The sequence below is a fragment of the Sciurus carolinensis genome, chromosome 13, assembly GCF_902686445.1.
Source record: "Sciurus carolinensis chromosome 13, mSciCar1.2, whole genome shotgun sequence".
Lineage (NCBI taxonomy): Eukaryota > Metazoa > Chordata > Mammalia > Rodentia > Sciuridae > Sciurus > Sciurus carolinensis.
This window is the reverse complement of record NC_062225.1, coordinates 3,472,096-3,751,861: the sequence shown is the minus strand read 5'-3', so window position 1 is coordinate 3,751,861 and position 279,766 is coordinate 3,472,096. Positions and strand designations below refer to the sequence as shown.

The 279,766-nt window shown below is 48.2% G+C and overlaps 7 protein-coding genes, 1 non-coding gene and 2 pseudogenes across 9 annotated transcripts; 5 read left to right on the top strand and 5 right to left on the bottom strand.

Annotated features, from left to right (window-relative positions):
- Positions 1 to 11,999: 11,999 nt before the first annotated feature.
- On the bottom strand, positions 12,000 to 12,073 carry Trnat-cgu (transfer RNA threonine (anticodon CGU)). The gene has a single exon. It is a non-coding gene; the product is annotated as a tRNA-Thr (tRNA).
- Positions 12,074 to 22,393: 10,320 nt separating this feature from the next.
- LOC124963451 (heterogeneous nuclear ribonucleoprotein A1-like) lies at positions 22,394 to 23,355 on the bottom strand (annotated as a pseudogene).
- Positions 23,356 to 26,332: 2,977 nt separating this feature from the next.
- On the top strand, positions 26,333 to 58,941 carry Ttl (tubulin tyrosine ligase). Its single transcript, XM_047522470.1, has 7 exons — positions 26,333 to 26,683; positions 29,917 to 29,995; positions 36,292 to 36,524; positions 43,155 to 43,290; positions 44,184 to 44,453; positions 50,622 to 50,765; positions 54,835 to 58,941. The coding sequence occupies exons 1-7, from the start codon at positions 26,527 to 26,529 to the stop codon at positions 54,944 to 54,946; spliced, it is 1,131 nt and encodes a 376-aa protein (XP_047378426.1). The 5' UTR covers positions 26,333 to 26,526; the 3' UTR covers positions 54,947 to 58,941.
- A 6,093-nt stretch (positions 58,942 to 65,034) lies between these two features.
- On the top strand, positions 65,035 to 94,180 carry Polr1b (RNA polymerase I subunit B). Its single transcript, XM_047523397.1, has 15 exons — positions 65,035 to 65,257; positions 70,627 to 70,794; positions 71,011 to 71,157; positions 72,607 to 72,739; positions 75,209 to 75,345; positions 76,071 to 76,294; positions 77,152 to 77,323; positions 80,499 to 80,670; positions 81,370 to 81,651; positions 83,657 to 83,790; positions 86,933 to 87,103; positions 87,621 to 87,777; positions 90,908 to 91,104; positions 91,547 to 91,800; positions 92,830 to 94,180. Exons 1-15 carry the CDS (start codon positions 65,081 to 65,083, stop codon positions 93,710 to 93,712), a joined length of 3,408 nt encoding a protein of 1,135 aa, XP_047379353.1. The 5' UTR covers positions 65,035 to 65,080; the 3' UTR covers positions 93,713 to 94,180.
- An 8,768-nt stretch (positions 94,181 to 102,948) lies between these two features.
- Chchd5 (coiled-coil-helix-coiled-coil-helix domain containing 5) lies at positions 102,949 to 124,311 on the top strand. 2 transcript variants are annotated; one of them, XM_047523242.1, is made up of 5 exons: positions 102,949 to 103,142; positions 104,114 to 104,254; positions 104,349 to 104,514; positions 122,772 to 122,903; positions 123,969 to 124,311. In XM_047523242.1, coding segments are annotated over exons 1-5 (462 nt in total). In that variant the 5' UTR covers positions 102,949 to 103,140; the 3' UTR covers positions 123,990 to 124,311. The 2 variants fall into 2 exon arrangements, with proteins under 2 accessions (XP_047379198.1, XP_047379199.1); XM_047523243.1 differs by lacking the exons at positions 122,772 to 122,903; positions 123,969 to 124,311 and adding an exon at positions 106,766 to 106,947 and having other exon boundaries at positions 102,960 to 103,142.
- A 29,614-nt stretch (positions 124,312 to 153,925) lies between these two features.
- On the top strand, positions 153,926 to 168,694 carry Slc20a1 (solute carrier family 20 member 1). Its single transcript, XM_047522508.1, has 11 exons — positions 153,926 to 154,112; positions 154,459 to 155,049; positions 155,229 to 155,369; positions 155,551 to 155,636; positions 160,024 to 160,120; positions 162,682 to 162,801; positions 164,324 to 164,593; positions 164,700 to 165,258; positions 165,862 to 166,047; positions 166,652 to 166,736; positions 167,731 to 168,694. Exons 2-11 carry the CDS (start codon positions 154,722 to 154,724, stop codon positions 167,890 to 167,892), a joined length of 2,034 nt encoding a protein of 677 aa, XP_047378464.1. The 5' UTR covers positions 153,926 to 154,112; positions 154,459 to 154,721; the 3' UTR covers positions 167,893 to 168,694.
- Positions 168,695 to 185,753: 17,059 nt separating this feature from the next.
- Nt5dc4 (5'-nucleotidase domain containing 4) lies at positions 185,754 to 202,877 on the top strand. The gene is given in 18 exon segments (XM_053743294.1): positions 185,754 to 185,783; positions 186,887 to 187,090; positions 195,508 to 195,616; positions 195,700 to 195,817; positions 195,888 to 195,931; positions 195,934 to 196,053; positions 196,056 to 196,101; positions 196,212 to 196,268; positions 196,584 to 196,680; positions 196,854 to 196,927; positions 197,937 to 198,045; positions 198,278 to 198,341; positions 198,450 to 198,488; positions 198,491 to 198,633; positions 199,229 to 199,269; positions 199,595 to 199,652; positions 201,954 to 202,031; positions 202,617 to 202,877. Coding segments are annotated over 18 exon segments (1,692 nt in total).
- Positions 202,878 to 206,508: 3,631 nt separating this feature from the next.
- Positions 206,509 to 234,969, bottom strand: Ckap2l (cytoskeleton associated protein 2 like). The gene is made up of 9 exons (XM_047522832.1): positions 234,892 to 234,969; positions 232,868 to 232,934; positions 231,202 to 231,253; positions 223,731 to 224,944; positions 220,561 to 220,768; positions 213,355 to 213,510; positions 210,236 to 210,299; positions 208,725 to 208,914; positions 206,509 to 207,644 (listed from the first exon to the last, which is right to left on the bottom strand). The coding sequence occupies exons 1-9, from the start codon at positions 234,932 to 234,934 to the stop codon at positions 207,419 to 207,421; spliced, it is 2,220 nt and encodes a 739-aa protein (XP_047378788.1). The 5' UTR covers positions 234,935 to 234,969; the 3' UTR covers positions 206,509 to 207,418.
- On the bottom strand, positions 227,091 to 227,633 carry LOC124962999 (transcription elongation factor A protein-like 9; annotated as a pseudogene).
- Positions 234,970 to 244,996: 10,027 nt separating the features above from the next.
- Positions 244,997 to 254,968, bottom strand: Il1a (interleukin 1 alpha). Its single transcript, XM_047523454.1, has 7 exons — positions 254,921 to 254,968; positions 254,252 to 254,306; positions 252,823 to 252,871; positions 251,562 to 251,781; positions 250,047 to 250,220; positions 248,570 to 248,694; positions 244,997 to 246,581 (listed from the first exon to the last, which is right to left on the bottom strand). The coding sequence occupies exons 2-7, from the start codon at positions 254,296 to 254,298 to the stop codon at positions 246,387 to 246,389; spliced, it is 810 nt and encodes a 269-aa protein (XP_047379410.1). The 5' UTR covers positions 254,299 to 254,306; positions 254,921 to 254,968; the 3' UTR covers positions 244,997 to 246,386.
- Between the last annotated feature and the right edge of the window lie 24,798 nt (positions 254,969 to 279,766).

The following is a 279,766-nucleotide window of genomic DNA, read 5'->3' as shown; positions in this document are numbered from 1 at the left end:
AAAAGAAATGGTTAATTTTGTGCTGGGTGTGGTGATGCACACCTGTGATTCCAGTGACTCAGGAGGCTGAGGCAGGAGGATCGCAAGTTCAAGGCCAGCCTGGGCAATGAAGTGAGACACTGTCTCAAAAAAAAAAAAAAAAAAAAAAAAAAAAAAAAAAAAAAAAAAAAAAGCGGGGAGGGGGGAATAAGAAGAACTGGGGATGTGGCTAAGTAGTAGAGCACCCCTGGGTTCAAACTTCAGTTAAAGAAAAAAAGAAATGATGACTCTTGTGAGGGTATGATTGAGGTCTTCAGTCTGTTTAGCACTAAATGCAGTTCAGGGAACAGATTTTGCCCAACATCTACTCTACGGAATTCTTAGACTAAGGGCTGAGAACTGGACAACAACAGAAAGTTCTCCTTCTGATCTCATCTCAGAGCAAAATTCTCAAAGTCCTCATCATGCTGTTACTTGAGGGCACACTGAACTTCCTTCTTCTGGCAGTGTCCAAACCCAGATGACAATTTGAGGCTGTTACATAAAAATTTCAAGCATTGGGTCGGTGGATGGAGACAACTTCAGTGTTGAAATTCTGCAATTTTTCAATCTTATTCTCTCATTTAAAATATCCCCCCAAATGGAGATTATCAGAAGAAGGCTCAGATTGACCTCTTTTGTTTGTTTGTTTTTGGTACCAGTGGATTGAACCCAGTGGTACTCAACCACTGAACCACATCCCCAGCCTGTCTTTTCTGATTTTCATTTTTTAAAGATAGGTTCTTACTAAATTACTAAGGTCCTTGCAAAATTGTGGAGGCTGGCTTTGATCTCTTGATCCTCCTGCCTCAACCTCCTGAGCCTCTTGGATTGCAGGCATGTACCACCACACCTGGCTGAGATGGACTCTTCTAGTTGGGATAGAATAGACCACAACAACTGGGTGTGGTGGCATACACCTGTAATCCCAGCAGCCTCAGGAGGCTGAGGCAGGAGGATCACAAGTTTGAGACCAGCCTCAGCAACTTAGCAAGGTCCTTTCTCAAAATTAAAAATAAAAAAGGGCTGGGCATGTGGCTTAAAGGCTACATACCCTTCAGTGCAATCCCTGATACAAAACAAAACAAACAAAAAAACCGAAACAAACAAACAAACCAAAGAATAGACTACAACAAGTCAAAATCCCTGCTGTAAGAGGCAGGCCTTCTTGCTGGGTCATAACATGGCAGAAGAGCAGAGAGAGAGGCCGAGAGGGATAATGAGCCCGCGATGAGGGCCTTAGTCCAGCTGCGAGGGCAGTCTTGGTGACGGGCACCAAGGTCTCACTCCCAGGACCCTCACAATGGCATTTAAATTTCAACACGCACTTGGAAGCAACAAACACTCAAGCCATAACACCCCTTAAACCAGCAACCATTATATATGTGGTGGTCCTAAAATTTAGAATTCATAGATAAGATAACCAAATGGTGAAATAGGATGGTCTTCCTTATCCCCCGTCCCATCGGGGAATTCGTGCTTCTCTCCCTTGCCAGCCTGGGACTCTGTGGAGGACAGAGCTGCTTTCCCTGGGGAGTAGTCCCTCCCCCGGGGCGAACCCTAGGCAAGGACGCAAAAATAAAGAATGTGGAAGCTCAGTCCCCAGCCTCTGGGAGGGAATTCTGATGCGCTGTGTGCTTCCTGGTCTTACCTTGCAGATCACGCCAGGTGGACTTGACCTGAAACCGCACCCCTGTTTGGCTCCTTCCCCTGCCTCTCTGGTTTCCCTTCCTCCCCTTAGGCTTTTCCTGATGGGCAATAAGATCTTCACTACATTAAGTTTTTCCAAACCATTATCTCAGTTTGCTTCCAGGGAAGCTGTGCCAAGAGCCTTCTCTCTGAGCGGACCCATCCAGGGCGGGCAGCCCTGCCCAGGTGTCAGGTTGGCCATATTGTGCCTGGAGGTGCTAATGGCTGTTTGTGCCCATGTGGGTGCCTGCTTCTCAATTAGGCCAGCACTGTGGAAGGTGTAGCCAAGGACAGAGTGTGAGGCAGTGTCCTGGGGACACTGCGTAACCCCAAGAGTCAGGCAAACGTTTATCCTCCACACACACGTTTTTGTTTTGCTGAAACCATTTTGGTTGTGTTTGGGGGCCTGACTAGCACGCTTATGCACCGCATTCCTCCAGAACCTTCCTCAGCCAGCTGCAGGGGACATATGTGCCTACAGAGATGGAGACAGGTGGTGGAGAATCGCACATACCTTCCTAGTTATCCAAAGGAGAGGCGGTTGCATCTAGTGCTGCGTGTGTGTGTGTGTGTGTGTGTGTGTGTGTGTGTATTTTAGTAGATCTTGTGTTCTCTTGTAAAATAGATGACCCATATAATGTTTTTTATCATGAACTCTGTTAATGAAATACTTTGCCCCATCAAAATAGACCAGAACATAAACTAATCCAGGTAAAAAGAATTCGACACATAAGAAACAGAGATACATGCTTATTCCTGCTTCTGAATATGCCTAACAACACCATTTTAGCCAGAACATAAACCGTAAAATTCCTATAATCCGTCTGTGATTGACAGTCATGAGTGTAGCCGTCCATGAAGAACCCACAGGGGAAAAAACACAGGTGTTTTTCCTTACCTTGTTGGGAAGACACTCTTCACTCTCCAAGCAAAAGAGACGGTCGCTGAATTCACCGTAGAGGTAAGGGATCCAGTTGGTTTACCAGGCACAGAAATCCACCTGCATTTGCACACAGCTCGGAACAATGCCATCAACCAGCAACCGTCAAATGACTCTGCTGCTGATGTCACAGACAGTATCGCTGACAAGCAAGGACCATGATTTATGCATGCCGCTGTGGAAGGTCAGCTCCCTGCTGTAGTGAAGGTCCTGGATGAGAGCCCAGAAGGGAAGCCGGAAATCTGAGAGCAGTCGCAAAAATAAGGCTCAGCCAGGGGGCTTCAGAAGGTTTCCATGCATGGAACTGAAGGGAATCTGGCCCTGGGACTAACTAAAAGCCAGGGATGAAATGCTGAGCAGTTTCATTGATTCAACTTCTCACTTCTAGGTACCTTCTGGTGGAGTTTCATAAGAATTTCTTTTGTGAATGAGTACCAGGCTGCTGTTTCTTGGGAACCATAAAAGGAATGGAGGCTTATACTGGAGAGAAAATAGATTTAAATATGTTTCAGGTGTGTATTGTATTCCAGGTATTTCCCATATATCATCTCATTCCCCTGAGCAATTTCCCTAGGCAGTATGATTAATTTCTTTTTTAAAAACCTAGGTGAGGCAAGGTGGCATGTGCATGTAATCCCAGTGGCTCAGGAGGCTGAGGTAGGAGGATCACAAGTTCAAAGCCAACCTCGGCAACTTAGTGAGGCCCCCAGCAACTTAGCAAGATCCCGTCTCTAAATAAAAAAAATAAAAAGGACTAGGGATTTGTCTCAGTAGTCAAGTGTCCCTGGGTTCAATTCCCAAGTATCAAGAACTAAGTGAGTAACTAAATACATAAATAAATACCTGACAGGTAAATATTGTATGTATTTGTGGTATACAACATGATATTATTAAATATGTGCCCATTATGTAATGAACCGTTCAAGTTATTGAACATATTCATTATCAGCTATTATTAGCTTTACCGATGAGGAAACCGAAGCTCGCAGAGGCTCAATATCTGCCCCCATCTCAGAACTAACGAGTGGGTAGAGCCTGGGTTCCAGTCTGCACTGGAGTGATTTCAGAGTCTGGTCTTTCTGTGTAAGTGTGCACGTGCGAGTGGGAGAAGACTGGGGCATACGGACCGTGCCACACTTTCGAGAATGACTCCCTATGCAGAATTGTAGCTCATTCCTTGACTTACAGTACGTTCCTGAAGACGACTGTGCTCAAGTTGTGTCTGGTCAGGAAAAAAGTAACCACTGTACAGTATTTAGAACAGCGGGAGTTTGGTTCTGTGAAGTGTTGGTAGGAATAGGGATTCAGGTGGAACCTACCGCTGTGGCTGAGGAAGGGAATCATCAACTCACTTCCCTAAAAGCAGTTATAAAGATGGACAAGATCCCTTCTCCCCTGCAAAAAAGAAAAGACATTAAACAAGCTCCACCCATTTCAGTGCTCTGGAGACTAACGAGTCAGGCAGCAGAGAGGTGTTGTACTGGGCACTCGCTGCCCTTCGCACAGTCTGCAGCACTCTGCTCAGGCTGGTTCTGTCCACATCCCACCCCCACCAGCTGGGTCAGCATGGGGCTTCAACCAGAAGGGGCAACCTGCAAGGACCTGCAGCTCCCCCATTGCCATGGAAGTGAACTCTCCCCATTGGGAGCAGTAGACAGTGCTCATACCCAGGATGGCTGTCATTGACAGTGACTTCCCTGAGGCAGGTGTGGGGAACAGTCAAGGTCTGATCTCTACTGACCTGAGGTCAAGGTCGTGATGGTGGCCACTGTGTTCTGATGCTGTGCACACATGCAGCAGACACTGAGAATCACCAAGCTGTTCACATGATCCTGGCTGACCCCAATACTTTGGGTGGAAGCAGAGAAGACTTAAAAGCCCAGGGAAACCTGGGAGCAGCCTAAATTGTGAATGTGCCCCACCATGTACATTCTGGTGCATCAGCAGAGGATGCAGTTCTCATGGGTTTGAGGTGCTTGAGCAGTCTATCAAATCATTGGCTGACCACCAAGCTCTGCAGGTGCGAGGCGACCACAGGAATTCAGACTAAAAAATAAAACAATCTGCTCTTAAGCAAGACATTAATGACTGCACACCACAGGGTAGACAAGTTTCATGGCTATCGTCTAGGCAAACTACTGAACAAACAGCTACAAAACAACTTCCAGGAGAAAACAATCTGAATCCAGAGTGGCTATGCTGACCATTTTTTAAACAAAAAAATTACAAGATGTGAAGGGAAACAGAAGTGTGACTCACATTCAGGGAAAAAACAATCAATGGAAACCTTTGAGTTACTACAAGTGTTAGATTTGCCAAAGATTTCAAAGGAGATTTAGTAACTATGTGCTAAAGAAAATAATGTCCACAAAAATAAAGGAAATTATGACAACAATGAATGAACAAATAGTGGTCTCAATAGTATCAATAAGAGATTATTAAAAATTGAAATATCTGGTGCTGAAGAGTACAGCAACTAAATAAAGACTACACTGAGGTTGTTCAACAGAAGATTCAACATGGAAGAAGGAAGAATCAGTGAACTGGAAGATAGATTGAGAGAAATATCCAATTTAAACAAAGAAGAAAGGAAAAATGCAGAAAAATAAACAGAGTTTCAGTGACCTCTCCTCTACCATGTGTACCAATATGCACTTAGGGGGATTTTCAGGAGAGGAGAGAGGGAAAAGAGCAGAAGAATATAGTTGAATAAATAGTGGCCTCAAACTGCCCTGGGGACCACACTTTTATCACAGGGGACATTAGGGGACATTCTAAAGCCAAGCTACAGCAGTCCGTAAATATTAGTACGTATATGCCAAGATCAGTCTATCAGAAAAAGGTGGAAAGAACATTCTCAATTAAACTCCTTTTTTTTTTTGGTACTGGTGATGGAACCCAGGGGTGCTTAACCACTGAGCCACATCCCCAGCCCTTTTTAAAATTTTTTATTTTGAGAGAGGATCTCACTATGTTGCTTAGGCCCTTGCTAAGTTGTTGAGGCTGGTCTTGAACTTGTGATCCTCCTGCTTTAACCTTCGGAGCTGCTGGGATTACAGGCCTGAGCTAATAAACTCTTCCTTTTCCGAGAGTGTATTTTCCTTGTTTAACTAATTGTACAAACTCATCAACTCTTTACGATTGGAAAATTATTTTCTCTTCTTCAAAAGTTCTTTATGAAGCACTTAGTGTATGTGAAAGATAAAATAAGCACTGAAACCTGGTGGCCCTGGACCTGAGGCCAGTGAAGGCCACAGCAGGTCCTGTGAGGTCAGCGCAGGGGCTCCGGGAGAGAGGAGGGTGAGGGGACCTTTGTCTGCAGGGCCCGGGGTTCAAAGGCTCCACTGGAGCAGGAGAGTTCCACCCCCAAAGTGCTCAAGATAGATCAAGCCCTCAAAGGAGAGTCGGCTGTTACATTCGGTGTCTTTGGGAGGTAGAAAATGCTGGCTAATTAATGGTTTTGATAAACTGAGATTTTACGATCCATGCGCTGCGTGCTTCGGCAATTTTGGAAAGTTCATACATGCTCAACATGAAACTCCATCTGACAAACTGAAAAATGGACTTATGATGACAGGGGCTCTCGGGGACTCCGGCTGAGGGTGTGTGGAGATGCCCAGGGAAGACTGAATGAGAACTCTGGTTTCTACCAGCCATTGCGGTTTGATGCAAGGCTGGCCTGGGTGGACGCTGTGTTTTATAAAGACACTGTGGTCAAGGGGCTTGCGGAGGTCGGAGAGGTCAAGGGTAAAGCATGGAGTGCAGCGAGAGGCAGCTGCAGTAACAGGCATGGGCTGACTGGGACGGCGCCGGGGACGGGGAGGGAAGGACGGTTCCGAGATGTTTAGGTGGCTGACACACACGGAGGCGAGACGGGGAGGGGCAGCTCAGGATTAGGAGCACCACTCCTAGTCCCAGGTCAGACAGTGGCAGAGGCTCCTGCTCTGACCCTGCTCCAGCCACGTCCCTCCCCACGGTGGAGCTGGGCCTTTGTGAGGTCCAGGGATGTGGCCACCAGAGATCATCATGCTCCTTTTGTCTAGAGGGTGCAAGGTACCTGGGAATCAGATTCACTGTCCAAAGAGCCAAGTCTGTACCTGGGCCTGTGTGGACTCCTTCCTGGGTCTGTGTGCCCAGGGGTCAGTGGCATTACAAGTCCTGAGCCCTGGCAGGGGACAGTGGTGGTGGGAGGTAATGGCAGATAGAGTGCCCGACCTGCATGGCCATTAACTCAGGTGACCGACCAGATGAGGGGATGAAGAAAGACAGACACACAAATAGAGAAAAGGCCAGGTCCCGGTGGTTCACTAACAACCCTGGTGGGAAGCAGTGACCACCAACATGCTCGGCACGTTCATTATACGGGTTTTAACATCAGCAGGGTTTATTGTGAGACAGTTTCTTCAAGATAAACAGAACCAAAGTCGAGGGCATAAACAGCCCAGTTGGAGCTATCAGCTCGCGTCTGTAATTCTGTACCCCAGGCAGCTGGCGTGTGACCCTCAGGTCATGAACTGACAATTCTGTGGCTGGCACGGAACCACCTTTTGAACAGGGCATCACTGCCACAGCCCCTGGGCATCTCAAATGGATGCCCCTGCACTGAGAGTTGCCAGGAGGGCCTTTGCTTCTGTTGCCAGATGGCTTAGGGACCACAGTTCATTCGCTGCTCCTGACATCTCCTCCCCTTTTTTATTTTTTAAGCACAAGTGATAGGCTATTATTTGAAGTCCTTGGATGTCTTCTTGGAAGACGTGGCATTCCATTGTTATAACACAAAAGAGAATTGGTGGCAAACACATAATTCCAAAAATGTGCTGCATTGAATGTTTTAACCAAGAATTAAAACCATTTGAATCATGAAGTATCTGTTCAGCAAGTCACGTTGGATCCAGAGATCATTCCTACTTTCCTGAATATCCTGGATGTGATGATGTAACTCCATAATAACTGTCATTATTTCTGTGCCAAATGCCTATTAAATGATTTTAACTTTTCCCAGGCCCATTGGAAAGTGTTATATTTGACAATTGTAACACAAACAAATTTGTAGCCAGCATGGCATAGAAGCTATTGTCTAAATTTGAGAGTAGCAAGCTCATTTCCTATATTTACTATAGTAACTTCCAAAGCATTTAATTTAGTTTCAATCTTTTCATCAATACTTACCTGATTCTGTAGGGCTTTGGAAGTATTTTGAGCTAAATTATTAATAAAATAAGCATTTAAAATGCTTTGAGATTTTGAGACAATAGCCAGGCCCCATAGGACCACTGGCCAGACTGACTGAGACCCGTCTCCAGGATCCTTCAGCCCGACCGGATCGCTCCCTGCCTCTGGAGCCCTCACATTGACTGACTGACTGCTCCCTGCTGCCAGGACCCCCAGACCAACTGACTGTGCCCTATCACCAGGACCCCAGACCAACTGATTGCACCCGGCCTCCAGGATCCCACAAACACACCAAACACACCCGACCTCCAGGAACCCTGCCTGACCAACGGCATCCCACTTCCAGGACCTCCAGCTGACCATGTCCACACCCTGAGCTGCAGCTCCCCATTTGCCAACACATTTCGAAGCCAGAGCAGCCATCTTGGGTAATCCTGGAAGCCAGAGTTCCGATCTTTAGATTGGGCAAATCCCATCCTGAGATGCCTGCTGGAGACTTGAAGCTCATTGTCAGGTACCTTTCATGCATCAGGCTACTGAACACTGGGAGGTTTCATTACTATATGACTGTTATACTGTAGATTTTCTTTTTTCTCCTTATTGAAAAAAAATTTAAGTTTTTTCTTTTCTTTTTTTTTGTGGTGCTGGGGATTGAACCCAGGACCTTGCACTTACAAGGCAGGCACTCTACCAACTGAGCCATATCCCCAGCCCTTAAGTTTTATTTCTTTACTTTACTTGCTCTTGCTCTCTTTTCCTTTTGTTTACCTGTTCTCTCAGTCTCTTTCTCCCTTTTTGCATGCTAACATCCAATTTCTTTTGATTACATTCTCAGCCTTTTTATTATCGAGCACTTCTGTATATTCTTTTCTTATCCCATTAACAGCCACATTCTACATTCCTCTGCATCCTCTTTGTCCTCCATTAGAAACTGCAGACCTTATTGCAAATCTGTTTGTTTTACTGAAGATAATATTTGAACTCATTCTGTTCATTATGACAATTTTGTTATTGTCCTCATAGGGGCTATTTGGCCTAGAATTGCATAGTGTCTGATTTGGGCACTGCTAATATTGATCTCCCCTTAAAGAAAGGGTTTTGGAAACCTATAGGGCCACTATAAGCCTATAGGGAGAAATCTGCAATACCCCAGATCTGCACTGCTAGAGGGGAAGATACATGAACAACATGAAAAAGCAAGGGAAGAAAATGATCCAAACAAATCTAGATTCTATATTAATAGAATCCAATGACAGTATGTTAGAAGAAATGTCAGAAAAGGACTTCAGATTATACATGATTAGGATGATTTGTGAAGCAAAGAATGAAATAAGAGCAAATGCAGGCAATGAATGATAATACCAATAAGCTGAAAGAGCACTGCAGGAAGCAAAAGATCATTTCAACAAAGAGATAGAGATTCTCAAAAAAAAAAAAAAAAAAAAAAAAACCAAATGGAAATCCTTGAAATGAAGGAAACAATAAACCAAATAAAAAACTCAATGGAAAGCATCACCAAAAGAAGACAGAACCTCAGACAATGAGGACAAAATATTTAATCTTGAAAATAAAGTTGCCCAAACAGAGAAGATGGTAAGAAATCATGAACAGAATCTCCAAGAACTATGGGACATCTTGAAAAGACCAAACTTAAGAATTATTGGGATTGAGGAAGGCACAGAGATACAAACCAAAGGAATGAACAACCTATTCAATGAAATAATATCAGAAAATTTCCCAAACCTGAAGAATGAAATGGAAAATCAAATACAAGAGGCTTACAGAACACCAAATGCACAAAATCACGACAGATCCACACCAAGGCACATTATAATGAAAATGCCTAAAATTCAAAATAAAGATAGGATTTTGAAGGCCGCAAGAGAAAAGCATCAGATTATATATAGGGGAGACCAGTACAGATAGGAACCAACTTCTCAACCCAGACCCTAAAAGCTAGAAGGGCCTGGAACAACGTATTTCAAGCTCTGAAAGAACATGGTGGCCAACCAAGAATCCTATACCCAGCAAAACTAACCTTCAGATTTGAAGATGAAATAAAATCCTTCCACGATAAACAAAAGTTAAAAGAATTTACAAATAGAAAGCCTGTGCTACAGAATGTTCTCAACAAAATATTCCATGAGGAGGAAATGAAAAACAACAATGTAGGTCAGCAAAAGGAGGAACTACCTTAGAGAAAAACCACTCAAAGGAGAAACCAAGCCAACTTAAAAACTAAAAATAAGCCAAATAACTGGGAATACAAATCATATCTCAATAATAACCCGGAACATTAATGGCCTAAACTCATCAATCAAAAAACATAGACTGGCAGAATGAATCAAAAAGAAAGACCCAACAATATGCTGCCTGCAAGAGACTCATCTCATAGAAAAAGACATCCACAGACTAAAGGTGAAAGGATGGGGAAAAAACCTACCACGCACATGGACTCAGTAAAAAAGCGGGGGTTTCCATCCTTATATCAGGTAAAGTGGACTTCAAGCCAAACTTAGAAGGGATACAGAAGGACATTTCATATTGCTTAAGGAAACCATAAATCAGGAAGACATAATGATAGTAAATATTTATGCCCCAAACAATGGTGCATCCCTGTACATCAAACAAATCCTTCTCAATTTCAGGAATCACATAGACCACAATACAATAATTCTGGGTGACTTTAATGCACCGCTATCACCACTAGATAGGTCTTCCAAACAAAAACCAAACAAAGAAATGAAAGAACTCAATAACACAATCAATAACCTAGACTTAATAGACATATATAGAATATTCCATCCATCAACAAGCGAATTCACTTTCTTCTCAGCAGCACATGGAACCTTCTCGAAAATAGACCATATGTTATGCCACAAAGCAGCCCTTAGGAAATGCAAAAAAATAGAGATACTGCCTTGTGTTCTATCAGATCATAATGGACTGAGAGTAGAAATCAAAGACAAAATAAAAAACAGAAATTACTCCAACACCTGGAGACTAAATAATATGCTATTGAATGAAACATGGATAACAGAAAACATCAGGGAGGAGATAAAAAAAATTCTTAGAGGTCAATGAGAATGAGGATACAACATATCAAAATCTCTGGGACACTATGAAAGCAGTACTAAGAGGAAAATTCATTGCATGGAGCGCATTCCAGAAAAGAATGAAAAGTCAACAACTAAATGACCTAACATTACAGTTCAAAGCCCTAGATAAAGAAGAACAGAATAATAGCAAAAGTAGTAGAAGACAGGAAATAATTAAAATCAGAGCTGAAATCAATGAAATTGAAACAAAAGAAACTATTCAAAAAATTGACAAAACAAAAAGTTGGTTCTTTGAGAAAGTAAACAAAATAGACAAACCCTTAGCCACACTATCAAAGAGAAGAAGAGAGAAGACTCAAATTACTAAAATACATGATGCAAAAGGAAATATCACAACAGACACCACTGAGATACAGAACATAATGAAAAGCTACTTTGAAAATCTGTATTCCAACAAAATAGAAACTACCAAAGACATTGACAAATTTCTAGAGACATATGCTCCTCCCAAACTGAACCAGGAGGACATATACAATTTAAACAGATCAATATCAAGCAATGAAATAGAAGAAGCCATTAAAAACCTACCATCCAAGAAAAGCCCAGGACTAGACAGATTCTCAGCCGAGTTCTACAAGACCTTCAAAGAAGAACTCATTCCAATACTTCTCAAAGTATTCCAGGAAATAGAAAAGGACGGTACCCTACCAAACTCATTCTATGAAGTTAATATCACCCTCATACCCAAACCAGGAAAAGACACATCAAGGAAAGAAAATTTTAGACCAATATTCTTGATGAATATAGATGCAAAGATCCTTAACAAAATATTGGCAAACCGTATCCAAAAACATATTAAGAAAATTGTGCACCACGATCAAGTGGGATTCATCCCTGGAATGGAAGGATGGTTTAACATCCGTAAATCAATAAACGTAATCCATCATGTCAATAGACTTATGGTTATTTCAACTGACGCAGAAAAAGTGTTTGACAAAATACAACACCCCTTCATGCTCAAAACACTAGAAAAAAATAGGGATAGTAGGAACATAACTGAACATTGTAAAGGCCATTTATGCTAAGCCCATGGCCAACATCATTCTTTTTTTTTTTTTTTTTTGAGGTGCTGGGGATTGAACCCAGGGCCTTGTGCTTACGAGGCAAGCACTCTGCCAACTGAGCTATACCCCCAGCTCCCCCAACATCATTCTTAATGGAGAAAAACTGAAACCATTTCCTTTAAAAATGGGAACAAGACAGGGATGTCCTCTTTCACCACTTCTATTCAACATTGTCCTCGAAACTCTAGCCAGAGCAATTAGGCAGACCAAAGAAATTAAAGGGTTTTGAATAGGAAAAGAGGAACTTAAGTTGTCACTGCTGATGACATGATTCTATATTTAGAGGATCCAAAAACTCCTCCAGAAAACTTCTAGACATCATCAATGAATTCAGCAAAATAGCAGGCTATAAAATGAACACGCATAAATCTAAAGCATTTTTATACGCAAGCGATGAAACAGCTGAAAGGGAAATGAGGAAAACAACCCCATTTGCAATAGCCTCAAAAAATATAAAATACTTGGGAATCAATCTAACCAAAGAGGTAAAAGATCTCTACAATGAAAACTTCAAAACATTGAAGAAAGAAATTGAGGAAGACCTTAGAAGATGGAAAGATCTCCCATGTTCTTGGATAGGCAGAATTAATATTGTCAAAATGGCCATACTACCAAAAGTGCTATACAAATTCAATGCAATTCCAATTAAAATCCCAATGATGTACCTTACAGAAATAGAGCAAGCAATCATGAAATTCATATGGAAGAATAAGAAACCCAAAATAGCTAAAACAATCCTTAGCAGGAAGAATGAAACAGGGGGTATTGCAATACCAGAACTTCAACTATACTAAAGAGCAATAGTAACAAAAACGGCATGGTATTGGCACCAAAATAGACAGGTAGATCAATGATACAGAATAGAGGACATGGACACAAACCCAAATAAATATAATTTTCTCACACTAGACAAAGGTGCCAAAAATATGCAATGGAGAAAAGATAGCCTCTTCAACAAATGGTGCTGGGAAAACTGGAAATCCATATGCAACAGAATGAAACTAAACCCCTATCTCTCACCCTGCACAAAAACCAACTCACAATGGATCAAGGACCTTGAAATCAGACCAGAGACCCTGCATCTTATAGAAGAAAAAGTAGGTCCAAATCTTCAACTTGTTGGCTTAGGATCAGACTTCCTTAACAGGATTCCCATAGCACAAGAAATGAAAGCAAGAATCAATAACTGGGATAGATTCAAACTAAATAGCTTTCTCTCAGCAAAGGAAACTATCAGCAATGCAAAGACAGAGCCTACAGAGTGGGAGAATATCTTTGCCACTCATACTTCAGATAGAGCACTAATTTCCAGAATATATAAAGAACTCAAAAAAACTCTACACCAAAAATACAAATAACCCAATCAACAAATGGGCTAAGGATATGAACAGACGCTTCACAGAAGAAGATCTACAAGCAATCAACAAATATATGAAAAAATGTTCACCATCTTTAGTAATAAGAGAAATGCAAATCAAAACTACACTAAGAGTCCATCTCACCCCAATTAGAATGATGATTATCAAGAATACAAGCAACAACAGGTGTTGGAGAGGATGTGGGGAAAAAGGTACACTCATACATTGCTGGTGGGGCTGCAAATTAGTGCAGCCACTCTGGAAAGCAGTGTGGAGATTCCTTAGAAAACTTGGAATGGACCCACCATTTGACCCAGCTATCCCACTCCTTGGCCTATACCCAAAGGACTTAAAATCAGTATACTACAGAGATGCAGCCACATCAATGTTCATAGCTGCTCAATTCACAATAGCCAAACTGTGGAACCAACCTAGATGTCCTTCAACTGATGAATGGATAAAGAAACTGTGGTATATATATATATATATATATATATATATATATATATATATATACAATGGAATATTACTCAGCTATAAAGAATAATAAAATTATGGCATTTGCAGGCAAATGGATGAAATTGGAGAATATCATGCTAAGTGAGATAAGCCAATCTCAAAAAAACAAAGGACGAATGATCTCACTGATAAGCGGATGATGACACATAATGGGGGTGGGAGGGGGACAAGAATGGAGGAAGGAGGGACTGTATAGAGGGAAAAGAGGGGTGGGAGGGGTGGGGGGAAGGAAAAAATAACAGAATGAATCAAACATCATTACCCTATGTAAATGCATGATTACACAAATGGTATGCTGTTACTCCACGTACAAACAGAAACAACATGTATCCCATTTGTTTACAATAAAAATAAATTTTAAAAAATGCCTCTTAAATTAAGACCACAGAAACATTTCTGTTTCTCTGAGTGGAGGTAGTGATATGTAAAGAGAATGCATGAATTTTTCAGATCTTCCATACATGGAAATTTTATCCAATTATAAACATACTGGAGTCTGATTATTTTATTAACCATGAAAATCCATGCTAGAAAATTTGCTCTGTATGTAAGTATATATATATATATATATATATATATATATATATATATATATGCATAGATATGACTATGTAAGTTTAAATATACATATTTAAATTCACATTTAAATCCCTATTTAAATATATGTATATATATTTACACACAGAGCAAATTAATTGGTTTATAAAAATAAATATATGTTGTAAATTATGAATATATACATGTTATTATATATTTATTTCTGGTATTTGTATAATTAAACCAATGTACCTATGACAATAACAAATGGGTATGGACTTCAGTATAGTCTAATAGTTGTGGAACAATTATGAATATATTTATTTTACTATTTAAATATAGCATTTAAAAATACAAACAAATGAAATATGGAGCTGTTAGAAATGATGTAACCATGAAAAACTCCATATGTTGTATTCATTTATCTTTTCAAAAACAATACAATACTTTTCCCTGGTGTTGGGAATGCAGAGGAAGGCAAAATGGTTTCCTTCAAGGAGCTTATAATTTAGGAAGACACCTAGATAAATTCACAAAAAAAAGTTATTTCATACTAGACAAATGTGCCAAAAGCATACATTGGAGAAAAAATAGTCTCTTAACAAAAGGTGCTGGGAAAAAGGAAATCCATACACAACAAAATGAAATTAAATCCCTATCTCTCACCCTGCACAAAACTCAACTCAAAGTGGATCAAGGACTTAGGAATTAGACCAGAGACTAAAAGAAGAAAAGCAGGCCTGAATCTTCATCACGTCAGTTTAGGACCAGACTTCCTTAACAAGACTTCTAAAGCACAAGAAATAAAATCAAGAGTCAAAAAACGAGATGGATTCAAACTAAAAAGCTTCTTCCCAGCAAAGGAAGCAAACAGTAACATGAAGAAAGAGCCTACAGAGTGGAAGAAAATCTTTACCACATGCACATCAGATAGAGCACTAATCTCCAGGATATATAAAGAACTCAAACACCTTAACACCAAAAATACAAATAACCCAATCAATAAATGAGTTAAGGAACTGAGCAGACTCTTCACAGAAGAAGAAATACGATCGATCAACAAACATATGAAAAAAATGTTCAACATTTCTTGCAATTAGAGAAATGCAAATCAACACTATTATAAGATTTCATTTCACTCCAGTCAGAATGGTGATTATCAAGAATACAAGCAACGAAAAGTGTTGGTGAGGATGTGGGGATAAAGGTACACTCATACATTATTGGTGGGACTGAAAATGAGTGCAGCCACTCTGGAAAGCGGTTTCCTTAGAAAACTTGGAATGGAACCACCATTCCTCAATTTATACCCCAAAGACTTAAAATCAGCATTCTAGTGATGCAGTCATGTCAAGGTTTATAGCAGCTTAATTCATGATAGCTAAGCTATGGAGCCAGTCTAGATGCCCTTCAACAGATGAATGGATAAAGAGACTGTATACATATACACAATGGAATCATACTCAGCTTTCAAGGAGAATAAACTTATGGCATTTGCAGGTAAATGGATGAAGTTGGAGACTATCATGATATGCAAACTAAGTCAATCCCCAAAAACCAAAGGTCAATTATTTTCTCTGATAAATGAATACTGATCTATAATTGGGGTGGGGGAATGGAGGAACTTCCAGGTGGGCAGAGGAGAGTGAGGAGAGGAGAGGGTGCAGGGGATTGGGAGAGATGGTGGGATGAGATTGACATCATTACCCTAAATACCTGTATGGGCACACAAACAGTATCGCTCGACATCATGAAAACTAGAGAAATGAAAAGTTGTGCTCCATTTGTGTATAAAAATAACAAAATGAAAATAAAATAAAATGGTCGAACAAAAAATAAATAAATAAAAAGTAAAAATAAAATGCTTTGAGACAAGGCTATGGTGGGTGTCATGGCAGAAACCAAAACAGATATCAAAGTGACCACTCCAAATACAATAAGGCCAAGAGCACGCCGGGGCCTATTCAGCAGGGCATGCATCTGCCGAAGGTCTTGAACTTCAGCATCCCAATACCGGGGCTTAGAAATATTAGCTGTGAGTAAAACAAAGGAGGTTTGGACTAACACGAACACTCCCTGTCCTTCATTATACCTAGAAATGCACTTAGTCAGATTGCATCTTTGAGAAGTTACACGATATTTTTCTTCAGTTCTCTTTACTTTTGCTTTTCCAAAATCCAAACATAAAGAGAGTGGACACAGGACAAGAGTTCATATCAGGGAGTCAATTTAAAAGCTCATGTCCACAAGGTTAGTTAAGGGGCTGCCAACAGAATTGATGAAATCTAAGGCAGCTATTAAATGCCACAGATCCTTTTGCATGCACACTGAACACTGCTAACAAATCCTCCAGGAGTCATAGATTCCTGACGTTGTTTTCTCAACAATTCTGCGAGACCAATTCAAGAAATATTCACTTCTGCCAGGGACTTTATGTCACAGTGGCAAAATATTAGCACATTACATCCATTTAGGAAAGGTACCCAATTCTTATGTAGTGTGATTGGGGCAATAAGGTATTGGTGGATGTTCCACGGGAAACACTGCTAAGTTATTGGGGAGTCCCATTTTTGTAACGGTCTGAACATACAATTTTAAGCCCCAGGGACCAGGGAGATTGGCTACCCTTGGTTCCCCATATACTGTATTTTTCTCTGGGGTGACTTTTAGACAGCCAGTATATTTATGGTGGGACCAACATATAGGTAAACTCCCACTGTGTATGGTATAATTAAATCCAATTTGTACGAACAGGTGTAATACGTTTATCTGAAAAATCTCCCATCATATGAGTATCATTAGTAAATAGTAGAATGGATTCCAGACAGGATGAGCTGTACCTTCTGGAAAGACCAAGCATGGCCTCTACTGCATATTATCACTGGATCTGGACCATTCCATTGTCCTGTTTGTTAGTTTCTCCACCAGACTAAACCTGACGGAACTACTGCAGGGGGAGATGTGTCAATCATCACGATTTTAAAAATCTAAAACATGAGCATGATTCAAAAATTCCATGGAGTCCTATCTCCCTTTTTTGTTTTTATAATAGTAACTTAAAAGACAAGTGAGCCCATTTGACAATGGCTGGGCCTTGGGGATTACAAGGGATACCTGTTTGGTTATCAATATGATATTGATCACAAAAGTGTTGAAAAGGAGAACTAGTATAAACTGGAGCATGATCAGTTTTAGTTTGTAGAGGATGGCCCGCACTGTAAAAGCAGCTAAGCAGTGAGAAATGACTTGATGAGTATCTTCTATGTGACCAAGAAAATTAGTGAAAGTCAGCTGTCAAGCATGTGAGGACTGCCAAGGTCAATGTGATTGAACTGAAAAGGGGCACCCTAATGAAAGAAGGGTCAGGTCCCACCAACTGTGTGACTTGTCTCTTGTCTTCAATAATAAGCTGAGTGATACGATTGTGGAGTGGGGTCAATCTCAGTCCCGGGAGTCAGCCTTACGTCTTGTCTGACCTTATGATTTCAAAATTAACTTAGTTCGTTATATTGAAAGTGGTACTTCTGTAAGGCACTAACAGAGAAAAGTTATAAAGTGTACAAGGAAAACAGAAAATGAAATTAACAAGAGTAAAAACATATTTAGTTTGTAAATAGCTATGAACCAAGAAGCATAATTTTTTGTAATCTCAAACCTTTACTTAGCTATGTATTATATTTTCTGTTTAAGATTAGAGTAATCTTTATAACAAAAATGTATCTTTTACACTTAACTTTAAATGAACTTGAGAGGTTTTCTTAATATGCAGTAAGGTGTTCTACTTTTGACACTAATCTTTGTCTCTTTTTCAAATATTATTTTATAAAGTTTTTATATATCGTTTTTAAGTCTATACGAATCAGTTAACATGATTTAACATCACATCTGAAACATGAACCAAACAAATTAAGAGAACTTTCAGCTCCCTTTGTTGTAAAGTGGCAAAATGTCTTCCCATCCCATATTGTCAACCTGTAAATGAAGCAGGCTCTCTGCTTGTTGCCTTTTAAAAATGTATTTAAGTTCCCATCCCAGTGTACAGAGTAACACAAAATTTTATAACCGATGACAGATTATTTTTATCTAATTACAAAGTATTAAATGACATAAATAAATTTCCCATTAAATTTATTGTTTTTATATAAGTCTGTAAGAGACCACTGTTACAGAGAACTTCAGTTTGGAGAACACCAGCTTGTTAAAATGTCCACTTAAATCTTATACTTTAAAGACTTGTATATGAATACTTTTAGAATACAAAGAAGCTTATGACAACACCACAATTACACTAATGTTCTTGTATTAACCAAGTTTAACTTGTAAAGAAAGATGTTGACTCAGTAATGTAGTGTGATACTCTAAAATTACAGTCATTTAACCAGAATTGTACAAACCTTAATTCCTTTAAGACTAGTTTCTCTAAATAATAACAGACACAAGACATTATCTTGTAGGATGAGAGCAGATTAATGTTTTAAGAAATTTTTATTACTTTAACACAGAGAGGGTTAAACTGTTTTATGCTAGCACATTAATTTTTCACTTGTGTCTGGGGGAAGAGTCAGTTTTCCTTCCCTCTCTCAGTCCTTTTTCAGGAAGACTAATTAGTCTCTTGAAATGGAACAGATGTCTATGAAAAGAGTTGCTTTTTCTTTTCTGTTTCTGTAAGCATGCTCCTTGCCAGAAACTCCACACAAGGCTGTTAGCCTTGTACATTAGGAACTTTCTTTTTAAAAGAGGAAAAAGTCTTAAAGAACTTTAGCTGATGGTGTTAATTATACATAATTGGTTTAGTTGCACACAAATTTTTGAAATCTATCCTCCACAAATCTTTTGTACTTTATGTAGACATCTTACAACCTTTTACTTTACTAGACAAAAGACTTGTTTATCCAAAAACATTTCCCTTCACTTTTTATATTAAATGTATTTCCATACCTGAAGTCTTCTTATATCTTTCCTAGTTACTGACCTCTTTCCAAATTTATATTTTGAAACAATCCTTATGAAATTTTTGAATTAAGACAAATTACTTTAGTAAGGTGAATTACTTTTGTTTTCATAGTACTTTAATTGAAACCCAACTAAAATTTCTCGCACTCTGTATATAAATCACACCCAGCAGAGTCTTAACTCTTAAAGACACAGAAACAAAGCAATCTTAAACTTTTTTCCTATTTACCAACTTATGAAAACACATATAATGTTTAAATATATTTCAATTAAGGATGATGATTTTATATTTAGCAGTTGATATTTTAGCACTTAAACCTTGTAAATTAATCAGATGTTTCCTTTAACAAACACATTTATGATTAATTCCATTTGTGTTAAATCTAATTTACTCATTTTTAACTGTAAAAGTCAAGATATCAAACACATGTAGTTAACAGTATTAACCATCTATTTCCTGTTGAAAAAAAATCCTAGAAGCAATGGATATTACATATTAGATATTTTATAGAACCCAACACTTCATTAAGTGTCCGACCACCTTGAAAAACATGAGTTAGTAATTTCAAAGACATCTTTATTTTTATCTGTTTACCCAACTCAAATTGAACTTCTTTTTTACCTAAGTCATAAACAAAAAAAATATTTGGATCCATTTCTTATTTTAATTTAGGAGTGCTCATTTGTCTATGTTAATTTTGATACCACGTACATAATATATAGACACCAACACATATGTGGATACAATAATACATTTCGCAGTTGTGCACACATACACAAAACAGACAAAGATTTTGTAAGTTTTTGTAAGTGTAGCTGCACAGGGAAGAGGCAATATTACAGATGTTTACTAAAGCCTCAATTAGATTTAGCCCATTAGAAATGAAATTAGAGCCTATCAGACTTTTACATTTATGACTTAACTACAGGCAGGCCTATTCAGCTGGAAAAGCCAGGCGTAAAATCTAACTACCATGATAGACTCTGAAGCCAAACGCTCAGATAGCTGACTTCTGTACACTTCGATGAGCGACTGGAGACACTCTCGTATTATGGACCACAAAGTGAAGGTGACCCTGGGGATCTCGTCTGGTCCCTTGGCTTCGTACCTATCATGCAGCGGCTCGCCAAGTCTCTCCCATATCCCTACATTACAGCTCCCTTTTTAAGGAACCGGCAGCAAATCTCGGTAACTAAGTTTGAAAACCCTCAGCTGTGCCTCCCTTGATTTAAGCATAGGCTTAAGCATAAGGGCAGCAGCATAGAGTCCCTTTGGATCCTCACTGTCCCACGTTTTACACTGAGCAATCTATAAACTCGCTCCCCTCCTTCCTTTATCCAATGCATGTCTTTTTAAGGAGTGTCCCCCTCACCTGACTAATGAAAAGTTCCTGTGAGTGGCCAGTATCCCAGTTAGGGCACTAACAACTGTGACCTGCATGATCATTAACTCAGGTGACCGACCAGATGAGGGGATGAAGAAAGACAGGCAGACACACAAATAGAGAAAAGGCCAGGTCCCGGTGGTTCACTAACAACCCTGGTGGGAAGCAGTGACCACCAACACGCTCGGCACGTTCATTATACGGGTTTTAACATCAGCAGGGTTTATTGTGAGACAGTTTCTTCAAGATAAACAGAACCAAAGTCGAGGGCATAACAACCCAGTTGGAGCTATCAGCTCGTGTCTGTAATTCTGTACCCCAGGCAGCTGGCGTGTGAACCGCAGGTCACAAACTGACAATTCTGTAGCTGGCACGGACCCACCTTTTGAACAGGGCATCACTGCCACAGCCCCTGGGCATCTCAAATGGATGCCCCTGCACTGAGAGTTGCCAGGAGGGCCTTTGCTTCTGTTGCCAGATGGCTTAGGGACCACAGTTCATTCGCTGCTCCAACAGTGGTACTTGAATTTCCTGGCTGTGCTGTCCCTAGGCATGCACGCAAGTCCCCTTGCAATGTGGAGTAGAGTCAGGGAGAGTAGGAGCTGGGTAGGCAGGAGCCAGGGCCACCTCTCCTGGGACTACCGAGTTCTGTGTGGAACTCTGTGAGTTTGATAATTCTAGAACTCCTGGTCTCCCAGGTCATCCTTATAAAAGCATATTTATGAGGAAGGGAGACAGACATTTTCCTTAACTCATTGGGGTGGTTTGAAACTTTGAGGTATTTGTGATGGACATTTAGGTGTCTGGTTCTCATTTGTACTCTTGCCCTGAAATGATTAGATGAGTATCTGCTTTCTATCAATACATTCCTTAGTTTCTTAGTACAACTCTTTTCTAAATCTTCTCTTTGCAGATGGCATACGTCTTGGAAAAGTACCCAAATTACTTCCTTTGTTAATTGGTTTGTCAGTTTTAAAGAATTTTATTAATTTGTCATTTCTCTTATACACCAGGTGAATCCTTTGTTAGATGCATGTGTGTATATACACAAACTAAACATCTCATCCTATTCTGTGACTTTCCTTCAGAGTCTCTTGACAATGTCTCTTGATACATGAAAGTTCCTATTTTCAAGGTTTTCAAGGTTTCTAATCCACCAAAATTTCCTTTTATTCCAAGCTTTTTTTTTTTCCCCAGGGGGGCTATGAGATTGTATTAATAGCACTCAAAAAAAGAAAATTAAAACAAAATTCTTATATACCTTAACTAGTATTTTAGTTTCTTTTTTTTTTAAAAAAAAAGACACATTTATTCAGCGTCATGATCAGACTATTACATTTAGCAATCAACAGCATGGGTTCAAAAAAAAAAAAAAGTCTACATTAAAACCCTTTGTTGGAATGCTTTACACTTTCCACAGAACAGAAACTAAAATAACCTGTTATACAATTAGTCACAAATACAGTCCTCAAGTTTTTTTTGCCCATACACCTGAGTATTGTCTAAGCCATGTCTTCTCTGTAGCAGCAAGGCCCTGCCACCACTGTGCTTGGCTGAGTTCACAGGTCTATGGTAACCTGTAGCTTCCCTGTCACTTCTCTGGCTCTCCTCTCCTGCTAAGCTTTGTTTCCTGGCAATATCAAAACCTTCTGCCACTGCCATAGCTACCGCTGCTGCTGGAACCGCCATACCCACCTTGGTTTCGTAGTTTGGCAAAGGATTGGCCTCCACCACCGTAAGGTCCAGAGCTTCTGCCTCCAAAGTTTCCACCCTTCATGGGTCCAAAATTTGATGACTGATTGTTGTAATTGCCAAAATCATTGTAGCTTCCACCACCTCCAAAATTGCTTCCATCATTACCAAATCCATTGTAGCCATCCCCGCTGCAACCATGTCCACCTCCACCATGGCTGCCACCAAAGCCACCACGACCACTGGAGTTTCCTCCAGGACCAAAATTGTCATTTCCACCAAAACCACCTCCGGGACCACCACCAAAGTTTCCAGAACCACGTCAACCTCTTTGACTAGATGAAGCCCTAGCCATCTCTTGCTTTGACAGGGCTTTCCTCACTTCACAGCTGTGGCCTTTCATAGTATGGTATTTCTGAATGACAATCTTATCCACAGAGTCATGGTCGTCAAAAGTTACGAAAGCAAAGCCCCTCTTCTTTCTGCTGCCTCTGTCAGTCATGATTTCAATAACTTCAATTTTCCCATACTGTTCAAAATAATCTCATAGATGATGTTCTTCAGTGTCTTTTTTAATGCCACCAACAAAGATCTTTTTCACAGTTAAGTGGGCCCCTGGTCTTTGAGAATCTTCTCTTGAGACAGCTCTCTTTGGTTCCACGACTCTTCCATCCACCTTGTGAGGTCTTGCATTCATGGCTGCATCCACTTCCTCCACAGTGGCATAAGTGACAAATCCAAAGCCCCTGGAGCGCTTGGTGTTGGGTCTCTCATTACCACACAGTCTGTGAGTGTTCCCCATTGCTCAAAATGGCTTCTCAGACTCTCATCAGTTGTTTCAAAGCTCAGCCCTCCGATGAATAGATTCCGCAGCTGTTCAGGCTCTTTAGGGGACTCTGATTTAGACATGACGGCAGCAGGAACACAGACTTCAACAATGCTTTCTCAGCGGCGTCCACGGGCAGAAAGGAGTAAGCTAACCAACGTATCCTGTATTTTAGTTTCTTAGGACTTCTATAACAACCACAAATTGGGTGGCTTAAAACCAAACAAAAAAAAAATTTCTCTTTAAGTCCTGGAGTTGGGGTGTTCAATATCAATGCAGCCACAGAACCTTGCTCCGTTTGAAGGCTGTAAGGGGAGGATCTTTTCGTGATTCTTCCTGTTTCTCATAGTTTCTTGGGTTTTAGCTGCTGTAACACTTCAGTCTCTGCCTCAGTCTTCACATCTTTGTTTCGTCTTCAAAGGAAATCACCTAGTGTAAGATCATAAAGTTTTATTGCTTTATATTTTACCTTTACATACATTAGGCCATAGGGCACCTGCAACTGGTTTTTTATGTACCCTACTAGGGGATCAAGATTAAATTTGTTTTTCATATGGATATTCAGTGAACCAGCTCCATCTACCAAAACTTTAACCTTTCCCTTTGTTATTAACCAAGTGACCATATATATGTGGGTCTCTTTACACTGATCTCTTTCTCTGAAACCCCCACTTCCCAAATTACTACTTTTTATATATTTATTTAATTTTTTGGTACCAGGGATTGAACCCAGAGGCACTTTACCACTAAGCCACATCCCCAACCCTTACATTTTTTTTTTATTTTTTATTTTGAGACAAGGTCTTACTAAGTTGCTCAGAGCCTCGCTAAGTGGCTGAGGCTGACTTTGAACTTTTGATCCTCCTGCCTCGGCCTCCTGAGTCTTTGGGATCACAGGCGTGCACCACCACATCCAGCAATACCTTTATATTTAAATTCTGTAACTTTTGTGGTTCTTGGTATCCAGTAGCCTTTCTTCAGCATTGCCTGTCCTATTTTTGCTCCTCTTCATTTCTGCATATGCTTCAGAATTGCCCTGTCAATTTCTATGCATAGCTCTGCAGTGATTCTGCTTAGAGTTGCACTGGATCTACAGATCCATTCAGCAAGAACTGATAGATGGCTTTAACAATTTTGAGTTTTCTAATCATGAGCATGGTATATGTTTCCTTTTATTTTATGCTTTAAATTCTTTTCTCACATTTTGTAGTTTTCAGTGTAGAGATCTTGCATAGCTTTCATTGGTAGTCTTAAGTATTTTACTTTTTTTTTTGGGGGGGTGGGTACCTGAGATTGAACTCAGGGGCACTCAACCACTAAGCCACATCCCCAGCCCTATTTTGTATTGCTGAGTTGCTTAAAGCCTCGATTTTGCTGAGACTGGCTTTGAACTCATGACGCTCCTGCCTCAGTCTCCAGAGCTGCTGGGATTACAGGTCCTGCGCCACCACACCCAGTTTAGGTCATTTTCTTATGTTTTACCACCTGCTTGGCAAAAGCAATGGAGTAGACCTGTTGAACTTGGAAATTCCCTTTCCAGTGCCCATAATGGACAGTGTCAATTCCACCAGAGTCACATAAGGTCCCAAGGGGAAAGATGAGTACTGTTATCCAGAAAAGAGGATAAGGAATGCTGCCCCCAAATTAAAACCAAAACAAGTATAAACGGTGTTCACTGCAAAAGGCAGGTGAGGAAGGAGAAGACGAACCACTGGATTGGGGTCCGAGGTGCTGCTAGAGAGACCACAGCTGTGGAGTGGCAGAGAGAAGCTAACCATTAGAGGAAAGAATGTGGCTTGCGTGAGAAGCAGCGAGTACAGTGTATCATGGCTTGAGGTTCCCCCAAAATTGATCCTGACACAACGACTTAAAAGCACATGGTGTATGTGGAGGAGCAAGTGGGGTAGTGAGTTAGGGAAAGGAGGGAAGCACTGACCAGCTGTGGACAGCAGGAGCTGAATCCTGCAGCCATACCCTGAAACACAGTCCAGGATGTGGGCCTCCTGGCAGACTCGGCGAGGGGTGAGGAAACCAGGGCATTGCCAACCCACTCTGATCCTGATGGATAGAGGCTGGGAGGAAACGTAAGCACCCGCACTCTGGGCCTGCTGCCTTTGTACTCTGAGCAAGCTCCCCAGGGACAGCGAAAGTGCACAGATCAGAATGTTTTGCTAAGTGAGCAAGGGCCCACCGCAGGGAACCAGGGAACGTGGGGCCGAGTTGGGGGAGAAGGGCGCTTTTACAGTGTGCTCCATAGCACCGGGAGAATAGGATGGAATGTTCTTTCTCTACAGAAGAGTAAAGGCTACGTGGGTCATTCATGAAGGAGTATAGGCACATCTGTGGGAAATCTGATAGTCACTGTCCTCTCTGTCCCTCAAATGCACCAAAATGGGTTTCTTAAAAGTAGGTTCCTGGCTGGGGAGGTAGCTCAGTTGGTAGAGTGCTTGCCTCGCAAGCACAAGGCCCTGGGTTCAATGCCCAGCACCAAAAAAAAAAAAAAAAAAAAAAAAAAAAAGTAGATTCGACAAGGCGAGGTCCAGAATAGGGAAGGCTTATGGCCCGGCGCTGAGAAGGGCAGGACTGGAGCCAAGTCCAGGACTCCCTGAAGCCTGAACGGACTGTCTCCACCAGCGGACGCTGAAATCACCCCCGTTCCCGGCCGTGCGAGTCTGGAGGTCTCAAAAGATGAAAGGAGCGCTCTACCCTCCACTAAACCAACAGCACCGCCAGGCTCAGGGTTCGCTAGTCGTTACGCAGAGAGGAAAGGAAGCGCACCTTCCCTTGGGCACAGGAGAGGGCCTTAAAACTTTTTTTAACCCATAAAAGTCCTTTTGAAATACTAGGTGGCGGAGCATTGGAACTCCCTGCGCGGGCACCGCCCCGGCTGTGGCCCTGGGCTCTGGAGGATCTGCCCATCCCCCGGCTCTCCCGGCGCTGGCGGCCCCAGCGCAGACCCACCAGCCCCGGCCCGCTGCCCCGCGCGGCGCTCGCAGGCGGAGTCCCGCAGGCGCCGTGCGGGCCGCGCGGAATCACGGGGCGGAGGCGGGGCCGCGCGGCGGTGGGCGCGGCGTCCGGGCGGCGCTCGCCACTCCGGCGGACGCGCGGCGCCCAGGGAGGCGCCGCCGGGACCCGAGAGGCGCGGCTAGCGTGCAGGACGCGGCGTGGGGGGCCGGGCACGGTCCACGCGGAGCCGCCGCCTCGGCCGGCTCGTCCTTCGGCGGCTGCCCGGGGCCCGGGCGCGCGGCCTCGCCATGTACACCTTCGTGGTGCGCGACGAGAACAGCAGCGTCTACGCCGAGGTCTCCCGGCTGCTCCTCGCCTCCGGCCACTGGAAGAGGCTGAAGCGAGACAACCCCAGGTTTAACCTGATGCTGGGGGAGAGGAACCGGCTGCCTTTCGGGAGACTGGGTGAGCCTCTCCATTCCCGCCTCCCGCCCCGAGGCCCGGCCCTCCTCCCACGGCCGGAGAGCGAGCGCTTTTGTTTTTAAGGTCATAAATCCTCCTTCCGCGTGGTTTCTCGAGCTGATCTCAGGCGGGTCCACAGACACCCAGACTCGCTTTTAATGCCTTCTGATCTCCTAAGTCGGATCCGGAGGGACTCCAGCTGCCTCCTGACAATGACCTGTCCCTGCAGCCCGGGGACCGTCAGCCGCTGTCCCCGGCCCCCCGGGCCCGATGTCTCCAATCGGGCAGGTTGGCGGAGCTGAGCGCCGGGCGTACGAGGCTCCGCAGAGCCGGGGAGTCGCCTTGGTGCGTCCCCCACCGAGGATTCCGCCCTGCCTGGTGTGGGCGTGGAAGGGGCCGCTGTAGTTGTTGAAAGCCCGGGGGGTTCTGCTAGCGCAAGGCTCAGATGAACAGGCAGGGCATTTGGGAGAGACTCTGGGATTCCAACTGAGGAGCCTCAGAGGAGACCCTCCCCCAGGAAAGCTGGAGGGGCATCTGAATTTAGACCTTTCTTTAGCTTCACCAAAGAACGTATTTCACTATCGTGCATTGAATAAGGTTTTACAGGAGGCTGGGTTCCCTTCCATCTCTGCCCAGAGGGAGTTGCCTCTCACACGGTGGAAGCCGGCTTGGCACCACCCTGTCCACCTACTCTCCTTAGGAAGGAACAGGAGAGAGGGGAGGATCAGCCGCTCCTTTCCAAATGACGTAATCCAGAAGTTCTCCGGAAGGTGCAACTCACATCCCGGGGACCTGAGCATCCTCTCGTGACCTGCTTACTGCACAGTCATCTGGGAAGGGCAGCCCCTCTCTGGGTAGCTGTATTCCTGGCCAAAACTCACCAGGGATAAGGGCCGGTTGTACTCCAAGGACAGAAGGGGAGAATTGATAAGGAGAAAAAGTCTCAGTCTTGCAGGGCCAACCAAAGGGAGCAGTGTTCTATTTTGGGGGAGGAGAGTGTTTTCAGAAATAGGTTGTGTGGGACTGTGATTGTGACTCAGTGGTAGAGAGCACTTGCTTAGCATGTGTGAGGCACTGGGTTCGATTCTCAGCACCACATGTAAATAAAGATTCATCAACAACTAATAAAAATATTTTTTAAAAAAGAAATAGGAGGGGCTGGGGATATAGCATAGTTGGTAGAGTGCCTGCCTTGCAAGCACAAGGCCCTGGGTTCAATCCCCAGCACAGCAAAAAAAAAAAAAAAAAAAAAAAAAAAAAAGAAAGAAAGAAAGAAAAACAGGTTGAGGGGACAGAGAATGGAAACAGGCCATCTGGAATTGACTGGCCATTGGTGAGCTTACTAGAGGATTTGGGTGGGGCCAGAGTTTGAGAACCAAACTTGTCCAGGCAACACCTTACTGAGTTTTTTCTTTGGAATAGTGCTGGGGACAACTCTTCATTGCTCTGCACGTTTATGATGTAAGGGCTGACAGGAGCACCCCAGAAATGTCTTGGATTCCAGAGAATGTGCTTGGAGAGTCCTTTCTGTTAAAGGGTCTCCTCAGGAAGCCCTCCTCAAGAGGGGGCGGGGGCATGTGCATGTGGAATTACTTCCCTGAAAGAAGGAAAGGAGAAAGTGCTCATAGTGGAGAAGTGATTTCCTCTGACTTTGTCCATAGTCCTTCCTGCCTTACTTCCTTTCTTCTTTGGGCTTGGCAGTGCCTGGCTGTGAAAGCTTAGGTGGAGTCTTAATGTTGAAAATAGTCAAAGGCCTCACTGCCCAGGTAGAGGTGGGGTAGGTGGCCTAGCAGTGAAGCTCAAGCCCAGCTGGGGGATGAGAAGCAGAAACGTGCAGGGTTCGAATCCTAAACAAGCACTACAGACTCAGCAGATGATCAGTAAACTTTTGTTTTTTTATGGGAAAACCATAAAAATAGCATCTCCAGCCAAAGTCGTTATGTGTTGCTATTGGAGTTATTTACCTTTTACTGAAAGTGGAAACCAAGGAGCTTAGGGGGTCAGGTAAGGGTGCAGGGCCCTGGGCATGTGGAGGAAGCTGTGCAGGGAGAATTAGGGTCTCTGCCTCAGGGAAACTGAAATCCAAGTAATGCCTGACACTTTTGATCTGAGTGAATGCCATTCTCTGATGAGTCATGGACTCTGATATCAACTCATAATTCCTTTGTTTGGTCTTACTTTATGTTATTGGAAATGCAATACATTTTGTTAATAAATAAAATTTAAATATGCACGTATATATTTATTTTTTGCAGTACTGGAATTTGAACCCAGGGGTACTCTACCACTGAGTTTAACCCTAGCCCTTTTTATTTTTTATTTTTGAGACAGGGCCTTGCTAAGTTGCCCAGCTTGGCCTTGAACTTAGGATCCTCCTGACTCAGTCTCCAGAGTCTTTGGGATTACAGCCATGTGCCACCCTGCCTGGACTGTTAGAACTTTAATCAAAATACAACAAAACATTTCAGTGTCTTTTTTCCCCACTCCTTTTTTTTTTTAATTGGTGCATTATAGTTGTGCATAAGGGTGGGATTTGTTGTTGCATATTCATACATGCACACAATATAACAATATAACTTACCTATGTCCGTTCCCAATACCCCCGAAAAATGAAGTAAAACTGTGTTTCTATTTGTATCCTTTCTGCTCTAATTTTATAGAGAAGGGTTGTATAATGAGAATTGTGGAAAGTGGGATTCCCTCTGGGGCGGTGCACACAGTGGAGTTCTCAGACTTCTGACATTCTAGACGGCCTGCCCGCCACCTTCCTTTACCTTCTGGTGCCTCCAGAAGCTCGCAGAGGTCATGCCTGAGCAGGAGCGCCGCGGAAGGCCGAGTGGGGCTGTGCAGAGCGTGACTTTTAAAGGAGCTCGCTCTCCCATACTTAGAGGTTGCCAGTCTTGGCGTGTTAAGCCAGAGAGGAGCGTGGTGAGATCAGGGAGAGGCGCATAGAAAATACCCAGCATGCTCCACTGCAACGAGAGAAGACCAAGGTGGCAGGGCTCCCCGCAGACCTGCCTGTTGGTACCATAGCATCCCCTGGGGGAGGGGGAGTGGCCAGAACGGTACTGAGAGAAAGAACCTCAGGGACCGGAGAATTCCATTTCTAACGACCAGAATTGAAATGAGAAATGGGAAGCGGGGCCTGCCCCTCCTGTTCTCCGTGCGGGATGCTGGTGCTCTTGCAGCCACCCTCCACCTGTCCAGGTCCCCTCAGAGCCTCCTCTTTCTTGCAGGTCATGAGCCGGGGCTGGCGCAGCTGGTGAATTACTACAGGGGGGCTGACAAGTTGTGTCGCAAAGCTTCCTTAGTGAAGTAAGTGTTCTTCCATTTTCCAGGTTTTACACAAATGTCTTTGACTTCAAACACTTTTGCAAAAATATGGGATTATTTAAAGGGTGAAAATGCGTTTGCTATTTAAAAAGCCAGCAGATACCAGTTCTGAAGCTTCTTCCAGGCTGCTTTGCAGTTGGAGGCGATGCTGTCGTGGGATAAAGCCTGTAGCTCCCTAGGTGAGGCTACCTAGGAGTGCAGCTGACTCTGGGTTTCCTGCAGAGGTGATTTATTGGGGGCTAGTTCTCAAGGCACACCCTCAGGAAGCCAGGGAGCAGGGCAGGGCAAGTTGAGAGCCAAGCTGTGTCACCATGGAACTCTAGAGTGAAAGGCACCTTGGAGTTGTCGCATCTCCAAGGACCCTGGGTTTTTATACTGCAGCCCTGTTGGGGGAAAGGTGGAGGACGTAGCTTTCTGTGCTTTTCTGGGCAGAGCTGTCCCTGGTGAAAGGTGTACGTAGCCCTTGGCAGCCGACCCTCCCAGAAGGGAGGGCCTTGTAGGAAGGAGCTCTGGGCAGGTGTGGCAGGAGCATCTCCACCTGGACCCTGAGCAGTGAGTTACGGCTGGATGCCACCAGAGCAGTTTTATAAAGTGGAGGCAGACAGGATCCAGGTGGGCAGCGGGGGTTGTAACCCAGCTCTTACTGGTGTGGTCATATCTGCCTCAGTACCGGGCTCTGGAGGCAGGTGACGCATGGGAAGTGTACTTGACTCAGTGGCCTGGTACATAATGTGTCTTTGACTCTGTACCTTAGTTTTCTTCTCTGTAAAATGGGTATAACAATAGCAACTACTTCAGGGTTGTTATGGGGATCAATTTATTTGAAGGCTTTGAAGGATGCCTGTCTCATGGTTCACCCTAGCCAAGTGAAAGGTCTTATTACTCCTTTTATTACCACTATTATTGCTGTCATTTTGATAGGAAAATACTGGGTATGGTCCCTAAAATCAGGGCTGTAGTAGGTCTCCAGGCGCTCCTCGTAACTGGTGAACACGGATATGTAGCCAGAGCTGTGATATTTTTCTCTAACAATCAAGGTAGAATTTTTCCCTTTAAAAGTAGGAAGCAGAATACGCTATAAAAAATAGCATTCTGCCTGGGTGCGTGGCACACGCCTGTAATCCCAGCAGCTCGGAGGCTGCGGCAAGAGGATCACGAGTTCAAAGCCCGCCTCCAGCAACTTAGTGGGACCCTAAGCAACTCAGCGAGACCTGGTCTCAAAATAAAACATAAAAAGGGCTGGGGATGTGCCTCAGTAGTAAAGCGCCTCTGGGTTTAATCCCAGGTACAAAGAAAAAAAAAAATTGGTAGGGACTGGGGTTGTGACTCAGTGGTAGAGTGCTTGCCTAGCATGCTTGCCTAGCATGTGTGAGGCCCTGGGTTCAACTCTCAGTGCCACGTATAAATAAGTGAATAAAATACAGGCCTGTCAACATCTAAAATTTTTTTAGAAGAGTAGTGTTCTGCATATTACCTGTTCAGCAGCTGTGACGAGGTGTGGGGCAGGACTGGAGCCCTGACCTGGTCCCAGGCAGTATCTGGACCTTGGGCAGCACCACTCCAAATCCCAGTGTCCCACCTACAAAGTGGAGATGGGTGGTGGACAGTGCCCACTCTCTGACCCTTGGAGGTGTGGGACATGACCATGCTGGCACCTGGGAACCGGTGACGTGCCTTGTGCAGCTGTGGCTTGCCCCACCCATCAGCTTCCTTCATGCCCTTGGGTTTTCCTGCAAGGGCTGTGGTCATTCTAGGAGTGCTTGGTTCCCTTTGTATGCCATGACTTTGTGTGACTTGGAGGACCCAGAGAGTCAGACCTGCAGTCTTCCTCATGGTCTAGGACAGAAGGGCCGTGCAGAGAGGCCAGGGCCATAGCGTTCCTGTTGAGCCAGGATGTTTTCATCAATATTAATGGACCCCACAAACAGCATGAGTGGGCGTCCCTCAGGGTGGCCCAGAGCCTCGAGGGGGCTCTGCTGGACCCAGTGGGCCTGCTCCCGGCTGCTCTCACTGCAGGGAGCGTCAGCTTCATCAAGGCCACAGCCTCTGGGTCACGATGGGTTCCCTTCTGCCAAGGTAGGAAGCTTTCTTTTCCTCTCCCCTGGAGACAGGAATAAACCTTCCTTTGTGACTGCTTCCCGAATGGGCTGATGAAGGAACAGGACAGATGCAAAGGATTCCTGCAGCCCCGCTCCTGGTTCTGTGCAGGAAGTGAGGGTTTCCGCACCAGGTCATCTTTCAGGCCAGCGCTGTCCAACAGAAATGAATGCCAGCCGCACCTGCCATTTACACTTCCCAGTAGCCACATTAAGTGCAAAGAAACAGGTGCAGCTTAATTAATAGCCTGTTTTATTTTACCAACTAAATCCAGAATATTGGTCTGGGGCTGTAGCTCAGCGGTAGAACACTTGCCTAGTATGTGTGAGGCCCTGGGTTTGATCCCCAGTACTATAAATCAAACAAATGAACCCAAAATGTTATCCTTTTGACATGTTAGTGTAAAAAACCAACGGAGTATTTTTTTTTTTTCATTTTGAGTGTTCAAAATCTGATGTGTATTTTCTCTTTGTAGCACATCTTAATTCAGACACTAAATTTTCATTGGAAACCCTTGATCTGAATTGAGATTGCATAGAAATTTTATGATTGAAAAAGTAGATATTCATACTAAAGTTGTTCCAACATACACAGAAATTTTTAGGAACTGAATTGAGTTCTAAAAAATTGTTTTAATATTCATACATTGAGAAAATGGATTGATCTTATTTAGAAGAATTGATTTGGCTTTGAAGAAAAAGCATATCTTTTGCAAAACTAGGTCTATCCAAGTTGAGTGAATTAACCAACTTGCATCAACTCAGCATTATCATATTGGATTTAAAGGGGGTATTGAATATAAAGAAGAGTTTATCAATATCAACAAAGTGTTCTTAAATTTTTTGTTTTTGTTTTTGAAGCTGGTTTTTGTAATACTATTATAATTAAAACCTGCATCTTGTCATGTTACAAAAACATGTAAGATCATTATTATTAACTTGTTCTATGAAATTGGAACACAAATACCTGAATAGGTGGATCATAAACTAGGTCTTTTCCTTGCCTTGGAGCTGTGATTTAGCTTGTTCTTATGCAGCATGGATATGGGTAACGTAAATAACACTGTCCTTTTAAATCTTGCATTATTGAACTAAATAATGACTTGTTGAGTGATTGTAATGATTTGGCAAACATTCCTTTTATATCAAGAAAATTCGAATCAGAGATAATGTTACAGTAAATCTTTGTAAAACTTTCATCTCAAACATCATCAAACAGTGAGTATTGGCTAAGAGCTCGGTATCATTAAATTCTTTGTCTTCTGTTTCTTTCAACAGTTCCATGAACTGGTGAATCATTGTAGCATTTGCAAGTATATACTGAACCATTTCATCAACTGTATTCATAATATTTTGTATAGAGTCTGTTTCAGAAAACTGAGAAAACAGATGTTTTCAATATGTATCATGCAGCAGTGTGAAGTAAAAAGGAAACAGTTGGATGCCTAAAATCCTAGTGACTCTGGAGGCTGAAGCAGGAGGAGCAAATGTTTGAGGCTAACCTCGCAACTTAGCAAAACCCAGTCTCAAAAAATAAAAAAGACTGGAGATGTGACTCAGTGGTTAAGTGTCCCTGGGTTCAACCCCCAGGACCCACCCCCAAAAAATCAAATGCATAATTTAACCTAACCTAGTTGTGAAGTTCTTTGAAAGATGTAAAATATTAAAAAAATGTCTGCATCATCAGTTTAGCTTTATTTATTTATTTATTTATTTATTTATTGTTTTGGTTTGGCTTCAACTTTTTTTTTGTTTTAATATAAGCATGTTGCAAGCATTAATTGAGGCGCATCTCATGTCACAACTTACCTAAAGCTAAAACAAATGTTTAATATTTTTTTCAAATTTTGAGTTAGTCTTTGTTATTATTTGTTAGAAAGGGCTCATTGTCTGTGGCCAATTCTGGCTGACCCAAAGATTTTTTACTTTTTGTAAATTATCTTTTAAGTCTGTGCCTTAAAATAATTTCTTTCACCATATTTCCATCTAAAAGTGGTTTTCTTTTTGTGTAGGAATCCACATGCCATTTTATACTTGACTGAAGTTGTAAGCTGAGAGACTCTTCAAAGTTTTAGGGCCTGAGATGTAGCTCAGTGGTAGAGGCCTTCTCCAGCCCTGGGATCAGTCTCCAGCACTGGTGAGGGGGATATATATACATATGAAAGCACCCCGGGTTCGATCCCCAGTGCCCAAAAAAAGATATTTTGTTGGATATTTGTGGGTTTTGCCACTAATATTCTGTTTTGACTGTTGAGGGGGAAAGGCTTATCAAATTCATGATTTATTTGCCTGAAAATGTCTCCTTAGCAAAACAAACAGCTTTTTCATTGACTCGGCCATGGCCTGGTGCAGGCGCTGTTCATTGTGACCAGGTCACACCTGCTTCCCGTTCTTTGTCTTTCCTGTGCTGGTCACTATTCTGCCTTCTGTGTTCCTACTTGGTTTTGCATCAGAAGTATGGTTTTGCTGTACATTTAAAAATTAGTCCATTCTTATTTTTAGTTGAACAAATAATAATTTTTACTTAGAAAAATAATTGCACCTTAGTTACTGATTGTCCCTTGCATGGCCAGCACCATAACTCACACTCCTTGTACAGTGAGCACATCCTAATGTCTCATCAGTGCACAGAACAAAATCACTGGAACTGAATAGATGCATCGTCCCTGAAGAGGACAGTTGTGTTTATGTGTGATACTAGAAGTGACACATGGGCCTGACATGCACCCAGCAATTCAGTCAAGTAAAATGTCATCCTGCCACCTCAGTAAAGTGCTGCTGAATGGAAAGATATTCTCCGATGCATCAGTTTTTAAATTAAAATCAAATGCAATTTTTAGTTCCGGTCCTGAGTCATGCCGCTCACATTTCCAATGCTCAGTCCCCGCACATGACTGGTGGCCACCCGGTAGGACAGTGTAGGTACAGAGTTGAGCATTCAGTGAGTTGGACTTTTATTTATTTTTATCATTTTTGTCCCTTTGGGTTCAAGTAACTTATGACTTCTTGTTGCCTTTAACTTTAGAATGACTTTATTTTCAGTCTTCATTTAAATGTTCTTTTTGTTATTTTTGCTGTTTGCTCACAGGCTGCATTTTGTAGGTGAATCTTTTTTAAAAAATACTTTTAGCTGTAGATGAGCACAATACCTTTATTTATTCCTGTGTAGTGCTGAGGATGGAACCAGTGCCTAACGTGTGCTAGGCAAGTGCTGTACCACCGAGCCCCAGCCCCAGCTTGGGAGCTTGGGGTTTGCATTCTGCTGGTACTGGCTGCTTTCTGCTCTCGGGAGTGGACATCTCCGTGACCCAGTTCCACATTTGGGACATGGATTGCAGTGCCTTCTGCCTGGGAAGCAGGCGGTGGAAGCCCTCCGTAAGTCCTGTGTCTGTTCAGCGCCTTGCGCAGGGCGGGCCTTTACCTTCTGTGGTGGTGCATTTACTGTGGGGCTAAGGAGCATGTCTCATTATGTCCCCTGGTGCCCCATCCCATTAGAAGGATTTCTTCTTTATTCTGTCACTGAAGCAAGGCTGAGCTAAAAGCAAGAAATGAAGGACTTAAAAATAGTCCTTAGATAAATCAGATTCCCAAGTAGAGAGTGAGGCCGAGTCAGCATTTTTACTAGTTTGAATTTTTCTTCTGTTCCCCATTTCATTTTTTGGTGTTGGTCTGGCTCAGTCCTAACATGTTTTTTGAAAAGGTGTTTGCTCAGAGTTATGGCAACTTGAGTGCCCTTCGAATCTCATTTAAAGGGAGTTTAAGTTCTAGGCGGTAAGCCTTTTTTTTTTTTTTTTTTTTTTCCTGGTGTTTGGGATTGAACCCAGGGCTAGGCAGGTGCTCTGAGGCTAAGCCTTTTTATTTATTTTTGAACTAGTTGTCCATGCTGGATTTGAACTTTCTATCCTCCTGCCTCAGCCTCCTGGGTAGCTGGGCTCACAGGTATGTGCCACTGCACCTGGCCAGCTGTAAACCTTCTGCGTGCACTGGGGCTTGCCTTTAGCGTTGCACAGAACAGCTGTAACATGTTAGGGGTCTGTCCGGGGAGGCCACGAGGAGGCGGAGGGTAAGGAGGAGCCCAGGCCATGTCTTGACTCCTTGGAAACCTCTGAAGGGGAAGCAGTGGCCTTTCTGAACAGAGCGACAGCATGCACTGAGAAGGGAGGCTGACTCTGTCCTCTGCAGGCTGATCAAGACAAGCCCAGAACTGGCTGAGTCCTGCACATGGTTCCCCGAGTCCTATGTGATTTATCCAATGAATCTCAAGACCCCAGTTGCTCCAGCACAGAATGGAATCCAGCCACCTGTCAATAACTCCAGGACAGACGAAAGAGAGTTCTTCTTGGCTTCATATAACAGAAAGAAAGAGGACGGGGAGGGCAACGTCTGGATCGCAAAGTCCTCAGCAGGCGCCAAAGGTGAGTCCCCCGGGGGCTCCTGTTGAGCTCTGTGCTGGCACATGAGGCTCTAATCAAGCAGTTGGATGACTGGCCAGTGTGACCTGAACAGCAGGGGCAGAGGCCACGCCTAGTTTTAAGAGCTCTTGTTTTAGCGCCTTCTCAATGCTTCTCTCTGCCCGGGATCCCGTTAAGCCCAGGCACAGTGGTTCCCCTCCATCTCTCAGTGGCATTTCACACTTGTCGCGTCCCATACGGAACTCCTCAGGTCTGGCTCTTCTTTTGTCCTCCCTACTTGGCGTTTGTCCTCTGGCCACCCCAGAGCCCCAGTGCCAGGATCGCCCTCCTGGCCTGTTCTTCACACTCTAGACCTAGTACGTTCTGTCTTGCTAGTGCAACCTTCAGAAGAGACTCCGGATTAGGCTTTTTCTTGCCATTCCTAAGCTGCCACCCTGAATCAAAGCCACTGTCCTCTCCCGTCTGTAATCGCAGTGCCCACGCTCAGCCAGTTCCCCCAGACAAGGGCTGTTCCAGAAACATAAATCGGAGCAGATCACTTCCTGACTTACCAGCTGGCTTCCTAATGCAATTAGAATAACTCCAGGTCCCTGAGGGCCCTGCCCCCTCGGGACATCGCCCGGGACCTCTGATCTCACCCCCTTCTATTCTTGGTCTTGCTCACTGTGCTGCCACCACAGAGATGGCCTCGCCTCCCTCAGATGCTCTAAATTTGTCTCCGTGCCTAGAATGTGCTTACGAGGACCATTTGGTTTCTTGGCTCAGCTGTGGCCTTGCCAGAGAGTTCTCTTCTCGTCTAAAATAGCCTCCAGCCCGTCACTTCCTGTCCTGTATTTTGCTTTCTTTTTCCTCCTGGAAGTACGCTCTTCCCAGCACTGTGTTAAAGTCTGTCCGTCTCCCCCAGCCTAGTGTCTACTCCACGTAAACACCTTCTGTCTTATTTGTGTCCCTGCCCTCCTTTTAGGCACTTGGTAAATGTGTGTCAGACGAACGCATCGAAGGGTTGAGGTTTATAATTTCAGCTCAGGCTAAAAACGGAGGCGGCTCCCACTGCAGCTGTCCCATCGAAGGCCTCTCTGTCACTACCGTGGTAGACTCTTTAAAAAACCATTCTGTTTTGAACTTCTGCTGCTTCTACTGCTGTGGAAGACCATCTGGCCAGGGCACTCATTTCTGCCCCTGGTCCAGTGGGTAGACCTTCCTTTCCTCCTGCCTGAGGCGGGGGGCATCACCTGGAGTCTCCAGAAAGCGGGAGGGTGGAGCTCTGGCCTCTGCTGAGTGCCTCACCGGCTTCTCTCTCCTCTTGCACTCTCGAGTACTGTCCCCTCTCTTGGTTCTGATGGTGAAAGGGGTCAGTTGGAAGGGGACGTGGTCCTCCGTGGCATTCCCAATTCCTCCTGTGGGTTTGGACTTGGAGTCAGGATAGCCCCTGGGAGGACCCATGATGGGTCCTGGACCCTCTCTAAGACCAGACACAGAGGGACACTGTGCAGCCAGGAGAGGTAAAGAGGGGATACAGTGTCAATCAAAGACTTGCTTACGAGTTGAGGAGGTAAGTGGTATATACCAGGTTTGTTACCACAAAAGGAAGCCAGTAGGATGAACAGGCAGCTTCTGATCTTCTTAATACCTACTGTGTGCTTGGTATCCATGGCTCAACCTGAAACCTTGTCCAATATCAAGCCACTGTTCACCTCCACCAGCCACCTCTGAACCGAGGTCACCTTCACGTCTCGCCTGGAGCTCTGCTCCCTGTCCTCCTGCTCTGGGCCCTTCTCCAGGGTTTACCCAGAACTTCCCAAACAGAGAGACTGTTAAAGCGCCACATCAGACCGTGCCACATCTGTGCCCAGTGCCAGGACAGCATCTGGCATCCAGCAAAGGTTCCGTATGTGTGCTGAGCAGATGCGTGTTTGGAGATGCAGGAGTAGGTGAACGAGGTATATATGGTCTTTTGCCCTGGTGGGCCCACAGTCTAGTCACCAAGAAGGTTGGTGAGGCATCTATTTGCAGAAGCACCAAAAGTCGAAACAACAGTGGGTCAGGGCGTCAGGGACCATGACCTTGAAGCTTCTTAAAGATCCCCACATGATAAAGTCCCCTCAGAATTTTTCCATGTTTAGTGAGCAAGGACATGAACCAGTAAGTGATATAAGAAATGCAGTTACAAAGACCATAGGACATGCTACCCCAGTATCCCAAAATTGCTAAATAAATTTGAATTTTATGTACCATTTTACTGCTGCAAAATAAGGAAACAGAAGGTGTCGGTGATGCTGCTGCTGAAGGGGGGCTGTGAACGGCTCAGCTGGCGGTGGTTCACAGCCCTTGGAAGGAGCACTGAGCCGACCAAGGGCCATACAGTCTTCTTTAATTAGTCCCTGGAGTCTCATCCCGGAAACCTGCTCCAGAGAAACACTCAATCTGCAGCAAGGACACCTTCTACTCTGATATCTGTAATAGCAGAATATTTTTTAGTAACGGCTCCATTGTCTAAGTCAGTAAACAAATGTGTGTAGGTATATGTTTTACTTCCACATAGTGGGGTGTTTTCAAGCTGTTAACACAAGTGTGAAGTTCACATAGAACAGGGAAAATACAACATAAAGTGAAAGAGGAGTTCCGGTGCCTGACCAGGCTTTTCCCAGGTGCAAAGGAAGCTGATATGGAAAAATAAAATTAATTAAAATCGGAAATAAGATACGATTAACTTTTCCATTTCTCTCTAATGTCTTGTTCTTTTTAAATGGTGTTTTTAAAAGTTATAAAAATGTATCTACTGAACTCCTTCTTTTCCCCCCACTAGTTTTCCCAACCTGCTAGTGTTAGGTATATTAATTTTCAATATAAGAAATAGTTTCCAGGGCTGGGATTGTAGTTCAGTGGTAGAGTGCTTGCCTAGCACATGTGAGGCACTGGGTTCTGTCCTTAGCACCACATAAAAATAAATAAAATAAAGATATTGTGTCCATCAACAACTAAAAAAAAAAAAAAAAAATTAAAAAAATAAAGAAATAGCACAAGGAATATAAGGTTGGAGCAGATGGGATGGGAGGGGGCCAGGCCCCATGCGGCAGGTACCCATAGGGTAGTTTCAGGGAAGCGGTGCTTCAGGGTGATGGTTCCAAAATTTAAAAAATATCATTTACAGTTGCCCCAGAGAAAATGAGATGCTTAGGTCTAAATTTGACAAAATACCTATAGGCTCTGAATGCTAAAAAAAAAAAATTAGAAATTACAGAAGAGGCCAAGGAGCACCTAAAAAATGAAGAGACAGACTGTTAGTGGGTCTCAGAACTCCACATAGTAAAAGATGCTTGTTGGTTTTCTGTAATTCCATCAAGACATAACAGAGTTTTTGCACAAACATAAAGCTTCATGTGGAAACACACAGGCCCCAGGATAGTTTCAACAGCCTTATAAAAGAAGAATGAAGTAGAACTCATCTCTCTGCCCAGTATTAAGGCACTTTACAAAGAATTCTTAAACTTGTCACCATAGGTATAGTTCATAAAATCAAAAATTGGTTAATTGAAACTCATCAAAATAAAACTTTTGCTCTGTAAAATACACCATTAAAAGGATGAAAAGACAAGGTACAGATGGAAGAAAGGATTTGTAAACCATATATATGACAAGGGAGCTGGATCTGGAAAATATAAATAACTTTCAAAACCAGCATTCAACAACAGGAGGCCCACAATCTGATTAGAAAATGGGCAGAAGAACATGGAAATACTTTTCAATGAAGAGGCTACACAGACAGACATGAGCAAACAAAAAGATTTTTCCAGATGGTTAAATATTAGGAAAAGGTAAATTAAAACCACAACAAACTGTCACTTCATCCATATTAAAGTGGCTAAAATAGGTTAATTATAGTAAACGGTGGCAAGAATCTGGACAAACTGGTGCACACACACTTTGCTAGTGGGATTCTGAAGTGGCAGAGCCTCTCTGGACAAAACTGCCAAAAAGTTTGGCAGTTTCTTATAAAATAAGCCTTAGATCTGGGCATGGTGAGGTGCCCCTGTAGTCTTGCATTTGGGAAGCTCAGGCAGGAGGACCACTTGAGCCCAGGAGTTTGAGGCCAGCCTGGGTAACATAGCAACGAAAAAGCAAAACCAAAATCCAAAACAAGAGACAGACAGAAAGAAACAAGCCTGGACACGTATCTGCCATGCCACCCGGTAACTGCACACTCCTGGACTTGTGTCCTAGAGAGGTTAGAACTTAGGTTTACTCAGTGACCTCTGTGTGATTCTTCACAGCAGCTATATTTGTAAGAAACTCAAACTAGAAACCGTCCAGATGTCCTTCCACAGGGAAATGATTAAACAAACTGGAAAACTGGTACCTAGAAGTCCACCCAGCAGCGAAGGAGCTGCTGATGCACATGGTGGCGTGGGTGGATCTCCAGAGAATGATGCTAAGTGGAAGAAGCTAGTCGGGAAGAGCGTGTGCTGTGCACTTCTATTTGTGTAACATTTTTGTTTTAGCTGAACTAGGGATAGACCCCCGGGGTTGCTCTGCCCCTGAGCCGCATCCACAGCCCTTTTTACTTTTTATTTTGAGACACGGTCTCACTAAGTTGCTGAGGCTGACCTTGAACCTGAGGTCCTCCTGCTTTGGCCTCCTGAGTCGCTGGGATTACAGGTGTGTGCCACTGCTCCCAGCACACATTTTGAAATGACAAAATTATAGAAGTGGAGAAGAGATTGGTGGTTACCAGGATGGGGGAGGGAGGAAGGTGTGGCCTTACAAAGGCAGCACACAGGATCTGTGCAGCAATGGCATTGTTGGGAATTGAAGATATTTACAAATCATATGTCTGACAGAGACCTGTGTCTGTAACACACACACATGAGCCCCTTATGACTCAATGATACAGAGACAAGTAATCCAATTGGAAAATAGACAAAGAATCTGCGTATGCATTTCTCCAAAGAAAATATACAAATTAATAAACATAAGAAAACATGTTCAACATTATTAGTAGGGAAATGCAAATCAAAGCCACTTAAGATATCCCTTTATATATACACATACGTACTCTGGGATGGCTCTAATCAAGAAGACAGATGATAACCAGCTTTGGTGGGGCACTTGGACACTACTGGTGGTAACATGCAGTGGTCCGGACGTTTTGGAAGAGTCTTGTACTCCTTCAGAGTTGAACACCTGCCAGGCACTGTGGCACATGCCTGTCATCCCAGCAGCTCAGGAGGCTGAAGCAGGAGCATCACAAGTTCAAAGCCAGACTTGGCAATTTAGCAAGACCCTAAGCAACCTAGTAAGACCCTGTCTCTAAATAACATCTAAAAAAGGACTGGGGACATGGATCAGTGGTTAAGCACCTCTGGGTTCCATCCCCAGTACAAAAAAGAAAAAGAAAAAAAAAAAAGTTAAACGGTGTTTAACATGACTTAGCTATTCCGCTGCTAGACACAATTCCAAGAGAATCGAAACGTTTTTGTCCACACAAAGACTTGAGGCAAATCTTCATAGCAGCTGGACAAAGAGCCAGGCAATCGTAGAGACAACCCAGGGGTCCAGTTAATGAGCTGTATAAACAAAATGGACCTGTCTGTACACCAGAGGCTGTTCACACATAGAAGGGAGTGAAGTACTAAAACGTCCTGCGACACGAAGGAACTTGAAAGCCTTGTGCAGAGTTAGCCAAGCAGCATGGCCACGCTCTGAAGGGTGCCGTGTATCTGAATGTCCAGAAGAGGCAGATCCTCAGAGACAGAGGTGGATTTGGGGCGGTCGGGGCTAGGTGTGACTGCCCACGGGGACCTAGCTTTCTCGAGGAGGTGATAAAGATGTTCCAAGTCTAGATGCAGTGATGCCTGCACAGCTCCTGAGCGCACTGAAATCCCTATGGTCGTATACTTCAGAAGGTGAATTTTGCCAGGTGTGGTGGCACCAGTGGCTCAGGAGGCTGAGGCAGGAGGATGGAGAGTTCAAAACCAGCCTCAGCAACTTAGCAAGGCCCTAAGCAACTCAGTGAGACCCTGTCTCTAAATAAAACATAAAAAGGCCTGGGGATGTGACTCTGTGGCTCCTGGGTTCAATCCCTCCTATCAAAAAAATAAGAAGGTGAATTTTGTGGAATGTTACATCTCAAAGTGTTCAAAAGGACACATCACTTGTTTGATGTTCAGGGACAATTCAAGTGTTTCCATTTGTTTTATTACAGTGACACAGGAACATCCCTGCATTTGTGTCTGTGCCCCAACCTTGCTGATATTCCTGTAAGATACAGTGTTAGAAATGAATTTATTCGTCATGTGCACCATACTCTTCATGGTGGCCAGTGACCTAGAGTACATGGCATTTGGTTCAAGTGCTTAAACAATTTGGATGTCTGGAATGTCGTGGTTGGAGCCTTCCAAGATAGTGATGAGAAACCTATGTGGCAGAAGAGTCAGCTGGGTAATCCCAGGTGCTCTCGTGGGGACAGGGGAGAGTGAGGGGACTTCGGGAGGGGTGAGGGGAGGGAGAGGGGTGAGCAGGCCACCGGGAGCCTCCTGTGGGATTGTCCCAGCTGCGTCTGTCTCCTTCCTGGCTTCGTGGCGCGCCTTGCCGTTGGCCTGAGCTGGATGGTGTGTCTTGCTTCTGTTCTGTTAGGTGAAGGCATCCTCATCTCCTCCGAGGCTTCCGAGCTTCTGGATTTCATAGACAACCAGGGCCAAGTGCACGTGATCCAGAAGTACCTCGAGCGCCCTCTGCTTCTGGAGCCAGGTCACCGCAAGTTCGACATTCGGTAATGCTTCGGGGTCCGCAGCTTGTTTTCATCCGTCTGGAGAGGACGGGGCGGGGCCCGGTGGGAAGAGGGACCTGCAGTGTGAGGGGGCCTTTGTGTTGAGTGCGGGGAAGGCCCCGAGCTCTACCTGACTTTCTCCTTTTATTTCAGTATTTCTTCTGTCTAGGAAACGATACTGGGGTGATGGGTTTTATCCTTTGAATGTATTCTCCTTTATGAAAATGACTGGTGGGTGCAGAGAAGAGTGTATTTGCACGCGGCTTCCTTGTGGAGGAAGCCGAGGTGTACACAGGAACCTCAGTCCAGACAATGCGTTGTGTGACCCTGCCAGTTTGTCCCCGCTTCAGTTTTGTGGCACGCTTTGTACAGATGTCACGAGCATACCTTGGGTTGCTGGATTTTCCGTTTCTGAACCAAGAGCCTGTCATGCAGACAGAATTTATGTGTTGCTTTCTGAAGCCAAACGGCCTCCTCCCAGCTCACCCCTGGCCTTGCAGTCAGCTCCTGGTCAAGATGCTGCCTCCCTGAGGCCTTTGCAATGACTTGCTGCTTCTCAGACATCAGCCCGAATCACTTGCTGATGTGTGCTGCTCTTCTGCAGACACCGAAGGGGCAAAGGGAGGCTACTTAGTGGCCCCAGAACCCAGCCAAGTCTTGGCAACGTGCTGTGTTTTTAATGGATTGACGTCTCCACATAGTTATGGTGATAACCCACTGTCTTGGCTAGCTCATGGTTTGCCCTGTGTGATTCCAGAACCCACCTCCCTCATTTGCCACCTCACACACCTCAGAGAGAGAGCTGATGCCTACCATTGTCCCTAAGGACTGCATGCACGCACAGCGTGGAGAAGCTGAGGTAGCCCCAGTAACGCAGTGCTTGTGTCGGATTGCAGAAGCTGGGTCTTGGTGGACCATGAGTATAACATCTACCTCTACCGAGAGGGTGTGCTCCGAACCGCATCAGAACCATATCATGTCGACGACTTCCAAGACAAGACCTGCCACTTGACCAACCACTGCATTCAGAAGGAGTACTCGAAGAATTACGGCAAGTACGAAGAAGGGAACGAGATGTTCTTCGAGGAGTTCAACCAGTACCTGACAAGCGCTCTGAACATCACCTTGGAAAGCAGTATCTTACTGCAAATCAAGCATATCGTAAGGTAACACACTGCCTTCTTAGGAGCCTTGAGTGTTTATGCCTGAAGGAATTGTTCCACTTACGTTGTCTAATTTATGGGCAAAAATTATTGATGATATTCATTTTCAATTTGATACCTGTGGGATCTGTAATGATGTCACTTCTTTCATTCCCGGTATTGATCATTTATATTTTCTCTCTACTTGGAGGGATTGGTTAGAGGGTTATTAATATTTCAAAACTTTTCACAAAAATTAACTTTTGGCTTTATTGATTTTCTCTGTTGTTTTTGTTTTCAATTTCTTTGATTTATGCTTTTTCATTCCTGCTTCTCCTGGGGGGAATTAATTTTCTCGTCTTTTGTTTCTTAAGGTGAAAGTTTAGCTCATTGAATTGAGAGACTTTTTTTTTTTTTTTTTTGCGGTGCTGGGGATTGAACCCAGGGCCTTGTGCTTGCGAGGCAAGCACTCTACCAACTGAGCTATATCCCCAAGAGACTTATTTTTAAAACAACAATCATTTGATGCCTATAGTTTTCTTCCAAGTTCTGCATTAGCTCCCTCCTACAGATGTTGTGTTCTTATTATTTATACTGATATATTTTTCACTTTCCCTTGTGACTTAATCCTTGATTGTTATGGACTTAAAACTTTTTGCTTCATGTCCAGATATTTGAGGGTTTCCTAGTAATTGGATTATGGTCTCAGGGACATACCTGAAATGTGGTTCCATTTTTGGAAATTCTGTTGAAATTTGTTCTGTGGCCTGTGGTGTGGGCTATGGTAGTGCACTGACACGAAGCGGGTTCTGCTGTAGCTGGCGAGTTCCCTTTGCGCCGTCAGGTCAAGGCTGAGGATGTCGTCAAAGTCTCCTTGCTGACTGACAGGTCTTCATTGCAAGGAAGAGCGATGGCATCCTCAGGCATGGCTGTAGACTGGCACCTCCTTTCTCTCGTACTGGGTTCTTCTTCATCTGTCTTGAGGATCAGTTGTTAGGTGCACCCGCGTTCAGTATTGTCCTCTTCTTTGGAACTGGCCATTTTATCAGGATGTAATTCGTCTTTATCTCCAGTTAGTCTTTATTGCTTTCTGAATGATTTTTGTCTGATTTTGGTTGAGGCACTCCCGCTTTCTTTTGATTTGTGTTTCCATGGTGTGTTGTGTCCCGTCCCTTTATTTTTGTCTCTTATTTTCTATGTTATATGCTATATCATACTCTAGATTTAAGGTAGGTTTTTGGTAGCAGTGATTTCTTTATTTTTTTAATCTTACTCCAATATGATAATCTATTATCTGTTGTCTGTTTGTCCTCTTTTTAAATCTCTCCTTTTCCTTCCTTCCTTTTGAATTATTTGTATGTTATTTTAAAGTTTGATTTTAATTTTTCTACTGAGTATTTGGCTCTCTCTCTTTTTTTGGTACCAGGAATTGAACCCAGGGGTGCTTAACCACTGAGCCACATCCCAGCCCTCTTTATTTTTTATTTAGAGGCAGGGTCACTCTAAGTTGCTTAGGGCCTCGCTAAGTTGTGAAGGGTGCCTTTGAACTTGTGATCCTCCTCGAGGTGCTTGGATTACAGGCGTCCTCCTATGTCACTATGCCTGGTTGGCTATCTCCCTCTGGCTTTTTGTTTTGTTTCCTTTAGTGGTTGATCTAGGGATTAACCGCCTACCTAACATTTCACAGCCTTTTTAGAGTTAATAATTTACCACTTCAAATAAAAGGCAAAAGCCTGCGTCCTTTAGTTTGCTAACACTGCCCGCTGTATTGTGATTTTCATGTGTATGGAGGATTGAACTCAGCCAGATTTATGTATTTATGGAGTTTCATTTTGAGACAAGTTCTGGCTAAGTTGCTGAGGCTGGCCGTGAACTTGTGATCCTCCGGCCTCAGCCTCCCTGAGCTGCTGGGATTACAGGCCTGCCCCCTCGTTTAGTATGTTTTAAGGAAGGTCTGCTTGTAATAGATTACTCAGTTATTACTCTGATACTGTCTGAAAATGTCTGTTCTTTGAAGACATTTTCTCTGGAAAGCCATGTCCAGGTCGGCAGTTCACTTATTCCACACGTTGAAGGCGGCATGCCGTTATCACCGGTTCTGAGCCTCCTTCTGAGAAGCCAGCGGGAAGCACTGTGCTGCTCTTGCTTTGTGTTTCCTCTTGGCTGAGTATTACGGGTTTTGCTGAGGGCACCTCCTGGCCTTCTGGGTTCTCTTCCTGCCCTAGTTCCCATTCCTGAGCCTTTCACGTGCCATTTTCTCTCTTCCTGGTTCCACTCCTGCTTTCTGCCAGCTGTGGTTTGCCACCTGTCAAAACGTTTTCAAACACTGAAGCTTTCAGAACCTGCCCTTCGTCTGGCCTCTTGAGTTCACCATTCTAGCTATTGTGCTTTTCTAGTTCTAAAATTTACGTTTGCTTCTTTTTTCTGAGGCTACAATTCTCTCATAAATGCTCCCACTTGTCTCGTATTTTTTTGAACTTACCATTGGCAATTCCTGAACATCCTTGTCTGGTAACTCCAAAATCTGGATTTCCCGTGACCAGTGTGAACTGCGCACTATAGGCCAGAACCTGCCAAATGCCTGTTTTTGTAAGGTCTGTGAGCTAAGAATGGTCTTTTAATATTTTTAAATATTTTGAAGCCAGGCAGGGCGGCACACACCTACAATCCCTGCTACTTGGGAAACTGAGGCAGGAGGATGGCAAGTTCCAAGCCAACTGGAAACTTAGCAAGACCCTGTCTCAAAATAAAAAAATAAAGAGGATTGTGGGTGCAGCTCATTACAGCAGCCCTGGGGTCCATCCCAAGTACTAAATGAATAAATAAATGAATAAAGACTTAAGGATTGTTAAAAAAAGAAAGGAAGGAAAAAAGAGACAGAAGAGGTTATACAACTGTATGTAGCCTAAAAAACCTAAAATATTAACTATCAGGCCCTTTATAAAAAACATTTGCCTACCCCTGACAAACAGGTCTGTATCTATTGTGGTTTTTTTCCCTCTTGGTCCTGTTTTTTTTTTTTTTGCGGTGCTGGGGATGGAACCCAGGGCCTTGTGCATGCAAGGCAAACACTCTACCGACTGAGCTATCTCCCCAGCCTGGTCCTGTTTCTTCATATGCCTAGAAATAATTTTTTAGGGCTAATCTATCACAGTTTATTAATCCAGTTGAGGTTTTTATTTTTTTACATGAAGTTTAACATAAATAAAGTATGCTATTTAGGAAGTTTTTAATGGTGCATACACTTTTGTTTTTTCGTGGTGCTGGGAATTGACCCCAGGGCCTTGTGCACGCGAGGCAAGCCCTCTTACCAACTGAGCTTTGTCCCCAGTCCTAATCACGCATACACTTACCAGACTGTGAGGCAAGTCAAGCTCCGAAACATTCGCAGCACCTCTGAGCCCCCTTGAGAAATGTCCTGCCCACGAGAGCCACGATCCTGGCTTTCATCAGAAGTCAGGGCTGTGCCTGAGTCTCCCTTGCGTTCTGCTGGTCTGTCCATCTGCTGTGTCACTGCCACCCTGCTGCAGTCCTGAGAGTTTCCCTAATGTCCTCTTACAGAGTCCGGCAGGATTCAGGGCTTGGAGTCCCATTTTTTCAGGCATTATAGATGATTAGAATTCTGATACCAGGTAAATAAACCCTGCAGGAGAAAGGGTTCCTGTCCAGGCAGGGGTTGCACCTGCCCCTCTGCTGCTCCTCCATGGCTGCCAACACCCGCCTTGCCCTTCGTGGGCGCTGTGAACGCTCCTCCTCACTGCTCTCAGGTTCTCTTCTTTGTTCCAGTCTCCCTCCCCCTGCCTGCCCACTCCTGCCAAAAAAAGACGCACCGTATGAAGACTGATGATGAAGACGCGTCTCAGTGACTCTCCCATCTGGAGCGCCAGCAGACGAAGCACAGGGTTTAGTTTTGGAGTGGTTCTGGCTCGATTTTTCCTTTTTCCTTAATTGTAATATTTTAAAGGATATTTTAATTTAAATATCTTCAGGGCATTCTCTCATAGAACAGATTTAAAATGATTTTTGAAGCAGGGTTTCACTGTGTTGCCCAGGCTGGTCTCAAACTTCTGGGTGAACTGATGATCCTCCAGCCTGGGCCTCCCGAATAGCTGGGAAGTAAGTGTGCACCACCATGCCCTGTTGGTGACGTATGTTTTAAAATGTGAGGTGTGACTGGCCAGTGTGGGTGAGAAACTAATGGCTAGGGTACAGTGGTGTACACCTGTAATCCCTCTGGCTCGGGAGGCTGAGGCAGGAGGATTGCAAGTTTGAGGCCAGCCTCAACAGGCCCCAAGCAACTTCATAAGACCCCGTTTTGAAATAAAACATAAAAAGGACTGGGGATATGGCTGTGTGGTTAAGTGCCTCTGTGTTCAATCCCTGGTACACTGAAAAAGAAAAAAAAAAAGGTGAATGACTATCCTTCCCAAAATTGTTTTCAAAGATTTATACATCTATAGAAACATTTTATTTTGGGGGAAGAAAGAAATATAAGAATATTGAAATTGGGGTTGACTAGTAGAAGAGGGCTGGGGAACAAGACCTCTCCCTAAGTTCAAGGCCTCTGGTCCTTTTAAAGTCAGAAGTCAAAACCTCCCTGCGAGGGTATGTCTTAGAGTTAGTCACGCGGAAGCCCCTTCCCTGCACGTTCTTCCTTAGAACACACAGCTGTATGGAAGGACAGTCGCCTCTGGTGAGACCAGAGTCACCGGAACACATTTATTTACTAGCATAAATATTTTGCCCACCATCCAGCAGAGGGAAACGTCAGGGAAGATCTTCATAAAACAGAAACAGCTGAAGAAATGAAGAAACAGATTCTGGGATGTTTGTACTAGAGAATGAAATAATAAATGTGTTTACTATTTTATGTACATTTATTATGCAGAAATAGCGAATGTGTTATCATTACTGTTGGTGAGTTAATGAAATGTGCTCTTCTTAAGAGTGACACTTATTAAATGGTTCCTAGGTACCAGGAGTCAAACCAGGTTCCTTAGGTCATTGTCTCAGTGAACTCTCAACATTAAGTAGAGCTAGTATTTTTACCCACAACTAGGTAAGGAAATCAAAGTTTGGTTTAGAAAGGTTAAAAAATACCAGGGGTAGAAGCTCACACCTATGATTCCAGTGACTCGGGAGGCTGAGGCGAGAGGATTGCAAGTTCAAGGCCAGCCTGGACAACTGAGCAAGACCCTGTCAAAATAAAAAATAAGAAGGGCTGGCATGGAGCCCAGTGGGAGACTGCTCCTGGGTTCATTCCCTGACAACAAAAAAGTTAAAGAACTGGTCCCAGATCCTGGCCTAATCCTGACTCATGTACTTCTCATGTTCCTAAGATTCACTCTCAACTTTTTTCTGTGTCTCTGAAATCCATTAATATTTTCAAATAGTAGTTGATGCTAATAATAATTCAGTGCTGTTGCTTAACATTAGGTTCTTTAAAATATTTTTTTTAGCTGTCGATGGACCTTCATTTTATTAGTTATTTATATGCGGTGCCAGTAATTGAACCCGGTGCCTCACACGTGGCAGGCAAGCGCTCTACCACTGAGCCCCAGCCCCAGCCCAATATTTACTTATTTTTTAATATTTGTTTTAGTTGTTGATGGGCCTTTTTTATTTATTTATTTTTATACGCGGGGCTGAGAATTGAACCCAGTGCCTCACACATGCTGGGAGAGTGCTCTACCACTGAGCCCCAACTCCAGCCCCAGCTTTTAGTTGTAATGTGTATAGTTCTGAAATTTTTAATTAGCAATAATTTGGCAATAGAACTAGAGCTAGCCAAAGAAATGAGTGAGGCCGGCATTCTTTTTGCAAATGTTGCTTTCCGCCAAATGGAAAGCCGTATTTTACAGGTAGGAGTACAGGAGGGTGTGGCGGCAGGGCCCTCCCCTGCCTTGGTGGCATCTGCAGTCACAGAGTCCTCAGTGACTCAGTGCTGAGCTGCCTTCCAGGCCTGGGACAGCAGCCTTTGCCTGGAAGAACGAGTGGTTACAGTGGACTCTGACAAATGGCTTGCTGAGTAGCATTCTCTTGAGTAACCTCTTGGTGATCCATCTTGAAGGGAGAACTCAGTTGAAGCCAGTATTTATTTGCATTTTATATAAAATCCTCTAAGCACACCTTGTGCACCTCGGCCTCCTCGACCCGGCTCTCAGCAAGTTGTCCCCGCCTTCTGCCCTGCAGGAGCTGCCTCCTGAGCGTGGAGCCTGCCATCAGCACCAAACACCTCCCGTACCAGAGCTTCCAGCTCTTTGGCTTCGACTTCATGGTGGACGAGGAGCTGAAGGTCTGGCTCATCGAGGTCAACGGCGCCCCTGCTTGCGCTCAGTAAGCAAGGCGAGGTGGGGTGTAGGTTGTGCATGTGGGATAGTTTGAGGTTCAGATCCACCCTTTGCTGCTGTCAGGGGGCTTCCAGGGTGACAGGGTCCTTGAGGAGGACCTGGCTGGTGGGGGGCTTAGCTGTGCCATTTGCTCGCCCATTTCCCCATGTGGTAGTCAGTCAGATCGGTGGCAGATGCCATGAGAGCTTACAGCAAAACTAATAATGGCCGCGAGACCCTCATGTGACAGGTTGCATGAGCAGGATCCTGGGAGTATGGAGAGGGGAGGTTCAGGGGCACCCCAGGCAGGAGGTGGTCTGAGAAGGCATGGTGGACATGGTGGAGCTGGAGCTGGCAGGCAAGGGGAGGGGTTCGGGTGCCCCAGAGGGCATGGGGAGGGTTAGTAGACGAGGATGCAGAGCCTGTGCCTGGGACCAACACGTGTGGAGTAATGAAAGGTGAAGGTGAGGGAGCCTGTCGGGACCTTCTGCAGAAGGCCTCAGGTGTAGGCAGGTCACTGGGACCGAACCCTCCCTTGCTCCTGAAGGCCCCCTTTTATCGCATCAGGACCCTCTTCTGGCTCCCATGTCTCCCCTTGGAGAAACTGAAGTGACTTTCCAGTGAACAGTGTGGATAATCAGTAGCCTCCTGCCTGATGACGGACGGGTGTGACCCGCTTTGCCCGTCAGTCCCTGCAGCCGTCACAGGCTCCCAGTTTCCACCCAGCCTGACAGTGCCAGGCTCTGCATCCTCGGGAGTGAGCAGAGGCCTGGGCCCTGCCCTCGGGGGAGAGGAACTGTGGGCAAGACGAAGACTGGATTAGGCACCGGCTGCCAACCGGGCGAGGGGTGGGGGAGGGGTGTAACTGAGCAGGAGGCCCCACGGGGAGGTGCTGTTGGCATCTGAGATCCTGGGGAGAGGTGCCATCATGTAGGCGGGTGGGAGCAGAGCAGCCATCTCCCTTCTCCACGTCGGCAGCCGCCCCGAGTCGCCTCCGTCCTTCCAGACTTAACCCTGCTCTGTGCTCTGTGCCGCCCTCCCGCCCTTCCCACTGCGCTTCACTTCCCCCTCCTGCTGCCTGGCTCCGTCACCGTCACCATGTTCCCACACAGATTTCCCAGCTCTTCAAGCATATCCCCCTGTGGGATATCCTCGTGGGCTGTGGCGACCACTGCCTCTCCCTGTCCTTCACGGCCCAGCCCCTGGAGAGCAGTGTCCCAGGAGCTGCCTCCTCTTCCTCGATGCCCGTCTGTGTGCAGGTCTCCTCCAGGCTGGCCTCCATCCTGACCACCCACAGAGGCTGTTCTTTGAAGGTCCCCAGCAAGTCCTGCAGCCCATTCTCTGCTCACTTCCCTGGACCTGTCAGCAGCACTCTAGGCCCGGCCGCCCTTTGCTGCATGCCCTTCCCTGGAGGCTTGGAGCCCGTGGCGTGCTAGGCAGCCTGGTCCCCTGTCCCTCTCATGGCCTCTGCCCTCCCCTGGGGTGCACGTCTCCCACCTCTGCCTCATTTTCTCTGAATGTGGGCTCACTCGGCTTCGCCGTTTTAAAACCACCAGATTGACACAGTCCAGAGCTCTAGACCCGCACCTGGTCCTGCCTCCCCAGATCCTGGGAGGATGTCCATAGGCAGCCCCCTCGCCCTCCCTCCACAGGGGATGCAGGGCCACCACCCTGTCCCCAGTCTAAGTGGGAGCCTGACACAGATCCTTCCTCCCCTGCCGTCACCCTCAGTTCTGCCCACTGAGCCGTGGGCTCTATCTCCGACCTCCTCTGTCCTCTGCCGTCACTGTCAGTGTTGTTGCTCTTGGCAGGTCGTCTGCCGTCCCCGGAGGCTATTGCAAAGAGCCCCCGGCATCTCCACTTCTGGTCCTTCCCAGACCAGCCCGAGTGGAAAGGTGGAAACCAGATCTCAGGTCACACCGGGATTAGAACCAGACCTCTCCCTCCATCCTTGGGGCTGCTGCCCACCTACCTGTCCAGCTTCAGCCAAAGCCGCTGTTTCCCTTGGTGGCTCTGTGCTGGCTGTATTCCCTGTGTGGAGTCCCCTCCACCACCAGTCTTACCATGACTGGCTCCTTCTCTGCCAGAATGGCATGTCAAGAAGCCGTCCCTGGGCAATCTCCACGTCCTTCAGCCAGAGTCTTAGGAATTTCCTTCACGGTGCTGATTGCCACCAATTGACTGGCTTTTGTTCCTTTCTAGGTTGCCTAGACCACGAGGGGGTGGCCTGGGTCCTTCTCATCACTGAGTCTCAGAGCCCAGCACTCTGCTGGACACATTGTTCTCTGTAAACATTCATTGAATGTATTCCTGGTTAACATTGCTCCTCACTTGAGTTATTAATTGCTTGTGCTTTAAGTAGAGACATCTTTACGTCACCTTTCTACCACCTAGTGGCTTTGGTGGGAGATTTATTTAGTTCAGCCCATCCTTACACATCAGCCAGGGTTGGGGTAGCGGGGTGGGCTTCCCGTGGAGAGTCTTGAGAATGTCAGATGGGGCCTCTGAGTGCATTAGTGCACGTATGGAAGTCGGGTGCTGTCTTGTCTTGGCGCTGGGTCAGGGAACAGAAGGTGGAATGCAGTCAGACATCCAAGTATCGGGTGTGGAAAAGAAGGAAGGGAACCCACTGAATGGAGGGGGGAAGTGATTGTTTTAGGTTCTTCTCGAAGCTTCTTTGGATGTTAATGAAGCCGTTTCCCTTAAGGTAGCTCCTCCCTGTAGGATGGAACCCCCTGAGCAGAGCCGGCAAGTGTGGGCCTCAGCCGGAGGCAATGGTACTAGAAGGGCTAGGTGTGCCTCTTTCACCCCCATGAGGGACTAAGGATGCCCAAAGGGGAGGGGAGGGGGACAGTGACTTCACACGGGAGTGTGCGTGGAGTGCCTCTGACCTCCTCCCCCACCCACAGGACCCCTGTGTCCCTGAGGGACGCTCACCTGTTTCCCTGAAGAACTTTTGCTGGAGCTGCCCCCAGACCTTTCGTCTGGACCCTCGTGGCTCTGCGTCAGTGCCCTGTCTTTTATGGGGTCCTCTCCCTGGCCCGTGTGCTGCCACTCGATGTCTGCTGGATCCCCTCTGCCCAGTCTTGGAGTGGGGGGGGGTCCTCAGGGACAGGTAAAGTTGAGTGTCCCCAAGGAAGTCCCCTTGAGGAGGGAGGTGGGCACTGCCCAGGCCATTGTATTATGAATGTATTTCAACAGAAACGTGAACAGATTTTGTCTTTAGGGGACATGATTTGCATGGGATGGGGGTCTCAGAGTGAGGTGGTCCTGGTGGCTGCCCACGCCATGCTGAGGTGCAAGACAGGGCCCTGTGGTCTCGTTCTTGTGCCGAAGGAAGTGACTTTTCAATGCCTATCCACTTGTTTAAACAAGGAGGAGGAGGAAAGGGAGCCGAAGGGGTGGTGGGTGGGTCCTATGCTGGGGAATGCCGGCTGTGTGCGTACACCCTCCCAGGCAGGCAGGTGGCTCTCAAACCATATTGAAATTGCTGTCTATCTTCCCTGCGGGTCAGAGCAGAGGTGGTCTGTTTGGTTCACCTGCAGGGCCTTGCAGAAGTGATTTGTTGAATTCCCCCCACCCCCAGCTTTGGTACCGGGGATTGAACCCAGGGGTACCTAACCACTGAGCCACATCCCCAGCCCTTTTTTGAATTTTATTTAGAGACAGTGTCTCACTAAGCTGCTGAAGCTGCTCCCCCTGCCTCGACCTCCCACGCTGCTGGGATTATAGGCCTGTGCCACCCAGCTGTTGAGGGAATTCTTTACCTCAGGCTGCAGGATTTGTCTATGTGATGGAAGCCAGTTTTATAATGACAGTCACAAAGTGGAACTTCTAGGGCAGAGCTTGGTTTAAAGAAACACAAAAGGGCTGGGGTTGTGGCTCGGTGGTAGAGCCCTTGCCTAGCATGCATGAGGCTCTGGGTTCAATTCTCAGCACACCTATAAATCAAATAAATAAAATAACGGTCCACCAACAACTAGAAAAATATTTTTATAAAAACCACAAGAGAAGCCTTTGATTTTTCACTTGTACATTGATGAACAACCTCTGACATTTCTGAAAACACGTTTCAGGAGGCTCTATGCAGAATTGTGCCAGGGCATCGTGGACATAGCCATATCCAGCGTCTTCCCGCCCCCCGATGTGGAGCAGCAGCCTCAGCCCGTGGCATTCATCAAGCTATGAAGGCCGGGAAGAGAGGCCCCGGTGCGGGGCCGAGAAGCGGAGGCAACTCCTGAAGAGCTGTGCGCTGCTCAGGGAGTCGCCGGGCGGGCGGAGCGCTCCACAGGCTTCTGGAGCCTGAAGCAGGTGCCCCCAGGGAAGAGCAAACCGCCCCTCCCGGCATGACTGGGATTTGGCTCTCGTGCCTGCTCTTCTCCAAAGGTCTTCCTACACTTGGCCCTGGGCGCGGAGCCTCTCCTTCCAGAGGGCGGGCGCGGGGGCCTCTGGGGGTCCTTCCCTGCTGCAGCCCCGCTGTGCTGGGACACCGTGGACCTTCGTGCGCTCCCTGCTCGACTGCCCCACCTCGTTCAGCCCCACTAACTCTGGACGCGCATGCACCGGCTGCCCTTGGTTTTGCGCCGTGCGTCGTGTCTTGGAGAAGGCCGTTTTCCTCGCCCCTTCCTGGTGGCTGCCCGTGGGGGTCCTGGGGGTGGGCCTGCACGGCATCACGGCCTCCGCCTGCTCTCTGCATGTTTAGAGGCAGCAGCCGGCCGCCGGCCCTGTGAGCATCGAGTCAGCATGAGAGGGTGGGCGGGTCTTTGGAACACGGTTCGCACTTAGCATTGTTTTAACCAGAATTCTAAATGCACATTTGCTGAGTTCCCTTTCCTTCACTTGTTTTCAACCTTTGTAAAGCCTCTCCAAGGGTTATGGAGAAGGCGGCTTCCACTCCCCAGTGGCCCTGGCCAGAGGCAGGTGGCTTTCCCTCTGCATGTTCTCCTGCGCTCCGAGCTCCCGCACCACGCACCGCTGGCTGGAGCTGCAGGGGCAGCTTCTGAATGAGCGTCTGTCCGCCAGCTGGGCAGGGCGTGGTCTAGAGCGCCACGCGGGTCTGGGTGGCTCCACAGATGGGTTCGTCGGATGTGGCTTCCAAGTAACGGGTCGACTGACACTTCATGGGCTCCTCAGGAGGCCCCATCACTAGGAGCGGGTGGAAGATGTCATTGTGTTCGCTGTGAGCTTAGAGTGTCCCGGAAGTCACAGCAGATCCGGGGGAAGCTTTCTGGGTGCCTGCTGGCCTCCATTACTCATTTTTGCTTGGCAGTTTCTGCAGTCAGTGACTTAAGAAAGAGCAGGAATAACATTGCTGCCTCACATAGGATGAGATGTGGGAGCTTATGGCCACGTGAAGGAGTGGTGGTTAAAACTGGTCTCATGGGTGTGGCCCTGGGTGGTGATGGAAGGGTCACACGGAAAGGCAGTGGGGCCAGAATCACTTGTAATTTGGAATTAGAAAATCAAAGTCCTCCCAGTTACCTGAGTGTGGAGGATAACATCTGTATCAGAGCGAAATAAGATGGCCAGTGGGAAGGCGGTGCCCAGGCCCAGAGCAGCAGGGCTGGTGTCTGGGAGCTTCGGAGAAGGCAGAGGGCAGACCGATGGAGGGCAGGTGCGCAGCCAGCCACCGACAAGTGGCGGGAGCTGGGCCCGGGCCAGTCTAGGCCACTGCGGTTCCGCACGCCTTGGGCCTGGGGACTCAGGTCGGGGGCACTGGGAGGGCTCTGCAGCTCTTGCGGTGAGGAGCTGAGAGATGGGCTGTTAGGAAGCATGGTCGACTCCTGGTGGGGTTTCTGAGAAAGCCACATGCGGCATGTGTTTCAGGGAGGTACGGCTTTGGGCGAGAGAGGGCACTGTGGCTGGGCCCTCCCAGAGTTTAAGGTGCTTCTCTTCTGGGTCAGGTGGAGGCTGGCTCAGAGCTGCCCTCTGCCCTCCCACGCCGTCCTTGGCACAGGAGGCACCCGCCTGGCTCCCCATTGGTTTGTCCAGTGTAAGCGCTGCCAGACGCTGAGGGAAGAGGCGCTGTTCATGTCCCGTTGATCCTGACCTTGGCTCTGTCTTGGTCCAGTGTCAGTGGAGCCCGTTACCTCTCTGTGCCTTAGTTTCTTATCTCATGGAAGAGACTGCAGCCTGACCCGAGGACTACCTCAGGGCTTTCATAAGGGTGACTGAGAACAGGAAGAGCACCAGGGCTCTGCTGGAGTCACCAGGAGGCTGGCAGAAACTGCTGGCGCCCCTCCTGCCCCTGGCCAGTGCCATCAGAGCCTCAGCTGCAGGGCACCTTGAGATGCCTGGAGCCACTGCAAGGGCGGAAGGGTAAGAGTATTATTAGCTAGATGAATCACACAAGGCGCGTTAGAACATTTATTTTGGAAATGAGCATTTCTTTAAGAACAACCAGATGTTGACCTGTGGGTGACACCAGCCAGTGTTGTCCAAGCAGGTTCTCTGTGTGCTTCTATCGCTGCATTTGGAAATCAGACATGCTTTCATTTACGTGAACAGTGCATGGATCCCTGGTGGAAAAACAAACGCACGTGAATTTACAGATCTAAGTATGTGCAAGTTTTAATTATGAGGAAAAAGCCTCTTCCCTCACAGTGAACTCCTGCGATAACTGTAAATCCCATTTCACCAAGAGCATCAAGTGCCTCAGCGTTTGAATGATGGAGTGGAGCAGGTGCTGCCTGTGCACCAGGTGTGTCACTAAGCTCCTCAGGGTGATGGTCACATGCGTGGGACACCTGAGAGTGCAACACTCGGGGTGTCTGCAGCATGGACCCAGCCCTGTGGTGGGGGTGGCTCTGCTACCCAATACGAGGCGCCAGAGTGGGTCGCATGTAGCATGTGGTGCCGTTGAGGACTCAGTGGTGTATGTGTCTCTGATCCTGAATACAGACTCTGTACCTAAGAGGAAGTGATTTCTGAAATAAGGTAATTTTATGGATGTCTAAAATGCCTGGCGCATTAAAGATATTCCAAGTGTCTTTGCCCCATGTGTCTGTCATCTTATTGTAGTGTTGACTGCCCTAGGGTGTCCTGCACTAGTTAAATCCCTGATATCATTACCCAGAGGGAGGCACTTTCTCTGTAAATAGGCAGCTAGTAAATCCGTAGGCTTTTGCAAGCTCTGTATGGCGTCTCTGTTGCGTATGCTTTGGGTTTTTTTCCCCAACTCATAAAAAGTAGAAAACTCATAGGTCACACACAAACAAGCCAGATGTGGCCATAGTTTGCTGACCCCAGGACATTGTTCATTACTTCAGCCAACAGATTGTCCTTCAGAACTGATGGGCTGCTCTGGGGTAGAGCATCCAAGCCATTTCAGGAGCTGAAATCCGATCTGCCCTGTGATTGAGGAGGACAGCCAGGGAGGGGCTGGAAGGGCTTCTGAAATGAGCCACTTCCACAGTGAGCTGGAAGGCAAAGGGTCCCCTGACGATCATTTCACTTAGGCCAAGTTTTTAGGTGACTGTAAACTCACACAAGTCAAGGCTTCACACCTGCAAAGTCACTCACTTGTCCCTTCTTGTGCAGCAAGGCGACATGCCTTGCTCTCCTTGTGTATAGCTGGCCCACCTCCAGGGGCTGCTTCTACCCCATAGACAGACTTCTGGCACAGATGAGGGTCCATCCACGCCAGAAATTCTGGCTTAGGTACCCAACTCCAAGTAAGTTTCAGACGTGACATGACACACTCCGCAGGGCTCCACGGAGGTCCTCTGGATAGGGTGCAGGGTGGAGCAGGCAGGCGGAAGCCTGAGAGGGCAGGTTCAGAGACGTTAGAGGGCTTCTCAGAAGCTCCGCCCATCTGCTGTCAGTAGCTAACCCTCTTTAAAGAACCTCATGTTCTCCTTCACTCCAGAGATGCAATAAAAATTTGAAGATGTTTTCCCTAAAGTATCCCTAAAGGCAGGGAAAACAAGCCCCTGCCTCATGGGGTGCTTTGTGGGACGACTTGAAGATTGCAAGCAAAATTCCTTTTTAAAAATTCATATGAGAGGACATCAGGTGAATGCCCTCTATGGGAATAGCCGAGTAAGAACCTCTGAAAATCTCCTCTCCCATAAAAGCAACAGAACCCCAGCAAAATGGTGTGGACATTTACTAAAGGTTAGGAGCAATCCAGAAAAAAAAACAAAAACAAAACGTATTTAAGAAAAATGGCTGCCTCTCAGTAAGAACCATGAGCTTTCTGACATTTTAACTCACCTGTTTCCATCCCCGCTCCCCTGCTCCATGGGAGCCTCGGAAGCCAGGAGCCACAAACTCATGGAGCAGTCCAGCATCCTAGCAGCCATTGCTGGGTGCAGAAGGAGGCGGGAGCTCCTCTAAAGCCCATTACCAGGAACTGTCACTATTTGGCTCTTCTGGTAATTCCATGAAGTCCCCACTCCTGGCGTTCCCTTATGTGATGTGGTTCAGAGCTTGCCCAGGTGAGCAACCTTTTCCCTGCTTACACTTGCTAAAAATGATAGCAGCAGTTATTTTACATCTCAGCTTCCTAAGGTAACTATTATCAGATATGGGAAATGAAAATACCCCAACACAGTAAGGCCTGAGAAAAGGGAGTGAAAAAGAAAGCCACACGTTGATGGTTTTCTCCGTGCATTCCCTCCCAATGATGGAAAACTCTAGAAAGGAAGCCAAAGCATTGACCCTTCTCCAAATAAATCCTTTCCCAGTGACAATAAAATGGGATCCTGAAGGGAAAGAGATAAACACTGAACACTGACCCTGGGCCCTCCATTCTTCTCCAAGTAAAAATATCCCCAGTAAGAACAAATTTTTAAATTCTCAATAACCTGTTTCTTGAGTGCCCAAACTGATATGTTCACTAGACTACCCCCCAAAATAACCTATATAAACCCAGCCCCTTTCTTTAAGTGGGTCCACAGGCGCCACTTCATCCCTGCATCCCCTGTTCCAGTGTGAAACTGTTACTGAATAAACAGCTGAGTTGATTCCTGAGGTTTGAGTCCTGCCCAGTCTTTCTGTGCTAATGACTATGACCATTGGAATAGACAACAAACTGACCACAAGAGGGAAAGCCGGGGAAGGAAATGTCCACAGGAGATTTTGAAATGCTTCAACATACTTCTAAGAACACAGAAGGCCCATGCATGCATAGGACTGTGTGCACGCCCAGCAGAAACCTGAGTATTCCCTCAGCTTTTATTTCTGTGTGATCTTGATCTCTACACAGCAGGAAGTGAGGACTAAGGCAGAGCTGCAACATGCCATGCTGGGTATTAAAAATATGCCCATCTGCCAGGTGTGGTGATGCATGACTGTGATCCCAGTGACCTGGGAGGCTGAGGCAGGATGATCACAAGTTCAAGGCCAGCCTCAGCAACTTGCCAAAAAATAAAAATTAAAAAAAGAAAAAAAGGACTGGGGATGTAGCGCAGTGGTAGAGCATCCTGGGTTTAATCTCCTGTACAAAATACACACACACACACACACACACACACACACACACACGCACACACACACACACACTTTTTTTCTAATACATATATTTTCTTATATGAAAATGTATTAAAATAGTGACCAAAATCAACTCTGCTTTGATTAAAACACACACACACACACACACACACAAATTAAAATGCATCCAAGAAACTCCACAAATTCTAAATAGGACAGACTCAGCCACACAAAGACACATCAGCCACACAGAAATTAACTTTATAGTCAAAAAGACATGGAAACTGAAATGTTACACTAGAAAGTATAAAGTATATAAGAAAAGAGAAGACAGTAGTGAAGGGGGAGGGAGACATGACATAAATACATACTATCTTACCAGAAATTTCATTAAATGTAAATGGATTAAACATTCCAGTCAAAAAACAGATTGGCAAAGTGGAAGGGGGGGGCAGTACAAGGGACTGAATGCAGGGGCACTTTATCATGAGCTACATCCCCAATTAGGTTCTCATTAAGTTGTTGAGGGTCTCACTAAATTGCTGAGGCTGGCCTTGAACTTCTGATCCCCTGCCTCAGCCTCTGGGGTCACTGGGATTATAGGTGTGTACCACCATGCCTGGCTGATTACTTAAATTTATTTTTAGGCCAAAATTGATTTTTTAAAAAAATAATGCAACTGCATGCTACAAGAGGCACACTTTAGATTAAAAAACAAATAGGCTGACAGTATAAGAATGAGAAGATATACTATGTAAACAATAATTCAACTAGAGCTACTAATATTAGACAAAAGAGGCTTTAAGAAAAATATTGCCAGGGGCCTGGGGTGTAGCTCAGGGGCAGAGTGCTTGCCTAGCACGCACAAGGCCTTATCTTCAATCCCCAGCACTACAAAAAAGGAAAAGAAATTCCCAGCAATTTGGGAGGCTGAGGCAGGAGAATTAAAATTTGAGGGTGGTGTTGGCAACTTGGTGAGATCCTGTCTCAAAAAATAAAAAAGGGCTGGGGATGTAGTTCAGTGGTAGCATGCCCCAGGGTTCACTTGCCAGCACTACACACAAACACGTACACACATATTAACAATATACAACTCTTCCTTGATAAAAACACACAAGAAGTTAGGAGGAGAATGGAACTTTCCTCATAAGGTAATCAAAGAATCGATAAAGGCCATCTTTGGAAAAACCCATGGACTACATCCTATATAACAGTAAAAGACTGAGAACTTTCTCCCTAATATCAGGCAGAAAACAAAAATGCCCATTCTTGCCACTTCATTCAGAAGTGTACTAATTCTAGGAGAGCAGTTAGACAAAAGGAGGGCAGGGCGGGCATCCAGGTCAGAAAGGAAGAGTGGAACTCTCTGCCAACAACTGAATCTTATACACAGAAAATCCTAAGGCATCTCACAAACTTTTAGAAGTAGTAAATGAGCCCATCAAAGTTGCCGGATCATCAAAACAATTAAGTGCCTAGACATAAATTTAACAAAAATTTATACAACAAAAGTTACAAAACATCTTTGATGGAAACTATGGAACAACGAAATAAATGGAAGACATTTCATGTTTGTGGATTGTAAGATAATTATCAGAAATAAGCCCCAAATTGAATGAGCTAGTTTGATCAAAAACTTCAGCTGCTGATGCTTCTCCTCTTCTTCACCCCCTCCCTCTCCCCTTTCTCCTCCTTCTAGGGCAGAGGAAGAATTGACAAGTCGATACTAAAATTCATGTTAATACAAAGAACCATGAATAGCCAAAACAGTTTGGGAAAAGAACAAAAATGAAAGATGTCCACTTAATTTAAAATTTTATCACAAAGCTACCATTAATCTATACTCTGTGGTGTTGACATAAGAACAGATACACAGACCAAGGGAATAGAATTGGGTGTCCTGAAATAAACCCTTGCACATAAAGTCAATTGGTTTTTGACAAGGGGGCTAAGATAATGCAGCGGGGGAAAGAATATTCTTTAACAAACGGTGCCAAGGCAGCTGAAGATATATATGGACCCCTTTTTCACACCAGCTACAAAAATTAAAGAAGTTCGAAGACTTAAATGTCAAAATTCAAACTATGAAACTCTTTAAAGAGAACACAGGTTTTTTTTCCTTACCTTGATTAGGTATCATTTCATAGACATCGTACCAAAAGCACGAGCAATACAAGGAAAAAAACCTGCATTTCATCAGAGTTACAAACTTTTTTTTGCCTCAAGGGGGAAAAAAACCTCTACAGAATGGAAGATTTGCAAATCATATGCTTAGTAAGGACAGGCACATATAACATAAAGAACTATTGCAACTCAGTAGAAAGACAAGCCAATGTTAAACAGGCAGCGTATGTACACATTTCTCAAAAGAAAATATACAATTGATCAATAAACACAGGAAAATATACTTCATGTCATTGGTTATTAGGTAAATGCAAATCAAGACCACAACTAGGAACTACTGCACATGAATAGGATGACTATAATCAAAAGACAGTACTGACATGAAAAAGCTGGAATCCCAGAAGGATATTGCTACAATATCCTTATGTATTGAATAAATTGCACAGCTGCTTTGGAAAAGAAGTTTCATGGAACCTCAAAATGTTAAATATGGAGTTAATATATGACAGAAATTCCATTCCTAGTTGTACCAAGAGAATTGAAAACATGCATAACAAAAACTTGTGCACTGATATTCATTGCAGCATTTTTCATAATAGCCAAATGTGGGGGGGTTTCACACCCCGCATGGATGAGGGGAAGAGTTTCTGTTGGAGGATGATGGTGCCAGTGATCAATTAATTGCTAATAAACTTATCTAATCAATAAACACAAGAGCCAATACTCTTTTCAATAGGAAGGGGGTGTGATGGATCGGGCTGTAGGAGATCTGGCCTCCTACAAGATGGAGGAGCCTGCCTTCCCTTTATTTATAGTCCCACAGCTGAAGGGACCTTGATGGGGAGGGGCTTCTCTGTGAGGAACAGGACAGGGTGGAGTTAGGGAAGTCATTTGCTCAGGGAACTAGCATGTCCTCAGGGGTGAGAAACCTCTGTACTGGGCCACCTACTCCCAGGCTGTCTGAAACGGTCCCCCATGACTGCCAGTTCCTGGGAGTCAGACCTCTGTATCCCATGGCTCAGCCGAGCCTGATTCTGCTGGACATGGGTGGCTCCCCACAGCCAAACAGTGGAATCAACTCAAACGTCCAACGAATGAATGGGTAAATGTGGTACATCCATAACGATGGATTATTATTCAACCCTGAAATGAATGAAAGGAACAGCTGCCACACCAGCGGACCTTGGAGACGGTGGAGAGACAGTGAGGATGGTCAGTTTTTCTCATTTGTAGTTTGAAGGGGAGCACAGAAATGATGTGGCAACTGAAAAGGGACAGGAACCCGTTAGTGGTCTTTTGTTTAAAGAGCTCTCCCAGCCGATTTGTGTGCTGATGGAAATGATGAGTCCTGCAAGAATCCCTTTATTCTCCTGCCTTCCAGGAGTCCTTGACTAAGAGAGGGAAGGAAGGGTTTCCTTAGGAGCTGACATTGTGAAGGAGGGGAGGCAGGCCCTAGGTTTTTACAGCTGTACACCTGGGTAGATTTGGTGTTGTCAAGAACTCCACATAGAAGGCAACTCCTTTGAAAGTCATGTAGGAATGGAAATTAACAGCTGCTGTGGCTTGAATATGAAGTGTCCCCAAGGGCACAAATGTTGAAGGTTGGGTCCCCAATGCAGCAATGTTCAGAGGGGAGGCTTTTGGGAAGTGTTTGGACCTCATCAGTGGGATCAATCCATTGAGGAGTTCAGGGCTATGTCATTATTAGGAGGTGGGACCAAGTTGGAGGAGGTGGCTTTGGGGGCATGCCCTTGAGAGCTGTATCTTGTCCCCTCCCCCTTACTCCCTTTGTTTCCTGGGTGCCATGAGATGAACACTTTCCTCCTCCACGCCCTTCCGCCCTTCCACCGTGACACTCAGGCCCAAAGCCATGGAGACAGTGGACTCAAACCTCTGCAACCATGAGCCCCCTAACAGATCTTTCCTTCTCTAGGCTATTCCCCCGCGCCCCCAGGTATTTTGCCACAGCCAGACAAAGCTGACTGACACCCTAGCTGAACTAGGAAAAGGTGAAGCCGGCAGTAGGGAGGGTTCCTAAGGGGCGGGAGGACACCTGGAGGAGAGGTGGATGAGCTGTGTCTTCATCTTGGTGGTAGTTTCATGAGTGTACTCGCCAATGCACTCACTCTAAATGTGTGCAGTTTCTGTATGCCAATCATGCCACGATGCGGCTGACACACGCACAGCCACGGTGAGGTCCAAGGACAGCAGCAGACCTCAAGACGGTAAGTCCACGTGCACCACCCTTCCATCCGAGACCGCCCGCTTCGCACCCCACCCCCTGGGCTTCGGTCCATAAGAAGCGGGGGTCCGCACGGCCCGCCTCTGCCTGGCGGTCCCAGTGACCAGCTGGCTCGCGGTAACAGGTGGAGGAGGCTCGCGGTGCCCGACACGTCTGCCCCGTCGCTGGCGCCAAGACGCCCGCCGAGATCGCCCCAGGGTCGGTGTGGAGGGGAAGACAGCTGTCCTCCCCAATCCTAACTGACCCAGCGAGGGGGCCACCGAGGCCGCACGTGGAAGCGCGGCTGCTCCCACCTCCGGAGTCATCTGCAGAGGAAGGGACCGGGGCCGGTCCGTCCTACTTTGGCTCCGTGCAGTTCCGGCCGCCCATTCGCGCCGCGATTTTGTTTGCAAGCCGACCCCATAAAGCTGCCGGACAGAGCCGGACGGAGCCGGCGGGAACTACACTTCCCGGCAGGCCGCGGGGCGGGCCCCGGCCATTGCCGCCGCGCCGCGGAGCCGCGCAGGTGTGGGGCGTGAGGAGGCATGGATCCCGGCGGCCGGTGGCGTGGCCTGCCCAGCGGGCCTAGCCTGAAGCACCTGACCGACCCCTCTTACGGGGTCCCTCCCGAGCAGCAGAAGGCGGCGCTGCAGGAGCTGACGCGGGCGCACGTGGAGTCCTTCAACTACGCTGTGCGCGAGGGACTCAGCCACGCGGTGCAGGTGAGCGGGCGGCCTCCCGGCGCCAGGGCTGCGCCCGGCCGAGCCCGCAGAGCCGGGGGAGAGGCGGCGGGCGTGCGGGAGGCCCGGGAGCGGGAGGTGCGGGCGGCGCCGGGGATGCCGGCCGGGCAGGACGAGGCCACGTGCGCTTGACAGTGCCCGGGAGAACCGGGCGCGGGGCTTGGCTGCCGCCTGTCCACTCCACAAGGGGAAAGCGGGTTTGGTTCTGGACTTCGGAGTGACTGCGAGCGGTAGTTTTTTAGGACGGTGCGGGGAGGGTGGGGACGTGCCCATTCGAGGCGTGCTTTCCATCCGTCCCAACGCACACGCCTTCATCACGCTTGGCTCCGCTTCTGCAAAAGTGCCTCGGAAGCTTCTGAGCGGAACCGCAGGTGCACCGTGAGGGACAGGCCATCATCCTTCAGCTTTCGTGCCTTGGAGTTTGGAGGAGCGAAACTGCCGGGCACCTGCTCCGATGAGGCCGGTGTTGAGGAAGGTGCAAACGAGTCCTCTGATGCTGGGTCTGGAGGCGTGGGGAGCGGAGTGCGGGAGGGTGGTGGGGCGGCCTCCCCTAGTAAGCAGACCCAGGGCTCCGGGCTCCGGGCCGAGGAGGAAGAGGCAGCTCTTGGGTTTGAGTGTTTGGCGTGTTGCAGAAGTGGCGGAGACCCGAAAGCGGTCAGGGTCATCGCTTTTGGGAACTGCCCTGCCAAGAAGATGTGCAGGCTACCGAGACACGGGGAGCTGCAGTTTCCAGGCATTTTGGAAAAGTCCGGACTGTATGAGTTAAGGAAAGAGGAGAGTGCCTTCTCTCCAGGGGAAGGGTAGGAGCAGGGGGCGCCGCAGATTCGGAGACACCACACTCTGCTGGTGGTGCGCCAGAGGGATGGAATGTGGAGAGCTTCGATTGCCAGTCTGATACTTATAAATAGTATGGGAGCCAACAGGACTTATATGAAGATGGATGCTCCTTAATCTTTTTGAGAAAGACAAGAGTGATGGGAAATATTTGTGTGGTTCCCTGGATTCATAGCATCATGTAAATACAAGAAAAATTATATCTTGTTGAAAGTTTATTGATGGAGTTTAATACAAATAATGATAAAAGAATCCAGGATTGAGATGATCAGGGAAGGTTTTGCCTTAAAAAAGGAGCTCCTATGCATGGAGGGCTTTTTTTTTTTTTTTTTGAGTAAAGGAGTAATGTGCAGACTGGCAGTTCCCAAAGGCTTTTTTTCCCGGTCTTTTTTCTTTTAAAATCCTTGAGGGGCCCCCAAACAGCTTTTGTTTATCAGTATTTACTTTATTAGAAATTAAACTTGAAAAAAATTTAAATAGTAATTCATTTAAAAATAAAGCATTTAGGACTGGGGATGTAGCTCAGTTGGTAGCGTGCATAAGGTCCTGGGTTCAATCCCCAGCACCACCAAAAAAAAAAAAAAAAAAAGCTTTTATTTATATTAGCTTTTTAAATGGAAAACATTTTCCACAGCAGAGAAGAAATCAGTAGGTGGATTGCATTTTTTAAATCTTCGAATGTCTGCTTATCAGAAGACAGCAGGATTCTCATGTCTGCTGCTGCGTTTTGTCTGTTGCAATATGATCTCTCGGTTGAAGTAGGTGAAGAAAATTTGACCCTGCATAAATGATGACAGCTCATTGTAGCTGGAATTATAATGCTGTTCGAAAAGTTTCCCTAAGGAGAAAGTTCCGACCCAGACTTGGTAATGGCAAAGGAGAGAAGCGAGCAGCGCGGGTCGGACGGAAGCTCTGGTGGGCCAATATCTCTATGGTGTGGAAATTTCGCCAGCACCAACTTGAGGTAGAGGCCGGGTTAGGGCCGGAGAGCAGTTATGGCGCTGGGCACCCTGGGATGTGGTGTGTGGCGTGGGACAGAACGGAAGCCTTGGAGGGTCAGAACGTAGTCCCGACACTGTAGCTGCCGAAGAAGGGGCCTGAGGCTGAAGAAGTTCCTGCCCCCGCTCGGCCCTGCCTGGTGCTGTCATCACCAGGATCGACAAGGAGGCGCCACGGAGCCCCGGAGCACCAGCCGCTAGCGTCTTGGTGCTGTTCGCCACGTCCTGTGCCAACAGCTTTGCAATGAAAGGGAAGCGCAAGACGCTCAGTGCCAGTGATGTGCTCTCAGCCATGGGAGAGATGGAGTTCCAGCGGCTCATTACGCCCTTAAAAGAAGCTCTGGTAAGAAGGACGCTTCGGAGCACAGGAAGGACAAAGACAAAACAACAGACTCAGAGGAGCAGGACGGGAGCACGGATGAAGACAGTGGAGAAGATGGGGAAAGCCTGGAAGAAGAACGGGACGAAGAGCAGGACGTAGAGGTTGAATAGGGCAGACCGTGCACGGTGGAGCTGCCTCTGCAGCGTGGCACATGTTTATGCAAAACTTTTGCCGGGCAGAGCAGGCAGAGTTTGATCTTCTCCTGAGAAGATCAAAATAAAAACTGACTTGATCCCATGACTCTGCCTGTCTAAAAAAGTAATGATTTCCCTACTGCCTGCAATGTTCCTTGTCACAGAGGCAGTGAAGGCTCAGGAAACATTGGAGCTTTGATCGTGGTCAGCCTGTTGGATTGTACAGTATTTGGCAATAGTAGCTTATTAAGAATGGTCAGAATGGGTTAGCTTTTTAAAAAAAACTACTAAAAGACTGTGGGAGAATAATGAATTCTGTTGTTGGCCATCACTTGATGTTTACATTAGTCTGAGTTTCATGTCCTCTAATCCCACTTGGTTTTCGGTCCCTTTAGATTGCTTGTATGCGTGTTGCCTGTAGGATGGCTGCACTCTGCGGACATGTGCTTTAAATTAGCAGTATTGATTGGAGTTGGTCTAACAGGAATGCCAGTGTCTCACTTTTATAAAACATGACATAGTGTTAGAGGTCCCTCACTGTTTACTACTGTACAGCTTTGGGATTTATTGTCACCTGGAAGGTGCGGAACCCCAGTCTTTGTCTTCTCATACTCCACCTCCCAGACTGTGTCTTTGTCTTTTCTTCTTTAATTCCTTGTGAGTTTCAGACTTAATTTCCTCTAGGCACAGCTTTTTCCGTTTGTGTGTCTCACTTCCTTTCTCTCTTCTGATTCTTCTTTACTTTCTTTCCCTCCTTCATTTACTTCATCCACAATCTAGGAATTCTTATTACCTGCTTAATATGCCAAAGTGCAGGTTTCTCAGATTCATTAGTTCTAATCTCATATCTTAAAATTCTTTTTTTTTTTTTTTGCGGTACTGGGGATCGAACTCAGGGCCTTGCACTTGCGAGGCAAGCACTCTACCAGCTGAGCTATCTCCCCAGCCCCTTAAAATTCTTTTGTAAAAAAAACTCTGAACCTTGAGGGAAATCTGATAGTGCTCGTGAATTTAATCTCCCCCCCAACACCCAAACCCACCCCCCCTCCCCGCCCCAACTTCTCAGGTATCTCTGTGACCTTTCTTCACCTTTTCTCTTTCCTTTCAGTGCTCCAGAGCACTTTTTTGTCTTAGTTGAGTGCTTGGGATTTGACAAGGTAGTGTGGTATGGTTTAACACTGTTAATTTGCTAAATAAATATAGTGGAAAGTTTGTTGATAAATGAAGACTGTTTTAAAGGTTATAATGCTTTGTACACATAAAATATTCTTGCTTTAAAAAAAATGTTCCATAAAACACAATAAGGCAAATGACCTTAAAAAACCTAGGAAAAAGGGCCTTTATCATAATTCCAATTACTGTTTTGCCTTTGAAGTAGTTTTAACCATTGTGTGAGTTCAAATTTACATGTCAGTCTTTTCCGAATACAATTGATTTTCATTATTTGGTGATTCAGTATTTGCAAATTCACCCACTTGGTAAAATCTGCCTGCAGTCCCCTGATCCATACTTCCCAGCATGTCATCGTACGTGTTCATGGCCGAGGTGCAGTAAGGCAGCTCTTTGCCTTCTTCTTTCAAGTCCTCAGACCATGAACAAAGATCCTTTTGCCATGTTTTTTACATTTTGTTGGTGATTTTGCTACTTGAAATGACCCCCAATAATAGGCTGTGCAGTGCTCTTTGGAAAAAATACACATTAGATGAGTTAGTGGTGTGGGCTGAAGAGTCTGGTGTTAATGACAGGGCAGCATACTTGTACATATAAAGTGTCCTTAAGCAGAGACACAGAAAGTAAAGTTACGTCTTGATTGGTCAAGAAAAGGTTGCCACCAGAGGCCCCAGGAGACTGCATTTTGCCTAGGAGCAATGGGTTCGGTATTTGCTGATTCAGTATTTGCAGTAGCTTTTTAGGCCATAACTATTATAAATAATGAGAACTGACAGTTTAGCTGTGATTTAAGAAAGCAGATCTCATATTTTTTCAAACTAGTGTTTCACCTTAAACATGAAATGTCATAAATTTTATTTTTAAATATTAAATTGTTAGTACCAGCTTTAGGTAACCACTAAAAAATTTAGAAAAGGTTGTTCAGACTCACATGAATGTGAGTAGAGGTCCTTTGTGTTCTTTTTTGGCTCTGTTTTGGCGTTTTCGTGGTTCTAACACTTGCTTGTTCGCGGTTACTGCACAGAAGAGCTGGGGGTGCCCCTTCCTCAGAGGAACGGCAGAGCTGCTCCCAGGGACTGCTGCAGAACGGCAGCAGCTGTGGAAGGGAAGACCACTCGCCCTGCCCTGTGCACCTCTCTGCCTTAAGCATGAGTGACACGTGCAAGTGTCTGCTTAAGGAAGGGCACTGCAGTGTCCTGTCCTAATCAGAAGGATATTTCCCTGCCTTTGCCCTGTTAATAGCCGTCCCATCTGTTTTGCTGTGTGGGAGTAAGGAAGGTGGGCACTTGGTTCAGCGACTAGGAGCTCTTTCACAGCTATACCCCAGGACCTACTGCAGAATCTGGCACGCACACACACACACACACACACACACACACACACAGTGCGGGATCAAAATAAATAAATAAAGTCCATTGACAACGAAAAAAATATTTAAAAAGAAAAAAAGTGTTTAATGTGTTATAGTCTCTGAGTACTCAGAGGAATTGGGAGTGGAGTGAATGTACGTCTCCTGTCCTCTTTAGATGTGTCATTTTTTTATTAATTAATTTATTTTTTAAATTTATTTTTATTGTAAACAAATGGGATACATCTTGTTCCTCTGTACGTGAAGTAAAAGCATACCATTTGTGTAATCGTACATTTACCTAGGATAATTGTGTTAGATTCATTCTGTTATTTTTTTCTTCCCCCCAACCCTCCCACCCCTAGATGTGTCATTATTGGCATTTAGGCATCGCTGCTTGTAGAACACATGGGAATTGGAAGTCTGAGAGAAAAAATGCCTTAGAAATGCAAGCAATTTGTTTAATAGTATGAATTGTATTTCAGGATATACCTTCCTTTGAATTTGCTTTCAAAGATGAGCGTATCTCTCTTACTATTGTGGATGCTGTTATCAGTCCACCCACAGTTCCCAAAGGGACCATCTGCAAAGAACTCAACATTTATCCAGCTGAATGTCGGGGCCGAAGGAGTACCTACCGGGGGAAGCTGACAGTAAGTATTAATGACAGTGTGTCACTCCCTGCATTTTTGAGAATAGAACTGATTCCTCATAAGAATTCTTCTTTCTTGGTGCTGTCATCTAAACTAAACCTATCTTCTAAACCTAAAGCATAAAATTATTTGTTTTCCTCTTCCTCACTTTGAAAATACTTGTTTGTTTCCCCAGATCCAGATATTTTAAGTAATTTTCCTCTCATTTTCATTCAGGCTGATATTAGCTGGGCAGTGAATGGAATCTCAAAAGGCATCATTAAGCAGTTTCTTGGCTATGTTCCCATCATGGTGAAGTCCAAGCTTTGCAACTTATACAACCTTCCTCCTCGAGCCCTCATTGAGCACCACGAGGAGGCAGAGGTAATCGAGGGGTCCAGGTACTAGGTCAGTAGCCAACCTCGGTTGGGAGTGAAAAGACAGGAAGTTGTTGTTGGGAGCCAGTTTTCCTGACTCTGCTCTGGATAGTTAAAATGGAGCATGATCATCTTGTCTGCATACTGCATGTGGCCCTTGATGACTGTCACCTGAGATAGTATGGAAGAGGAGCTCTACACTTAGCACCGATTTGGGGGAAGAACTGGTGGTTTCTCCCCTAATTTTCTTCCTCTTCCTCTTCTTCTTCCTCCTCCTTCTCCTCCTCCTCCTCCTCCTCCTCCTCCTCCTCTTCTTTCCCCTCTTCCTGGGGATTGAACCCAGAGCTTCGGACATGCTAAGCACACACTGCCACTGATGTACACCCCATCCTTAATTTCCTGAATGATATATATTTAGAGATATACTTACAAGAATTTTGTTCTTTTAAAGCTACCTTAAATCATGAAACTTGTCAGAGGTTCCTGCTTTACTGACAGTAAGATCTGGTATAACGATTCATATACCTTCTCCAGTTTCTTTGGGCTGTGTTAGGGGCTTTCGAGTATTGACTTAAAGTAGTTAAATGTACAGATTCTGCCTACAACAGGGAGACTGTTATGCACTGGGTTTTGCTGTCAGATCTGGGTGTGATGCTCCACTGTTCACCTTGCAAACTTTTGTCTCCCTGAGCCTCAGTTTTCTTTGCTGAAGATAGGCTAGTAACTGTTCAGTTCATGTTTATGAGGATTAAATATAACAAAATAGCTGGCACAATATGCCTGTTTTAGAGAGCAGTTAGTAAGTAGTAACTCTGTTACAGAAATGTGAACAACCAGAGCTATTAAAAATATTTCCCAGTGCTGAGACTCAGTGGTAGAGCACTTGCGTAGCACGCATGAGGCACTGGGTTTGATTCTCAGCACCACATAAAACGAAATAAACAAAATAAAGACATTGTGTCCATCTACAACTAAAAAAATTTTGAAAACAAAAAAATTTACATATATATATGTGTTCCTATATTTAGTTAATCCAAATTTCTGACTTGCAGAGCTGTCCTACAGTCAGATGGTTTTTAACTTATTTGGAAACCATATGGAAGGAAAATAATTGGCATTTTTATCTTTAGACTTCTCTTTGGAATAATTTTTTTTTTTTTAAATGTCTTTTGAAGATTGACATTTTAGGAGGACAAAAGGACATGTAGGTCTTGCCTGTCTGGTAGGGGCAGTGCCTTTTTTCCTTCCATGCTGTCTCCTGTGTCCCTAGGCCTTTCTAATGTATTTGAGAAGACTGGGTTCACACATGTCCACACTATTTCCAGGGGATCTGTGGTCCCTTTCCTCTGTGTGCACCTCTTCTGCATGCTGTACTGCATCTGGCTAGAAATAAGGTTTGTGTTTACAGCTAGTCGTGTACCTTTGTTTAACAAATTTTAATCCATCTCTTTGGTAGGAAATGGGAGGCTATTTTATAATCAATGGCATTGAGAAAGTCATCCGAATGTTAATTATGCCTCGGAGAAATTTCCCCATTGCAATGGTCAGACCAAAATGGAAAAGCAGAGGACCTGGCTATACTCAGTTTGGTAAGTTTTAGTGACCCTCAGGATTTTATTTATATTTTTTAGTGAAGTTTAAAACTGGTTATTTTTCTCTTACATAATTTTTTGTTTTTCTGTTTAAGCATTTCTGTGTTAATATTCATAATTGGGAGGAAGAAATGGAGAGATGATTAAAGGGTACAGATGTTCAGTTATAAGATGAATAAGTTGTGGTGCTAAGAGCAACGTGTGGCTGCTAATACTGTTTTTTTTTCCTTGAAATTTGATAGTACAGTAGATTCAGAGTGTCATGAACCCACATGTACTCACACACAGAAATGAAAACTATGGGTGATGATTGATGTTTTAATCAGTTTGCGGTAATCATTACACAGTGTACAGATATTTCTCTGTTCATGTTAGGGTCCTCTTCTGATAAACCCATCCAAGGTTGAAACTTCTATATATCAAAAAGGGACTGATGTAAGGGACTGATGATATAACTTGATGGTAGATTGCTTTCCTAGCACGTGTAAGACCCTGGGTTCAGTGCCCAGCGCTACAAAATCACACTATATATCTAACCTACCCAACATTGTAGCTTAGCTTTGCCAAGCTCAGAACACTTGTGTTAGCCTGTAGGTGGGCAAAATCATCTTACCACAGTCTGTTTTATAAAATATTGATTGTCTCATGTACACACAGATGAGCTTTTTGTGATCTTGATGGGACATGAAAATACAAAACACAGAGTCCAAAAACTGGCAACACAGTACATTGTAGACCGTCAATGCTTACCCTCTTGGTCACCTGGCTGACTGGGAGCTGTGGCTCACTGCCACTGTGCAGCATCACAAGAGAGTGTCACACAGCATTGGAGCCTGGGCAAAGATCATGTTCAAAAACAGCCGGGCCTCAGTGGTACATACCTGTAATCCCAGCAGCTTGGAAGGCTCAGGCAGGAGGATTGTGAGTTCAAAGTCAGCCTCAGCAACTTGGTGAGAACCTAAATAAAAATATTAAGGGCTGGGAATGTGGCTCAGTAGTTAAGAATCTCTGAGTTCAGTATCTGGGACCATACAAAAATATTCAAAACTGGAAGCATGATCTCTGTAGAATGGGGGGTGGCCTTTGTACTATGGTGAAGTGGAAAAAATCACCGTCTGTCAGTAGGGTCATCAGATCACTTTAAATCACTTTAATAAGAATCATATCTGATAAAACTTTTTATGTTGGGAAACCTACTTTTGTGTTTTCAAACTGAAAGACTGTACATGTGTTTTGTTACTAGATATGAAGGTGAAGGCTGGCCTGACTTGGTCAGGGGGCAGGTGCCCTGGAAGTCTTTGGTTCCAGCTGCCTTGGCACTCCCCTCAGGGGATGACTGGCAGCCTCCCAGCCTGTGTCTGAGCACTCTCTGTGACAGTGCCTGGCTTCACGAGACAGCATGTGGCATTCTTTGGCAATCCTGACAGTTACATGATTTATCCTTAGAAATGAGATAAAAATCAGGCTTTTCATTGTAGTCATACATATGGCACCTAGAAAAAAACAGTGTCTCAGTGTGTTAGAATGTTTAGCTATTGTCGAGTTTCTTCCATGTCCAGCATGGGTGAGAGAGGGTTTCCGTGGGAGGGATGGGCTGACTGTAGATTAATCACTTGGAAACTTGTTTAACAGAAGAACCGCAAGAGACAATTATCCTTTGAAGCAGGGGCTTGACCGATTGAGCCGTTATCAGTCTGGCTCTAATGGCAGGAAGAGCCCACCTGTCCTTTATTTATAGTTATATAGGTAAAAGGGGGACCAGGAGGAGCTGCTTCTGTGAGGAACAGGATGGGGTACAGCTAAGGAAGCCATGTGCTCTACGGGGTCCTCCCAGCAAGACCTGCAGATTCCCGGTGGTGAGCCACTGCACAGATACCACATGCCTCAGGCCATCTGGAACAATCTCTTAATGATTGCCAGTTCCTAGAAGCCAGATTTCCTTGTCTGACAGCTCACTAAGCCCGGTTTGCTGGTCATAGATGGCTCCCCACAAGCTTATGCTTTTCCTCCAGTTGATATGGTATGTCTTGGCAGTCGTTGAAGATGAAATAATTTTTTTTCTTGTTTTTAAATTGAAATAAGAGTCTAAAGTCCTCCTTTTCTGTGTTTGAGTTGTTGGGTCAGGCCACCATCTCTTGCCCAGACTCTAGGGTGGTGAGGATGAAAGCCCTGAACGGTGCTGGGAGTGTAACAGGCCCAGGATGTGAGCCCTGGCCTGGAAAGAAACTTGGAAGTTTAAATTCTTGGCTTTGGTTGTTTTACATCATAGTTTCACATCCTGGGAGATTTTGCACTCCAGAGGACATTTGGCAAGGAAGGTCCTAGACACATTTTTGGTGTCATTCTTGACTACACTTAGTGATTTGGCTTAAATTATATCTAAGAGTAAAATAATTCAGAAAAAATAATAATTGAAGAAATTACGGTCTTACCAAGTTTCTGATATTTTCCTGTTTGTTTCAATAGGAGTTTCAATGCACTGTGTGAAGGGAGAATATTCTGCGGTCAATATGAACCTTCACTACCTGGAAAATGGCACAGTTATGTTGAACTTCATTTACCGGAAAGAGCTATTCTTTCTTCCATTAGGATTTGCACTTAAGGTATGACTTGCTGAATGTTTCCTTTTGTCATGAAGAGATTCATTGGAGGTAGTATCCTGTGTAGATTGGATGGGTTCTGTTTGTTAAGTACGTGCTGTACCAGTTAGCTACTGCTCCATAACCAATTGCCTCAAAATTCCATAGCTTGAAATATAAGTAAACATCTCTCTTTCACAGTTTCTGTGAGTTGGGAGTTTAGGAGTGGCTTGATGGGGCACTTCTGGCTTGGGGGTCTCAGGAGCTTGCAGTGAGATGTCAGCAGGGGTGGCTTGACTAGGGCTGGAGCCTCCACTTTCATGTGATGCACCCACTGGATGGTGAGTTAGTGCTGGCTGTTGGCAGGAGATCTCAGTTCCTCTCCCCCATCTAGTTAGCCAAGAGGACAAGGTGGATGCTGCAGTACCCTTTATGACAGCCTTGGGAGTCTACAACATCTTTCTTGACACGTTGATTTAGTCATGAAGGCCAACAACACTCACTGAGTGTGGGAGGACACTAGATGAGTTTGTGATTACCAGGAGGTGAGGACCACTGGAAGCATCTTGGTGTCCAGCCATCTTACAAAGAATGCTTTATTTTGCAGAATTCACTTCAGTTCAGCAATAGTGAAGTGCTAATTTTTCTTCATTATTAAAGTCATTAGAGGAGAGAATTGTAATTAAACAAATAAAATAGTTACGTTATTATTGGTAAATGATTTTAAAAAATCTTTTTTTCTATTCTAGGCACTTGTCAACTTTCCTGATTATCAGATTTTTCAGGAGCTCATCAAAGGAAAAGAGGACGACTCATTCTTTAGGAACTCCGTATCTCAGATGTTGAGGATTGTAATGGAAGAGGGTTGTTCCACACAAAAACAGGTCCTTAACTATCTAGGGGAATGCTTCAGAGTAAAGCTCAATCTTCCTGACTGGTATTCTAATGAGCAAGCTGCAGAGTTCCTCTTCAAGTATGTGTGCTGGGCCTGTGTTTTGAGGGTGCGGGTTGGGAGGAGGGGTGTCAGTGGTCTTTAGTGGAGTACAGATTGTTCTGATGAGTCGTCTGGGAATCAGTGAACATGGGTGGAATCCAGGCCTCGCCAGTGTGGGCTACCTTTGTCTCTGGCCATCCTCCTTATGGTCATTTCATTCATTTTAGTGTACTTCTTTGTTTTGAAATTATTTCAGACGTCCAGCACATTGTCCAAATAGCACGTTGGACACTGTAGCGACTGAAGTAGTTCATGTTTTAGACATTTACTTGATTTCTTTGTATGTAGATGCACTGGTTACAAGTGTCCTGTCATTCTGTTTCCCCACGGCAAGAACTTTGTCTTACGTAACCACTGTATGACTATTAGAGGAGCCCAGGTCTGTCTAATATGTAGCCAGGTGCGGCATGTTTGAAATATGACCAGTGCAAAATTAACTTTAAATAGCCACATAGGCCAGCACAGTTCTAGACTTGGTGAGGATATTCAGCTTTTTTGCTAATGTTGTTAGTAAAGGTAAAATGTAATTTTTTTGGAGGAAGGAGTTTTATTTTAAGTAAACGTGGATCTGGGCACAGGGGTGCATGCCTGTAATCCCAGCAACTTGGGAAGCTGAGGCAGGAGGGTCGCAAGTTTGAGGCTAGCCTGCACAACTTAGCAGGATCCTTTCTCAAAATAAAAAGGGCTGGGGATGTTGCTCATTGATAAAGTGCCTCTAGGTTCATTCCCTAATGCCTACAAAAAAAAAGTCGGCATGAATTAAGGACCTGGTAAGAGGGACATCAGGTGGGATTAGCAGCTGAATTGTTGGAAGCTTTTTCTTTTCTATTTTACAGTCAGTGCATCTGCATCCACTTGAAATCCAGTACTGAAAAATTTTATGTACTTTGTCTCATGACCCGGAAGCTCTTTGCTTTAGCCAGAGGAGAGTGCATGGAGGAGAATCCTGATAGTTTGGTGAATCAAGAAGTCCTTACCCCTGGTCAGCTCTTCCTTATGTTTTTGAAGGTAAATCTGTTGCTTTCACCCTGCGCCACCTGTGCCATTCAGGGAGTGGTGTGCTGCATCCAGCAGTATTGTCCTCTGCATGTTTGTGATTTCTGGTTTTGGCATCTGCAGAGTCTTCCTTTTTGTTTGTTTAGCAGCAAGGACATAATCAAAAATCCTAGCTTATTCTAGGTTCAGAAATTTGTTTTGATATTTTAAAGAGTGTAAAGAAAACGTCAAATCTTGGTCATAACATTATGGTATAGTATCAGTGGCCTGTATACACATGTGAAGTCAATCCTCATTATTTGCGAACTCTATATATTCAGACTCACTTCTTGCTAAAGTGATGTGTATACCAAGGTCAGTACCCAGCACTTCTTAGCCATTCACAGACGTGGATGTGGAGGCCCCTGATCCTTGTGTTCCAGTTGAGGTTGAATGAGGCAATGCTGTGCTGCCTTCTCTCAGCCATTGTAGTGTGCACAAGGGTCCTTTGTGAGTTCTCCTGAGTGTGTTTCACACTTTATGGGTTTATGTATGTGCGCGTGTGTGCGTGCTTTGCTTTTCAGAATGGCCTGTGGTGCCGGAGTGCCATCTGGCACTCCTGAAAGTGAGACGGCTGTGCTCTACCCACTGAACCCACGTTCAGTCAGTGAAGCAACTACATATACTAAACAAAGTTCCTCGTATCAGAACACAAGTAAAATAAGGTGTTGTGGACTGATCAGTTGCAGAAGTGTTCTGACCAGAGACTGGCAGGAACCGAGCTCTGCGTTTCCCTGGGAGCAGTGGTCCAGCCCTTGCTAATTCAGGTTTCAGTGGTGGCATGGAACACGAGCAAGCGAGACTTGACCGTGTGTCTTTGTACACAGTGGGAATTGGCACGGTAAAAGGTGATTTCATAGGAAAGTTGATTCCATGGCATATTATACTTTGCATATTATTCCTAAAAAGATTTAATCTGAAAGGTAATGTTGTGGGTTGGAAGATAGAGAGGGCTAAAGTTGAAAAAAGAAAATTCTCCTAATTCCTCATCATCCTGTTAATAATTCTTACTGGAAGGTAATTATTTTTGTTTCTGTTTGTTTTGTTCACAAAATTGGATTGAAAAAGTTTAGCACCCTGGAATTTCCCTGATAAAAATCTAAATCAGCCAGAAGTTTGCTATTATTGGTGGCCGATCAGATACATTTCCTTTTTTTTTTTTTTCCTTTTTCTTTTGGTACCAGGGGTTGAACTCGGGTACTTGACCACTGAGCCACAGCCTCATCCCTGTTTTGTATTTTATTTAGAGACAGGGTCTTATGGAGTTACTTAGCACCTCACCATTGCTGAGGCTGGCTTTGAACTTGCAATCCTCCTGTCTCAGCCTCCTGAGCTACTGGGATTATAGGCGTGCACCACCGCACCTAGCACTATGTCCTTACAGTGAAGCACAGGATTCATCGTATCCCTGTGCTGTCGGCGTGTCTTCAGAAGCAAGCCATTAGTTTGGGGACCTGTGTCAGCAACAGGAGCATCTGATTTCCTTACCTTGCACTCGCTCTATTTGAGCTTCCAAACCTCTGAATCTGAGGTGTGAAAACCGTCTTCAGAAGATAGCTGACAGTGACAGAAGAGGAATCCCAGACTTCCCTAGCCATTGCACTGAGCGAGGATGCAGAGATCAAGGGTCACTCTGGGATGCATGTGATTGGTTCTGAGGGCTGCACAAGGGCGGGGGTGGGAGCGCTGGCAGCCGCCTCCCTGCCACAGGCATGGTCTGCTCCCAGATAAGCACCAGGTTCCACCTGTCAGAGAGGCTGGGAGCCCCATACGAGGCCGCCCAGGGGCTTCGCTCACTTCCGCTGCTTGTGCCGAAGTGTGCAGGCTGCACGTCGGAGTCCCTAGCTCCGTCTGTAGTTCCAGCTCTCAAAAGTACCAGAATAAAAATAGTGGGTTGGCAGCAAGACCTGTCCTGACCTGCAGGAGATATGTAGCTTCCCTTGTCCTCCCATGGCTGTGTGGGTCTGTGAAGGTGAATTTGACTGCAAGTCAGGGCCTCAGTGTTGGGCACTGCGTGCTTTACACACCCGTCAGCTTTCTGGAGAAGTCTGCAGAATTCTTGGTACTGAAGGAGTTTGGCCCAAGGGTTTTCAGTGGTCCTGGCCTGCTTCGCTCCCTGGAGGGAGGTTTGTTGTGAGGCTTGAAAAACATGCACAGTGCCAGCTCCTAGTGTGTGCCCCACAAATGCTAGTTCTCACAAATGACCATTGCACTGTGTGTGTGTGTGTGTGTGTGTACTGGAAATCATCCCATTGTAATCCCTAAATTGGTACAGTTTTGTGTCAAAATCAGAACTTGGGCTGGGGATATGGCTCAGTTAGTAGAGTGCTTGCCTTACATGCACAAGGCCCTGGGTTCAGTCCCCAGCACTGCAAAAAATAAATAAATAAATACTTAAAAGACAATAAGCAGTCCTCTGAGGGAGGAGGGGAGGAGAGAATGTGGCTCTTTATTCTTTAGGCCGCAGAACTTTTGCCCCATCTGACCTGCATCTCAGTGGCTTGCTTTCCTCTTTGCTGATTTTTTTGTCTTCAGTTACTCTTTGATTATATTTCATATTTACAGGAGACAGTGTCAGTCTTCCCCCAGGCTTGTGGCTGTCTTGGATGTTGGATCTAATTTGGAGACCTCATGCTCTTGGCCATGTTTCTTCTTGGGAACAAAGTAATTGTTGCTTTGGTCTCAAAGCTTTGTGGTTGATTGTTCTGACTGCTTGATAAGAGCATTTGAATTTAAAGCTTATCTAAGACCAACACTTGAATGTGGATGATCCAGAGCAGTGTTCTGCCCCACCCCAGCGCATGGAGGGCTCTACCCCTGCCCCCGTCTGCGTGGTCTAGACACATGGGGCATGCTACTGAGCACCCTGCAGTGCATAGGACAACCTCCACCACACAGTCTGCAGCCCCTGGGTTGGTAGTGCTGGGGAGGAAACCCTGTCTAGATGAGTTTGTGTCTTCTCTCTTAAGAAATGCTGGCCTCCCACAGGACATCAAAAAGCTGTTTTTAAGGCTTGTGGTTTACATTTTCCACATCAAGTGTATAAATTAATGGACAGTTACTGATGGTACAGATTATGTCAGAGTGAATATGGAATTTGTGATAATTAGAGCATTTACTGTTTAAAATTTAAATTTTCTTCTTTCAGGAAAAAATGGAAGCTTGGTTAGTGTCTATTAAAATAGCTTTAGATAAGAAAGCTCAGAAGACTGGTGTGTCCATAAACTCTGAAAATTTGATGAAGATTTTTAGTATGGGAGCAGACCTTACAAGACCATTTGAATATCTTCTTGCTACTGGAAATCTGCGTTCGAAAACAGGTGAAATTAAATATTAGGCTTCACTTAGTTATATTTTTCAAACTGTTCGCATAGTGTAGGCTTATGTCACTGAGAAAGGTTCTTTTTTAAAAGTGAACGTCTCACTTTCACTGAAGACAGATTTTGTTTTATGACAAATTTTGATGAATGTCAATCTGAAGGGCTTTAAACTGGTGTGTGGCTTGCATCCTAGTGGGCGCATTCTTGCCTTAGGTGTCTCAGGAGGATGAACTTCCAGGAGGCCTAGTAGGACTGCTGTAGGCCCATCCCTGAACCAGGTCCTTTGAAGTGACCTGGGAAACTGAAAAGGCTGTAATGGGGCCTGGCAATTTGTTTTTTTTTTAAACGGGTGCTCCTGGTGCAGATTCTGCAGGTTCTTGTTAGCATGCTAGCATTGCTTGTGTATTTTCCAGTGCTCTTAGATGAGTTTAATTACTGTGGTTTTATTACCATTTAATGTTCTCCCACAAAGGAGATAGTGGTGGAGGAGATAGGCAACCAGTTGCAGCCAATAGATTTCTGAATCCTTGGAGTTTTAAATATTATTTTCTGTTTCTACTTATCAGGATGAATAGAGTGAATGTTATAATGACCCACTTTGCTCTGTAGAGTTCTCTGAGGCTTTGTCATCAAAACCTCAGAAATAGACATTTTTTGGAAAAGTTGAACCTGTTTTTGAGTATCTTCTATTTTATTAAGGTCTTGGCTTCCTGCAAGATTCTGGACTTTGCGTTGTGGCAGACAAGCTGAACTTCATACGCTATCTCTCCCATTTCCGCTGTGTGCACAGAGGGGCTGATTTTGCCAAGATGAGGACCACCACTGTGCGTAGGCTGCTGCCAGAGTCCTGGGGCTTCCTCTGCCCTGTGCACACCCCAGATGGCGCGCCCTGTGGTCTGATGAACCACCTAACTGCCACTTGCGAGGTTGTCACGCAGCTCGTGTACACAACATCTCTTCCAGCTCTGCTCTGCAGCTTGGGTATGTGGTGTCCAGCAGGAAACGTTCTTGTTTGGGCTTATGGTTGTTAAAAGGTGCAAAGCATCAAGGCATGCTTGTTCTAGGGATTCAGCAGATAATTCTTACAAAAACTCTTCTTCACTACTCCATGCAGGAGTGGGACTTTGTTCTTGGCTTCTTGAAAGAAGATCAAATGCATTCTTTGGAAATGAAAACAAGAAAAATTAAAAGTTGTAGGGTTTTCTTTTTTTCTTTTCTTAAAAAGAGGTCAAAACATTTGAAATAGACCAATACTTGATATTGAAAGTAGACGAGCTATTACATAACTTTTGGAGGCACTTTTTCTGCATCTATTGGTGGACCCTTGTATCTCTAAGTAGCAAACAGTGCTGGTTGTAGGAAGACAGTTAAAAAGGAGGCTCTCCTCTGTCCTTGATATCATCAATGGTAAGTATAGTAGCCACTGTTCCTGGCAGCCCAGCAGCTGCTGTCTCTGCCTTGCCTGGAACATGCTCCTGTTCTTCCAGGTTTGATACTGAACTTGAATTGACCTTCATAGGTACAGATAGCAGCCTTTTTTGAGTGTTAGGATGTTCTCCTGTCCTGGGGTTCTCTGGTTGTGATTGAGAAACCACAAGTGCTCTGTCTTTGGTGGCTGGTGGAGGGTTTTATACAGTAAAACTTCTGTTCATATGGTTCAGGTGATGGATATTCTTAGGCAACCCAAGAAGGTCAAGACATTTCTGTGTAAAAGTATTTCTCCCAACTAGAAAGTAACCTGTGAGAGGAAGTTCCAGTGGAAGTTACTAAGAAATAGTTACAATGCTAAAGATAGAATCATGTCATTTGTACTTTTGCTCTCTACAAGGAAAAGGATAATTGTGTGTACTGCCAATGATTAAAAGTGTCCAAGTCCAGGAGAAGGTAGAAAGGAAGAAAGAACAATGTGGAGAGGCAGAAAGTCTCTCCCCTGCAGAGGAAAGGGTGGGAAGGGTGATCTGCTGCAGCCCTGGGGAAGACGGCAGAGGAGCAGAGACCGCTTTCTGCAGGAAGTGCTGGACGACTGACGCAACAGCACAGGCGACCTGTGGCCGCCAGGGAAACATGCTGCCTTCAGAGGGGGTCATGGTGTGAAAGAGGGTTCTTTTTCACTTAATTGCAGTTGATTTTCATTGTCTGCAGCCCTTGTGTTCTGTAAGTTCATTGCCAACACTGAATTACCAGTACTGAACCCCTGCTCTGACTGCTGAACCCAGGCCCCCACCCCAAGTCCAGCCCTGGGCTCACAGCAGCAGCAATGCGACTGGAAGCTTACCTAACATGCGTTTTCTCTGTGAGGCTTATTATAGCTAAGTGCCTTGCACTTAGGACGCTGGACAACAGTTCAGCACCACACTTGAGGGCCCTTTAAAGCCATAAAATCTCCAACAGAAAGCACAAAAATGCAAAAAATGTAGCTTTGAACAGGGTGCTTGACAGTTGAGAGCTAGGACAAGAAGACAGAAGGTGTGCATGAGGTGGCTCAAATCTTTGGTTGCATGACATTGAAATTGTCCATTGTATTAATTATGTAGTTAAAATCAAATGTGGCAAGTGGGCATATATGCACATATCAATCTGCAAATAATGAGGGCCGACTATAGTTAGGCTCTTTTGGGAAAAGTCACTAGACTTCCATGGCTCAGAAATCAGCATGAAAGGCTGGAGTCGGTAGAGTGCTTGCCTAGCATGTTCAATCCCCAGCATCACCAAAAAAAAAAAAAAAAAAAAAGCCTTTTCAGAAATCAGCTTGTCAGAGGTTAAAACAGTGGGAAGCTTTTCTACACTCTGTCCCTGGCTAGTCTGCTAACAGGCACATTCCTAGTGTCACCTGCATCCTTGCTGACATGATTCATGCTGTAATACAGTTTTACCTGTTTAGAGGCAGCATAATTAGATATCTAAACTGATGAAGCATATCCAGCCCACCCAGAGGGGATTGGGTAAAGCATTCTGCATTGATTGTTCTGTCTGCTCTCTTCACCAGGGGTCACTCCTGTTGATGGGGTGCCACATCGACCCTACAGTGAGTGCTACCCTGTCCTGCTGGATGGCCTCATGGTGGGCTGGGTGGATAAGGATCTTGCTCCTGGCATCGCAGATTCTCTCCGACGTTTTAAGGTGAATCTTTATGAATTCTCTTGCCCCTTGACTTTTGGTTTCTCAGGCCTTTACTAGTTGATGAGGTAGCCCCAGGGTAGTCTGGAGCTGCCTAACTTCAGGGGTGGAAGCTAATTCCAGTGGTGGAGTCTTGCCTTGTACCAAAGTTGTAGGTTGGGGTCAGTGACAGATACCTAACTCACATGCGTGTTTTGCTGGTTTCATTGAGGCCCCAGTCTGCCTGTCTTAACAAATTTTAACTTTAAGAGTACCACCATTTACTGTGTAAAAGATCCCTTAAAGTAGGTTTGTGTGTTACTTCCTCATGGTGACATTTGGGATGTCATTTCAGGAAGCACATGATGTCGGTTTTTCCTGGGGAAAGGTTAACTTTAATTCTTATTAGGTTGTATAATGGTAACTGTACAATTACAAACAAGTAATTTGTGGAAAGAGTTGAAAGGTACATGAAGCCCCTTTTCACCACTGGTTGGTTTGTTCTTTGCTGATTTATCCCTGCTGCGTGGGGGATTCTCTCTAGAGTTCATGGTTACTGTGGTGGTTGCTGAATGCCGTTTCCTGACTCTGTCATTTGTTCTGTTTATTAGTTGCTATTCTGTGAGAGTGATTTTTGTTTCTTTTCTATTTGCTTATTTACATCAGCATAGATTCGTAGATGCTCGCTTTATTTCTTGAGCATTCTGTTGCTAATTTGTTTTTTGTGCATGCCCCCCCACTGCTAGGGACTGAGCTCGGTGTTCTCTATCACTGAGCACACCCCAGCCCACTATCATTTATTTTAATGCTCAGGTTGTATCAGACTTGGTCAGTGGGAACCCCTCTGGACTGGTTCCTTTTTTTTTTCTGGTAAATATACATAAAAGTTTTGACCACTTTAACCATTGCACGAGTGCAGTCCAGTGGCCTCAGGCAGTCACGCTGTTTGGGCTGGCGCCCACGTCTGCCTCCGCACCTCCCTCAGGGTCCTGCGCTGCGGCTCGGTACTGCTCGAGCACTGCTCTTCATCCCTCTCCGCTGCCGCTGCTGTTCTGCTTTCCCTCTGTGGACTGACTGCCCCAGGTCTCTTGTGTAAGTGGCATACAGCGTCTTTTTTGTGACTAGTTTGTTTCAGGTAGCGTTCGAGGTTCATCAAGTCTGACATTTCGCAGCATGTATCACTATTTCCTTCCTTTTACGGCTGAGTGACAGTCCACTGTGTGGCCGTACTACGTTTTGTTTATCTGCTTGTCATCATTGCTATACAAATAGCTATTCAAGTCTCTGCTTTCCTTTCTTTCTTTCTTTTTTTTTTTTGAAACTGGAATTGAACCCCAGGGGAGCTCCACCACTAACCACATCCCCAGCCCCTTATATTTTTTACTTTGACTCAGGGTCTCGCTAAATTGCTTAGGACCTTGCTAAGTTGTTGAAGCTGGCTTTGAACTTGTGATCCTCCTGCCTCAGCCTCCCTAGATGCTAGGATTATAGGTATGTGCCACTATGCCCAGCTGCTTTCAGTTCTTTTAGGTTATATATCTAGAAATGGAATTTCTGGATCACATAGTAATTTTACATTTAATTTTTGACACCTCTGCAGGGGAAATTCAAATTTTCCTGTAGATGTATTAATATGGTATGTTAATTCATTCTCTGATAATAGTAATGAATAATGAGTCAGTTTTGTGGGAAGATCCCATTTGGCACTGGTGATGTTTTCTTAATATTTAAGGAGTACCATACTAGTACTTCAAAGCTGAGTGCAGTGGCGTACACCTGTGATCCCAGCTGCTTATGAGGCGGAGGCAGAAGGATTACAAGTTTGAGCCTCAGAACTTAACAAGACCCTGTCTCAAAAACAGTGGGGATCTGGGAATGTAGCCCCGTACTAGAACAATTGTTTAGCATATGCGAAGAAGCTCTGGATTCTTCTCCCAGTATTGGGCGAGAAAAGTAGTAGTTTAAGGGTTTTTCTTCGTAAGTCGGAGACTTGCCACCATTCCTATGCTTGGTAGAGGAAGGAATGGAACAAGTGAGTCTGCCCCCCTACAGGAGGCGTGTTTGCAGGTGCAGGAGCCCTGGTGGCTCAGGAGCAGGTGGGGTCCGTTAGGGACACCTGAGGCCAGAGGTCCAAGGTGAGAGGCAAAGAGGCAATAGGGCCAATAGAAGATGTGGTTCATTTATATTTTTATTTTTTATTTTAAGTTGTTTTAAAATCAGCATTCATAAGAGTTATCTTTTATAAAAAGAAAGTTTTCCTTGCCTTGGAGTAGTTGGTAAAGCTTTAGAAATTCTTTATTTTTATTAAGGGATTAGTCTTCTTAAGCCTGCTGTTTCTATGTAAGGTCTGTTGTGGTAGCTTGCCTTTTTCCGTTTCTCTTGGTTTCTTAGACTGCTGGTTTCTGAAATATTGTTGCTAATTTCTTTTGGTATACTTTGTTCTTTTTAGCTTTTGAGTTTGGGGGACCATTTTGTTTTCTTTCTTTTTTTTTTTTTTAAAGAACCCTCAAGGTTTACGCACTCAGCAGATTTGCAGTGCGCAATACAATGTCATTAACCAGTGTTAGCTGTGGTCACGTGCTGTACAGTGGATCTTACTCCTGTGACATAACCAGCCTCTCCCAGTGTCCTTTCATCTTTATTGGTGACGTGTTTAGTTCCCACGTCACGTGTTTAGAATCCCCCAAGTTCTGACACAGGGGTCTTACCAGTTTTTTTTTTTTTTTTTTTTTTTTTTTTTTTTTTTGTAATTTTGATTTGTATTTCTCCTTCACCCAGGAGTTGCTTAATAGTTTTTGGATTTTTTAAAATTCCCAGGTGCAAGGGTATTTTCATGTAATATATTTAAAAGTAAAACCAATCATCTGTGTTTCAGACTCAAGAGAATAAACTTTATTTACCTTTTCCCCAGTCTCATAACTGGTTTGCCCGATAAGGGGCCTGAGCCAAGGAAGTGTAGGACTTTTGCCTTTTCTGAATAAGAGGTGAATGGCATTCTGTGTTGGAATGAGTCTGGCAGGGACAACTGTGGCTTCGGGTTCGGCTGGCCCTACGTTTATTACTAGTGTGACTTAATTTTTTAAGGTAGTGCTTTGCCTTGCAGCAGGAAGGTGGGGTGGCCTAAAGCATGGTGCGTGCTCTTAATTGCATTCTCTTGTTGGAACAGGTGTTGAGAGAAAAAAGAATCCCCCCCTGGATGGAGGTGGTGCTTGTCCCCATGACGGGAAAGCCGAGCCTGTACCCAGGGCTGTTGCTCTTCACCACTCCTTGCCGACTGGTACGGCCTGTGCAGAACTTGGACCTGGGCAAAGAAGAACTGATCGGCACAATGGAACAGGTACTGGCAGCATGTGCAAAGCAGTCTGTGCTTGTGCAGTGTACAACCTCCAGAGGCGTTCCTGTTGCTTTTAAGGGTGTTGTTTCAGCAACAGTTAGGCATTTGAAAGAAAGTCAGAACTTGTTGTGACCCAATATTGGCCTTTTCCGTGTCTTGCCTTTCTCCATAGAACCTGTGGTCACCTTGACTGTCTTTCCCATGCTGTCCAGCTCCCAGAGCACCTTTGCCCCTGGCTTTGCCCTAGCCCCTAGCAGGAGAGAGTAAAGTTTCTGTCACTCTCAGCTGCGCCTATATCTTTGCAATTGCAAAACGGGGCTTTGTGCTTCTTAACCAGACTCGTCTTTCATGGGTTCCCCTTCAGGGCTGGGTGGGTTCGGGGTGAGGTGAGTGGTATTTCTAAGTGGAAGCTTCCTGCGCTACCCAGAGCGTCCCTTCAGCATTCACGATGCTGGGGAGGGGGGCGGGGCAGCGAGAGTCGCGGCTTTCTGGCCTTGTCCTCATCCCTCCTCTTCTGCAGCTCTTCATGAACATCGCTATCTTTGAGGACGAGGTTTTTGCTGGAGTCACCACACACCAGGAACTCTTCCCTCACAGCCTGCTCAGTGTGATCGCCAACTTCATCCCCTTCTCTGACCACAACCAGAGTCCTCGGAACATGTACCAGTGCCAGATGGGTAAGGTGGACGGTGGGCAATGGTGGGCACAGTTGTGCAAGAAAAATGCACATCAATCTTGTTACTTTGAAGTACTTTTCAAACATGGAGAAAATTTGCAAGAACAGGGCACAGAGTTCCCATAAACCGTTATCTCTTCTGTTGATGTTTCCCCTCGCCCTGTTTTTCCATGAAAATGTGTTACAGACTGAGACAGTGCTCACCCCTGGACGCTGCAGCACGCGTTCCAAGCAGGGCCCTCACCCACCCAGCACAGGCTAGTTGACAAAGCCAGGAGAGTTACCGTCGCTGCGGTTTCATCCGTGTGCATCGGGTGTTTCCATGCTGCAGGCGCTCGGCCCAGGATCACCATGTGCTGTGTGTGCTGGCCAGCTCCTGTAGTTTAGAATGGCCCTTAGCCCCTCTCTGTCTGTCTGGACACTGGTATTTTCCAAGAAAAAGGCGACTTGTTTTGTATACTGTCCATTGATTTGGATTTGTCCAAGGCCTTTGATTTGGTTTTGAGGAGACTGGTGGCTATAACTGTCACCCACATAATTAGCACTGCCAGTACTTTTCATTTCTGCCTGAGGGGGTCACGTTTTTATCATGTGTCAATTCCCTTCAGCCTGAAAAATGTGTTGGAGGTTTTGTAATACAGGTTGCTGGCCACAGGTTCTTGGTTTCATTCATCTGAAAACTATTTTCACCTTTACTTGAAGGAAATTTTCAGTGGGTACGTAATTCTGAGTTGATCACTACTTTATTTCAGCATGTTTAAGTTCTTAAGCTACCTGTTCTTGCTGTCTCCTTATTAGAAGGCAGTGTTTATTTTTGTTTCCCTGAATGTCATGTGTTGTTTTTTCTCTGACCTTAAGGATGTTTATTTTTTGGTTTTTAGGAGATTGACTCTGATATGCCTAGATTTGGTTTCTTTGTGTTTGTCCTGGTTAGAGTTGCTGGTCTTCTTAAATCTGTAAGAGAAAATAAACTCACCAACTTTGGGAAGTTTTCCTCCAGTATTCCTAAAGCTATTGCTTCTGTCCCTCTCCTTTTCTTCTAAGATTCTGTTGTGCATTGTTTTTTTTTTTTTTTTGGGTGCTGGGGATCGAACCCAGGGCCTTGTGCTTGCAAGGCAAGCACTCTACCAACTGAGCTATCTCCCCAGCCCCCCTGTTGTGCATTGTTAATGTCAAACCTTTTGTATTGTCCCATGAGCCATTGAGTTTCTTTTTTCTCATTTTTTTCTTTCTTGTCAGATTGGATTTTTTTTTTTTTTTTTTTTTTTTTTTAATAAATCATTACGTTGACTTTATCATCTAGTGAATTTTTATTTCAGATACTTTTTGGTCTAGAACTTACATTTGTTTCTTTTTAATAGTTTCAATTTTCTGAGGTCTTTCTGCTCATTGTGGACATATTTTCCTTTACAGTTTTGAGCGTGGATTATGCGAGGTGTTGTTGAATCATTGCCTAATTCCAGCTGCTGGATCATCTCAGGACATCTCCTGCTCTTTTTCTTGAGAGTAGGTCATGTTTCACTGTTTCTTTGTCCACCAGTCATGAATTGTATTGTGGACATTCTGAGTAATATGTTTTGAAAACTGGATTCTCTTATAACTTCCTGGATAAAATTGATTTTTAGTTTTAATTGGTAGCTAACTTTGCTTTTAGTCACTGGTGTGCAGCTCGTCCCGGCCTTTGAACACAGAGCCCAGAAATCTGCTGAAAGAGTGGATTCAGTTTAAGTGCAGGATTTAAGGCTGTCTCTCTGTAGTTCTCTCCTTTCTGAAATCATCCCCTCACTTTCCAGTTGCTGTCATGATCTGAGCTCTATTCCTTGGTTCTTTTTTTGTTTGCTTTTTTGCGGTGCTGGGGATTGAACCCAGGGCCTGGTACCTGCTAGACAGATGCTCTGCCACTGAGCTACATCCCTAACTCCATCCTTTGGCTCTCTTAAGACAATAAGGCTGTGAATTTCAATCTAAGTTATACTGCACTGTTTGAGCCATGAGGGGGAAAAAAATTGAAAAAACTAGGAACTCACTTAATGCCATTGTTTTTGTCCAGGTGTAAATCCTCAGTTTGACCGTTTGGGTTACTCTCCAGTGCTTTAGCTAGGGTTTCTATGTATATAGTTGGTTTTTCCCCTAGGGAGTTGCCCTGTGTTACTAAAAACTGTAAATCTCCTGTATTAAAAAAATAAAAATCCATTATGTATATATATTTAAATGATTCCCTGTACTATAAAGTAGTACAGTGAGTCTTGCCTAGAATATCCTATTACTCAGAATTTACACATACTGACACTTTCCTCTGTGTATAAGAAAGGAACCTAATTCAATAATAGCTGCTCTCTGCCTTCTCCTACATTCCCCCAGTGGTAATACCCTGCAGTTTGTGTGTAGCCTTTATATCTGTGCCCTCTTTGTCCTCTTGTTACATTGCATGGATCCATAAACTACATATAGAATTGTTTGGGATGTGCTCCAAATGCACACAAATAGTATGATCATTACACCTGCTAGTCAGTTTTGCATTGCTGAGACCAGAAGACCCAAGAAGAACAATTTTAGAGGAGAAAAAGTTTATTTGGGGCTCACAGTTTCAGAGGTCTCAGTTCGTAAATGACTGTCTCCATTGCTCTGGGCCCAAGATGAAACAGAACATCATGGTGGAAGAGTGTGGTGGAGGAAAGCAGCTTAGGACTTGGCCACCAGGACTCAGAGCCCTTGCTTACCAAGGACAAAACACCCCCGTGATCCACTCCTCCAGCCACACCCGACCAGCCTGCAGTTACTACACAGTTAATCCCTCTCAGTGGATTAACACACTGGGTAGGCTAAGGCTCTCATGACCCAGTCATTTCACCTCTGAACCTTCTTGCATTGCCTCACATGAGCTTTTGGGGGACCCCTCACATCAACCACAATAGCACCTCCCTCTACTTCTCACTCAGTTGTTCACGGTCTGGGCATATTGTTACTGAACCACTTCATTTTCACAGCTAGTATTAGCGTGTAGTGATTATACCACCATGATTTATTTATTCGTTTTTCTATGATGAATATTTAGTTGTTTCAGTTTTTTATAACATCTTTACAGTTGAGGGCTAAATAACAAATGCGAAGAATTTTTTTTTCCTCTGTAGGTAAGCAGACTATGGGCTTTCCCCTTCTCACTTACCAAGACCGATCAGATAATAAACTGTATCGTCTTCAGACTCCACAAAGTCCTCTTGTAAGACCATACATGTATGATTATTATGACATGGATAACTATCCAATTGGGACAAACGCCATTGTTGCTGTGATTTCATACACTGGCTATGACATGGAAGATGCCATGGTAAGATTTACCAGGAGATGTTGTTCCAGTCTTTTTTTAACTTTGTTTACTGTGAGGTCACTGAAGGAGCACTTAGGTGTCCCCTTCTGCCTAGTCTTTGGCACATTAGTGTTCTGTTAAATTGTTAGTTCCTCATCTAAGTTGGAAGTGGGCCTTGAGATACGTTCACAGATATTCAGGTGCACGTCTGTCTTCCATACTTGAGCACATAGTACTCGTAAATGTTGAGTGAGTAGTCTCTGATGTAGCCACCTTTTATATTTATGCATGATTGGGTCTTAAGCCAATTATGTAGCTGGGTTTTAATAGTAGTGATGATTTGTAAAATATGGGAAGAGTTTTAAAATTCAATGCCAGTTATCTTAAGTATTAATATAATCCTAACAGGTTTTATTTTGAAAATCCTGTGTTGGCCTCAGTTAACAATTCTTTGTCCTCACAGATTCTGAATAAGGCCTCTTGGGAGCGAGGCTTTGCCCACGGAAGTGTGTACAAGTCAGAGTTCATAGACCTCTCTGAAAAGATTAAACAGGGAGATGATAGTCTGGTGTTCGGCGTCAAACCTGGTGACCCCCGTACTCTGCGGAAGTTGGATGCTGATGGGCTGCCATTCATTGGGGCAGCACTGCAGTATGGAGACCCGTATTATGGCTACCTCAACCTCAACACTGGGGAGAGCTTCGTGATGTTCTACAAGTGAGTGTATCTCTGCCGTTCTCCAGAGCGGTGATTCCTCAGTGGAATTACTGGCTATTCATGAGAGTCGTCTTTTTAGGGGGGAACTGGGGATTGACCTCAGGGGCACTGGAGCACTGAGCCACATCTCCAGCCCTGTTTTGTGTTTTCTATAGAGACAGGGTCTCACTGAGTTGCTTAGTGCCTCGCTGTTGCTGAGGCTGACTTTGAACTTGAGATCCTCCTGCCTCAGCCTCCCGAGCCACTGGGATTACAAGTTTGTGCCACATACCTGGTGAGAGTTGTCCTTTAATGGGAGGTTTTGGAAAAAAATAAGAGTTTGCTGCTGTAACGAAATGTCTGAGACTAGGTAATAAAAACATATTTATTTCTCACAGTTATGGAGGCTGGGAAGTCCAAAACCCTTAAGGCACTGGTGATCCGGTGTCTGCTGAGGACTTCTTCCCCACCGATGGCCTGTCTGGGTGTCCTTGGGGTGGAAGGTGAAGGGCAAGCAGGAGCAGGTGGCTCTCCCTCCCTCCAGTCTTGGCCACCTCCCAGGGTCCCTCCTCTGACACTCTGCAGGGAGGGCTGTGAACTCGGAGGGACTTGGTCGTGCCTGAGCTGGCGCTGCCCACTGGACGAGGGCCTGTTTGTCATGCTGCCTTGCTTTTCTACTTTCTTTGTCGACAGCCTCACAGTTGGAGTTGTCTGTGACTTAGGTTAAAACTGTTGTTGGACTTTGTCGTCTCCTACATGATGTTGGGGAGGTTTTGGAGCCAAAACGTTGAGTTCACTATGCTCCTTATTGAAACAAAATTTTTATTTTAGTTTCTTTTACGACAAAATTGATTTAATAGGCCTTCGTAATGGCTTTTCCTTGCCTTTGTTGCTGGTGTTCTTTCAGATGAACATCATAATAGCCCTAAAGCACTTTTAGGGTTCCCAGCTCTACTTACATTACAAATGCCCTTTATGAGATCTAATCAGTCAGTAAAACTCCTCGTAAGTGTGAACAAAAGCTTGACTTCTGTGATTTGCATTTCCTAGGAGTAAAGAGAACTGCATCGTGGACAACATCAAAGTGTGCAGCAACGACGCGGGGAGTGGGAGGTTCAAGTGCGTCTGCATCACCATGCGCGTCCCTCGGAACCCGACTATTGGAGATAAGTTTGCCAGCCGTCACGGGCAGAAGGGCATCTTGAGCAGGTTGTGGCCCGCCGAGGACATGCCTTTTACTGAGAGTGGGATGGTGCCAGACATCCTGTTCAATCCTCACGGTTTTCCGTCCCGCATGACCATTGGCATGTTGATTGAGAGCATGGCTGGGAAGTCTGCCGCCCTGCACGGCCTCTGCCACGACGCCACCCCCTTCACCTTCTCCGAGGAGAACTCGGCTTTGGAATACTTCGGCAAGATGTTAAAGGCTGCTGGCTACAACTTCTATGGCACCGAGAGGCTGTATAGTGGCATCAGCGGGGTGGAACTGGAGGCAGACATTTTCATAGGCGTGGTGTATTACCAGCGCTTACGCCACATGGTGTCTGACAAATTTCAAGTTAGAACAACTGGAGCCAGGGACAAAGTCACCAACCAGCCTATTGGGGGGAGAAACGTGCAGGGGGGGATCCGTTTTGGGGAGATGGAACGGGATGCGCTCCTGGCCCACGGCACGTCTTTTCTCCTTCACGACCGCCTCTTCAACTGCTCTGACCGCTCGGTGGCCCATGTGTGTGTCAGCTGTGGCAGTTTACTCTCCCCACTGTTGGAGAAGCCACCCCCTTCGTGGTCCGCCATGCGCAACAGAAAGTACACCTGTGTTCTCTGTGACCGCAGTGACACCATCGACACTATCTCCGTGCCGTACGTGTTCCGGTACTTTGTAGCTGAACTGGCGGCCATGAACATCAAAGTGAAGCTGGATGTCGTCTAGCGGGCCGTCAGCCTTGGGGACGGGAGAGCTCGCAGGCGGAAATGGAATGCAGCTGCAGTGCAGCGAAGGGGTCCCAGGTTTCCTCCAGGGCATTAGTGCTTTAAACCAAGACCAGGCAACCAGAGCTCAAGGTTTCTGAATCTCCGATGTAATTACTGAAGTCAGCTTTTGGTATATGTGTTAAAAAATTCCACATGTATCATCTTTAAAAATGATGTGCTGATAAATGAAGCTCACACAAGGGAAAGGGATACAAATGTTACAGGCCAGTTATGTAGTTTTTTATTCTTATAGCCACATGAAGTAAAAGCAGACCAGTAGGAATATTTTAGCAGTTTTATTGAAGTATAATTGCTGTGCAGAAAACTACACATGCTGAACGTGTGCAGCTGATGGGTTTGAACTTGTGCACAACCTGTGTTCCATCTCTCAGTCAGGTAAATAAATGAGCATCCTTCCCAAAAAGTCTACCCCTTTGTGGTCTTTGTATTTTTGTGTGTATATCAAGAACACTGGACTCAAGACATGCCCTCTTGGCAGATTTTCACGTGTACAGTACAGTACACCACAGGAACTTGGGTTCATGCGCATCTCGGGAGCATACTCATCTTGCATAACTGAAACCTCATGCCTGGGGAACAGCTCCGGGGCCCTCCTCCAGCCCCTGACAGCCACCTCCACTCTGCTTTTGTGAGTCGGACTGTTTAGATAGCTCATGGTGAGACCACACAGTGTTTCTCCTCCTGCATCTGGCTGATATCACTTAGCGTCCAGTCCTCAAGGTTGGACGGCGTGTAGAATATGGCTGGCTTTCCTCCTTTAAGGCTGACTGGTACTGTGTTGGGTACGTAGGCCACGTGTCCGCTCGTTCATCTCCTGATGAACATCAAAGTCATTTTTGTATCTTAGAAATTAGTTTTTTAATCTGTTTTTAATGAAATGTATATAGCCAGAATGTCATTTTAACATGTAAAGAATATTAAAGATTTATTAAGATAATTTATATTCTTTTTTCATACTAAGTCTCTGAAATCGAGTCTGTATTGAGTTTGTGCTTGGCTTTTTCTCCTTTCGATTTGCAGTGTTTTGTTTTGTTTTGTTTTTCTTTTTGTATGTAATGTTTTATTGTATGGCCGTACTGTCTCCTGTTGATGGGTATTTGAATCATTCCATTTTTTGACTCTTATAGTGTTGGCAGTAGATAACCTTGTATGTACTTGTATAATATACTTTGATGGTTAAAGCTTCCCTAAGATAGTTCTTTTTTTTTTTTTTTTTTTAATTATTCTAGCAAACAACTTAAAAAAAAAAAAAAAAAAAAACTTCATTTCACTTATTTATTTTTATGTGGTGCTGAGGATTGAATCCAGTGCCTCACACATGTTAGGCAAGTACTCTACCTCTGAGCCACAACCCCACGCTGTCTAAAATAATTCTTAACTAGGTCTGGCTTTAGGCTGTTTGTCATTAGTTATTAAGGGAGCTTGGACCAGACTGAAAAAAATCTAACCATTCAAGACATATTCTGGCTTTGCTTCATGGAGCTGAAAAGAATAAGGAAAAAAAAAAAAAAAAAACACCTTGGATCTGTAGGTTGGTACTTTGCCCTGCCATTAACAGAATCTCCAGTCTTCCAGTCTCTCCTTCACAATCCCGTAGCCAAAGTTTTGTTCAAGTCTCTGTTTACCAGCCCTAAAAATACTTCTGGAAAAAAAAAAAAAAACATGACTTTTAATCTTAAGTTGTAGAGTAACACTGAGAAATTGACATTAGGTCAGTCGACAGAGCTTATTCAGATTTCACCAGTTTTATTTGTGTTGTGCGAATAGTTCTATATAAATTTACCACTTGTTGTTTTAGTCAGCTATTTCGCTGCTGTGGCTAAAAGATCTGACCAGAATGATTGTAGAGTAGGAAAAGTTTATTTGAGGTCTCACAGTTTCTGAGGTCTTAGTCCATAGACAGCCGGCTTCCTTCCCTCAGGCAAGGGCTCAAGGTGAGGTTGGGCATCATGACAGAAGGTCATGGCACAGGGAAGCAGCTCACGTTGTCAGGAAACAGAGATGTAAGTCTATCACTTGCCAGATACAAATACGAGCCCAGAGCCACGCCCCAATGCCCAGCTCCTCCAGCCACACCACTCGTTACCACTCAGGTAATCCCATCAGGGGATTGATTCACTGGTTGGGTTAAGATTCAACCCAATCATTTCTCCTCTGAGCCTTCTTGCATTTTCTCACGTGTGAGCTTTTGGGGGACACCTCACATCCAAACCATGACACCTGTATAGATCTACGTAAACTGTAACTGAGATACTGAACTGTTGGATTACCACAGAGCTCTGTCGTACTTACCCCTTTGTAGCCCTCCCTATGCCATCCCTTCATCTGTTTTCAATCTCTATAATTTTATTTCAAGAATATCATAAATAGGATCACAGTGAGATTGACCCTTTTTACTCATAAGGATTCTCTTGAGACCACCCAAGTTGTATGTGTTCATAGTTCATTGTTATTGTGACATAGTACTCCACAGTGTGTATATATCAGTTTAACCATCAACCTTGAAGGACATAGGTCACATCTGGTTTGGGGCACTAACAGAAAGCTGCCCTGAACAATCAAGTACTGGTTTTTGTTAGTTGTAGGTTTTCATTTCTCTGGAACAAGTGTTCAGGAGTGCAGTTGTTGAGTTGTATGTTAGTTGCTAGTTTTATAAGAAACTGCCAAACTTTCCAGAGCAGCTATACCCTTTTATTTTCCCACTTGCAGTGTATGAGTGGACTGTGTTTTCTGTATTTTGATCCATTATTTACTGGTATTACTGTGTTTTATGTTAACCATTTTGATAGGTGGGAAGCGATATTGCATTCTTTTAATTTGTATTTATCTAAAGGCTAAACATGTTGAACACCCCGTGTGCTTATTTGCCATTTATAAATCCTCAGTGAAACATCTGCTTGTGACTTTTTTGTGATATTGAGGATTGAATCCAGGGGTGCTCAACCACTGAGCTATATATCCTCAGTCCTTTTTGAGAGCCTCTAAGTTGCTGACCTTGAATTTGTGATCCTCCTGCCTCAGGCTCCCAACTAGCCCTTCCTGATGTTGCACACTTGGTAATTGCATTGTCTGCCTTACTGTGGATCTTGAAACTTCATTATGTTCTGGATCTCAGGCCTTTGTTGCTCACCTGTTTTGCAAATGTTTTCTCCCAGCTTATCTTTTCATCCTTTTCATAGGTCTTGCAGAGCAAAAGACTTTTTATTTAATTTTTTATTTCTAATTAGTTATACATGACAGTAGAATGCATTTATGCATTTTGATAAATCATACATAAATGGAGTATAATCTCTTCTGATTGTACATACTGTAGGATCACATTGGTCATGCAGTCATGTACATGAAGTAAAAATGTCTCTTTCACTCTACTGTCCTTCCTAACCCCTACCCCTTCCCCTCCCTTCACTCTCCTCTACCTAATCTAAAGTAACTCTGTTCCTCCCTAGCACCCTCTCCCATGTGAATTAGTGTCTGCCTATTAGAGAAAACATTTGACCTTTAGTTTTGGGGGTTTGACTTATTTCACTTAGCTTATTCTCCAACTCCATCCATTTACCAGCAAATGCCATAATTTCATTCTTCTTTAAAGCTGAGTAATATTCCATCATACACACACACACACACACACACACACACACACACACACACATATCACATTTTCTTTATCCATTAATCTGTTGAAGGACACCTAAGTTGGTTCCATAGTTTAGCTTTGTGAGTTGAGCTGCTATAAACATTGATGTGGCTTCGTTACTGTAGTGTGCTGATTTTAAGTCCTTTGGGTATAAACCAAGGAGTGGGATAGCAAGGTCAAATGGTGGTTCCATTCCAAGTTTTCTGAGGAATCTTCATACTGATTTCTATAATGGTTGCACCATTTTGCATTTCTACTAGCAGTGTATGATAACCTTTTCCCCCACATCCTTGCCAACATTTATTGTTGCTTGTGTTCTTGATGATTGCCATTCTGATTGGAGTGAGATGAAATCTTAGTTTTGATTTGCATTTCTCTGATTGCTAGAGATGTTGAACATTTTTTCATATATTTGTTGATCAATTGTATATCGTCTGTGAAGTATCTGTTCAGTTCCTTAGCCCAGTTATTGATTGGGTTATTTGTTTTTTCAGTGTTAAGCTTTTTGAGTTCTTTATATACCCTAGAGATTAATGCTTTATCTGAGGTGTATGTGGTAAAGATTTTCTCCCAATCTGTAGGCTCTCTCTTCACACTTGTTTCTTTTGCTGAAAAACTTTTTAGTTTGAATCCATCCCATTTATTGATTCTTGACGTAACTTCTTGCACTTTAGGGGTCTTGTTAAGGAAGTCAGATCCTAGTTCGACATGGTGAAGATTTGGGCCTATTTTTTCTTCTGGTAGTGCAGGGTTTCTGTTCTAGTGCCTAAGTCTGATCCACTTGGAGTTGCGTTTTGTGCTGGGTGAGAGATAAAGGTTTTATTTCATTTTGTCACATGTAACTTTCCATTTTTCCCAGCATTTGGTGAATATGCTATCTTTTCTCCAGTGAATGTTTTTTGGCACCTTTGTCAAGTACGACATAACTGTATTTACGTGGGTTTGTCTCTGTCTTCTATTCTGTACCATTGGTCTGAGTCTATTTTGCTGCCAATACCATGCTGTTTTTATTACTGTAGCTCTGTAGTATAGTTTTGAAGTCTGGTATTATGGTACCTCCTGCTTCACTTTCTTGATAAGGATTGCTTTGGCTCTTCTGGGTCTCTTATTTTTCTAAGTGAATTTCATGATTGCTTTCTCTATTTCTATGAAGAATGTCATTGGGATTGCACTAAATTTGTATAATACTTTTGGTAGTATGGCCTTTTGACTATTCTGCCTAGCCAGGAACATGGGAGGTCTTTCCATCTTCTAAGATTTTTAATGAGGCCCAGTGTACTATTTGTTATTATTTGGTGGGTGTTTTCAGTATCTTGTCTAAGGACACTCCACCAAGTCCAAAGATTTTCTCATATGTTATCTTCAAAGATTTTATAGTCTTATGCTTTACATTTAAATTGACAAATTTAGAGCTAATTCTTGAATAAGTATGGGGTTTCATCAAGATTTGGGGATGGGGTTGGCCTATAGCTTCTGGTTGCTCAATTACCATTATTTGAATTAGTTCCTCCATTGAATTAATTTTGCACTTCTGTTAAAAAAAAAAAAATTCAGTCGACCATACATGTGTGGGGTTAGTTAATTCGGTAGGTAATTTTATATTTCATTTTATCTCCTTTGTTGGCTTACTGATCCGATCGCTACGTTTTGCATTTCCTTTAAAATTTCTAGCATTGTATGCAGTGACACCCACCTGTAATCCCCACAACTGGGGAGCCAGGGGTAGGATGATCACAAGTGTGAGGTCGGCCTAGGCAATTTAGTGAGACCCTGTCTCAAAATTAAAAGGTCTGAGGATGCAGCTTAGTAGTGGAGTGCCCCTGGGTTCAATCTTCAGTGCCACAAGTAACTAATGAATTTCTAGTCTACATCTGTGGATGTATCGTGCCTTCACGTAACACGTATCACTTTACCCAGTGTGAGAAAGTTCCAACAAGCACACACTTCCCCATCTCTCGGCTCTTGTGCCATGTTATCATACCTGTCCATGTGCAAATGTCATGAACACAATATATTACTCCTTTTTCTTTAACAATTTCAAAGAAATTGATAACATATAGCATCCTTTTAGCCATATCTGGAGATCTTTATCTTATACTAGATTTCCATCTTTCCTTGACATAAATGGCTTCAGTGTAGGGTGCATGCTTGTAATCCCAGCAACTCAGGAGGCTGAGGCAGGAGGATCACAAGTTTGAGGCCAGCCTCAGCAATTTAGTGAGGCCCTAAGTAACTTACTCCCTGTCTCAAAAAGAGCCGGGGATGTGGCTCAATTGTTAAGCACTCCTGGATTCAATCCCCAGTACTAAATAAATAAATAAAAAGGGTTCACTGTTTCTAAGCTTTCTTAGCTGGGACCAGAGCAGCCATTAGGGCTAATTTTGCCCACTGCAGAAGCAATGCCTGATGACAAGTGGGCAGTTTCTCCACTAAGGCTCTGCTAAGGCTGTTGGGAACCTGGGCAATTGGTAGCTCCAGGGACTCTTCTGCTTGTGTCTTGGTGGATCTCTCCCTGACCTCCAGGAGTGTGTTCACAGGTACACTATGAGCTAAAGACTTGGGGAACCCTCTCAGACCTGAGCAGCTTGTGACTCTTGCTCCCTGCTCTAGGAACTCTGGCTGTTTGGCTCTCCCAAAGCCTAGTCTTTGAACACAAGGAGGGCACGGGATATGCATAGCTCTTTCTCCCTGTGCCATGTGGCCTGGAAACTGCAGGCATAAGCTGGGCTATTAGTGTCAGCTCATTTGTCTCCTCTCCTGCCACAATACTTGTTTCAACATCTGAACTCTTTCTCATGTCCTGCCCAGGTTTTAACTGATTGTATTGGGATGGTAAACTCAGTTCCTTTTACTCTCATGGGCAGAGAGAAAAGCAAACTGGTTCTTCAAATATGTGTGTGCATGGAATCTAGCTGAATGAACAATGAAGCAGTGCATTTGAAGAAATTTAGTCCTCATAAACATGGTAATCAAGACATACCACACAAAGTATAGTGTTGTTGAAAACTACTTTTAACTTTTATTTTTAAAAAAGATGTTTGATAAGAGTATTTGCTGAACTTAAATTTTCCCTCAGTACACACCTGGAGGGCATTTGGGTTACCTGTATTCTGACTCAGAACAAAATAACCTGAGGTTCCTGCTGGCCACCAGCTCACTCATTTTTAGGACAAAAGAAATCTCAGAGGCTCCAGGAGTCTACCACTACCACCTTTTTTCTCCAAAACAGTCTTTACTGAAATCCTGAAAAATGGATAGGGGGAAGAACTAGAGGTCCCACGAGCATTTTTCTCACAGATATTTCAATTTTGCAATAAGGATGATATCACTCAAAGATAGGTTAGAACTGAAAGGATGAGAAAAGAAAGGAAATGGCCGAGATCAAGGGGACTGCAGAGACACAAGTAGAAGTGACATCCATGCTGGAAGCAGAATCAAAGAGCAAATTTCCACTGCTGGCAGAGTATTTCACAACTTTTCAAAACTTGAAGTAAGGTGGAGTCTCCCTTTGCTTGTATTTGATTGGACAAGCAAAGAGCACATTACTAAATATTTCTGAAATCTGGCCCGAAATCACCCATCTCATGCCTCCTTTTTCCCTCCTAAGTGGTGCAACGTTGTTTGAAACAACTACTTTTCTAGAGGAAAAGCAGAGACATGAAGGAAATGCCCCCTTTGTGACCAGTTTCAGCAAGCCTCCCTGGAGGAGACCAGCACTGTAAGGAGGGCCTCCTGAAGCAGCTGTCAGGAGGAAATGGAAGCCCAGAGTGCAGAACATTTCATGAGATATCCCATTTAAACTCAGATTTGCTTCACTCCAAACCCATGGTCACTTAGTTCTCTTACATTTGATCCCTAGAGTAGTCAGTTTCACCCTTGAGTAACTGGTATTTTTGACACTTTGAATAATTAACAAAGATATTTATAATTTTTGAAAGGGCTAAAATATTCGCCTAGATGATGAGAGAATTTGAAATTATGACCACTGTCTGATTGGTTAATGGCCAGGAAGTCATGTACTTGGGTGTCATTTGATAAGAGAAAAAAAAAAAAAAAAAAAGAATCAAAGTATTTAAGATATTTGATTGACCAAGTTTATAGTATTTATAAATCAAATGTATTTGGAGACTTTATAACTCCTTAAAATAACTAAGATGTTGCTTATTAAATGACCATATTATGTATGTTATATATTACACAAGATATATTTTTTAAATAAAATAAGATTTTAGTAGTATATAGTTAAAACAACAACAACAACTAGAAGTTTGAGGGTCATATTCCCCAAGAGGGGTGTCCCATGTTGGAATCTTCATAACAATTACTTGGACCAAACCTAGATATTTGAGCCCCTTCCTTGAAGAAACACATTGCCTAGACATTGGGACAAGATTGGAGAAGGCTTGGGACCGATTGAAGATTTCATTCTCCCGGGGGGGCGGGGGGGCGGGGAGTAAGGATTCATTTCACAGTTGAAGCCAGTCATCTGTCTTCCCACAGCCCTTGGTGCCGTTTCCTTCCTATCTTCCCTCATCAAGTATAAACTTGGACGTTTTCAGATAGGAAGAATGGAGGAGTCTCCTGGCTCCTGGCTTCAAACCTACCCCTGTCATATGAGGCAGATAGATGGCCAGTGAGCAGCCATCAGATGTCAACTGCCAACCAGGGCAACTCATGGTTACAGCCCTGTAACAGCTGTCACTTATCCAGACTCATGAGGCCCAGGCTGTGAGAACCACCCCGGGCTCTACGTGAAGGACAGGATGGATGCCACCACTCCTACTTGGTAGAGCAGCATATTGACATTCCAGGTGGTTGTCGCTCACAGATAGCTCTTGTTCGTCTTAAACGTGATGATTAACTGCACTTTCTGCGCCTTCTGGCTGGAGCCTTGGAAGACTGCATACCAGATGGCAAGACAGATGCTCACTTCTCCGACCCAGAGAGATCCAGCTTCCGAAGTAGGGAAGTAGATGCCAACGTCTAACCTCGCCCTGGAAGGCGGAAGAGGAGGGAGGTGAGGACCTCCAACACCAGGAGGAACCTGGATTAAGGCCCGGCTTAGGGCCCCCGTCAGGGGGCAGGGGCACGGCTGGCGAGGCCTAGGCTGAGCAGTGGGGCGCCTGTGCCGGGCCGGGCTCTTGGGGTGACCCCCGCCCCGGGTCGCAGCGCGCGCAAGGGATGCACTGGAGAACAGCTGGCACGTGCCCCAGGCCGAGGGCGGCGGCTCAGCACGAGGGGCCCTTTTCCCGAGCCCCGCAGGTGGCCCGCCATGGTGCCCAATCGGTCGCGAACCGCAGCTTGTTGAGGGGCCGCCACAGCAGCCGCCGCTCTCCACTAGCCCCAGTCAGGCAAGGTGGAGCGCGCGTGGCCGCTGCTCAGCCCCAGCAGAACCCGCTCTCGCTGGGGCCCGAGGCGCCGCAGCACTTCCGGCGCTACTTCCGGCGATCGCTGGCGCCGCCATGGCAGGCCGGAAGTAAGAAAGGACGGAGTCACACAGCCAGCCGGACCGGAAGCGGATATATGGGGAGCCGCCACGACAGGCCGGGGCCGGAAGGAGAGACCGGGCGCCGCCGTGACGGGTCGGAGCTAAGCGGAACGGGATGCTCGTCCTCTCTGCGACCGGAAAAGCGAGGCTGCGAGGGCTGGGCAGGGCGCCGCCATGACAACCAGGCACCGGAAGGGGCGGGTCGCTCCGCCCTGACTGATCCCACGCCGGCACCGGCCTCGAGATGTGAGTAGCCGGGATGCCTGCCCCTAATTTACTGCCGCTACGCTTCTCTTTCAGTGACCTGGACCTAGCCCAGGACCTCAGGAAGGAGGACCGGCCGCCCTGCCTCTTGGAGAAAGGCCTCGGGGTTCGGCACCGTCGCAAACCCCGCCCCGCGGGCCAGGCCCCGCCCCCGGCGTTCAGGCCCCTCCGGTTCCCTCGTAGCGCCGAGGACTTCCCGGCCCTGTCACCCCATCCCGGCCCCTGACACCACGGCCCTAGGACTCCAGTACCGGTCCACAGCGCCCCAGGCGCTCTCCTTGGGTCACCAGACCTTACCTGACCAGCACCCCAGACCTCACCTCAGACCTCACCTCTAGCACCCAGTCGTGTTCCTAGACGCCTCGACCTTGCTCTGCATCCCTACACCGCACCCCCAAACCCCCAAGATCTCTCGTGTAGGATTGTTCGATCTACCCCAGCACCACAAACTCACCCAAGGCTTCCAAATCATGCCCCAGGACCCTGAGTCCCATCCCAGGGTCCCCAAACCCACCAGGGCCTCAGGTCTTTTCTGTCTTCAGGCCCCATCTCTGAGACTTCCTGGCCAAGAGACCCTGAGACCCAACTTCCAGGGCCTCCAAACCCGTTTAACTCTCCCAAGCTCTCTCTCTACCATTCTGGATCCTGCTCTGAGGCGCAAGCCTTCTCTACATGATCCCCAGGCCTGCTGGGGGCCTCCTGGATTCCAAGATGCCAAAGGCCTGCAGAACAACCAGACTTTGTTTTGGGACTTCCACTATCACCTCAGAAGCTCCCACTGTGTTCCACAACTCCCAGGGCTCAGGCCTCACCTCTGCCCTTCCCTGTCCCCATCCCAGAATCCTTAAGATCCCCACATCTGCCCAGGACCCTTAGTCTTACCCCAGAACCAGATCAAAATTCCCTTTCTTGCTTGCTGTCTGAAATTATCCTCAGCCTACCCTGTCCCACAGGCAGGCAGCCCTGGAGGTCACTGCTCGATACTGTGGCCGGCAGCTGGAGCAGTATGGCCAGTGTGTGACAGCCAAGCCTGAGTCATGGCAGCGAGACTGTCACCACCTTAAGATGAGCATTGCTCAGTGCACATCCTCCCAGTGAGTGTGGGCAAGTATGTTGCAGGGGCTGAGGGAGGGAGGGTGGGAGTGGAGCAGGAGGGTTCCAGGGTCTGAAATGCCCTGCCTCCCCCAGCCCAATCATCCGCCAGATCCGCCAGGCCTGTGCTGAGCCTTTTGAGGCCTTTGAAGAGTGTCTTCGGCAGAATGAGGCAGCTGTCGGCAATTGTGCTGAACACGTGCGCCGCTTCCTGCAGTGTGCTGAGCAGGTGCAGCCGCCACACTCGCCCACAGCCCTAGAGGTAAAGCAGGCTTGTTAATCAGCATCTAGCCCCCTCATCTTTCTAGTTGCTCAAGGTGAAGATTCAAGTCCTCTGCCCACCCCACTCCCATACGTGCCTTCCGCAGGCATCCAGAATCCAGAACATGGTCACCTCCTGCCCCCGTCCAGTTCCTCCTTCAGTCCAGCCACCTTCCCCACCCCACTTCCCCAGGACACCCATCCCTGCCATCTCCTTTGTTTCCATGAGTCTCTTCTTTCCTGCCTACAGTGGCCTGGAATCTTATCACGTTGCACTTTTGCTTAAAACTCTGCAGTGGCTTCCCATTCACATTGGGAACGAAGTCCCAGATCCTTACAGGTTCTCTGTGTTCCTCGGGCTGACCTCCTCTGCCCCCTCCCTCACTCACTCTGCCTTCACTGTTGTTAGCTGTAGGGGCAGAGGGAGTGGGGTGGGTGAAACGTCTTAACTTTCTTTTATGCATACAGTACATAGGAGATACACAGCATATCTGAGATATTAAAATTTTATTGATGGGGCAATTATAAAAAAGTCTTAAAAAGACTCCTTGGGTGGTAATAGTAGGAAACAAGATTGAGAAATGCTCCTCTGGATGTTCGCCTGGCTCTCCCACTGTCCTGTGAGCTCCAAAGGGAAAAGTCACACCTTTATTGGCCTCTGAACACTCTCACGTTTCTTCTTTTGGTCCCTATGGTCCTGCCTTCTCTCTGTACCAGCAGACCTGAGGTCCCTCTTGTTCTTTTCATGTCTTTCTCTGTGATGGTCTCAGAATGATCTCAGAGGAAATCTGACCATGTTCTGTTTCTAATTAGCCATCTTTCCGTGGATTTTATTTCCAGCAGGCCAGCTCTCAATTCCAGCACAGTCTGGAGCCCCATGACCTCTGACCCCTTCCTCTCCCCACTTTGCTGTCCAAGCTATGTGTTCTAACCCCAGTGAACATGCTGTTACCTAGTTGCCCATCACTTCTGCTTTTGTCTAGCTGTTTCCCTCTGCTCTAGGATTGCCCTTCCTAACTCATCTCCTGGCCAGTTCTTATTCCAGCTTGTTTGGTCCTTCTTTTAGAAAACCTTCTCTGATGCCTTGTGCTTGTTCTTAGGCTCAAGGTCCACGAGCCCCTTTATCATGGCTCACACCCTACAGTTGTCTTTGTATCTCTTGCTTCAGGGGAGTTCTTGACTAAATACTGGGAAGATGCCCTTTGAATCAGAATGGTAGTCATTGATTTCTTTCTGTAGAGCAGGGATAAGTGAACAGCTCAGATCCCAAGAGCAGAAACCAACTGGAAGGACTTTTAATTCTCCCCAGAAAATGTTTAGTAATGACCATATACTGTCCACATAGTTTCTCAAGTTACTGTTAGGAGCATTTCTTTCTTCCAGATGTTTTGGGTATTGGATAGAAAATACCTCTTTCTCCTTTAAGGCCTGTTGCTCCTTCCTGTCCTGGGCAGGCACCCAACCTCTCCCTGTGGCCACTCCTGCCCCCACAGTCTCTCTTCTCTGGCAGTCAGAAGAACTTTTAAAAATGGAAATTAGGCCATATGTCTCTCCTTTAAAACTAAATGGTTCTCCAGCCAGGTGTGGTGGTACACACCTAGAATCCAGTGTCTTGGGAGGCTGAGGCAGGGGGATTGCAGGTTCAAAGCCAGCCGCAGCAACTTAGTGAGGCACTAAGCAACTTAATGAGACCCTGTCTTTAAATAAAATATAAAAAAGGGCTGAGGATGTGACTCAATGGTTAAGCACCCCTGGGTTCACTCCCTGGTGCCAACAACAACAAAAACAACTTTAAGATTCTCCACTCAGTAGTTAAGACCCAGTTCTTTCCCACCATCGTCCTCCTCCCAACTTTTTCCTCCCTAATTGGGGGCAGTAAGATTTGGGCCACCTTTATTTTCTTCTACACAGAATTTCTCATCAATTGACACATTTTTGTTCATTTGCTCTTTGTCCCTTCCTACTTGAATGGAAACTCCCAGAGTCAGAGATTTCTGCCTACTGGGTCCCCAGTACCTATGAAATGCTAGGCACAGCTCAGTAAATACAGCCGAATGGTGCATTCCTTATGACACCTTGCCAGGGCCTAGGTGTTCTTGGTGGCAAGTGGCCAAGGTCATTGCCTGGCACCCTTTTCCTCCCTCCAGCCTGGGAATGCAGAGGCAGCTCTGCTCTGTCTATAGTCTCACCAGCAGAGGTCCCAGGGCCAGGCACAGAGGAGGTTCCAGCAGATGCTGGTGTTCTCTCCACAGGCACAGTCGCTTCCTGCCTCCTGAGGACCCGGTTGACTGCAGTTGAACTGAATATGAGTGACTGGCCCCTTGATGTCCCTACCCCCTGCAAAGTAGCCATTGGAGTCTTGAGGGCCCTGGCAATGGACCTGACTTACTGAATATCAGGACTTCCGATAAATAAAGACTGTGCAATGCTCTGATTACTGCCTTTGGCACCTGGGGTGGGGTGGGGTAGGGTGGGGTGGAGAGATGGCTGGGTAGCAACCCTGATTGTCCATCCCCCAGCTTCACGTGGTCTGAGTAAGAAGTGCTGGGGAGGGGAAGGTGCGCCCTCATGTCCACTGCTGCATGAATGTGGGGAAAACCCCTTTCCCTCCACTCTGGCACTCACCAAATATTTATTGTTTTCTAGAAGCTTGGGTGGTGGGCAGTGAATATTACCCCTCTTTTCTTGCTGAATTCAAAACTGAGTGAGCATTAGACACAGGCATTGGGTGATGGATAAGTACTGGCCTTACTATTGAACATGGAAGGATGTGGCTTAGAAGGCTGCTATACTGAACTCTGTCTTGGTTTGCACACCCCCAGAAGCCCAGTGTCAGAATCTAAGTGCAGATAGTATATTCACAGTTTGAATCCACTGGTAGGGAGTCGAATGCACCAAAAAATTGTGCATTATCAGGCTAGTTATCTCTGGGAAATGGACTCTGCCCCACTGGGGGCCTCTGAGGGACAGCATAGAACTTAGCTCAGTTACCCTGTCAAGGGGCAAGGAAATTGGGGTGTTTAACCACCAACTCCCCAACTGGCCTCCAGGACTGTTTATTTTTTATAGAACTTTATAGTTTTACATAGTAGTTGGGTTCATCCTGACAAACTTACATGCATGGAAGTCTGTTTCGGTTCATGATTCTCCCTTCTCCCATTCTCCTCCTCAAGGGCTGTTTTCATGGATGATGACCCTCTGCTACTTCTTTGTTCTGTGAAGGCCAAGTGTGCTCTTGGCATCAGAAGAGCATGTGAGCAGAGGGTGAGGGATCAAGTAAGCCTGCGGTGTGCAGAAGAGATGCTGAGGGAATCTGGCAGGTACCAGCTTGCTAGTGCCTTCTCACAAGCTCTCCAGTGGGGGAAGAGGCAAGGATGCAGGGAGGCACAGAGCCCTGAGCTGAGCATGCCCGTAAAAGAAAAATTCCACGATGTCCCAATTTTAATTACAAAGGACCAGAGGACAGAAGGGCCGCTTAATCAGTAACAAGCTACAAGCTGAAAAGAGCAAGTGGCCAGTTACATTCTTTTTTTTTTTTTTTTTTGCGGTACTGGGAATCGAACTCAGGGCCGTGTGCTTGCAAGGCAAGCACTCTACCAGCTGAGCTATCTCCCCAGCCCCAGTTACATTCTTGAATGTATGTTAAAATCTTAAATGACACATGTTGACACACCACCTGGTAACTATTTACATATGAACTTTGCAGACTCTTGAAGTCAGCCAATCCAGAAGTAACAATGACTTCTCATGGACTACCCTGCTATCACAAAACTTCTTGCCACTCTTTGTGTTGATCTGTTCCTTTTATCTACATGGCAATGTGGGTTAGAATGCTTTCCTTTTCCCCAAATTTATAAAACATACTCTTAGCTCCTGCTTAGCAGACATTTTCCAATTGCTACCAACCCCTGTAACTGATTACGGTGGAAACTTGTCCCAGGACTTGGTGCTTTCTTTTCTTGGATAGCATCTTTATGACTCAATAAATCCTTTTATTTTAGAGATCCTTTGGTCTCCAGAGTTTGGGTGTAACAATGCCCACAGCCTCAACCCAGATTTTATATTCAGACAAGTCTCTCCTCCCTGGAACAGACTCCTAACCTCTGGAAATTGGAATAATCGGCCATTTGAAACCTAAGACTTGTTCTCTGGTTTAGAAAAATGAGTTTGACCCTTGGGAGTCTTTCCTGAGGATTAATCTCCAAGGCAAGGGAACTTGTTTGTTGGCTGAGGAGCCAGGTAGAAGTCCTGTTCAGTCAAGGTTGCAGGAGCCTCGGGATGCCTGTGACTGAGGCAGGAGGAAACAAGGCCGTGGAGAGAGTGATCAGTCCCTGTGGTCCTAAAAGGACCTACGTCCTGGTGGCTTTCTCCCAGCTCTCATTTCCCTGGGCTGTGGACTGAGCCTGCAGATTTCTGTGGCTGTTTTGAGCCCAACCTACTTTGCTCGAGCAAGCTTGAGTGGGTTTGCTTCTCACAACCTAAAAGAAATGTGATGCGAACAAACAAAATGGAGATCCAGACTACCTTTCAGAACATCCCTCCACGTGGCCTCTCTTCCAATAGGCTGGGCCAGCCTCCTTGTATGGTGGTCTCCAGAGTCCAAAAGAGAAAATGGAAACCTCAAAGACATCACTTTCACCACACTCAATTGGTCAAAGCAGTTGTGAGGCCACTCCTGGTGGCATCTGTCTGCAGAGTTTTTGGCCGTATTTAGGCTAGTGTACAAAGTTCAATTTCTATTTCTTCTTGTGGCTGTTTTGATATTGTACTAGGAATTCTAGGAATTTCTCGCATTGCCTACGTTTTTGAATTGCTGTAGATTTGTTCATAATACCTCATTATCTTAAGTGCTGTGGCATCACCTTTGAGGGCTTTCAAGTTGTAATGAAGGATTTTGTGCTTGCTGTTGAACACAGACTTTGTCAAAAAACCAACAAAAACAACCTATAATCACTAGCCCCATTTGCATTCCTGACACTGGTTATTTATATCCTCTTTTTTTTTTCTTGATTAGTCTAGACAGGAGTTTATCAGTAATCTTTTCACAGAATTTATTTGAAAAGCCAATCTTTTCAAATACATCTGAGCTACATCCCAGTCCTTTTTATTTTTATTTTGAGACAATCTCACTTAGTTGCCCAGGCTGGGCTTGAACTTGGTCATCCTCCTGCCTCAGCCTCTATAGAGTTGCTGGGATTACAGACATGTGTCATTACACCCTGCTGTATATTTGTTTTTAATTGAATCTATTGTCTTATTTTCTTCTTTATTTACTATTAGTGTTCTTTTTGCTACTAATTTTTTTTTGGGGGGTGGTCCTGGGGATTGAACTCAGGGCTTTACCACTGAGCTGCATCCCCAGCCCTTTTTACTTTTTATTTTTTATTTATTTTTATTTTTTTATTTATTTATTTTTGGTACTGGGGATCGAACTCAGGGCCTTGTGCTTGCAAGGCAAGCACTCTACCAGCTGAGCTATATCCCCAGCCCTTTACTTTTTATTTTGATACAGGGCCTCACTATTGCTGAGACTGGTCTTGAACTTGCAGTGCTCCTGCCTCAACCTCCCAAGTCACTGGGATTGTGGGTGTGTGCTACTACACCTGGCTTTTTCCTGCCTTTTTGAAATGAATGTTTAGCTTACTGGTTTTTAGCCTTTGGGTTCTAATTTATGCACTAAATTATTGACAAAGCATGGCTTTCTATTTTGATTTCTTCATTGATATCAGATTATTTAGAAATTTATTTCTTAATTTCTAAACATATGGCGATTTTTCCAGCTCTCTTACCTACTTGCAGTTGGTTTGGGAGCACATAAGATTTCCATCTTCTGACATTTGTTGAGCTTCATGGCCTGGCATGTGTTCAGCTTTTGCTAATGTGCCATATGTGCTTGACTCACAGTCCCTGGCTCATGGTGCACTGTCTTAGCTTGAGATCCTGAGACAAGAAATTGGGAGATGATCCCAGAAAGCACTGGTAGGACATTGAGAAGTGAGACAGGGAAGGGGATGCGCAGCACCTAAGGAGTCCACCTTCTAGCAGATTATCACTGTGGGCCACAGTTCTCTGGGGAACCCTGGGAAACAGTGGAAAGCATGATCCTCAGGGAAGGTGCGAGGTACTCGTGTACCATCCTCCACCAGCATGTGGGGCTAGGGTTCCCCCTGCTACTTCCGCTTGCCACACACACAGGCAGGGTGGGTGCTGCTGGAGAGGAAGCTTTCTGGCAAATTGCTGCCTCAGCTGCTGCCACCCCCCACCCAGTCACCCGTGGCCTGGCATAGCTACCTCAGCGGCAGCCACCATCCTCGTAACCATCTTCTCTGCCATCACCCCATTCCAGAATAGCCACCATTGTTGGGGGTGTTGAGAAAACAGGAAATCTTTCAGAATACCTCACTCCACAAAGAGTGGCTGCACTCACCCAAGCAGCCACCCAGAAGTAACGGGCATGAGAGGTGAATAATTACTGGGAAGAGTGGAGGGGGCAGGAGGCAGTGTTGGACATGTGCAGATGCTGAAGTGGTGGTGGGGACTGATAGCATGCAGGGTTCTGAGGAGGCATGACAGGCCAGTCACTGGAATGTGGGTGTGAGGAGATGGGGATGTTAACAGGAAGGGGGACATTTTACCTTCGAGAGCTTTCCAGTTACAATGGACGATTTTGGGCTTGCTATTGACCATACTGCTTTGTTGAGAAATATAGTCACTGCAATAATGATAAAATTTGTCAGCACTTAGCCTTCTCTGGGTAAACAGTTGGTGCCATCAAAAATCTTCAAGCAAAATGTGTGCAAGGTTAAAAGCAGATCCTGTAAGGAACTTAATAATCTTGAGAGAAACTATGCTGCCTTCTACTGTGAAGTGTGTTATTTTAAGAAGTCCTGATGCCCAGGCCATACCTGGACTAATTAGAAACTCCTGGGATGAGACCCATACTTTGGTAAATTTTTTAAATTACCAATTTCAAAATCCAGTCAGTATGCATTCAAGGCTATTGATACTGGCCAGAGATTGAACCTGGGGCCTCACACATGATAGGCTAGTGTTCTGCCACTGAGCTATATTTCCAGTTCTTTTAAGAAAAAAAATTAGTTTTAAAAAATTTTGAGACAGAGTCTCACCAAGTTGGCCATCCTCCCACCTCAGCCTCCTGAGTAGCTGGATTACAGTCTTCCTCAACTGCACCTAGCTAGGATGTTGAACCTATTCGGAAGTCCCTAACGACATAGAGTCTGCAGCACCTCGTTTTTTTAGCTCAATGAGAATTTAGCAATAAGGTCATGACTTATGAGACAAGGTCATGTACAAATAGTATGAATCGCTTTCTTCTCTGATGGGCCAACAATGACTGACTGCGTGGTGGATGAGGTCAGCTAGCCCAAGGAGAAAGACTTAAAAGCATTAAGAAGTGATGGAAAGGTCAAGGACATGGACAGGTTTGCACATTGAGGGCTCCTGCCCCCTGAGGCTCTCAAGCCCAGAGGCCTGGATGTTGCCACTGGAGCCGCTCTTGCTGAAGAGTGGCAGTCCCAAGGCCGACCTTGGCCTTCCCTGCCATCTTGTGCCAGGTGCTGCTGAGTAAAAGGGGGTATACAGATGAGCTCCCAGGAACCTGCCTGCAGAGCTCAAGTCCAAGGAGCCAGGCCCAGCAAGCAGGTCTAGAGAACAGAAGTGCAAGACTTGTGAGATGAAGAACACAGATGCAGTCGTACTGACTGAGTGGTTAGTACCTTTATTTAAAACAGCAGTGACGATTCTTTCCATCCATAATACATAAGGCGTTTATTGTTTTTTTGTTTCCTTTTTCATGAATACCTGAGTCTTTGACATCCTTTTCTCTTGTGTAGTATGTAAAACCAGAACTCCATGTTCAATGCCTTTGTTGAGAGGATATTTAGCTTGATGTCTCTGCACTGGACTGATAACAAATCAGCATAATGTGGGCTTGATGAGAGCTGAGCTGCAAGGCCAAGTGGATTTTAATGATGAAGTAAAAAGTCCTATTAGTGTGCCTGCCCGTTTTGAGAAAATGGGAAAGGACTGTAATGCACATTACGGAAGCTTCAGCATCACGGGCCATAATCACGTGCCTTTTAACCATGGGGCTCACAGGCATCCAGGGCACTTGGCAAGTAGGATCTTTTCACTTTCTTTGCTAAGATACATATACACTGAATGAGATTTGCCAGTATTTATATTTGCACTGTCTGCCAAATATGCAGATAAGTTGGCAAAGTCTAGTTTCTTTTTTTTTTTGTTTTTTGGGTGCTGGGGATCGAACCCAGGGCCTTGTGCTTACAAAGCAAGCACTCTACCAACCGAGCTATCTCCCCAGCCCCGCAAAGTCTAGTTTCTATCTGAATATCAGCACTCTTTTGTTTTCCAAAGTTTCATTACAATTTTCATAGAACACCAGAAGATGATTTAAAAGTCCGTTTTTCAAATATGAGTTTCTGAGATTGAGGGGGACCCTTCATTGTTGCTTCCATGATTCAGCATTAGAAGCACAATCGTTGGGAAGACCTTCCAGATTCAGCCTTATACCTACGGGGTCGACACGCCACTGTCAGAATTTGCCCTTTTGCTCATCCCCTGGGCATCTAGCTGTAACAGCTAAATCGGAAAGTGTAATTTTACTGTTTCATAAAGCAGCATGGTAATGCATTGTGTGTGTGTGTGTGTGTGTGTGTGTGTGTGTGTGTGTGTTGCCCAATCAAATTCAGCAGCTTCCTTTTTCAATGGAGCATTGGTGTCTTCAGGGGTGAAACATCCCCACTTTGGATTTGATTTAGGAATACTTGCCTATCTCATTCTGACCTCATGAGATTCAGTCTTCACATATGCTTCTGTACACTTTTCCACCAAGCACAATCCCACATCTTTTCTGAACATTGTGGAGTGTGAACTGTTTTGCTTGCTTACTTTCCTAATCCATTCGTATGTGTCCTTCCATTTTTCACTAAAACAACAGAATCACTTAGTCTTTGTTTTCAGTGATTTCTGGGTCATTCTGGCAGTGGTTTTGTTGACATTCTATTTTTTAATAGTTAAAACTCTTTTTAAAAATGGTCATAGTGTTCATAATGTTAAAAATCAGGGCTGGGGATATAGCTCAGCTGGTAGAGTGCTTGCCTTGCAAGCACAGGCCCTGGGTTCAATCCCCGGCACCACAAAAAAAAAAAAAAAATCAAAGTATCCACAAAGACAGACTTTTAACACAACTACATCGTACTTAAGTTGCATGCTTATGTCACTTAATCCAGAATGATGCAGCAATGATGGTTCATACTTGTGAGTCACAAAGCGTGGCTCAGGAGAAAAACAGCAACAGTGACTGTGGAAGGTCATCGGCTTCCGAAATTTGTTCTCCACTCAGATTTCCCTGCAAAGCCACACTTGCATATCAGCTGCCAGTCCAACATTGCTATTCCAATGTCTTAACGCATCCCAGTGTTGCTGGGTTCAGAGCTGCGCTTTCACTGTGGCTCCCAAAAAGCTCCACCCTTGGCCTTCCTAAGTGGGTAGTTTCATTCTTCCAGTTATTCAGGTCAAAGACCTCAGGGGCTTCTTGGACCCCCTTCTTTTTCTCCTACTCATTATCCAGTGCATTAAGAAATCCTCCTGATTCCCATCTTCAAAATATGTCCATGCCCAGTCCCTTCCCACCACCCGTTACCAAATCCAGATGAGCCTCCCTTGGTGTTTGTTGCTAAAGCAGCCTCCTCCCTGATGTCCCAGTTTCTACTTCACCTTGACCTGCATAACTGTCATCCATATGCTAGCCAGAGACCTCCTTTTTAAGATGTAAGTCAGAGCACATTTTGTTTTTCTGTCTGGAAGTGTGAAAAGGCATAAATCTCACTCAGCAAAAGCCAAAGTCCCTACGGTGTCCTCCAAAGCACAGTGCCGCTGGACATCCTCTTCCTCACGGCTCTTCCCTCATTTCCTTCCAAGCTCCTGGGCACCTCTCCTCTCCCTCCTCTGAACACACCTGGCTTTGCTCAGCTTCTCAGCCTCTGTGTAATTTTTCTGCTGGGAACCCTCTTCTCCCAGATAATGTGCTGCTAACTCCATCACCTCTAAGCCTTTGCACAAATGTCACTTTTTCCCATCCGGTTACCACAGTCACCCTAACCCTCTAACCCTCACTTTATTTTTTAGTTACCAGGGATTGAACCCAGAGCACTTAACCACCAAGCCACATCCCCAGCCCTTTTAATTTTTATTTTGAGACAGGGTCTCACTGAGTTGCTTAGGTCCTCACTAAATTGCTGAGGTTGACTTTGAACTTGTGATCCTCCTGTCTAAGCCTCCCAAGCCACTGGGATCACAGGCATGTGCCACTGCACCTGGCATACCCTCACTTCTAATAGTGTCCCGGGCTCTTTCCCTCACCCTCTCCTCACACACCATCTCGGGCTCTTTTGTCTCTGAGCTGTACATACAGTTGTCTCCCACATGAAGAGGAGAGCTTTGCAAAGCCGGGACTCTCTTATTTGTTTGCTGGTATATCCATAGCATTTAGAGGAGTCTCTGGCACACAGTTGGTGCTCAGAGAATATTGTGGATGAGCAAAGAAAGCAGTCGCCATGCTCTTTTCAGGTGCCAACTTGGGAAGTGGGCTGTAGTGTTGTGGTAGACTTGGAGTCCACCAGGGCAAGGTGGACCAGGGTCCTGGGCCTTGTACCAACTGCTGCTTTCTCTCACTTCCTGCTCTAAGTGGCCCAGCCAGTTTACAGGTTGATCAAGGCAGCATTCACTGGGAAGAAGGGTTGTAGGCAATGCAAGTACTGGCACCTTCTAAAGGTGCTCCAAGGTGCTCACTCCATTTCTTGGCTCGACCCAGTAATGTGCCAGATCTCAGGGTCCTCCACTGGACCTTCTACACACATCAAGCAGATGAAGGAAGAGGAGGGAGCTCAGGGATCACGGGATGTTTACCAGGAGCCATTTCTAGAAGTGCTTCTAGAAGCCGGCACTGTTGCCATCATCAGAACTCAGCAGAGCTCACTGCAAGGGTTGCTGGGCAAGGCAGCCCACCTGTGTGCTGCAGAGCAGACGAGTGAGCACGGACACATGCCTGCGCACGGGTACCCTCACCCTGGGGATGAGCACTCCGTGTAGACTGTGCAGCCACACACGCTCTCTGTTTCGCATGGTGCGAGTCTTCCAGCAGCCCTTCTGGGAGGAAGTATCTTGTTTCATTTCTAGGAATTTGTGCTACAGAAACGTGAGTGCAAATACGAATGTGCAAGGACACACCCTGGGGTGTTTGTTATAAGTAATTTGAAACCAATTTGGCTAGATATTGTCTTGTCTATAAAATGGAGTGCATGTAGCAATTTGAAAGGATGAGATAGATCTTTATTGGCATTTGAACAGATGGTCAATAAAATGCAAGCTATAATGCAAGTATATGATCTCAAAGATTTTTTATTGGTGTGTTAATTTTTAATTTTTAAGTAATACTTGCATATGGTACAAAATTCAAGAGGTACAAAAGTCTGTGCATTGGGTTCCCTTTCACCTTTGCTCTAAGTCTTAAGTTCCTCTCCTTGCAGGCAATCAGTATTACCTGGCTCTTGTATGTACCTCTAGAACATCCTGTGCACACACCTGCAAGTGCACACACATGCGGCATACTCACCCCTCACGTGCATGTGTGTATTTACACCCTCCTTTTCATACAAACGCTAACTTACTTTACATATTCTGCCCTTTTCTTTTTTTACCTAAAACTTTGACTTGGCAACCAGTACATATTATACATAAATAATGTTTCTGGGGTCAAATCCAGGGCCTGTTCACTCTAGGCAGGTGCTCTAACATTGAGCTACACCCCTGATCCCCTTGTTCTTTTTATGGCCACATAATATATGTTTACATGGATATACAGAGGAATCATATCTAACGTTGAGTAATTTCAGTAGGACTATATAAAAACATCCTCGCTCAGTCGGTAGAGTGCGTGCCTTGCAAGCACAAGGCCCTGGGTTCGATCCCCAGCACCCAAAAAAAAAAAAAAAAAAAAAATCCTCATCCTCCTGCCAGGGCCACCGAGTACCTGCATGTGACTGCTCTTCTCAGTCCTCATCTCAGACCTGTCTCAGGACTCCCATGGACCAAGCTTTCTTCAGGCTCCTTCAAGCCCTCTTTTTAACTAGACTTCAGCCTCAACCTCCATCATGTGGCCTCCCTAGCCCAGTCTTAGCAAATAATCCTGGTAAGTCAGTTAGAATCCCAATTCTTGATAGCTGATCAAGTTCCTTGTCCCCCATCTTTGATGTCTATACCCTTGACGTCCTTGTTAGGTCAGTTTAGCAAGGATCATTTTTTTTTTTTTTTTTTTTTTTTTTTTTTGAGGGGTGGGTACTGGGAATTAAACCTAGGGGCCCTTAAGCACTGAGCTACATCCCAAGCCCTTTTTATCTTTTATATTGAAACAGGGTTTTGCAAGTTGCTTAGGGTCTTGCTAAGTTGCTGAGTTTGGCTTGGAATCTGTGATCCTCTTGCCTCAGCCTCTCGAATCACTGGGATTACAGACATGTGCCACTGCACTCAGCTTGCAAGGATCTCCCTGCCCTTGGTGTCTCCTCTTAGTGATTTCCCATCCACTGACGCCATTGCTCTGCTCACTGGCTGTAAATCCCCAGTGTTCTTATGCTCAGAGTTGAGCCCCATCAATTTCTCTCCTAAGATCCCCATTGCAATTGTTCCCAGTACAGCAGTGTTCAGAGGTGGGATTGTTAGGAGGTGGTTGGTCATGAGGGCTCTGACCTTGTTAATGTGTTAATCCACAGATAGAGTCATCTTTTAGTTGCCCCTTGGGAGGTGGGGGAAGCCTTAGGAGGTGGGCCTAGTTGGAAGAAGAGTAATTGAGGCAAGCCCTGGAATGGTGTGTTGGAACCCTGGCTCCTTCTCTCTCTGCTTCCCTGCCACTGTGAAGTGAGTAGCTTTGCTCCATCCCACTCCCTGCTACAATGTTCTGCCTTGCCACAGGCCGGTAGCAACAGAGCCACCAGCTGCAGACTAAAGCCTCTGAATTGTGAGCCAAATAAATCTTTCCTCCTTTACGTTGATTTTCTGAGGCGTTTTGTCACAGTGATGGAAAGCTGACTTACGCACACCCTGTCTCACATCTCTCTTTACACATACCCTGCAGGCTTCGCCTATGTGTCTAGATATTCCTTTGCCTTCTCCCACCCAACCATTACATGGTCCAATTAATTCTGCAGAGCTTAAGCTAGGACTCTTCTTAATCTACTCCATGCATAATCTCATTCATAGAAAATATTTGAAAAATCAGCCCACAGATGGGCATTTCCAGCCTGAGCCTTTGCCTTGGGCTTCCACATGCCTATGTGGTTCTCTACATAGATTTTCCTTTAGAGAAAAGGGAGCACACAGTCCTGTAGTGTCCAACACTGAAGCCATCCACCTCCCCAGCTCCTCTTTGGCCACCATGCTGTTTCTCACCTCCGCCTCTTTGCCTGGAATGCTCTTACTCTCAGCAGCCCAGAGTGCTTAGTTAATTCCTATGCAGTGTTCAAACCTGAGCTCAGTCAGGAGTCTCTTACAGAGCCTTCCCTGTCCCCGTTTTCCCCAAAAGGTCAGCTTCCCCTTCTGTGTGTTTTCACAGCAGCATCATAAACTCCTCACTCATGAACCCACTTGAATAAAGAAACATCAGATTCAAATTGAGAGACATTCTGCAAAAATGACAGTCCTAGATTTTCAAACGTGTCAGTTCATGAAAGACAGAAAAAGCATAGGGAACCATACTCAACTAGAGAACATCGCCCTCACCTGGGTCGGCTCCAAAGGCCACCACTGAAAGCACTGGGGATGTTTGAACACGAACTGCATGTTGGACACCAGTAATGTGCCACCGTGTCTCTGTTCTTAGGAGATCACACACTGAGGAGCCTGGGGTCGAGGTGCATGATAGATGCAACTTAATCTCAGATATTTCAGAAGAGAAAAGTGTATTGTGAACCTATACAGTTAGACATATATCCAGAGTGACAGAGGCTTGCATCCGTGTTCACCATTCACATATATATGTGCATGTATGTGCATATGTACACAACATGTGTAAATATATGTCTACATCTCTAGAGAGAAAATACAGGAAAGGATCAAAAAGAGATGGGTCAAAGTGAAGGATTTATTCCACTATTGCAACTTTTGTAGGTTTCAAATATTTCAAAATAAAAATTTGGGGGAAAACGGATAATCGGGAAAAGTATAAGAAAACTTTGGCAAAGAATATTTCAATAACCGTCTCTCAGGCCATGTTATAATTTTCTTGGTTTTAAAAAATCTATAATACAGAAATATTGTCTTTTCTAAATAAATCCAGAGGCATATGTAATGACTTAAAGTACATTTCAGTTGATAACACTGTAACTTAAATGGCTCATGATCACCTGGTGCCATATTCCTAAAAACCATGGATAATATGTGGTTTAAGTTTTTTAAACCAAATAGTAAAACTCTACTTGGCTAAGTTATTGTCACATAATCTTTCAAAGAAAAATTTAAAAGGAAAAAAAGGGGTTGGTCTCACTGTGATTGCTTTGACTGTGTTTTTCCTGGAAGGCTTCACACCATGTCTGAAACCTGGGCTGTGCATCCAATGACCCTTTGGCTCCTTTCACAGCTGGGGTGCAGACTCTGTTAATTTTGCCATGTTGGTGTTGCCTGGTGAGCACAAGTCTTTGCCCTGTGACTGTCCCTCACACCTGTCCTGTGTGCAGCCATTGAATCAGAGGAGGGCCGTGCTGCCCGCCTCACACCCCCTGCAGGTTGCCACACCACTTGGGCTATTGGCTTCTTGGGATTCACCAGTTACACCTGTGGTTTTCTGCACCATTATCTTTGTTTTGAGGGAATCACCTTCCACCCTTTGCAACCCTGAATTCAGCGTCTTCTGCAGCCAGAGAAGGGGGAAGGCATGATAAATGGAAAAAGACAAAAACCAAGGTTTTCCTCCCACTGAATTAAAATTTTGCAACATTTTCTGCTTTTTCCAATCAGACTGCTGCCTTCTCACCTATTGTGAGCATGAACATTTTATGGATCTTGATTTTTATGTTTTCCTTGAGAATTTGGGAACTTTATGCAAACATTTTGTTGATTTCTTTCTATTAACATCTTCTGAATCCAAAGTTCTCACCAGCAGACGTTGCCTCCCATCCCTCAACAGCATGTGAAATCACACTGCACCGAGGGTAAAATTGTGTGGGCGTCCTTCCTGGCAGGAGAGGCTTTCCCTCGCCTTGCTGCCCACAGGCTGCCAACTACGTGGGCTTCCTCTAGGTCCCGAGGCACCTGGGTTTGAGGGATACGAAAGGTGGAAGCATTAGCTGAACATGTTTTCATTCACCTTGTCTACGTTTGATCACAGTCCTTGAGAGAATCTCAGTTCATAGAGGGGAACCCAAAACCTCTGTCCACGGAGGTGAGTAGCAGGGCCAGGCCGTCTCCTGCACAGCCTCTTCACTGTCCACTGTTCTACTTGTCCCTGGGCCCACCTGGTTAAACGTGTGAAAGCCTGTTGGCTGGATTTTGTACAGACAAGCATGTGAGTTAGACGAAGAGGGTGGGGATCAGCACCTCTGTGTCTTTTTGTTTGTTGGTTTACATCTGTGGATTTTATGAGGACTAAACACTTTCTGTCACATGGCTATAAAACCATGTGTTTTTGTTTTTGTTTTGTTTTGTTTGGGTTTTTGTTTTTTTCCTCTATATTTTTAATGGGTACATTATATTGCAGATGATGGTTGGATTTGTTGGCACAAATTCCTACATGCACACACTATAACAATATAATTGGCACCTCTCCATGGTGGCACCAAGTGGTAGGGATTTCCCTGTGGACAGGGACTCATTTTTTGTTTGGGCATCTTGGTGGAGGAGGTCTGTCTGCCATAACTGCCCTTAATCTTTGGATCAGGGAAGAAATGGAGGGATTCAGCCGTCATGCAGTGTATTTGGTGTGACTGCAAAATAACCTCAAAATTAGTTCAGGATCCTACCTGACCCACTGTGAATGGACTCTGTCCAAAACTCTACTGACCTCCATAAGGTGGACCGTGGCACATTCTTGTTCTCCACCATGTACGTAAGAGCCAGTATCCACAGTATGGCTTCTAGTTGAGCACAGGCTTTGAGAAAGACCTGAGAACCTGATTCACACCTGAGTTGTCTCCAGTTGCCTTTTGAAACAAGGGAAGGGTGGTTCTTTGAGCTCCCTGGACCTGGTTGCTCAGTTGATCATTGTGAGGATATGAGAGATTATACACTTCAAGCCTATTACATGTTGCCTGGAACACAGCCCGATAACCACAATACACTTTGCTTGTTGTTTTGCAAAGAGAATGCAAACCTTAGTCATTACCATCATTTCATCCATATTTTAATAACATACATTCCACAGTGTTCTTGATTCTTCTAATCTATTTCAAGTTTATAGCATTTAACTATACATAATATTTCTTGAAAGTAGGCAAAGATTTTGGATACAAAATCTCAATGACTTGCCTTATATTTTCAAATAACTACATATAACATATATATAGTTTCAAATAACTATATACATATATGTATACATATATATATATAACATTTTTCTACATATGGCTATATAACTGGACTTGTATTTTAAACATTTATGTGTACTCCTTACCCTAGTGTTTAATTTAGCAAATTGTTGTCTTTAAATGTCATTGAGGGTGCAGGGAACAGTGTGCCCACCATACCTACTAGAAAGCTATGAGGAGGTTTTTCCAGAGAGCAAGATGGCGAGACTTAAAAGACCTGCGAAAGTTTCAATATCCTACCCCAGTAATTCATGGTCTTGGAATTCATCACCAGGAGACAATTTTTTAAACCAGCAAAAATTTATCTACAAAGGTTTCATCACATTGTGGTTTGTAACTGGAAAAAGGAAGCAATGCAATTATTTTAAAATACAGGATTGACTCAGTAGGCTTTGGCACAGCTATGTAGTAGAACAAAATGTCGTCATCGTGGTGAGAGGACACTGACGGCATATTATAGTCGTCCTACATAGTCATAGGTTGCACACCCACAAAGTCAGTTAACCACAGGATAAAAAATTTGAAAAAAAATTTGCATCTGCGCTGAACATGTACAGCTTTTTTCTTGACATTATTCCAATCTAGTGTAACAACTACTTACATAGCATTCACACTGTATTAGGTATTACAAATACTCTAAAGATGATTTGAAGTATGAGGAGATGATCCTTCTGTAGGAGGATTTGCAGATTCTGGTGCCCCTGGGAAGTCCTGGAACCAGTCCTCCTTGGATACCGAGGGACAGCTCTTCTTAGGAACAGAACACCTATTCTCAACTTCAATCAGATCTTTTTAAATGTGCAAGAGTGGGCAGAACATTTTTGATAAAGAAAAGCAATGAAAGGGGACATTTGCCTTCCTGATAGGGGAACATTTTGTGGAGCATGGCCACTAGAATAAGGTGGTATCACCTCTGGACCAGAAGACAGATCAGCTGAACAGATTAGATACCCACTTATACGTGCACATTTAACCTAGAATGGCAGAGGCAGTTCAAATTTGTGGCAAAGAAACTAACTCTTGGGCTGGGGATATAGCTCAGTTGGTAGAGTGCTTGCCTCATAAAGCACAAGGTTCTGGGTTCAATCCCCAGCACCACAAACAAACCAACAAGCTCCAGCTAACACTTCAATAACAGTATTGGAAGAGTAAATTTAAAAAATGATCCAGATATATTAAAAGGCTAAATAGAAAACAGTATTCTGGAGAAAAACATAGGGGAATTGTTCATTTAATGAAGGCAAGAAAATCTATAATGCAGACAGAAAATGTAACAAAAAGATGGATAAACTGTTTACGTCAAAATTTAAAACTGTGCATAGCAAATAAGTCATCAACAAGTTTACAAAACAGAGAACTGACTGGGAGGTAGCATATGCACTAGGTAGAAGAAAAAAAATCCAGAATATGCAGAGGGGTCTTACAGATCAAGAATAAAAGAATAAAAGACAAAGCACTTGAGCGTGGGGATGGTTGGCAGACAGGATCATCTTCATTTTGCACATTTTTCTCAGCAATTTTTCAGTCTTTTCAGATCTCATCATTACCTTGCATTCAAACTGCACATGGGATAAACACAGCACCCAATGCAGTGGGAGTTCAATAAGTCTCGGGAAGGACACACTCAGCTTGCTCCTCTCCTCTCCAGGAGGTGGCGCTGTCCCAGGGACATCTGCATAAGCTCCTTTCAAGGGAGTCCTGGTGCTGGGACCTGCAGCTCGGAAAGGAAACGCCAAGGTGGAGGATCACTCTCCAGAGCATATTTGTTTATGCAGAAAAGGTATTATACTAAAAAAATTAAAAATGGATTCATTATAAAAACGTGTAATTTTAGTCATTAGTCATGTGTGCAGATAATTCCAAATCCCATATTTCAAAGGTATAGAGATACAGTGCATTCTCTCCAGCTCTTAGGTTGGACACTAATTACACAACTGTTTATTATATTACTTAAAAAAAACAAATAAAAGTAAGCCATATATATTAGTGATGATAATGTAGAAAAAAAATTCTGATTGGTGAAAAAAGGAATTGGTAGAATTAAAACCTGATGTTAAGGAAAAAGAAAATAAAAACAAAGCAGCCAGGCACGGTGGTGCAGTCTGTAATCCCAGTGAAGCAGGAGGATGAGACAGAAGAATAGAAAATTGGAGGCCAGCCTCAGTAACTGAAAGAGATTGTGTCTCCAAATAAAAATTTTAAAAGGGCCGGGGATGTAGCTCAGTTTAGAGATGGAGTCAATCCCCAGTACAAAAGAAAATGGTTATAAGATTAATCCTGAATTGCTTCCTTCAGGAGCCCAGTTAAGAATGAAGAAAGCAAAACGGTAAAAGATGTGCGATTAAAAATAAGAAAGGAAACATAACCAGAGGCCGTCTGCAGACCACTGTGTGCCACTCGGCTGGAAACATTTCCCGCTGAACTTTTAAGAGTCGCGTTTGACACAAGAGGCCATCCAACCGGCCCTCCTAGTGTATGGGAGTGACAGGGCTCTGCAGCAACAGCGGTGAAGGCACTTGTCCATTAGGGGAGGTGTCCACAGTCACTCCACTGGAGTGGCAGCCAGCTCTCTGGACACAGGGCCTTTCTTGGAGGGGATAAAGAGGGAAGATGGTTGAAGTATTATTTGACTAAATAACCAGAAAAATTGAAGAGCCGGGGAACCAGGCCCTCTGGCATCCACCACAGTGAAAATCGCAGGTCCTCATTCAGTTTCTGCATCTGAGTCAGTTCTCAAACTCAGACCCCAGTGACAGAAGGGCAGCCTGGCCCCCTTCCTCCAGGAGGGGCCAGCATTGCCACTGTAAATACACACAATAAACGTTCCTCTCCTTCTCCCCTAAAGGGACCTGTGGCCATGCTCTAGGGCATCTATCCCTCACAGAAAGGGGGATGTGTGGAATGCAGGATTCCTTGGTGACACTGATATGCGGTCATGGCTCCCTGCCCTGAGCAAGCCAAGAGATGCAAGGAAATGACCAGAGTCCAGCTGCTCACGCCCGTCTGACCATGCATCTGGTGGGCTCACCGACCATCTTGCAGTCGTAGCTTGACTCCTAACTGGGATGGATCTGTGTAACAGCCAGCAGAATTTGCATACTTTGGCCCTCACCAGTTACAGTAGAGGATCCGAGCAGCGTGTGTCAAAACAATAGATAGCGACACCAAGTCTGGGAAAGTAGTGCAAAGATCAGCACCTCCATCAAGGACGAAAGACGCAACACCTCCGTCAAAGACCAAAGATCAGCACCTCCTAGGGAGGGGTGGGGGGGAGGGGAAAAATATAATAAACATCATTACCCTATGTAAACGTAAAAAAAATAAAAAAAAAAAAAAAAAAAAAAGATCAGCACCTCCATCAAAGACGAAAGATCAGCACTGTGGTTCCTGTTACATCCCATTTGGTTCATGTGTACAAAGCCCATATGGATTGCGGTAGGTGACAGGGGACTTCCATTAGCCCAGTTGCAACCGCAGGACTGGATTTCTACCTGAATGAATCAGTACAGCCTTTAGTACTTGGTTTGCAGCTACTGAGCAGGTAAACGCAGTCTTTTCAGTCCCCATCATTAAAGGTGCAAAACTATTCTGGGAAAGATAGAAGAAGAGATATTTTACTTGACCCAGTGTAATGTAAACTCTCTTCCTTTCTCTCTCTCTCCCCCTCCCCTTTCTCTCTCTCTCTGCAGAACTGGGGGATTGAACCCAGGAGCACTTTACTTCTGAGCTTCATTCCCAGCCCTTTTAATTTTCTAATTGGAGATAGGGTCTCTTTAAGTGGCTTAGGCTGTCCTTGAACTTGCAATCCTCCTGCCTCAGCCTCCCAAATTGCTGGGATTACAGGTGTGCGCCATAGTCCTGGCTACTCTCTTCCCTTTCGTGGTATAAGCTGTTTTGACCTCGACCATTTTGACATTATACAGAAAGTGATGTTAATTGTATGGGTTGAATAAAATTGAGCAAGTACACCGAATGCTCCAGTTAGCTGGCAAGAGATACGGTCCCTTTCCCTAAAACTTAGAGCTTTGTGTATTGGTGAAAATCAGGGCGTTCACCAGTCTGGGACAAGATGTTTCATTTCACATACCCTCTACTGCTAAAAGAAATGTGTGGTATTTGTTGGAACTCTTTGGATTCGGGAGGGATCATATACTTAATTGGCAATATAGCATTAATTCATCATTTCCTAGTTCAATTAGTTCCCAGAGTAAGGAGAGATTTCACAAGGAATCCAGGGTGTGGCAAACTGCCCTGCTCCTTGGCCTCCAGGCCAGCAAGTCCAGTGGAGCCAGTGTGTCCATGGTGGATAAAGATGACAGGTGGTATCTAAAGGTCCAGAACAGTTGCCCAACAGAAGCTTGGAGATTGGGACAAGGGTGTGCCTTCTGTAACAAACAACTACTTGTCATTCATTTGAAAAGCAGCTCCTGCCATGCCATTCAGCTTTAAAAGACACTTTGAAATGGACCTTGAGGCGTCAAATGACTGAAACTGGAGTTGCTTTTCAAGGATGATGGAAATGGTAACTGGGAGCAGGTCCAGAGAACACAAGGCAGTTAAATGAATACATGGCCCAGATCTCTACATCTTCCTCCTCTGATCCATTGGAGCCAACCTCTCCCCTCATGTCTGCAGCCTTGGGTAGGTATGCACGATCAACCAGTGGAAGGAAAATCCTGAGCCTTGTTGGTGTGAGCTGAAATGGGCTGCTGTATACTACACAGGGTGGCCCTAAAAATTGCAACAAGTGGAACTCTGTCAACAATCCAAGCTGTGGGCCAGGTATTGGGCTGTCCACTTTGTATGGAGGAAGAAGAGGCCCGAAGTGGGTGTATCAGCCTTTCATTGCTACAACAAAATACCTGACACAGGCTGCTTAGGAAGAAAAAGAGGTTAGTTGAATCTACATTTTTGGAAGTTCAAGGTCATGGTGCCTGCTTTGGCTCATTCTAATGGAGATCTTGGGCTGAATGGCACGTGGTAGAGAGAGGGCAGGAGCAAGTATGCAATTACGTCTTGAACCAGGAGCAGAGAGGACAGGAGGGCCCAGGCCTCCTTCTTTCATAACAGCTTTTTATTAAGAACTACCTTCTGAGAGCATAGCAAGTACACCATCAGCAAGTTCACAAAACAGAACTGGCGGGGAGATCACACGTGTATGAAGTGTGAGAGAAAAAATCTCAGAACACACAGAGCACTCTTACACAATGAGAATAAAAAGACCAAGGGCTTGACCTGGAGATGGTTGGTAGAAGGGGTCGTCTTCATTTGGTGCCATCCTGGTAGTGAGGACGACTATTCGTGGGGGCCCGAAAGTTGGAGTGAATCTCAGAACCCAGGGTGCTCCTGGGGACGTCTGACCCACAATCCTGGGGCTCGCAGCACTGGGGATATTCCCTCAGCTCTGGTTTCCGGGCTTGCTGGCAAGCAGTGAACTTGGGTCTAAACGTTACCCTCGTGTTCTCAGCACAAGCACAGTGGTCGGCGTATACTAGGAACTCAAAGTATTTGTCTGAAGTGATGGAGAAAGAGAATGCAGAGGAAGAAGAGACACTCATTTGTCAAACCAACCCTTTCCTACTCATCAGGAGTTGGGACTGGGGCTGCCTGAAAGATTACTCGGGCCTAAAAGTGAGCAAGAAGCTGTCTCCAGAGGGGGGTCCACCTAGAGAGGAGGGTCAGCCTGGGGGGGACAGCTGAGGATATTCTTCTGGAAGAAGCTAGCCATTGTGGGGCATGGAGTGGAGGCAGGCACAGGCCGAGAGCCAAGGATTCCAGGTAGGGAGGGCAGAGGAAGGAGGGGAACTCGAGGTCAGAGAGTGGGAATGCAGGGCGAGGCTTCCCCAGACGTGGGGTGGAGTTCTACACAAAACGCAAAACACAGAAGGGTGTTCTCAGGCCCAGTACAGGGAGAAAGTTGGGTCTTGGGAGAGAGGCTAAAGGCCTGGGGAGTAGCCCCCTTCACTGCTCTCAGGGTCTCTTGCCCCCGTCGATCCAGAGGGAAGAGAGTGGGTACCAGCCACAAATACAAATTCCCAGAATTTGTCTTCCAAAACCGACCTCAGGACTCATGAGTTGAATATGAAGTCAGTTCCTTGTAAACACTTCCAGTTAACCTACTCCTGTTCATGACTTCGCAAAATTATTTTTCTTTAACCAGACATGGGTCTGCTTTCAGAATTCTCGATTCCACTCTAACCCCTGCCTTTTTTGACCATGACCAAAGAGTGGGAGAGGTACACCCTTGACAAGACTGCCACTGTGAACGTCTTCCTGGCTTCCTTCCTGCTTTCTGCAAAGATGCAAGAGAGCGATTGGCCAGATCCTGACTGCGTATGCAGGCCTGTCATCCTTGTAGTCTGCTGCCTGGATACTGGTCAGCCAAAGCAGTTGTACTCGGCTCCTATTTGGTTGCATTTGCAGTCGTGCATTGTCTTCTACGAAGATACATCTGATTTCTGCAGAAACCACACGTGACTAAGTGTGGGTATTGTATAATGGCACCTCTGCCTCTGCATCCTCTTCTCTTCATGGGTGACATGAATCTGCGCCAGTCCCTCACATGCAGCATTATTTTCTCATTCACCCTTTGGGTCAGGGAACCAGTCTCAGAGGTTCCCACTGGATGCTTACCACTCTGATAGTTCTTCCCGCAGGTGGGGGATCATGTGGAGTTATTCCAACTTCCACACATGTCCATTTTACTACACATTCTTGGATTGGTGAAATGACCTTCAGCTGGTTCATGAGCACAGTGGACCCACTAGGAGCCTTTGCTGACCCAGAACCCCAATTGTTGCCTGGCCTCTGTAATGATGTTGTTTGAATCTCTGGTTGTCAGGGTTAACTCAAATCCTCTGTCCGACAGTCCATGAAATATCTCCCTGCTTCTTTTCCTTAGTGTATAGTTCCTTGAACACATGACCCCCAAGTCCCTGTGGAGGGAGGTCAGGGGAACTTGTGGTCATATCCTTTGCCATGATGTGGTAGCATCTTGCCTAGCAGTCCAGTCTTCCTCTCAACCAAAGGGCACTTACTGACTGAAGTGTGGAAACTAGGCAAGTGATCAGGTATTTTCTTCCTGGGTGTCTGCCATAAGCCTTCTCATAATTGCTTATTCCCTTTGGTTGCATAAATTAAGCTAAGTCTTGCCCCTGGGGATACTATGTTCTTTTACCATCTCTATGATGCTCCATGGGAAAAGACTCCCTTGGTTGCCATCATCATATCTGTTCTTGCCATGGATTACAGCAGTCTCAACAACCCCCTGCTTCTGGGAGTGGGGGTGCAGGCACGTGGCCTCAGGATCCCATCGTCTGCATCAGTATTAGGAGCATAGCTCTGCAGCAGCATCTCCCTCCACCAGTCCTGGTTCAGCTTCTTGCTGAGGCTGCAGCTTTCTTACCACCCAGGTAAACAGAATGTTCCTCAGTGGTAGATCCATGCCGGCACACCCATTTCCCTGAGCCCTCAGTCCTTTATCCACTACTTGCATGGCAGTTCTGGGAACTCTACCTCACTTAGTGCAGGCCACTGCACTTTCTAAGCTTCTACAAACCAACTAAGTTTTAGCACCATCTCTGGGTCCTTGACAGAGTGTTTGTTAATCCCGCTCTCCACAACAGTGCTCTTATATCAGTAAGCCATCATTTACTTGTGTTTGTCTCCCTTGATGTAGCAGGGGAACAGTCCTGTGTGTATCCCCCAGTGCCTGCTGGACACTTTGGCTGTGCCTTGTCATTTCTTTGGTGCACAGTTCCTTTCCTCCCTAAGCAGACCCAATTCCTGCAAGTGGCCAAGCAGCAGCAGTCAGTGGAAATGCCCTCCTAGAACTCCGCAGCAGCCTGGTCCTGGGAGTGCACTGATCAGGTCTGGGTAGACAAAACTCCAGCTGATGGTATTTCCCATTTCATACTTCCTTATACTGGTAAGAAGCGGAACTGAGAGTGATTTCAGCTAGCTTCAGCTTTAGGCCTCTCCAACTGGCAGCTCAATGAACAGCACAAAAAGAGAGGGAGGTGTATTCCACTCTCTCTCTCTCAGTACATATCCCAAGAAGAAAGTGAAAGAAGGATTGTTGGGCATAGGCAGTGACTATACATTCTCAACAACTGTTTTAACCACCTCTGTGGAAACAATTTTTTCCTTTTTCATTGAGAAACTTTTTTCCTTTTCTTTATTTTCTTCTTTTCTTTGTCTTTTTTTTTTTTTGTGTGTGTGTGTGTGTATGTGTGTAAGTTCTTGCTGTGCTGATTAGTTCTTAGACATATACGCATATACATATTTGTTTCTTTTTTCTCATTTTCAGCATTTTAAAATTATGATTATTTTTCTTTGTCTTGTTTTATGGGGGTGGTTAGGGTTTTTAGTTTGCTTATTTTTGTTTCATTTTGCTTTTGTTTGTTTCTCTTTCTTGTCCACTAACAGCAACATTCTCTTTGTCTCTCTCTACTTTGTCTTCCATATTTTTCTCTTCCTTCTTTATAGTCATCACTTTCCATATTTCTTCTGCATTCTTTTTCTTCCCACTTTGAATATTATAAACTCTCTTTTACCCTCCTCTAACATTTTCTTTTCTATTACTGAACTGCATTTTTGCCATCATTTATAATTAATTGGTTTATGTGACTCCTGCCCCCACCATTCACGCTGTTGCAATTTTTACTGCTGTGGATGACATAGTTGACAACTGCTTCTTACTTTAATGACAGATCTAGTTCATTGTTACTTATTGTTTTTGTTCCTAGCAAATGATGACCCTGCTATTCCTGTTTTTGTGGTAATTATGTTGTAGGTGTGCTAGTAGGCACTTTGGAGTTGCTGATGAATTATAAACTTTAGGAAATATCCAAAGATATTGACATGGATGAAATAAATGTCAGATAAAAATGATTATAAAAATTATCAATAAGCTCCAAGAGAACCCAGAAAAATGACTCATGGAATTAAGAAAGTAGAGGATTATGAATGAGAAATTCAACAAGGAGATAGAGGTATTTAAAAGGAACCAAACAGAAATCTTGGAAATGAAAGACAAAAAAATCAAATAAAATGTTCAGTTGAAAGTCTGTCTAATACAATAGACCACACTAAAGACAAAAATCTCAGAACTGGAAGACAAAGTGGCCATCCTTGAATATTCAGACAGCATTAAGGAAAAAACAAACAAATAATAACAATAACAAAAAACAACCATCATCAGACTATATAAGAACTTTGGGACAACATCAAGAGGCCAAATTTAAGAATTACTGGAATTGAAGAGCATTGTGAAATGCAAGCTTATGGAATGGATAACCTCTTCAGGGAAATAATAATAGAAAAGAATCCAAACCTTCATGAGATGGACATCCAGATACAGGATGCATCCAGAACCTCAAATAGACAAGATAAATAACAACAAACAAACAAACAACAAAAAAAACTAAAAAAAGTTTCTCCATAACACATTATAATTAAAGTACCTAACATACAGAACAAGGATAGAATTTTAAAAGCCTCAAGAGAAAAATGTTAGTTCATGGTTACAAGGAAAACAATCAGAATTCTAAAGCCAGGAAGTCTTTGAATGATGTGTTCCAAGTCCTAAAAGAAAATAACTGTCAACCAACACTGTTATATGCAGAAAAGCTAGCCTTCAAAGTTGAAGGCAAAATAAAATCTTTCAAGATAAATGGAAATGAACAGAATTCATGACTATTAAGCCAGCATTACAGAAAATACTTAGAGAAATACTTCACAGATAAGAAATAAAAAACAAATTCCAGAGTCACAAATATATCTAAACAAAATGAGAAAGAGGACCAAGTTAAACATTAGAAATAAAGCAAAATGGCAGGAATTAATAAATATCTCCCTATAATAACATTGAATGTATGTGGTCTCAACTCTCCACCTAAAAGACATAGACTGGTGTAATGGATTAAAAAACAAAATCCAACTATACATTGTTTGCAAGAGACTCACCTTACAGGTAAAAAGAGGCACAGGTTGAAAGTGAAAGGATGGAAATTGATATGCCATGTGAATGGAACCTGAAAACAAGCAGAATAGCTACTTTCATATCTGACAAAGCACACTTTAAGCCAAAATGAATCAGAAGAGACAAAGATCACTTCACACTGGTGAAGAGAACAATCCAAAAAGAAGATATAATAATAGTAAATATTAATTCCCCAAATGTTGATGCTCCCAGTTACCTAGTAACATAAAAGAGACATTTCTCAAAGTAAAGCCTCAGATAGACCCCAATACAATAATACCAGGTGATTTCAACATACTTCTTTCACCAACATATAGGTCATCCAGACATAAACTCAATCTAAAGAATATTTGAATCTGAAAAATATTATAAATCAAATGAACTTAACAAACATTCATAGAATACCAACCTTCAAGGGCTGATTATACTTTCTTCCCTGTGACTCATGGAAACTTCCTCCTAATAGGCCATACTTTAGACCACAAAGAAACGCTTGGCAAATACAAAAGGAAAATGATATAATTCCTTGTATCTTATCAGATCATAAAGGAATGAAATTAGAAGTCAGCACTAAAAACCCCATAGAAACTGTATAAACATATGGAGATTGAACAACACACTTTCAAATGATAAATGGGTGATAGAAGAAATCATAATTTAAAATTTTTAAGTTAAAAAATCCTTAGAATTCAATGAGAATAGTGATACAAAATACTAGAATCTCTGGGACACAGAGAAGGCCATTCTATGACTATGAGTGCCTACATAAATCAGAAAGATCTCAAATAAACAGCCTAACGATGCATCTCAAAACCCTTGAAAAAAAGAACAAACCAATCCCCAAATCGATAGAAGGAAGTAAATAATTAAGATCAGAGTCAAAATTGATGAAATTGAGAATAAGAAAACCATGCCAAGGATGAATGAAATGAAGATTTTGTTCTTTAAAAAATAAATAAGACCGATAAGCTCTTAGTCAAACAAACAAAAATAAATAAATAAATAAATAAAAGAAAATAAAGAAGACCCAAATTAATAGAATTAGAGGTAAGGAAGGAGAAATCAACACAGACATAAAAGAAATACAGAGGATCATTAGGAACTATTTTGAACACATATGCCAATAAATTGTAAAACCTAGAAGAAATAGATATATTTCTAGATACATATGACCTGCCGAAATTGAATCAAGAAGACGTAGAAAACCTAAAGAGATCAATAACTAGCAGTGAGATAGAAGTGATAATAAAAAGCCTTTCAAAAAAGAAAATCCCAGTACCAGATGAATTCTCAGTTGAATTCTACCAAACCCATAAAGAAGAACTAATGCCAACATTCCTCAAATTATTCCATGAAATAGAAAGAGATGGCACTTCTGGGTTGGGGAGTAGCTCAGTTGGTAGAGTGCTTGCCTTGCAAGCACAAGGCCCTGGGTTCAATCCCCAGCACCGCAAAAAAAAAAAAAAAAAAAAAAGAAAAAAAGAAAAGAAAGGGATGGCACTTCTAATTTAATTTATGAAGGCAGTATCACACTCATACCAAAGTGAGATAAGGACACCAAGGAAAGAAAACTACAGACCCTAACTGTGATGAACTTAGATGGAAAATCCTTCATAAAATATTTGCAAATTGTGTTCAACAACATAATAAGAAGATTGTACATCATGGCCAAATTGGTTTTATCCAAGAAATACAGAATAGTTTAATACATGCAAATTGGTGAATGTAATTGTCATATAGATAGATGCAGAGAAAGTCTTTGACAAAATTCAGCACTATGATAAAAACACTGAAAGAACTAGGATCAAAGAAACTTACCTCAGTATCACAAAGGCTCTATATGAAAAATCCAAAGCCAACATCAAAGTGAATGGGGAAAAACTGAAAGCATGTCCTTTAAAATTTGAAACAAGACAAATATGTCTGCTCTCACCACTCTATATAATATTGTACTAGAAATTCTTGCCAGAGGAATTAGGCAAGAGAAGGAAATAAAAGGCACAAAAATAGGCAAGAAAGAAGTCAAATTATCACTGATTACAGATGATGTGTTTCTGCACTTAGAAAACTCAAAAAGTTCCACCAAAAGAAGGCTGCTGGAGCTAATAAACAAATTCAGCAAAGTGGCAGATTACAAAAATCAACATACAAAAAAAAAACCTCAGTAAATTTCCTGTATACCAACAATGAATCTGCTGAGATAGAAATCAGGAAAGCAATTCCGTTCACAATATCCTCAAAAACAAAAAAAGTCAAATGGAGTGGGGATATAGCTCAGTGGCAAAGTGTTTGCCTGGCATATATAAGGCCCTGAGTTCAATCCCCAGTACTGCAAAACAACACACACACACACACACACACACCCCTAGGAATAAACCTAACAAAGGAGGTGAAAGATATGTACCCTCCTATGGAACATTGAAGAAAGAAATTGAAAAAGATAAAAGAAAATGGGAAGACCTCCCATGTTCATGGATAGCCAGAATTAATATGGTCATGCAACCAAAAGCAATTTACAGATTCAATGCAATCCCCATCAAAATACCAATAATGTTCTTCACAGAACCAGAAAAAAACAGTCCTAAATTCCTTTTGAAGGAATAAAAGACTCAGAATAGCCAAAGCAATTCTAAACTAAAAAAGCAATACTGGAGGCATCACAATACAGTAACACTATGGTGCACTGGCATAGAAACAGTAAGAAAGACCGCTGGTACAGAATGCAGACACACAGACAAGCCTACACAAGTCCTTGACAAAGGTGCCAAACACTTACATTGGAGAGAAGACAGCCTCTTAAATGGTGCTGGGAAAACTGGTTATCTGTATGTTGGAGAATGCCACTAGCCACTAGGCCCTTATCTCTCAGCATTCACAAAATTCAACTCAAAATGCACTGAAAACCTAGGAACTAGATCAAAAACTATGCAACTCCTAGAGGAAAACAGGGTCAACACAGGCAATGACTTTCTCAATAGTACCCCTAAAGCTTAGGAAATAATTCTTAATAAATGGGAGGACATCAAATAAAAAACTTCTGCACAGCAAAGGAATCAATTAAGAATGTGAAGAGAGCTTACAGAATGGGAGAAAATCTTTACTAGCCACTCTTCTGACAGAGGATTCACATTCAGATGATATAGAAAACTCAAAAAACACCAAAACACCACCACCCAATTAATACACAGGCAAATGAACTAGACATTTCTCTAAAGAAGAAATACTAATAACCAACAAATATACAAAAAAATGACAGACATCATTAGTAATTAGGGAAATGCAATCAAATTTGCACTGAGATTTCCTCTCACAACAGTGAGAATGGCAGCCATCAAAAATACAAATAATGAGCTGGGTGCGGTGGTGCACATCTGTAATCCCAGCAGCTGGGGAGGCTGAGGCAGGAGGACCACAAGTTCAAAGCCAGCCTCGGCAATTTAGCAAGGCCCTAGGCAACTCAGTGAGACCCTGCCTCTAAATAAAATATGAAAAGGGCTGGGGATGCAGCTCAGTGGTTAAGCACCTCTGGGTTCAGAACACAAATGATGGTAAATGCAGAAGAGGACGTGGGGAAAAAGGAGCCCTTGTGCACTGTTGGGGACGGTAAATTAGCACAACACTGTGGACATTGAAATGGAGGCTCCTCAAAAGACTAGGCACGAAACCACCATGTGACCCGGCTGTACCACTCCTCAGTTTTTATCCGGAAGAATTAAAGGCATCACACTACAGTGATGCAGGCACACCCAAGTTCAGAGCAGCACAATTCACGAGAGCCAAGCTATGGAACCAGCCGAGGGGTCCATCCTGGATGAATGGATACAGAAGCTGTGGCATGTACACACAGTGGGGTTCTCAGCCACAAAGAAAGAGAAAACTGTCATGTGCAGGAAATTGGGTGAAACTTGAGACCATTATATTAAGCAAAATGAGCCAAACTCCGAAGTTCAAGGGCCATATATTTTCTCTCCTATGAGAAGGCTAGAGAGGAAAAAAGAAAGCAAAGGAGGGCGGGCGGGGCTCATGGAAATCAAAGGGAGACCTGTGAAGGACAGGGACCAGGGAGAGGGAGGAGCAGAGGGAGTGGGGCAGTGCTGGGCAGTGACATCAGCCAAATTACACCGTCATGTCGTTGTGTCGTGTGCGCGTGTGAATATATAACTATAGAGCTCACCGTCCTGCAATGTGCCAATAAGAGAGTATGAGGCTCGACGTGGAAGTGAGAGGTGCACTCTGAGCGGAGAGGACTGGCGGGGAGAGGGGCTCGCGGGCCTGGGTCCAGGCGAGGCGTCTCACGTGCAGAGCTGTGCCTCGGTCCCCTCTGCAGGGACCTGATTGGACATCTTGCCCCATTTGTTCCCACTGACTACCTTATTTTTGCCTAATTAGAACAGTTTCCATTGGTCACTTGGGTTTGACCTGCCTGGCACACAGAGCTTGTGGTGCAGTTGCCATGGTGATAAGCCCTCAGTGGCAGTGTTGGCAATGGGACATAGGGTAAGCAGGGACTTGACTCTCCAGCCAGCCTTTCCTCGTCTCCCGCCTTGGCCCTCTCCTCGTCCTTAAACTCCCACCTCACCTTCTTCCTGCAAAGTCTTAAACAGGTTTTTCCTGTAGCTACCTAGCTGCAGGGTCCAGTACATTCCACCAGCTTTTGACTTAGCTGACCCTGTCTGTGACCAGGCCCGCATCTTCAGGGACCTCGGTGTGTCAGTGTCCCCATGGACTGGCGGCATTGGCACAGGACTTTGAGGCCTGGGGATGCCTGGTTACCTTTTCATGCACAAGCCAGCCTCTCTGATGCCTGGTGACTTCATTCTGCACTGCCGCCAGGCTTCGGCTGGGTGTCGCTGGTCCGAGTAGGAGGGCGGCCCTCACAGCCTGCTGGATGGTGTTCTTGAGCCCGCCTGCCTCTACCGCCTCCTTCTTCCTCACCTGCTGCCATCCATCCCGCAGGAGAGGGCAGGGGGTGCTGGGAGGTCCCGGGTGTGCCCCCATCCCACGGCGGGTGGCTCTTCTTATTGTAGCATTTCCCAACGGGAACATCACTTGCCCTTCATAGAAATACTGCATGTACTGAGGACAGGCAGTGTGTCCCCACACAGCCTCGGGTATGACTGCGCCTGTGGGCCATCGTAGTTCTTGGAAGGGGTTCAACCGTGAGCCACTCGTAGCCAACACCCCAGCAGCTCATGGGGTGGCTGTGTTCTCCTGGAGGGGGACTCTGGGCGGTATCAACAGGTCCACTGCATACCCTAAGGACTCGGGTGGCAAGCCCACGCTGCTCCCATAATTGAGGCTGCAGAGGCCATCCCACCATCTGCGGTTGGGCATGGCAGGGCGGAAGACCAGGAATTCCATGACCTGGCCACTGCCCACCATCTTCTCATGAAGATATGTGCCATGGAAAGACAACTTGTTGGAAATCACTGCAATCAAGTAAGCATTTGTAAATGTGCAAAGTGACGCTGGCAGAAGTGCTTTGGACAGGGTGAGCAAATCCTTATCCAGAGTAGGTCTGTGTCACTCTACCTTTGCCCCCACCACCACTGGCCTTGTGCACTGGCCAGCCAGGTGAGGTAAATGCAAACGTTAAGGAAATCACCCTGCATCATTCAGATCTTTATGGAACTAATTTTGCTTTGGGGTTATTGTCCTGGCTGTGGGCCAAGCACACTAAGGGGCTAATCCTGCTCTCACAGGCCTCATTCCTTTGGTAAGGGAAGTGAGACTGGCAGTCTTGGTGTCTTGGGATCCCTCTTGACCCACTGTCTTACTCTCCTCCTGACCTCCCTAAGTCTCTCTGAGCCACAGATACGCCATGGATTAGGCTCAGGTAGGCACCATTATCTACAAATGTGCCTTCCAGTAAAATGAGCACAGACAGGGATTAAGCTACTGGATTCCTGCCCCTCCCTGTTGCTAGGTGTATGTCAGGCAAGATCCTTTAGGCTCCCTAAGCCTGTTTGCTTATCTGTTTGTTGGAGCCAAATATATTCTTCTGACTGTTGTTTGTGCTGATAAAATTACATGAGTGCTTTATAGATTGCCTAGGACACAGCCTAACCATCAGGGTAGAATTCACTGCTTCTTTTGCAAGGCGTAGAGGGACAGACGTGATCTGTTAAAGACCACTTGTCATCACTTTAAGAACTCATATTTTATGCACCATTTGCATCCACCGTCAATTTTTGTCATTTTTTTCCATCCCTGTGCTGGGGATCAAACCTAGTGCCTCACACATACTAGGCAAGTGCTCTGCCCCTGAGCTACCTCCCCAGGTCCCTGCTTTTTAAATAACAGAATTTAGGGATGAGGATTTAGAACGAGGACATCAGGACTTGACTGCTCCTACGTGTAAGGCCCAGAGAAGCCCCTGACCTGATTCTCATTTTCAGGCAGTTGAGGTATGAGATTTGTACTTATTATTATTTTTGGTGGTGCTGGGGATTGAACCCAGGGCCTTGGGCATGCGAGGCAGACACTCTTCCAACTAAGCTATATCCCCAGCCCTGAGACTCGTACTTATTGACGTATAACTTATATTCCTCATCCAGGATTAATTTGGAAAAGGGTTCTTAAGAAATTGGCAGGATGGTAGGAAACGTAAGCTCCAGGACCTCCAAGGCTGGTGGCCTCACAGGTGGCGGGGCTGCCAGAGCCTCTGCTGCACAGGACTGTCAATTCCACACAGGTGCTGACCCACAAAAACGTGGGAACCACCAACAGAGAACTTTCTGGTAACGTCTTGTAAGCCAGGAAACCCTCATGAAGTTAGACCCAGGAGAGAAGCTGAAGTTGACCAGCCTGACGCCAGCTTGGGAGGTTCTGCAGCGGGCCCCCCAGGCCTGAGATGACCTCACCTGGTCACACCAGGCAGGCCCTCCGGCACCAGGAAGCAGAGTGCGGGAGACACTCAGCAGAGCAGGGCCAGGTTTCTGCCATGGAGGACCCGGAAATGCGGGTCACAGCTGGGCAGCCCTGGGTTTTCAGGGGGTAGGGGAAGAGTTCTGGGGAAGGGTACTCAGGACCATGCGCCACTCCCTCGTCCTGTTTGTCCCCATAAAGCTTCTTCATATGTGACACTCCACAGATGAGACTAATTTAGCTTACTTTTCTGCCTGGCCCTTCCGCCTTGCTGGACTGTATGTTCTTCAGAGTAGGGATTGTTATGTTCTATGCAGGAGCAGCACCTGGATCAGAGCAGGCACTCAAGAAGTACCCACCGAATACATGGCAGTGCACACACAACTGTATATGTGCCATGGTATTTCTAGAAGGATCCACAAGGAAATGGTAGCAGAGTTTCAGTGGCCCAGGGAAGTGGGGGAAGGAGGTGGGAGCCAGCATGACCTTTGACTGACTATGCAGCCCTTGAAATTTTCTTACCTATGTTCTACCTAGCTAACCAAAAGAAAAAAAACGTTAGATCCCTATTATTGAATAGGAAAACAAGTTAGAATAAAAATAGGCAGCGTAGAGCTGTGTGGGAACTCCCGAGATGGGCTTAGAGAAGCTCAGTGCTGACCAAGCATCCTGCCACATGGCCTAGGGGTTTGACCTCAGTCCCACCCCAGCCCCACTTGGAGTCTGGTCCTACCTCAGGCCAACCTTCCTGGACACCGGAAGCTCCCAGCCCTTCTGGCTGCCCCTCTCCATTCACATGTGTCAGGTGCTTATGGGGAAGGCGTGAGAGGCACAGAAATGTCTCCCAGTCCAACAAAGGAAAGGGCAAGTGAGGAACCCAGGTATCCAGAGGGGAAACAGAAGATATTTAGGGAGAAAGGGGAGGGGCCGTGAACTAGATCTGGCACGACTGGTCAGCATCTCAGGGAAACCAGAAGCTGGGTTGAGGAAGAGGAAGAGGGAAGCCCTGGGGGGCCTGAAGGAAGGAGCCTAGGCTGGGCCACCGTGGGAAGCGGCTTGGAACCGGGACAACCAGGCAGAGGGATGTGGACTTGGGATGAGCCCATAGCAGGCCGCTCGCGTCTTTTAGGGAGAAGAATTTGGGGAAGAAGGACGGCTTGCTATGGTGCCCTCCTGAAGACAGACAGGAGCGGCTTTTGCCCAGGTAACCGTGAGCCTACTTATTCATGGAGCTCATCTTCGCGTCGGGCCCTATGCCAGGAAGAGCATTCGATTTGACCTGTGAGGCCTCAGACTGTCTTCTCAGAGACATTTTGGAGGCACCGACACCACAAGGAGAGGCAAAGCCTTCTCTGAAAGGCGGCAGGGAAGCAAAGCCTTGGCTGGGGCATCAGCTCCCTGCCAAGTGGGGCAGCCAGGGGAGGGGCTTCTGTTCTCTGACCCCACGGCCGTCTGCACTTGCCCAGCAGAGGGCAGCCTGAGCTTGGGCACCATTTTCCCCGGCCACAGGCGTAGGTAACGGGGCAGATGGGTCCCTAGCCCCCTCACTGCCCCCTGAAGGTCGGGCATGGTGCCCACTTGCTGGTGGCAGCAGCACTGGAGCAGCAGGACGTGCCAGGAGGCGAGGAGAAGGCCGTCGTGAGCTCTCCCCAAGCTGTGTCAGCTCTGCTGGCCGATGCTGGGCCTGGCACCCTGCCTTGCTCACCCTCTGGGATCCTGGGATGAAGGATCTTTCTTTCTCATCCCAGGGCAGACCTCTCCCTCTGTTTCCGGGCACTGTTCTGCATCCGTTGCTCAGAGGCACAGGCTTCTAGAGCCCTGGGGCTGGAAGGTGTCCTAGTCTAGGAGTTGCATTTCCAATAGCGCTGAAGGCAGGCAGAGAGCCTCGCTGTGTGAAGCCCACTTTGGATAGGATGGCTGGACAAGGTGGTGGCCATGCTGGCCTGGAGAGAAGCCCTTCTCCAGAAGGACCTCAGTTAGTCACGTCTCTGACTCTGAGTGACAGGGAGCACGGCTGTGGGCCACAGCCTTGGACGCTGGCTGCCAGTCTCTTCCCTGTCCAGTCTATACCTTCTTCATGGTATAGATGAGAAAACCAGGGCCAGAGAGAAGATGCTACTTGCTCAAGACTAGGGCCGAGTGCTTTGATTCCTTTTCTCACCAGAGTCCGGGCCTTTGGTGCTTCTCGTACCTCGGGGGCACAGGGCACATATTAACACGCTTGGTCGTCTCCACCGGCCTGCCTGGCTGCTGCTGCTTCATCTTAGATTGCTTCATTTCCTTCCTTGGCCACAGATCTCCTGTTTGGAGAAAGCAGCCGCCCCCATGATACAGGGCACTCCTTTTCCTTGGAGTGAGTCACAGCCTCTGCACAGACTTGTGGACAGCTTGACTCCAAGACGGAACCCTCCCCTCCCACTGCTTTTTCCAATGAATCCCTCCAGCCACCTCCCTGTGGCAGGGCATTTCTATTTACCCAAGTTTTATCCTCCTTAAAATGAGGTCTTGTGGAGAAATATACAGGAGCCTTTCAATCTCATTTAGATTCCTTTTTTTTTTTTTTTGGTACTGGGGATTGAATCCAGGGATACTTTACCGCTGAGCTATTTATCCCTAACCCTTTTGGTTTTAAGACAGGGTCTCGCTAAGTTGCTTAGGGCCTAAGTTGTTGGAGTTGACCTTGAACTTCAACCCTCCTGCCTCAGCCTCCTGAGTTGCTGGAATTACAGGCGTGCGCCACGGTGCCTGACTGAAGCCTTTCAATGTCGATTCCTCAGATCTCATAGAGAAAACAGACCAGAAACATAAAGTGCTGTTTTCTACAACGTGTGAAGTTCACAAGAACGTGGCATGTGCTGGCGGGGAATTTGCAAGTCCTGAGGACGAGCACCGCTTTCAGAAATCTGGTCTCCTATTGACTTTGTGTCCACCTTCAGGAGGTGAGCTTTGGTGTGCAGCTTCATTAGGGCTTGAAACTTGAGCCTCCTGTGCAGCAGGAACTGGGTTGTGGCCCCATTACCGAGCACAGGACACCTTTGGGAACTGGGCTTGTATTTATGATAGAACTAGCCCCGCGAAGAATGTGAAGAATGTCAGCGCAGTCTCACCAGGACAGACCTGTGCGAGGATTAGCACATGACTAACCCTTTGTCATGGAGGGCTTGCTTTTCCAACTCCTCCCACCCAGAAAGCACAGGGAGACAGACAGTCCTGGAAAACTGGTCTCCAAAGAACTCGTCTCAAGAGCACTTTGAGAGGAAGAAATAAGAAGGTGTACCTATTTGTTCAGGAAAAAGAAACAAAGAAAAAAACCCCAGAGACTAATGAGATTAACTGCCTACAGGGCCTAGGAACCAGATGGAAAGAATAAAGGGAATGAGGGGTAATGAATATATCTTCTTGCTCTGAGCTGACTTTCGGACACACTTTAATGTTCTGTTATCTGTTAATATTCTGTTATCTATTCAAAAATAAGTAAAAATAAAATCACAAGGACAGGGAGAAAACTAAAATTTATAAATCAGAGAAAAATGCCCTTTTATGTCTACCTTATCATTTTATATTAAAAATAATCAGTGCCTTATATGGTTAAACCATTTTCCTACAGTTTCAGTCCACCTTGGTGAAAGCCCTCAGTGGAACTCTGACTACCCCCTTTCACGAGAGAGGAGTCTGCTGGGGTGCAGTTGGTGCAGAGAGCTTGCCTGGCATGTGCAAGGCCTGGGTTCCACCCCCAGCACCACAAAAACAAGCAAAGGAACAAAGATTTTGGCAGGGTTTGGCAGCTGCAAAGGGCCCAATGACTTGAACCGAGGTTTGGTGCCAACCTGGTATAAGATCTCAGTTCTGAAACCCAGTTCTGGGCCAGGCACAGAAAGATGAGTTAGATAGAGTCCTCGGGTCCCAGGAGCCTATGAGCTCAGTGACAGATCTTTAATCAAGAGGATTTACATAAGGGGCTGTATGATTCCCTCATCGTTTGTAAAGATTCAAAGGCCATAACGATTTTAGGAATTCTGAGCACTTCTTATAGGTTGGCTTCCTGGGAGATACAGGTTTTGAGATAAACCTTATAGGAAGGATTCAGATGGGTATAGAAAAGAGGCAAGAGGGTTCCAGACAGCAGACCCACTGGTAGCAGAGAAGTAGGAAAGTGCTTGGTGTGAGGAAGACGGCCTTTGAGGGGAATGAACGAGACAGCAGGAAGGCCTCCTGTCACCTGAGGAAGATGTCCCCAAGGAGGCTGGGTAAAGTCGGTGAGTTCCAGCCACTGAGAGCTGCAGACTGATATTGATGTTTGCCTGGCCCCTTTCCAGTACCCGGTCTCAAAGAGATTACCTAGGGCAAGGCAGACGCTGTACTCTGGGTTTCCAACTAAAACTGTTTTTGCATAAAGAGGAAATGAAATGCTGGCTCCTTCGGTGGCTTTTGCTTTCTTCTTCCAAGTCTACTCTGAGACGCACAAGCAGGAAGAGAACCCTCTCCCTGTTCTCTGAGCTGAGAATCCAGCTCTCAGCCTAGTCTGTCTCTGCAGTCAGCTCGCCTGCAGCCCCCAAGGGGTGTAAGGAAAAGCGTGAGAGGAAAACACCCCTCCGCCTTCTTGTCCCCTCCCCAGCGGGAAGGGCGAGCCTGAGCAAGGAGGCTTTGTGGAAAGGACCTGAGTCAGACCGACAGCAGGACAGAAATAAGACGAAATTAAAATACTGATTAGTCCCATCAGACCAGGGGGTCACTATCCTAAGTTTTAATCAGGATCAATGGTCAGATAGACCTGAAATACCTTTGAAATAGGGGCAAAGGCAACCCCAAGTCCCTGACCTCATTGCCGTCCCCCTTTGAAACAACCACAGAAATGACCCCACCTCTCCCAGAGGAGAAGCGGCTGTCTGGCCCCTTCTGTCCTTCCGTCCTCTCTGTCCCCATTCCCCCTGCATCCTTCTCTGGCATCGATGCCCAGATTTGCTCTGGGCCAGCCATGTCTGGCCTGCTGTCCCTCTGCACTGACCCCCCTTCCAGCCAGCATGGGGACCAGCCACAGGCCCTGAGAAGGTGGTGGCTCCTCCTTCAACACCCGCGCTCCGTGTGGTTCGCACATCCTGTCCCGGTGGTGTGTCTGTCTTCTCACCCCAGATCCAGAGCTTCCGAAGTGCGGCAGCCAAATCCTGTTGGTTTCCTCCTCCTGGGCTGATGCACCGTCTCCCAGCATATTTACTATTTGATCAATGGGTGTTTTCCTTTCAGGCAATGTTTCTTAAATTTAAAAAATCTCAACCCACAGTAAAAAAAAAAAATGCTTTTTGTTATCACCCAGTCCACACAGATTCTCACACACGCACACAAAGACACACACACACACACACACACACACACAACTACAACAAAAGTCATCAAGCAATACTTACTATGTTGAATGAACTGATATTTTCTTTTTTCTTTCTTTATTTTTTATTTTTATTTATTTACTTTTTAAGAGCTTGTTGGGGGAAAGTCCAGGTCCTTGAGCGTAGGGAGCAGCAGTCAGTTGCTAAAGGGACAAGCGCTTGCTTCCAAGCCGGATGGGATTAGGGTTAAGCTGGAAGCATTACTCTGCTTTGTGGAGTCTGGCCTCACTACGAGTGGGGGCTGGAGGGAGGGGGTGTTGGGGACAGTGGGACCCTTTGCAGCTCTCTTGTTCCATGCTCTCTATGTTTCCTTCATTCCTTGAACACGCCCATCTCCTCCCTGCAGAGAAACCCCTGTGCTCTGCTGCTGCCTCAGCTATCTCTGTGCAACCGCTGTGAGGCGGGTCTTCTCCGGCGGCTGGTTGCTCTGTGAGCCCCTGGAGGAAGCTGGGTCTGGGAACCTGGCAATTCCGAGAACTGAACTGTCTGCAGGTCCTCTATGCAGCAGGATGGAGGATGGAGCTGCCCCGGGTCAGGCAGCGGTGGCTGGAATTAACAGGTGGCTTGCAGCTGGGGCTGCAGGGGATCTAATTAGATGCTCCAAGGGAGAGATGGCAAGTGTCAAGAGACCTAGGGAGCCTGCAGCCTTTGGAGTGAAGGGTGGCCAAGAAAACCAGGCTGTGTCCCCGTCTCCCAGTCCAGAGAGTCTGTGTCCCTCGGATTTCACATGTTGGAACGTCACCCTGGCGTGATGGTGTCAGGAGGGGGAGCTTTGGGAGTTTTAAGGTCATGAAGATGGCGCTTTCATGCAGAAGAGACTGTCATAGAAGTCCCTGGCTCCTTCTGCCACATAAGAAGACAGACATCTACGAACGAGGACACAGTCTGTGGGCACCTTGATCTTGGACGTCCCAGCTTCCAGAACTGTGGGCAGTAAGGTCCTGTTGCTTAGAGGACCCCAGTCCATGGGATGCTGTCACAGCAATGAACTAAGTCACTATTATGCACATTGCCAAACAGGAAGAGTGGGCCGTCGCCCTTGCCCCCGGACGCACAAGCCTTCATCTGAGCAAGGTAAAGCCTGAGGGGAGTCCTTGATTGGAGCAGAGGCTGCGGCTCTCCCACCCTGCTCTGTGGCCTTGGGAGGTGACCAGTCTCTTCTGAGCCCCTGTTCCTCCTCATCTGCAGAATTGGGTACCTCTGCTGCGCCCCAGGCTGCTTGTGGGGAGGGCGGGAGGGGATTAACTGGCAGCAGCTGGTGTTCCTGGGGAAGCTGGCATTCTCTAAGGTAACCCTGCAAGGTCACCTGCTTTCGTGCAGGGGGGAGGGTGGGGCAGTGACAAGTCAGACCAGGCGGAGTAGATTTTTCCTGTGAGGAGGTGGAAGATGGAAAACGGGGCAGGTGGGCCGAGAAGGGCCCTGTCTTGGGAAGTCCCAGCCAGGGCTTGTCCCGCAGGCAGTGGTAGTGGGACTTTCTGAGAGTTTGCAGACTGGTCTGGCCATTGGTGCAGGCTGGCTGCAGTGGGTGGGGCCGGGGAACAGCTGAAGGCGTCAGGGGTGATCAGGTTGGAGCCCAGGTGGGCACAGGGGAGAGGGGCGGCAGGAGTGGATGGGGGGCAGCATCCACATGCTTTCTGTTTGCCTCTTGCTCTCTCCGCCTCCTCCTCTCCTGTCACCTTGGCAGCCCTGCTTCTTTCCCACCCAGGTCAGTGTGCCAGTGGCGCTTCCGGTGGTCAAGACCTTGCCAGCCCAAGGCCCTTGCTGGCGGACTTGGTCTGGCCGGTTTTGAGTCACGAGCAAAGGAGGGCAGCCTCGCTTTCTTTAGCACAGGAGTGAGAAGGCAGCGCCGCTTCAACCTCACAGGAAGCCTGAGGCCCTGGCAGCACCTGACAGCAGGCGCGACCCCCCGCCAAGGGTGAGAAGAGGAGCCCACCCCCTGGGCCGCTGGGGGCAGCGGCGGCTCTTACTCCAGGCCGGGGAAAGCAGGTCAGCCTGCACCCGGCCAGCCACCCGGGCACTGGTGTCTGCCCCTGAGTGGAACACACAGGGCCAGGCACCTGACAGAGGGCTTGTCACTGGAGTACTGGGGTCCACCCCACTGCATAAGGGTGTGGCCAAGCAGGCCCTCAGTCTCTTCTGTCACACACCTCCCTCAGGACCGCATGCCTCTGCCTCACCGGTCTTTTGCCCTGACCTTATGAATTGTCAACCCCATCCTAGAAGGGCACAAAGAAATGCACATCAGTGCCCCAGGAGCTTCTGAGACTGCTGGGAAAGCAAAATAAGCTCCTGGGGAAAGAGGAATGACCAGGTGACCAGGCCAGGCCCTGTGCAGCGTGGGAGGTGAAGGACTCAAAGGAAAGCAGGCTCGAAGCTTCAGAGTAGGTGAGACAGATGCGGCTCTGTCAGATGCGGATCGAAACAGGTCAGGAGAAGGCGGCTGTGGATGGAGGTGGTGATTTGGGTGGGGGAATGGATAGAGGGGACTCCTGAAGGAGATGTGGGAAGAGAGACATGGGGGACTGGGGAAGGAGGAGGAAGGAGGAAGAAGAAAGCTATGGAACCAGAGTTGATCAGCATGATCACCTGCAGGGCCATGAGGAAGACGGAGCTCCGAGAGGAGGGAGCTCCCCAGAATTCAGCAGGCGTGGAGAAGCGGGCAGGTGCGGACACTACCTCAGGGAGCCTGCGTCCACAGGAGGTAGAAGTGACAGTCAGAATAAGAGGCAGGTCTTGGATCTTCAAAAGCAAAATAGGAGATGATGAGAAAGAAGTCCTGAGTCCAGGGAGGACCCAGGCGAAGGCGAGGGAGAAAGGAGCCGGGCGGGCGGAGCAGAAAAGGTGGAGGTGCTGCCTTGGATTTCACAACAGGCTGCTTCCCTTTCTCCTGGATCTTGTGCCAGGCCTGATAGCATGTGCTGGCGTGGGCCCACGGGACCGGGACCTGGTCTTCATCCCTGCAGCCCGCTGCAGGGAAGGTCAAGCAGCTGGAGGGAGCAGGCAGTCGGGGGGTAAAGGGAGTTCTTAGCTCAAGGCTGGGAGACTGAGCACCGGCCATTATTCCTCTCCCCTCTGCCAAGGATTCCTGTCTCCTTTGTCCGTCACAGGCCCCATCAGAGCTCTTAGCTAGACATTCTCCAGAGGGCCGTAAACATTAGTGAAAGGCCCTGAATGGCTCAGCTTTAGGGGCCCAGGATGACGGGAAGTCAGAGGGGTAACCACAGGGAGGTGAGGGCAGGAACTAGCTCCATCTTCAGCCCTCCTGGCAGCCAGTGCTGCGAAGCAGCCTTTGCTGAGACTGTAACTAGACTTCAAGTTCTAAGCAGTGAAGCCGCGTCTCTTTGGGGCTTGGCTGCCCACGCTGACCCCATGACAACCACCATGTCAACAGCGGGCCCTGCAGAGGTAGGAACATCAACAAGCAAGGAGGCGATGGCTGGATGACCTCATCGGAAAAGCAAACACATCCCCCACACAGCTGGGGAAGGAGGAGCCCATCAGTGGCTGGGAGGCTGCTAGGGAGAGAGCAGGCCAGGGAGAGGAAGGGGCCAGAGGGAGACCAGTGTGCTCAAGAATGACAGGTACAGAGCTGGGAGCGCCCAGCAAAGACAAGGCCACCCTGCTGAGGATGAGAGCTGAGGGATCTCAGTCCGACCAGCTAAGGGTGGAGAGGGTGGTGTTGGTGAAGACGAGCATGGGCCAGCAGGCCACTGGCCACACATGCTCTGACGGAAATCTAAAACAGCCACTGACCTTGAACCTGGCACTTTCTTTTATGGGCTGGATTGGTGTGTAAATTAGTACGGCATCATATAAAATGAAAACGTGCATACAGCTCAGATAATCCACTGGCACAGAACACACCCACTTTATAGGGCACTACTGTGTAGATAGCCAAAGAAAACAATCGGAAGATGGTGTGCAATGACAGGCAAAGGCATCGAGGACAATGTTCAGTGACAACAATAAAGATGAGCTTGCGTAACTTCATGCTATGATTTCATCTGATTCAAAAGAGAGAAATGGCGTATGTTAGAGGAAAAAATACCTTCTCTGTATTTAACTCAAGGAACGGCAAATTGTGGTTATTTTGGGTGTTAGACCAGAAAGCTGAGGTTCTAGGGTGGTGTAGGTTTAACCCATACCTTCCTCTAGGTATCATCTTACAGGAGTATGAATTGCTTTTATGGTAATTTTTGTAAGTCTGGAGCTCCTCTTGCCTAACTGATTTCCTCTACTGGTCTAATAGTTTTCACGGCTGTATTCTGTGAACTAAATAGAATACAAGTCTGACCAATAGGAATTTGTCTGAGGATAAAGGAAGAAAGTCTCTGCAGCCGAGGTCATCTGAAGTTCTCTTCCTTCTGTTTTCTGCTCTGAAGGTTCCATCCTCTTTCCCATAACTGGCTCCTCTGGTCTGAGTCCGGAAGCTGCACAGAGTTGTGGGAAGAGCCCTGACTTGGCGGGCTCTCCTCTCCCTGTAAGGTGGGGCACTGCTGCCTGCTGTGCCTACATCACACAGTTGTGAAGATGAAGTGAAACAACACTACTTAAAGTTCATGCGTGGGTGTGTGTGTGTGGGGGGGGGGGGTGGGGGGGGTGGGGGGGTGTGATGCTGGGGAAGAAACACGGAACGCCTGCTGGGCAGACGCTCCGCACTGAGCTACATCCAGAGCCCTTTTTAATGTTTTTGAGACATGGTCTTGCTAAGTTGTCCAGGTTGGCCTAGAACTTGCCTCCTCCTGAGTAGCTGAGATTGTAGGTGTACGTCACCATGCTAAGCTGAAGGTACCTAGTTCCAGCAGGGTGAGTCCTGTGTGTATATACATCTAAGGTTCTTATAAGTCAACATCGTTAAAAAGGCAGAGGCATGATCCAAGGCAATAGTCAAAAAGTTCAGTTCTTGGGCTGGAGTTGAGGCTCAGTGGTAGAGAGCTTGCCTAGCACATGTGAGGCACTGGGTGTGAACCTCAGCACCACATGAAAAAATAAGTAAATTAAATAAACCTATCGTGTTCATCTACAACTAAAAAAAAAAAGCAAAAGCTCAGTTCCCTGCAGGTGGTGGGTGTTGAGTGGTGGAATAAATGAACTGTCCTGAAATGGATGCATTTTGAGGTATCAGTTAAGCGGCCCCTGAAAGCAAAGTCACTTTTGGAAAATACAACTGGGAAGAATCTTAAGTATAATGGATGAGATCACCAACTACAGAAGCATTTCATCCTAAATGATGGTAAATGTGCTATATACAAAATCTAGGGATGCCCAAATCCAATTCGTATCCAAGTGAGGGCTTGCTAAACAGCAGGAATAGTTCTAAGCATGTGGCTTATTTAAGTCTCATAACGACCTTATGATCTCCACTTTGCAGAGAGGCGAAGCAATGTGCCAGAGTCACAGCAGGTAAATGGTAGAGCCAGGAGTCTAATTTCCGATAGTCTGACCCCCCAGCCCATGAGTGCGCTGACTGCCCCCCACCATTTAAAATGACAGGAGGGATTGTTCAGAAACTAGGACTCAAAGTATTAAAAACTGGTGATTTTTTTCTGACTGCAAAAGCATGTGTCAACATAACTGTTTCTAAACTTACCAGGTAACAAGAATCGATACTCTTGTAATTGCTTCCCAAACTGTAACGTGCATGAGAATCCCACCAGGGTCTGGTGACAATGGATTCAGGGCCGAACAGTGCGGAGCATGATGTGCTTCCCAGGTGCAAGCCCCGGTTCAACCGCAGCCTCCTCCGAAAGGAAACAAAAAACCGGAAAGCAATTCTGAGCCAATAGTCCTAGCGGGGCCTGGGATTTTGCGAGCCCCCTGCTGGTCCGTGACCACACTCTGAGGAGCAAGGCTCTAGGCAGCAGGCAAGAGGGTCTCTATCACTGGGGATGGATTTTCTGGTGAAAATGAAGAAGCGTGGCTCTGCTCTGAACCTTAGTCTCTCCCGTGAGGTGGTTTCCAAAGCTGAGAGCTCTGTGAGCCCCTGCCCCACAACCGCTGAATTTTGGGACCAGCAAAGCAGGCCTGAGTCGCTCCCGGGCTTTGTCCACCCACTGGGCCCTGTGGGTGAGGAGCTTTCTCTAGGCATCTTGCTGAGGGGAATCAGATGAACAGGAGTCCTGAGCTGGCTGGAAGGGGATGCTGGTGAGGCACCACACGCCACAGTGGGAGGGTGGACTGGGGGACTGGTGGCCAAGCTCAGGAAATGTCTGCAGAGAGACTGAATCATCAGTCAGGTGTACTGGGAGATGAGGTGTGTGGGTAGGTGAGAGGTGGCAGGTCGGGGAGAAGGGGCTGAGGGGGACGGGAGGTTGGCTGTCTGTGGCTGCTGTGTTTAAACTCGGCCCAGGAGTGTGTGCTGTGAGGGCAGGGGCTGGTCAACCTGGCTGAGCTCCTGGACCCACAGCAGGCTGTTGGTTGAATGAATGAAGAGCTGGGGCAGCCATGGACAGCTGAAGTTCTGCACCCCCACCCCAGAGATGACTCTGGGTGATTCAAGTCCTGCCATCCCCCCCCCCCCCACTTCTTAGTCTAAAGCCACATGTCCTTAGTCTAAAGTCCTGACCCTTTTCCGCTGCAGGATATTACTTACAGAATTCCAGGATCTCTAGCAAGTTGCTTTTCTTCCCTGCAAAGGAGCTGAGAAAGCTGAGCCTGGAGTCCCCCCAGAAGTGTTCCTGAAGTGTGAGAATGCTGGGCTGTCCTGAGGCCGGCTTCAAGGACCATCCGGGCCATTTCAGGCTCTGGGAACTGCGTTCCTCCTGTTCCTTCCCTCTGGGTCCTCTGCCATATCACATCACCATGTGCGACCACGAAGCCAAATGAGATGAGCAGACAGAGGTGGAGGGGAAGGAGGCACTTCTGGAGTAGGAGGGCCAGTTTCTGCTTTGGCAGGGAAAGGGATGGACCAGCCCAGTCCAGTTCTTTCTTGCTGTGGGATGCTGGTCTGAGGCCAGTCTAAACTTGTGAGTCTCCACATCAGGGCTTGGTTGTCTGGGTGCTTGATGGCACTCTCCCCCACCAAGACCCCCACCCAGGCCCTAAGCTTGTCCTGGACCCTGCAGGGGCACAGCCATGGAGGCTGGGTGCCCAGTCCTGCTTCGTGCAGAGAGGCTTTGGGAAGTGTCAGGATGAGGCCCGCCACAACTAAAGTAGGTGGACAAGAAAGGGGGACAGTGGTGTCCTTCCTTGAAACAGTATTTTGAACCTACTTCCTGGAGAAGCTGACTCCAGGGGGGTTTGAATAACAAGGCGGTTCCCTTTCTTGAGAAGACTCAAGAGAGTTTTCAGTAACTCTAAGACATGGTCAGGCAGCAACCTTACTTTTGGAGAGAATCTGTGCTCTGCCCTACCTCTTTCCACTCCAGGGCCACTGTTGGAGATAGGTCTCTTAGAAAAGCCCTTTTCTCTTCCAGCAGGGTTTGAGGAGGCTTAAAATACAGGTGGTAAAGCAAGAGTTAATAAAAATAAGGAGGAAAGAAGGGAGAAGTAAAAGTGTGAACCTACGTGCGGAGAAGAGTCAACACCTAACTCCCTCTGTACCTGCTGGCATGCTGGGAGAAGGCGCCAAGCTCTCCGAGGGCTTCACTGTGCTTTCACCCTCTGTGCCTCAGTTTCTCTGTATCTCTTCAGAGGTTTATTGAGAGTCACGGGAGAGTACACGCAGAGGATCTGAAATAGTGCCTGGCCCCAAGCATTCTCTCATTTATCTGGGAATGGGGAGGGACTGGCGGACCAAGAGGAGCTGCTTACATGGAAGTTGCTGCCTGCTCTGCCCGGATGTGCTCTCCGGGAGGGCCTGGGAAACTGACTGGTCCTGGCCCTGCCCCACGCTGTTCCCAGGCCCACTCGAGTTCCCCTCTTCCCAGCAACTTTTGTAGGATGCTTACTTCATGCACATTGAATGTGACCTTAGGCGCATTTCCTTGACTGCAAGTCCCTCTGAGCTCAGAGAGTGGTATCTTTCCCTCCTTTTGTCCCAACTTCCGCAGGTCTGGAGGGGCTTACCCAGCCTTCCTAGCTCTTTGCAGTTCAACTCCACCCACCATTACTGAGGGGTGGTAATATTCCCAGGAAACTCCAAGCCCACAGAGCCTTGTTTGGTGTTCTGCAGCTGGTGGCAGGCTGTCTTGTTCTGTCCTCTGCGGGTGAGGGACCCCCAGGCTGCTGGGCTCAGTGGTGGTGGTTCACCAAAGCTCTCATGGGCAGTTGAGGTCTGTGCCAGGCCAGTGAGCCCATTCATGTGCCGTGTGCCACAGGTTGCTCCTCCCCTTCTGGCAGCAGCCTGATGTCCTTGGACCCTCACTCCCTACCCACAGAGTAGTCCAGATGGCTGGGAAAAGGAAGGGGTCTGTGGCCTCCTGACACACACTTCAGACATGGGCTGTGCAGTCAGTGCTGTGCCGGTCACTGAATAAAGAGCGCTTAGATGTGCTAGACACCCTTTAGGACAGAAACAGATGTTGACTCATGTAGCTCTCCCAACGGCCCTGCAGGAGGACTCTCCATCTCTCCTGTTTGAAGATGAGCAAACTGCAGTGGAAAATGTATTTTCCCATGATCATGTGACCAGAGAGGAACAGAGCAGGTAGTTTGCGTCTGTGTTCAACCACCAGACGAACTGGCCTCCCTAGGATCCCAGTGTGTCAGTACCAAAGGCTTGATTCTAACACGGATTAGATGACTCTTAAGCCCTCTGAACACTCTCCCCAGCATTCAGAGAAAAGGCCAGAAGAACCAAGGCCATCTGTAGGCGAGCTGGGGGGTCCTCGATCTCCTCTTTCTTTTCCTTGTCTCCAGAGGCAAAGCCTCTTTTCTCCTATGGAAGCATAAAGATGTCCCTTGGAAACAAGGTGGGTACAGGTCCTGGAGGACTGGCTGCACTCTCTGAGCCCCAGCACTCTCCCAAAACTTGAAATCCCTCCCTGGACTGTATCCTCCCACCTTGGTGATGTTCACCATGGCTGCCCGACTTCAAGAGATACTACCTCCGACTGAAAAAGCACATGATGGAAAAATTCTAGGCAATTTCCTTACAAATAATTACTCTGGAAATTGTCTTAATTGGCAGATTGCTAAGGACCTTTTCAGATCAGTCCTTTTACTCAATGCTTTTATAACCTCAATAAAGGTTATAAAAGGTTGGGGAGTAGCACATTCATACCAGAATTACACTCCAGGGTCAGTGCTCTGGGACATGAACTTTCTTTGGCAGGCATGACCTTGGGACCCGGAGCTCTGTGTAACTCATATAACTGTACCACATGTTCTGAGCAAGTCAGAGGACACTCAGGTGAAGTTTAACTCAGGTGGAGTCATTGGGGATGACTCAGATATAGCAAAAATTTCAACATTTTTTTGTTGCTGCTATTCAGTGCTCTGCTGCTGGAAGTGTTAAACTTGTGGGGAGGGCTACAGAGCATTCCAAACCTGGTATTTCTGGCTGGAATATTTTAATCTTACTATTCCCTGGCCAAAAGATCACGACCTAAATCTCCCAGGGCATGATTGGTTAGTCTTGAGCTTAAGCCATGAAACAGTCTCAAACGTTCACAACAAATCTTTTTAGTATCAAAATCACACCCTGTACCTCACAGGGGACCAGGAAGCAATCTTAAATCTCAGGACAGGAAAGCTTCCAGGATGCAGAGACCAACCCCCTTCCACCCTTTTCTACATCCTAAAGCAGGCATATTCTCGGAAAGAGCCAAGCGGAAACTGGCATTTCCTGAAGGCCCACTGCGCTCCAGTCACATGCACTCGCTAACCCACAGAGAAGGACTGCCTGTTAACATTTTACATTCCTGACAAGGCGTCAGGGAGACGTGGGATCTGCTCAAGGTGACACACTGCAGCAAGTGTCAGGATCTGAATCCGAAGCAGCGTCCTTACAGCCCTGGCGCAGAAAACGCAGGTCTGCCTTGGGGAAATTAATGACCCACAGCCACCCTGTAGTCTGCGCCACAGCCGGGGACGCAGGCCGGTTCCCGTGACTCTCCAGTCTTTCAGCTTTCACCCAGGAGCATGACTGCGGAGCAGGGCGACCACGTGAGCCGCCCCGCCCCAGCGCCGGGCCAGAGACAGCCTGTCTGGCCAAGGGCAAGTCGCAGGTGCGAGCGAGCCAGGACGGGATCCGGTGCCCTGGGGCACACCTCCCCTCGCCGTCCCGGGCCGCGGCCGGCCGTGACACCCAGGCGCGGGAGTCTAACTGCGCTCGAAGCGCGGCCGGCACCGCAAACCGGGGCCGCGTATGAGAAACTAGAAAGGAGGTTGGCCGTGGCCTCCGTAGCCCGCAAGACGCCCTCCCGAGGCCGGGAGAGGGTTCGCGCGGGCTCCGCCAAGGACCGGACGCTGCGGGACACCCGGGAGGCCAAGGAGCGACCGCCTCGTCCCACGTGGACGCGCTCCCCGCCGGGGGCGTGGCCGCGGCGCGACCTGGGCCAATGAGCCTAGCCGTAGGGCTCGCCCAGTCGGGCGCGCCGGGCCGGCAGGGACTGCGTCACTCCGGGGGCGGGGCCTGGGCGGCGCGAGGCGCGGCGGGTCACGCGGGTCGCGCGCCGGCTATAAGTAGGGGCGGCGGCGTGCTCCGCCAGAGTGATGGCTGCCGGCGCGCGCTGCGTGTTCTCTTCTTTCTGCTGCTGAGGCGCCCGCAGCCACTCCCCGTGCGGGCCGCGCGCCCGTCTAGCCGTCGCCCCGGGCCCTCCTGGCTCGCCGGCCGCTGGAGCGTCTGGTCTCTTCTGCGCGACCCTGGGTTCCCGTGGTGAGTGGCGGCGCCGCCTCGCCGCGGCTCTTTCTTCTCTCGGGGCGGGCGCCGACGCCGCGGCGGGGGAGGCGGCGGGCGGCCCCTGGCTCGCGGCGGCCGCCTCCCTCCGCGCCCGCCCGCCCGCGGGCCTTTTTGGCGGTCCCGGGCGGCGCGCGCGGGAACGGCCCTGTTCCGGCCTCGAGCGCGCGCGCGGGCCGGCGCGGGGGACCCGAGCCACGTGCCCCGCCGCCGCGCGTCCCGCCGGGGACGGAGACGAGGACCGCGGGGACGGGGGCCGCGGGTGGAGCACGCCGGGCCTGGCGCTCGGCGCCTGGGGCGCGCTGCCATTGTTGTTCTCCCCCAGGGTGAACTTGCGTTCTCGCTCCGGTCCGCCATGGAATCCTGCGCCGTGCTTCCAGCCCTCCAGAGCCAAAGACACCCCAGACAACAGACGCCCTCGCGCAGCCTCTAGAGTAACTTCGCAGCCCGCCTCCAGCCGCAGTTTACAGTATTTAATTTTATATAATATATGCTATTTATTACCGCGTTTTGATACCTCACATTCTGTTTACACACCTCGGAAGCCGCTCAGTCGTCCTCGGGTTGATCAGACCACTGCTCGAGGGCATGGCATCCACCGTGGCCCCGCTGATGGCGAGCACCGCGTCCGTCCCGCTGGTGGAGTACCGGCTGCTCGTCCTGGGCTTCATCATTGCGTTCGTCTTGGCCTTCTCCGTGGGGGCCAATGATGTAGCAAATTCGTTCGGTACGGCCGTGGGCTCGGGCGTGGTGACCCTGAAGCAAGCCTGCATCCTGGCGAGCATCTTTGAAACCGTGGGCTCCGTGCTGCTCGGGGCCAAAGTCAGTGAGACCATCCGGAAGGGCTTGATCGATGTGACCATGTACAACTCGAGCCAGGAGCTGCTGATGGCCGGCTCAGTCAGTGCTATGTTTGGTAAGTTCTTTTTCTGTATTGTGCTCTTGTTGGTGGGTGAGCAGATTTGTGTCATGGGTGGTTTCATTTTGGGGCTGAACCTTTCGGATTATTTCCTTTGTAACACTGCTTACATAATGATTTTTTTTTTTTTTTTTTTTTAATTTTCCATTTACTTAACTAAAATTTGACCGTTTCAGGTTCTGCTGTGTGGCAACTAGTGGCTTCGTTTTTGAAGCTCCCCATTTCTGGGACCCATTGTATTGTTGGTGCGACCATTGGTTTCTCCCTCGTGGCCATGGGGCAGGAAGGCGTCAAGTGGTCCGAACTGATAAAAATTGGTATGTTTGATCCTGAATGGCTTAATTTTTGTTACTGTCCAATGTTACCTTGGCTTTGCATATGTATATAAGTGGTGTAAAATGGGCAGATTTTTGAGTTTTGAAAATAGAGCATTTAACATTTAAAGTATTTCCAAAGTTTCACTAGTTTACAGTTATCCTTCCTGTGTTTTTTTTCCAGTGATGTCTTGGTTCATCTCTCCACTGCTTTCTGGTATCATGTCTGGAATCTTGTTCTTTCTTGTGCGTGCGTTCATCCTCCGCAAGGTAATCTTTCTCCTCCCTGTTGTGACCTTCCAGGGGTCACACTCACTCTGTTTCACACTTGGTCACATTCTTGGCAGATGTGATTGGTGTGTAGGTATGTGGCCTTGAGAAGGTAGAGTTCTTTGTTCTGTACATCTCTTGTATGTTGTGGAGTTGCATGAAAAAAGTGAGTTTTTAGTACCCAAGAAGACATTCAGGAAGAAAAAAAATTGAGTACTGTGGGGCACCTAGGAACAGGCTTGAAGGAGGAAAAAAAGTAAGGAAACATATTTGAGGTGGCTTTCCCAGCTCTATGTGGGTGAGTACTTCATTGAAACCACCATTGTTTTTAGGACATTTGAAATTGATAGCTTCGGGTTCAACAAGTCACAACATCCCTGTGGCTGCAGCTAAATATGGGTCTCTGCAGTGCCGATTATTGGAACCAGTTTATAAGTTTCTCAGTGAGGCTTCTACCTCTTGTGGTGATTCCATTTTCTCAGTATAGGTAAAAAGAACCAGTAAAGATAGGTTTCTTTATTTCCTTTTTTGGGGGGGTGTATTGGGCAGCAATTTAATTTCCTATTTGAAAATTCCTTGTGAGGGACCTAGTAGCATTTCTTTTATCAAGAAGTCTGATGCTGGCTCCAAAATAAAAGTAGACAACAAGGGATTACGTTGGTATTGGACTGAGTTACAGTGAGAATAAATGCATTTTTCTTGGGAAACAAAGTTGTCCTTTTTCTAAGGTGAATGTTCTTAACGACCCATTGTTATTCACTTAAAAAATGCCCTAAACTGTAGAAATCTGAGTGAAGAGAGATAGCTAGTTTAATCTCAAGGGGTAAGAATGTATTCAGACCTCCACTTGTCTACTGTATTTCTGAGCTTCTCTGGGGAAGAATTTGTGTTTGTCTTACAGAAATTTTATTAACTGGTAAAGTGATTCTCTAGTTACTATTTGCAACCTGAGTTTGGCAGAACATAGTAGTTTAATGCTTTGCACATTTACAGCTTGTCATAATGTGACAGTAAAAAGTCCACTGGTTCTGGTTCTTAAGTTTTGTAGTTTCAGTCAGGAAACAGGTACGATTGGCACCTACACTCCACTGCCTACATCTGTCGTGTGTGGTGATATGCTTAAATTTGAGACACCAGAAATCAGGACCCAGAGTATTGTGTTCTTTCCAGAACTCTGTATCCCACTGCATGCCAGAGAACCAGAAAAATTAACAGCATCCCTTGTTAAGCGTTCCTGCTTTATGAAGGTTTACACTGGCCCTTTTGATTATCGGGAAGTAGATCATGCTGATTCTGGAGACTGTGTGTGTGTCTGATCTCCACAAAATAAATCTGCCTTTCCTGGAGGGGGAGGTGGTGCTGCTGTGAGGTGCACAGAGGGACCTGCAGTGGAGGAAAGCATGCCCGGTGTCTCCCTCTGCCCTGTTGCTGAGGGCTCAGGTGGATTGCTAACTGTATCTGTGAGTGTGGGATAGGCATGCTCAAGGATGACTACTGGAATGGCGTTTCAAACGGTGCTGACCGAGGATCTTCTGCACTCGCACATGCACACGCACACTCGCATGCTCACACTCTTGCATGCCAGTCCCTCAGTGATGAGTTGATGAGTATGAACATTTGTGGTTGTTGTTAGGTTGTAAATTTCAAGAAAACATTCTTAGACTTGTAAGCTTTAGGGAGTCCTGCTGTACAGTCTCATTTAAGTCTCTATTAAGATATGTTCTCTTAAAATTCAATCTTGAGGGGCTGGGCAGATAGCTCAGTCGGTAGAGTGCTTGCCTTGTAAGCACAAGGCCCTGGGTTCGATCCCCAGCACCCAAAAAAAAAAAAAAAAAAAAATTCAATCTTGAAAATTGAGGTTAAAATGTTTCCTTTATTTAAAAAATACTGTTTTTTGAAAATTTTCTGAATGTATTTTCCAAAGGTGTTGGCCATTTAGTAGGAAAAGGCAGAGTGGAGGTGGGGTTCTTCTGTGAAGATCTGTGGCATTAAACAGGAGCAGTAGTGAAGGAAAGCTTTCCTGTTGAGTATTTAAGTTCTATTCAAAACCAAGCATTCTTCTGGTCTTGAGGAATCATATTTAGTGTATGTAAGGTATGTTCTTTTAATATGTGAAACATGAACTATTCTGGTGAGGGAGAATGTGAAGACCCGTTTACTATCCCACATAACTAAATGATAAGGTAGTCACATTACTTCCAGGTGAAGTTTTAATTGTGTGCTATGTAGGTCATATGGTGTTAGTATTATTTCATAAAGTGCTTTCTCCCTGGTTCCCTCTTGGAAGTGACTGGGAAGAGGTTTGAGAGGGGTAAAAGGAAGAGATCTTCCTGTTTTTACCTTTTTCTTAGACTCTTCAGAATTACTAATTTTGTTCTAAAACCATAAATCCAAATTTTATAATGTACTACGAGTAGTATCCTCAGCTACTTTATTATTGTTTGTTTACCTCAGGAAATACTTAATTGGGAATAAGGAAAACAATACATAGGCTACTTTATATTTTTATGTATATGTATGTATATATATATTTTTAGTTGTAGATGAATACAATATTTTTATTTTATTTATTTTTATGTGGTGCTGAGGATTGAACCCAGTGCCTCACATGTGCTAGGCAAGCGCTCTACCACTGAGCCACAATCCCAGCCCCTACAGGCTGCTTCTTAACTCTGACTAGTCAGTTACAGTGTGATTTGCAGATGCCTTATTACTTATTACTTATTTCTTTCTGTTGAAAGAAGTCCCCAGTGAAGTCTTTTGAACCTTAATGTTTTAATATTCAGAGTGGGGCCTTAGGGTTATTTTTTTTTTTTCTTCACAGTTAGCCTTTGAAGAACAAGGCACCCCGGTGGTAACCTTGTTGTCTGCTCACAGGGTGCCCAACATTGTGGAGTTACTCAGGGAAGTTCTCTAGGCTCTTGATTTTGGTTGTCTCACTACCTGTTCTTAGCTGGACCAGCTGGCATGTATTTGTAATCCCTCTACTCTGAGAGACCGAGGCAGGAGGATTGTGAGTTTGAGACCAGCCTAGCCAACCGTTTTATACTGGTTTAGAATGACACCCTTACTCATACATGGGTCTGTGAGCTTTCCCTTCTTTTGTTGATCTTCAGCCCCCCACCCCTCTCTCCCCACAGTGCTGATTAGTCTTATTAGAAGCTTTAAATCTCTTGTAGATCTTGCCCTCTGACCCTTCTGTCTGGGATGTTCCATCAAGACAGCATTAAGCCTTGAGGCAGAGGCCTTTAAAGTTTAGTCTTCCCATATATTTATTCAGATTGGTGATCCCATTCCTTGGGTTTGTCTTGAATATTCTCCTGTAGAATTGATACACATTTGTTATGAGTGGAACACTTCTCATTTTTAGCCACGTTGGCCTTACTGCTGTTTCTTAAACATTTCCCATTTTTGCTTCAGGGCCTTTGCGCTTGCCCTTACTCTGTCCTGCCCTCCAGTGGCTGGTTGCCTTGTTCCTTGTCCATCCTGAGATGTCTGTGTCTTGACTGAACTGATGCTCACTCCCAGATCCCCTTCAAGTGAAATGTGCTGCTCCTTCCAGCATTGTCCTCTTATTCTGTTTTTGGTTTCTCTTCAGCATTTGCTAGTATGGTACAGTGTTTTGTACTAGAATATGAATGTCTGTTCTTGGAGAACAAAATTTTGGTCTTAACTTCCTTCTATATTTCAGTACTCATAATAGGTTTTTGGAATTGAACCCAGAAGTGCTTTACGACTGAGCTACATTCCCAATCATTTTTATTTTTTATTTTCAGATGGGTTCTTGCCAAGTGTCTGAGTCTGGTTTCAAACTTGAGATCCTACTGCCTCAGCCCCCTGAGTTACTGGGTTTCCAGGGGACTTCCACCATGCCAGCCCAGAATAGTTGTAGCCTCAGTGAATGCATAATGCACAGTTGACATTTATCTTTCTACTTTGGTAAATGTTAGCTATCCCGTGCCTATCAGATGTTTGGATGAGGTGATTGTTGCAGGTTTTCTACCTGTTTTATTTTTAATCTTTGAAGATATAAAGTCAGGCAAGCCGTGTTCTAACATCTCATAGTCTTGTCTCTTTCAGCTCTTAGGTATAGTGCATCTTCAGGCATAGGCTTGGGTTTATGTGTGTCTGAGAAACATGAGTGTTGAAACTGATGATTCAGGGTGTTAGCAGTCACTAGTAGAGGTAGCTTTGTTATTAAACATAGCAGAAAGTGTCCACTTTTTGGTCACAGGTGGAATTGGCTTTTTCATGGAGACTTACAGGAGCAAGTGCAGGAAAGCCCAGTTGGCCTTGGGAATTACAGTAGAAGCTGCCCTGTTAAAAGATTCTATGGAAATGGGTTAACTTGTACAGCTTGTAAGATACTGATCTTAATGTTTTACAGGCAGACCCAGTTCCTAATGGCTTGCGAGCTTTGCCAGTTTTTTATGCCTGCACAGTTGGAATAAACCTCTTTTCCATCATGTATACTGGGGCACCGTGTAAGTACATATCAAAATACTTAAATGTGAATTTAACGTAATTTACAAAACTTGCATTAAATGCCCAATTTACCCCTTTTTGCTTTACAGGGCTGAAATCTCCTAGAAGGTGACTGGCCTGCGCCCATTTCAGAAGGCTGCAGGCTAGTGTATGCTGAGTTAATAACCTAGATAGTTTTTCAACCAAAAGAGACCTGCTCAGATTCTAAATCACTACAGACCTTTCCTCTTTAGTCTTCACAGGATCCATCGATAATATGACCTTCTCCCTCCCTTTTTCCTATCTATGCTAAAAATGCTGGAATTGATACTCGACTACTGAAGAGTCACTAGTTATATCTGTTCTTCAATAATCAGTCATTCAGGACTGGCTTGCTGGGTATCGTTTTTCTCTCCCAAGTGGAGCCACTTTTGTTTCTAAGTACTAAATTTACTCCCCTGAATCTGCTTGGATGAGAAGAGTTGGGATGCTTGACACCTGGTCTAAGTACACTTGGAAGAAGAATCCAAGCAGCTAAGAGGAAAAATAATGAGAACGTGAAGGTCGAAACGGGTGCTTTTATATTGGGACTGAGGCGAGGCATGAATTAGATCATGGTGTTACATGTTTAATTTAGCGACTGTAGGAGGTTTGTAACTTCGACCTTGTCAGGTGGGAGAGTAGTTTGGCATCTGGGCTTTACTTGGCTGGATGATTCCTGACTGCATAAGTCAGTGGCTTTTAATCTTTCAACTGTGACCCACTGGAAGAAAAACACTTGCTGCCTGGGGCACCTGCATATGTACGTAGATGTTGAGAGAGACGACTGAGAGTGTCATGAAGCCATTTATTGTTACCTTGTGATCATATTTTGGGTTGGGGGTGGTACCGGGGATTGAACTCGGGCACTTGACCACTGAGCCACATCCCCAGCCCTGTTTTGTGTTTTATTTAGAAAGAGGGTCTCACCGAGTTGCTTAGCACTTCGCTGTTACTGAGGCTGGCTTTGAACTCATGATCCTCTTGCCTCAGCCTCCTGAACTGCTGAGATTACAGGCATGAACCACTGTACCCAGCACCTTCGATCATATTTTAAAATATTCTTTAAAAGTTTTTTAAATGCTTATTGTATCCTACTAAGACTAATGGGTTATGATTCACTTTTCAAAGTCTCACTGAAGTAAGTCATTTTCCAAAACATGGAGCTAACAAAGTATTTTAACCTTGCCTTTATTCTTGGAATATCAGGAAAGAAATAGACAACTTTATGAGAATATTGCTCTTGGAGCATATAAGACTCCTTACCAAACAGTGCAGGTGGAGAGAGGCTAGTATGCTGAATTTCCATTCTGTTGTACGTGGAGTTCTTCACATAAATCCAAAAAGTCTCCCATGAGGCTGTGAGCACTTACTATCTATGTGGTTGCAGCAAGAAGAACTGATAGTTAAGATTAGAAACTTAACCTCTCCATCATTTCTGAAAGTGGGAACTTTGATATTCTCTGACCTTTGTGGATCATTCATAAGAAAACCCAGTCTCATTTCCCCTTTCACTTGGAATGAGACAAATTGTGATAGAAATTTCACATGTGTTGTAGTTGGTATAAGCAAGTGCAAGGCTAAAACTGAAAGCAGAATTAAAATGCAGTCTTAACTGCTGCCATAAACTTTAGTTGTGAGAGAACTTCAATTTCTATCTGATTTTTAAAGGCTAATTGTGGGTGAGGGCACTAGAATTTCCATTTTAAAAGTAATTTAATACCTAGTGGGCAAAATACAGCAAACCAGGTACAAGTACCTAAACTGTTGTCTAAGCCACAGGTCTTCAGAGAATGTCTTGGCCCCGCAGTGTTACCGTGCTGCCCTCCGTCTTACTGGTAGAGGCTTATTGCTTGGAGCCTGTTAGCTTGCAAGCGACAAGCAGGTGAGGACTCCAGTTGCTGATCCTTAAGCCGCAGGGAAGGTGTTGGTGGCAAGTCTCAGGTATAGCTCATTGGTGAAATTGCCACTGGACTTCCTTTGTGAAGGACAGCTATTTAAAATATTCTTGAACCTGTTGCCATAGATAATGTCCCTATTTTTCTTACCTTAGTTTGCTGCTTTCAGAGAGCTGATCAGGCTTTTCTGAAGGCTGGTGCAGTGGACATGGTGACTTTCCCAGAGTTATTTCAGCTTGCGAAGTGTGACTGCCAGCCCTTTCTTTTTAATTTTTGTAATCTCCATGTGCAGATAAACCATGTGGCAGGTAGACTCGAGCCAGGTGGGGAATGGAATGCTTCTGTTTCATACCAAGTCACAGGTCATCAGAGTAAAGCCAAGAAAAGGAAGAAAAACTAGCGTCTGAAAGCTTAGTCCATCTGGTGTTTCAGTGGCCCAAAGTGGTATGGTCTGAAAATGGCCCTTGGGATTTTCTCCCAGAGTCATGTAGCCGACGCGTAGTGAGCTCTGGACTTAGAGCTAGCTGCAGCTGTGCACGGTGGTGGGCTGGCTCGGGGAAGCCCTCCATCCCCAGGAGGGTTGACACGGTGTTGCCGGGGGCTGTTGCCCTGGGGTTTTCAAGATGCGCCATTTTATCTCCTAGTGCTGGGCTTTGACAAACTTCCTCTGTGGGGTACCATCCTCATCTCGGTGGGATGCGCAGTTTTCTGTGCCCTTATCGTCTGGTTCTTTGTATGTCCCAGGATGAAGAGAAAAATTGAACGTAAGTAATCATTGTAACAGAAAAAAGTTTAACTAGTAATGTGCTTTTTTTTTTTTTTTTTTTTTAAACCCTTATAAAATCCTGTATTTGGATAGCATTAGCAAAGATTCTAAATGGAAACTTGAAAATAATGGGTTTGTTTTCTTAACTGTTTTAAATGAACTTAAAATGACCTGAGACCTAATTGTAAAGAATTTCCAACCTACACTGGAGAGACAAGTTGGCCACTTACAATCTTCTTTCAGAATGTACCTCGGTCAGTTCCCAGCATCATGGTAAACAGAGAAGTTGTAGCCTTTTACTTGGGAAGTAGAAGGGTATCTTAATGAAAAATTAGGGGTCGGCACAAAGTGTTTTCATAGAGGAAGTATTTGCCCAGCTGCTGCGTATAATTCAGATTCAGACAGGTGAAGCTAAGTCCAGTGTGTGTATCTGACCTTGGACACAGATGTGCTGTGCCGAACACACGTATACACTGCTTTCCAAACGCCCATTGTGCAGATAACATGCAGATGTGCAGTGTACTTGTGCTAGAAGTTTAGCACAAGTTCTAGAAGTATACGTTTCCAAGTGTCCCGAGCAGGAATCATTTTTGTGACCATTATAACACACTATTGTCACTAATTAAATACTGAGTAAATTTTGATTAGTATCAATCTTATTTAAATCTTTTCCTTATGGGCTTCGAGCTTTTAAAAATCATTTTCAGCCCTTTCATCTACACAGATGCTGCATTCCTGACACAGGCTCTGTCCTCTGCAGCAGCGGGGTGCACATACTGCGGCAGCTTTGGGAAGACTGCTGTGTCACTGCAGCCGGACAGCTGTGCCGCAGGCAGCGAGGCTTTCGGGACTCCCTGACCTCGTTTCTCCCTCAGTCTGGGAGAAGATGAGACAGACTGGCTTTATCTCCAGTCTGGTTTGGCTGAGATGCCTGAGCCAAGTACTGACCCAATGGGCAGGAAGTGCTCCTGACTGGCTTGGATTTAGAGCTATAGGCATGTCTCTGTTTTATGCAGGTGGATGTGAAAATTGTCATCTTTAGTTTCTTGCATTGAGCTGTGTCACTTTGCATGAACTCAAACTAAAATTTGGGGAATTTCTTTTTACAAAGAACATGAATTAGGGGCAGTCCAGCTTTTCATTTGATTGGTAGTCCAAGCTCGAGCTACCTCCCACTGTAAGGAGAGAAGAAAGGTTTTTACATTTGTGAAGGGTTGTGAAAATACAGACCAAGAGTGTGGGCAGGACTTTACATAAAACCTGAAGTATTTGCTAGCTGGCCCTTCACAGCAAGTGTTTGTGACCCCTGCTAGAGGGTGTGCCGCACTACTGACTCAGTCCCAAGTGAAAGTTGAGTCCCTGGCAGACAGTAAAGCAGGCAGGACAGTCGACCTGTGTTCTAACAAAGTCTTACGTATATTCTTAGTTTGAGATAGACTGTGGGGGTAGAAGCATGGGGGATTTGGAGTAAGGTAGTGTGGTCACTACCAAACCAACCCCTGCCCCCTTTTTTTCCCTAGGAGAAATAAAGTCTAGTCCTTCTGAAAGCCCCTTAATGGAAAAAAAGAATAGCTTGAAAGAAGACCATGAAGAAACAAAGTTGTCTCTCAGTGATGTTGAGAATAGGAATCCTGTTTCTGAGATGGGGCCGGCCACTGTGCCCCTCCGGGCTGTGGTGGAAGAGAGAACGGTATCGTTCAAGCTTGGAGATCTGGAGGAAGCGCCAGAGCGGGAGCGGCTTCCCAGTGTGGACCTGAAAGAAGAGACCAGCATAGACGGCACCATGAATGGTGAGTCCACATTCCAGAGTTCTGCAGTTACCTGCATAGGCGAGTAGGCTGCTGGTCCAGACTTGATGGTCTTTGTAATGAATGTTACCTTTTTGGTCTTGGCTAGGCACAGTGCAGCTGCCTAATGGGAACCTCGTTCAGTTCAGTCAAGCTGTCAGCAACCAGATAAACTCCAGTGGCCACTACCAGTATCACACTGTGCATAAAGATTCCGGCTTGTACAAAGAGCTTCTCCATAAATTACATCTGGCCAAGGTAGGCGACTGCATGGGAGATTCTGGAGATAAGCCCTTGAGACGCAATAATAGCTACACTTCCTACACCATGGCAATTTGTGGCATGCCCCTGGATTCATTCCGTGCCAAAGAAGGTGAACAGAAGGGTGAAGAAATGGAGAAGCTGACGTGGCCTAATGCAGACACCAAGAAGCGTATTCGAATGGACAGTTACACCAGTTACTGCAATGCTGTGTCTGATCTCCACTCGGCATCTGAGATGGACTTAAGTGTCAAGGCTGAGATGGGTCTGGGCGACAGAAAAGGAAGTAGTGGCTCTCTGGAAGAATGGTCTGACCAGGACAAGCCTGAAGTCTCTCTCCTCTTCCAGTTCCTGCAGATCCTGACAGCCTGCTTTGGGTCATTCGCCCACGGTGGCAATGACGTCAGGTCAGTCCACTTTGAGTCTTAACATTACCACCTCTATTTTTAAACTCTCCTGTCCTTTTTATGTGCTTGTGGTGGTACTTCTGCCACTCGTGTGATGCTGAATAATCTAGACCGGGTGAGGTAAGAGCAGTTGTCACCTTAATAAAACAGAGAAGCCTTACTCTTTAGAGAGACTGCAAAGAATGTTTTTAACTATTCTGTACATGATACATATAGACAGAAGTGTTTCACAGAGACACCTTTATCTGTCCAAATGGGATGTAGTTCTTTAGTAAGTTATGGGATGTAAGGTGAAAAATTTAAAATCACTGCCCTGTTGAATGGAATTCTGGGTTGTTAAGCCTTAGTTCTGTGGTTTGTAAAATCACTGGAACCCAGGAGTTGCTGTAAGCTGCCGCAGGAGGGGGAGGCCACCAGCTGCATGGCACCCTCCTCCATCACAGATCGCATTGTCTTCTGTTGCATATGTTGGTGTTCCTTTGATTTTCTTTGAAAACAAGGTTGGTTTGTTAACTGGACTTGAAGACTAACCTTAGACAACCTAGTAAATCAGTAGATCCAGTTCTGCCTTGAAAGTCACCTCTGCCCCCTTTTCTCTTCCAGCAATGCCATCGGTCCTTTGGTTGCTCTGTATCTGGTTTATGTCACAGGGGAAGTTTCTTCCAAAGCGGCAGTACCAATATGGCTCCTACTTTATGGCGGTGTCGGCATCTGTATTGGGCTGTGGGTTTGGGGAAGGAGAGTTATCCAAACCATGGGGAAGGATCTGACGCCAATCACACCCTCTAGGTAAGTAGATAAAGCAGGTCTTAAAAGAGGCTAGTGTTATTTTTTAAGACATGTAATACTGTATATTGCTAACACGAGTAACAGGTTTTGTAATTTTTTAATGTTATTCTCATTGTTGGTGTGAACCTTTTAGATTTACTTGCTGTGTTGGTTGAATATTTACTAACTCAGCTTCGGTGATCTAACCATATTTTCTGAGGAAGATGTGTTATGCTAATGATGAATAACTGTGGATACCTTGTTTGTCTTGTCTTGGGAGCTGAGACTGATATTTACCAAATTCTTCAACATAAAATTAGAAACTTTAAAATGGAATTTGGGTAGGCTGGGGATGTGGTTCAGTGGTAGGGTGTTTGTCCAGTGCGTGTGAGGCCCTGGGTTCCATCCCCAGTGTGACACACACACGATGAAATTCCCAAAGAATTTAAACTGTAAATCAATCATTAGAGGATAGAGAAAGTGGGAGACCTGTGACCTGATTGAAAGCCGATGACAAGTGTAGCTAATGAAGATGTCAGGAGGTTTTGTCCCTGAGTAGAGCAAAGCACATTGCTATTTTGAGGAAGTGTTAGCTGAATTCATGACAGTCTTTTTGTGTTTGTAGTGGCTTCAGTATTGAGCTGGCGTCTGCTCTCACTGTGGTGATTGCATCAAATATTGGCCTTCCCATCAGCACAACACATTGCAAAGTAAGTGTGGTGTGGCTTGGCGTGTCTTCCAAGTGTTGTAGTAATGTGTAGGGTGTTTTATTTCACTTCTGATATTTTGATTTGTAAGTTTTGTGCAGTTGAAGTCTTGAAGAGTTCACAAGTTTAGAACCAGTAACTATAAGAATAAAGGCTTACATTTTATAATTTCTTGTCCGTTCTAAAATAAGCAGTTAAATATATGTATTCTCCCCAAATAATGGAAAATTTCTCTTCTGTAGTGCTAGCTATGACTTCTGGCTCCTGACCTCTTTGTTACTTAATCTTCCATCATTGCAGTCTCTTTATAGTTTTTCTTCTTTTTTCTTTTTTTGTATACTGAGTCATCTCTACTTAGCACCGTATGTTCTTTCTCTGTGGGGAAGCCGTTCAGAGTAATTTGGGTGTGTTTTAGTGAAATGGCCAGCTGGATAGTTCTGGCTAGGTGGGCTTTTTACCTTGTGTGGTGGCTAATGCCCTGGTTATAAGAAGCCTGGGATCCTTGCTGGGCTGTTGGGCAGTTTTCATAACAGAAAGCACATATTCAGAGCCTCTCAGGGCTGTAGTACTGAGAAACTTAGTGTCTGAAAGTCTTTGGGTGACTGTGTGATTGTAGGAAAAGGAAGAACAGGCTTCTTGAGAAGAAGGGAGGCTGGTCCAGCATGGAACCTGCCAAGTCATCCTTTCTCTAATGGGATGTCTCCAGGGGGCAGCTGTTAGGTCTCAGCCACCCTCTAGAACGGTTTTTGGAAAACCTATAAGCAGTATAAGTTCATTAGATTCTGGTACCATGCTTTAGTGTAGTTGGTGCCGATTCAATGATCAGAGTTCCATATTGTCTTCTTCTCAGGAATAGTAATCTTAGTGTGTTAGGAGCTAGCTTTTTTGGAGTTGGTCTTGTCTAATTGTCTGGGGCTTCTTGGCTAAACAACCTCAGGTGTCGTTGCCAAAATAGGTTTGACTTGTTAACTGATTCCTTGGTCTGCTTCTCTCCTAGGTGGGCTCTGTCGTATCTGTTGGTTGGCTCCGATCCAAGAAGGCTGTTGACTGGCGGCTCTTTCGCAACATTTTTATGGCCTGGTTTGTCACGGTCCCCATTTCTGGTGTTATCAGTGCTGCTATAATGGCAGTCTTCAAATATGCCATCCTGAGAGTGTGAAGCCAAGATGGAACTTGATGTCGATGTCTGGGACCACCTTACACATTCCTGCTCCCTGGAAGAATGATCACAGTGTTACTGAAGACCGACAGGAGTCTTTAAATGTTGGGAGCTGTGGGAGGAAGTGTTAATTATGCTATAATTGCTGTTGTGCTAAATATGACTTGTCTCAAAATTAGCTATGTAAAATAGCCAGGTTTCCACTGGTTCCTTCTGAGGTCCCCTTTCCTTCTGGGCTGTGAATTCCTGTACATATTTCTCTATTTTTTGTATCAGGCTTCAGTTCCATTATGTTTTAATGTTGTCTCTGAAGATAGCTTGTGTGTGTGTGTGTTTATTTTTTATTTTATTTTTTTTTAAACCATGCAGAGCCATCTTGCAGGGAGAGTATCCTCTGCTTTGTTGGTTTCACCAGCTTTTGCCGTAACACGCACAGGAATCTAACAACAAAACCATGTAACTGAAGCTTCCCTTGTAGTCTCCTAGGAATAGTCACCGGCACTCTGCCCTCCCGTCGCCGTGGCAGGTTCTCTCAGTGTATGTGGGAACTTCTTAGAGGGATGAGGTTCTTCGGACACAGTGAACATTTAGTAGTAACCTTGCAGACAATTCTTTGACCATTGTTGCTACAAAGTAGGAAGAAAAAGCCTTCTGGCAATCTTGGGTTGTTATTAAGATTTCTGGTGGTGTGGGATGGATGAATGAAGTGGATATGGACTTTGGGTAGTTAAATGGGACAGCCTTCCATGTTCATCTGTCTACCTCTTAACTGAATTAAAAAAAGCCTATGATTTTTAGAAAACTTGTTGTCCTGGTGTTTGTTCAACATATTTGAATCATCTGGGCTCCTGATCAGTTAGCCTTATGTAATTCTTAGGCGCATATAAACATCTTAAGTGGAAGCGCCTTTCCAGCCTCACCGTCTCCCACTCTTACGTCTCTGTGATCTGAGAATGTACATGGCATTGCTCTGGAAGGACCATGGTAGCAACTTGGCATCTTTCTTCTAATAGTACATCTATGCATTGTTTTCAGTGGCCTGAGTTCTGTGTGAACAGGCTCTTTGGTAGATTATTTCTAGCTTTGGCATTAAAGAAGGTGAAAAGTTTGTGTGTTTGTGTAGCTCAGCTTCACTTGAAAACTCTTGGTGTCCAAGTCTTTGTTGTGCCAGGGACTGAGTGTAGGCTGTTCTACTACTGAACTACATCCCCAGCCCTTTTTGAGACTGGCTGTTGCTAAACTGCCTTGGCTGGCCTTGAATCTGCAATTCTCCTGCCTCAGCCCGCCAGCTTGCTGGTATTACAGGTGTGCCTCACCAGTCCTGGCAGGTTATTCCATCTTGAAACACGGTATCAGAACAATAAATAAAAAACTTTCTTTGGTGATGGTTCCTGTCCTTAAAGTGGTGGGACTATGCTTGTAAATTTTCGAGTTTGCATACAGTGAGACTACAAGGACAAGGCTGTCGCTCATGTGACATACCCTAAGGGGTTAGGCCTCTGGCCAGGTGCATGCCGTTGTGTCCCCTGCTGTCTGATGGGCAAGTAAGTGTTCACCTCTCAGTCTCGGCTGTTGTGGCAGGCTTCTCACACGGTCTCTTACCTCTTGTGGTAGTCTTGCCCTCATTTTGTATTATTGCATGTTAGCAGAGAGTGGGCTTTAGTTGTAAGCTTTGGGGCTGCCTGAAAATAGCCTTTTCACTTTTGAGGAAGGACGACAGGCCTGAGGAAGGGCAGCTGAGCAGTGAACCCTGAGCTGAGGGTTTCCGTGCTGGCTTCCCTGTCTTTGCTGTGTGGCCTCATAGTCCCGATCCTTCCAGAGCCCTGTGATTAAGTGGAGAATAGTACCCTCCCCAACATTTTCCTTTTAGCTCAGAAAAAAAAAAGGCCAACAGGTGTTTCTCTAGGAAGGGCAGCTGGACTTGGGAAAGGGGAACCCCTAGAGCTGGAAAGTGGTCACAGGGGAGTTTATTTCCATATTTAGTAATATCAGCAATGAGGCAGGAACACAAGCTAGTAAAGACGCAGGCCTACTTGTGTGTGTAGGGGGGGCACATAGATGTTGCATTGAAGCCCCCCCCCAAAAAAAAAATCAAGGTTGTGTATATTAAAAGAGGGGTTTGATACGGCTTTTTATCAAAAACCACCAAGGGCGCTTGCTGCCATTTCCCTTTCCGGAGGCAACCACTTCTGGTTTTGCATTTGCTACTACATATCTAAATGCATACTTGAATCACTGGATGGAGACAAGTGGCCTGGATGGAAAGGTGAAAGCCTACTTTTTTTTTTTTTTTTTTTTTAACATTAAACACAACTTTTCATAGGCCAGCCAATAGACTTAAGTTTATTTCACTTTTTAAAACATGATCATTACTAACACTGGTTTTGAGTTGTGCTGTTGCCCAGGCTGGCCTTGAACTTGTGGGCTTGCAGGATTCTCTTACCTCAGCCTCCTGATAGCTGAGCCCTCAGGGGCTGCCATCACACCCAGCTGCAAAGTACCTTACAGGGACTTTGGGATAGTGAATTGAGGCTCTGTCCAGAGAGCTTGGAATTTCTTTAACTGATAATTTGGAAGAGGTAAAAGCATCACAGCAGAGATTAACAGTGGCAGTCGGTGTGGCAGAGATGTCATGCTGCACCTAACTGCAGGAGTCGTTCACGGGTACACTGAGCTGCACGTCAGGTAGATGAGGCTGCTGCTGGAGAAGTTCCAGGTAGGCACCAGAGGAATTCCGGGAAGGTAAGCTTGCCCATTAGCTTGCCCACCAGACCGGAAGTGACTGGTGCAGGGAGTGTGGGTATCCAGAGGAGACGGTGCTTGCTAGAACTGACAGTCGGCCCAGAGGTGCTTCACAGCACTGAACTCAGGGCAGGACGCTGGAAGCTGGCCTCACAGCACTTGGGGCTGGTATTCCCATTGTCTTAAGTACAGGGAACTAGATGGTTCTAGTTTCTTCATTTCCCCATACTTTCTAAAATATTTTAACAAACATACTAAGTTCACTGTACCACCATACATTTTTCCCTGTTACCAGATCCCTTTGCATGGCTTCCGCTTATGTGGTCTTTTCCCTGGGCCCAAACTTGCCTTGTAAAGTTAGGAGGCCCGTGTGTTACTCGGCTATTTTCCAGGCTATTTTCCAACCAGGGACCCTCTCATACCCTTATGAAGAAAACTTGAATGGCACGTGGGAGACATGCCTGGCTTTGGGGACACCCAGGCTTGACTGCTATTGCTTTTAAAGAAAGGTTCATTATGGAAATGTTCAAGGTGCACACAGAAGTAGCAGAACATAGTGACCGGTGTCCTGTGTGCCATCACCCAACTCCGGCCGGCTCCCGAGGAAGACCAACTGTGACTCTTGTTCCATGCGTTTCCTCCACCTCACACACTTTATTTTTTGAAACTGGATTATTTTAAAGAAAATCCCAGACTACTTGCCTATAAGATATTAGAGATATGTCTAAGAGAGAAGTGTTTTTAAGAAATGTTTCCACAAAACCTGACTGTGCCCAGTAAGAGCTCTTTGGTCACCAGCTGGCACCCCACCTGCCCTTCCTGCTCAGACTCCCGTCTTTAGGCTTGAGTCCCTCGGTCGTCTGCCGAGGTGCCCCAGCCTCCCAGGCTCTGAGCAGCGCCAGCTCGGCGCCACCTTCTCGGGCCTGCGAGTCTTTCCACCCTCTCTTGTTTGTGAGGCCCTTTGCTGTTCACTCTGCCTCTGCAATTTTCCTTCCCGCCGTTTTGGTGGTTGAGAGGGAGGGAAGGTCAGTGTTCCAGTCTTACCCAGGAATTCCTGACTAGTTGATACTTTAGTAATATTTGTAGAAAGTGAAGAATTTTTTAACGATTGGGTGCAGACGGTAGAGACTGAGCAAACCCCGCCGGCTCGCCTTTCCCAGCCTCGTGACCCAAAGGAGACCTTCCCGGTAGCTTGCACGTCTGTGGGAACTGGCCTTGCTGCCTGTGGGCACCAGCCATACTCAGACTTGCAGGGCCTTTGTTCAGTGGTAAAGCCCCTCAGATGGTTTTCTTCCTGGAGTGTGGGCGTGAGTCACCTGTTAACCGCCCTGGGGGCTGAGCCCTGGCCTTTCCCAGTCCTGCACATCTTACTTGCAAGTTGCTGTGACTGTTGCAAGCTGGGCTAAACTGGGCCGAGAGGGTGCCTTCAGTGGTTCACTTCCCGATTGTCAGGAAGTGAAAGCATCTGCTCTCAGGCTCCGCCTCCCTCTTTCACCTCAGGCAACAGAAAGCTGCTTCAGGTGAAAGGTGACCGTCAAGACTGCTCTGGAGCTGGGTTATGGTGTTCCCCATAGAACCTGGTGTGGGGGGCCCTGGGTCCGCTGCAAGCCGCCTTCTGTTGTCACGTTTGTGGAGTCGAGGACCCTGCATATATCTTAGTGCCAGTGATTTTTTCTTGGCCCTGACAAAATCTTGGTTGGTGCTCCCTGTTTCTCCAGGTGACTGAACTCATTCCACGTTCTGAAATCTTCCGCCTTGTGTGCACCCGAGACCACGGGATATGTGAAAAGTGGGGAAGGGTCAGGCCGCTGAGATGGCGGAGGTGGTTGTGCCAAACTTAGTTTCGTGACAGATGGAGACTTTTGAGGCTCTTCATACAGCATCTAGATGCACACGGAAATAACAGCGGAGCCTGCATTGGCAGTAGTGCTTGCCTTTCTATTGAGGGGGCTTTGTGGAAACCCCTTTCGCTATATTCAGATATTTCCTAGTCTCTTCTAAACACTGATACAGGGCAGAAGCTACGCTTTAAAGGAAGCAAGATGGTTGTTTTCTGGGAACTGCTGAAACGGTAGCAAGATGCCCCTCCCAGGGTATTCTTGCTAAAGACCTAGATAACTGGTCTCCACTTCCCATTCATTCTATTTCTAGAAGCAAGCAAATGTTCTCTAATTGCAGGCTTGGGCTGAATGGCTCAGCAGTGTTTCCCACTGTGCTAATTGGAAAAATATAATTTTCGACTAGCTATGTCCTGTTTTGCAAAATAATAGTTGGCAGCTGAGTTGTCAGTTCCTTCCTAAAGTGAACTAGTACTTCAGAGTTTAGCACCAAGGATAATGAAGGGCTCTGTGGAACTCTCTGGGGCAGCCGGTGCTGGGTGCTCAGCCCAAGAACAAGTCCCTATTGACCTTGTATCTTTTTCTAGGAACATTTATTAGATTTAATCCCAATTACATTTGGGTGGGCAGATTCTGGGAGCCGTCATCAATGTCGCCCTTTGGTGGAGCAGAGCCGTGACAAGCTTGTGATTTGGGTGCAGGGTACTTTCCTCGTAGCTGAAGTCCTGACTTCTGGCAGGGTTCCCATCGGACCCCATGTGGGTGGCCTTCCCAGGGCTTTGAAGTTGCTGCCGGCATGGGGTCCTCAGTCGGCCAGTGACTCTTCTCTTACAATTCTGGGTGTCCTGGAGCGGTCCCCTTACGTCCCACCTCATCACTGTCTGCACACAGAGAGGCTCTAGCAGAGCTCCTACAAGTCAGCAGATCGCTTCCCACGTGGGTGTCATGGCGTTGCGAGGAGCACACGCTTGGGAGCCAGTTCCGGCTCCCCACGTGGAGTTGTGCAACCTGGAAGGTGAACCTTTCTAAGCCTCTGTTCTCTCATCTAAAGAGTGGTGGTGATAACAGCACTCACAGCACGGGACTTCATGGGGAGCACGTAAAATGAAGCATGTGGTGTGTGTCGTGCTTGAATTCTTAAGCACCTCTTCATGTTTATTAACTGTCCTCTTTCTTCAAATGGACGTATGTCACTGTTCTTGACACAATGATATTCCGCTTGTCATTGATGACCTAGGCATCTTTCCTGACTGGTGTGACAAGTAATGTTCCTGAACTATAACTTCAGGTCTTAAGTCTGAAATGAAGGATTTAATTTTGGCAGATTGCCTTTGAAACTAGAGTGTATGACCCTGTATTAATTCAGATTAGCTTAAACCATGAGTGTCAGAACTTCAAGAACAAAGAGGAAGTTCCTGTCACAGGTAGAAGAAGCGTAGGGCCCACATGGTGGCTCCATGATCACCAGAGTACAAGGAGGCTCTTTTTTTTTTTTTATTTTTAAATTATTTTATTTGGCACTGGGGATTGAACCCAGGAGTGCTTTAACCACTTAGCCACATCCTCAGTCCTTTTTTAATATTTAATTAGACACAGGGTCTCTCTGAGTTGCTTAGAGCTTCCTAAGTTCCCGAGGCTGGCCTTGACCCTTAGCCTCCCGAGCCCCTGGGATTACAGGCACGTGCCAGGGGCCCAGGTAGAAGGCTCTTTCTGCCTTACTCCATCTCGGCCTGTGGTTGTACTGGTTTGATCACATGGTGCTGACCTGGAGGACGGGAAGCAGCTCGGCCTTCAGGTACTTCATGCAGCCAAAGGTGGGTACAAATCCCCCTCCCAGCACCAACCTCTGTCAGGAGCCAGTCGCGAGGTAGAAGTCAGTTATTTTAGCCAAACATTAGAGTTTAGAATTCTACTAGTTAACTAGGCATGACCAGGTAGCTGAAATGGCAAGAAATAAACACTCAGGCTTGAAGGAGCAGTCACCACTGGCGAGGCTGGACTCTGCCCCCGAGGAGGCCTCTGCTCAGCTGGTGCTGGTTCATGCTAAAATTTGTTATGAAATCTTTTCAACATAGAAAAGGTAGAAAGAATAAGGAAGCGGGGTGTGGCTCAGTGGTGCATGGTTAGTACTCCTGAGGGCCTGGGTTCAACCCGGCACCAGCAAAGCAACGGAACAACAGCAGACGAGAATGAAATAACCCACAGCCGTACCACGGCACCACTCGGACTTTAGGGTCCGGCCTCTTTCCCCTGTCCAATTCCAGACTGGATTTGGTGTTCGTTATTTCCTGTCTTGACGGCACGCAGCCCGGCCACCGAGTCACAGCGTCGTGCGATGCTCAAGTCCTCCGTGATCGCTGTCCTGCACGGTGTCTTCCTTTAGCGCTGTGTCCGCTGGTGAGGTGCCCCTGCGTCCCCCAGGACCGCGCTGCTCTTCATGGAGAAGGTGTCAGCTGCGGGCGATGAGGAGACGCCTTCCATTAGCCTTTTTTCCTGTTGCTAAGGACTGAACCCAGGCCTCCCAGCCTCCCACTGAGCCGTCCTCCTGGGTTTCCGTGGGCTCCTGTGCGAGTGTAAATCTAGGAGCAGCATCGCAGTGCTGGGGCGTAAGTCCACCTTTAACTTTGGACATTGCAAAATCCGCCCCAGGCTGAAGCCAGTGGATGCTCTCACGTCCTTGTTGTGTGAGAAGAGTCTCAGTTCTGTGTCTGAGTCAACATTTGGTATTGTCAAAACTCACTGCTCGGGGCTGGGGCTGGGGCTGGGGCTCAGTGGTAGAGCGCTTGCCTGACATGTGTGAGGCCCTGGGCTCCATCCTCAGCACCGCCTATATATCAATCAATCAATAAAATACAGGCCCATCAACAACTAAAAAAATTTTAAAAAATAAGGAGTCTCAAATTCTTAAAAAAAAAACACCAACCTCATTGCTTCGCAATCTATAAGGCAGTCTTTTCAATACAGGTGAAAAAAAATGAGTGTCAGATATCAAATAGTTGATCAAATAGTTTATCGGGGGCCACACCAAGTACTACACAGAGGTGGTTCTAACCCCGGCCTGCCGGACTCCACAGCTCTTGGTGAAGGCGAAGTCTCTGAAGGACTGTAGAGCTTCCAAACCTGTCATGGGCTGAGAGTGGGCAGCGGGGGTGGGCCAAGGACCAGGGGCCGGGCAAGAAGAGTACCAGGAAGTGCACCAGGGTTGGTAGTGGCCGGTCTACAGCCCTGGCACGCCAGGCTGGCAGAGGAGGATGCAGGCAGTTTTAGAACATGCTCTGCCCTTCTTCCCACAGAGGTGGGAGCTGGTCTCCTCTCCTTGGAGCCAGGTGGGTTCATGCTTGGAGTCATAGAGTTTGGCAGAGGTGACTGACAGTTTCCAGGTCCAGGACCTAAGAGGTGGCAGGCCCCATTTGTCCAGGACCTAAGAGGTGGCAGGCCCCATTTGTCCAGGACCTAAGAGGTGGCAGGCCCCATTTGTCCAGGACCTAAGAGGTGGCAGGCCCCCTGTCCTGTCTCCTAGAAGCTTCTCTGGGGAGAGACAGTTGCCATGGAGATCTGCCTGCACCAGGCTGTTCACCTCAAGGCAGCCCAAGCAGGTTCCCAGGGTGGAGCCACGGTCCTCCCCTCCCCTCTCCACCAGCAGCCAGCTCCGCTTCCAGCCTGTAGAGAGCCAGCTTGGAAGTCGGTGCCCCGGCTGCAGGCGAGATCCCACTGCTGCCAGGTGAGCAGAGGAGGTCAGCTGAGCTGAGCCCTCCCGGGTTGCTGGCCCTCCAGAGGTGGGCAAAAATAAGTGCTTGTTACGCGACCATAGATGGAGCTCTGATTAAGGCTCAAGCAGAAGGGAAGAGGCTGGATCCTCACGGATGTCACCAAATAGGGGTAGTTCATTCATCTCAAAGTCTAAATCCACCTATCACAACTCTTTGGAGTTCACCTTTCCCATGTTGTATGAACAGTTCATTATAAATCACCTGCTCATGGCTCCCAACCCAGTATTGTCATTTTTCGCCTTCTTTTCTAGAGTGTGTAATTTGTAACTAAACATGTAATTATGGAACAGGTAGCTGCAATTTAGATTTCCTGTGTCGTGTAATTTTTAGATGGTTTGGCCAAAGGGAAGTCAGACGGTAATTAGGGTGGTGCCGAATGGGTCATTCGCTTCACCCCTTGCTGCTCAGTAGCACCGGGACTCATCTCGCAGACCAGAGGACTCAGGCAGGGGAGAGGTGTGGACAGCATCACGCGGTGGGGCAGTGGAAGGAAGCAGAGCCCGGATGGTCCGTCTGGTATCCGTAGTGGAGCCAGCCCACCAGCCCCGCAGGAGCGTTTCCAAGCCTGAGAAGATAGGGTGGCGGGGCCCACGGCGGGGCCCGTGCTGGTGCCAGCCAGGGCCCCAAGAGTCCTCTGAGGGCCCTGGACCAGCTCGCCCTCCAGTAGAGCCTGCAGCCAGTGGAGGTCCAGCCCCCTCAGGGAGAGTCACGCCGTGGGACACCTCCCGCGCTCCACGAAGGGAGTCCCTGCGGTGAAACCCTGGCTGGGCTCTGGGGTCTTCAGGGCCAAGAAAAAAATAAGTGGGTGGTTGAAGAAGAAAAGGCACGAGAGTGATTTTGGGCTTTGTACTTGGTAGTTTTGTCTCTGGTGCCTCTTCCTGGGGCTTTGTTGCTGGAGTCTTGTGCTTTTTAAAATTTAAAAAAAAATCTTTAGTTGTAGATGGACGCAGTACCTGTATGTATTTACGTGGTGCTGACGATCGCGCCCAGCGCCTCCCAGGTGCTAGGAAAATGCTTGACCGCTGAGCCCAGCCCCGGCCCCAGACCAAGAGTCGTGTGCTTTTAAGATTTTTGTCGGGGGGCTGGGGATGTAGCTCAGTTGGTAGAGTGCATGCCTCACAAGCGCAAGGCCCTGGGTTCAATCCCCAGCACCGCAAAAAAAAAAAAAAAAAGAAAAAAAAGAGGAACCAGGTGCACGTCGGACTAGAGGCCGTGGATTTGAAGCATCATGTGAGGTTGATAATGCTGCTGTTTTCTGCATGCCTGGCCTGCAGCGCTGGCTGTCCCTGGGCTACCCGTGGCTGTGGCGCTGGGGTCTCCCTGATGGGCAGGGGAACCCGGGCCTGTGGAACCATGGCACCAAGCCTGGGGTTCCCAGCCTGTGTAGAAGAGGGGCCCTCTGTCCCGCACCCCCACCCCACAGCCCTGCGTGTGGCACTTTCTGCCAGCCAGGTCCTGGGTAGGAGCTCCTGCTCTGCCTGATGAGGGAGGGGACCCAAGGCTGCTGGGCTCGCAGATGTGACGCTGTCTGGGAGAGATAGGGCGGCGGTTCCAGGAACCGCCTAGTGAAGGCCCTGGGCTGGCACAGGTGAGGCCTCTTCCTTCCTCCTTCCCTCTGAGCCAGCAGCTCGGTAAGGGCAGTGGCCGCGGTAGGCCAGCTGCTGGCACCAGGGGACCTTCTGCTGTAAGGCTACCGATTGTTCCTAGGGAAGCCTTGTTCTCTGACCCCCGACCCGGGGCTTTGCTTGTGCCCTTCCCTGAGGGGCTCGCCAGCACACTGGGCCAGAACCTGGCCTTGCCTGGCCTCTGGACTCTCCTTCCTGATTTCGGTCACATGCAGCTGCTCTGCCTCCATTTCTTTAGCGTTGCCCCGGGGCGGATAGGACCTGTGAAACCTGAGCTTGGGAAGAAATTATAAAGATGTTATAAAGACTAATGATGTTGTGGACCTATGGAAGACAGGAGGCAGTTTCTCCAGTGACCCCCGGAGTACCTTCATGAAGTCTGGTGCAGGGACGTCCCTCCCTTCTTCCGGTGGAGCACTTCAGTGACTCCAGCTCTATGACAGTGATTCTGTCCCCCAGGACAGATGTGTGAACAGCTCTGGTCTATTCTTATTTTTGGACTGGGTATTGAACACAGTGGCACTCAACCGCTGAGCCACATCCCTAGCCCTTTCTTTGAATTGTTGATTTTGAGACAGGTCTTGCTAAGTTGCTTAGGGCCTCCTTTAGTTGCTCAGGCTGACCTTGAACTTGGGATGCTCCTGCCTCAGCCTCCTCGAGTCCCTGGGATCACAGGTGTGCACCCCTGGCCCTGGCTTTGCTGGGATTCTGCAGCAAAGAATCTGCTGCCACTCTGAAAGGGACACACGCAGCCCCCTGTGTCTACCTGAGGAGCAGCGAGTCCAAGCCTTTGCCAAGGAGGCTGGAGAGAAGTGAGTCCTCTAACATCTTTAAGCTGCTGGATGAAGCCTCCCTGGCCTGTTCATCGCATGGGCTTATAAATACCTTTTACTGCTTAAGCAGGTGTGGGTTTTCTGCTCTTGCAGCTGAAACCATCCTAACTGGTCCCCCTGGGAAGCCGGTCACTGCTTTGATCTGGGCCGTTCAGCAGAGACGAAACCCCAGCACAGGTGACTCGCAGCCGGGCCAGGCCCTCCTGGGAGGACAGCACCTGAGTGCGCAGGACCCCTGGGCCTGCACCGGGTCAGCCCCACCTGTTCACCTGCTCTCCCTGGCGGAGGCGCGGCCCTTCTTCCCAGAGGCATGGGACCTGCGCTCCCTGTGCGGGGACACCCAGCAGTCCCGCCACGTGGGTGATCGCTCCCCTTACTGGGCTTAAAGGCTGACCCTGGAGGCTGTGCTCAGGCCCCTCTGGACACAGAAGTCCAGGCACCTGTGGACGACCACGAGTGCCCTGTCCCGGTCCCCCCACCGTCTCTCACGCCCACCCGCACCTCAGAGCCCTGCCCCTCTTCCTGCCCCGTGTTCTGCCCACCCCCACTGGTCTCGCCAGAGGACCTGGGTAGGGCTGCGGGTCAGGCGCCTTCTCTATCGGCCTCGGGCAGCTGCCACTTGCCCGCCCCTCCTAGTGCTCAGGCCTGCGGGACATAGAGGGCCCCCGCCCCACCCAGTTCTGCAACTTTCACCTGATTGTTCCATGAGATTAAGTCTACTCGGAGGAGGATTAGGAAGGAGAGGGGGCTGGGAGATCAAGCGTGTAAATGGATTTAAAAGTTAATACAACACCACAACAATAAAAATTGGTACTACCAGTTCAAGAATAGGCATCATCTTGTTGGAACTGAGTAGCAAGTTCTGGAACAGAACCAAGCATACACTGCATATGAGAATGTACTGTGTGGCGAAAATGGCATTCCATGCCAGTGGTCCCACGGGGGCTGCGGGCACGTGGTGGCGTCTGGGGCATTTGGCGTTACAGGAGGAGATGCCGCGGGTGTGATGGAGGCCAGGGTGCTGCTGCTGCCTGCAAGGCATGGGACGCCCGCAGCAAGGCCATCCAGCTCCCATGGCAAGAGTGCCGCTGCTAAGAGACCCTGGGATGAAGGAGAGCTGACAGATCACCCCGGAGAAGGAAGAGCTCCTGAATCATTCTGCAACTAAAATAGTTCAAGTTAGGTAAAAACACACTTTAATAAGTGGGATCTTTAAGATCTTTAGGAAGACTTAGAAGAAAACACAGACATATTTTTATCCTCACATACAAAGCAGAAATGAAGAAGGAAATAATAATAGAGTTAACTCTATAATCATGCAAAAGTACCATACAGACGATGTGAAAAGCCAGCCAAGGCTGTAACCTGTGAGACAACAGATTCCTCTTCTCAATATGCAAAGAGCTCTTAGAAATCACTAAGAAAACAGTACAATAAGAAAATGAGCAAAGGAAATGCATATCTAGGAGGATTATTAAAATAAATACAAATGACCAACAAGCCATGAGCCATGCTCAATTTTGTCCAGTAAGAGATGATCAGAAATTTTACCTATTAAACTGCAAAAGATGAAAAAAAACCACCTCTGTGTTAGGATGGAGAAAGGTTGCTCTCTGTGTTGGTGGCTGGGTACGAAGGTGAAACATTTGGAGGAGCCGTTGTCAATATCATAGCCTTAAGGTTTAAATAATCATGAAAAGTGAAAAACAATAACAAACAAAACCCAAAAAGCCAAACCAAATTGCTACAGGAAAGATCAGTGTGGCGTTGTCATAACCCAGAAAGGCTGGGAAAAACACAAGTGCCCGATAATCAGGGATTGGTCCCACGTCCACTCAGTGGAATACCACGTGGTCATTCACGATGACCTCACAGTGGTGTGAGGGACATCTGCCTTGGAAGAATGCTTGCAATTTATTCAGAAGAGGAGAAACAAATCATAAAACATTGTAATAGCATCACGTTTTGTATGAGGAAAAGACAGAGTGTCTTCAGGTGAGTAGAGTAGGAGCCCCCAGGTAAGGACACCACCTGGCTGGTAGGACTATTTTTTTCTGTGTATTTTTCTGCACTTTTGAAAATTTCCAAAAGATGCTGTGTGTGATAAGAGAAGAATGTTCTTCTAAAATCTCAAAGGAAGAAGCCTGAGAGCGCTGTGTTGCCAGCCCTCTCGGGCCTCTGTGGTCCGGGTTCTGGGCTTGGAGCAGCCCTGGCTTCTCCCTCTGCGGCCTCTGTCCTGCTGGGATGGGGCTGGGTGTCTGTGGGAGGTCGACCGGCCCTGGTTCTCCTGGGCGAGCCGTCGGATCTGCAAATTCAGGCGCTTCTACGAATGACGACTTCATGACGACCTGGGAAGTGCCGACCGACCATCAGCTCAGCTCCACAGACCAAAGTGTGAGCCAAGGGCCAGGTTAGACCTGAACAGCTGCTGCCAGCAGGCAGGGGGACTGGAAATGAAAGGGCTGGGGACGGGGACACCGTGGCAGGTCACAGAGACCTGTCAGTCACAAGGCAAGGCACGCGGATCGTTTCTTTAAAGTGCTTTTCCCAGTGATGTAGGGTTGAGTCTGGGATGTGCCTCTTGTCTCCTTGTCTTTGATGTCCCTGCGCGGGTTGGGTTGAGGGTCGAGCGCAGACACAAGCAGTGACACTCCGACCCGCCAGCACCCTACTCACTTCCTCTGGCCCAGCGGCAGCCCGCGCCCACCTGGGAGATTCCGAGGCTTCTCTCCCAGCGCCTTTGCTGGTCTGTTTGTTTCTCAGTTTTGATGCTGGGGATGGAAGCCAGGGGCTTCACCCCTGAGCCACATCCCCAGCCCCACTTTTTAATTTTACTTAGAGACAGGGTCTCACTGAGTTGCTGAGGGCCTCGCTAAGTTGCTGAGGCTGCTTTGAACTTGAGACCCTCCTGCCTCAGCCTCCTGAGCTGCCGGACACAGGCGCGTGCCACCATACCCAGCTCCCCTTGCTGTTTTCAAGCCCCTGGACAAACATGGCACCCCACCCGCAGCCCAGAGCCCACCCCTTAGAACGCACTCTGGCCGCCAGCAGCTGGCAGGAGCTGGAGCTCCCCGTAAGCTTCCCCTCGGACTCTTCTCGCCTTGCCCCAGGTTGTGTTCTGTGCCACCTTCCTACCCCTCACGGCCTCTCCTCCTTCTGAAGTCGTGAGGATGGGGGTGGGCTTGGGCTGCCCTGTCTTTGCCCCAGTGGTACAGAGGATCTGGCTTCCCTCTCCCCTGCTGCCACAGGGTGAAGAGGGAGGCCGTGAGAGGAGGACAGCCAGGGCCTCCCTGGCCTCTCTCTCTGCACCCAGAGCAGGGGTCCGGCTGGGACTCTGCTTTTGGTGGGCTCTCTGCACAGAGCAGTCAGCCTTTCAGGATACTGCCTGCTGTCTCGCTGTAGGGACAAACAGTGAATTCTGAAGCAATGGGACCCTGGAGCCCCTGCAGCTGACTCTCTGATGACCAGGCTCCATGCCGGGCATGGGCTCCTCTCCTGAGCTGCCTGGGACCTGCAGAGGGGACTGAGAGAGGAGGGTGACATCTCCTGCTCAGTCGGGCCTGACCTCCTTTGTGCCTGCAGCAAGGAGGTGGGGAGATGGATGGAAGCTTGGACAGTCTAGTCAAGTCCCCAATCCTTTGGCCCAAAGAGCAGCCATACCTGTCCGCCACTCGTTAGTGCCAGCAAGCACGCCGGCCCCCTGACCTGACACGGGGTCCCACTCCAAGCCCGTCCTCCGTTTATTTACTGATTTTTCCTTTCCACACTCTTTTATTGGAGCAGTATTGCTGTACCCGATGATGGGATTTGTTGTTACGTATTTGTACAGGCACACAATATAACAATACAATTTGGCCAATATGCTCTCTTCCATTTATTTTTTAACATCAACTTTATTGAGGTATACTTTGCAGACAATAAAATGCTTCCATTTTAACTACACAATGAAGAGTCGGGCAAATACACACACCAGGATAGACCTCAGCACAATCAAGATAAAGTGTCATTGCCCCCAAGTGCCCTGCTGCTCCTTTGTCCCTCTCTGCTCACCCCTCTTCCTCCTTCCCCCTCTTCCTTTTCTTCTCTCTCTCTCTCCCTCTCTTTCTTTCACTGGAGATTAAACCTGGGGTACTGAGTATTTTCCTTTTTATTGGTGAATAGCATTCCATTGTATGGACATACCACAGTTTTTGGGTTTTGTTTTTGTGGTGCTGGGGGCTGAACCTGGGGTGCTCTATCAATAAATGCCATCTCCAACCCTTTTCATTTTGAGACGGGGTCTTGCTAAGTTGCCCAGGCTGCATAATTGTTAAATGGCTCTCTTACGTTTGTCCTTGCAACAGATGATCATTTTAGCCCAACAGCAGTGACTCTCAAGGTGACTGGAGGTCTAAGAATGGGCTGGGTTTTCTCTCTCCTGCCTCTTCCTGCTAACTGGGGCTTTTCCCACCTCATCTTTGCCTTGTTTTAAGTCTGCTGAAGAGCAGAGCAGAGGACTTCTTCTGCTGGCTGTTTAAGATTACTTAAAAATAATCATTTGTTGCACAAGTATTATAAAACCACCTCAAGACATGCCACATAAAGAAAAAAAAAAAAACCACAAAAAGCCATGCGTGTGATCCTGACAGCTCACCAGATTAGGATTCTCAGCTGATGTTAGCACACTACCAATTCCTCGCCACCTGCTTCTTCAAAAGGCTCTGCTTTTTGCCAAAATGAATATTTTACTTTATCTTTTATGGAGACACTGATGTATTTGTAGACATATTGCATTTCTTTTTTTAAATAAGTATTTTTAAACTTTGAAAACATTTAAAAATAATACATGAATATGGTTAAAAAGAATTCAGAGAAAAAATTCAAAGCAAAACGTCCTCCTCTCTCCGTCCTTTTCCTTTCTCAGGGGCAGCCCTGGGAACAGCCGGGCGAGTCTCCTTCCCAGCGTTTCCACGGCCCAGATGCACGTTGTACGGAACCTGAATAAAACCTGGCTTCTGTGCTCTCGCCTGAGCCCAGTGACATGTCCAGAGGAAACCCAAGCCTGGTCCTGAACTGGCCTCGGTGGCGCTGGGCCTCTGTGAGGGTCCCCGAGAGCACCGTGCGGGGTGCACCGCCCAGGTGCACGGTCAGGCGTGGCCTGTAGGCAGGAGTTTCCCGCCGGGCAGCCGGGGTGCCCACAGACTCGGGCTGGCTCCCAGCCTGCAGGCCGTGCAGGCAAGACTGCCCACACCCTGTTGCAGAGGTGGCCTGGTTAGGACCGCGTGGCGCCGGGGCTGCGGCCCGCAGCGTGCCACACCAACACTGAACCCCAGGCCGGCTGCAAGGACCCTCTGCTGCCACCTTGGGGGCGGAGGCCCTGGGGGAGCGTATGGGGTGGGCAGGGCCGTGCGTCCACACCTTCCCTGCGAGGGAAACGGAGGTGAAGTAAACCCGGACTCCTGAGAGGGGGTCCCGCTGCTGGGTGGCCAAGCAGTGCAGGTGGCCCCTGCCACGCCACTCTGCCGAATCTCGGCCGCGCCGCCGTCGCTGCCTCCAGAGCCTCCCTCCCTCTTGCTGGGTTCTCCGTCCTGCTCAGGCCCCCCCAGGGCCCTTTTCTTCCTTGGGGGGCGGTGAGGAAACTCAGTTGTTATGCTCATGATTCTGTCCCTGCCGTGTGTCCACTGAGAAGGACCAAAACGTGTCCCGCATGTTTTCCACGCGCACAATGGCTGGCCCCGTGCTCTGAGGGTAGATTGGAGACCAGTCCCTCTTCACACACGCAGAGCTCTGCCTTCTTGTCATGACAGCTGATGAGAGAACAGACGGTGACTTCTTGGGAACGTCTTCTCCTGGGCGTTGGGACTCCACAGGGCTGCGTCCCTGTGAGTGTCCCTCTTGCTGTGTGAGGGGGACATTGCTCGCTGGGCTGGGCGTCCCCCCAGGGGCTGCTTCCTGCCGAGTCCATGTGCCTTGTGGGTGGAGCTGCAGACCCCAGTGAGGCTCGGCAAGAGATCTGCTGTGCGAAATGTCACAGCGACTGGTGACTGCCCCCAGGGCTCTCCACATCCCGTCCCACCTTGACCGTTCCCGGGCGCTGCGAGCCTCGGTGGAACCCCACACACGGCTGCGTTCAAGGAAGTGCTGCTCGTACTAAACAACGTGGCACCATATCTTCTGAACACCTAAAACACCCTGATGGAGTCAAGTCGCATTTTCGGGGAGGGGTTGGAGGTCCACCCTCTGCCCTGGGCTGCAGAGAAGGTCGTCCGAGCGCCCAGCACACGCTCGCCTTCCGCTGGCGAACTCCCTGTTCCAGCTCAGAGGCGTGGACTCTGCTGGACCTTGCTGTGTGGAGTGGGGCGGGAGCCAGGGAAGAGTGGCCCCTGCCGACACATTCCAGGGACACGGAACAGAGGTGCAGCAAGCCTGCGGCTGGGCTGCAGCAGCAGAGCTCCCGTTGCTAGAGAGCCGCACGTCTGGACGGACCTCTGACTCTGCAGCCACCGGGGTGGCATTGGTGACCACAGGAGCCACTTCCCCAGCTCCCCGGGCCCGCTCTGCACACCCTCCTGTTGTGGGCCACCTCGGTGGCTGCCCAGCTCCTCCGTGGACGCTTATCCCAGCAGCAGGCCCACCTGGCCTGTCCCGGCCTCCCTTGCCCCTGCCCTCACCGGCAGCTGGGGGCAGAGCCAGCCCAGACGTGCTGGTCCCCTGCTGACCCCCACTCTGCTCTGTCTTCAGATGCCCAGTCCCTGGGGTCCCTCAGAAGGTGCTGAACCATTCAGCGCTGAGTGATTGGGTCTGTTTCTCTCCAGCCCTGGGGAGCCCTTCCAACTCTGGGGATTGGACCCAGGAGCAGCTCTGCCTCTGAGCTACGTTCTGCCCTGCTGTGGCCTTTGTTGTTATTGTTCATCCTGACCTTGAACTTGCAATCCTCCTGCCTCGGCCTCCCAACTAGCTGGGATTATAGGCGTGAGCCACTGTACCCGGCTGGTCCTGTGATTTCCACCTGGGTGGATGGTGAATGGGCAGGTCTGGGAGGGGAAGGTAGAGGGAGAGCCAGTCACCGGAGGGATGATGGACCTACCAAGGAAAGACGTGAAGGTGAGCCTGAGGGCTCAGCCGGTGGACACTGGGACTCTGAGTTGGGGATTCCAGAAAGTTCTCCCCACTTAGCAAGACCCCTTTCGCCAGCCTGGGTTAATTCTGAACAGGATCTTTGGCTCTTTGGAGAAAATGAAGTCACTTCCACTGTGAACCCATTTTAACACGGACGTAGTCCTTCGTTTTCATTTCTCATCCAGACCCGGGCCGTGGGGCACATCTGCCATCCTGCACCTGTCAGCGGCTCGGGAGGCTGAGGCAGGAGGATTACAAGTTCAAGGCCAGCCTCAGCAACTCAGCGAGGACCTAAGCAACTCAGTGAGACCCTGTCTCAAAATAAAAAATAAGAGTGCTGGGGATGTGGCTCAGAGGTTAAGTGCCCCTGGGTTCCATCTCTGGTATTAAAAAACCCAACTCCCTACCCCCCAATAAAATAAAAAACCAACCAAAAAACTGTACTTGGTCTATAGTAACATGAGAATAAAGTGCCCACTGTTCTCCAGTTTGGTGACTCAGGGGAGGCGTGCTTATGTTAAATTATTTTGAAGTGTTTGGGTCCTCCGTGTGCTTTTGGGCTACAGATTTTAAAATGTGTCAATCTGGGGAATGACTCTGGTGTTCAGGGTGTAATTTTGCTTTTGGTTATAATAATGCTTTATATGATAATTTCCCTGTCGTTTTTCATTACATTTTTGAATAGATACTACATTACATGGCTCATAATTTGAAAATACAAACCAGGGCACCAGGAAAAGTCTGCCTTGTTCGCAGGTCCAGCTTCTTCCCTGTCTTCTGAAATCCTGTCTTTACTTTCATGTCTCTTCTTCCGCGTTTCTTGTACAGTTATAGCAATTACAAACGCAGACTCTTGCCCCCTCTGCTACCGGCAGACTGTGGCGCCGCTCGCCCTGCAGCCCCGCCCTGCCGGCTGGTGGCCGGGGGCTTCCCTGTGCTCTTGTCTTGCCGTTCTCGGTCCTGGGAGTGAACGGGCCTGCATCTGCCTGCGTCTCGTGAGTCTGAAGACACCACCTCCGTGCTCGCTCCTCCCTGGGAGCTGTTGGTCTTCTTCCAGGAGCTGGCTGTCCACTGGCCCTGTTGCCCAGCGCCACCTGCCTCCTGGCTTTGCGTCCCCCGTGGCCTGCGACGCTGGGCGTCCTCTGAGTGCCTGCCTGCTGCCGCTCGACGTCTTTGGCCGGGCGTCTGTGGTGGCCCGTTGCCTGCTTCTGCACTGGCTGCCGTCTGCTCGCAGGCAGCGTGAAGGGCTCCTTGCAGAGTCTGATGGCAGTCCTCCATCGGACGTGTCTTTGGTGAGCGTTTTCTGCCTGTCCAGGCCTTGTCTCCTCCTCCTCTTGGCGTCGTCCTCCTAGCCATTGCTCTTTAGTCCATGGCGTTAAAGCTCTACACAAAGGCTCTCCTCTTGGGTTTTGAGCGCTCACGCCCGTCTTCCTCGTACTGGCGTGGGCCTTGCAGTCGGGGTCTTCCTTCCTTCCGTGTCTACTGCCTTCCCCTTGGCACAGCCAGATTCATCTGATAAACGTTCAGTGAGCACCTACTACGTGCCAGTCACCATGGGTACTGTGGATCCAGTGTTGAACAAGAAGGAAGAGATACCTGTTCTCTTTCGTCTGCCTCGAAGGGTCTTGTCTACTATAGACGTATTCATTTTAAAAGGGAGGTTTGCTTGTGGTTTAAAAAATAAAATAAAATGAAAGAGCGCGAAGGAGGATGTGATGGACGCCCCCTGAGTCCCGCGCCCCTGCGGGCTCCACACTTGACAGCTGGGGGCAGGCTGGACGGCCGCTCGGCTCCCCGGCCCGTGGGGGCCGAGTTTGCACGCAGGTTGCGTGCGCCTGGCGGGTGTGTCCTGGTGGAAGTCGGCCCTCCTTGGGGTGTGAAAGCTAAATCAGAACACCTCTATTCTAAGAAGTTCTGTCCCCGGAGGGTCTGCTGACTGTCACCTGCTGACCTCGGAGGTCACTCCTCACTTCTCAAAGTGTGTTCCTCAGAACCCAGGCTAGGATACGGATCTGAAATGAACGACTCTATAGTCCAAGGAGTTTGAGAGACACCTCCGCTGTCCCTGCTGGGGACTCATGATGTGTGCCAGGACATAACACACTGAGACCTGCAATCACACACCCTGTCTGCCCCGGCGTTCCCGAACTCTACCCTGTGGTCTTTGTTTCACGGCTGGCTTTGAACCCGTGCTCCTCCTGCCTCAGCCTCCCCTGCTGGGCTCGCGGGCGTGGCGCAGGCCTGGCCCTCTCCTGTTTTTGTGAGTGTGTGCTCACAGACACACATGTCTCATGCATTTTAAAAAGGAGTGTATTCGCACGAAAGGCAAACCTGGCCGATGCCCTGCACCTGTGACTAGAGAGGCTTCCGGGCAGGGGTCCTCCAGGGTGGAGAGATTCTGGTTGGCAGACATCCTTGGCGTCCGGCTTGGTGCCAGGATGTGGTGGCACGTGCCGACCCTTGTTTCTGACTGTGTGGCTGTGGATGGCCGTGCTCTCCGTCCCAGGTCCTATCTGGCCGCTCAGCAAACATTCTGCTTCCCCCTGGTGGCGGGTGGGGCCCGGGGCCTGTGTGTGCTGGGCAAGCCTCTACCACCGGGCCACACCTGGCCCAGGAAGGGCCCTCTGTGAGGCCCCCGGGACCGCAGGACCTCCTGAGAGGTGTGTGTCCCTCCTCGCGCTGCCGTGCCTCGGCTTGACGCACTGGGCCAACGGGAAGAGAGTGGAGGGATGCGTGCCACTTTCAGGGCGAAGCCTTCAGGGCCAGCATGGCTTCTAGTCTGTGTCTTTGACCTTGACCTTGAGGATGGAGGTAGGAGCTGGGCTGTCCCTTCAACCTGGGCCTCAGAAGAAGACATGGAATAAAATTCGCAGTTGACTCACGTCTTCTGAGCAATGTGGGTGAGAAAGGAACCTTGCTTGTGACCCCTGACCTTCCGGAATTGTCTGTCGAAGCAGCCTAACTGTGTGCGGGCTGACTGATGCTGGGAGGCGGTGCCGCTCTGCTTAGTCCCAGAGTCCCAGATGGCTCTGAGGATCGGCTTACCTCTTAACCGCGTCGCCTCTGCATTTGGCCTGGATCTACCTCCTGCTGGTAAAAAGCTCTGCCCGTGAGGACAGGGTCAGGACACGTGTGGCCACCGGGCGTCCCATACCCCCTGGCCCTGACGCCGGTTTCCATGAGCTCTCAGAAGGCCATGTGGCAATGTATGAAAAGGGTCCTAAACAACTCTATTTCTAGAAATCTAGCTCAAGAGAGTCGAAGAGAAACAGGGAGGTGCCTCATGGAGTCATTTGAAACACTGGAAAGTCCCTAAATGTCCCATGACAGGGAGGATATTTTATGCTACATTCCATTTGGTGGATATTATGAGTCACTGAAAATCGTCGTATTTTAGTATTAGTGGAATAAACAGGATTCTGAGCTATAGACATGTGTCGGTTCAAGTATATAGGACAAATTCAGGATCCTGCAGCTTACGACTTTGTAATTCCTTTCACTCACGTTATGTGAACAAACAGCCCTTCTGTCGGCAAATATATCGATATGTATAAAAAGAAAGAAGACCAGAAAGAAATGAGCAAAAATAGTGGTTTTCTGTGTTTGGCATTTTCTTTTCTGTACTTTCTACATGTTGCAAACATTCTATGATGAAGATGTGCTACTTTTATAATCAGACATAAGCAACTCTATTTAAAAATGAGGATCATTCTGGTCACCTCTGGGGCCCTGCCTCTGCTGTGGCTGCCCAGGGGCCTTAACTGGGACTCCTGGTCCAAGAATAAGCCTGTGTGTCTAATCAGGTCACCCTCCTGCCGGCCTAGAATCTCTGCTCAGTGCTGAGCCCCTGCTGCCGAGAGCCCCAGGGGACGTGCCCGTGGTTCTCCGAGGGTGGACGGCAGGCTCAGGCTGCTTCAGCTCAGTGTGAATCTGAGAAACCTGTGAACTGTCACCCCAGCCGAGCTGTCACCGTCATGCTGTTTCACAAGGCTTCTTTAAACACGCCTTGTCTCTTGAAGAGACAATGACTTGTGAAGCCGCGTCTCGGCCCCTGGGGACGATGACATTCCTTTGGTTCAGGGTTCTGCTGTACCAGGAAGCCGTCTTCCACCACTCCTGGTAGGTTTGTCCTGTGTCACATACAGTCGGGCCCCAAGGGCGACTGGTCAGCAGGCGGAAGACAGGGAGCGTTCTCAGAAGTTCAGTTTGTGTGAGCACCTGGACAGCCTCTGGGAGGGTCCCCCACAGAAAGGAGCCTGCACGCCATGACCTCTAGCGAGGCTGGCCAGGAGCGGGCAGCCCCCTTCCTGCCACTCCTGTCCTCTCCTGTGTCCCTCGAGTCTTTACCCAGGTTGGCCCTGGGGGTGGGGGCGGGGTGTGGTCAGGTGTGGGCACATCCTCCATGCTGGACGGGGAAGTTGCAATGGAGCAGGGGACAGAACCCGGGCCAGTCAGGGACAGGTCACCAGGACCGTGACAGGAACCGGGCTGTGGACAAAACAGCTTGGCACCCGCACTTTCAAAACTCACTGTTCACATGATCCATGTGAATGACCGAGTGGCTCCCGGGGCCTCGGAGCGTCCCTGGCTGGCCCGGCTGCTTCTGCTGACCTGCCCCTGCCCTGGTCACCCCCAGATGGCGCATTTTCTTCCTTGCTGATTCTGACGCTGTCCCTCTTCTGGGGCTGATGGGTTGTCCAGTGGGCTGGTTTTGAAGGAAGACCATCCCTGTCACCTGCTGGCTCACCCTCAGCCTCTGGGCCTCACTGAGGCCCCGAGTCATGGCCCCGCTGGGCTTCTCGGTTGTCACTGTGGCCACTGTCCGAGACTCCTGCGAAGGGGCCCTTTCACGGGTTGCTCCCACTTTCCTGTTCTCTGCTCCCCCTTGACTCCTGCCTCTCCTCGCCCCACGGCCTCCTGTGGCCACATCCGGGGACATCTGGGCCTCCTACGTGGCCTTTCTGCAGGGCTTGCCCTGCTCCTGGGGCTGGCGACCCTCCTGCTGTCTCTCCTGCGCCCCGCGTGGTCCCTCCTGGCCTAGACCTGCCCCGCCCCACCCCAGCCTTGCCACCCTGGGGCTCTGTCCCCCATCTCCTGCTCTGTCTCTTCCAGAGGGCCTCCCACTGCAGGGTCTTTGGCCACCGTAGATTCTGATGCCATGTCCCTCCTGAGATCCTGAGATCCAAATCCAGGAGGAACTTCCCAGGCAAACCTCGCTTACCCCCCTGACGTGAGTGCTTTCCTGGCTGTATGTGACCCTTGGTGTGCATGAGTTGTCACCGGCTGGCTGTGGAAGGCCAGTGGGCTTGGCCCCAGGCCCCACTGAGGGTGTGAACACGTGCACTTGCAGTAAATTGCGTTACTTCTCACACTTAGGAAAGGCTGGATTCTGAAACACCTTTCATCCAAGTTTCAGATCAGAGATTACAGTGCTGTGAACCCAAATCAGCCCCAGCCCCGGCCTCCCTGCTCAGGAAGTGGGGTCTCCTGCTGGTGTTTCTGGGCTGTGGCCTCCAACTCCAGGTCCTCAGCACCCCAGCCTCTTGCCTCTCCAGCCTCCCCAGGTCCTGATTAACCTAACAGCTCTGGCCAGCTGCCCTTCACACTGGGTACTCTATGGGCTCCGCACTGCCCAGGCCATCTGTGCCTTGGCCCTCAGCCCTCCCTGGCTGGGCCTCAGGGCTGCCGGGCAGGTGTGCTGGGGCCTTTTATTCCCGCTCAGACCTTGCCTTGGACTCTGCAGCTTCCTGCCCTCTGCCCGCCTGGCCCTAGCCTGACACATTCCTCCTGGTCAAGACGCGCTGCCTCCCAGCCTCCGTCTGAAGCCCTCAGGCTGGTCCCGAGGCCCCCAGGCTGCCGGTCTGGATGGAATAGCTGCTGGCCATGGGCGGCCCTGATTCACAGCCAGGGGCAAAGGAGGCCCTGGCCTCAGGGGCCAATTTCACCCAAAAGAGGGCCCCAGACAGCCTGGGGTGACGGTCTGTGGGGCAGCCCTGGCCTCCCGTCCCCACCTGTGCTCTCCTGGGACGGTTGGCATAGGCCGTGTGGGTGGCATCCTGTCCCCTGTTCATCCCACCCCTCAGCAAAGTGGCAGGCCCTTGGGGGTCCAGCCTGAGCAGGGTCAGTGACCGGCACGCCCTCTGCCCACCCAGGCCAGCATGCCTCCGGGCACACCCCCCACGGCGGGCCCACGCGTGCTGACGCACCCCAGGTTCCTGCTCACACGCACGGGCACCAGCCCCACTTCACATGCACCGAAGCCACATCGTGAGCGGCCAGCAAGGCTCCGGGTGTCTCCTGACCTCCTGACCTAGATCTGCCCCACCTCGGCCCGCCCCGCCCAAGGAGGGGGTGACCTCGCCCCGGGCGGGCAGGGTTGTTTCCGGGACGGGTGCCCAGGGCCTAACTGGGTCCAGGCCCTCCCAGCAAGTGGAGTTCACCTCTAGTCACCCTGGGACGGCCCCCCCATCCTTCCCAGAGCCTGCACTTGGGAATGTGGCCGTTGGAGGGGAAGACGGCTGAGCCCAGGACCCCAGCCAGGGGTCCACCACTGGGTCTGAGGGTCTGGCCATTGCCCCAGAAGCAAGCCCATGCTTAGCTGTCCCCTGCGGGCCAGGTCCTTTCTGCCCTGGATTCGCTGCTGGTTATGAGACGCCTACACTTCCTGAAAACCTCGTCCAGACACTCCTCTGGGGACTTCCTGGTGGACTGCTCAGGTCCCTGCTCAGTGTCCCTATACTCCTGTGTCAGGAAGCTGAGGAACTGGTTCCCCAGGGATGCTCCCGGTTCTCCGAGCTCACGGGGCTAGAAGCCCCCTCCAGCCCCAGGACAAGGTCCCCCATTGCTCGGTGCCACGGAGGAGCTGGAGTGACGAGCGGGGGTGACAGCCGTGCCCCCACGGGCTCCCTGACCTGGGAACCTCTGCGAGTGCAGGCAGCCGTGCAGAGCCAGCAGCGCTGGACCTCGACGCTTCTCAGGCGCGGTCCCTGCGGAGTTGAGGGAATGGCCGGCCTGCGTCCTCCTGCCCCTACAGGGACAGGTGCTGCACCAGGAGCTCAGAGGTGGGGTGGGCAGGGGGTCCTGGAGCACAGACCTTCCTTAAAAACGTCTCCAGCTGGAAAGGATTCAGTTATGAAAAGTCACAATTGAAAACCACACGGAGAACATCCCTCTGTCCTCGGCCAAGGCTTCCCGCTGCTGATGTTTTGTCCTGTTTTAGCATTTGCCCCCAGCCGGCGCGCGCACACTTACGTGTGCACGCATGTGTATGTGCAGGATCGTGATTCCTGAAGGTCGGTGACACGCATGGTGACCTTCACCTCAGTCTCTTGGTGAGCATGTCCCAAGAACAGGGACGTCTTCTCACACCGCTGCAGTGGTGGGTTCCCGGGGGATGGTTCCCTGGCCTGCCCTGCGTCCCATTCCTGCCCTATTTGCAGAGCCCCTGGTGGCCTCCTGTGCCCTGGGTGTGCCCGCCCAGGAGCCAGGGCCCGTGGGCTGCACTCGGTTGTCACGGCTCACAGCCTCCTTTGATCCAGCCTCGCTCTGTCTTTCATGACCCTGCAGAGTCAAGGGGCTTTTGTGAGGGACGTGGGCAGGGGAGGTCTTGCCTCGTTGGTGAAGTCCCCGCCCCTGCCTGGGCTCAGTCCTGCTGACTCCGGTGAGCATGGAAGGCCGCGAGCCCTGTGGCCGCGGCTCAGGGGCCAGGGATGGCCTTGTGAGAGCTCAGGGTCCTCCCCAGCCGCCCTCAGTTATGTGAGGGACTCTGCATTGGACGAGCGGCCCTATTGAGATGGCAGCCAGCGAAGACCCAGTGGAGACTCAGCCACAGCAACGGATGGGCGATAGGGTGTGGGTGGCGGGGTGCCGGCTACTCCAGCAGTGCCGGTCACACCAGGGCCCCAGCGTGGTGCCCTTCCCACCCCCACGGTGTCCTGTCCACCCTAGGAGATGGCCGGGGTGTCCCTGGAGAAGTGACCCGAGGAACATGGAGGGACGGCGTGTACCTGAGCATCCGTGCATGGCTGCCTTGCCCTCAGGTGCACGGAGGGTCCCAGGGAGACCCCAAGTCCAGAGATAGGAGAAGCAGGGGCACTTCGTACCCCTGCTGTGTTGCCTCGGTGGGGGCCCGGGACTTCTGGGTGACCTGTGGCCACACGCCCCTCTTCTTTCTCCTTTCGGACGTGAAGGGGAACTGCGCAGCGTGGGAAAGCTCCCAAAGGGGAACCAGGGGGTGGGTGCAGCCCGGGTCATGGGTGGAAAGGACTCCCCGGCCTTCTGACTTCTGCAGCTTGATTCTCCTCGGGGAAGCCTACCACAGAGAGCCTGCCAGCTGTCTGTCCATCTGCCCATCCCTCCGCACATCCCCAAGTCTGCCCATGTCGGCCTCTGCAGCGAGGACCCAGCCTCCTGCCTCCATACTGTCCGCAGCCTAGCTGTTGCTTCCTGTCGCTGCCAGGGAGGAGCAGCCCTGTAAACACCCCCGACCTTCATCCATTTGCAGGTGCTGGGCCTCCCTGTGCTCCGCCAGCTGCCCGCTCACAGGCAGCCCGCCTCATCTAAGCCTCTGGAGGCAGGCGGCTGGAGGGGAAGCCGCTGCTTTGTTGTCCACGGTGCTGAGGGGCCGCGGGCTGTTTGCGACCTGCCTGGCCGTCCCCATGGCTCTGCTCCGCGGCCCCTCCTCTGGCCCTGCGTCCTCTGATGTGGCGATAGCAGTCACGTGGCACTTCCACAGCTCTCCGCCTGCTTCTAGAAGGATTTCTTCTGAATTGGCCTTGGCCTTGAGCTGGGAAACGCCATGACCAGACTGTTAGGACGGGTGGACAGCCAGAGGAGGGCTCTTCTGAGGCATCGAGGACCACTGGCCCTGCCTCCTCGCTCCTCCACTCGCCTTGTTTATAAGACGCCTCGACTTTCCAGGCCCCTGAGGCCCCTGCAGGCCTGAGCCCCAGACAGGCAGGTGGCCCAGCGCAGAGAGCTGTCCATCCTTGGTCCTCCCTGCACTCTCCCGAACAGGGGGGAGATGCCTGCGCGTCCGCCGGCTCCTCCCTCCAAGGAGGGTCGGGTGCTGGGAGCCCAGTAGGGGCCATCTGGTCACTGGGGCCCGAGGTCTCTGAGGGAGAGGCAGAGGGCAGCAGCTGGGCCCTGCTGATAGTGTGCGGGGCGCCCTGGGAGAGACCGCTGCCTCCTCCTTGCTCCAGGGCCATGGCCGCCGCGGTCGGGGCAGCCGCAGGAGTCCAGCCAGGGGTCCAAGGCCCTGGCCTCTGATGCAGAACTGGCACCAGAGGTGAGATGGGCACTGAGTGGGGGCTGTGGGGGCCTCAGCCTGTGAACACCCCACAGGACACGGCGGCACAGTGACTCCTCCAAGTACAGATAGGGACAGGCCCTCCCTGAGCGCCACGGTCCCCCCTGCCAGGTGGACACACTGAAGGAGTCCCCATCGCTCCTTGCCTCCCTCAAAGACCTCTGCCCTTCACCCTGACACCGGACCTTGCACAGAGTGGCCCTGCTCCCCAGGTGACAAGCTGGCGCACTGGCAGCTGTGCCTCCACACTCCCAAGGATGGACGTGGACACCCCCTGCGTGGCGGGCAGCAGCCCGGCTCCCTGGACATGCCCAGGTGCCCAGGCCTGCTCCACACACTTGGGGTGCGTGGGACACTGGGACCTGGGGGACCCCTGGCTCCCCCTTCTTTCTGCTGCTGCAGAGGTGCCCGAGCCCCTCTGCTGGGTTCCCACCAGTGGGGGCCCGTCAACCGCAGCCTGCGCTGGGGAAGGTCCGCTGCTTCGGCTTCGACGTGGACTGCACCCTGGCGGGCAGAGGGGCTGGAGCGCGGGTGCCTGGGGCTGGGGAGGGGCAGCCAGCCTCCCACCGGCCGGGTCTGCCGGGCCCTCTGCAGCCTACAAGTCCCCGGCCTACGAGGCACTGGCCTTGGAGTTGCTGCTGGAGCACCCGGTCTGCATCGGGTACCCACGCGAGACCCTGCGCCATGCCTACGACCCCTGCTTCCCCACCAGGTGAGGGAGCTCGCCCGGCGGGGGGCTGTGGCCAGCCTGGCCCCCCCACAGCCCCCGACCCCTCTCCCAGGGGGCTGGTGTTCTATGCGCTCTATGGGGACCTGCTGAAGGGGGACGGGCTGCCCACGGCTTCGCCTTCCTCCTCAGAGTAAGGGCAAGGGGTGGGGGCGGTGCAGAGGTGTGAGGGACACCCCTCCTCCCCAGGGCAGAGAGCTGGAGCTTCCACCCCAGCAAGTTCAGCAGAGGGATGACCTTCAGCGCTCCCACATCCTCCCACATCCGCAGCACGCTCTTCAGCCTGCCTGTGAGGCCGTGGGAGGCGGGAGCCCGTCCTGGGCCCCTGTGGGTGGCCGCCTGACTCCCTGGGGCATGGCTGACTGGCTCTCCCTCCCAGAACCTTCCTCTGCGCCTGCCTGGTGGACTACTTCTCTGGCTGCTCCCGCTACACCAAGTGTGTCCCATGCCCTGCCCAGTCCTGGGGTGACCAATAGGACATGGCTGCTGCCCAGCAGCAAAACCCCAAAGTGGGGTCCCCACTGAGGAGCAGGGGCCCCTCCTGAGGGGTCGGGGGATTCCAGGTGCTCAGGAGGAGCTCCCTGCAGGAGCCGAGCCTGCTGCCTGTGCTGCCCCACGGGGTGTTCAGCACAGATGACTCCCTTCGGGGGGCTGGGACATGAGCCCAGCGGGGGACCACTCAGGCGTCAGCGTTGGTGACCACTTCAGGCCCACTTACCAGCTGCCCCGGGCCTCTCTTGGCCTGTCTTAGCTGTGACACCGGCTATCAGCATGGGAACCTCTTCATCATGTCCTTCCGAAGCCTCTTCCAGGATGTGACTGAAGCCATGAACAATGTCCACCAGGCGGTGAGTGGTCCAGGACCCCAGGACCTCTGCCCTGCCTGCGCTTGGCCTTCCTGGGCAACCTCCAGGCCCTCCCACCACCTCCCACCCCTCCTCCTGCTGAGGACTGTGGTCTGGGCTGCCCAAGCCCCTCCTGCCACCAGGACGCAGATGGACAGGCTCGGCTCCTCCTGCAGGGCTGCCTCAAGGAGGGGACCCTGGGGAGCCTGGAGAAGTGCGTGGAGGAGGACATGAGTGAGCGCAGGGCCAGGTGGTGACTGCCACCCCGCTCTCCAGGCAGCAGGCCGCCCGTCCCTGGTCATCCGCCTTCAGGTCACGCGGAGCTGATCCTGGTGCTGCTTGGGGTCTGCCCTGGAGGGTGGGCTGCTCAGCTTCCAGGGGCTGGAACCCTAGGAAGGGCTCCCGGGGGAACCCGGGAGGCCAAAGGCATCGTCTCCTCTGCCCCAGGCACGAGTCCCCATCCTGCTGGGGACCAACAGCAGCTACAAGTACACGGAGCGAGTGGCCGTCCCACTGCCCGGCTGGTACCCAGGTCCCGAGACAGGCCTGTCATGGCCTCAGGGGATGAACAGCTGCCCCATCTTGCACCTGTGGCCCCGGAGGGGGACAGTGGGGTGAGGGCCCGCAGGTCCAGCCTGAGCTCAGTGCCCTGACCACTGCCTGTCCCGCCAGGCCACCATGACTTACCTGTTTGCGGTTAGTGAGGTCAGTATCCTGGGTTGGGCTAGGGTGGGCTTGGCGAGGGCAGGGAGCGCCAGGCCTCCCGTGGCCAGCCCCACTCCAAGCGGGGCAGACAAGCGAGTGGTCATCTCCCACGGTGGCCTTGCTGGAGCCTCCCTGTGGGTGAGGGCAGGGATACTTTCGGCTTCCTAGACGGCCAGGGGGGCAGTTGGGAGTTTGGGGCGGGCCTGGGGTGCGGTGGGTGTGGTGAGGGTCATGTGCATGGTCCAGGGGAAGAAGGCCAGCAAGCCCTGGGCCCAGGTGTGTCTGCGTGTGTGAGTGACGTGTCCTGGGTCTCTCTGCTTGCGCTGTGGGGAGGCTGGAGGCTGATATAAGACCCCACCATGCCGACACCCACCTCCACGGGATCTCCTGGGCCCCCCCGAAGCCCACTTGGGTTGGGGATGCCGGGCTGCGGAGGTCTCCTGGGTCCTGGGCCCACAGGTGTCTCTTCCTACGCGAGGCGGAGCCGGGGGATGGCAGGGTCGGGTTTCCCAGGCTGTGTGTGTCCCCTGTGCCTGCACATGCCCCCCACCCAGGCCCTGGAGGCCCTACTTTGACTTGATCGTGGTGGATACTCAGCAGCCCTGCTTCTTTGCAGAGGGGACAGTCCTGAGACAGGTCAACACGGCAATGGCAGGTGCTAAGGTCCTGTCCACCTTGACAGTATGGTGGTTGCTGGAGGGGAGACTGCCCGCTCTTAGATGTAACCTTTGGTGGCCACTGCCCTCTGCTGCCCTGTCCCCTGTGCAGGGGACTACTTCAGGGCCCCACGGCATCCTACCTCCCTCACCGAGGTCGCTCCTGCCAGTCCCGCCCAGGCCTCCCTGACCAGCTGGGGGGCTGCAGTCCTCGGCTGAGGCTCCCCTCTGCCCTGCAGGACTCCGGGAAGCCCCGCGTGGGCACCTACACGGGGCACCAATTCTGCGCCAGCTACTCTGGAGGCACAGCCCTGGCCTGCCCGTGGCCCAGCAGGCCTGCCCTCAGCGGGCCTGTGTCTCCAGCCACCCACAGGGCGGGAGGGTTGCTCGTGTCCTCCCTCCGTGGGGCAGGCTCATCTGACAGGGTGTGCAAGCTGCTCACGGCGCGGGGAAGGACATCCTGTATATCGGGGACCACATCTTTCGGGACATCATCAAATCCAAGAAGCAGCAGGGCTGGTGGACTTGCCTGGTGGTTCCTGAGCTGTCCTGGGAGAAGGGTGAGCCCTGGGGCCAGTTCCAGCAGGGGGTGCTGGTCACCTTCACATCGTCCTGCCTCACCATCCCTCCCTTTTACTCGGCGGATTAATGGCGACCAGGAATCTTGTCCACCTGTGGTTTATGAAGGTAAATCTATTTAAAAACAAGGAAGCAGACCCAGAGAGGTGAAGCGGGTTGCCCAAAGTCACACAGGTTGTAGGGGCCAAGCTGGGACTCAAATCCTCGCCTCCTTGCTCCAGACCCCGCAGGTTTCTGGCGCCTGGGATTCCTTCCTCTTCCCCACCCTCCCACCTGCCCCGAGGCCTTTGGGGTGTGGAAGGTACAGGCTTTCCCACCCAGGCAGTACTTGAAGTCACCCTCGGGAGAGGGGTGCTGTGATCCCAGCCAGTTTGGGGTTTGTTCGAGAGTCTTTGCCCTGTGACTTCATGAAGGTCACCCGACTCCCTGAATGCTGTGGTCACCTGGCTCACAGGGCCTATGTGGTCCCCATTTTGCTCTGGGCAAAGTCTTATCTGACATAAGGGGTCATGACATTACAGCTGGGGGAGCAGAGACCCCTGGCGGGGGCCTGGCAGACCCACCTGTCACTCACCCCTGCTGCTCCCTGTCTGGTTTCAGTGAGGTCAGAGCAGCTGGAGAGGCTGGACGTGCACCTGGCTGACCCGTACCTGTGAGAGCCCTGGTCACTCTGGGCGTGCGGGAGGGTGTGGGGAGAGGGATGGAGGGCTGGCGCCCAGGCCCAGGCCTGCAGTGAGGTCTGAGCCAAGGCCAGGACACCAAGCCGTGTTGCAGGCTGGGCTTCCCTGGTAGGTTGGATTTGGGACCCACTGACCCCTTGAGACTTCACACCTTACGAGACCTCTGGGCCTTTCCCAACCCCCCCAGCATGGACTCGCTCCCAGCACACCCCAGCCTGCACCCCTTCCTCACCCTCCATGGGGGCTGGGGAGCTGTGTTCCCCTCCTCCACTGGCCACGTGGCCATTTCTGTACCAGGCATGTGGATGGGAGCATCTGTGGGCTGTGAAACATCAACTGCTCCAAGGAGATTCAAGTAAGAGCCGGGTGGTGATCGAGGGGGATGAACCCAGTAGGGGAGGGGTCCCAGGAGCCCAGTAGTCTGATTGACCCCAACTTCGCCCTGGCCTCGATGCCCGGCGCCCCCTGCTGGCCGGTGCTGCAAACGACAGCTGGCTCCTGAGAAGGGCTCAGACCACAGGCTTGCTTCTCCTCCTTCTGTCCTGCCATCTTCTCAGACCCCTCTCTAGGAGGGCCTGCCTGCCGGACTGCGGCTTCGTGTGACCAGCTAGCCAGCTCTGATCCAAGTCTGATCCCCATTCAGAGATGGGGCCTGAGAAAGTGTGATTTAGGACCAGTGAGCTGAGGGTCCTGGGAAAAGAGAAGGGAGGAAGACATTACCTGTGGGCTTGCTGCTCTGTCACTGGGCGATTCCCACACCCAGGCAAAGGGAGTCAGGCTGCCTGGCAACCCCAGGCCCAGCGGGGGCCAACGGCGAAGGTCCTTGTGGAGCCTTTTGCAGGCATGAGACAGGAAGCCCAGCCACCTGCTCACTCCACAGCCTGGGGAGGTGTGCTGGCAGGGACAGTCACCCTGACTCACAAATGAGGAGACTGGGGTGCAGAGAGGGGGAGACAGGTGCCCTTGGTCACCCAGGAGGCTCTGAAAGCAGGGCTCAGCTGTGCGGTGGGGCCCTGGCCAAGCCCTGGTTGTCGGGCTGTGGGTTTGGTCCTGGGAGGCCACTTTCTGGGGCCAGGCAGGCCATGGAGAGGGAAGCCGAGGGGCCTGTTGCAAAGGGTGGAGCTCCAGCTCTAAACGTGCGCGGTCGCGGTTGAAGCAGTAGCCCTCTCTGCAGGTGACACAGGCCGCAGTCCAGGAGGAAGGTCAGAGGGCTGGCCCTAGCAGGGGTGCCCGCCCTCAGAGAGTGCCTGGGTGCCAGGGGTTCGGGTCAAGGTGGACCGGGCTCTTCATTCATGATGCCGCCTCTGGCCAGAGGGTCACCGGGGAGCTGGACCTGTGCGACGGCACCATGGGCAGCCTATTTCGCTGCGGCCTCCGCCAGACCCTCTTCCCCAGCCAGCTGAGGTGCTACGCGGACCTCTACACTGCCACCTGCCTCAACTTCCTGCACTTTCCGCTCAGCTCGCTGTTTCGGGCGGTCCCAGAACTGGTGGGTCTCTCCGAATCTTCCTGCTCACCCCTGACTGTCCGCCTGGGAAGAGCCCACGGGTCCCCAGCCCTGCAGGGAATTTGCAAGGTTCCCCAGGCCCATCTTGCAGACACGAGGGCTTCGAAACCTTGCAGATAACTGTTTACAACTAAAACAAGCACAGGAGGTGCCCGTGCTGGAGACGCTCCTCAGGCCCCAGCTCCACTCCTGCTTTCAGGGGAGATCCCGCATCGCACGTCTCCTTGGTAGTGAAGCGGCCAGTCGCAGGGAGGAGCGTCTGCTGCTTCCACCTCCGGGAGTCACAGGTGGCCTCCGAGAGCAGGCAGCAGGTGGTACAGTAGAGGCTGCAATTGGACCCACACCCCCAGACCCAAGGATGCCCCTGGCTAAAATCCAGGAGGCAGAGGTGGCCATGACAGCACGGCGGAGCCACTGGCCCGGGGACTGACCAGCGAGGGGCTTCCCTGGAGCGTGCGCATGTCAGCCTCCCAACAGCCGCTAGCTTCCCTCTTCTGAGACGTAGCGTCTGGACCAAGGATCTGGACTTCCGAGTGGGTCTTCGGGATTACCTCCCTGCTTTCCCTGCCCTCCTCAGCTGCCCTGCAGATGTTCAAGAGGGGACCATCGATTGGGCATTGGGCTGGTACTCTTCAAAGGTTCTGCTCAGTACGACCCAGCAAAGGGAGTTTGATCGTCCTCATTACACCACTGTTGAAATCGAAGTGCAGAGGATCGAAATCAGTTGCTGTCACACAGCAAGGCCACAGGGCTTGGATTTGAACCCAGGGCTGTCCAACTCTTCTGTCCCCTACAGTGGCTTCCTCTCCGAGAAGGGCTGGGCTGGAGGGCTCCCATTGGCAAGGCAGGGTTGGGAGGTCCCAGGCATAACCCTCCGTGCTATTAGAAGTCCCAAGTAGAGGCTTCTAATAGAAGTAGAGACGGAGAAGGGGAATAAAGGACGCCCCCGAGTGGCAGGTGAGTTAAGAACTCCGACCTTGACTGCTGGCTTTTGAGGGAGTCCAGTTCAGTGGTCAACACCTTCCTCCCCCTGCAGCATCCTTGGCAGGAGCCTGGCAGCTGTGGGCTGGGGACTCTGCATACCTGAGGAATCCTGGGCACCTTCCCACTGATGGAGTTGCTCCATCTCCACTGTATTTGTCCCTGCAGATGCCACATGAGTCCATCTTGGAGCCAGAACAGGCCAGTCTGGATCCAGCCTCCTGCTTGCTCTCCTGTGGGCAGAGGGTGAGTGGCTGGGAGTGGTGAGTTCTGCCCTGCCCAGCAGAGCTGGGGGAGCTGCCTTGCTGGGCTGAGGAGCTCAGAGGCCTGGGGCTACCAAGGCCCAGCGCAGTGGCCACCAGCAGGGGCATCAGCCCTAGGGGATGTTGGGAGATCTGCAGGGGCTGGTTTGGTTTTCAACTGTAGTCATTCTTGGGCATTTATATGGAAACATGTATTATTATTAAACTCTTCATTTCTCCCTTATTAGAACATTAAGTCAATAATTAAAATTGTGTAGATAATTATATTATTCGTGAATATCAATTCAGACTAGAAAAGGGGAGAATTTAGCCATTGGTTTTCAAAACGGAGCATTAGGTCAACAGGCCACAGGTTCCTCAACAGGGGTGAGCTGCCTGCAGGTGCCCCGCACCGCTGCAGACCGCTGCTGGCCGGTCCCCTACAAACCCGTCCCTGGTGCTCCAGGCAGCAGTGGGGACAGGGAGCAGCTGTGCTTCAGGTCATCTGATGTTTGGGCCGAGATTCCCGCGGTCACGAGGGGCAGCCGTGGTCCCTGAACCCTGTACAGGGTCCTTGTTGCCACCCCAGCTTTCCTGGGGTCCCTTTTTGGCGGGGCGTTGCCCGGCCCCGCGTGTCCTTTCCGCCCGCGTGTTCCGGGCGCCCCCTGCTGGCCAGCGGCGCGGCGAGGTCGGCGAGGGCTCCGAGCGCCGCGCCTCGCCCGCCCCGCGCCCCGCGCATGCGCCCGCGCACCTGGCGGGGGTCCCCGGGAGCTCAGAGGAAAGCTTCCAGGGCCGCGTCCCTCCTTTCGTCCAGGGCGGAGGGTCTTCTGCTCGAGCTGTTTTCAGGTGACAGGAGAACCGCAGAAGGACGGAGAGGCGACCGGCAGGTCTTCCCCTTGGGACTCCTGCACCGGTGGAGTCCCTGATCGGCCTCCTGAGCTGCCGGTTCGCCTCCAGCTGCGTTCGCATTCTTTCTAGAAGTGTCTCTGTGCACTTGATTCTGTACCTATTAAATATAAGACCATGCTGGCGAAGATGGCCTCATTAGAGGTCTTTCCGCCGGGTCACTGAGGGAGGCTGACGGACACGACCCGGACGCCTTGGTGCGCGGGGCGCCCGTGTGCAAACGGACGAGCCCCTGCTGTGCCGCCGCGTCTCCGCGGTATCCAGCCCCGCCTTTGCTGTTCTGCTCCTGCCGTTGGTTCTGACCCTTGGCGCGGTGGCTGGCATTCTGTGCGGCTCAGCAGGAACCTCTGCGTTGGGAATGGCAGGGTGGACCCTCGTTCACCCTGGAGCCCTGGTCTGATGCTGCAGTCCCTAGTCTCTCTGGCTGCAATTGGCAGGTGCGCTGGCGTGTCTGTGGTCCACTGAGGACACCAGACCAGTGCTGGGAGTCACTTCTGAGTGTGTCCTGTGCATTTCAGAGGCAGGCAGGTCTGCGCTGCCAAGGCCTTTCAGCGTCTGCAGGGCCAAGGCTCTCCAGGCGAGGCCCCGGGGGCTCTGGCCTTGTCTTTAAACTAGATCCTTGTTCCAGGGTTGGAGAGCATTTGATCAGCGAACGCCTCAGCTCCCAGTCCATGCCTTTCCTGAAATGTTGTACAGTAGTCGATTCTGTGAAAACCCACCCTTAGCATCCGCCCTGGGTAGAAGGATGAGGAATGGTCAGCAGATGTGACTTGGGGGCCTCGGGGAGGGGGAGGGAGAGAGAAGGATAAGAAGGCACGGGAGAGGAGAAGAAGGAAAGGGAAGAGAGGAGAGAGGAGGGGAGGGCCCTGCTCTGGCTCTCCCTTGGCCCGCTGACCTCTCTCAGGCCTTGACTGTTTGCATCTGTGACTCTCGCTGGAGACCCCCCTGGACTCCTGGGGTCAGGCTCCTCTGGCTCACCACTTCTCTCTGGCGACCGGAGGCTGCTGCACGTTTTCCTGAATGGAGCAGGGGTACCTCGTTCACCACTCTGGGTCTCCGTGGAGAACTGGAAAGGGTGGGGGAGGATGTGGCACCAGGAGGAGGTGGGGAAAGGTCCACTCAACTCCCATGAAGCTGTCTGGGACCAGTGGGTGGGAGAGTGGGACAGGCGTGTCCATGGGGGGCCATTCATTTGGTGGAGCTGTATTTTTTAAACCCGATGTCACGTTTATATACAGTTAGTTACAGGTGTGTGCCCTTATGCCTAAGCAGTGTGTGGCTTCCCCCGTTTATGGAAGGATTAATCGGCCACCTGATACACAATTCCAAGCTTTATTTCAAGATGGCCGGGGACCTGTGACCAAGCGCTGTTCCCTCCATCACAGCAGAAATAATGCGTCAAGCTTCCAAGTTGTGACTGTGACCTTAGGAGAGGTGCACCTCCCCATTCCTTTCTCCCCACTCCTGTGGCTGCAGAGTGGAGTTGGGGGGAGTCACTGTGGGCACATAGACAGCTGCATCCTGGGGTGGCAGAGCCTGGCACCGTTGGCCCTAGGTGCTTCACCTGGGCCGCTGCTTGAGGCGCATTTCCATGGGGGCTGCTTCAGCGGCTGAACCAATATCCAGTTCTGACCTCGAGTTCCTGGTGGTCAGGAAGTGATGAGAATGGAGGGGCCATGGGCTGTGATGAGTGGTCAGAGGTGACCGGGCCACGGGACTCCTGCTTGGCCAGCGGGGAGCAGCGAGGGTCTCTCAGCAGAGGCTCCCCAGGGCCCCCTTGTTTCCTTGCAGGAGGGACCCGCTCTGGGCTAGCGCCAGACAGCCATGCGCTTGAAGTCCCCCTGGGTGTTCACTGGCTACTGTTCCCGCTGTCACCAAGCTGTGAGAATGTGGAGACAGACGCGGAGCGTGTGTGGACCTTACTCAGGAGTTTTCATTGGCACCTAATGAAAAGTCAAATAAATGAAATGGTGTTAGGAAAGGGGAATTTTTCTGCTCATAGAAAAACGCAGGGTCCGGCCATGTCGGCATGGAGCCTGTCACTGGTAGCCCTGCGCTCCGGCTGAGTTTATCCTTGCGGACGCGGTCTAGTCCTTGCAGGTTTTGTCCACGTGGTCATCAGAGGGCCAAGCCCAGCTCCAGACTCCCACCCTGTCTTTTCGGCAGCTCTACCTGGGAGCCCCTTGCCACCAAACACCAGGGACGCGGAGGCTCACTGGTTCTGACCAGGACGTGCCATCCCCCAGGCGATGCTCCTGGTGGGGGAGATCTGGACTCTGCTGTCCAGGCACGGTCACACGCTCACCCTGAGCGGAGTCCCTTGGACTGTGTGGGAGAGGTGGTGCCGAGGAGCTGGGGGCTCTCAGCGTGGGGCAGGCAGGCGTCTCCGAGTGAGCGTGTGAAGACTCAGCGCCCCGCCTGGCCTGGGGCGCCAATAGAGGGCTGCCCAGCACCCCCGCCTTGCCCTCTGGCTCGTGGTCATCAGTGGTCACAGTGGTGCTGCGCATACAATCGTTGATCCACTTTATACTCGCCTGCCCTAGACAACACGAGACTGGCATTCAGCAAAAGCGCCTGTCCCCATGAACACTCCCCCATAAACCTTCCTCAGTGAGCAGCCGAGGCCTGGGAGCCCGGCCGAGGTGCAGGTCGGGCGGCTGCGGAATCGTTCAGCCATTTCCACATCTTGGCTGGGGAACAGGCCTTTGTCCGATCAGGCTGTTGGAACCTCCAACCTGTCGCTCTGGGACCGCACATCATTAGACTCCGCAGTTCCCCCTACTCTGCCAGTTAGCACCAGGGAGGCCCGGGGGACACTTGCTAGGAGCTGGCAGGGAAGAGGGAGCTGCTCTTCTGAAATGACCTTCGATAGCAAGACTCTGCTTGTGAGGAGACAAAACCAGCAGGCGGCTGGTCCCTGGGCTGTGCGTGGCGAGGATGAACCTTCCAGTCCCCGCAGGACGGCAGCGCGGGGTCCACATGGGGACCTGGCAGGTAGGCTCCGCGGACCGGGAGCCCGGGGTTTGGTCCTCTGGGTCCCTGGCCTCACAGGTGCAGCCAGGCTGCCTCCAGGTCAGGCAGGCCCTGGATTCCTAACCTCCCTGGTGCTGCAGTGCACCTCTCACCGGAAGCGAGGCTGCTGGCGTTAGGGCTTCACAGCCCGGTTTATAAACCTGAGAGAGAGAGAGAGAGAGAGAGAGAGAGGAGATGGAGAGAGAAAGAGGGAGAGGAAGAGAGAGGGAGAGGAAGAGAGAGGGGAAGAGAGAGGGAGGGAGAGGGAGAAGGGGAGAGGGAGAGGGAGAAAGGGGGAGGGGGAGAAAGGGGGAGAGGGAGAGAAAGGAGAGCGGGGAGAGGGAGAGCGTGCACGAGGGTGCGGGAGGGGGAGGTCTGCGTCCCTCACAATGAAAACGTCCTGGTGTGGCTGATGGCCAGCCCTTATCAGGGTAGGTTCTCCAGGGCAGCAAATGTCCCCCAGGCCAGGTGGGTGGGTATTTCCCCAGAGCACCTCCAGTCCTCCCAAGCCACCACCCGTTTTCTACGATAAGTAAGATTAAGAAATATGTAAGAACAAACAATTTAATGTTTTCTTTTGTTACAGGGAATAATTAAATATTAAGAAAGCTAAACCTGAAAACGTGTCGACTAGGTTTTTCTGTACATTATATTTACATGACGCTGATCCTGCCTACCCAGGATCAGCTGTCCGGGGAAGAGAGCAACTTGCACAGTCTGGGGCTGACGCTGCCTTCTGGGGCCAGCTGTCCCGCAGAGTGAAGAGCTGAAGTGCAGAAGTGCGTGTCCTCCCGCCCTTTTCCTCCAAGCGTCTGAGCAACAGATGCAAAACTAGGTTTGGGCACAAGAGGCTAGAAGAGCAGGCGCCCAGGACTCTGCCTTACTTGAGGAGACCTGGTGCACAGGACAAGAATGGCCCTTGGCCACAGGGCCAGGCGAAGGAATTCGAGGGTCACCCACAGAAGTCCCTTAGGGTCTCAGAACAAAGGCACAGCGGCCCAGACAAGCTCATCTGCAGCATCAGGGGGCCTGACTCTGCAGCCTGGCAGCGAGCTTCGAGGCTCAGAGGTCCACTTGAAAGAACCTGCCCTCCCTGCTAAGGTGGATGCCAAAAGGCGAGTCCGTCACACTGTGGCGCTGACCTCTGGCCAGGAGGAGCTACGAGGGGCTACAGTGGACGGGTGCAGTGCAGACTCCTTCCACACTCTGGAGCCACTGACACTTGGTAGCTGGAACCTACGTACGGTGTGAAGCTGTGGTAGATGCAGTTAAAACGTGCGCAGGAGCACAGAACGGACTTTCCAGGGGACATAAAGTTTGAGCAGGGCAGGGAGTTACTTCCCGACTCCCGAGAGTCCATAGCCTGCACCCATGATGCCGCGCCATTGTCCAGTTTTTTCAGGTCATCTGGACAAGGGCATTTCTTATTTCTTGGAGGCTCTGAAACAACTTTTTTTAAAAAAAGTCAAGAAATCATAAGTCGAGTATCTCGAATGCTGACATCATGGGAAGAGCCTCATTCTTACGGAACATGAAGCACTCTGTGTCCCCCACGTCTAAGAGTTCGTCAAGAGACGCCACCACCACATCATGTTCCTGCAGCATCTCTGGGTAGCGGGACGCTGCTCGCTCGATCCTGGCCGAGCGTCGCACGGGGGTGATGAGCTTCATGTCCTGCACTTCTGGCATCCCGTTTATTCTGCGGGAGAAAGATGCAGTCAGAACCTCGAACCTTCAGGAGAATCACGTCTGTTCTCCTGTGTCTTACTCCACAGGAAGACAGCCGCCTCCATGTGAGCTCACAGAGTAGCTCTTCCCGACTCCAGAACCACACGTGGCGGCCCCCCTGCTCCTGATGCTGAGCAATCCCGTGGGAAGTGTGGCTTCATCTGACCGGAGCCACCCCGCGGGGGGTGGCGAACTTTCAACTGTGTTAACAGGTTTCAAGGAAATGGCCTCACACCAAATTTGGTTAGTCTGATAAATTCTTAAGTGTTTGTAAATTATTCAAAACACACCTTTTGGGATGGCAGTCACACCAAGAACTGACAGGGAAACAGACGGCGTTTCTCGTATGCCGGAAGTGCCTTCCAGTGAGGAGCGCCTGGAGGACAGGACCTGCGTCCCCTCAGTGACTCCGGTCACATTGGCTCAGGCTTTCATAGTGAGTTCTAGAGCCAGTGACAGCTGCCTGCTGTCATCCACCGTGAGCGGGCAGCAGGGCCCAGCCCGCTTTCCAGGGAACTGAAGCCCAGACTGAGGCCCTGGTGCTCTGCTTGGGATCCTCTCAGGAGGTGAGCAGAGGAGGCTGGACTTGCCTGTGGGAGGTGTGGTGACGCCTACAGGGTCCTTGTTAACACAGACTGCTCTGCGGTCTGTGGTGGCACCTGCTCACGGCCTCCTGTTCTCAGGGGCCACGCAGAGCCTCCTCCACAGCTCCAGAGCTGCTGCCTGGACACTGGGTCACCCGCTTCCCTACAGCTGTGCCCAGCTGGCAGGAAAGGTAGGAGGGACCCCAAGTGCCGGACACGTGGGGGAAGAGGTAGCCTGTCCTGGGAGGGGGCGAATCCACTCCAGCCCCCTCCGGACGCTGGCAGCACGTTCCTGTGCAGGGCACATCTCAGCAGGGGTGGGGGGCGGCGTGGGTAGAGACCCAGACCCTCGAGTCGGTGCCTCCTGCCTCCCCTCACCCTCAGACAGGCTAGACCGGTGCAGGAGAGCTGGTAGGGAGGGAGGGAGGGAGGGCTGCGATCCGAGGCCAGCTCTGGAGTCTGCGTACCTCGGGACTGGGGCGACCTGCAGTTTGATACCAGCATGACTATGCTGCTCGGCCTTGGCTTTTGGGGGTGTCGCTGTGGCCTGGTCCCTCTCCTCTGCAGGAGGACAAGACTGCCCGGGGTCCGTCTGGTTGGCCAGCTCTTCCACTGATGTGATATTAGTTTCAGCAACTAAAGCATCAGAGCTCACTCCTGTGTATGAAGGTCAGAGAGGAAAGTAAGCTTGTCAGTTTAACCCTGATCTGAACCACGGTGCCCCATGGTGCTGGTGGACTCTATGCTCAGTGGACTCTGTATGTTCACCGACGTGAAGAGGGTCTATAACGAGTTTCTCCTCCTGAGCCCCACAGTCATACCCTGTGCCACCCACCAGGCTGCCCTACTGCCCAGCGCTCCAGACAGCTTGTGGGTCTCTTTGCCACTTGAGGATGGATGTTTGATACGCTTCCAACACCGACCACAGCCCCGACCTCCTAGCCACGCTCAGAGAGCTCTCAGGACTGCTCCCGCCTTTCCACCCCGCCCCGGAACCAGTCATCTTGACTTACTGGTGCTCTCTCAGCTCCCGACCCCTCCCTGCCCAGGGCCGCACGGGGCTGTTACCATGGACAGTGAGCAAGAACAGTCTCGTCTCCGCATAACTCTCACTACACAGTCACCGCAATCAAAAAGCAGGAGTCCTTCAGCCAGAGATGCAGCAGAGCCTGGCCGAGGCCCAGGGAGGCTGACAGCCCGGCAGGGCATTGATTCCTTCCCTCCTGCCCCCGGGGACACTGCTGGGTGTCACTCCTGGGCTCCCACTGGCGTATTTACTTTCTGACTGTTTCCCCACTTACCTGTCAGTCCACTGGGTTGTTAAATCTAATCTTAAGGGAAATAAAACTGTTACCTTCTAACATAAGAAGAAAAATATGCTTTGTTTTCTAAATATAGCTGTTTTTTCTTTCCATTCACATCACAAGTATTATAAGCAATTGCATTCACTGTGTTTAGTACAACGGTTCTCACAGAAGAGTCCTGTGACTGTAGAGCTAATGAAGAGACGTGAGATGGCTATTTTTGAAGAGATGACATGGATTGGGTGACCCAGTGGAGGTAGGTTTATTAGGACTAAACCTGTCACTTAAACCAAGGCTCTCTCCCCTTTGCCTCAGGCTCTTCTTTTTTTTTTTTTTTTTTTTGGGGTGCTGGGGATTGAACCCAGGGCCTTGTGCTTACAAAGCAAGCACTCTACCAACTGAGCTATCTCCCCAGCCCCTCAGGCTCTTCTATAAGGAGCCATTTATGGCCCCACCTGGGACCCCAGGAAAGCAGGGCAGTCGCTCTGCTGCCTGGTGGAAACACCTCTGCTCAGTGCCAGGCGGGCATCTGCTTATGAAAACGAACGCAGGCTGACGACACCGTGCAGGGCAGAGGGAGAGGCTCAGGGGACCAGGGCCCTCCTTCCCATGTGCTCCGGACGATCTCGTTGTACAGCTGGAGGGAAAGGACTCAAATGCAAGAGCAACACTACCTTCTGTGGTTCTGGCTGATTCTTGTAAAATATTAAGAACGACTTCCCGCAACTCTTGTATCGGCTGGAAGGAAGAAAATAAATGAATATTGTTAAACAGACTCAGAAAAAATGAGCTAAGGGACTTTAGACAACGTCAAACAAACTCTCTATAATAAAAATGTTTCCTTTAAAAATATCCTGTCTAGCTATAAGTAACATCTACAGAGTTTGTTTTAAGACTTCATGAGAAAAACGAAGGAAGAGCGAGAATATTGGTTAAATGCTGGCATACTTGACCTTGTCTCTGAGTCAGATTCTGTTTTCCTATTACCTTGCATCACACCACTGAAGATTCTAACCAGGGAGAACACGCACCACACGATTTAGTGCTGTCTTGGCTTAATCTTGTTTTCATCATAAAAGTCACGTTTCTCATTTCAGAAAAATGAAACAATAGGTTAAACTCACTTGTATTCCTGTCACCCAAAGACAATGCTTGTTAGTTATTTTGGGCAATTTTCCCCAGACTTTTTTTTTTTTTTTTAATACAGTAAAATAGTATGCCTTAAAAAAAAAAAAAAAAAACCAAAAATCAAAAACAAACAAAAAAACCTTTATAGAAAAGTGACTTCCTGGGATAGCCTTTATTTTTTCAAAGTGTGTGAACATTTTTCCACGAGGCAGAATGTCATGAGATGGACTGTACTTTTTCATAGGAACCTCATATTTGGAAGTTTGTCTTCCTGTCCTGGGACTGTGTATCAAATTAATAATAGATATAAGGCTACAAAAGAGCATAAAGGCAAGCTTTCCATACATTTTTACAAAATCTAAAATGGAATTAGGCCAAGCTTAATGAGGTGGGAATAAATGAGAATACATGGCAAGGAGTCTGAATTATATGACACTCATTATGCATATTTTACATCTGTGCAGGAGTCTGGTTAAAGATGGTACACTGAGTGCACATTTACTTCTTTCTTTTTTTTTTTTTTGCGGTGCTGGGGATCGAACCCAGGGCCTTGTGCTTGCAAGGCAAGCACTCTACCAGCTGAGCTATCTCCCCAGCCCACACATTTACTTCTAATCTCACTTGAAATGCTGAAATGATAACAAGAATTAAAAAGAGGCAATTGCTGGGTCGTAGCTCAGTGGTAGAGGGCTTACCTCGTGTGAAAAACTGGTTTGAGTCCCAGCACCACATAAGTAAATAAATAAGTAAAATAAATGTCCATTGGCAACTAAAATATCTATACGTGAAAGAGGCAATTGCTACAAAGACTAGGAAAGAGTAAGTAGTAACTGGGTTCTGGAAGTGGAGGGCAGAAGGAAGAAAAGGAGCACCCGACCCCTCGAGAGTCTGTCCTGGGCCAGGGCTGCGGGAAGTGTGGTTCACAGCACAGCAACTCTGGAAGCCAGGAGTAGGGCGCCAATCGGGAGGGCCCTAGAGCACCGCTCAAGCCTACCCAGCACCCCTGAGCTCCACGCAGCTAGTGACGGCACCGCCACCTCATCCGACAGAAAACTGGGGATCTGGCCTCCGAGTCTCTGGAGGACTTCATGCAAGGTTCAGGGTGACTGCCCACTGAACAAGGGACAAACAGAGCCTGCGGCTGAGCGTCGGGACTCCTCCCCCAACACTGGCACCTGGTTTCTAACTCCCAGGAAGGAGAACCAAGAGCCCTCTCTAGGGAATCCGACCTGCTTAAGGAGAAAGACCTGAAGGCCCTGATATGGAGGGTCCTCCAACCCATCAGTGCAGCCATCACCCTGCGATGAAGCCTCATCCAAGTGCCCAGAGCTTTAACCTGCCTCTTGAAACCAGCTGTTAAATATGCAAACAGCCCGACTGCAGCAGCATCCCGATGAGGCCCTTGGGTAAACAGAATAAAACGCACTCGAGAGAGAGAAAGCAAAGCACTGGAGAAGGGACAGAGATGCAGGAAGAGGAAAACGTGATATGGTTCTAGAAACAGGAGCTCCACCCAGCTCAGGCAGGGCGCAAGGGTGTCTGGGCGATGGTGAGAAGGATCCAGAATGGCCGCAGGTGAAGGCAGGAGTGTTGGCCTGCAAGAAACCACAACTTGCCCTCTAAGAAAAGATGGTGTTTTCTAAGTATCCAGCAGTTTAGAAAATTAGAGTGTGAAAATTAATCACATAAGTACTCTGAAAACTAAGCAAAGGCAAAGCTCACTCTAGGAAAACTGGAAGTTGTGCTTGGAAGGTGAAGTGACCTCGGTCACCCAGTCACGTATTTCTTACACCTGCATAATGGCGGGATGGCTAAGTGCCCACGGTTTGCACACCGCTCTTGTGGAAGTGTGAAGGATGGCAAAGAGCCACAGGACGTCGGTGGGGGTGTGCAGGTGGCCATGCAGGTGTATGTGAAGATGGTCAAGTCCCTGCCCCACACGGCTGCAAGTCCTCAAGCTGTCTAGGCCTGGAAACCACCCAACAGCAACATGCACACGTCTTCTGAAGCTTCAGAGGTAAGAGTATAAAAATAACCTGTCCTGGGAAGTAGAAAACGGGAAGCAAGTGAGGGAGAAGTTTCGTACCAAGTTTATTGAACTACTTGGTTGTTTAAACTGTGAGCTTGTGAAACTCCAAACCATCATGGAAACGAGCTACAGAGCGTGGAGCAGGAAATGGAAAATGACAGTGTGAAAAGAGACAAAGTTATTTGAAGCAGTCTTTGTTAAAAAAGTTACAGACAGTGGGTTTTTTTCTAGGTTTTAGGGCTAAGAAGTTTTTTCATGCAGTGGCTCTGAATTATTAATTTATGCACATTGAATGTGCTGTTTTAGATTTATCTTTAGGTTCTTTGGTAAAGTTCTTTGTAAGCACTGGATACCGATGTCGTAACTTTCTGGCTATTACTTTCTATAACTGCACACTTGTACAATCAGCATTGAGACACGGTCACTTGACAAGAAAACCGACTCTGTTGGTAACACTGCTTTCTGCAAAATGCATGCTTTTTAAATGTGTGCATCAAGGACACACTGCACCCCATATCCTAGCTATGACTTTGGAGGCGAGTTGGAAGTTCGACACTACATCACACAGCTGTCATGCTGCCAGCAGAGAAATCACAGGAGAAGGTCACAGGTCACCCGCCCGAGACAGAAACTCACCGTGGCGCCATTTCTAATGGCCTCTTCATACAGCCCGATAACATCAAAGGTGCCTTGACTTGCCAGCAGCTTTGCTTTGCAGATCCAGAATTTAGCAAATTTCTCGGCCTCAGGAATGCCGGACAATAGGGTAAGTATTTCACTAGAAGGTACACCCTGGAAAAAAGGAAACGCTGAGGTGATTTTCAGCTACTCCCACACCTCCTAATACTTATCACAGAAGGTATGCAGACATCGGCTTCATCAGTAATCTCGAACTTTTAAAAATCTTCAATGTTACTGAGGTACGACGTATGTGTGATGTATCGGATACCTGTGTAGCCATGTGAATTGTATTTTCCTGGTTTTGGCACTGATCATTAAATTTTAAGTTACATGAGATGAAGAGGAAAGAAAAACTTTCATCATGGTAGACGGGAAGTATATTCTACATGTTTATGCAGTGCAAAAACCAAACCAAACCAAACCGTAGCACAATCCACATTTCTTACTTATTCAAAATCCTATGTATTTATAAATGTGTGAGTGAATACGGCCAAAATTTCTGGTTGATTCTTAACAGCAGCAGGAAGGATGGCACAGGGCAGGGGTGTGTGTGTGTGTGTGCTGGGAATTCGTGCGGGTTAAACCCCACACAACACAACTTTTTAAAATATTTTTAATTTGTTCTAATTAGTTGTACATGACAATGCATTTATAGAATTTGATAGCTCATACATAAATGGAGTGTGATCCCTCATTTTTCTGATTTTACATACTGCAGGATCACATGGGTCAAGCAGTCATACATGAGGTAATGAATGATGTCTGCTTCTCTGTACTGTCCTTCCCAGCCCACACCCCTTCCCCTCCCCTCCACCAAATCTGAAGTGACTCTGTTCTTCCCTATCCACCCCCCAATGTGAATCAGCATCCGCCTGTCAGAGAAAACTTTTGGCCTTTGGTGTCTGGGGTTTGGCTTATTTTGCTTAGCCTAAGGTGTACTGTGTTCGCTTGCCAGTTCAGAAGATTCAGCAGTTTTTTCAGGGAGGGGCAGACTGAACGGCTCCCAGAGTCAAGCAGAATGAAATGAGAAAAATGTTTAGAAAAGTGCCTCCCGCGTGCCAGGCAAGTGCTCCACCTTAGCCACATCCCGGCCTGCTTCAAACTGACCGAGACGCTAATAAATCGACGGTGATAGATGCAAGGAAGAAGACAGCGTAGCAAATTTTCCAGGGAGAACAACCTGAAATTAGGGACACTTCCCATCTATGGTTAGAGCATGAGGGCTCTTCTGTCAGTCAGATTCTGGCTCAGCCCTGCGCGGGCGCGCTGACCACCTGAGGAGCATTGGATTCCGGCTCAGCTCTGTGCTGGCGTGCTGACCACCTGAGGAACATCGGATTCTGGCTCAGCCCTGCGAGGGTGCGCTGACCACCTGAGGAGCATTGGATTGTGGCTCAGCTCTGCACGGGCTTGCTGACCACCTGAGGAGCATCGGATTCTGGCTCAGCCCTGCTGCAGGCTCGCTGACCCCCTGAGGTGCATCGGATTCTGGCTCAGCCCTGCTGCAGGCTCGCTGACCACCTGAGGTGCATCGGATTCTGGCTCAGCCCTGCTGCAGGCTCACTGACCACCTGAGGTGCTTTGGATTCTGGCTCAGCCCTGCTGCAGGCTCGCTGACCACCTGAGGAACATTGGATTCTGGCTCAGCCCTGCGCAGGCTTGCTGACCACCTGAGGAGCATTGGATTGTGGCTCAGCTCTGCACGGGCTTGCTGACCACCTGAGGAGCATCGGATCCGGCTCAGCCCTGCTGCAGGCGCGCTGACCACCTGAGGTGCTTCGGATTCTGGCTCAGCCCTGCTGCAGGCTCGCTGACCACCTGAGGTGCTTCGGATTCTGGCTCAGACCTGCTGCAGGCGCGCTGACCACCTGAGGAGCATTGGATTCTGGCTCAGCCCTGCTGCAGGCTCGCTGACCACCTGAGGTGCTTCGGATTCTGGCTCAGCCCTGCTGCAGGCTCACTGACCACCTGAGGTGCTTCGAATTCTGGCTCAGCCCTGCTGCAGGCTCACTGACCACCTGAGGTGCATCGGATTCTGGCTCAGCTCTGCACGGGCTCGCTGACCACCTGAGGTGCATCGGATTCTGGCTCAGCTCTGCACGGGCTCGCTGACCACCTGAGGAGCATCGGATTCCGGCTCAGCCCTGTGGGCTCGCTGACCACCTGAGGAGCATTCATCTAAAGCTGGTGCCCTCCCTTGAGACTGAGGGCACCGAGGTAAGAGTACTCAAGCCACTTTGAACAGAGGCCAAGGCCAGCTTTATCAGGGTCCTGCTCCAGATCCCTGCAGCGCACCCAGACGTCCTTAGTCATTGCTCTGACGGCCTAAGAACAGTGGAGACTTGGAGGTGGACTGTCTCAGGACGAGGCCGCTCCCTGCCCCTGGGCCCAGCAGGAGCAGTTGCCTCATGGGAACCAAGTCACCCCGCCCCGCCCCCTCAGGTCTGATGAACACCCTGCAAGGCAAGTGGAGAGTTGCCTGAGCACCTCCCTTGACATGGACAGGCCCGCGTGGCCAGAGCTGAGGGGAAGCTCAACAGACAGCTTGACGATGAACTCTGCCTCCTGCCCGGTCCTCCCTCTAGTTGAACCTGACTCCTGTCAGTGTCCCCGAGACTGGGCCTGCTGGTCCCTCGTCTGGATTGGAGCTCCTTCCCTGCTTTTCACCATTACCTTTCCCATTTGGTTTTTGGGGTGAGTAGCCAGATCTGATTTGTTGGGACCCCAGTATTGGACTTCTGGTCTGGGACTCCAGTAACATTGCTTTATTTTGTGATTTTAATATATTATTTTATAAAATAAAACTGTATGAAACCCAGAAATGAGGGAAAATAAAAAGGACTCATATAAACTGAGTTACAAAATAAGATGGCAGGCTGAATTTAAATGAGTAATCACAATAAATGTCTATGAGAGAAATATGCTTTCAAAAAACATATTTTTAGATCTGGTTAAAAAATTCAGCTGTATACATTCATATGAGACATTCCTAAAATAAATCAACTCAGGAAGATTTAAAAATAAAGGGATACAAAAAGATCTACCAGACAAATTCTAGCAACAAAAAGCAGGTATGGCAAGATTAATACCAGACAGAAGAGAAATCAAAGCAAGCCATGACTTTTATGTACATACAAGATAGCCTTGAAAAACAGGAAGTAAAAGTTGACAGGAATACAAGCTGTCAATGACTAATCCCCATTCCAGAGAAACGCTGGCACATTTCTTTCAGAAAGCAGCAGATCTAGTAAACGGATAGAATATATATCCTTTCAGAACACCTTTGCAACATTTACTAAGAATGATGTGACTACAAAGAAATTTTAACAAGTTCCATCAAGAGTAATACACATGGGCCACATTTGTCAACCACAACACACTTAGAAATTAACATAAAGATAGCAAGAAAAAAACTACAAATCTGGAAGTGAAAAGATATTCTAAGAATTTCAAACTCAAAATGGAAGTCTCAACCTGTTTAGAAACGAACAGTGAAAACACATCGGTCACCAAGCTCTGGTCCCCACTCCACCCGCCTCTCACCTCTGTGGAAGGATGCTGAACTCAGAGGACGCTCTGCTCCGCAGCCACTCCCCGGGGCTCTGCCAGTGAGGGGCAGTGGAGGGGGCAGCAGGGAGGAGGGGAGCTGCCGGCTCCACGGCCTCCCCGCCCAGCAGTGGCTCCTTGCCCTGGCAGCAGCACTGGGTTCAGCCACCCCGCTTTTGGCATTCACAGGTCCCACCCACCGACCTGTGTGTGCAGGCGCACGTGCACAGCACCCACCGGGTCGCAGCCTGTTCTCAAGGTCTGAGACCCAGGCCCACAGGCCTCTTCAGTCCCTGGCTGGGCTTCCCATTCCCACCAGCCTCTCCTTTCCTAGTGTGGCATCCAACTCCTAACATCTTTGGAATCTCCAAAGCAATGTCTTCGTGTCTACTAATGAGGTGGTGACGGCTGGCAGCGCCTAGACAGCTTCCGTGGTGGCTGGCGACTGGGGAGACCAAGGCAGGATTAGAGGGCTGGCTCCCTCTGGGGAGGGGCTGGAGGTGAAGCTGCCCATCAGTGATCCCTGAGTCAATCAATCGTGTCAATCATGCCTATGTAATGAAGCCTTCACAGAGCTTTCAGGTGGCAGAGCACATGACAGTGCCTATGGGTGGTATGCCTTGCCCTATGCAATCTTCCTCTGTATCCCTTGTAATTATTTATTTATTGGGTACCAGGGATTGAATCCAGGGACACTTAAGCACTGAGCCACATCCCCAGTGCTTTTCATATTTTATTTAGAGACTGGGTCTCACTAAATTGCTTAGGCCTCACTAAGTTGCTGAGGCTGGCTTTGAACTCTGGACCCTCCTGCCTCAGCCTCCCCAGCTTCTGGGATTACAGGTGTGAGCTGCCATGCCCAGCTTTCCTGGCCATATTCTTAGTATTAAACATTTAAGTATAAAGTAAGTAAAGTGTTTCCCTGAGTTCTGTGAGTTGCTCTAGCGAATTAGCCACTCAGAAGTGATGAGAACTGGCTTCCAGCTGGCTCTCATGAGCACAGGGCGGGCAGTGTTGTAGTGCCCAGCTCTCCAACTGTGGATGTGAAATGAATGGAGGTCAGACAGCTGGTGTCCGCTGCAGAGCTGGGTGAGGACACAGCCCCACATCTGGTTCCAAAACGACTCTGCTGACCTGAGCAAGAGAGCAGGGCAAACCCTGGTGTGGTTGCCCTGCACGCTCAGCCTCCTTGCTCTGCTAGAGCCCGTGGGTGCCAGCTGCTCCTCAGTTGCTCCACCGTCACCTGGGGCCTGAGGGTTCTGGGCACCTGGCTTACACTGTGTTCTACTTCAACAGCTGCCCTGTGCCGTTTGGTACGTGCCCAGGACAGCCATCGCAGAGGGCCACACGCGTATTCACGCTGCAGCGGAGGCCGGAGCTTCCTGTGGTGCCAAGCCACCCTCCTCAGACAGCCCATTCCAACGGCTGGCCCCCTCCCTCCCAGCTTTCCTGGGAACTGCTTCCTGATAAGTTCCTTTCACATAAATCCTCCTCCCAGGCTCTGCTTCCAGGGGACACACTTAGAATATTGTATCCCTAATTCCTGCATCTTTTTATTGAGATATTTGGTGTTTCCTGCTTTTGTAACTGGAACCTGATTGATGAAGAGTATTAGTCAAATTTACAGGCAAACTGATAGCATTAAACATATTTATAAGAAAATAAGAAAGGCTGACCTAATTATCTAGACTTTGAAGAAGACAATAAACATAGTAGGTGCAAACACTGATACACAAGGAGTGATCAATAAAACTCAAAATACACACTTTGAAAAAGATCACAGAGAAATTCTTGGCAAGTCTGGTTCAAAAAAGGCACAAAATTTACTATAGTTGGCTCAAGAAATACAAAACCTAAACAGACCAAAGATCACAGAAAAAAGTAAAAAGACATTAAAAAGACTATACCCCAAAGCAGCACAGTCCATGCTGCTGTGGCCAGTCAAAGGAAATGCCAAGTTGTACTGACCATTCTCATAGGAAAGAAGGGAAAAGCCCAACTCATTTTGTGGTGGTGAAACCAGCCCTGGTTGTGAAATGAAATGACAGAATCGTCAGGGAGGAGTCAGGGGAGGGTCAGCTCCCCTCCCGCTCAGCCTTCTCCGGGAAGCCGAATCCACGTGGCCCTGCCCTCTGCATGGTCAAGAGGGCTCCAAGATCTGACTCCTGCTCCTGAAACGTAGCCGTGTCTGTGGGAGAGCCACTCCTTCTCCATTCTGTGCCATGCTCTACGGGAGAGACCCTGCACAGGCCTTCAGCCACAGAGATCAGGAATTATTTTTAAAAAAGAGGAAAAAGCCCCAATGATAGGATGGGTTTAAGATGACGTCAAATACCTAAGAATATAGTGAGAAACTGTGGATAAGGGCTCAGGATTTTGGAGTGCTAATCTCCTCTGGGCCTGGCAGTGTAAATACAGCTTGGTTTCTCCTACTTTCTCTTGTTGTTTCCACAACAATTTGACAAAAGTCAGCATTAACACTGAGACGCGGACAAAGAAAGGTGACGAACAACATGAACAAAAATGTAAAATGAAGTGACAGCAACCCGCAGAACAAGCTGGAGCTTCTCCTCTGCACCCATATGGGGCGCCCACAAGAACCGCCTGGGGACAAGGGCAGTGGGGTCCCCGCAGGGAGCAGCTGGGCCTGCCAGAGTGCGTGTGCGTGTGCACGCGAGGCGCAGGGAGGCCTGGTCTTGGCTGAGGGTCCTCTGAAGTGACCATGACAGCAGACGCATGTATTTTTTTAATGCAATGAAAGCAAAAGGAAAACCAACCAACCAAAAAAGAAGTGAAGTTTGATTCCACAAAGAGAAATGGCGAATGTTCAACCGATGCCGTGAAAGCACGAATCTGAAGGCCTCCTTCTTGTTAACACCAACGCCGCCAACCAAAGGGCAGCGTGGACTTGCTTCTGGTAGGGAGCTTTGCCCGGGGGTCTGCCCATACATCCAGTGAGCTGCGTACTGGGGATGGAACCCAGGGCCGCCACCCCTAAGCGATAAACACGGCCCCCTTGCTTTTTTTTAATTTTAAAATATTTTTTAGTTTCGCTAGATGTTTATTTTTATGTGGTGCTGAGGACTGAACCCGGTGCCTCACACATGCCAGGCAGCGCCCTGCCCTGCTTTTTATTAATATGCCTTTCCGCGGGGGAACCTCCTAGCTCGTGCCTTTTGCCTCCACCGACCTCACCCTCCTCTGGAGAGCCCGAGACACACGCAGACACCACTTCTAGCTACCAAGGGTGTTGGGGAAACTCCAGTCCTACCTGGGCTTGCCCTTTGGCTTCAGTTGCGCACCCAAATTTTAAGTGTCTGCTCTTGGAGTGCGATACCTGAAGAAGGCGAAGCTGAAACTCTCGGGAACTCCGGGCCAGACTGCTGGGTTATGGGTCAGTTCCCTGCTTCTCTGCCTGTTCCACCTGCACAGTGGCAGCGTAAGGGTCACTGTGGTAACTCTACAAGATAACAGCGCAGTGCTCGACAAAAGCCTGCCCCACGGGCCGCTGTTCAGGTGCACTCTCACCACTGCCGCTATGATCACTGCTCTGCGTCACCAAGGCAGCTCGCTTTCCCTGCCGTGGGGACCCTGGTGCTTCCCGCCCTCTCTCACCTCCTCGATGAGCCGCAGGCATCCCGTCAGCGTGCGGTTGATCTTGCTGGACAGCTCCCACTGCGCTCTCTTTTCCTCCTCTTCTTTTTCAATGCTCTTCCAGAATGAAATATTCATTTCTTCTATTATTTTTCTTTTTGTCTTAAGTTCCATAGGGGGCCGCTTATAAATTTTCCCCTTAGATTTCTGCCACTCTTCCAGTTGTTTCCTGTTATGCAATCAAAGGGGAGAGAGAAGATTTCACTTTTTAAAAGAGCGGCATCTAGCTTTTAAAGCATATGATCTGCAGCGATCGGGTATGTCCACACCCTTGACTAGTCAGGAGAATGGGATCAGAACAGTGACAGCAGGCACGGTGGCACTGGGCTGTGCCCACCCAGCAGAAGGCAGGTGTCGGGATCGCTAGGGTCTGGTCTTGGGATGCTAAGATTCTTCTCACCACTGCTCTCTGAAGTCTCCATTCCCTGTAGCCACCTTGACACTTGCTTTCCTGAGACACCATCCATCTCTGAGGTCCCTGGGTCTGCACTCCATTTCTCCCCCCTAGCTGTCCCTCACCTCAGACCAAACCTGCAACTGTGCCCTCAACAGCGTCTTGGTGCTCGGAGTGCCCCACTTCACTCAGCTCCTCAGCCCTCTCTGACCACGTGGCTCCCTCTCTCTTACAGACTGGATTGGTGACTTCAGGACTCTTCGTATGTGGCTGTTCCCCAAGTCCTGACCTGGCTCTCCTCCACTGTGCACAGTCCGCCTTCCTGCTTCTGAGCAGGTAATACAGTACTTTCTGGGAGTGTTTGGGGTGTGCCAACATGTGAAGACGCTAGCATGTAGACGGAGGGTCTCTAGCTTCTTTAAATTATGACTGTGTTAGTGATTTGCAAATGTCCATTTCAGCCGGGACCTCTCTCGGAGCCCCTAACTTTGTAAAACCCCTGCCTAGTTGATCTCTATTTGATGTCTGACAGACACTTAACTGAACAGGTTCAAAACAAAGCTCCTGACCTTCATCTTCAAATCCGCCCTCACTCTGATGGACAGCACCAGCCTACCCAGTTTCCAGGGCCAACGTGAGTGGTGCCGTCTTTCCTCTCCTTCTGACCCATCACTGTGGAGTGGGCGCTGCCTGTCTACGCTGTCACCTTCTGTCTGACATGCTGCACTAGGCTTAGCCAGGGCCCTGATTAAGCCCCCTGGGCACACAGCAGCTGACCTTAAAATGGAAAGCAACTCTCCAAGCCCACTTCCCTTGGAGAAGTTGAGCGCTCTTCACGGTCAGAATGCACAGCACCACTTGGCTCCTGCTATCTCTGCACCTCAGGTCCACCCCTCTCTCTGGTTCACTGCCCACCGGGCATCTTTGGGGTCTCTTGACGTGCTCACTCCTGCCTCAGGGTCTTCTGCTCACGTGACACCTGCTTGGAGACTAATTGTCCGGGACAATCCTGCCTCATTGAGCCAACGTGCTGCGTTTGTCTCCTGCACTAGAATGCTAGCTCCATGGGGCAGCAGGGCCATCCAGGGCCTGGCACAGGGCCTGGTGCACGCCGGCCTCACCAACAGCGAAATCCGCCCTTTCTGAGCGAGTGATTCTTAGCATAAACACAAAGTCGCACAACCACAATTCTAATCGAGACGCGACAGCTGCAAAACTTCAAACAGTCCCTCGCGCCCCACACCCAACGACTCTCGGGGCCTTCACGCTGACCACGGCCGACACGTCTGGCAGGCGTTTCCTCCACGTGCCTGGCCACCTCCCTCTGCCCTCCCAAACACAGGAGCAGGTGCTTTTCTTTCCTGAACCAGCGTGCTCCTGGGACCTCAGGCCGGCACTTCACTCCTCTAGCCTCCGTCCACGCACCCGCGGCAGCGCCCAGGGCAGAGATGGCCTCGGTGCTCACCACGCTCTCCCAGCGCCTGGCCGCTGTAGGCACCCGAGCTCTCGGGACAGTGAGTGACCAGACCTTTCCACAGACTCCGGTCCTTTAGTGACGAAGTGTCCAACATGCCACATGCAATCACATGACCACATCCCTGTTCTCTGGCCTAGGAGCTTGAGGGCAGGGACCCTGCCTGCCATCCTGGTGGCTCGGAGTCTCGCCCACGTCTCTGCTCAGAAGGTTTGCCCCGTCAGCAGCCCCAGGTCTCGGAGGGCACTTCTGTCTAAGGTGGGTCATCTTCTGTCTCTGCAGAAGGCAGAGCTTGGGGGTCTCCCGAGGCCAGCCCCTGCCCTCACCCCACCCTGCCACCCCTGGAGCCCTCCAACTTTGTACGCTTCTCTTGCCTGTGCCAGGAACCACTGGCTTTCTGCTCCAATACCCCTTCGTGCCTCCCTTGGGAGTTCCCCCATTCTGAGACTTTCTGACCCTAGGCAGCAAATGCACAAGGTCCTCTGGCTCAGCTGCATGGGGTCTGTCGAGGCTAAGCCCCAGCAAGTGAGATCCTGACTTACGCCTGAACCCTGCTCGACAGCAGCTCCTCTGGGCTTGAGCTCTCCCTGCGCAGCTGGCCTACTCAGCCTCGTGGACGCTCCCTGCACCTGCCTCCCTGAAAACTTACTGACTCAACCAGGGCTGGTTAACACAGCTCCCATCCTCCGCTCCTGGCAACTGGAGTCCCACCTGAGCTCCCTCTAGCCTGCCAACTGCTGTGGTTTGGTCTCTGCAGGTGCTTCTTGTGTGAATAGTCTATGTCTTCAACCCTATTTCTTACTCATTCTCTGTGTTTCAACTATTTTAAGAACAATTTCAAGCATGTATGAAATTACGGAGAATCGTGAATAACATGTATGTATCTCCCAGTTCTTTAAAGTCTTGATATTTGTTATAGTTGCTTGAAATCATCTTTTTTTCCAGGCTATAGCTACAAATTACTTGGGAGTTATTTATGGCCTATTTTCTGACCAAGTCCTCTTTATTCTTTTTTTTTGTACTGGGGATTGAATCCAGGGGCATTTAACCACTGAGCCACATCCCCAGCCCTTTTTTATATTTTATGTAGAGACAGGGTCTCCCCAAGTTGCTGAGGCTGGATTTGAACTTGCGATCCTCCTGCTTCAGCCTCCTGACCACTAGGATTATAGGCACGCGCCATGCCCAGCTGACCAAGTATTCTTGAGGGTCAATTTGCTTAATTATCATAAGTTGAAACATTGTGGAAGTAAGACAATGTACCTTCGATCCTCTGCGGTTGCCTTCCTTTTGGTGTTTGGGTTAGTTTGTGCACCCTGTGGGACACCTCTCCTGTTAGTGGCTGTGACTTCAGCTTGAGTTCTGGGAGCTGTCTTGTTCAGAAAATGGCTCTGGGGAAGAGCCGTCTTCAACCTGGAGTTCCCCATCTGTGCGTTTTGTTGGAAGTTTTTGTGTTTATTGTCCTTGGTCCCATTTGCTCCTATGCTAGGGGTGCTTGGAACAACTGAATTACACCTGCCAGTTGCCACATTGGGCTTCTGTCCTACAGCTCTTGTGTTTTGCAGTCCACAAGATGTCTGAGGCCTAGAACAAGGCTGCATGGACTTCTGATCTTGCTTGGTGCTTGGACCTCTGTGGTTAAGTTCTCCCTGATGCCAATTGGGGTATGTCCTGGGGTTGGCACGTTTTGCTTCCTGCCCAGCGACAGAGCATGACTGTGTGTGTTTGCCCCTTTCAGCCTTTACACTTCTTATGTCCTTGGCTGCTGGTTTCTTTGATGCAGGAGTCCTACCAAGTGTCTGCACGAGGGGAGGGGGAGCTGTCCTTGGGGGCTTTTCTCCTGGTCTTGTGAGATCTTTTCCCTTAGAGAGTTGCTGTGACTTCAGGGGTACAGTATGGATGTGTGGTTTCCTAACAAACTGCTTATTAACCCTGTCTTTCAGAACAGCACTAGTCACCAAACTTTTGCCCAGGACTTGTTGAGAAGTCAAACGGTTCTTGGTTTGATTATGAGTGTTGATCTCTGGCTTACTTATGGTACACAGCTTAGGATCTGGTGTCTTCTCAGGTTCTGATAAGGCATGGGACAAGTTCTCTTTGTCCATCTCTTTTAAAAAACCACCCACAGATTCATTTCCAACATGGGGGCCATCCACAAGGTCTGCACGTGGAACAATTCCTTGACCTGTTACCTGCTGCTCTTGTGTGTTAGGTGACCTTGTGGGTTTTCTTGGTAAGTCTCCTGTAGTGGATGACCCAGCTTTATGTTGCTGGTGGCTCTTGCTGGAAGGTTTACAGTTTGGGTTAGAAGAAACACATTTTGAGGCCTGTCTTCTTCCCAGATTTGGTGGCTCCAACTTTGGTTTCTGGAACTCTCTGATGTTGGCTGGTCTAGGCAGGGGTTTAGTGCTGATGGGTCTTGTAGCTGTGTTAGGAAAAACAGCGTGCTTGGTAACATGCCTTTGGGGTCCAATAGTCTGAAAAGACAAAGAAACATATATTTTAAAAATTCCTAACAATACTCACTGTTTTTAAAACAATGATAAAAATAACTGTTTAAAACTGATGCTAGAAAAACTTAGTTGTTTTAATGAGAATTTCATTTAAGAAAGTTGAATTCTGAGAAAGTCTCCCTTCATTAATAGGTGATTTTAATAACTTGAGCTCCTGTCAGAAGTGCATCAGAATCCTTTTAGCTTGACAGAATTAAGTAGACATTCAGTGAATACACAAAAATTGCTGTTTAAAAAATGACTTTTCCTAAAGCAAACAGTGCTTGCTGAATGCCTGTTATGTTCCAGTGACGTCTTTCCACAGACCTTGTAGAGACATCCTGAAGACCCTACGCTACAATGCCTCTCAACAGATGGCTCCTTGCACTTTGTACAGCCACGACAAAACCTGCCTTTGTTAATGCCATAGTTTCACATGGGAACCTCTGTCTTGCCTGAGAGCAGCGACGAGGAGACAGACTGGTGGGTGAGAGGCTGGGCCGCCTGAGCAGTGCCGAGCACCTCTCGGTAAGCATCCAGCATCCCAGCAGGAGTGTCAGGACAGGGCTTCAGGATCAGACTCTATGTTATTCATAAGCAGGTGTTGTAGTCGTGTGATTTGATTTAGATAAGAAAAGGAGAACCAGGTTACAGGAAACTGAGAACTAAGGAGGGAGTTTAAAGCAAGCCACGGTGAAAGCATCGCTCAGAAAGGAGGAGCTGGCATGTGTAAGCGTGCACACCTCCAGGAGGAGCTCCGTGAGCACCAGGCTGCCACTCTTATTTCTGACTCAGTACCGTGAGGAACTGCATGTAAACTGGGCGAGTGTGTGAAGGGGTCTGTCCTGAAAGGCAGAGCACTCCCTGCCCTGAAACGCATCGGCACGTGGCGTTGCTGCGAGTGGGATGGAGGAGGCAGAGAACTGGGGAGTGTAGCGCGTGTCACTCCTGGCCCAGCGCCGACGCCCATCTCAGATTCTATATCGCTGGGAAAAGTGGGGATGCTGGGCGAAAGCTTCCCAAGGTAGCTCGTATTTTGGTTGCACTTTTATGAACACTTATTAAATATTTACCACTTAAAATTTACCAGAAAATGTACAACTTAAAGCATATAATTTGGTGTGTGCATATCTCAAGGTTGATAGTGATCACTACTGCCTGATAACGGGGCGTTTCACTGCCCCGGAAAGAAACCTGGAGCCCGTCTGCAGCCACTCCCCACAGCCTTCTCCCCGCCCTCGGCGCCGGGTCTGTCCCATGGCCCTCTCCCCGCCCTCGGTGCTGGGTCCTTCCCGTGGCCCTCTCCCTGTCCTTGGTGCTGGTCCGGCTTCTACTGCGCTCTGCAGCCTGCCTGTCCTGGGTGTGCTTTTGGTGTCTGGCTCCTTCACTTATCAGAATGTTTTCAAGAGCTGACCCTGTTGTAGCATGTGCCAGTATGTCACTACTTGTTTTATTTCTCACTCCTTACTTATAAAATTTTATTATTTTTAGCAACAATAATGTGTATTCACTTCAAGAATACAGAAAATACAAACAAGCAGAAGATTTTATTCATGATTCCACCACTGAAACTGAACTTTTGTTTTGGCGGCACTGAGAACTGAACCCAGGAGTGCTCTACCACTGAGCTACATCCCCAGACATTCTGTGGAATTCTACATTCCTGCTACATTCTGTGGCAGGGTCTTGCTAAGTTGAAGAAGTTGGCCTTGAACTTTGATCCTCCTACCTCAGCTAGGATTATAGGTCTGTGCAACCATGCCCAGCTTGAGTGAACTTTTTGTCTTTCATGCTTCCCCAGTTTTTAATGAGCATATATGTAATATACAAATGTACCCTTATCTTATTAAAAAATCTGATTCACATATTATTTAGCAACCTTTTTTCCATTTTATATCCTATCAGAAAATTCTTTTTTATAGTGAGTAAATCCCTCCTATTCAAAGACACACTTGTAGATAGGTTCAAAATACAATAAACAATGAGATGCAGATAACAACAGATACATCTAAAATCACTAACAGTAACAGGTTAAAAGTAGAAAGATGGACAAAGATATATCAGGAAAATGCTAATAAAAAGAAAGCTATATAGAAATGTTAATATCAGAAAAAAACAAACTCGAGGTAAACTACATCCGATAAGGGTGAGGATGGTTTTGATCAATCTCCCAACGCATCACTATAAGTTTGCTTCTTACTCTCCTTATCTCCTGTTTCATCCACTTCCCCAAACATACCTTCACTGCTCAAACGCCTGTTATGTATGTGTTCTTGTTTTTTTTTTTGGTGCTGGGGATTGAACCCAGGGCCTTGTGCATGTGAGGCAAGCACGCTACCAACTGTATATGTTCCTTAAACTCCTGGAGAGACTGAGTCAGGTTTCTCTAAGTCTCTTCTGCATTTTCCTCCTGCTCTGCTTCTCCTCTGGCTCTGGCGCTTCCTCCGGTATGGGTTCATTCTCATCATCTGATTTTTCTTCGGTTTTCTGACAGGGTTTGTCCTGTGACTCTCTTCCTTCTCTCCTGCTTATTCCTCTTGGAATGTAATTTCTTCTGGTTGATCTGGTCTGCTTCTTTCTCCTACTTTTGTGGCCTTGGGAGGTTCGAACCACAGACCTGCAAACTTCCAGCAGGTTGGGTCCTTCCGCTGGCCTCTGGGGCTACCAACTGCATGGCCACAGGAAGCTCTGCCTTCACTTCTTGTGAATGTAATAAGACTGAGCAGAACGTACAGAGGTTCCCATGTACCCGTTCTCACACACACAGCTTCCACAGCTGAATACTGTCCCGCCGTACGGCTGGACCTGTTTTGGTTACCCCTTCATTAACTGATGGACATTTGGGTTATTTCCAGTTCAGGGGAGTTATGAAAAATGTTGCCACAAATATTCGTGTACCAGTTTTTGTGTGAGCATGTTAATTTCCTTGGGTATGTACCCAGAAGCAGAATTGCAGGGTCATATGACAAAGTTATGCCTAACTTTTGAGGAACTATCAAACTGGTTTCCAAAGTAGCTGCACCAGTTCACATTCCTGCCTATAATCTGGGAGGGTTCCAAACTCTCCACATTCTATGTGCATCTTTTTGATTACGGCTATGCCAGCAGATGTGAAATGGCATGAATTCACAATTAACTGGTGGCTAAGGATGCTGAGCATTTCTTTTTGTTTCTATCTTCTTGTGAGTAACGTCCATTTGGATCCTTTGCCCATTCTTCAATTGGGTCATTTGTCTTTTAACTGTGGAGTTGTAGGAGTCAGGTATCCTGGATACTAAATCCTTCAGGTACATGATTTGCAAATATTTTCTCTTGCACAGTCTCTATAGCTTGACTTTAGACCAGCCTGACCTGGCTGACTTATTGCAGGTAGAAGAACTGGTCATGAGTCTCAAGCATTCCATTGAGAACAAAAAACTGAATTTGAAGAGTTATCAGGTTAGCAACTCATGAAAACAGACTCAAAACTGGAAGAAATGTCAGAGATTCTTAAATTCAGTGCGTTCATTTGAGAAAGAAAGTGAGCTGCCCAAAGCAGACAGGGAGTTGGAGATCAAGTCGGAGCTGAGCCTCTTTCTCTTTTTCTTCCTCCCTCCCTCCCTTCCTTTCTGAGTTCAGGAGATTGAACCCAGGGCATTCTGCTGCTGAGCTGCATCACTGGACCTTTATGTTTTTATTTTCAGACAGGATCTTGCTGAGTTGCTGGGATGACAGGTAGGTGTCCTATACCTGGTTGCACTTTTGCCTTCTGAACCCTGGTCTCTGACCCTTGGTCACTTTCAACCCACCTCAGAACTGATGGGCCAAGTTGAAAAAACAAGCAAACAAACAAAAGAATATAAAAGAACAGTTGATTCAAACTTGCATGAAGTAGGAGAAGGGAGAAAATTCACAAGCTGTAACCAGCACCAGTCTCACTAGAGTAGGATTTACTGGATGTTGATCATATAATGGGTGCTAGACTCTAAGGAAACATGAAGATGAGATCACACCTGCCCCTCAGGGCCACTAGCAGAAAACACAAACAAACTGCGATACAGTGAAATAAGGGCTGGAAGGGGCTGCAGAGCCCATCAGAGGTTTTCCTACATTTTTGTCCATATATACCCCACAGGAAGTTCATATTCAATATTACTTATTGCTATAATGACAAGGTTATGCATCACTTTTATTCCTTTTTCTTCTAATAAGTAGATAGAACTAGATGTTTTGCTACAGCAGTTATACTAACTTTTTGAGCTTATATGGAGGTATGTGCTAAAAATCTCTCAGCCACCTGTGAACGGCAAAAGCTTTATCACCAACACCATTATTTCAAAGTGTCCCTTGATTTTGTACTTGATATTTCCATCCTGGAGTACAAGGAATATTAAGATTAGCCATGAGATGGGCGGGTGGTCTGCCTCTAACAGGCAGAGAAAGAAAGAACTGAGAAGAGGAGGAAGGATGAAGGTGCTGGGGGAGGGGGACGAGGAGCGGGTGAGGCACGCTCCTCCACACATCATCCTGGTAGAAGCGGGCATGAGAGCTGAAGCTCTGGGGTTGATTCTGCCCGTCTGTGTGCCTGCAGGGGCACAGCCCACTCTGCAGACATCAGAGTGTTCCCACAGTTCCTAATCCAGTCCTCTCAAACAACCCTGTGAGGTGTCTCCTACCACTCCCATTTTACACACCAGGTAAATAACTTGCTCAAGTCACTTAGTTATGAAATGGAGCTAGGATTTGGACCTAGGCAGTTCTTACTACGACTATATAAAACTTTGAGCAGTAACACCGTAGTAAGGGTACTCTGGAAAAGCCTGCTTATGTCCCAGACCTGGCTCTTACCTGTGTAATTGGGTCAAGTACTTAGTCTCTCTGAGCCTCAGTCCATTCATTTTGTAGAGTAGGCATGATAATCTGTCTTCTAGGAAGGGCATCCTGTCTTCTGGTTTTCACAGTACAGTTTTGATTTAGGCTTCTTGGTCCAACATAATTATTAACAGTCCTCCCGTTCCTCTCAAAGGTTCTGGTTTGAACACTAAATCACGGGTTGACTTTCTTACGGGGTTATTTTTAGTACTGAGATAATGTACGCATCTTCCTCAGCATCTAGATGACAGTTAGCACCCAGCTGTTAGTGTTACTGTTGTGGACCAAGTGTTTTTGAAGTGCATTATATAATTGTGACACTGTCTAATACTTACAGTCCTTTTGAGTTTCTCCTAAATTCTGGAATTTCCTTCCCCATTTTTTTTTATGTTGACAACTGTGTGAAGCAGATTTACTAAGTCAGTACTCTCAGTTGCTAGAGAAGCCTCTGGGAATTCTGAATGAAAACTCTTTCCAGATTTTTCCTTCAGACTTGCAGCCTATACTGGTGCAATCTGCATAAAGCAGAAGTCTAAGTACAACCCCCGTCAACCACCACAAACTTGCTTTGCCTTAGCTACATCTTTTTAATCTTTGGGTGTCTGAGGATGTGGTGCATATGTATGCATGTATGTATACATGTGTGTATGTGTGCATGTACATAGTGAAGGATCGTTAAAACAATAAAATTGTCAACAGTGTCTCGCTTTGGGCAACACAATTTGTTTGCCTTAGGACTTTGATGGAACTATGGTTTTAGAAATCAGAGATGGGATTTTTATGAATAACTTTACTGCAGATGAACAGTTTGCACCCTTTCAGAAGGCTAATTTCTCCCTTGCATATGTTAGGATCCTTCACCATTCTGTGTACGATCCAGCTGAACTGAATTGCCTGGGAGCATATTCTTGTTAAGTGGCTTGGAAGACTGAGCATAAGAGTTTCCTTTAGTGAGGACGACAGGGCTCCTTAACTTCAAGGCAGCATACCAAGCAGTTAGGACCACTGTCACTTAACAGCTGTCTGACCTTGGGAAACTATTCCATCTTTCTATGACTCAGTTCCTTCATCTATACCATGGGGCTACAATAGAACCTGCCCTCACAAGGCTGTGAGGACTCAGTGAGTTAAAGTCAGAGGGAGCCAGGCACATGGTCAGTATTCAATGAACGTTAGTAGTTAAAGGGTCCCACGCCTTTTTTTTTTTTGGTTACCAAACTAAATTAAAATAAGTACTTTTCAAAAAAATGTTTTATTAAGTCAAACTACTTATATTTATGAAAAATATATTTGAAATATGTGTTCTTTTTGCTGGCATCATGTTTATCACTTTTATTATTGGTTATACTTCCATAGTGGATATTTCTTTTAAAAGACTCATTTCTACTTACAGATTTAGAAGGTGGAGGATTCAGGCAATTATTTGTGGCTTTTAGATATGGCCTATGAAAGACAAAATACAATTAATCCTGAGTATAGAAGGATCAGTAAAGCATAAAAAGTACAGTGACTAAAATTATGATCAGAATTTTAAATCATTAGAACTTCTGTATATGATAAGATGATTCAAAAATTATGAGAAATCTTCTTATTGTCCCTTCCTGTATTCTCCTCCTGAAAGACCACAATTGCTCTTACCCATTTTTTTGTGATTCTTTCAGACATATTCTATGCTTAAATGTAGCATTCTAACAGTATTAATGAAGTATGTGTTTTCTTCATGTTTGCAGTCTTATTAATTCAAACATTCCTTGGATAAGGCAATGTGGCAGACGCTAGAGATAAGACAATTGCTTCTGTAACGAACTTCCTTGGTATAAGTTTCTTCAAATAGTGAATTTTCAGGGGGAAAAAGTGATATGTAGTTGATTTTCCATTATCTCTGGGTTCTACATCTGTGGTTTTAATCAATCTTGGGTCAAAAATACTTGGAAAAAAAATTGCATCTGTAGTGAACATGTTAAACAATACACAGTAACTGTTTACAGAGTATAGGTTTACTTTGTATTAGGTATTATAAATAATTTGGGGATGGTATAAAGTATACTGAAGGATGTATGTAGGTAACATGCGAATACTAAGCCATTTTATATAAGGAACTTGAGTATCCATGGATTTGGTATCCTGGTGGAATCTGAGGCATGGATTAATTTAAAAAACAGGGACATGACATGAAATTAGCTAGTAAGACAAAAATGAAAAAAAGAGATCAGGGCAGAATTCAGAAAGATTTAGTCTACATGGACCAAAAAGAATCGCTAAACTAACAGAGGCATCTATCATCTAGAACATACTCCCTGGGCAGGCAGAGACCTCTGTCTCATTAAGTATCATATCTGTAACAGAGAGAGTAACTGACACCTTTTGGGTACTAAGTATATATCTGTGGAGTAAATTATTTTGGTTTACTTAATAAAGGAAATAGAGTCGAGTTAAAACCCAAGAAAAAAATATAGAGTGAAAATTAAGTGTGTAAACATTAATTTTCAGATAAAAATTGAGCAACCCAAGTGGGAAGAAAATATATCTATGCAAAACAAGAGGGATAAATAACACCACAAAGATGGTAAGATGTTGACAAAAGGTATCAGTGAAGCAGTTATGTTCCTTCTACCTCATAAGTAAATGCTGAGAAACTGGTCAAAGAGCATTCTCAGGCTGGAGGATACCAGCGTGCCACTATTATAGACAGGATAAAACCGGCTCTCCCGCTTCAGAACGAAATGCCAGAACCAGGACCATTCAACTCCTTGATGAAGGGTTGCCATCATGAGAATCAATTTTCCCAGCACAAAGAAGGGACAAGATCACTTCTAGCATGGTGTGCAATGCTGTGGACCCTTTCCCCCTTTCTCTGAGGCTGTCAAAATAACAATGCTTAAGTCTTTGCCAACACTAGAAGCTGCCCAGGGGTTTTGATCACATCTGGTCTAAAAAGGTCAGATACCAATGTGGGCTGAATAGGCTGCAAACAAAGACTATGTTTTGAAGAGGCTTTAAATTGCTATTAGCACCGATGGCAACAGAACTGGCATAATCGCAGGTAGACAAACTCACTTGGTGTTTTGACTCTTCAGTTTTCCCTTGGCTGCTAGGTATTCCTGGAGCTTTCTCTGCCGCTCTTCTGCAAAACAGGTGAACAACCACAGATCTTTAGCTTGAGATTTTAACCAGTTCTTTATATTCTAAAAGATGACACTTTTTTGAGTAATGATTTAGGCTTTGCAAAATCCCCAATCCTACAGGCTTACCTTCAAGCTATAAGAACATCGACAATATTATTAAAATGCTAGGCCCTCCACTAAGCTCTTTACTTCTTTTAATCCACAAGACAATCCTGTGAGCTATTTTGCAGTTTGAGATTCAGAGAGAGTAAATGACATGCTTAGGTACCCAGCTAGTCTGTAGCAAAGCCAGGATTTGAAAACATGTTTATCTAGAGTCCAGAGCCCTTGATCACAGCCACCATTAGCCACCATTCTCAGTTATAGCACACCACGCTTTACACAAATAAATTCTGTTATTGGCTCACTTGAGCTGGTGAGCTAGGCTTGATCTTACTTTTTTTCCTGACAGAGACAGTGATTTTTATCAACAATCCCTTACATGGTTTCCCTGTGGGATTACATAAAAAACAGGCCAGATTGGGGAGATTATGGAAAACATCTACATGGTGACTTTCTAAGCAAGGGACTGTGAGGGGATGAAAAATCCATACAGATTGACCATCCCTAATCTGAAACTCTGAAATCCAAAATGTACCAAGGTTCAAAACTTTTTGAACGTCAAAAATCAGTTAATAAATAGAAAATTCCATACTTGACCTCATGTGACTGCGTTTAGTCAAAACACAGATGCACTAAAAATATCACATAAAACCACCTTTGTGCTATGTGTATGAAGTGTATATGAAGTGTAAATGATTTTCATGTTTAGGTTTGGATCCATCTCCAAGATAATCTCATTATATATTCAAGTGTTCCAAAATCTAAAAAAAATCTGAAACACTTTTGGTCCCAAGCATTTCAGATAAGGGAGATTCAACCTATATTTCTACCCTCAAGAAGTTCCAATCTAGTAGTAGAGACAAAATAAACAACACTAATTAAAATATAAGGAAAAATCTAGATGCCATAAGAAAAGGTTAAAGAAACAATTATGGGAATTCAAAGGTGGGGAATAGTGAGTGAGCAGATGGTGGAAAAAGACTAAAATTACATTATGATTAAAAAAAAAAAAAAAGGCCACAGGCATGTAAAACTATTCTTAACCTCAACTAAACCGAGTTGCCCTGTGTCTTGCTCTCCAACTTGGATGCAGACAGTGGTGAGAAACACAACACTTGAGGTCCACGCCGGGCAGCGTAGAGGGCAGGGGCTACAGCGTCTGCCATGGAGTTGGAATCCCAAGTTCTGAGACTTCTGGCAGGTTCGTACCCCTTGCTGCTGTTGGGCACAGAGAATCCCAACTTGCAGGGTTGTTGCCTAGAAGCACCTAGAGCAGTGTCCAGAACGGAGCTGACAACAACAGGGATGGCTGATAAAACAATCAGGACTGCGTATGCATGCACTGAAGGGCAGGAAAGGGCTCCGGGCACATCGGCCAGGTCAGGGACCCCGCGATCCCTGTTCGTCAGTGCACAACACGGCAACAGGTTGCAGAGCCCCGCACTGGGCAGCAGCCCGGGCTGCAGGTGGGACCCCGCCTCTTGGCTCTGTCAACGTCCGGGGGGAAGCGCACCGAGGGCCACGCCCGGCAGCGTGCCGAGTCGGGACCGCACAGATCCAGCGAGTTGCTCCCCGTCCGTGCTGGGACCCCGCGCCTGGGCCTCGGTTGCTTCCTCCCGACGTGGTGGCAGCGACACGGAGTCCGGGGCTGCTGCAGGGCTCGCAGGGGAGATGCCACGCGGCACCTCGCCCCGCACGGCTCCCGGGGTCTGGGGCCCGACTCCGGGCGCGGAGACGGAGGCAGGCAGGCGAGCGGAAGGGCAGCTTCCGCAGGAGGGACTCGCTCGGTGTCCCCCTGCCTCCCCGCCCGTGTCCCAGCGCTGGTAGGAACCGGGGGCTCGCAGTCCTACTCACCCGCTGCGGCGGCGGCGGCAGAGGAAGGCCGCGGCCCCACCATGACTTCTCGGCAACAGTTTTCCTTCAAAAGCCGCGCCCGGAACCACGGCCACCGCCCCGCCTTCTCCGCACTCTCATTGGCTTCCGTGGGTTTGAAACCCACCAATCGCAAGCAGGGGAGGGCGGGACGCTAGGAAACAGACGCTTTGCGATTGGCCCTGACCCGCGTTCCCTGGGGCCCTGTGATTGGAAGAACGTCCGTCGCGCGGGCTCGGGGCGGGGCCTCGAGGGGCGGTGGGACGCTCCGACCAGGGATAGGCCAGCGCGGTTGTCAGGTATGATGAGCTTGGATCCCGGGACCCCGACCGCCGAGCTGCCCCGCAGCTGGGCCGCTGCCGAATCCCTCCTCCGCAAAAGCGGGGCGAGCCAGGTGCCTGCCACTCACTTCCTTTAGGGGTCGGGTCTCAGGCCTTAGGTCTGGGCGCTGCAGGCTGCCTCTCCGCTCCGTTTTAAAGGTAGCTCTTAGTTTTAAAAAGGTTAATGTGTGCATCACAGGAGACAGCACAGGCAGCGGAGGACCGAGGCGGCCCGTCGCAAGCAGCGCAGTCCCTTCCTAGGTCCTGTGTGTGCGCAGCATCCCACTGTGTGAGACCGAGCTCCGAGTGCACCTCCACCTGCGCGGACAGCCGCCAGTCCGGAGTCCCGGAGAGCGTGACGGTGTGTGATAACCAAGAATGCACCTCTCCAGCTGAATCTGTAGGAGAAAAAAATTGTAGTCCTTCTTGGGGGAAGGGCAGCTCCTTTTAAATTCCATTTTTGCTTATGGTAGTGCATACATGGCATATTTTACCTTTTAACCAGTTTTAAGCATTACATTTCTGGAAGTGCACAGTTCAGTGGCATTAAGCACATCCACGCTGGTGAGCAGCCAACGCCCCTGTCCCAGAGCGCTCCTCTTCCCAACCTGACCCTCCCTGCTCAGGAATCACCCATCCCTCCCTCCTGGTGGTCCCTTCTGTCTGGACTTGACTAGTCTAGGTCCCTCGAGAGTGGGACCACTGGATGCTTTCACTCAGCAGTGTTTTCCTTGTGACATGGGTTAGAATTTCCCTTCTAAGACTGAATGAAAGTCCACTGAATGCATCTGCTGCATTTTGCTTATCAGCTCATCCAGAATGTGGAGTGTGTTGCTTCCACCCCGTGGCTGTTGTGACCACGGCCGGCCTGCAGAGGGTGTGCACTTACCCATGGCTGGCTCTCCTTTCAGTTCTCTTGGGTGCACACCTAGCAGTGGCGGTGTCAGACCATGTGCTAATTCTACTTTTAGGTTTTGGGGGACACATACTCTTTTCAGCGGGGCATCAATTTTTCAATGGATGTTTTTGATTTGGCCACGTCAGCTGGGAGGGCAGAGGGCAGGCCCAGTTGTCCGAGTCCCCAGATGCACCTCATTCCTCTTGTTTCAGTCTGAAGCTTTCTCCTCTGAAGAGTGCTTCTTGCCCAGCTGCTCTGCAGTTTCGTGGAGAGCTCTGGGAAATGTTCTTGTGTGTCAGGGAACTCCTGCCTGGGTTCCGGGATGGTGGTGGAGGTGGAGGGGACGGTCACGTTTGGACCTCTGCTTGCTAGGTTGCTTCACTGGTTGGCTTCTTAGAAGGGCTACTCACAGCTCTTCTCTTTGGCCTGAGTGGGGATTTTGGAAGAGAGTGGTGCTAGGGCTTCCAGATCAATGCATTTTGACATTTATATTAGTCGTATAAAATATGTTTCTTCTTTTTAAAATTTTTTTCTTTTTAGTTATAGGTGACAGTAGAATGTATTTTGACATATTATACATACATGGAGCATAGATTCCCATTCTCGTGGTTGTACATGATTGGGAATTTCACTGGTCGTGCGTTCATATATGAGCGTAGGAAAGTTCTGTCCTATTTATTCTACTGTCTTTCCTATTCCCATCCCCCTCCCCTCCCTTCATTCCCCTTTGTTTAATCCAATGAATGTCTATTCTCCCCCCTCCCTCTGTTGTCTGTTAGCATCCACATATCAGAGAGAGCATTTGGTCTTTGGTTTTTTGGGGTAAAATGTGTTTTATAAAAGATCAGGAAATTGATGGGTAAAATTGTTAAGGATTTTAGTGAAAACTGAACTCTGTACCACCATAATGCTTAGTCAGCTTTTTTGCTGCTGTGAACAAACAATTGGAGGAGGAAAAGTTTATTTTGGGGCTCATGGTTTCAGAAGTCTTAGTCCATAGACGGCCAGCTCCGTTCCTCAGGAACTGAGTAGGACAGAATATCATGACAGAAGAGGGTGGTGGAGGACAGCGGTTAAGATATCACACCAGGAAGCAGGGAGAGCTAAGTTTAGCTCACAAAATACATACTCCAAAGGCACCTTCCCAGGGCCCACCTCCTCCAGCTACACCCTGCCTGCCTGTGTCACCACTCCGTTAATCCCCGTTAATCCCCACCGTCCATGCACCCATGGGGTCAAAGATCTCACCTCACCTCTAAACCTTCCTGCATTGTCTCACACATGAGCCGTTGGGGGACAGCACACACCGAAACCACAATGATGACTGAGCTGGTTGGTTAAGTCTAGCGGCAGGGCCAGAGCCCAGTGAGTAAGAAAGGGGCTCTTTCACAGCCAGTTTCAGAAAAGTGAGGGGGCCTGTTGGTCTGCTTAGAATGTTAGTGGTCGGACAGGTTCCAGTGTTGCAAGTGATCTTGCCAGTCTCCTGCCCAGCGCAAGTATTGTCCAGATTCCACTTACCTATTGCACCTCGGCAGAATCCCTGCTGCTGCTGGGGAGCCCTCCCCTGGCCTGTTATTGAAGAGCCCTGCCTGTTATAAAACGTCACATAAAGTGAGCCCAGATAAACCCTCCGCTTATTGGTGCTCCTTTAGAGCACCACTGGTCAGTTCTGCACCCACTCTCTCATCCTTTAGTTATTTGTAGGAAAATTAATGTGGGAAAAAGGATGGGCAACAAAAGCCAGGCAGGTTTAAAAATGCAAACTACAGTGACACAGCCACATCAATGTTTATAGCAGCTCAGTTCACAATAGCTAGATTGTGGAACCAACCTAGATGCCCTTCAACAGATGAATGGGTAAAGAAACTCTAGTTATATACACAATGGAATACTATTCAGCCATAAAGAAGAAGAATATTATGGCATTTGCAAATAAACAGATGGAACTGGAGAATAACATTCTAAGTGAAATAAGCCAAGCCCAAAAAACCAAAGGCTGAATGTTTTCCCTGATAAGTGGATGATGATATATAATGGGGGTGCGGGGGTGGGGAGTGAGAGAGGAATGGAGGAACTTTAGATTATGTAGAAGGAAATGAGAGGGAGGGGGTTATGAAAAATGGTGGAATGAGACAGACATCATTACCCTATGTACTTGTATGATTACATGAATAGTATGAATCTACATTGTGTACAATCATAGAATGAAATGATGTACCCCATTTGTATACAATGAATCAAAATGCAGTCTGTAAAAAATTAAAAGATAAATAATTTAAAAAAATGCTGAATGCATCCCGTGAAGGGAGGGCTTCCATTGCTCCTGGGCGGAAGACCCACAAGCCCTTGCAGGACTCCGCTAGGTCTCCTCTCCAGACCTGGGTCACACTACTCTCTGCTTGCTGCAGCCCAGTCTCATGGCTTTTCCTTATGTTCCTTTCCATCCTCTTCTATGTGGGAGCCCAACCCCTCTTCCTGCTTTCCCTGAGTTATTTTTTACTGTATCATCTTTAGCAGTTCATCCACTTGCCCTATACAGTTCAATTTTAGGACATTTTCATCAGCCACTAAGGAAACCCTTTCCCAATAGCAGTCAGTCCCCATTCCCGCCTCCTCCCAGCCCCTCCCAGCAAGCCATTCCTCTACATTTGGTCTCTACAGCTCTGTCTAGTATGGATATTGAATACACATGAAATTGTGCAAGACGTTACCCACGATGAGCTTCTTTCACTTAGCACAATGTTTTCAAGGTTTATCCATGTAGTGCTCCATTCTTTTTAATGACTGGGTAATATTCCATTGTATGGGCATACCACCTTTTATTTGCCCTTTCACCTGTTGATAGACATTTAGCGTGTTTCCACTTTTTGTCTCTTGTGACGAATGCTGCCCTGAACATTCATTTATGAGTTTTTGCTTGCATATGTTTCAGTGCTGCTATTGGTTGTCCCTTTAACTCATACTGAAGATTGATTGCCAGGGTGACAGTGTTGGGAGGTGGGACCCTAAGAGGAGATTAGGTCGTTAAGAAGGATGAATGTCTTTCTGGTGGTACAGGGTTAATTCTTGAGGGTCTGGATTAGCAACCAGGAGAGTGGTTGTTATAAAGTGAGCCCAACCCTCTGCAGCTCTTCCTAAGGTACTCACTTCCCCTTCTGACTTCTACCAGGTAATGAAGAAGCATGAGACCCTCACCAGATGCCGCTGCATCTTGACTTCTCAGCCTCCAGAATTGAGCCAGTATGAAGCTCTTTCCTTTATAAATTTCCAGTCTCAGATATGCTGTTAGAGCAACAGTAGACGAACCAAGACGATATTTGGGTGGGATTACTGGGCCCCATGGGAATTCTACACTTGGCCTTTTGAGGAACGGCCAGGTCATTTTCCAAAAGCAGCTGCACCGTTTTTCACTCCCATCGGCAGTGAAGAGGATTCCAGCTTCTCCACCTCCTCAGTAACCGTGTCACTGTCCATCTTTCTTATTATAACCACCCTGGTGGGTGTGGTATGTGTGGTATTTCACCGTGGATTTCATTTGTATTTCCTTGATGGCTGATAATGTTGAGTGTCTTCTCCTGTTCTTATTGGTCTTTTTATGTCTTCTTAGAAAATGTGTCTTTTCTGCTCCTTTGCCCATTTTAAAAAGAGGTTCTTGATTTGTGCAGCTGTAACGGAATTACCCCAGACTACATAAATTGTAAAAAACAGAGACATATGTTTTAAAGTCCTGGAGGCTGGGACGTCCAAGCTCCAGGGCCCACATCTGACAAGCACTACCTTGCTGCATCATTCCATGGCAGAAGGCGGAAGGGTGAGAGGAGGTTTGTGCACGTGTGCAGGCAGGAGGGAGGGAGAGGGAGAGGAGAGAGAGGAAGCACAGAGAGAAGAGAAAAGGAGAAGAGGGACTGAGCTCATTCTTTTATCACCTGAAATCATGTTGGTCTGTTCACGAGGGCAGGTCCCTCATGACCTTGCTACCCCTTACAGGTGCTTCCTCCAAAACCCTGGTGCATTGAGAACTGAGTTTCCAACACAGGACACAGTCAAGTCTTAGCAGTCATTTGTCTTTTTCACAATGGCGTATTCTTAATTAGCTCTTCACCATCTCTCAGTCTCAGGCAAGGCATTCTTTCTCAAGGAAGGTTTTCCAAGATTCTCTTTGGCAGTAACTTGATTGCTTATCTGTTCTGGTCTGCGTGCTGAGGGCAGATCACCATGTCCATTGTGCCTGATATGAAACAGACCCAGCAAATATCTGTTGAATGAATGAGCCTTACTCCCTTAAAGACTCTTTCAATACAGTAACCATGCTGTGTAGACATGACTGGGAGCCCACATGGGTCCCTGCTGGTTCTTCCAGCCCATGAATCTTTGTCTCGTCTGCCCCTCGACTTATCATTAGAGTCTTTGCTAAACGCTATGGCAAATGTCAAAATGCAACTTAATGTAGAACTTGGAAATCCACAAGCATGGCCAGGTTGAAGTCACCAAGGATGGCTGACCGGCTGGCCAAGAGAACCTACCTGATGGTTTGCAGAACGTTTGCCTTCACCCAGGGTCGGTGCCTCTGCTCTGTGGGTTCAGGACCCTGGGTGAAGAAGAACTGAGACTGAGAGATGAAGAGAGTGACCCAAGAGGGACAAAGTCAATGAGATTAGAACTCAGGAGGGATTCCAAAGCTGGTTCTTTCCCTCTACATTAGCCTAAATTCACAAGAGACCGAATTAGGAGATAAGAGATCAAGTTTTAATTTCCAGCAGGGCAAGGATGGCAGGTCGCATTCTTTGGCCAGGATGTTCTCTTCCTGGAAACCAGCTGGTGGTCAGAAGTTCCTTTAGCAATGAGGGTCAGAAGAAGAGGAGTCCTCTATCTGATCTAAAAGCTAACGACTTTATAGCCCACAACCCACCCATAGCCACGACAGAGATATTCTTGCCATGGCACCGAACAGGTAGTCCTGGTAGAAAAGGAGCGGTGTCTTGGCATGGCTCGCCCCTCCTGAGCCGAGGCGGAGACCGCGCGCCTGCGGTACTTGGAAGACACCTGTTGAAAGTCCCTTCCAAACCATTGCGATAGAGCCATGCTAGGAACGGCCATCATCTCCGCAGACCCTCTCTTTCCAGTTTATCAGCAGCGTATTCTTCATGAGAGGAAGAAACATTCTGCCTGCTCTTAGGCAGGGAGCAGGGGCTGCATGCAGGAAAGCCGACTCCAGCGTCGGCGGGGAGAGAGGGGCGCTCCTCTGGAACCAAGACCTCTCGTCTCGCTCGCAGCCAGACTTGGTTAGGGGCGCGGGAAGATGGGGGGCTGAGCCACGGGCCTCTCTCTTTGGGGAAACGCACCACAGACCTGTCAGGAGAGGAAATCTCAAGGCCAGGGGCTGCTTGCCAGGCCCCAGAGCTTCGTGAAGGGCACCAGTGGATGTAGGACGGGCTGCCTCTGCTGAGCGCTGTCTGCAGGTGGCTGCACCGCGTCCCCGTGGCTGTTGGATGGCCTCTGCTGGGCTGCTGGGACACGTGTCCTCGCCTCCTCCAGCCCTGGATTGACTCGCCCAGGCGGAAGCCACCGTTCGCCTGTGATACGACTGTGTTTGATGCTGGGATCACCTTCGTCCAGAAATTCTTGGCCACGAGTGTTTCCTTTGGAACTGAGAGAGAGAGAGAGAGAGAGAGAGAGAGAGAGAGAGAGAGACTCAAAGTCCCATCCCAGATCAACTGAATCAGAGTCTGCAGAGGCGAGGGGTCTGGCAGGAACAGTTTTGAAAAGCTCAACGTTGGAGAACCCTGCACCCCCCCAGGACCCCCGCTTAGCACCCTCCGGGGGCGCAGCCTCTTTGTTCATAAGGTCTCATGGGACCCTTTCATGTTTATCCATCAGTTGCTCTGATGGAAAACCAGGTGGGATGTAAGTTTTTGAAAAACAAGCAGCACAGTGAGAGTGGAGGGTAGGAAAGTGGATGGGAGGGAAAGCATCGTCTCTGGAGGGACGAGAGATCGACCTCCGGAGCTTCGAACCTCTCAGACCATGGCGGAGAGAGGGCTCCGGAAAGGCCACTCTCTTACACCAAGCGAGGTGTGGAACCGGGACACTTCTCTTTACCTTTAGATTACAAAAGTCTTCTTCATTGGGGTCTAATTTGCATATATTGAAATTCATTCATTCTATGTATAGTTCAATGAGACATTTTCAAACAGCAGATTCTAAGTTGGTGTTTTGTCATGGAATCATACGTGCACTTAAAATCATGAAAATACATAAGCAAAACCCAGAAAACGTATAAATTATTCAATCACTCATAAATAAGAACTGTTAACATTTTTGTGTACGTATATCCTTCCATAATCTTTTTTTTTTTTTTTTTTTTGGTACTGGGGATTGAACTGAGCCACATCTTCAGCCCTATTTTGTATTTTATTTAGAGACAGGGTCTCACTGAGGTGCTTAGCACCTTGCTTTTGCTGAGGCTGGCTTTGAACACAAGATCCTCCTGCCTCAGCCTCCCCAGCCGCTGGGATTACAGGCATGCGCCATCATGCTGGTTCATAATCTTTTAACGTATAAGTAATAATAATCTTTTAAAATATAAATAAAGCAGAATCACCTGGTAAAAATGTTTGTAACTTACTCTTTCAACTTTACTATATACTGTGAGCAAAATTAAAACATGCTTCTTAAATTGCAGATGTCACCAAGCTGAGAGGGAGAACTAGGGTATTAGATAAGAGAATCAGAATCCAGAGCAACATAAGTAGTTCTTGGGGCCAAGTCAGCCAGGTTCAATTTAATAGGGATGCATTTTCCGTCCTGAAGTTGGGTTGAAAAGCCACAGGTCTTAGTTGTCTACAAATAGCACAGGAATAAACTATGTCATTGGGTGTTCAGGAGACTAAGGCCTACGCTGTCTGAACAAAGACACGTGTCCAAAACAGGAGAGAAAAGGCCCCACTCTGGGCTGTGCTGAGCTGACCGCGTCTAGCAACATTCAATCCTAAGCAACCACGTTCATGCAGGATTGACACCGACGTGGGTCAAGACTCACGAGGACGATCCTGGTGGACGCTGTTCCCCCACAGACAGGCAGCACATCTTACATCCACCACAAGAACTGTCCCTGTCCCCAAGAGCAGTTCTGTCACTCCTGAGAGAGCAAGTGTAGGGATGTGGCTTTACATCAGTTTGGAAGCTGGCGTGTAAGATTTAGTTAAAGAAACTGACAGACCTCATCATGGTGGCCCTCTGACTACAGATGGTGAGGGATGAGGGGAAGAGGATACAAGTGTTTGGCCCTGAGAGAATGAACTCCAAGGCTGTTTCTACAACGATTTGATTTTCACTACTGGTCAGAGACTCAGAAGCTATTATATCTTTGTTAAGATTTTCTTTTTTTTGGTCCCAGGGATTGAACCCAAGGGTATTTAACACCGCTGCATCCCCAGCTCTTTTTTATTTTGAGACAGGGTCTTACTAAGTCGCTGAGGCTGGCCTCAAACTTGTGTTCCTCCTGCCTCAGCCTCCTGAATCACTGGGATTACAGGGGAGCAGCATACTCGGCTAAGGCTTCTTGAATTTGTATTGTTTGCTCAGTGTTTTGTATTTCCCTATTTCTTAAAATTAAAGATATGTTAATATTAGCATAGTTCTTAAATGTTTCTTAAAACCAAAGGAAAGCAAGAAAGCAGGGTTTTACTTAGTCTTACTCTAGCTAGACTTGGGGTAAGGAAACCTGAGGGTAGTCGTGGCTGCTGGAAAGAACCAGGTGAGGCAGAAGGATCGCAAGTTCAATTCCCAATCCACCCCCCGCCAATAAAATGGAATGAAATAAAATAAGGAGGGAAGAAGGGCTTCTTCCACGTGGCTCCCTCTTTCGTCAGGGTGGAAAATCTTTCCCGGAAGTTGCCCGGTGACTTGCATCTTATTACACAGGATGAAGTCAGCGTGCCTTAGCTGGACCTAGACCAGTAGATTCATTCTTTAGGGAAGGGCGCCTCGGCCTCCCAGTGAGGTCAGGACTTCTCTGTAAGGAGGGAAGAGATGGCGGCTGTGTGGACAGCCGGTCTCCAGGCATTCTCCTCTTCACGATGTCTCTTTCAGGATCTGACCTACTGCACAGCTAACGGTCTCTCCCAAACCCGTTCCTGCCCAGCTCTAACTTCCCTGAGAGCTGGGTGCCTTGCTGCCGCCCGTTGCACACCTGCGCTTGGGGGGCCCGTCAGTGGCTCTGACGACATGTCTATCGTTACGTGCATCCTACTTCATACTGGAATGGAGCGCTCCATACGTCCTCCAGGAATATGACTGATGACAATAGCGGTCACCCAGCGTCCAGTCCCGAGAGATGGCCCCTCTTGGGCTCTCCTTCCTCATCACGATCCACATCGAATTGCAGGTTCCCTTGATTTTAACCTTTCCAGTTCAACATACCTGTGTCCAAGCTTTCCACATGGATGCATTGATGGCCGTCCATGGGACTCAGGAGGTGTGGGTTTGTAGGGACATAGGAACATTTGCACAGTGTTATGTGAGCTTTAAAAAGCCTGGGAATATTATCTCAGTCGCTTTTTTTTCTTTGTGAGGTACTGGGAATTGAACCTAGAGACTTCTGCATTCTAGGCAAGTGCTCTACCACCCAGCCCGACGGACTCGTGATGCTGTTTATGAATGCTAGCGGCTAACAAAGGGGAGAGAAAAAATATAAAATCTTGGCTTGGTTTTGTAAAGTAATCCTACATATAGTTATTTATATGAAGCTTTATTATTTGCCCCCATTACCCTGCAGTAAAACCGTAGTAAAAAGAACAATAAAGCAAACCCCACACACATCAAAACAAAACAAAACAATGAAACAACAAAACCCAAAACTGAAACAAAAAAAGATAACAACAAGGTGTCAGATCAAATTTGATGCTTTATTGAATTATGATTGATAATACTGTATCAGTCATTCTTATGGATAATAGTGTAGCAGTATGATTTGATGATCATTTTTAGAATCCAGAAGAAATATCAATCATAGCCCTGAAAATAAAGTCTAGGTGACGATGGGCTTGGGGTCGCCAGGTTGAACTCCTCCCATTTTAGATAGTTGGACTTGATTACAGGTGAGGTTGAAAGACAGAGTCAGGCAAGGTTAAGGGCAGAGGAGTGAAAGACTGGCCTAATTACTAGCTCACACACAGAGTAATTAATATAAATTTATTACTATAATTACAGGGCTCCCGGGTACTAGAATGCAGAGCACCCCTGGGACCAGGGTGCCCCAACTCAGCCCGGGAGCTCTGCTGCTCCTGAGGGTGCCTGTTCCCCTCAGGGGATGCAAGGAGTTGCCATAAATATAATAATAACTTATAATTATCTTAAATATGTTAATAAATATACTCATGCATATACACATATAAATAATACTTTATAAATAACATTCTATGGTCTGTCATTCTTAGGCTCAGCTTCAAGAGATACTTTACTAAAATGACCTCACTCACTGATTGGTATAAAAAAGCCATTGAGGCAGAAAGATAAAGGTATTATTCCCTCCCTTTAAAATAATTTTAATTAATTAACTGATCTTCTTTTTGTGATACTGGAGATTGAACCCAGGGTCGCTTTACCACTGAACCACATGTCCAGCCCTTTTGTAATTTATTTTGAGACAGGGTCTTGCTAAGGTCACCGAAGCTGCCCTTGGTCTAGAGATCCTCCTGCCTTAGTCTCCTGGGTGACTGGGATCACAGGGGTGGGCCACTGTGCCTGTCTATTCTTTCCCTCTTGAAAATGATAAAACCGAGGTCCTAGAAATGTATCCCATTGGATTAAGGGTCCAATCACAACTAAGAAGCAGAAGGCCCGGAGAGGAAATGAAATCCTGGGTCTGTGGCTTCTCATTCCAAGTGCTGCCGTGTGTACTTATGGGTTCTCTTATGCCTTAGTTAACCTGTCTGTAATATGGGTAGAATTTTTTTGGTAGCCATAGTCCGTAGCCCTGTGGCTCTTCTGAGAATGATATGAAGAATCGTAATTAAAATGATTGGTACTGTGCAAAGTATAGGGTGTTCTCTAAATAACAAATAGCATTCTGTGTCAGTGTTGCTTCCATTACGTTTGCTCTTCTCTTACAAAGAGGGTAAACATTCATTTAGAATTACAAAGGCTCAGCCCATTCTCAGCACATGACTAAGAGTAAAGAATCCGACTTCTTCATGTACACGGTACATACGGACTGTCGGCAGCTCACAGGGGAGCGCGCCCCACTGCGGAGGCTGGCTTCATGACATCTGGAAGTCTGTCATTGAGGGTGGTCCCCTTGCCATGTGCACGGGACTGTCCACCTTAGTGGCAATAAGCAGCGCAGGCTGGGCAGCCGAGGTGAAGTAGTTCAGGTCGCCGTGCCTTTCCCAGAAGAAGATGAGGTTGAGGTCGTTCTCACCCTCTTTGATGGTTTTTGGCGTCTCTGGCATCTCCTGTGAGAGAGAGAACCAAATTCTGTTAGAGAACGGAAGACACTAGAAAAGGAACGAGAGTGAGATCCCTCAGTGGCCTCTGACCCGGTGGCCTCTGGCCCCGTGGGAAGCAGCCCTCTAGGGTGCTGACTCTGACGTGATGACACAGTTTCTTCATTCATTTGCTCACACATCAAGCATTTTCCAGATGCCTCTTAGAGGCACGGCCTCAGGTATTTGCAAGACTTGATTTCCTTCGTTAATTGGAAAGAAATCTTAATTAGTCCTGACTGCCAATGACACTGGTGTCTCACTGTGTCCAGGCTGGTTGGGGAGGATCTTGATCGTGTCTTCACGGAAGGCCTAAGGCGGTGATTCGAAGCCCTCTAAGCATGGTGACCTCTAACAGTGTAAGTCACACCTCGGGGAAGTCCTATAGCATTTAGATGACATTTGTCTCCATAGTTAAGTCAAAAATGGAAGGTTAAACACACACACACCCCTTCCCAGCTATTGCAGTAGCTGAATACTTTGACTAGGATCCCTGTAGATGGAGCTCTTCCCGTGAGTGTGGATGAGCTCGGACATTTTCATGGAAAAATGAATTTCACTTTCCATGTTGAGATGCTTCTTCCCTACTCTTATTTATTTATTTATTTATTTGGTACCGGGGATTGAACTCAGGGACACGCGACCACTGAGCCACATCGCCAGCTCTACTCGTATTTTACTTAGAGACAGGGTCTCACGGAGTCGCTTAGCGCCTATTTTTTGCTGAGGCTGTTTTGAACTCAGGATCCTCCTGCTTCAGCCTCCTGAGCCGCTGGGATGGCAGGTGTACGCCACTGGGCGCGGCTTCCCTACTCTTTTAAATCTAAGTGAGTGGCCCTCTGAGGTTCCCGCGGGGTTTTCAATGTCAGCAAAGATTTTACTTCTCGAATCTATTCCTCTCCTACCTTTTGCCATCTCAGCAGGCGGAGTTCCTACTCCGTTTCCTGCTGGGTTTCTCTCTGACCATGACCGATTCTAACTGCACCGTCTCTTTTGCCCTACTGCATGGCTGCAGCCACAGCCCCCGGCTGGGCTCTCCTCCTGCTGCCATGCCTGCCTTCCGGTTTGTTCTCCCTGTAGAGATCTAAGTGAGGACGGGGCACTGCACTGTCTGAACCCCTCTAATGGCCTTTCCTTGTCCCTGAAGTGAAATCCAGATGCCAGCTCTGCAGCGCTGGCCTCTGCATGTCCTTCCTCCTTCTCACCGTGCACCAGTGCCAAGGGACCTGAGTTCCTTCCGATCCTTAGAAGACTGAGTTCCCGAAAGGCCGAGGACTCTGACACACTGTCTCCACAGTGGTGGCACTACGCTCCATAAGCGATACTCGTTGAGTGAATTAAAGCCCGAAGCTGCTGCCCGAGGTGTGGACACCGTTTTCATTTGAAGGGACCTGCCACATGAACCCTAGCTGGAGGCAGGGGTGTTGATTGGCCATCTGCCCACCCAACAGTGCAGAACACATGGGCAGCTCCAGTGGGCTGTGCCTGTGCACCTGTGCTGGGGGGAGCGGGGAGGGAAGAGGGGGCTGGGGTGAGGGAGGCCGGGCCACCCAGGAAGAGAGAAGCTCCGGAGCGAGAAGGCCCTGGTTGCTTCATGCTCTTTGCAGGTAATGGATCCTGGCTGACCTCAGCTGGCTGACTGAAGTGTCTAGGAGGCAGACCCCATTGTCTTTCTGCTTGGGACTGTGCAGGACGGACCAGGGGTGTGAGTAGGGGTGGATGGAGTAAATGGATGCCCTGGGATGGGAGCAGGAAGCCAGAGGCGATTGACCTCTCATATTCTCTCTCTCAGATCCTGCCTGGGGTTGCCTCTGAGGACAGGTGAGAAGTCAGACGGGGTGGGGACCGTGGTAGGAAGGAGAGAGCACCGGGCCACCCCGCTGGGGGCGCCTGCCTGTTGGGATCCTTGACACACAACGGGAGGTCAAAGAGGAAGCCAGACACGGAAGACAACTGACCCTGAGCAGCACGGGTTTGTCTTCTTCTTGGGCGCTCACGAAGAGTCGCGTTTTTGAGATTCTTAGAGTCACTGGAAATTTGGAATCCTCTGCTGGTGAAATGTAGGCGCTCATGTCGAATTTCACTGGTAAGGAAAAAAGCCAAAAAGAAAATAAATCCATTGTGTTCATTGTATCCTTTTAAGATTATGTGTGTATTGAGGGAGAGAAAGAAAGAGAGAGGGGTTGGGGGGAGAGAAGTTAGGTCTTCAGGCTGGTCAATACTTAGGGTTTTTAGAATTTCCTGTCGACGCACCACTTAGGAACTAAGTGGGCCTTTGTTGAACCTCTTACATGAGTGGAATGAGACCCTGCAAGTTCTTCGTTCGTGAGTTCTTAGTTCACGACCTGCGGTGGAGGGTTTAGGCCCAGCATGACCACGTGAGACGTATGTAGTTCAGCTTTCCTGAGACCAGTGCTTGACCAGGGCTGTAACGTGCCTGCTGGCCTGGGCGTTCCACTGTGGGATATGCCATGAAGAAATAACCCCAGGGGGAAGACAGTAACAGGTTTGCAGGTGTGGCTCCTGAGCCAAGCCTGCGGCCCGCAGAGCAACAGGGCTGCACATACCCGGGGCCACTAACGCGGCAGATGTACAGGCTGCACCCAGAGGAGCGAAGTCTGAAGTTACTGTTAGGTAGAAAGATCAGGACACACGATCATGTGTGAACGTCACAAAGTCTGTCAACCACAGTGCCACCCATCAGAGGGAGCCCTGAGTGCCTCTGGCCAAATCGCCTCCCCGGGTCTTTAAAAACAGTTTGTGTTCCGATGACACGTCCTGAGGCAAAAATAGGCTTGTCCCTGTGTGACAGGGATTTCTGGACCCTTAAATTTCATTCTTCAGACCCCATTTGCAGCCCGGTGGCTGTTCTGCCCCGTGAGTATGTTATCAAAGGTGGGAAGGCTCTTCCTGGTCTGGAGTTCTTTGTAAGTTTGTTCGTCAGGCTTTCTAACGGAGAGGGGTTGCTCCTCCCTGGTGTCTGGGTCAGTCTGAGTAGGTCATTAATATTTATTTTAAAATTCTTTTCTAGTTGTAGGTGGACACAAGACCTTCATTTTATTTATTCAGGCGGTCCTGAGGATCGAACCCAGTGCCCCACGCATGCCAGGCAAGCGCTCTGCCACTGAGCCACAACCCAGCCCCAGTCATGAATATTTCTGAAACTCAGTCTCCTCAACTCTAAAATCGGAGGGGAAGAATATTCGAAAGAAGCAAGGAGATAGCCCCTCAGAGGGCTCCGTGTTCCCCGCAGCGATGGAATGCCGCGTGGAACAGGCTCTGTCCTTGCCTAAGCTTTCCACCAGGGCCATATGTTTTGTCCTGTTCTAGAAGATCTGTGCCAACCAACCAGGATCTAGAAAGGTTCATTTTTTTGAAAGTAGAAAGCTTGAAAGGAAGAAAGAAGAGAAGGGAGGGGACAAGTTGGTCTGTTACCTTCACGGTCCCGGTCATTTAACGAGGTAGCCTTGAGGTACTGAGATGTCGGGTCTTGGATTATACTCTGGTGGAGGGTGTCATTCAGGAAGAACTCCTCTTTGATGACCCTCCTGTAGGTGTAACTCCCACTGCTCTGGAAGACGTGAGGCGCTGACCGGGGCTTGATGGTTTCTGAAACCAGTAGCACAATTCCACATTAATGTCTACGTGTGCACACGGATGATAGGTACATCTTCACGTGTGAACACAAGCCCAGCAAGCAGCTCTGGAAGGGATGTCAGGTGTTGTTCAGTCCAGGGGAGGAAACAGAGGTATGAAGTCAGTCAGCACTGGACTCGATTCTAAGAGTAGCCTTGTGGCTACTTCTTTCTTTTTAAACGGATTTCTTGGGCAATAGTTGTGTTTTGTGTTTTAAAAGGAGATTATTGGTGTGACTTTCTCATGTGTGGTTGTTTGGAGGTTTCTCAGTGGCCAGGAAGACCACCGGTGTTCCCTGCCTGTATTTTCACATGGATGCACTCTGAGATTATCCATGCCACCGAGGGTGTAGCCCTGGACCTTCTGGAAAGCGGTATGTATCAATTGCTTCACAAGTCCTGTGACTCTGAGTAATTTCACCTCCAGGAATATATTCTAAGGAAATAAAATATTCTTGCTGTATTGTGAAGTGAAAAGAGCTGGGTATAAAAATGTAGGTAGTGTCTTCCCAAAACATCAAACATTTGTGTGTGTGTCTGCACACGGAAGAGACCACAAGGAAGCATGCCATCGTGATGGCGGGGTGAATTCTGAGCAGCTGAAGTGAGTTGTTTCCATGTTCTTTCCTCTATTCCTATTTTTAAGCCTTCTAGGGTGAGCCTGTATTATGGCTTAGGTGTCATTTTAAAAAAGGCATGGGAGAAAACTCACGACAAGCTAGACAGAACTGCGTTAGATGCGAGGGCCTCCCATGTACAGGTGTGTGGTCAGGCTATGCAACTCCAGCAGCTATTTGCTCATAGGTAAAAGGAGAATGTGAGGTTGTTGCGGGGCGAGTCAAGAGTGCAGCCATTAATAAGTGAGTGGTGTTGGTCATATAGTAGAGGTAGTAGTCGTGATAGTGGTGACAGTAACGGCTGCTAGCATTTCTTGGTTATTCTAACCTAGAGTTTGCAATGTTGACTTATTTAATCTTTACAATCAAATGAGGTAGGGACTCCAATTATCTACACTTTCAGTGGAGGGAACTGAAGCACAGATAGATTAAGTACGGTCGTAAGGAGGCAGAGCGGGTAAGAAGTTACCCACTGACAGTATAGAACCGAGTCACGTGACCTTTACAAGAAAGCCCTGGCCAAGAAAGGAGCCCGGCAGCAAGTGTTCCAGCCTCAGGCCACTGCTCCCCGCACTCCAGAAGGACCACAGTGGACCTTCCTTTGTCAGATACCAGACTGAAGCCCGGCTGCGTCTGGGTGTTCTGATTCGGGGCTCTTGGAGCTGGAACCCGAGGACGCTCTTGTGGGGGGCCTTTACCTTCCACATTGTAGGCAATGGCCTCCAGGTCGTCATCGGAGATGGGCTGATTGAAGCTCAGCCGTCTCTTCTTCAGCGTCTTCCCGTTGGCTGACACCAGCACCAGGCTTTGCTTGAAGGTCAGCTTGGAGTTCTTCGAGCTTTCAGAGGTGCCCAGAGACATCAGCTTGTCCACGCAGGTCTCGCCAAGCGGGTCGTAGCTCGCCGCGTAGAAGGATTTCTTTGAAGAAGGAAAAACAACAACTGAGCAGCCATTGACGGCCGTGAAAAGAGACTCCTGTCCGTGGGCCGCGTCTCGCAGCCGTGATGAGGGGGGTCTCCACACTGCCGTTCCCTCCCTCCCTCCTTCCTGTGTCCCTCCGAAGTCTTCTTGGGAAGACTTGCATCCCTCTGAAGGTTTGAAAATAAGATGTCAGGAGCCAAGTTAGCAAAGGATCTCAGTGGGGGGCAGCCTTAGCAGGGAGTTCCCCTGGGTTAAGCCTCTACTTGCTGGTGCTTAAAATAATGCAGGAATACAGTCACCCCTGTTTCCAAGGGTTCCATATCCCCAGAGTCAGCCAACCTCACTGAGAATACTTGGAAAAAATCAATTACATCTGCACTGAAGGAGCACAGCCTTTTCCTGGTCTTTCTTTCCTAAACGGTGCACGGTGGCAATTGTTTACATAAGCGGTTGCAGGTGCGAGGTGACTTAAGCAACTCAGAGATGCTTTGAAGTACACAGGAGGCGATTTGCAAACACTGGCTGTTTCCTGTCAGGGTCTTGGACATCTGCAGATGCTGGGAGAGCGGGAGTCCTGGGGCCCATGCGGCATGGATGCCCAGGGATGACCACGCTCCTCTGGAAACAGCCTTTAAAGCCAGCGCCGTGACACATAAAGTGACACCTCTGGGCGAGCAGCTCTCTGTCGGCCTGCTCGGCGGCCAGCAGGGCTGTCTCTGACCTCTGGTGCTGGTAGGAGAGAGGGTGGCCACCACAAGTCAGCTCCGGAGACAGGCCCCTGGGCCAGTGGCCTGAGAGACCACCTTGGGATGGCCTAACTAACTGCCCCAAGACTGACCCAGGAGACCCTGCTCTCAGGCTTTCGGGGTCGCTCTGCTTTGTTCTGGAAAAGCTGGTGAAGAATGCCAGCAACCAGCAGCGAGCAAGGGGTCACGGCCAGAGTGGGTGACGCGGGTCCCTGTGGCTTGGGGTTCAGCCCTCTGCTGGGCTCTGGGGTGGAGGAAGCTCTGTAAGGCCCTAAGGGCAGCGTCGGCTCACCTGGTGCAGAGACAGATGGTCGATGGCCGAACTGTAGTCTTCGCTCTCACTGTCAAGAAAGAGGATGAGGATGTGCTCAGTAGTGGCACCTGGCACCAGGCACCCTATCCTAACAGGACACTCGCGGCCACAACTGCCATCACAGAGTCAGGAGTCCTCCACAGGTTCACGCGTTCGGCAGTTCACACTTACTGACGTGGAATCGGTCACCATTAGAGCAGGCCGTGGACTTTAATGAGCCTTTACCTATGATGGCTAATAGCTGGGAGAGCCTGGCTTCAGCTTAAGCTCCTTGAGACGAAAGAGCAATTTTGAAACAGCACAGAGGTCCTCTGCTTCTGTGTGTTCACTGAGACAAATTTAACAGCCTGCACTTGGCAAAGCTTCCAGGCCACCACTGAGAGCCCCGTTGGTGTTGCTGTTTACAGTGGGTAATGGGAACATCAGGAGACGTTCCGTCGTTTTAGTGTGTGCATTGATCTTTCTTCTGTATCGGAATGAGGTTTGACTGGGTGCATTCCTGTGTTCGAACTTCCGGGCAGCCATTTCCTCCTCCCCATCAAGATCAAAAACCCCTGACAATGGATTCTCTCTCGGACAGTCCACTGTACCAGAGCACGGGAGTGCAATTGAGGCTGGACCTAAGTTGATGTTGAAGTTCATGCAGGACCCAGCGAACCAGGATTGAACCCAGGGGTGCTTTACCACTGAGCCACATCCCCAGCCCTTTTTATTTTTTAAATTTTGACTCAGGGTCTCACTAAGTTGCTTAGGGCATCACGAAATTGCTGAGGCTGACCTCGAACTTGGGATCTTCCTACCTCAGCCTCCTGAGGCTCTGGGCTTACAGACGTGCACCACCACCCCCAGCTAGAGATCACTTTTCTAAAGTGTCCATCTGCCAGTCAATGTAATTTCAGTTTAACACACTGGACGCTTAATTTCCCTGGTCTTCTCTGAGCTTGCTCTGACTTGAGGGCTAGTGTCCATCTCTGCAGCCTCTGTCCGCTGGACTCACGCCAGTCACTGTAACACCTACCTGGAGTCTAGTAAGCCTTGAACCCCTCATTAAATCCCAAGAGATAGGACCTATTTCTTTTCTTCCCCTTATTTTTCACTGGTGTATTATAGTTACACATAACGATGGGATATGTTGTTACCTATTCCTAAATACACACAATATAACCACAACCTTTGCCACTTTGTATCACTCCCCAGCACTTCCTTTTTCTCTCCTCTCCTCCTTCCTCCCCCATTCTCCTTCCTCTACTCACCTGACCTCCCTTTGATTTTCATGAGCTCCCCTCATCCACTTCCTTTCCCTTTTTCTTCTCCTGCTTCCACACATGAGAGAAAACACACAACCCTGGACCTTCTGAGTCTGACTTAGCTCACGTGACATGGTGTTCTCCAGGAAACTGTGTCTCACCTGTAGCAGTTCCTCAGGTCTTCGAACAGGTCGGGGACTTTGGCCATGTTGACTTCTGCAACAGAGAACACGGGTAGCTGTCAGCTCAGTTCAGCCAGCCTCGGGACCAGAAGCCTCCGCTCTGAGCGTCTTGGGAAACTCAGTGGGTAGCCTGCACCCAGCATCTCTCCTGAATTCTTTCCTACGCACCTGCCTCCCTCACTCCATGGTAAACTTCCTGGAACATGCCTTATTTCTCTTGGTATTCCTTTTGTGCCCAACCCAGTGCATTGCACATGATGAACAGTCAGTGCTCAGGTGGATTAAGAGAAAAAAAACCCTAAAAGTGAAATATTTGCCTATGTAAATCCAAGAGAGAGACAGAGTGGAAAAAGGTTCAATGTTCTCCGATTGTTTTTGACAGCAGAGTTTCCCTCCTGGAGGAAGACACAGCCGTGTCTTGGATGCCCTCCCACGGATCCAGTTCGGCTGCCCCTCAGTTCCTCATCAGTCAAACCAGAGCCTTTTCCTGAAACCTGACTGTGCTTCTAGCACACACGCCAAACCAGGGAAGGACAAGGAAAGAAGGAAGGAAGAGGCCAGAGTTTTATCGAAGTTAGTCTGAGCGTCAGCTGCCAAGGAGAGAGACAAAAGCCGTCTTAAGAGCCAGAGATGGAGTAAGGACAATACCTTGGCCGACTCAAACGCCAACAAAATGACTCCCTCTGGGCCTGGACGCTCGCTCCTGAGTCAGGCTGCCTTTGCCTTTTATAATTGCCTCCTCTTGAGTAGGTGTGGCCTCCTTGAGTCATAGGGAATTTACAGGAACCCAGTCTTCTCTGTGTTTCGATGTTCACTAGCCTGACCCTCTCCAGAATTCAATACTTGGTAATGGTGTGTACAAAGGTTCTAGGAATTACCAGCTTGATTCATTTGTTTATTCCTTGCTCCCTACAATTATAAACATGTAGCCTGAGAAAAAGGGGAGGAGGGCAGGAGGCTTATCAAGTTTCTAAAAATACATGATGGGAGAGGAAGGGAAAAAAATCCCCAAATCACAAGTGTAGATGGTGAGAGTCCCAGGGAGCTTGCAAGCACACTCGGTGTTTGGACTTAATGTGTTCATCCGGCCCCAGGGATGAATGTGAGCCTGCAGGGCAGTTGGCAGCCACTGGTAGCTACAGGGTGGCTTTTGAGGGAAAATGAACCATTTTTTTCTGAAGAGGGAGGTTTGCTTGAATCAGACACTAATCTCTTTAGTATGGAGTGACAACCTCATGGCTGTGTTAGGGGGAGGAGAGAAAAGTGACATTTATCACAAGAGTCAAGATCTCTTGCTCCTGTGAATTTTGTCAGCAGAGGTGACAGAGCTTCAGGAGAGAATCCTCCAGCCCAGCCACCTGGAGTACAGTGGCTCACAGATGGGGGACCGGAGTGACCCAGCTGAACCAGGGACTCCGTCGTCTGATGGAGGCGGGGAAGGGGAGGTTCGGCCTCGGGGTTCCCTGGTTGTTGTCATTGAAGGCTTTTCCAGAGTCCCGAGGCCAGCCCCGTTCAGGTGGTAGAACATCAGACCCTTAGCAGATGGACGCTTCAGGTTTCCCCTTGGAGTTCAAACCACGCACAAAGGAAGGGGATGGAAGGACTGGGGAGAAAGAGGTGAGGGTGAAGGTCAAGGAAAGGTGAGATCCAGAAATGTGGCGTGGAGAAGCAGAGAGCGTCCTGGTGGCTGGTGGGAGCGAATGAAATGTCCCTGGCCCCGCTCAATGGCAAATCGCTGCAGGGTTTGAGTGACCACCGGGGTCTATTCCACACGTAAAGTCTCTGATCCCGCGGGCAGCAAAGCTCCTCCTGGTGCCCTAACAGTTATGAACAGAGCCGTGGGGGCATTGGCACCTGGAGAGGACCACCGGAAGGGAGTGAAGGACAGGAATGGGCAGAGGCTCTGTGGCTCACAGGTGTCCCTGTGTGGACAGACAGCCATGCCGGTGGATCCACACCAGTCCCTACCTCGCCTCCCCGCGGGGCAGCACAGACGTGCCAATTCTGGTCACCCCCTGCCTCAGGCATCGTGTGAGGACTACGACAACAACAATAACAACGCTAATGAGGGCTTCAGCCACTCGGGAACCTGTGCAGTCAGCACGGGATCACCCCGGTTCCCGTGAGAAAATCAGATCCCGTGGGAACACGTCGGTTTGAAAACTCCAACATGGAGGACAGGGCAGGTGGGGCCGCGGTCGGAGCCCTGAGAGGGCTGGTTTCCAGGAACAGTGCAGGCTCCTCTTTTGTAACCCGGGAAAACACCCGAGGTGGATCCACCATCTGCAGGCACGCCCATCCTGGCCCCATCTTCATCCCTCGGTTGCTGAGAATTCTGCAGATGCGGTTGGTGAATTTCTCAAGGAGAGTTTGGTTGAGAAATAGTGAGCTTGGTTAGCACGGTCAACCTGCCCTTCACATGACTTTCTTAGAAGCAGGGTTTTGTTTTTTTGTACTGGAGATTGAACCCAGGGGTACTTAACCACTGAGCCACACCTCCAGCCCCTTTTATTTTTTAAGACAGGGGCTCACTAAGTTGCTTAGGGGGTCACTAAATTGCTGAGGCTGGCCTTGAACTTGTGATCCTCCTGCCTCAGCCTCCTGAGCTGCTGGGATTGAAGGCGTGCACCACCACCCTTGGCCTCAGTAGCAGTTTTTAAGTGAAGGGCGGGTGGGGAAGGCTGGAGGGAGGGGCCTCCCTTTCTTGGGAGGAGCATTCGGACCACCTGTTCTGGGGAAGGGAGAGAGGAAGGCGTGGGTGGGACTTCGCTGTGGCCTGGCGTGTGGGGGACGCTGCCCTCTGATAGGGACTCGGTTGGCTTCATGTCTGTACCTGTCGACTCTGAGAGGAGGCCTCAGAACCTCTCCTGGACGCATTGTCACCAAAACCGTGCAGAAGAAAGTGCTCGTGCGTGTGTTCTGTGCCACAGGGTTTGGAAGGCACCAGTGTTTTTCTTCCACGACCCCCCGAATTAAGTATGATTGAAAATATTAAAAAAAACCATGCCGTACCCAGCACGAGCAGGTAGCTGCTGCTCCTTGACACCATTCCTGGAACAACACAGTACGCTCAGCATCCACAGGCCTGTTGACTGTGCGAGTCGAGACGTCACCCAGAGAGCGTCCAGGGTGTACCGGAGTGGGACGGGGGCCTGTGGGATACTAGGCCTTCTGAGGCGAGGGACTGCCATGTCTGGGCATGCTGCTGGTGCTTACAGGGGCCGGGTGGTCCCGGAGGGAATTGCTGTGGATCTTTTCTCCTTCAGGTGGTGTAAAGCCTCTCGGGGGCTAAAGCATGCATAAGCCATCCCACGGGGGACAGCCGAGCCTTCAGTCTGAATTCCTGTCCTGTTTCGTTACCCTCTGCTCGTGAATCCCATGACAGTTAGGGAGGAGAAGAGGACTTAACAGGAGCCTGCTCCGCTCCAGGTGGTACAGCACATTATCTCACTTAATCCTCTCATCAGACCAGTGAGGTGGGTATTCTCTCACTTGAGAGAAGAGGAAGTCAAGTTCTGGAGGAATGAAGCAACCAGCATGGCTTGGCGGCCACCAAGTTGCGGAAATGGGATCCAGACACCAGGCTGGCTTCCTCCAAACCACGGGGCCTGCTGTCTTCCTCAGCGTGACCCCCGCCTGACCTGCACCCTTTTAATCTTCATGTCTTCTGCTTTGCCCGAGTCTATTGAGGGTCCTGGAATTGTATGTTAGAGGAGGACGTGCTTTGGGGACCGTGTAGTTAAAACCCTTCCCTTCATGAAAAGAAACGGGCGTGGAGGGACACGCTGTCCCCAGGTCACATGGAGGATTCAGAAGAGAGGGGGAGAATTTGAAGCCGTTTCTTGAATTCTTGCTCAAAACATCGTACTTAGCGACCCTGCTCCTGGCGGGAGGGGAGGCGAGGAGATGATCTCTACCAAGGCGTCTCACTCAGATCAGAAGGGGTCACGGAGAGTGAAGGGACATGGGGATCCCCGATTTGGAACTCGGTGGGACTCACCAACACCAGGGAGCAAAACCCACTGTGGTTTCTGCTTTCCTGAGAGCAGACAGCGAGGTCCGAGGAGGCCCGAGCGAGAGGACAGACGGAGGTCTCCGCAGGAGGGGCTGGAAGCAGGTTAATCAGTCAGGAGGGACGGGGGGGGCGGGGGGGAACATACCTGGCCAGCGAGTTTGTGCGGAATGAGTGCGAGGCAGTCACCCGGGAGGCTGGTGGCAGGGCAGCAGGGGCAGCAGGGGGGACGTCCTGCTGGCCATGAGTCCCTGCCCAGGGCTTAGTGTGGAGCCACGCAGGTGGCAGGGGTGCTTTTGAAGGACAGTTCTGCCTTCCGAAACAATTTCCGGGATGCACAGCATAGACAGGGTCGGGGTCATAGGGGAGACGAGAACGTTTCCACCTGCCACCTGACTCCAGCCTGCGTGGCCATGACTGAGCAGGCCCGGCACGTTCGGGAGAGCAGAGGTGGCTCTACAGGGGGTGTGTGGAGAACCCGAAGGTGGCAGAGACCTGCCTCAGGGTGGGTCCTGGCAGACCCCCTTCGGCTGGGACCCTCCCTTTGTCTTCCCTTATTTATCCCCTAATTTATGGGCTGTTTGGCTTCTAAATTCCCTTTCCCTCTTTTCTTGAGATGGTGAGTAACAGGGTCGGGCCCTCTTTGCCCTCTTCTGAGGATGCCCTTTCAAGACAAGTTCGCAGAAAGCTTCCTGTCTGGGCCTGTCTCCTACTTTTCTTCCTGCCTAGTTGTGATTATCTAATCAGAAGTGCATTTTTAAAGAATTCCTCTTTTCTTCAGAGTTGTTTTCCTCACTGGAGTCAAGGTTACCTCTGGTCTGAACTTGGTTCTCAATTTCAGAAGCTCACTTGTATTACTGCTTTGGATTCTGAAACACATGTGTTCAATGTTGCTGTGTGAGGGAAATGCAAAAATACAAAGAACATAAAACCCGCCAACGATTTAGTAACTAGGGAGAATCACCACGGCGACCCTTGGTCGGTGGAGATCTCTTCCCAGACTGCACTGGTACTCTGCATTCTTTCAATTTGTTGTCCTGAAACCTCGGGAAGAGACGTGGCGGACGTGCTCACCAAGTCCCGTCTGCTCATCTGTGGGACGACCACCTTTGTCTTCTGGTCTCCCCTGTAGTGAGCTGAGGACACCTGGTGGCTCTGGCCAGTGACAGGGCAGGAAGTGACCGCAGCGTGATGAAGGGGATGAAGGGGCCAGCCTGGCCTGGTCAGGAACGACCTCCCCGGGTGGCTGCCATGCGTGGGCATGGAACAACTGTTTGAGACTGCATCTGTCGTGAGTCACCAAGACTCGAGTGTTGGTGGCTGTGGAGTACCTAACTAACTCAGAGCAACTGACCAGCTGGGACCCCTTTCCCTCCCCACCACCGGCCTGGATGGCGGGTGTGGTCTCCAGACCACGCGGTCATTTTCTTCTTGGACAGAATGGAACCTAGATTCGTTTCCTCTCTACCCTCTGGGAGAGGGATCTTCCAGTTAGACAAATCAAGAACCTAAACAGATGCTCTCATTTTGACCCAATTCAGATTCTAGATACAGAGAAGAATTAGCCAGGAAAATGAGACAGAGGACTGCGGAGTCGGCGTGCCGACAGCACATCGGTCAGTAATGGGACACGGACACCCTGCGTCCCGTTTCGCAGGGCCTATCTTATAAAGATGGACATAGGCATTTGATCCAGGCAAACGGTCAATACCAGAAGCCCTCCGCCCAGCTCCTGCTCCTCTCCTTCCTCCAAGGCTGCGGACTCCTGGCTGCAGGAGAAGGTGTGGTCCTGGTGAGACCAGCCGAGGTGTGGTCGGGCCTGGCAGGTGGCACAGCCACTGGAGAAGCGAGAGGCATAGTCCCTGTGCTGGCTCTGATGCTGGCAGGTGCGGTGGCCTTTGGCAGTCCCCACCTGTCTCTGGGCTTCCCGCATTGACAGAGGGAAGAGGTGGGATGACTTCCGGGCCCTTCCAGCCCTGTGCATCCCAGAGTTCATGAATGAACACCCAAACGTGACCGTGTCCTGCCTCATGGCCTCCCTGTGCTCCCAAATTACTGTGTGTGGTTGCGAGTCTCATTTCCTTCCTGTCCTTCTGTAGTCTTTCTCTGGGTCTTGGATAGTTGAGTCACAAATAGATATGGGCTAAACTTTCTGCTTTTCTTCTCCCATTACTTCAAAGGTGAACTGGATTGTGACTCTGAGTATAAATAGAAATGTTCTATTTATTGTGTAATCGTTGCCGATGAATTAGAAGGAAATGGCCCCTTTGCCACATCTGTGAGGCGGGGCTGACTCAGTCTTGGTTTCTAGAAAGCTTGGTACCCACAGAGGACATCTGGGCTCTTACTGGCCCCAAGAAAAGGAAGTTCGGCTTTCTGAGACTGAAAGTCTGACAGGCTTGCAAGGGTTTTGATAGGAAAATGAACATCCCAGGGAAAAAAAGTACCATTTTAATTTTCCCTTTTCTGTATCCTTCCTTTTATGGAGTCTTAGTGCTGTCCCCAACAGGCTGTCCTGTCCCACCCAGGGCTGCTCGCAGCTGCCGAGGGAGAGCACTAGCAGAACGGGAAGGCCTGGGCTTGGGAGCAGAGCCGGGTGGGGAGCACACTGGCTGAGCCTGCCGGGAGGCTGCCTCTGAGCTCCGTCTGCAGAGCGGCCCTGCGTGGAGCCCTGGGGCAGCTGGCAAAGCTCTCCAGCTCGCAAGCTGTGGGGAAGACACGTGAAGACCACCACGAAGCAAGCAGTGCAAGGAGGCCACACAGTCAGAAGGCGGAGAGGGGCCAGAGGGGCCGCAGGCGCTGCGTGTCAGCGCCACCACTGTGTGTTTGCTTGAGGGGCTGGATTTGCATCGTGGAGAATGGACACTCCAGGCTGAGGAAACAGGATGGTGGAGGCGTTGGGCCCGTACTTCCCTTCTCCACCACGTGGCCATGGGCCAGTGGCTTGGCTTCTAGGGCTTTGGTGGCTTTGTCTGTGACACTGGTGTGGCCATCCTTACTCACAGGGCTTGGAGGGATTACATCAGATGGTGCTTGCCAGAATGTTGTGTTGGCACAGTGTGCTGTTTCCTCTCCTCTCCAAGTCTCCAGCGTCCCCCACCTCTGCATCTTGACTTGGTCTCTTCCTCCCTCTCCTGCCTCCTCCACGGGTGGAATTTAGACCTTTCTTTACCTGTCTCAGTTCAGGTCGCTCCTTGACACAGGGTGGAAAGAACAGGCTTTCTGCAGGCATGTCCAATGTGGTTAATCAAAAATCAAGACTCAGTCGAGGGAGTTGGAGGTACGGCCAGCTTGCCTGCAGTGGGATAGCGGGCCAGGATGTTATTCAGAGTTATGGGTTCATCCATCCGCCCTCTCGCTCATTCCTTCATTCATAGAAAGTGAGGATCTTTGCTTCAGGAGTGACGTAGAGATGAGGACCGAGTGGTAAATAAGACAAACGTGGTTCCTCACGTCGTGGAGTGTGTCTGCTAGCAGAGACGCCACAGCCTGTGTATGCATTCCCAGGCGTGATGACGTCTCAGTCTGTTCATGTGCTATAATAAAATACCACAAACTTGGTGCCTTATAAACAACAGAATTTATTTCCCACAGTTCTGGAGGCTACAAGTTCCAGATCGAGGTGCTAGCAGATGCAATGTCTGCTGAGGGTCCTCCTTCTGGCTCAGAGACTGCACCTTTTTCTTGAATCATGGCAGAAGTGGGCAAAGAAATTCATCTTCTACATGAGCACTCCCTCATGACCCAGTTACCTCCCCAAAGCCCTGCTTCCCTACGCCCGCACATTTGGGATTCATTTCAACAAATGAGTGTTGGGCAGAGGCAAACCTTCAGTCCATAGCCGGTGCTCATTAAGAAAGGGGGTATGTATGGAGGTCACCCCTATTTACTCTGAGAGGCCAGAGAAAGTCCCCTGGGAAAGCACCATAATGAAAGGAAGGGTAGGACTTAGCCAGAGGAAGGCACAGGCAGGGAAAGAGATTCAAGTCCCTGCAGAGTGAAGGACTCAGGAGAGCCCGGAAGCCAGGGAGAACTGGAGAAGCTGAGAGAGGGCCATGCAGAGGCAGAAGCCCTCAGGGCGGGGCCAAGAGGCACAAGATGGGCTGAAGAGCTTGCAGGGGCCATTTGTCAACAGAACACCCAAATCCGTAGATGTGGAGAGACATCAACTCTACACTTCGAGAGCTTCCTCCCAAGGGAATTCACCCCCAGGATTATCTAAAGATGCATCTTTATATTCTTCTAGTTATTTTATAGTCTAACTTTTTATTTTTTAACATTAAACCTTTAATTTATTAGGAATTCAATTTGGGAGGAGGAAGAGAATCTCACCTTTTATTTAGTTTAAATGGTTTGTTGGTTCCCAAACACCGCTCATAGATTGAGACCCACTTGCCACCTCCGGTTTGAAATTCTGGAAGTTCAGCATCTAAACGTAATTCTTTACCTTTCGGGCAACTTGGAGGAAATCAGAGACTGAGCGTCAGATGCCCCATTTCCTTCCTGAAGGGCACAACGACGACATCACTTCCCCTTGCTCCACTTGGTTCCACAAACTCTGTCTTTCCGTACTCTTGTAAGGCACCAGTTCAGCTCTAGAAATCCCCAGAGCCACAGAAAAAGCAGAACTAACTTGTGGAGAAACCTGGGAAACCCTCACCGATTGAGCTAAACCTCCCTGCGACGTGACTCGGCGTGTCCAGAGGAGAGTCAGCACTTTCCCCCAGACGTCACTCAAGATCTCCATGCCATCCTAGAGTCCTGGTCGGCCATCCTGCACACCCAGACGGCCTCCATGGTCTCCCGGGCCTCCTCCACCACCTGGTGACCTCCTGGTTCCACCTCCTCACTCACTTCTTGTGCCCAGAACCTTCTATCATGTTCTTGCTCTGCTTGAACACCCAAGGAGTGCCCCAGCGCTTAAATGGAAGTCCAGCTGTTCGATCTAGAAGGCTCCCCTAATCTGGTCCCGCTCTGTCTGCCTTTCTTTGCCTTACACAAAAACTTGAGAAAATGGCTGGTCCAGACCTGCAGTTCCTCCTTTCAGGGTTTTCAGAGCTGTTTTCCCAGTCCAACTCTTCCTCAGAGCAGCAAGTCCTCCTGCTCCATTCCCATGAAGTTGGGGTGACTCCAGAGCTGGGTCACTTGCTGCTTTGCGTAGCAGCCCACTCTGCAGTGGACAGATCTGTTGCTGGAAGGTTCTTCCTTCCAGTGTACCAGTATCTGTGAGGTTCTAGGTGAGTCCCAATGTATGTGCTAGGTAGACCCTTGAAGATGCACACAGGGTCTGACACCTCAGGAGAGTCCTTGGGTATTTGGTGGCCTCTCCAGGTGCCCTGAGCCCTCTCCACTGCTCCTCACAGAGCTTGCTCCTTAGACCCCTCTGGGTGTGGGTTGCTGTCCTCAGAACAGGTCCGGTTTGCTCTTGGCCCCCTTGAATGCTCCGGGGGAGAGGGGTGGGGTGGGGTGGGCTTTCTGCCTCCCGTGGTATGGGTTTTAGTCACTCAGTAACAGAGCAGAGGCAACTCTCACAGTGAACCACATTTTTCTTTGTTTAAATGCTCTATGATTTTGTCTGCAAAAGCAAGGCCTGGCCAAACCATTTATGTCCAAGACTGGGGCCAGCGTCACGGAGCTGTAACTCTATTCAGTTTGGGGGACAGAAACCACGTGAGCAGGGCTCTGGGTGGTTACTGCCTCTGGAGGGAACTCGTTGTTCATCTGTCACCGTAGTAAGAGGATCCTGGGGCTCAGAGTCAGAAGGACGGGTCGGGGGCAGCCCTCCTTCCCTCATAGGAGTTGTGAAAATCACAGTGAATTTCTTGGCAAAAAAGAAAGATTTGGTAATCCTCAGGTTTCTTTCCCGCACGTCTGATGTATTCCTTAAAAAGTTTGGAAATTTGCTGCTCTTGTAGACTTGTCGCCCATTTATGTGATTTTGATAACTGCGCTATCTCAGTTCCCCATAGTACCCATGAGAATGTTGAGCCCCTGGGAAGTTAAGCGAGTTGCCCAGAGTTGCTTAACCAATATTTTACTAGGTCCTGGGCCAAAACAGGGCCTAAGCCACCTCCTCATTGGTGCCCTGCTTTGTTCCTGTACCTCACCGCCTCTGGGTATGAGCCCGTGCCCTTGGCACACGACACACTGTACCCCGGGGGAACTCCCAGGTAGAACCAACTCCTCTTACTGTACAACGGGACTAATCAGTGATAGTATTTCCTCCAGGGCTGACACAGTTTTGAGTGCCAAAAAAGATGTAAATACAACTCAGGTCTTGGCATAACTACACAATCTATTAGCATATCTAAAATTAAAAAGACTCACCATAACGAGTGTTGGTGAGCATGTGGAAGAACTGGAACTGTCACACATTGCTAGTGGGGGTGTAAAATGGGGCACCTGCTTTGGGAAACAATTTGACAGTTTCTTAAGAAGTCACCAAGTATCTATCACGTGACCCAGCCCTTCCATTCCTCTGTCTTTATCCAAGAGAAATGAAAGCATGTGTTTATACAATGCCTATACCAGAGTATTCATAGTAGTGTTATTTGTCATTGCTAAAAACAAACAACACTAGGTCATTGATAAGTGAATGGACAAGCAGACTCTGATTGGTCATATAATGGAATAGTACTTGGCAATAAAAAGGAATGGGCTAAGGATACACACAGCAATATGGGAGAATCTCAAGATAGTTATGCTAAAAGAAGCTCGACTCAAAAGAGTACATACACAATATGATTTCATTTATATAAAATTATAGAAAATTAAATGAATCCACAGGGCACAGAATGCAGTGGTAATGATCTGGTGTTGGGGACAGGGAGGGGCTACCCAGGGACAGGAGGAGACCTTGGGGAGTCATGGATATGTCCATCCTATTGCCTGTGTGAGAGCTGCTGGTGTGTACCTTGTCAAATTATCAAATTATACACTTCACATCTGCACAGGTTTTACGTCGTCAGTTACACCTCAATCAAGCCACTGGAAGAATATATTTAAAAAAACTAAGAAAAAAAAAAAGGGACCCTCTGAGCCTCATAATTGTATATAAAGGATAAATGGTAATAATAATGCTATTTTCCCTGCCTTCCTCTGAGCCTCCCTGGGGGTAACTTGGGGTCCCCAGAGGCTGTCATATATAAATGGATATGGCAGCTGCTGCCCTCCACAGCATGGCCTGCTGCCGCTGCTTCCTGAGGTCCAGCCCTGGCCCTGCTGCTGGTGACCAGAGGAGACTCCTGCATCCATGTTGGAGGCCTGTGTGCCACAAAGCCCCCGGGCCATTCTGCATCCATGCCCGTGGGAGTACAGGCCTGGGCACCCTCCGTTCTGGGTGCTCCTTCATGGTCTGTTTCAGAGCCTTGGGCGAAGGCAACTCCTCTGAGCCCTTTTCTGAGTGACTTCCTGGGACTGGGCAGAAAGGACGCCATGCTGTTTCCTCAGGGGCCACTCCTCCTCGGGTTTTCCGGTTTATGACGCAGACCAGCTCATGCCAACGAATGCCTGCTGCTCATCCCAGCGAGTCACCTGACAGGCCTGGGCAGGTCGGATCCCAGCGTGGAAACCACCGAGGCCCTGGCCCCACATTCCCAGCTCATGGCTGGCAGTCCTGCTGGCAAGCTCCACGTGGGGAGGACTTTCCTCATTTCCTGGTGCTTCTAAAATTAGAGGAGGGAGGAAGGAAGAGTCAGGAGAAGGAGGGGAAGGCGGGCAGTGAAGGACCAACATGGCGCCCTCCCCAGCTGCAGGGCGGGCTGAGGCGGGAAGGGGAGGGTCTTGGGGTTGGGTACGCAGATGCTCCCCTCCTCCCCCACCCTCCCAGTCCCAGTGCTGGTCACGATGTTTTTCAAGCACACAGAGAGTTCCAGGCCTGCAAACTCCTCCCAGGCCAGAGCTCTCAGGGTCCTGGCAGAGTTGCTCCTCTGTTTTTATGTCTCTCTGTCGCTGCGTGTGCGTTCACTTAGTCCTCGTCCCTCTAACTGCTACTTGCCAGAGTAAGGAACTGATGTGATGGTCACGTATGTTCTGGTTTCCACTGGGTGGACTAACCTGGAAGTGAGTTTTAATTATGGAAAAGAGACGGTTTTGATTCTCTTTTTAAAATCTGGTTTTTTTAAAAAATAGTGGTTTCATTATTTTTAGTTAAAAAAAAACTCAACATAGTTCTACATGTCGAGTCCAGTCGTTCTCTAAGGTTGTTTTACAAAAACGTCTCCATGCCCTCTGCCTTCCGCATCTCGTCTTCCCCTCAGCGTGCTGGTGCCTGCTTCCTCCTGACACACTGCATTGTTACTTCTCGAGTCTTGAACTGGAGACCTGAACCATTACATTCCCTCTGGAGTGCGAGAACTTAAGTCTCTGTTCGTCCCCAAGCTCCACCAGACACACCTGCCGCCCAGTTCTCAGATCTCCTCCTAGGGTGGAGACATCCTGATTTTCTTAGGTCAATTATTAGTGCTTTTAAAATTTTGAATGTATAAATGCTGTTCAGAAACACAAATGACTAACAAGTACATGAAAAAATGCTCAACATCTCTAGCAATCAGGAAATGCAAATAAAACTGCACTAAGATTTCATCTGGATCCAGTCAGAATGACCATGACACAAATCATTTACAAATAACAGTAAAATGCTGGTGAGGGTGTGGGGAAAAAGGTACACTCATGCACTGTTGGTGGAACTGCAAATTGGCACAACCACAATGAAAAGCAGTGTAGAGATTCCTTAAAAAACTAGGAATGGAACCACCATATGACCCAGCTATCCCACTCCTTGGTGTATATCCAAAGGATTTAAAATCAGGATTCTGTAGGGATACAGCCACATTAATGTTTATAGCAGCACAATTCACAATAGTCAAATTAGAGAACCAGCCCAATAGATGAATGGATGTAGAAAATGTGCTGTATATGCATGATTAAGTTCTACTCATAAAGAAAAATGAAATGATGGCATTTGCCAGTATGTGAATGGAACTAAAGAGCATCGTGCTAAGTGAAACAAGCCAGACTCAGAAAATCAAGGGTCAAATGTTTTCTCACGGGCTGAAGCAAGAGCAGAATAAGGGGAAAAGGGAGGGGGAGGGACCAGATATCATAAAGACAGAGGGAAGATCAGTGGAGTAAAAGGAGGAGGTGGAGAGAGGGAGGAGGACCGGGAAAGTGGAGGAAATGCAGAAAGATCTGACAGATCACACTTTGTGCACATATGCATACACACCCAGTGAATCCTGCCCTGTGTGTACGAAGAGAGTGATACTGACCAGGTTATATGGCTATATTGTGTATTGTGTGCATGTTCAAATATGTGACAACAAACTTCACCACTATGTGCAACTATGATGCACCTAATAAAAATGTGGGAAAAATACAAAAATTACGTACATGACGTGTCAAACTTCCACGTATGCAAATCAAACCAACAAGTCATATGAAAAGCATTTGAATGTGTGTTTTAAATTCACACGTGTAAGTCAGAAATGATTCTCTACATGTGTAGTTATATGTGATGTTAAAAAAATAAAAATAAAAAAATAAACAAGTGAAAGGAAGATTGGTAGAGTAGAGGGAAGAGGAGGGAGAGGGAGGAAGGACAGGACAGGCAGGGGAACGGGATTTGAATTGGAGTGAATCAAAGTCCATGCATGTGTGATTTTGTCAAAACAAACTCAACTACTATGAATAGCTATAATGCTCTAATAAAAAAATGCCGTTCAGACATTAGTTAACTAGGACCTCTTCCTTTCCAATCCAACATTTAATTTTCCCTTTGTAACTATTTTTTTCCTCCTATGCTTAGTTTTCTGTGTGCTCACCATGAGGGCAGGATATAATTTCTATTAGTGTTCCTTTAAGAAAAGAAATTTATAATTATAAATATAGAATTAAGTTCAGGGCCTTGGAAAGAGCTCTGGAAAATGAAGCATCCTAAAATACATTCCATGCTTGTGTAATTATATTGAAACAAATTAAACTATCATGTATAACTAAGAAGAACCAATAAAAGATTTAAGCTTGATGAGCCTTGTGGTAATTTTACCTTAAACTTTTCACTAATTGATTAAGACTCCTCTGAAGGCGTTCAGGTGGATTAGGCAGTTTCTTTCTATCTCAGGAAAAGAATTTCCTGGCGTGTTCTGACCTGCTCTAGTTTGGACCAGGGGTTCCTTTTGCTGTGCCTGGCTTTACCCTGGCATCTTCCACCAGCACCAGGGTTCCCTTTGCCTCTCTCCTGCCTCAGAGCTCTTGTTTTCTCTGTATTCTCCCACCGTGCTTTAGAGATTTCTTGCAAAAAGATGTGTAAGGAGTAAAAGTTTAGGAATTTGCATGTCGGACAACATCTTTATTCTGCCCTGACATCTGGTTGATAGTTTGGCTGGGTATAGAATTCCAGATTGGAATTAATTTTCCTTCGTGATTTTGATGACACTGCTCTATTTCCTTCTCGTTTCCAAAATTGCTGCAAAATTTGACACAATTCATGTACCTGATTATTTTCGTGAGACTCTTGTTTTCTGCCTGGAATATTGTAGGATTGTCTCTTTACCTTCAGTTTTTGAAATTTTATAAAGTGGGCCTTTTTCATTCATTTTGTGAGGCACTCAGTGGGCTGTTGAATCTGGAAAAACTTGTATCCTTCAAGTTTGGAAAACTTTGTTAATTATTTCTTATTCTGTTTTTCCCCCGTCTTACTACTAACGTTCTTATCAGTTCAGTTCCATTTTCTAAGTTGTTATCCTTTTGCTTCGCTTTCTGATTTACTTAACTTTATCTCTCGACTCTAATTGAGTTCTCATTTCTCTTATCGTATATTTTGTCTTTGAAGGTCCTGCCTGACTTTTCCCTCATAGTAGCTTGCTCTTCTGTCACTGTTCTAATATCTTACTAAAATCACATATTGTGCTAATATTTCTTTTTTACTTAGGCATTTTATATATATATATATATATATATATATATATATATATATATATAGTTATATACTTAATATTCTGGGGATATTAATAATTTTTTGATGCAGGGTCTTGCTGTGTTGCCCAAGCTGATCTCAAACTCTTGGACTCAAGTGATCCTCCTGCCTCAGCCTCCCAAGTCGCTAGAAACACAGGCATGGCCACCACACCTGAGATCGCAATAAGTTCGTTTTTAAAGTTTCCTTATCTTTGCATTGTTTCTTTCTTCCCTTTGCTTTTTTGCAAGATGGGTTGTTTGATCTCCTTCTTGCTGGAAACCTTCTGCAGGTGTTTAGTAAACTTAGGTGTTTTGAGAATCAGCAACTTAAAATCTGACTAGGATCGCAGGTGAGTCTTTTCAGCAGACTCATTGCCAATGCCACTGCTTTATGACTTGGCAGAGGCTCTGAGTGGGAGCCCCTAACAGTAGTACTGGCCTGGTTCTCAGGGAAGGTTCTTATAATCTCCTGCCTGAAGGACAAAGGCTTGGTGCCCAGCCTTCTGCCCTTGGTGTGGGATGGGGGTTGGGACTCTCCACATCCTTCTGCATGCTCTATTAGCAATGCTGTTTTCTGTGTTCTTCTCCGGTCTTATATGATGCTGGTCCCCCAGTCCAAAGACACTTTATTTTCCACTCTTTACAGAGTAATCTTCCTGTCTTCTGCTAGTATAGGAAAAGGTGATCAGGGAATATAATCATTTATGTTTTCCCTATTAATGTCATTTTAATTTGTACCCAGATGTCAAATTATTACCATGATATTCTCCAAAACCACTGAACCAATGAGCAGTGAGTGAGAATTCTGCTACAGCCCTGCCAGCATTTTAAAAAGACAACTGCATTGAGGTAAAGCTGACATACAGTAAATCGAGCATATTTAACACGTCCAGCTGCTGTGTTTGGACATACCTGCCTGGGACCATCCCCACAATCAAGAGAGCGAGTGTCCTGGGTTGCCTGGTCTTTCCTTCTCCCCTTGTTCATTGCCAAGCAAGCACCCACCTGTTTTCTGTCTCTGTGGATTGGTTTACATTTTGTACAAATGGAATCCTACAGTATGAAATCTTTTGGTATCTATTTCTCAACCAGCTTGAGAACAGTCTTATTTATTTTACGATCCCTCTGATCTCACTCCCAAAGGCACTAGATGCTGGGGGCTACTGAATTGCCCTTGTGAATGTGAACTCAGTGAAGTGGATGTCAGGGACTTGCGTGAGGGATCAAAAGAATGCATCTCCCCGCTCCCTCGTTCTTCTCTTCCTTTCTCTTCTCTGCATCTTTGTAGAATCTGTGCGTTTAAAAATCCCTTCAATGTTGTTTTCACGGAATCTGGGGGAGGGAAAAGTGAGGTGCCAGAGTGCAGTCTGCCGTCTTCTGAAACCTGAGACTGTTCATATACGGAGGTTTTTTACCAGAAAGTTTGCATTGGCGTGAGACATCCGGGAGGTACAGAGTGTTGGAAGCAGTTGATGCAGAAAAGTGAAGCTGTTCTGGTTTATGCTTCGCTAAGTTCTGCTTGCCCAGTGCCGTGTTCACACTTGGAGTCTGGAGCAAGTCCCCTCCGTCCCTCCCTGCCTCCCGTGCTACTGCCTTGGGAAACACCTCAGGAGGAGAATGCGCCAGCTCGTGGGAAGGGAGACGCCTCGTAAAGATGAAAGAGACGCTTGGGCTGAATTCAGGAGGGTATGGAGGTCAACGGAGATGTCCCTGGTGTCACTTAGGGATGGGCCTTCCTGGCAGGGAGGAGAAGGGAGGGAAGGCAGGAGGCAGTCACGGACAAACCCGCTGAGTGTCAGGGTTCCGGATCCTGGAAGACCTCAGCTGCGAAGCAGCTTCCTGGAGTCCAGGGAGGACTTTCCGGTGACCAAGTACAAAGTTCTTTTCTCACAGAATGAGGCTGAGGGTTGATGAGCTGGGGAGCTGGAGAGACGTGTTTGGGAAGCTGACCAAGGCGGAGACCACACACTTTCTCACCCCTGGTTTTAGAAACGGGAGCCCAGGGCTTCCTGAGAGCAGCATGGAAGGGAGAAGTAGATGGAGCTGGGTCCCAGGACAGCCGCAGAGCCCCTGCCTGCTGTGTCCCAGGCACCCTGTGAGGTCCGGCTGAGGGAGACATGCTTGGCCCTGCCGGGTGGTCTTGAAGGAGGGGACCTTCTACAGCACCCAGTTCCCTCTCTGTCCATGAACTTCTAAAGGTCACCATTTCCTCTGGCAAAGGAAGTTCTACAAACATTCCATTTCCAGCTGTAGAAAGAGCAGAATGTCAAGATACTGTAAACTTTCCATGCTGGGGGATTCCCAAGGAAGCCGAGGCAGAATCGTGGTGGTGACGAGTGAATTCAGAGTCACTCAGCAGCGTGCACAGCAGTGGCGCCAGGGACCAGTTTCCCTGCCTGTGTCCTGGCTCTCCTTGGCCAGTTTAGTCTCTAAGTATTTCTAAGGACAGGAAAAAAAATAGTTGTGGGTGTAAGAATGCAATTTCACAGCCTCCACCCTTCGTGTGCCTGGAGGCCCGTCTCTCCTGATTACCCTGGGGATGGCAGATGAAGATGTTCCTGCTGCCGTCGTTGGGAAAGGGGAGTGAGAGAGTGTATTGTGCTTGAGATCCACCATTGTCACCATGAACAGGTGACTGTCAAGTGTGTAGAAGTTCCACAGACGGTTCTAACCCCAACCTGCCACGTCTGCAGAGTGGGTGAGCGATGGAGATGGCTCTGGTTGTCCTGCCCCTGCTTTGGGGCAGGCGTTCAAACTCACTTTCTGTGGTGGGGCAGCTCTTTAGGCATTGCCTCTGTTCGGGGGCCAGTAGGGTTCCACGCTGAGCCCCAGGTGTTAGTCCCGGGGGGTCTGAGATCCCAGGTCAGGGCCCTCCTGCCATCTCTGCTGGAACACCCCCTCCCCCCGCCAGCCCGAGATGTTTCTGTTACACTGAGGCACTTTGGGGGGGATGGGGAGACGACTGTGTCATTTCCACATATTTAGTTTTACAACAGGACGTCTTACCCAGGAGAGGTACGGGGTGAGTCACAGCAGGGTCAGAAGCAGCAGTCCAAGAAGAGGAGGGCAAAGTTCAGGCGCCGAGGAGGACGTGTTTGGGGGAGAAGTTCGATTGCTTACTCTCTCTGGGTCTCAACCTCTTCCTCTAAAAGTGGGATCACTTATTTATCGAACATTAAGCTCTTCTCCCGGGCACGGTGCCAGGTGCTGGACTGGATCTGAGCTCAGTCCCGGGATCGTTTTGAAGTATGTAAAAGTAACAGCACGGGACTATACGAAGGCAGCTCTTCAGTGAATGGGTGGGGGTGACGGAGGACTTGAATTTCTTCCTCCTTCTTTTCTCATGCCCTGAAGAGGCCACGGTGTTGAGGATGGTCGTTATGGTCATTGTAACGGTCCTTGGGATTGACAGGGCCACCGCTGGTCTCCTGCAAAGCACCGGGAAGACAGATGTTCAGAGCCACCTGCTTTGACGAGATGCAAGGAAGGGCCAGAGGACTGTCTGTTTGGATAGTTGGCAGGGGCCTCTGATGCCACCCATTCCCCAGGGGGACGCAGAGTGGAGAAGTCGGGTCAGCACGGCTGCCTGAAGCTGGGGTCCCAGTCTGGGCTCTCACCACTGTGCCGCCTGGTTACTTCTCGGCACTTTTTTGGGAGGGAAGCTGAAGCACTGATGTTGGTGAAGGTCACCTTGAAATGTTCTGCAGAGGCTGGAGAGCAACCTATTAGCCAGGCGGGGGCCAGGTCGGCTTCTGCGAGCGTGAGATTTTTGTCCTAGCCGTGTGATTGGCCGAAGCGGCTCCTCTCTGGGCCTCCCAGTCTCCTTTTCTTCCTAAGAGGGAGGGATGGTGGGGTGAGAGTCAACGTCCACCTGCTGTGGAGTCCTGCCTGCAAGGGTGGGTGATCGGGTGGCCTCGCGGCCCCTGGAGTCCTCTTCCTTCCCCGGCATGTCTGGCTCTGGCCCCTGCCCGGGTCCTGCTCCACCTTTGCTTTCTGACCCACCCATGACTATTGGTAGGAATTCTCATTTTTCAGCTCCTAACTTCCATTCTTGCCCCTTCGATGGAAACTTTCTTGGAATGTCTGCTGCTCCCCCACCACCCCCAGGTCAGAGTGCACGTTGCTCTCCTTTTGGGGCCGAGGGGCTGGGTTGCACATCTCTCACGATGCTTCACATCAGGGCCAAATGTCGCCAGACCTCGCCCGCTGGAGAGATGAGCGTCTCTGGCACGCAGTCCTTGCCCGGACCTGCCTGTGGGCCTCCAGCTTCCTCCAGGGTTTGCCAGCGGTTCTGGAATTTCCTGTGTCACCGTGCAGCCCATGAGCTCAGGGTCAAGTCCACGTGTGCTCCTCGTACTTCCTCTCTTCTGCAGTGGCTTTCCTGAGCTTGGGGTCCTGAGCTGCCGTGCAGCGGGTGGGGCGAGTGAGGGGCCTTCAGCGGCGGTGCTGTGGTTCTCCTTTCCCCAACAGCGTGGAACGGGGACCCAAGAGAGCGGACCTGACTCTCCTCCCCGAGGGCTCTGAACCTGCCACTCGGGCTGAGCAGGAGCTGGGTGCGTCCTGTCTTCATGAGACATCTGTTTAAGCTCCTTCTGCTCCCTGCAGGTGTCCCACAGCCCCGCTGGGGGGCCTGCGGAGCTGGTGCCAGGACCCCCGCGGATAATCGGGAGGAAGCCCAAGTCCCTTCTGTAAAGTGGTGCAGGACTTGCACTGAACTGTTGAATCCTCCCGTGGGCTTTAAATCATCTCTCCACGACGTACAACACCTAACAGTGTGGACACTGTGTCAGTGGGGTGGCACCGTATTCCTTAGGAGGGAAAAGAAGAAAGTCTGGACGTGTTAGCACAAATACTTTTTCTAATTATTTCCAGGGATCACAGGCGTGTGCCAACATGCCCAGCTCAAGTATTTTTGATTGGCAGTTGGTCGAGCCCATGGATATGGAGGGCTGACTCTGTGTGTGTGTAAATCTATAATACCGGTCTATGCAGCACAGACGTGATGTATGTTCATGTAACACATACACGTGCATATATGAGATAGTATATGTAGTTATCAAGACTGGAATCAAATTTACATATCAAAACTTGTTTTTATTTTGATCTAATACTCTAACATGAATACTTATCTTTGTCATAGGATATTGTCTTTCAATGTGATTTTTTAAATAGATGTATAATAAGTTATCATGGGTTTCTAGCACAAATTATTTAACTGGTCTCCAGTTTATTTAAAAAAAATTTTTAGCTATTTTTCATCATATACTAGTAAACATCCATAGAGCACATAAAATTCCTTGCACATCCCTGACTATTTCTGGTTAGTAGGATTTCTTATATCATTTCTTATAAGAAGAATTTGGGGCCCAAGAAGAGGCAGGTTGAGTACTGCAGACGCCTTAACCGGTTGAGCCCTTCTGTCGAAGTTTGTTGGTTCAGCGTGACTCAGCCTGGGGAGGAGGTGGAGGCCGCGGGTGAGGTCCGAGTTGGGACAGGTGGGGTGGCTGTGCCCGGGCAGGCCCTGCTTCCTGCATTGCCTCTTCTGCACCCGGCGTGGCCTCACTGTCCCGCCTGTTTCTGACTTCAGGAGCCCTGGCATTCAGGGGGGCTGGGGCTGGAGAAAGGCTGGGCAGCCCCCAGGACCAGGGGCAGGTGGCGTCTGGTCAGCCCAGTGATCGTGGTCCCACAGAGGCAGGCAAAAATCCCAGATCGATGGAGACGTCAAAGCACGACACTCAAAACATTAAGAAAGTGGTGCTCCGGTAAGCAGACTCACGTCAAGGTCTTCCTCAGCCCCTTGGTGGCGGGACCCACCGGTCAAGGGGGAACTGGAGGCTCGGTGTTCACTTCCACAGAGAGACGCAGACGTACATGCGCACGCCCAGAAAGAAGGCTGCAGTGAAATGCAAAGTTCAATGCGCGGGACCCGGCTCCCACGTCGCCTTCCTTCCTGGCGGGCTGGGATAATTCGCTATTTCTCCAGACAGAAATTACCTGCCACATGTCAGTCTCCTGCAGGTTGACATCCAGCTGCAGAGCCGGGTCTGGTCACCAGTGTCCAACACAGGCACTTCCTCCAGAGTCACGTCGGCAAGTCACGTGGGCCAGCCGCGTCTGGCCACCTCCGTTGCTTTTCTCCTTTGGTTCCAGGGACTGAACCCAGGGGCACTAACCACTGAGCAACACCCCAGCCCTTTTTGTATTTTATTTAGTGACAGGGTCTGGCTAAGTTGCTGAGGCTGGCTTTGAACTTGCGATCCTCCTGCCTGGGCCTCCTGAGCCCTTCTGCCTGTTTTGTAAAGGCTCCCTACAGACCGTGGTCTCTGCCCTAAAAGCAGTGCTGTGCTGTCCGACTGGCCTCAGAGGGGGCTCTGTGGACCTGGACCTGGAGCGCCAGGCGTCCCGGGTGCCCTGGGCACTCCTGGCAGGCGCCTTCTTTCTGCTTTTCACCTTCTGGACGGTCTCTTGGCCCAGCGTTTCGGCCTTTCCCTCCCACCCGCTCTTGGAGGACGGTTCTGCCTGAAGTCAGGCTCCGCCTTCTGTGACAGGGAGTTTGGGGGCCGCGGGTGGGAAAGTGGGCTGCTGGGCAGTGGGGGCTCTGCACGCTGTCCACTGGGTTCTCGGACAACAAGTCGACAAGTCGACAACATGCACTGTTCAAAAACTGCCTTTTCAGTTACTAAATATGTGGTGTGTGTGCGCGCGTGTGTGGTGTGTGTGTGTGGTGTGGTGTGTCTGTGTGTGGTGTGGTGTGTGTGTATGTGGTGTGGTGTGTGTGTGTGGGGGGGTGTATGTGTGTGAGTAGTGTGTGGTGTGGTGTGTGTGGTGTGTGTGGTGTATGGTGTGTGTGTAGTGTGTGTGTGTGTGTGGTGTGGTGTATGGTGTGTGTGTGTGGTGTGTGGTGCGTGGTGTGGTGTGTGTGTGTATGGTGTGGTGTGTGTGTGGTGTGGTGTGCATGTGTGTGTGGTGTGTGTGTGGTGTGGTGTGTGTTGGTATGTGTGTGTGTGGTGTGTATGTGTGTGGTGTGGTGTTGTGTGTGTGTGGTGTGTATGTGTGTGCGGTGTAGTGTGGTGTGGTGTGTGTGTGGTATGGTGTGGTGTGTGTGTGGTGTGTGCTGTGTGTGGTGTGTGTGTGGTGTGGTGTGGTGTGTGTGTGGTGCGGTGTGGTGTGTGTGTGGTGCGGTGTGGTGTGGTGTGTGTGTGGTGTGTGCTGTGTGTGGTGTGTGTGTGGTGTGGTGTGGTGTGGTGTGTGTGTGGTGTGTGTGTGGTGTGGTGTGTGTGTGGTGTGGTGTGTGTGTGGTGTGTGGTGTGTGTGGTGTGGTGTGGTGTGGTGTGTGTGTGTGTGGTGTGTGTGTGGTGTGTGTGTGGTGTGTGGTGTGGTGTGTGTGGTGTGTGTGTGGTGTGTGGTGTGGTGGTGTGTGTGTGGTGTGGTGTGTGGTGTGGTGTGTGTGGTGTGTGTGTGGTGTGTGGTGTGGTGTGGTATGTGTGTGGTGTGTGGTGTGTGTGTTGTGTGTGTGTGTGGTGTGTGTGTGGTGTGGTGTGGTGTGTGTGTGTGGGGTGTGTGTGTGTGTATGCTGGCTGTGCAGCTGGTGGGGGGATGTTCTCCCCACTGGACTCAGTGCTGAGACTGAGCAGCCCACTGCCCGCAGTGGGGACTGGATGTGATGCCCGACCTATGTGGGAGGCAGGGCGGGCACTGCTCTGTGAGGACCCCTGGGGTGGGTCCTGGACTTGGAGAGTTGGAGCAGGCAGGCCTCCCCTGGTGTCCTCTGACCCCCCCTGGTGTCCGCTGACCTTCACGACTATTTTTCGGGTCCTAAAGGAACGTGCCGGGACCTGACTTTATGTAATTACATTTATCACAATTCTCAACTAAAGCCCTACGTTTTCTACACACTTTAAGTTCAATTTACAAATCCTGCTCTAATTGATAAGACCGTTTTTAATAAAGAGAAAAATCACTTCTTTAAAGTGATACTCAGTATGTCATCATTTGAATATTTAACTCTTTCCTAGCATAATTGTGTTCTCTGAAATATTTTATCTAGATATTTAGTAAATATGTAAGTTTAATACATCTTCCTTCCAAGCATACTTAAATATCTAATGAATAAAAAATTTCTGAGCACCTAAGCAATTCCTGTAACTTCTTCTCCTTGAAAAAAAAGGTAGTAAATTAGGACCTAAAAATTCACACTTTCTAAAACGAACAACCACAAGGGTATTTTATACCTTTGCATTAAATCAGATAATATCAATTGCGTGTTTCACACCAAAATAATACAGTTTAATATTTCTGATTCTTCAACGTACAAAATTATTTTAGACATTTTTTTTTTTTTTTTTTTTTTGCGGTACTGGGGGTGGAACTCAGGGCCTTGTGCTTGCAAGGCAAGCACTCTACCTGCTGAGCTATCTCCCCAGCCCTAGACATCTTAAATAACAAAGACAGATTGGAAGATTCTACACTCATCTGTCCTCCATGCTGTGGCTAAATACCTGAGGCCGGGTCGTGTATAAAGAGGAGAGGTCTGCTCGGCTCCCAGGTCTGCAGGCTCAAGCAAGGTGCTGCCATCAGCCGGGTTCTGGTGAGGACCTCACGGGGATGACATCAGAGTGGTGGGCTTGTGGGATGGGGGATCTTGTCACCAGATAGGGAGGCGAGGAGGATTTGGAGGCTGGCTCGCTCTTGGTAACAACCCTCTCTAAGAACTGGCCAGCACCCCCGGAGCCGCACCCAGGTATCCCAGGGGCACCTAGACCTAGCCACCTCTTAAAGGTCCCCACCCTCCCAGTCACCACCCTGGAACCTTGGGGACGCCCAGGCCTCCTCCACACCGTAGCCAACCCTAGAACTCACTCCTAAACTCGACACAGATTGTCCCTGCTGTGAGCTCACTGAGCCATCAACATTCTCCCTGGGGTCAGAAGGCACGTCACTAGGGCTCCCCGAGCTCCATCAACCACCCAGGATGGCTCCTGGTCAAAGGTGGAGGAGCTTGGTTTGGGTGACTGGCAGGTGGAGGCAGCTCTCGGAGCTGGGGTCAGTGCTGTCCCCGGGGGCCGGGCTTCAGTGGAGCTGGCATCGGAACCCATCCCTGGTGGCTGGTGTCTTCCTTGTCCACTGTCCTCCAGTGTGTGGTCCCCGCCTCACTTAGGGGTGGACTTTGTGTCCCTACCTGAGCGGCGGTGCGTCTCTTTCACGGCTTCGCTGACTCACCGACTCCTTCAGTGCTGAGGAATACCCAGCCCCGCCATGTTTGCTGGTGGCGACACTAAACTCGCTGTGTCCCTTCACCAATGCTTTCAAGTCACAGCACTCTTTGCACTTTTGCCTGGGGTGGCCCGTCCACCCTGACCCCTCTTCCTATCCCACTGCCCACGAACACTCTGATCCCTCTGAGACCCTGGTGGAAGCAGCCAGCGGGCGGTAAGGAGTTGGGGGGAAGCACCGCGTGCCCGTGACCAGGCCATATTGGACGCCTAGGGAGCTGGGGAGAGCCAGCCGCGGGGACAGTGACCACAGGGCCGTGACAGCTGCCACCAGTGCCCGCCTCACTGGGAACACGGGCCGGCAGGAGGGAGCCTCCGTCTCCACTGCGGGAAGTGCCCCCACCTTTGCACCCGGTCCTGCGGGACCCTCATCACCCCCAGGGCGACTCCGTGTCTCTCCTGCGTCCTGGCCTCTCCTTCCCACCATGTGATCCGCCAGCCTCCACCGTGGGGCCGTGTGCAAACGCCATCTCAAGCATGCAGTCCCTCTGTGGCGCCTGCACAGCCCTGCACCCCGGTCCCCACGCGCCCCCTGCACCCCGGCCCTCGCCCGCGCCCTCCTCCCCGCCTGGCCCGCTCCGGCTTCTCTGTCCTCCTCGCTTGTGTTCGGGCCACCACCCCTCTTTCTCACGGGTCCTGTGGCAGGCCCTTGCCACCTCGGGCAGCGTGGGATGGTGGCCCGCGTCCTCCGCCTCTGGCTCTCCTGCGGTCCTCTGGCCTGCAGGCTCCTCGGCTCTGTTTCTTCCCTCCTGGCCTCTGTGCTGGTGTCCACTGCCCGGCGTCCAGTCCCTTGTCTCCTCAGGTGGCCATGCGTCTTCGTCTGGTGGGTGTCTCCGCCATTGCTCGGCCCAGACAGAGCGCCTGCGCTGGCCGCACCCCTGCTGCAGCACCGGGCCCCTGGGCTCCCCGGCTGCTCAGCCTCCGACCTCCGGGGCCGGGTTCCTCTCCTTCTCCGGCCCCACACTGACTCCCTCCACCGCTGGTCCTGTTGCTCCGGCGACACAGCCGCTCCTCCCACCTCCCACCTCTCTCCGTCCTCCCTGGCCATTCTCTCTGCTCATCCAGTGCCTGGTCTCCTCGCTGCTCTGCTCACGGGCTGTGCTCACCAACAGGGAGCGAGGCGGCATCTTCAACCACACACCACCTCCCTCTTCCAGGGGCTGTGCAGAGGTCCAGCCCACGCGCCTCGCGCCTCGTGCCTCGCGCCTCGCTCCTTGCCCCTTGCGCCTCGCTCCTCGCCCCTGCCTGCCCCGC

What these genes read in the sequence shown, in the direction of transcription:
- Slc20a1 (XM_047522508.1), top strand. Translation starts at nt 154,722, where the DNA reads ATGGCATCCACCGTGGCCCCGCTGATGGCGAGCACCGCGTCCGTCCCG. An exon ending in CATAGACGGCACCATGAATG is followed by an intron (nt 164,594 to 164,699) that starts GTGAGTCCACAT and finishes GGTCTTGGCTAG; the next exon opens with GCACAGTGCAGCTGCCTAAT. An exon ending in CACGGTGGCAATGACGTCAG is followed by an intron (nt 165,259 to 165,861) that starts GTCAGTCCACTT and finishes TTTCTCTTCCAG; the next exon opens with CAATGCCATCGGTCCTTTGG.
- Polr1b (XM_047523397.1), top strand. Translation starts at nt 65,081, where the DNA reads ATGGATCCCGGCGGCCGGTGGCGTGGCCTGCCCAGCGGGCCTAGCCTG. An exon ending in CATTAGGATTTGCACTTAAG is followed by an intron (nt 75,346 to 76,070) that starts GTATGACTTGCT and finishes TTTCTATTCTAG; the next exon opens with GCACTTGTCAACTTTCCTGA. An exon ending in AGCTTCGTGATGTTCTACAA is followed by an intron (nt 91,801 to 92,829) that starts GTGAGTGTATCT and finishes TGCATTTCCTAG; the next exon opens with GAGTAAAGAGAACTGCATCG.
- Ttl (XM_047522470.1), top strand. Translation starts at nt 26,527, where the DNA reads ATGTACACCTTCGTGGTGCGCGACGAGAACAGCAGCGTCTACGCCGAG. An exon ending in CACCGCAAGTTCGACATTCG is followed by an intron (nt 43,291 to 44,183) that starts GTAATGCTTCGG and finishes GTCGGATTGCAG; the next exon opens with AAGCTGGGTCTTGGTGGACC. An exon ending in CAAATCAAGCATATCGTAAG is followed by an intron (nt 44,454 to 50,621) that starts GTAACACACTGC and finishes TCTGCCCTGCAG; the next exon opens with GAGCTGCCTCCTGAGCGTGG.
- Ckap2l (XM_047522832.1), bottom strand. Translation starts at nt 234,934, where the DNA reads ATGGTGGGGCCGCGGCCTTCCTCTGCCGCCGCCGCCGCAGCGG. An exon ending in TGCCGCCGCCGCCGCAGCGG is followed by an intron (nt 232,935 to 234,891) that starts GTGAGTAGGACT and finishes CCTGTTTTGCAG; the next exon opens with AAGAGCGGCAGAGAAAGCTC. An exon ending in CAGGTCGCCCCAGTCCCGAG is followed by an intron (nt 207,645 to 208,724) that starts GTACGCAGACTC and finishes TTTCTCCCGCAG; the next exon opens with AATAAACGGGATGCCAGAAG.
- Il1a (XM_047523454.1), bottom strand. Translation starts at nt 254,298, where the DNA reads ATGGCCAAAGTCCCCGACCTGTTCGAAGACCTGAGGAACTGCTACAG. An exon ending in GACCTGAGGAACTGCTACAG is followed by an intron (nt 252,872 to 254,251) that starts GTGAGACACAGT and finishes CTTTCTTGACAG; the next exon opens with TGAGAGCGAAGACTACAGTT. An exon ending in ACCATCTGTCTCTGCACCAG is followed by an intron (nt 251,782 to 252,822) that starts GTGAGCCGACGC and finishes CCTTCTTCAAAG; the next exon opens with AAATCCTTCTACGCGGCGAG.
- Chchd5 (XM_047523242.1), top strand. An exon ending in GCTCAGTGCACATCCTCCCA is followed by an intron (nt 104,255 to 104,348) that starts GTGAGTGTGGGC and finishes TGCCTCCCCCAG; the next exon opens with CCCAATCATCCGCCAGATCC. An exon ending in ACTCGCCCACAGCCCTAGAG is followed by an intron (nt 104,515 to 122,771) that starts GTAAAGCAGGCT and finishes TCTCCTCTCCAG; the next exon opens with GAGGTGGCGCTGTCCCAGGG.